This window comes from Chiloscyllium plagiosum, unplaced genomic scaffold (genome assembly GCF_037043375.1).
Source record: "Chiloscyllium plagiosum isolate Xiang-an unplaced genomic scaffold, Cpla_swu_hap1 HiC_scaffold_35, whole genome shotgun sequence".
NCBI lineage: Eukaryota > Metazoa > Chordata > Chondrichthyes > Orectolobiformes > Hemiscylliidae > Chiloscyllium > Chiloscyllium plagiosum.
In genome coordinates this window covers 29,776,703-29,979,718 of record NW_028270173.1, presented here as the reverse complement: position 1 = coordinate 29,979,718, position 203,016 = coordinate 29,776,703, and the positions used below count along the sequence as shown (strand labels likewise).

The 203,016-nt window shown below is 47.6% G+C and overlaps 3 protein-coding genes across 6 annotated transcripts; 1 reads left to right on the top strand and 2 right to left on the bottom strand.

Annotated features, from left to right (window-relative positions):
- Window positions 1–14,407: 14,407 nt before the first annotated feature.
- atat1 (alpha tubulin acetyltransferase 1) lies at window positions 14,408–68,562 on the bottom strand. 3 transcript variants are annotated; one of them, XM_087979448.1, is made up of 12 exons: window positions 68,152–68,562; window positions 49,833–49,893; window positions 48,297–48,388; window positions 45,436–45,493; window positions 43,660–43,773; window positions 40,301–40,402; window positions 37,392–37,437; window positions 36,618–36,701; window positions 34,659–34,869; window positions 21,515–21,621; window positions 17,921–17,975; window positions 14,408–14,865 (listed from the first exon to the last, which is right to left on the bottom strand). In XM_087979448.1, the coding sequence occupies exons 1-12, from the start codon at window positions 68,244–68,246 to the stop codon at window positions 14,475–14,477; spliced, it is 1,416 nt and encodes a 471-aa protein (XP_087835574.1). In that variant the 5' UTR covers window positions 68,247–68,562; the 3' UTR covers window positions 14,408–14,474. The 3 variants fall into 3 exon arrangements, with proteins under 3 accessions (XP_087835574.1, XP_087835576.1, XP_087835575.1); XM_087979450.1 differs by lacking the exon at window positions 68,152–68,562 and adding an exon at window positions 63,854–63,926; XM_087979449.1 differs by lacking the exon at window positions 68,152–68,562 and adding an exon at window positions 55,516–55,585.
- An 11,608-nt stretch (window positions 68,563–80,170) lies between these two features.
- Window positions 80,171–132,749, top strand: gnl1 (G protein nucleolar 1). Its single transcript, XM_087979447.1, has 12 exons — window positions 80,171–80,429; window positions 103,463–103,631; window positions 105,162–105,298; window positions 113,309–113,460; window positions 114,362–114,433; window positions 117,797–118,004; window positions 118,497–118,592; window positions 121,468–121,653; window positions 122,356–122,534; window positions 126,392–126,572; window positions 126,747–126,887; window positions 132,298–132,749. Exons 1-12 carry the CDS (start codon window positions 80,354–80,356, stop codon window positions 132,558–132,560), a joined length of 1,860 nt encoding a protein of 619 aa, XP_087835573.1. The 5' UTR covers window positions 80,171–80,353; the 3' UTR covers window positions 132,561–132,749.
- An 11,008-nt stretch (window positions 132,750–143,757) lies between these two features.
- On the bottom strand, window positions 143,758–173,473 carry LOC122541341 (interferon-induced very large GTPase 1-like). Of its 2 annotated transcripts, none has more exons than XM_087979444.1 (10): window positions 173,455–173,473; window positions 171,374–171,480; window positions 167,868–167,975; window positions 166,628–166,735; window positions 163,435–163,542; window positions 162,197–162,343; window positions 159,042–159,149; window positions 157,804–157,911; window positions 154,599–154,706; window positions 143,758–151,517 (listed from the first exon to the last, which is right to left on the bottom strand). In XM_087979444.1, exons 1-10 carry the CDS (start codon window positions 173,457–173,459, stop codon window positions 146,431–146,433), a joined length of 5,994 nt encoding a protein of 1,997 aa, XP_087835570.1. In that variant the 5' UTR covers window positions 173,460–173,473; the 3' UTR covers window positions 143,758–146,430. The 2 variants fall into 2 exon arrangements, with proteins under 2 accessions (XP_087835570.1, XP_087835571.1); XM_087979445.1 differs by having other exon boundaries at window positions 162,197–162,304.
- Between the last annotated feature and the right edge of the window lie 29,543 nt (window positions 173,474–203,016).

Here is a 203,016-nt window from a genome sequence, read left to right as displayed (position 1 = left end):
TACATAGCATAACCTCCTTCAGTATCTGATCTTGAACACGTTGCAAACAAGTTAAAATGCCCATTTAAGAGATGGATAACAAATGTATAAATTAATTCTGTAGCAGTAATGTTATGCCCATAAAAGGAAACATAACTATTTGGGGTTATCTAATTGTAGCTATAACCTGAGTTGTATGTTCACCTAATCACCAGGTTTAGTTAGTTTGTTCTTCTCATTTCACCACCCATATCAACCCTGCACCTATCTTTTGTCAATCAAAAATTGTTTCTGGTTGAAACTGGAGAAAAGTGGGTACACAAAAAGCAAGCTGGAGTTTTCCTGTTGTACACCAAAAATTGCCTTTTAAACCTCTCCTGTCAACCAGTGGCTGTGTGAAGTACTGAAAATGAGTTGAAGTGTGGTGTATGGTGCAGTTTACAAATTAACCTCTGATTTTTTTTCTCCCAAGTTTGAGACAGCTCCTAATCTTTGCTATGATTAGGATCATTTGCAAAATTTGGACAACAAAATTAGGGGATGGTAATTTAGGGGAAAGAAAATTCTATGTTGATGTATGATCTAATTATTATTATTTAATTGATCTAATTTAAATGGTTAAATAGTTTCTAGCACAACTCTTTTTGTGTGATTGAATACTATGCAGTTAACCATGTCCTTTACTATTTCAGCTGCCTTTTGTAGGTAAGTTTGATTTGGCTTATTGCCACCTTTTCAAGAGGCGAGCAGAGAATTTTCTTTCTGTTAATTCATGGGATGTTGGTGTCACTGGCTAGTCCAGCATTTATTGGCCATGCCTAATCATCAAGAAAGGGCCTTCTTGAGCCACTGTAGTCCATTTGGACTTTTCGAGGGACAACTAAAGATCTATAATGAGTAAGATTATAATTGTTAAAGAAGTGTAGTCCTAGAGATGTACAGCATGGAAACAGACCCTTCGGTCCAACCTGTCCATGCTGACCAGATATCCCAACCCAATCTAGTCCCACTGCCAGCACCCAGCCCATATTCCTCCAAACCCTTCTTATTCATACATCCATCCAGATGCCTTTTAAATGTTGTAATTGTACCAGCCTCCACCACATCCTCTGGCAGCTCATTCCATACACGTACCACCCTCTGTGTGAAAACTTTTGCTTCTTAGGTCTCTTTTATATCTTTCCCCTCTCGCCATGAACCTATGCTTTCTAGTTCTGGACTCTCCAACCCCAGGGAAAAGACTTTGTCTATTTATCCTATCCATGCCCCTCATAATTTTGTAAACCTATGTAAGGATATCCCTCGGCCTCCGATGCGCCAGGGAAAACAGCCCCAGCCTGTTCAGCCTCCAACATTGGCAACATAAGGGAGTCTTGACAATGCGACTTGACTTAAAGAGCATCGTAATATGATTAAAGTTTTATGAAAGGAAAATTTAATTTGACATTTGTTTTTGGCAAACTCAGCTCGTGTGCTAAATAAAGGTTGGTTATTATGCTTGGATTACTAAAAGTTGTTCAATGTAGTGCCAAGCAAAAGGTTAAAATATGCAAGCTAAGGCTCTTAATTATATTTATCAGAGTCATAGAGATGTACAGCACGGAAACAGACCCTTTGGTCCAACTTGACCAGATATCTCAACCCATTCTAGTTCCACCTGGCAGCACTTGGCCCATATCCCTCCAAACCCTTCCTATTCATGTCCCCATCCAGATCCCTTTTAAATGCTGTAATTGTAACAGCCTCCACCACTTCCTCTGGCAGCTCATTCCATACACGCACCACCTTCTGTGTGAAAACTTTTGCCTCTTAGGTCTCTTTTATATCTTTCCCCTCTCACCTTAAACCTTTTCCCTCTAGTTCTGGACTCCCCCGCCCCAAGGAAGAGACTTTGTCTATTTATCCTATCCATGCCCCTCAAGATTTTATAAACCTCTGTAAGGTCACTCTCAGCCTCCGATGCTCTATGGAAAGCAGTCCCAGCCTATTCAGCTTCTCCCTGTAGCTCAACCCCAGTAACATCCTTGTAAATCTTTTCTGAACCCTTTCAGGTTTCACAACATCTTTTTGCACGTTTGCACAGAGAATTGATTAATGGACAGGAAACTCTTGAGAGCATCCATCCATCTTGAGAAATCATTACATGTATCCAGGGTGTATGTCACTTCTGTATTGAACAGCCTGTAGAGATTGACCTTTAAGTGGCTATCTCCTTCTGGAGCTGGCATGGATGAATGGTGTTGGTCCAAGGTTGGGTATTTTCTCAGGCTCTCTAATGTTCTCTGCTTCTTCAATGCTCTTCCTGACTGCTTATCTTCAGGCACTCTAGCTTGCTGAGGACCTGTTCTATACATTTACTCTGATCCCAATTAATGTGGCGTCTTGCTTGTGGGTATCCTTGTACTGGTGACATGGGCAGTCTTATGCCAATAGGAGGCTTTGGAGCATATCTTTGGGGATGTGGCATCATTCACTTAGCTCATCTGACCCAGCCAATGTGAGTTGCTGACTTGAGAGGGGAGTTAGTCATGCAACACAGAAACAGACCCTTTGATCCAACTTGTCCATGTCTTATCCTAAATTAATCTAGTACTATTTGGCTCATATCCCTCCAAAGCTTGTTCATTCATGTACCCAACCAGATGCCTTTTAATTGTACCAGCCACCTCCACCTCAACTGGCAGTGCGTGCCATAAATGTACCATCCTCTGCATGAAAAAGATACCCCTCAGGTCCTTTTAAATTCTTTCCCTTCTCATGTTAAGGCTATACCCTCTAGGTTTGGACTTACCCTACCCAAGGGAAAAGAGCTGGACTATTCACTCATCGATAACCCTCATCAGTTTCTGAACTCAATAAGGTGCTGGTGTTTTCTGAAGTTCCAAGATACTTGTATATTCAGTACTCTGTCTCACTGGGAGATGCTCAATATTTTCTGAGCTACAGTATAAGACATGTTCAACCTTAAATGGAGTATTGTGTACAGTTGTGGATGCCACATTATGGGAAAGATGAACAGATTGGAGAGAGTACAGAAGTGGTTTACGAGAACAATTCCAGGAATGAGAAATCCAGTCATAAAGATAACTTGAAGCAGTTGGGACTTTTTGCCCGAAAAACAAGGCGATTGGGTGGAGTTGGAACATAGAATAGTACAGCACAGGAATGGGGGGGCCTTTGACCCACGATGTTGTGCCGGACATGTCACCAAATTAAACTAATCCCTCTGCCTACCTTTGGTCCTAATCCCTCCATCCTTTACATGTGCACGTGCTTATCCAAAAGTCCCTTAAATGACCCTATTGTATCTGCCACCTCCACCACTACCACACCCTGGCAACATGTTCCAGACTCCTGCCACACTAAAAAAAAACCTGCACCTCACCTCTCCTTTGAACTTTCTCCCTTCTCACCTTAAATTGCAAGCCCCCTAGTTTTAGACATTTTGGTTCTGGGGAAAAAATTTCTGACCATCAACGATTCCAGCCTCAGGCGACTGTCTGTGTGGAGTTTGCACATTCTCCCCGTGTCTGCATGGGTTTCCTCCGGGTGCTCTGGTTTCCTCCCACAGTCCAAACATATGCAGGTTAGGATGGATTGGCCACGCTAAATTGCCCATAGTGTTAGGTGCATCATTCAGAGGGAAATAGGCCTGAGCAGGTTACTCTCTGGAGGGTCGGTGTGGATTTGTTGGGCCAAATGGCCTGTTTCAACATTGTAGGGAATATAATCTAATCTAAAAATCCCTATCTGTGTATCTCATAATTCTATAGACTTGTTATCAAGTCTCCCCTCACCCTCTGCCACTGCAGAGAAAACAACCTGAGTTTTTCTAGCCTCTCCCTTATAGCTCATAGCCTCTAGGCAGCATCTTTACCATCAGCAAGATGGCCAATGGCCTCACTGAGCTCTGTTATGCCAGGCTTTGCCATCCTCAAGAGAGAGAAATCTGGAATGGTGCTGAAATGGAATCATAGAGTCATACAGCATGGAAACACACCCTTCAGTCCAACCTGCCTATGCCAATCAAATTTCACAAACTTTCACTTTACCACGGAGGGACTGGAGAAGCTAAATTACTTGCCTTTGAGCACGTTTTTAACCAAACTGTGGAAACTTTTGTGACAGTTCTATCTGTGCAGGGAGAGATTTTTTTCCTAGTGCAGGCTAGTTGGTAGTCACAGAACACAACTTAAAGTATATGGTAAAAAAAAAGTCAAGGGGCAGATGAGAGGTTATTTTACTCACGGAGCTCTGGTGATCTTCTTCACTCACAATGTCCCCCCATCATACTGAGTATGAGACAGTGCCCCACTCTCCATCTGCTTGCTGGGTTCTCAATGATGCTGTTCCCTGTCTTTGCCTTGACTGAGTTCCTGCTGGTTCTGTTGCTTTCGTGATTCAGCCTCAACAGCAGATTGTTTGCTTTTGCAGAGTTCGGGAAGTAAAAATAGCATTTTCCTAGTTGGCAAGGTGTAATTAGTGGAGTGGCAAGGAACAGTGCTGGAACCTAAGCTGTTTACTTTCCACATTCATGGCTGAGAGTCCAAAAGTAATTATTCCAAGGATGTGGCCAGGGTTGGAGGGTTTGAGCTACAGGGAGAGGCTGATTAGGCCAGGGCTGGTTTCCCTGGAGCATCGGACGCTGAGGGGTGACCTTATGGAGGTTTATATAATCATGAGGGGCATGGATAGGATAAATAGACAAACACTGGCAAGACTAGATTAATTTTGGATATCTGGTCGGCGTGGACGGGTTAGACCAAAGGTTCTGTTTCTGTGCTGTACGTCTCTGTGACTATAAGTTTGTTGACGATACAAAACTAGGCATGAGTGTAAGCTGGGTTGGGGATGCAAGATATAGGCATGCAGGTAAAGTGAGTGAGCAACAAATAACAGATGGTTTGTCTATGTGTACGGTTATTCTTTCTCGTATTCATAGAAATGCAGACAATTCTTTAAAAGTATGAAAAGTAAAGAATGTTCAGACAGACTTGGCTGTAGTCCAATAAGGAACAAATAAAAAGTCATCATGCAGATCCTGGAAGCAGTTTGGAAGGGAAATGATGTGTCATTTTCACCTTTATCGTAAACGGACTGGCATCCAAGTGTATACAGCTTCGGTGAGACCACAGCTAGCATACTTAAGTAGTTTTGGTCTTGCTATCTCGAGAAGGACGTATAAGGAAGGGTTTGGAGGGATATGGGCCAAGTGCTGGCAAATGGGACTGGATTAATTTAGGATATTTGGTTGGCATGGACAAGCTAGACCAATGGGTCTGTTTCCGTGCTGTACATCTCTATGACTACATCCCAAGGCTGTGAAGGAAATAGCTGAGGAGATAATGGAGACATTGGTGATGAACTTCAAGAATAGTATCTTAGAGACATTACATCATGAGTTTACTAGATTGGTTCCTGGGATGAGAGAATTGTCCAATTAAAGAGAAGATAGCGGGATGATCTTTGTGAAATGTGTACATCTCTGAAAGGGATTTACAGGGTAGGCATTTACAAGATAATGAAGTCAGCGTGACTAAGGGGAAGAGTGGATGGGTATATGAATAGGAAGGGTTTGGAGGGATATGGGCCGGGTGCTGGCAGGTGGGACTAGATTGGGTTGGGATATCTGGTCGGTATTGACGGGTTGGACCAAAGGGTCTGTTTCCGTGCTGTACATCTCTACGACTCTATGACTAGGAGGCAGGGAACAGATGATGAACGCAAAGGAACTGTTGGTTTGAGGTGCATTTGTTTTAATGCAAGAAATGTAGTAGGTAAGACAGATGAACTTAGGGCTTGGATTAGTACCTGGGAGCATGGTGTCACTGCTATTACTGAGACTTGGTTGAGGGAAGGGCATAGTTGACAGCTAAACATCCCAGGATATCAATTCAGGCGGGATAGAGAGGGAGGTAAAAGGGGTGGAGAAGTTGCATTACTGGTCAGAGAGGATATCACAGCTGTGCTGAAGGAGGGTATTATGGAGGCCTTGAGCAGTGAGGCCATATGGATAAAGCTCAGAAATAGGAAGGGTGCAGTAACAACGTTGGGGCTGTACTACAGGCCTCCCAACAGCAAATGTGAGAGAGAAGTACAAATATGGAAGCAGACTATGGAAAAATGTAGGAGCAACAGGGTGGTGGTGATAAGAGATTTAAATTTTCCCAACATTGACTGGGATTCACTTAGAGTTAAGAGGTCTAGATGGAGCAGAATTTATAAGGAACATCCAGGAGGGTTTTCTAGAGCAGTATGCAAATAGACCAACTCAGGAAGGGGCCATACTGGACCTGGTGTTGGGAAATGAGCTCGGCCAGTTGGTTAATATTTCAATAGGGCATTACTTTGGCAATTTGATCACAATTTCATAAGTATTAGAATATCCGTGGACAAAGACGAGAGTGGTCCTAAAGGAAGATGCTAAACTGGGGTTAGGCCAACTACACCAATACTCAGCAGGAGCTGGGGAATGTAGATTGGGAGCAGCTGTTTGAAGGTAAATCCACATTCGATAAGTGGGAGGCTTTTGAAGAGAGGTCGATTAGAGTTCAGGAAAGGTATGTTTCTGTGACAATGAGGGATTGAAATGGCAAGGTTAGGGAACCATGGATGACAGGTGAAATTGTGAGACTAGCTAAGAGGAAAAAGGATGTATACATAAGGTCTAGGCGACTGAAGACAGACAAAGCTTTGGGAAAAATATCAGGAATATAGCACCAATCTGAAATGAAGAATTAAGAGGGCTAAAAGGGGTCATGTGATATCTTTTGCAAACAGGGTTAAGGAAAATCTCAAAGCCTTTTATTCATATACAAGGAACATATAAAGAAAGGGTTGGCCCACTCAAGGACAAAGTTATGCGTGGAGTCAGAGAAAATGGGTGAGATTCTTAACGAATACTTTGCATTGGTATTCACTGAGGAGAGGGACATGACCGATGTTGAGGTTAGGGATAGATCTTTGATTACTCTAGGTCAAGTCGGCATAAGGAGGGAGGAAGTGTTGGGTATTCTAAAAGGTATTAAGGTAGACAAGTCCCTAGGTCCAGATGGGATCTATCCCAGGTTACTGAAGGAGGTGAGAGAGGAAATAGCTGGAGGACTGGAAAATTGCTAATGTTGTCCCCTTGTTTAAGAAGGGTAGCAAGGATACTCCAGGTAATTATAGACCAGTGAGCCTGGTGTCAGTGGTAGGGAAGCTGCTAGAGAAGATACTGAGGGATAGGATCTTTTCCCATTTGGAAGAAAATGGGCTTATCAGTAATGGGTAGCATGGTTTTGTGCAGGGAAGGTCAAGTCTTACAAAACTAATAGAATTCTTTGAGGAGGTGACAAAGTTGATTGATGGGGGAAGGATTTTAGATGTCATAGTAAGGCGTTTGATAAGGTTCACCATGATAGGCTGATGAAGGAGGTGAAGTCGCACGGGGTCCAGGGTGTTCTAGCTAGATGGATAGAGAACTAGTTGGGTAACAGGAGACAGAGAGTATTAGTGGAGGGGAGCTTCTCAAAATGAAGACCTGTGACTAATGGTAATCTACGGGATCCATGCTGGGACCACTGTTGCTTGTGATGTACATAAATGATTTGGAGGAAGGTATCAGTTGCCTGATTAGCAAGTTTGCAGATGACACCAAGTTTGGTGGAGTAGCAGATAGTGAAGGGGACTGTCAGAGAATACAGCAGAATGTACATAGATTGGAGAGTTGGGCAAATGCGAGGTGATGCATTTTGGAAGATCCAATTCAAGAGTAAACTATACAGTAAATGGAGAAGTCCTGGGAAAATGGAGAAGTCCTGGGAAAAGAGATCTGGGTGTTCAGGTCCATTGTTGGTGGCAACGCAGATTAGTAAAGTGGTCGAAAAGGCATATGGCATGCATCCCTTCATTGGACTGGGTATTGAGTACAAGAGTTGTATAGGACTTTGGTTTGGCATTTGGAATACTGCGTGCAGTTCTGGTCGCCACATTACCAAAAGGATGTGGACACGTTGGAGAGGGTGCAGAGAAGGTTTATGAGGATGTTGCCTGGGATGGAAGGTGTTAGCTATGAAGAGAGGTTGAGTAGATTAGGATTATTTTCATTAGAAAGATGGAGGTTGAGGAGGGACCTGATTGAGGTCTACAAAATCATTAGCGCTATAGACAGGGTGGATAGCGAGAAGCTTCCCCCCTCCCCCCCAAAAAAGAGTGGGGGACTCAACTACTAGAGATTATGAGTTTAAAGTGAGGGGGGAAAGGTTTAGGGAGATATACGTGGAAAGTTCTTTACGCAAAGCGGGCCTGGAACGCATTGGCAGTGGAGGTGGTAGGGGCAGGAACGATAGTGTCATTTAAGATTTATCTAGACGGATACAGAATGGGCAGGGAGCGGTGGGATACAGATCCTTGGAAAATAGGCAGCAGGTTTAAATAGTGGAGCTGTATCGGCGCAGACTTGGAGGGCCGAAGGGCCTAATCCTGTGCTAGAATTTTCTTGGTTTTCCCCAATTGGGGAAATCCATGACACGAGCACAGTCTCAAGGCAATGGTTCAATCATTCAAGGCCTTAGGTTAAAAGAAACCTGTTTGAGCAGAAATACGTGAATCGCTAAGCTGTTGTACCTTATGTCATTGTAGATCATTTTACATTGGATATAGTCCATACTGGGACTGAGCTTTAATCTCTTAGGGGATCAAGGGAGTGGGCAGTAAAGTGGAATTTAGGTCGACCATGAGTCTTTACTCTTGAGTGGTTGAGAATTTTTAAAAGTTATGGTTACCTTTTGCTTGCTTTCCTTACGCTGACTTTGCCAGTGATAAATACATCTCAGGAATGAGTAATTTTTTTAAAAATGCCACAAATTTGCAGGCTACTGATCAGGTGCTTGAGGCTGGTGATGCTTTCTACGAGATTTCGCTTGAAGTCTCTTCAATTGTCTCAAGTCACATCTTGCTCTCAACTTAATCCAATTATTTAATTCGCTATTTGAAAATGTGTTTTCCATCTTCACTTCACGATTTTGGTCCATCCATTTGCTTGGACTGTTGCCTGGGAATTCCATCACCATTCAATGTCCAGCTGATCATAACTTGGTTATATTGCACGGACCATATTGCATTAATCTGGACTGTAAGGTAGTTTAAATCAACCTGTTTGACACACAATTGGGGCAGGTGGGACTTGAACCTGGATGGGGTCATAGAGCATGGAAACAGACCCTTCGGCCCAACAGGTCTATGCCGACCTTAATCCCAAACTAAACTAGCCCCATCTATCGGTGCTTGGCCCACATTCCTCCAAACATTTCTTATTCAGGTAATTATCCAATGTCTTTTAAAGGTTGGCACTGCACCCGCATCCATCACTTCCTCTGGAAGTTCATTCCACACATAAACCACTTCGTCCAAAAAAATTACCTCATGTTTTTTTTCTAAAAATTTTTAAGGCGAATGTCCCCTGGTCTTGAAACCCTCAACCCTCGGGAAAAGACAACTACAATTAACCCTATCTATAAACCTCTATAACCTCCTACGCTCCAGTGAAAAAAAGCCCCAGCCTATCTTTGTAACTCAAACCCTCAATTCTCAGCAACATCCTGGTAAATCTCTAAAGCTGAATCTGCTAGTCTAGAAGTAAGGCGACCAAGGGCTCATGCCCGAAACGTTGACTCTCCTGCTCCTCTGATGCTGCCTGACCTGCTGTGCTTTTCCAGCACCACACTCCCCCTTTCACCGAGACCACCCTTGTGCCTCAAGAGCCCTCTTTGTTTTGTTATTCTTCATTAGTTTTCTTTGTTCATGGATAGTTTGCAGAGATGTTATTACACACTGCTGAAGCAAGTGGGGACCTGAACCCGAGCCTCCTGGCTTAGAGGTAGGATACTACAACTTGGCCACTGAAGTCTCTAACCTGTACTGTACAGTGTTTTACTGCTGATTGTCAGGAACAGCCATTCTCCCCCTCTCCTGATATCTCTGAACTAAAGTGGTTGCACAGCAATTCAAATAATGCCGCAGTAAATGTTGGTTCAACTTTGAAAAAGTGAGGTTCAGTTTGATGTTAGTCTGAATTCACCAGACCCACACTCTCACATCTCTCGATCCAAAACCAATTTTGAACCCACATTTATGAAGCACTGAAACTTTTTCTTTGGAAGGCAACAGCCAAGGATACAGACAAAAGTTAGGAATACATACAAAAATACCTTTATTACTTTTGCTATGAGTGAATACATCAAAGCATCTCAAGTGACAGTGTTAATAATTTGATAATGGTTACATTTTGTTTTATTTACCATCAGGATCATATGTACAGTGGAGATTCAGAGGTCTCGTGCACTTGCACACGTCCCATCGTCGTTTGAGAAAACTGACCCTTGCAGAGTGGATTCTCTCCATGTAAAGTAACAGGGTCAATAATACCGAGCAACAGAAATGTTCAATGATTATTTAAATAGTGAGAACTTCCCCAGATTGCATGCCTGACAGGGGTTCTGTAACAAACCTATGGAAGCCATCACATAAGGAAGATTACAAGCCTTGTCTCCTGAAGGAGCCATTGTCAGGAAGGCAGTGGAGAAGTGACAGTATCATTGGGCTAGCAATCCAGAGGCTCAGGCTAACGCCCTGTCTTCACTGGTCCCTGCTACAAGAGCACTTTGCAAATCTCGAGTATAAAGTGAGTCTCGGTAATGATGACCGTGACAATTACCTGCAAATCGATGTAAAAAGCCAACAGGTTCCTCGGTGTCTTCACAGAAGGAAATGAACACCTTGACCTGGGTTCGACTTCCATGTGACTCCAGACTCGCTGCTACCCTCTGCAATGATCGCGTAAACATCTTGATTTAAGGGCAGTTAGGGATCAGTAACAAATACTGGCCTGTCGATGATGCCTATATCCAATGAAATTTTAACAGTCCACTCACAGATCTCCTGTGCCACTGCTCAGTGAATGGGAGGAGGAACAGGTTACCTAGAGAGTGGTGAGATACTCACTCCCACACAGGAGTGGTTGAGGAAAACTGGGCAGATTTAAGGGAAGCTATATGAGCAGATGCAGGAGGCAGAACAGAGCAATAGGGTGAGATAAAGTTGACTCAGAAGGAAACATGATCATGATGCCTCAACACTAGCAGCACTCCGAAAGCTAGTGCTTCCAAATAAATCTGTTGTGTGATTTTTAACTTTGTCTACCCCAGGCCTACACCGGCACGTCCACACCACAGCATTACCACGAGCAGAGAGTGGACTAACCTCTGCGTGATGTTGGCAAACAGGACATGGGAGTGGTTCTGAGACGGCTACCAAAGTCCGAGATGGACTTTTCCCAGGGAGCACAAGGTTCAAACTGGGCAAATTCCCCGGAGACGCAGTAACAACTTCACACTAAATAAAAACCTTTCCTCCCTGGCAGAATATTTCAGCAGCCAAGGCAGTATTACTATACAATACACCGTCTTATCACATGGATATTTACATTTAAAACTGTTGCACTTTGAAAATCAAATCACACAGTGACAGGGCTGGAGTGGTAACCTTCACTTCAGTAAGAGCCCAGGAAACATGGGAGGGTTCTGTGCAGGAACATCCCTCGGGCACTGCTTGCACTGAAAGTGGTTCCTTCTGGCTTCACGCTCTGCTTATTTTACAAAATTACTGGAGTGATGCAGCTCAACCAACAGTCACTGTGATTTCTGCAAGACCTCATCTAGTGAACAAAATGGTTCTTCTGAAGACCACATGGGGGGGGGGGGGGGGGGTTGGGGGGGGGAATCCTTGTGCATGTCTAGATAGATAGAGAGCGAGCGTGGGAGGGCGCAAGATGGATGGATGGGGGGGGGGAGAGAGAGAGAGAGAGATAGATGGACAGATAGATATCGAGAGAGAGAGAGAGAGAGACAGATACCTGGCCGGGTTACTGTTGAGAGGATTCCTAAGACATTCAGAGTCTGGATTAAAAGCTCCCATGACCACCCCATCACAACAGGCAGCAATAACAGAGCAAGACAGCAACCTGTGCTCAGGTACCGATAGGAACATCTGAGGTGAAGCAGATGCTAGAGACGCCAATCAGCTCCCAGTAGGTTGGGGGGGGGGGGTGGAAAGAGAGAGACACCTTCATGAAGACCAGTTTACCCAAATGCCAGGCATTGCCAGGAGGCGAAAGCAAGGAAGGAGTTTCCCCCAGTGTACAACTGCATCACTGTGAAGGACCTTTGACCAATACACTGGCTCACCGTGAAACAGGCAGGTGAGTCCATCATTCAGGAGAAGTATTATTTCCACATGTGCATGTGTTTGTGAGAGACTGTGTGCGCGTGCGTGTGAGAGAGAGAAAGTTTCAATGGGACTTCGACAACATACACTTCATAGAATCCCTACAGTGTGGAAACAGGCCCTTCGGCCCAACAAATCCACACAGACCCTCGAACAGTATTGCGCCGAGACCCATTCCCCCAATGCTACATTTACCCCTGACTAATGCACCTAACCAACACATCCCTGAACACTAGAGCCAATTCACCTGAACCTGCACATCTTTGGAGGAAGCTGGAGCACCCAGAGGAAGTGCAGGCAGACACGGGGAGAACGTGCAAACTCCATACAGACAGACAGTCACCCGAGGCTGGAATCGAACCCGGGTCCCCGGCGCCATGAGGCAGCAGTGCTAACCACAGAGCTACAGAAACCATAACCTGGCGTCAAATTAAATTAAATTCCCCTCGGACAACATTGCGAATACACCTACAGCGCACATGGACAGCAGCAGTTCAAGAAGGCACCTTCTCAAGGGGCAACTAAGGTTGGGTAATACCCACTGGCCCAGTCAGCCATGCCCCTATACCACGAGGGAGTAACAAACCACTACAAGAAAACGCTGAGATGCCCAGGGGTCTGTCAGCATCTGTGAGTTCACGTTTCAGGTCCTGATGGCCTGTCCACTGACCTGCCGAGGCTCTCCAACGTGCTCTTGCTTTACAGCATGCACAGCCCACGGTGGCACAAACACAGCCAGGAACCGGTGTCCCCGTCAACATGCTCAGGGAGCCACACGTCCCTCTCCAAGACAGTGGCACGACAATCCTTCAGGCATCCCACCATCTGGGGGAGACCCAGGATGGTGTAAAAGCAATGCCGGTGACCCACGTTGGGAGTGGGCAGCCGGAGATTGGCGTGGCTGGTTGCCCGTCGGTAAGGTGGTGGATTCTCACTTGGGTTGATCCACCTCCCTCTCCAGCCAGAAGGCAGCAGGACATTCGGCACCACAGCATCAGGAGCACACCAGGGGTTTTACCGCTCGGAACGCGGGGGAGTTGCTACGCCAGCTTCCCGACAGCGATCCCCCCCACCCGGGGAACGGCGGTGTGAGATGGTGTCCGGCTGCTTCCGTGACTGGCACATCCTGGAGGCAGCTGTCAGAGATGGGAAAAGGGGACTCTCGCCCCCTCCTGGCCTGGATCAGGATCAGGACTGGGCGGAGAGCGCGTGCCCGGGGATGATGCAAGGAACAGGGTGGGAATGGGAATGGGGGTGGGCCAGTGGCGGTTTGGGGGGGGGGGGGGGCGGGGGGCACTGAGACTGACAGGACAAGGCAGCCCCTCCACTATCACAAAACACCCCCTGGGGTACATGGCTCCATCTTCACCCCCTCCCCTACCTCACCACCACAGGGGGCACACGGCACCCATCCTCACCCCCTCCCCTACCTCACCACCACAGGGGGCACACGGCCCCCATCCTCACCCCCTCCCCTACCCCACCACCACAGGGGGCACATGGCCCCCATCCTCACCCCCTCCCCTACCCCACCATCACAGGGGGCACACGGCCCCCATCCTCACCCCCTCCGCTACCTCACTACCACAGGGGGCACACGGCGCCCATCCTCACCCCCTCCCCTACCTCACCACCACAGGGGGCACACGGCCCCCATCCTCACCCCCTCCCCTACCCCACCACCACAGGGGGCACACGGCCCCCATCCTCACCCCCTCCCCTACCCCACCACCACAGGGGGCACACGGCCCCCATCCTCACCCCCTCCCCTACCCCACCACCACAGGGGGCACACGGCCCCCATCCTCACCCCCTCCGCTACCTCACCACCACAGGGGGCACACGGCCCCCATCCTCACCCCCTCCGCTACCTCACCACCACAGGGGGCACACGGCCCCCATCCTCACCCCCTCCCCTACCCCATCACCACAGGGGGCACACAGCGCCCATCCTCACCCCCTCCGCTACCTCACCACCACAGGGGGCACACGGCCCCCATCCTCACCCCCTCCGCTACCTCACCACCACAGGGGGCACACGGCCCCCATCCTCACCCCCTCCCCTACCCCATCACCACAGGGGGCACACGGCCCCCATCCTCACTCCCTGCCCACCCCCACTGGAGCACACGGCCCCGCCCTCACCCCCTCTACCCCCAATGTGGGGGGGGGCGCACATTCCCTCCTTGCTTCCCCCTTCCTCGCCCCGGCCTGTGCCGGTGATATTGCCTTCACCAGGGCCTGGTGTTGCGGAACTCGTGTTTGTGCCGTATCCACTGGGCGGTGAGGGGCCCCATCAACTCGGTCCGGCTGCCCCGCCCCTGCAGACCGGCCTGGGGCCTCCGCTCACCGCAGTCCGCAGCCAGCCCACTGTCCCCGTCTCGGCCTGGCCCGCGCACCACCTCCGGCGTCCCACCTTCCCGGGCCCGAGGGTCTCCTTCGCTCGGGTCTCGGTGCCAGGCAATGGGACGCTTCGGTCCCCTGGGCGCCAGCGGGGGATCGAGCTCCGCGACGTGGGTCCTGGGAGAGTCCGAGCCTGAATGGGGGGTCAAGCCGCTGAGATCCAACGGTGGTAGACGCTGGGTGAGCTGGTCAGGGTCGGCGTTCAGGGAGTCCGTCACCCTGAATAAAAACAGAAACCACAACGGGGTCAGGGAGGGGGAGGGGGGAAATCAGTCACCCTGAATAAAAACACCAACCACACCGTGGGTCAGGGAGTGGGGAGGGGGAGGGGGGAATCAGTCACCCTGAATAAAAACACCAACCACACCGTGGGTCAGGGAGGGGGGAATCAGTCACCCTGAATAAAAACACCAACCACACCGTGGGTCAGGGAGGGGGGAGGGGGGAATCAGTCACCCTGAATAAAAACACCAACCACACCGTGGGTCAGGGAGGGGGGAGGGGGAATCAGTCACCCTGAATAAAAACACCAACCACACCGTGGGTCAGGGAGGGGGGAGGGGGAGGGGGGAATCAGTCACCCTGAATAAAAACACCAACCACACCGTGGGTCAGGGAGGGGGAGGGGGGAATCAGTCACCCTGAATAAAAACACCAACCACACCGTGGGTCAGGGAGGGGGAGGGGGGAATCAGTCACCCTGAATAAAAACACCAACCACACCGTTGGTCAGGGAGGGGGGAGGGGGAATCAGTCACCCTGAATAAAAACACCAACCACACCGTGGGTCAGGGAGGGGGGAGGGGGGAATCAGTCACCGTGAATAAAAACACCAACCACACCGTGGGTCAGGGAGGGGGAGGGGGAGGGGGGAATCAGTCACCCTGAATAAAAACACCAACCACACCGTGGGTCAGGGAGTGGGGAGGGGGAGGGGGGAATCAGTCACCCTGAATAAAAACACCAACCACACCGTGGGTCAGGGAGGGGGGAATCAGTCACCCTGAATAAAAACACCAACCACACCGTGGGTCAGGGAGGGGGGAGGGGGGAATCAGTCACCCTGAATAAAAACACCAACCACACCGTTGGTCAGGGAGGGGGGAGGGGGAATCAGTCACCCTGAATAAAAACACCAACCACACCGTGGGTCAGGGAGGGGGGAGGGGGAGGGGGGAATCAGTCACCCTGAATAAAAACACCAACCACACCGTGGGTCAGGGAGGGGGAGGGGGGAATCAGTCACCCTGAATAAAAACACCAACCACACCGTGGGTCAGGGAGGGGGAGGGGGGAATCAGTCACCCTGAATAAAAACACCAACCACACCGTTGGTCAGGGAGGGGGGAGGGGGAATCAGTCACCCTGAATAAAAACACCAACCACACCGTGGGTCAGGGAGGGGGGAGGGGGGAATCAGTCACCGTGAATAAAAACACCAACCACACCGTGGGTCAGGGAGGGGGAGGGGGAGGGGGGAATCAGTCACCCTGAATAAAAACACCAACCACACCGTGGGTCAGGGAGGGGGGAATCAGTCACCCTGAATAAAAACACCAACCACACCGTGGGTCAGGGAGGGGGAGGGGGGAATCAGTCACCCTGAATAAAAACACCAACCACACCGTGGGTCAGGGAGGGGGGAATCAGTCACCCTGAATAAAAACACCAACCACACCGTGGGTCAGGGAGGGGGAGGGGGGAATCAGTCACCCTGAATAAAAACACCAACCACACCGTGGGTCAGGGAGGGGGAGGGGGAGGGGGGAATCAGTCACCCTGAATAAAAACACCAACCACACCGTGGGTCAGGGAGGGGGAGGGGGGAATCAGTCACCCTGAATAAAAACACCAACCACACCGTGGGTCAGGGAGGGGGAGGGGGAGGGGGGAATCAGTCACCCTGAATAAAAACACCAACCACACCGTGGGTCAGGGAGGGGGAGGGGGGAATCAGTCACCCTGAATAAAAACACCAACCACACCGTGGGTCAGGGAGGGGGAGGGGGAGGGGGGAATCAGTCACCCTGAATAAAAACACCAACCACACCGTGGGTCAGGGAGGGGGAGGGGGGAATCAGTCACCCTGAATAAAAACACCAACCACACCGTGGGTCAGGGGGGGGGAGGGGGGAATCAGTCACCCTGAATAAAAACACCAACCACACCGTGGGTCAGGGAGGGGGAGGGGGAGGGGGGAATCAGTCACCCTGAATAAAAACACCAACCACACCGTGGGTCAGGGAGGGGGAGGGGGGAATCAGTCACCCTGAATAAAAACACAAACCACACCGTGGGTTAGGGAGGGGGGAGGGGGAGGGGGGAATCAGTCACCCTGAATAAAAACACCAACCACACCGTGGGTCAGGGAGGGGGTAGGGGGAGGGGGGAATCAGTCACCCTGAATAAAAACACCAACCACACCGTGGGTCAGGGAGGGGGTAGGGGGAGGGGGGAATCAGTCACCCTGAATAAAAACACCAACCACACCGTTGGTCAGGGAGGGGGGAGGGGGGAATCAGTCACCCTGAATAAAAACACCAACCACACCGTGGGTCAGGGAGGAGGAGGGGGAGGGGGGAATCAGTCACCCTGAATAAAAACACAAACCACACCGTGGGTCAGAGAGGGGGTAGGGGGAGGGGTAGGGGGAATCACACCGGAATGGTCCAGAGATGGCTGTGGAGGCCAGGTCATATTTGAGACCGAGATGGATGGGTTTTTGAGTGTCAGGGGGATCGAGGTTTGAAAGCGGGAGAATGGGGTTGAGAAACCTATCAGGTCCGATTTGAATGGTGAAGCAGATTCGATGGGGTGAATGGCCTAATCTGTGCGCCTATGTCTTATGGCGGAGTGTTATCGGAGCTGTTCTCTCGCTGCTGTAACCCCCTCACCTTCCCGAGAGTAACGTGACTCCCTCCTGAAGGCCTCGGTTGAGCCTGCCTTGCCTGTGCTCCCAGGCAGCGCCTTCCAGGCCCAACACCTCTGGCTGTCCGAAATAAAAAGACCACTTGCCTCCCGTTGCCTTTTGCAAATTTGCCAATTTTCCCAAATCTGTGTCCTTTGGTTCTCTCCATTCTCCCTTCCATTACCAATCAGGGATTTGGGTGGGAGCGAGGGAACACTGCTCCTTATCTATCCTGTCAAGATGGAGGGGGAAGTACTCGACAGGCAGACAGAGAGAAAGGGCGAGACCGCGTCGTTTAGTTATGAAAGCGGCTGTTCTGGCTCTCAGGGACGAGGGTGGAGTCCATCAGCAGCTGCAGGCACTTACCCAGTTTCCAGCTGTAGCACATCACCACTCCGCCCTGGCGACTCCTGGTTGGAAACTGGTCGCAAAAAAGAAGCTCCCGCTAGATTACTAGAACGGAAACACACCTCCCTCACAAAAGCACCTTGCTGCCTCGCACCTCCCCTCAGCTACGTGACCCACGGGAAAGATTATTAGTCCTTCTGGAAACCAACCCCGAACCCACCCAACATGGCTTTACAGAGTGCATGCCATCCACATCACCTGCACAAAATACCCCGGCGATCCCGGTTATAGACAGCACCACCCCTCCCCCTGTGATCCTGTTTAGAGACAGCACCGCCGCCTCCCCCCGGCGATCCAGGTTAGATACAGCACCACCCCTCCCCCGGTGATCCCGTTTAGAGACAGCACCGCCCCCTCCCCCCGGCGATCCCCGTTATAGACAGCCCCGCCCCCATTCCCCGGCGATCACGGTTATAGACAGCACCGCCCCTTTCCCCGGTGATCCCGTTTAGAGACAGCACCACTCCTCCCCTGGTGATCCCGATTATAGACAGCACCGCCCCCTCCCCCCGGCGATCCCCGTTATAGACAGTCCCGCCCCCTTCCCTGGCGATCACGGTTATAGACAGCACCGCCCCTTTCCCCGGTGATCCCGTTTAGAGACAGCACCACTCCTCCCCTGGTGATCCCGATTATAGACAGCACCGCCCCCTCCCCCCGGCGATCCCCGTTATAGACAGCCCCGCCCCATTCCCCGGCGATCCCAGTTATAGACAGCACCGCCGACATCCCCCGGCTATAGACAGCACCGCCCCCTCCCCCCGGCGATCCCCGTTATAGACAGCCCCGCCCCATTCCCTGGCGATCCCGGTTATAGACAGCACCGCCGACTCCCCCCGGCTATAGACAGCACCGCCCCCTCCCCCCAGCGATCCCCGTTATAGACAGCCCCGCCCCATTCCCTGGCGATCCCGGTTATAGACAGCACCGCCGACTCCCCCCGGCTATAGACAGCCCCGCCCCCTCCCCGGCGATCCCAGTTATAGACAGCCCCGCCCCAGGCGATCCCGGTTATAGACAGCACCGCCAACTCCCCCCGGCTACAGACAACCCCGCCCCCTCCCCGGCGATCCCAGTTATAGAAAGCCCCGCCCCCTCCCCGGCGATCCCCGTTATAGACAGCCCCGCCCCTCCCCCGGCAATCCCAGTTATAGACAGCCCTGCCCCCTGCCCCCTCCCCCCGGTGATCCCAGTTATAGACAGCCCTGCCCCCTCCCCCTGGTGATACCAGTTATAGACAGCACCGCCCCCTACCCCCCGGTGATACCGGTTATAGATAGCACCGCCCCCTCCCCCCGGTGATACCGGTCATAGACAGCACCGCCCCCTCCCCCCGGTGATCCCGGTCATAGACAGCACCGCCCCCCTCCACACAGCGATCCCGGTTATAGACAGCACTGCCGCGCCCCGGCTCCCACCAGTGATCCCGGTTATAGGCAGCACCACACCCTTCCCCCGGTGATCCCGGTCATAGACAGCACTGCCGCCTCCCCCGGCGATCCCGGTTATAGACAGCACCGCCGCCTCCACCCGGAGATCCCGTTTAGAGACAGCATCACCGCCTCCCCCGGTGATCCCGGTTATAGACAGCACCGCCCCCTCCCCCCGGTGATACCGGTTATACACAGCACCGCCACCTCTCCCCGGTGATACCGGTTATACACAGCACCGCCTCCTCCCCACGGTTATACACAGCACTGCCCCCTCCCCCCGGTGATACCGGTTATACACAGCACCGCCCCCTCCCCCCGGTGATACCGGTTATACACAGCACCGCCTCCTCCCCACGGTTATACCGGTTATACACAGCACCGCCCCCTCCTCCCCCCATCTGATACCGACTATATACAGCTCTGTTTCATACCCTGACCACAAATGCAAACAGAGATATTCCTGAGGAATGATAAAAATGTCCCAATTAATCCAGTGCATGCCGACCTGAATGAATCAGGCACCAGCATTAACACGCGATGTGGCAAATGGTACTATTAATACAACAGACAATGCTGGACTCAGCAGGTCTGGCAGCATCTGTAGCTGTAATGCTGTCTGTTTAAAATGGAATTACACTGAGCTCAGAGCAAAAAGGGACAGACCACCTGACACACGTCTGTCTTTATGTCCCGCTCGATGTCTCGACTCGCCCCCCCCCACCCTTCCCAGTGACCCAGAGTGCATTGGAAAGCGAGGCACACTAGCGCAAGAAGTTCCTCCTGAATCCCTCGGCGGAGGGATATTGGCCAGTGTATGAGGAAAGCTTGTTCCTTTTTTTTGGGGGGGGAAATGGGTGTCAATCTGAATCCAAGCTGGTGAGTGAGGGGGAGCCCAAATCTTTGTGGATAGAGTTTATTAATGACTCAGTCTCACAGCTCCTTCCAAATCCTGGTTTTCCCCTCTTTGGACATTTTTAACCAACCTGCCCCAACAGGCCTCCCAGGGCAGATGGAACTTTAAGAGTCTTTTCAGCGCCTCTGGACATTTTTCCCCATCAGCCCCCTCTGCACCCTGTGGCTTTTGACCCAGTGCCAGGACCTCTGGGACGGTGGTATTTCCAATGAAGCCTAGATAATGAGCCACACCTTCTGACCCCCACCTCCCCAGGGGAACCGGACACCGAGCTAAGTGGCCCCAGCCTGTGGTAAATTGTGCCAATAACCTGGGCCCGGGTCTGGGGAACCATGATAAAACATCCACGAGTCCAACGTGGTGCCCAGAGCTACAGAAGCTGGAGCAAGGCGCTTGTTTGTGAATCATATAAAATTCAGGCAGCTACTAACCTTGTTTTTATACATTACTATTGGGATTTCGATGATAGCAACAAGGCGCTTATTGCTGACTCCCTTACACTGATGCATGAGTGGAGTCATAGAATCGTGGAACCCCTACAGTGTGGAAATGGGTCATTCAGCTCAACAAGTCCACAATGACCCTCCGAACAGCATCCTACCTAGAGTCAGTCCTGATACCCTATCCTTGTAACTCATGGCCAATCCACCTGACCTACACATCCCTGGATACTATGGGTAATTTAACTAGAATAGAATAGAATCCCTACAGTGTGGAAACAGGCCCTTCGGCCCAACATGCCCACACTTACCCTCCGAAGAATACCCCACCCAAACCCATTCCCCTACCCTATTACGCTACATTTACCCCAGACTAATGCATCTAACCTACACATCCCTGACCACTACGGGCAATTTAGCAGGGCCAATTCACCGCAACCTGCACATATATGGACTGTGGGAGGAAACCCACGCAGCCACGGGGAGAACCCCACACAGGCAGTCACCAGAGGGAGGGACTGAACCGGGATCCCTGGTGCCAAGGGGCAGCGGTGCTAACCACCAAGCCAATGCCACAGCTGCTCAGAACCTCATTAACAAACCAACACGGCGTAGGGAGGAGGTTATATTTAGCCCAGAGGGGGCCGAAGAAAATCTCTTCAACCCAAAATAGAGAAAAGAATACAAAAAGAGTACAAGGGGCGCATTATCCCGAAGTCTTGGTGAGAGGCCGCCTCAGACACTGAATTATAACAAAGCTGCTTACCTGCTGACCTTGACCGCTCTGTCACACAGTCAGGAGACTGAGAGCTGCTCTTGTTGTAACGGCTGTACATGCTCCCCATGGCGACCATCCCTTGTTGCTCAGGCGTACTGCTCCGAGGCAGGATTAGAAGAACGGGAAGGGGTAAAGGGAGGAGATGAGCGAGGAAGGGGACGGATTGGCACATGGGTCAGGAAGAGGGGGAATGGTACGGTATTGGGGAAAGTGGTAAGGGGTGGGAGAGAGAAAAGAGAGGCGGCGCACGAGAGGAGAGGTAGGTGAAGGGAAAAAAGTGAGGCGCAATGCAGGGTGGATAAGAAGAAAGGCAATGGAAGCATGAAGCGTGTGGAAACCAAGCAGAAAATAATCGGATGGGCAGGGACAAAAGAATGAGAATGTCAAGCCAATGAAGCACGTATGAGGCAGAGTGCAAAATAACAGCTCAAATAAACTTAAAAGCTGGATGAAATGGCAGTGTAAGGATAACCAACAGGATTTTACTCCGTTAAAACTAACCAGCCTCCTAATACCCTGCTCACCATAGGCAGGCCAACACATTTGCACCTGAGATGATGGCGCCCCCTTAACAAGGTCATTTTGTCCATGGTCGTTTGCAAGAGGGGTTGTAAAGGCAGAAGTGCCGATGTGTCTGGAAAGGGGGACTTAACAACAGGCAGGGGAATGGCCAGTTCTCCCAGCTCAGGTTTTATTCCAGTTTGGTTTGTTTTAACAAGGAATCAAAAACTGTAGGGGACCTAGGGAAGCTGCTACATTAATCAAAAACCAAGAGGTTCTATGCTTCAACAGATGCTTCTTGCCTGACTCTGAAATCTCTCCTGCCTCAAAGAACCTGTGTTTGAATTTACCTTTTGCCAAGGGGTGTGTTTATGGGGATGTTGCAGGGATTGGAACAGCTCCGTAGTTAAATTGCTATATGGAGCTGGTTGGGTTTTCAAATAGTAAAGTTATTCTAAATTCTAGTTTCTTTTGCATTTCAACTGTAGTGTGTAAATGAACTCTGTTTTGCTTAAAGCAGAGTGGTTTGACCAGCTACATCACTCCTGGAATATTGAGTTCACTGCCTTTAAAGTAAGACAAAGGTTAGGGTCTGGGCTACCTATTTAAAAACTGTTGGGGGAGCGGGGGGTCTGGCCTGGTCCATAACAGCCAAGGACAAGAATTTTGCATCACGCAATGCAGGCAAATAGCACACAGTATTGAGTAACAGGACAGCTGTTAGAAGCTAATTGCTATATGGAATACCAAACATCCTTTGGAGTTTAATTGCCGTACAAATGCACCAAGGCGCGTGTGAGGCTAACTGTCTTCTTTGCCCACTTATTGTTTTGAAACCTTGCATCCACTTTGTTACAGAGTAAACTGGCCTGAAGGGTGACGGTGTGCAAACTACAGTGCGCTTGCATTACATACACAATATGGGAGGAGGACAATCCGCAGGAACCATGAAGTATAGCGATGCCACCAACCAGCTGCACGGATTGACCCTTTCAGGAAAGCCCTTCTTGTGATGCCTGGATTTTCTTACTCCCCCACCATGTAAAAGGTGCTGAAGAGTTTTAAAGTTTGTAAAAGGCTCTTTAATTATTTTTAAAGGGCTTGGTTTAAAAATGTAATCGAAGTGAAAAAAGAAACAGCCAAAGTAAGGTCACCGAATCCGTAACGCTGATTCTGCTTTCTCTCTCCGCGGATGCTGTCAGATTTGCTGAACTTCTCCAGCAACTTCTGTTTTGGTTTCAGATTTCTAGCATCTGCGGTTATAGAGTTGCACAGCACAGAAATAGACCCGTTGATCCAACTGGGCAATGCCAAGTGTCCTCAACTAGATCTCTTCCCATTTGCCAGCATTTGGCCCATATCCCTTTAAACCCTTTCTGTTCACCTACCCAGTTTTTTGGGGTTTTAAAAATAAGTTGAAATACATGCTGAGGGATGAAAATTAGGAACACTTCAGAGCTCAGGCAGGAGCTCTCTCTTAAATAGCAACGGGTACTGATCGCTTTCACTGCTCAAACTTCTTCCCTGATATGACCTCCAGTTGGACTTTGTGGGAACGCCAGAATGAAAGTAGGAGGGTTACGGGACTTGGTGAATAGTGGTTGTGGGGGGGGGTGGGTTTAGAAGATTGAGCAGAGCACTGACTACTTTAACTGAGAGGTGCTTTTTTGATTTTCCAACCTGGTTTGCGGCTTAAATGTTCATAACCAATAATCACGTTTTTTTTCGGAGACTACTGTGGATGTGGTGGTGGTTGGGGGTGAATTGTTCCCTTATACCCACTGCATGCTGGATGCACAGAAATTTAACACAGAAGCACTACTCAGGAGCCAATCGACATGTGAATCGCTCCCTCGTGCAAGAGTGGGGACATACAGGCAGTGGGTAACTGCGGTGCTCTTCAGAGCTCAGGCAGGAGCTCTCTCTTAAATAGCAACGGGTACTGATCGCTTTCACTGCTCAAACTTCTTCCCTGATATGACCTCCAGTTGGACTTTGTGGGAACGCCAGAATGAAAGTAGGAGGGTTACGGGACTTGGTGAATAGTGGTTGTGGGGGGGGGGTGGGTTTAGAAGATTGAGCAGAGCACTGACTACTTTAACTGAGAGGAGCAAACACTTACTCCTTTTCTGTTGAGTTAGCTGCAGTCAGGACTGGAAGAGCTGCCCGTTAGGCTGGTCTTTATGAAATGTGAAAAATTAAAGGGGCCTCACAGCGGTCAACGGTCAGTCCGAACTCCACAGCAGCCATGGCTGCCGAGAGACTCGGGGTCATGACCTGCACTTAGAGAAACTGACACTGCGATACTGGATGCTGCATTGGTATCAAACCAAAAGTTACGGGCAAGTGGGGGAAGCAAGGCACAGGGAAATTTTAAAAAAAGTAAACTCGCACCAGAAAGTGGGAGGTTCAATCAACCCAGGGCTTTATTGCAAACATAGAAACAACATTGTAGGATTTGTAGGTCACTTATTTCTTGACAAACATGCAGGAACTAAAACACACACACGTGCGCACACACTCCTATCCAGGACAGGGTTAATGGGATAGACAACTCTGGGAGAAGACCAAGGGACAGCCAACAGGCACAATATTCCTAACCATAACATCACAAGCCACATTCTTGTCGGGCGGGGGAGGCAATCCAAGAGAGGGGGTGAACCACATCTAGAAGAGGAAACTTCCCACACAGTTTTCCTGCTCAGTACTGAACATTCCTCACGCTAGCCGTCCTGCTCTCCCCTTCCTAGCCTGCAGAGTGGAATAAAAACAAAACACCCACACGTGCCAGCCAAATTCTCAACGGGAGGCTGCGTTAACTTGACGGGGAGCTAACCTGCCCCTTGTCCTCAGCACACCTCTGGATCCTGTCGAGAAGTGAACCGAACACAGCCCTCACTGTACAGCCAGGTGGATGCATACGGGGTTAGGATGTGGTCGACCAATAACGATTGGGAATGGTGGCTGAATCGCAGCCCTTCACCGCACCCTCAATTTCCCATTGCTGGTCGGGATTTCCAACATCACTGAGGGATTTTTGTTTTGGATCTTGCGATGCTCAGTGCCACATTCCAGCAACGCGGGTGTCAACGGGGTTTCGAGATTGCTTGGGGAAGCCCAATGTCCCCACTGAGAACTGGAGCCTTCATCCGCAGACCGAACCAGGCTGGTGTGAATGCACAGAGCGTGACGGTGGTGGGGTTAGGATCCCTGACCTGGTGCTCAAACCCTGCCAGCCAACTTAGCAGGAATGACTTCAACATCGATAAAAAAAATCTCAATACAAAAGAAACACTGCAGATGCTGGAAATCTGAAACGAACACACAGAGAATGGTGGAGAAACTCAGCAGGTCTTGCAGCATCTATGGAGAGAGAAAAAAAAAGTTAATGTTTTGAGTCTGATTGACTTTCTTTAGAGTCACCGTCAAGTCTTAATTGCCTGCTCAAACTGTTAGAAATTCCTTCAAAGTAGTCAGATCAGACTCAAAATTTCTCTCTCCACAGATGCTGCCAGATTTGCTGGGTTTCTCTGCCATTACCCTGAGTTTGTTATAAAAAATAAACCTCGTCATTTATGTGCCAGCAGCAGACTTAACCCCCAAAACTGGCAGGAATCAGGACAGGACGTTTTACTTCACTAATCCATCTGATTTTGATCTCCCTTAACTTCAACAGGCTGCAAGCGCAAAGCAAGTGTTCCACTCCATCCTACCCACAAACTGGGTTGAGATTACTGCAGCCGTGATCCTTCCTTCCCATGCTACTATCCACCTGCGACTGCAGGCCAGTACTATGTGATGGAATCTCAGCAGCCACTCAGTTGCAAATGGTAATGGGATAATTAGAAGCGCGAGATAAATTTAGGTCTATACCCCAAAGTGAAATAAAGACAAAAATCTCATTCACTGCCTCACTCCATTAAGGCCCTTTTGAAATAATAGGTGGACAGAGCGTGTGCTGCTGCCAAGCACCCTCAACCTGCAGGCATTGGGTTTACTCCTGCAATTAACTCACTTGATGTGTCCTTTGTCGATGCCCAGCCTGTTCACTTAGATGCATAGTGCAATCAGCAATGATAGGCCACTGTACCTCCTCCACGATAATACTCAAGACTGGGGCTCCCCAAGCATGCGTCTTCAGCCCCCACCGCACTCCCTGCACACTCAACTGTGAAGCCAAAGTTCAAATGAACAAACTTGCTGATGACATCACTGTGGTAGGACGGACATCAAGCAATGATGAATCAGAATATAGAAAGGAGAAGAGGGCTTGGTGACGTGGTGCAATGAGAACAATCTCTCTCTCTCTCTCTCCCTCTCTATGTCTTCAAAAACTAAAAGGACTGATCATTGATCTCAGAAAGAGAGGAGGAGAGCATGTTCCTATCTACATTGGAGGTTGAGAGGGCAGAGAGCATCGAGGTTCTAAGAGTGACGACACCGAATCTGTCCTGGACTTTCACGCAGATGTGATGGTCAAGAAGGCACGACAACGCCTCTTCCCCCTCAGGTGGCTCAGGAAACTTGTCATGTACAGAAAGACCCTCACCAATGATGCAGCATTGAAAGCATAATGGCAACTGCCCTGCCCAGGACCGTAAGAAACTGCAGACGGTCGTCTGCACAGCCCAGGCCATCACAGAAGCCAACCTGCCATCCCATGGACTCTACTTACATGGCTTGCTGCCGTGGAAAGCCTGTCAACATCAAAGACCCCCTCCCACCCCCATAACGCTCTCCTACCACCTCTTCCGTCAGGCAAAAGATAGAGAAGCTGGAACATACGCATCAATAGGTTCAAGAACAGCTTCTTCCTGGCCGTTATTAGACTGATGAATGGATTCCCTAGCCTCAAATAAAGCTGACTGTACTAATGGTGATCTTGCCTAGAGCACGCCCTATGCAAACTGTTTAAGTTTCTATCACCTTATGATCTGTATGTCTTTGCTCACTGTGATGTGCCTGTACTACAGTTTTCACTCTACGTGGCAATAAACAAAAATCAAATCAAACTTAATTTTCTACTGCACCATTACGCAGTCATCTTGAAAGGAGACAACGGATGATATCTGCAAGGACGCTGCATCGTCGTACAGATGACAGAGGGCGTGTATCACTGGCACTTCTCATGCGCCGCTAACTGCTCTTGGAGAAGGTGGTGAGGAGCTGCTGTGTTGAACACCGCGATGCTCTTAGGGAGGGAGCTCCATATTGCTGACTCAAGGATGTGATGGTGATATAATTTTAAGCCAGGAGGGTGTAGTTCCCATCCATCTGCTGTGGCTGTCCTTTGAGATAATAGAGGCCATGGATACTGCCAAAGGAACCTTGCTGCGTTGCTGCTGCTGCTGTGCATTTTGTAGCTGATACACGCTGCTGGTACTTTGCGCCGGTGATGGAGTGAGTCCTATTTAAGGTGGTGGTTAGAGTGCCAATCAAGCAGGCTACCTTGCCCTGGATAAACCAAGCTTTATGCGTCGTCAAAGCTGCCTTCGTCCAGGCAAGTGGAGAGTATTCTGACTTGTGCCTTGCAGATATCAATCTTGATAAACAGAGCAGCTTATCATCAGCTTTCCATTTACTGCTTCCCTGGACCACGTGGCCTTGCAGTGCACTAACTCAAAAAAGATGCTCCAGTATTGCCCTTTCTAATTTCATATATCACATAAAAATACTCCCTCCAGTCTAAACAAGCCTTTAGTTACAATGGCAAACAGCCATTGCCTCAGTTGAATTTAGTGGAGAGTGAATTGGTTGCTCTTTGAGTGGCCTGTCTGGTACTTTCTTAGTTGCATGTAAACCTTTAAATGCAAAGCACATGGGAGTAGGTGTGCCAACCAACACACCCCTTTCCTTGTAGGTGAACAGTGAATCAGGTCTGTCAAAAACAAAGCCCAAATACAGACAGAGGGCCCATGGAGTCAAACGTAAATAAAGATCGCTGAAACCATTCAACAGGTCAGGTAGCATCAATGGAGAGGTGTACAAACGTAACATTTCATGTTGTGACCACCTTTCACCAGAACTGAAGATTGATGGAGGTTTTAATTCGGTGGAAGGGGAGGGGAGAGGGCAGGAAGAACAACAGGCGAGGTCAGTAACAGGGTGGGAGGCAGGAGAGATTAAATCGTAACAAGATTTCACCACAGGGCAGCCAAATTCAAGGTCGTGGAGAGAGTAAAGGAACAAATGCTGTGTCCAGATGAGGTGAGTGTGGCTAAATAGCAGCTATCTGAATGCAACAGGAAGGGATAAGGATATAAGGCTAATTCAGCAAAGAAACGCACACAGAAGTACAGGAACCTTTATTATCTCAAGTTGTTGAGCTCAGTGTTGAGTCCTGAAGGCTGCAGATCTTCACTGGAACATTGCAGAGGACCAAGACAGAAAGGTCACTGGGGTAACAAAAAGATGTGACAATACTATGGCTATGAGAAGTGTATTTTCCTGGCTTTCTTTTAAAGAGAGGTTTTAAGGCAGAGGTCTCGAGCAGGCTACCAGAGCCACTGCAGCCTGAACGGGTGTGGTCAAGTTCTCTCAGCTCTCTCAGAACCAGGATTTTGAGTTTTCGCTTTCAGCAGTTGTTGTTGGGTCTCTGGGTTGGAAGTTGCAGCAAATCTCTCCTGCTACACACACACACACAACAGAATTTTCTTTTCATGTTTTTGCTTCTTCCTGGGTTGCTGGAGGTGCATGTGAAACAATCGATTTTCTGAATTTGCCTTTTGCCAAGGGTGTGGTAATGGGATGTTCCTATTGGAACAGTTCATTAGTAAGAGTTACTGTCTCGATTATTCGGTTATGTTTTCTAATAGAGTTAAATTATTCCAATTCCTTCTTTCTTGTGTTGTATTTTAACTATAGTGGATGAATAAAGTTTGCTTTGTTTTAAATCTGGTAGTTTGACCAATTGAATTACACCCGAATATGTTGGGGAGGTGGGGGGTTGACAAGCAACTTAGGCTTGTGCTTTTGGATAATCTCCACTGCCCTTCACCAAACCATAGACCTTCCCTTTTGTTCTTGCTGGGCCCCCTTTCCACGGCTCAAAACATCTGTATCTTTCTTGAGCTCTGATAAAATGTCATTTGGCCCGGAGGCATTAAAGTCTGGATCTCTCTGCAGATGGTGCAGGCCTGACTGGCTGAATAGTTCCAATAATCTTCATTTCTATTGTGTGTGTTTTCCAACATCTGCAGTATTTTGGCTTTTGTATTTGAATCTGCTGATGCCATTGCAGTAGCCCATGAGCTGGTTGGAGATGGGGAAGAGGAACATAAAGGCAGGTCTCTCAGTAACATTCTAATTTACAGCAAAATCTATTTACTCAGCAAATAATGAACACCACACTACAGCAAACAACTTACATGAAGAGGGTCTCTATCAACTACAGCAAACAAAACTCTTGACCTCACAAACGGGAACATCTCCCAACAAAAGCAGGATTATTCCTTCAGGATAGTTAATTTCACAAGGAGATTGCCCAGTCAGAATGGAGGAAGGGGTGCAGGGGTTAGGGTTAACTATTCTGTTCGGACATGTTCCTAGAGGCATCAAAATGACCCACCCCACAAAAAGCCCTCCCAATTCAAGCTGCCCATCGAGTACCCGATTCTCAGCGTGTCGTTTTTTTCCCCCCCACAGTCAATCCGGATTGAGACGCTTCATGAAACAATTGGAAAAATTTAGATCGCCCTTCAAACAGAATCACTCATTTTTCTGACTAATAAAAAGGCTCTTTTTGGAAAAAAAAAGGTTTGAAGGAAAACAAGTTAAAAAAACTCTTGTAATAGCTCGGTGGTTTGGTCCTTGTGGGAGCGTTTGGGGGGGGGGGGGGGGGTGGCGGCAACGCTACAAGAAGGGTGAGACTTGCAACCTCAAGGTAAATAAAGCCAGGCTGAATTGGATACAGAATTACTTGTTTCTTCATCCACTGTGTTGGAAAAAAGAAGAGGCTTGGTTTAAGGTTTCCAAAATCGTGTGGATGAAACAAAGGGCGGGAGGTATACAGCGTATCCCTCAGGTGGAGCCAGTCTATGGGGTGAGCTCCATTTTGTCAGTGTACCTGGTTTGGGCGATCTTTTTTGTGGCAGAATGCGCAAGATAAAACTTGAACGCAACTTTTTTTTTTTCTTTCCCCATTTCATTCCTATCTTGGCCACGTGGAGGAAGGGGAACTTGGTGAATAATGAATATGCTGGCATGCAAAACGTGAACGAGATTTAAAATATGGAGAGACCCATTAGTGAGCTGTTAACCTCTGATGTGATGCTAATGGAAAAACATTTTGGGCACGTGCACGTTAGCAGAATACCTGCAGCAACAATACACACAAGGTTGGTATCAATATCCCCCCCCAAACCCCCACCCCCTTAAGATCCACAATTCTACAAAATCAAAATAGTCTGTGTGCTTCCAACTGTTCTACAGAACGATTCTGAGAATCTCCCCCTTGGATTTTAGAAGCGTGAGAAGTGACCCTATTGAACTATGCATCGTTCCAGAGGGAACGATGAGCTGAAATGATGCTTCCTATTGTGGGAGAGACTAGTATTAGGAGTAATAGTTTAAACAGAAGGCGTGGGTCTTCCACTTGAGACGGAGTTGAGGAGAATATTTCTTTTCCCCTGGAAATTGCAAGTGTGTGCAACGGTGAAGATGGGGCCACTGAGTGTTTTTAAGGCTGAGGTAGGTAGATTCTTAACTGACAAGGTCGTCAGTGCTTATTGTGGGTCGATCAGCACATGGAGTCAAGGCTACAGTCAGATCAGCCACGATCTGATTGGGCTTCTCAAGCCTGCCTTGCCATTCAAACAGCCCACTCATGCTCCTAACGCATGTGTTCCTATCCAGTGACTGCAAGTTCCACTGAAAATGAGATATTGCAAATAGTTTTCATACAAAGTAATGCAACCATATACCATGGGGAGGTACGGGGAAGGGGGGGGGGTGGATTCCACACACACTAATTCAGGAAAAAAAACTGCTTTGACCCTTAACCAAGTTGTCTTCCACTGGAGAAGTCATCAGTTAAGCCACCACTAACCGCTCACCCTGTGGCATATTCCCTATTCAGGAGCCTGCATTCTCCATTTTCCTTCACCCAAGATCAGCACAAGTCCTCTTGTTTGGCAACTACCATTTTCTGCATAGAAACTTTGCGAAATAAGTAACTCTTTCAGAGTCATAGAGTCACACAATATGCAAAGATTTGGAGATGCCGGTGTTGGACTGGGGTGTACAAAGTTAAAAATCACACAACACCAGGTTATAGTCCAACAGGTTTAATTGCAAGCACTAGCTTTCGGAGCGATGCTCCTTCATCAGGTGATTGTCACAATCACCTGATGAAGGAGCGTCGCTCCGAAAGCTAGTGTGCTTCCAAATAAACCTGTTGGACTATAACCTGGTGTTGTGTGATTTTTAAATATGCAAAGAGACCTTTTGGTCGACCCTATCCATGCTGACCAAAGTTCCCAAACTAAATCAGCCCCACCTGCTTCTGCTTGGTCCATTTCCCTCTAAACCTTTCCTATTCATGCACCTGTCTAAATGTCTTTTACATGTTGTAACTGTTCCTGCATCTACTACTTCCGCTGGCAGTTCATTCCACATATGAACCACCCTGTGTGTGAAAAAGTTGCCCCAATCTTTCAGCCCTCACCTTAAACCTATGCCCTCCAGTTTTGAGCTCCCCTCCCCTAGGGAAAAGACTTTTGCTATTCACCTTATCTATACCCCTCATTATTTTAATAAACCTCTGTAAAGTCTCCTCTCTACGTCTATGCACTAGTGAAAAAACTCCCAGGCTAACCAGCTTCTCTTTATAACTCAAACCCTCCAGTCCCAGTAACATCCCTCTAAATCTTTTCTGCACCCTCTTACAATTTAATAACATCCTTCTAAAGAAAGGTGACCAGAACTGGACACAGTATTCCAAAACTGACCTCACCAATGCCCTGTACAGCCACAACATGATGTCCCACCTCCTATAGTCAATGGTCTGAACATTCTTTACCACCCTGTCTACCGGTGATGCAACTTTCAAAGAACTATGTACCTGAACCCCTAGGTCTCCCTGTTCTTATTTAAAAAAAAATGCAAAACCTTCCTCCAATGTCCTCCGCTCTCACTCCGAGAATACATATCATCCGTCCAGTGCTCACTCTTGCAAATGTGAGCCAAGGTGAGTGAGAACTGCTGGCAGGCTATTTGACTGTAGAGGTATCACAGGGAAAAAAAAATTAAGCTTCCTTCTGACTCTCATACAAAATACAGACGTTCAAACTGCAGTCACTTAGAGAAGGCAAAGGCAGACATCAGGTTGATTTCCAACTGCATTAACCTTTTCCCTTCCCCCTTGCTTTAATTCAGTGACATCGAGGTCAATTGTAACACTCCCATGCTGTCCCAGTTGAGTTAATTCAGCTACACAGATCAAATGGTTACTTGCTTTCTGTGGCTTATACATCTAATGCACTAGGGGAACTGGTTCAAACACAGAACAGTATAGCACAGGAACAGCCGTTTCAGCCCACCATGTTCTGCACCAACCACGATAACCACTCTGATCTAATTCCATCTACCTGTGTGTGTATGGCCCATATCTGATAACATCATAGGCTTTAAACATGGCCAAAGTGGTCTCGGGGGAAGCAGTTTGTTTTCTATGTGATCACTCACAGAGGAACTACATCATTAACAACACGGTTTTTAAAAAAAACCCAACAGAATTGAGTTAAAAAGAATCCCAAGAGATCTGTAAAAGACAAAATCAACATCATCGCTGTTCTTAAAAGTTTCTTTTTAAAAAAAGTTATCGATCAAATTCAATTAACAAAAGGAAGAGTTGGACACCGCTGATAGACAATGGAATCAGGAGCAATCTGACATCAGGAAAATGTCATTGAAAAGAAAGCTGAGAGCGAGTGAGGGAGCTGGCAAAGAAGGAAGGAGAGACAAGAGACAGAAAACCAGAACTTAAAGAGCAGCCTTTCCAAAGAGGACATTATTATTATTATTATTATTATTATTATGTCTCAGCATCAGAATACTATCAACACCATGCAGTGACACACACATTCACACAGACGGCCAAAAGATACAACCAACAGATAATCAAATCCAGATAAACACATCCTGCTCCAACCAACAAACCAAACTTTGCCCAGTCATTGACCATCACCGGATAAATCCCCTGCTCGGTCACAATGGTTTGAATCCAATGGATCGCATCCCTTCCCATTCCTGATACAGATCCATTCCAAGTAACAACGTACAGAAGCCCAAACCCATTCTGTGGCTTCTCTCAGCCATTTCAAGTCAGCAGAATCTCAAGAGACCCTCCAACTTGCTCTCTTATCGGTGACTGTGCCTGCTTTCACTTTGCGGTATCACCGGTCTTTGCCTGGAGCCCAGCTATGTTTGACGACCCCAATCCTTGAACCTTGCACCCAGCACAACCTTGGGTCCATCCAGGACTCTTGTTGCCTATATCCTAACTCTCACTCGTCTGTGCACCCATCACCCTCGTGCTGGCTGACCAACATCGGTTGTCAGTTTCACCGATTTCTTGACTTTACATTGCTTAACCTTGGTGCTTGAATTCCTCTATGGCCCCATCCTCTTCCAGCACAACAACTCTCCACAGTACAAAGATGCGCAGGTCAGGTGAATTGGCTAAATTGCCCATAGCTTTAGGTACATTAGTCAGGGGTAAATATGGGGAATGGGTCTGCGTGGGTTACTCTTCGGAGGGTCGATCTGGATTGCTGGGCCGAAGGACATGTTTCCACACTGTAGGGAATCTAATCTAATCTCTGCCTCCCTCCCAACTCTGGCTTTTTGTCCATTCCCTACTCCCACCAATGCTGGCCACACCTTCAGCTGTCTCTGTGCTTCCCAAGTCTCTCCTCCCCTCCAGTTCTGTCTCTGCTTTCCAAGCCCTCCTTCCAAGCCACTTTTTTCCACTGAGCTTTTACCATCCTGCCCAAATATACCTCTGTGGGGCTCAGTGCTCATTTGTGACTGTGAAGGACTGATGGGTTAACTGGATAAAAACAACTCGTCATTTACAATGAATGCCTTTGCTTCAGAGGCACAGTTAAGGGTTATGTTATGTTATGTTCCTCTTTTGGGAATGGGCCCTTCAGTTCATGTGACTAACCACCGAATCACAGATGTGGCACAGTGCAGGAAGTGGCCATTTAGCTCAGCACGATTGCATCAGCTCTGTCTCCCCATTCGGCTTCCTGACCGAGTGTGCTTCTTCCACCCTTTTCCCCATAACTCTGCACGCTAGGTGATTATTTGAATAAACAACATCCTTTATTAATGCCTCGACTGAATCCACACCCATCTGGGTCTAAGCTTGGAAGGGGCTGCTTTGTTTCAGATTTCTGTGTTAGGAACAGATTGCACAAAAGGTAAACTGTTCTAAGGGCAGCAGGAACTGGGGGAGGAGCGGAATGCGGCTCCTGGTCAGGCCGAACGTGTCCAAACTCGTTCCTTCCCCAACCTTCGCCGGTGAGACCCCCGTGCAACACTGCGCTTGCAACCTTACTGCAGCACAGGTTGTGAGGCGAGCCCAAGCCAGTGCAGCTTCTGAACGGACGCCAGTGTCGTCTCTCACCTGGTCCGTCTCCTCTGGGCCATCGGGTCATCGGCCTCCCTCACGCCGTTCACTGCCCGGGAATGTGCCACTCTGACGTGTCGCAGCGCCTCCTGGTGGCTGAACTGGCCGCGGCTCGGCTGCCGGTGGGAGTTGCGGCCCAGGCTGTTGGAGCGAGTCAGAGAGGGCGACTGATTGAAGGGCCAGGGAAGCTCCTGCTCTTCCGGAGCACCTGTCACGGAAGCAAACGTCAGGGTCAGTCAACCCCCACCTTTCCCAAGAGGAGACCGGCAGACTGCCCAGTTTCCGCTGGCACGTGCAGCTCAGTAAATGGAGGGTACGGACTTCTGAGGCAGGTAGAAAGTGGATTCACGCTTACAGTCAGATCAACCACGATCTTATTCAATGGTGAAGCATTGAATCATGATGTGCCTGAGAGGAAATACTGAAAATCCATGAAATAGATGGCGGCCATTCAGCCTAAGGAACACCAAGTGAGCATGCAGGTACAGCAAGCAATTAGCAAAGCAACTGGCAAGTTGGCCCTGTGCTACAAGGAGATGGGGGCAGTTGATGAGATTTCGCCTGCAGTGTACGCTATATGTTGTTTAACAAAGGTTTTTATTTGCATTCGAGGGAGCAGAGCAAGAGTTCACTACATTGGTGCCTAGGAGGTTGAGTGAGTTTGGGTCTACACTCTGGGGCTTAGAAGAATGGTACATGGTTTCACGGAAACATACAATATTCCGAAGGAGGTTGGACTGGACAGGACAGGACAGAACAGAAACCAAAGTGGTTTCTCCTGAATGGGGAGCCAAGAGCGTGGGAGCACTCTGTCAGGATAGGTGTCAGGATGAGGACGAATCGCAATTACTTCTCTCAGAAGGTTGTGAATTGTTGGGAGGTTCTCAACATTAGGGACTTATGGTACAGTTGAGAATGGGATGGACAGGTTCAAAGTCTCCCAGGGAATCCCAGGATATGGTGGGAAAACATGAACACGTTGAATGGTAGGAAAGGCTGACCAGCCCGGAAGATCTCCTCCTGCTCCTATTCCAGGCGCTCTCTTTAAAAAAAAAAGCAACCTAATCCCACTTTCCTGCTCTCAGCTTGTTTCCCTGTGGGTCACTGCACCGCAAGTTCAAGAGCCAAGATCACCAGCACATCCTGGATGAAAAGGAGGACTCCAACCCTTCTGCCAGTCACTATCAGCTTTACCACCCTTGCTTACTGACCTTTCCCCCAATTTGTAGGAGCTGACCCAGTTGTGATTTTCCCAAATGAACTGAATAAGTGCCATTTATACTCGGGGGCGGGGGGGAGAGAAACAAAGACGAGGCGACGAGCCTGGTTTGCCAGCAGGAAGTCGGGCAGGATAGGTGGCTGGAGGGGGGTTTACCTTTCACAAGTAAGGCTTTAGAGGGATGAAATTCACAGCCGGGTTTTTGGAACAGATAATTTCAACCCTGACACTGGCCATGGTCCTGAACTCGGCGAGGAATGACTGTCCTGGCCTACCTGCTAACATTTCTCACACAAATTGAAAAGTACAATTGCGGAAAAGACTCGAGTGCTCCCACCGATCCCACTCCCAAAGTTAGCTCAAGGTACGTGACAAGTGAAGGACTCCTGGGCTGGAGATCGGGAGACGACTTCTACAGGAGTTCAATTATTACTCCTGTAGAGTGACATTGAGGAGCACTGCTCCACTGACCAATGGACAGAGTTCTTCTCCTGTGAGTTCCTCTCTCACTAGCGAGAAGGGCAGACTTTGCCCCGTGTAGAGCTTGGTAACATCACTCAAAGATTGTTACACAGGTAAATGTATCACATGTAAGGTGCACAGTGATCTGGGTTATGCAGTGCTGGATGAGGGAGAAGGCAAATAAACTGCTGAAACATTGCAGAATGGCACCAGGGTAACAGAGAGTGAGGGGTCACCGATGGTCAGACACTGTAATGGACTAAGGGATCACTCACCATCCCGCACAGTAATGGAGTAGGGTTTAATATCCTGTTCCACCTTCTTCGGGATGGTCCTGTGAACCAGCCTTTCCCCTCGGACTGCACCATAGAAAACCGAGAAATAGAAAAAAAGATAGAGTACACAGCTGCAAAGAATTCAGAAAGCAAAATATTCACACTGCAGCTCTAATGAGTTCATGTAGAATTATTTGAATCTATTTTGATGTTCAGGCACTGCCACTTCCTAAGAGTAACACACTCGGACTGTGCGGAGGTGAATAATGAACTGATCGGATTTCATCCACGTCATCAATGGGGTCACCCAGTAACACACTTTCCTGAAAACCCAACCTAGTCGCTCTAACAAGTAACGCCGCAGTTTGGATAATTAATCAGAGTTAGCTGAACAGGCAGACAGCACCTGGGTTTGGTTTACAAAACCTTTTAACAATGAGGAACACCTTTGAGAGCTGTACTGGAGCAACAGCCTGGACTGTGAACCCAAGTAGCTGGAGTAGGGCTTGAACCCCACCACGTTCAGATTGAAGAGGTGGAAACATTACTGACTGGTCCAAAGCACGGACTTGGAGCTCAAGACCAAAACGCTGAAGCACTAGAGCATGAGGTTGAAGGGTGATTACCTACTGGGTGGCATCTTTCCTACTCTGATCTCAGTGATGTTTTCTTGCTTTGTGCTTTCCCACACTGAGTTACTAACTGAATAACATGACACTGGAAACAAAAGCTATCACGAGTTATTACCCCTTTACGAGGAGTAACTGGACTTACTCTGTCTGTCCCGGAAGAAACTTTCAAACACCACAAAGTTATTAACCTGAAACAAGAGAGAGAGAGAGCGCAAAAGAGAGAGAGATGGGGGGGGGGGGGGGGGGGGGGGGGGGGGCAGAAAGAGAGAGAGAGAAAAAACAAGCCCCGTTAGTTTATCCTGCAAGCGCTGATAAGGTTCTGCAGCAACTCATACAATTTACATTTTTATATTGTTTTCTTTACTCTTTTGTGGATCTAAGCGTCACTGGCAACTTGCCAGTAATATTTTCCCCCCCATAAAAGTGAAAGACATTACAGTTTCTGAAGACCACAAGCTGCTGGTGCCGAGTTCGACCCGAGCTGGCTTCCTTCATCGGGGGGTGGGGGGGGGGGGTCTCACAGCCAGTACAGGTGAAGACCCTGCATTGCTGCCTTTATCCTTGAAAAAACAGATTCTGCAGCTGTCCTTGTCCTGGCCGGCTGGGCCCATTGAAGGAGGCAGTTCAGTGGCAACCACATCGCGGAGAGTTTGGAGTCACGCGTTGGCCAGACTGGGGTGAGGAGGGCAGGTTTCCTTCCCTAAAGGACATCAGCGAGCCAGACTGGGGTTTTTTTTTGTGTGACATTTGTTGCGGTCACAATGACTGAATTGTGAACTGAACTGTATTCCAGAATTTCTTTTCATTAATCTCAGCTGACCCTACGTCCCCTGACTATTATCTCTGGTCTATACTACTATGACAGTGACATTAACACCATGTCATCATCTCAGCATCACGTAGTACCTTTAACACAGTAAAAACAGCCAAAGGAAACAAAATAAACTGGCGATATTAGGACCGATGACTATACACTTTAGAGATGTACAGCATGGAAACAGACCCTTCGGTCCAACCCGTCCTTGCTGACCAGATATCCCAACCCAATCTAGCCCCACCTGCCAGCACCCGGCCTATATTTCTCCAAACCCTTCCTATTCATATACCCATCCAAATGCCTCTTAAATGTTGCAATTGTACCAGCCTCTGAAGACAAAGCAGACTGAAGCAGAGGGAGCTTAGGGAGTTACAAAGCTTAGAGCCCAGACAGCTGAAGTTATGGCCATTAGTGACAAGAGGTGAAAAAAACAGGGATACACAAAAGGCCCAAGTTGGAATCGCAGGAGCGTAGAGACATCAGACGGCTGGATGTCACTGAGCTAGCAAGAAAGCAAGGCCATGGAAGCATTTTAAAACCAGGATAGGAAAATGTTAATATAGGGACTTCAGTGAAGCAGGAACCAAAATAGTTAGGCGAGTAAACAGGGGGCAGCGGGGAAACAGGACTTGGGTTAAGTTCAGATATGCGGCCTCCTCTACACATTCCTGCGGTATAAAGACCAGGTTTTAAGAGTTAGGATCTGTGTGCAGAAGGCGTGATCCCAGTGTACCCACAGATAACTAGTCACTGTGATCTCGAGCCCAGTGGACCAGTCTGTGCTGACGTTGTTGCAGGGTTGCCATGATCGATCTCATCAGGCTTGTCTCTTTATCAGGAGGGAAATGGGGAAATAAACAGGAAAGTCTTCCAATTCCTATCCAAGAGTCAACTACAGGCATGAGCAAGCGTGGTGGATGATATGAAAACGATAGCTAAAGTAACTGTGATGCCCCATACATGTTGAAATCAGTGGAGGTGGTGTTTGGGAGGTGGTGATTCTCAATCTTGAGAGGTCTCAATTCAAACTTCTCATTTATGAAACACTGAAACAAACCAAGCCAAATACTGCAGATGTTGGAAGGGAAATGGGGCAAACAAAAAAACAGAGAAAGCCAGAAATTCTGAACGGCCAGTGGCATTTGCAGAGAGGTCAGAACGTATGTTGCAGGGCACTGATCCTTCATCTAAAAGGGGTAAGACACCAGGGAGAGGCTGAATAGGCTGGGGCTGTTTTCCCTGGATCGTCGGAGGCTGAGGGGTGACCTTATAGGGTTTTTAAAATCATGAGGGGCATGGATAGGATAAATAGACAAGGTCTTTTCTTTGGGGTGGGGAGTCCAGAACTAGGGGGAAAAAGGTTTAGGGCAAGAGAAGTAAGATATAAAAGAGTCTTAAGGGGCAACGTTTTCACACAGAGGGTGGTGCATGTGTGGAATGAGCTGCCAGAGGAAGTGGTGGGAGCCGGTACAATTACAGCATTTAAAAGGCATCTGGATGGGTATATGAATAGGAAGGGTTCAGAGGGATATGGGGCAAGTGCTTGCAAATGGGACTAGATTAATTTAGGATATCTGGACAGCGTGGACAAGTTGGACCAAAGGGTTTCTTTCCGTGATGTACATCTCTATGACTGTATGAAGTGCAGCAATTTTTAAGCGACTCCAGGGAAACCAGAGGGGAGAAACAAAAACAAAAGGAGCCCTGGGGGATGGGTGGCATGCAGGAAAAATGAAATAGTGACAAGATGATGATAGGTTCCAGATTTGGCACAAATTTCTGAAGGGGAGAGGCTTGGGAAATCTGGTAAAGGGCAGGGATGGAAGGTCCCAGGATTGCAGCAGACAAAGCAGGTAAATCCAGCCCTGTTAGCGTGGACACACTTCTGGGGCGTGACAGCTTGAAACTCTCGGGCAAGATTGATCTGCAATCAGATTTACACCGAGTGTTGAGCACAGAAAGCACTGGGGTTCAGACTGTCTCTGACCATGCTTAAACTACGTACAAACTTCTCTTCAGCTCACCCGACCAGAAAATCTTTCTATTCCTCTCTTTCTCCTGCACGTGCTTATCCATCTAACTTTCTAACTTCACTGCAAAGACAGCTGTCTGACTTCTTGCAACGCTCTCTCATCCTTTACTAGGAGCATTTGCAGCGAAAAAAAACAATTAAGGGTTTTGAAACTGCACGTGATAAACAAAACAAAGAATGGAACTGAGTAGGCCTTGCTTACCTGAGGAATTGTGGCTGCTAAGCCGTAGTGTTTCTTGAGGAAGCTGAGGAACTTGCTAGAGGGGCGATCAATGGCCAGGTGGTGTGGCTTTGTGCCTTCATACTGCATCAAGCAAACATATTCATTTAAAAGGTCCCTCAAGCTTTACTGCTCTCCAGCTCTGCAACCCTCCCCACGTTCCTGCACTCTCCCAATTCTGGCCAATTTCTATCGCCCTGCTATTGACAGTCATGGTTCCAGCTGCCTATGTCTCAAGCTTTGGAATTCCTTTCCTAGATCTGTCTGCCTCTAAGTCTTTATCTGTTTGGCGTAGCAAAGTCAGAGTTTGACCAGTTACGCCAATGAGGCTGCATATTCAGTTTTAAATGCAAGGCATTTGGGAATTTTTTTTCAAGAACTAGTCATTGTAAAAATGAGCCTTTCATTACATCGAAATCTTCTAAAGCAGTTTACTGCTTTAGTGTAACCATTGGCGCAATTTGTGAAAACGGTGCAGTCAATTTTCAAACGGCAAGATCCCAAGGGAAACAAAGGAAAAGCAGATTTTCTATTGCCGGAGAAATAAACATTGGCCAGGTCATCAGAAGGGTTTCCTGCATCTCCTTCAAAGTCAGGAGTTTTTACATCCACTTGAGATGGCAGGTGTGACTCTGACGCAATGTTCATGTGAAATCGGACAGCGGTGCATTTCCCCCATACTGCACTGGGGTGTCAGCCTGAAGTATATGCTTGGGAATCTTTACACTGGGACTTGAACCCAATTCTCTGCGAGTCAGCAGCTACTAACTGAGCCTCGGTAAACAGCAAAGTGGAAGTTAGAGGACACCGGCTGAACCATGTCACCCACCCGAGTACTGATGGCAAATGCGGCCACGTCAAAAACTTACGTAGAATCATAGAACCCCTACAGTGTGGAAGCAGGCCATTTAGCCCATCAAATCTACCCTTACCCTCTGAAGAGCATCCCATCCAGAACCCACCCCCTCACAGTGACCCTCCATTTCCCATTGCTAATCCACCTAGTTTACACATCCCTGGACACTACGGGGAATTTAGTATGGCCAATCCATCTAAGCTGAGGAAACCACAACATGCTGAGAAAACGCATGCACATACACTGGGAGAATGTGCAAACTCCACACAGACAGTCGCCAGAGACTGGAATTGAACCCGGGTCCCGGGTGCTGTGAAGCAGCAGTGCTATCCCCTGAGCCACCGGGCCGCCCAAGGAAGCCTGAGTCACCCATGCACGTGCTCCCTCTGTCACATGTGGACAAATGTTCCTGGGAAACACGTTCAAGGCAACAGACATTATCCTTAAAGTCCCAACATGATAGCTTTGTGTCTAGGTGTTAACATTCTGCATGGAGTTAGATTAGATTAGATTATATTACAGTGTGGAAACAGGCCCTTCGGCCCAACAAGTCCACACCGCTCCGCCGAAGCGCAACCCACCCATACCCCTACATTTACCCCTTACCTAACACTACGGGCAATTTAGCATGGCCAATTCACCTGACCTGCACATCTTTAGACTGTGGGAGGAAACCGGAGCACCCGGAGGAAACCCACGCAGACACGGGGAGAACGTGCAAACTCCACACAGTCACAGTCAGTCGCCTGAGGTGGGTATTGAACCCGGATCTCCGGCGCTGTGAGGCAGCAGTGCTAACCACTGAGCCACCGTGCCGCCCATTCAGTTTCTCTGAAAGAAATTCAATCAATCACTGAACTAAGGAACAGGAGTAGACTATTCAGCCCATTAAATCTGCTCCATAATTTTGTATGTCCTTGGCTGATCAAACACTTCAATGCCTTTTACCCACACTCTCTCTTCCCCCACCCACCCACCAGTCATCGGCAATCTATCAATCTTTATTTTAGATAAAAACTAAACTTCCACAGTCGTTTTCTGGTAGAGAATCCCAAAAGTTCACAACTCTTGGAGTTTAAAAAAAAATTCTTCTCATTCTGCCTCTAAATGGTATCCCCTTCATTTTTAAATAGTGCCCCTTGGTTCTGGACTCCCCAACCAGGGGTAACATTCCCATCCACAGTCCTACTGCAGTTATGCAGAGCCCTGGTGAGGCTGCACTTTGGGTACTGTGTAGAGTTTTGGTCTTCCAGTCTGAGGAAGGACATTCTTGCTCTTGAGGGAGTCCAGCAAAAGTTCACCAGACTGTCTCCATCTCCCAGGATGGCAGGACTAACAAGAGGGAAGACTAGACCGATTGAGCTGGCACTAACTGGAATTTAGAAGAATGAGGTTGGGGATCTCAGAAATTCCTGATGGGATTAGGTTCCCTCCAGCATGGAACCAGGCCCGTTGGCCCAACAAGTCCACACCGACCCTCCGAAGAGTAACCCACCCAGACCCATTCCCCTATATTTACTCCTGACTAATGCACCTAACATTATGGCAACTTAGCACGGCCAATTCATCTGACCTGCACATCTTTAGATTGTGGGAGGAAACCGGAGCACCCGGAGGAAACCCACGCAGACACGGAAAGAATGTGCAAACTCTACATAACCAGTTGCCCGAGGTGGGAATCGAACCCATGTCCCTGGTGCTGTGAGGCAGCAGTGCTAACCACTGAGCCACTGTGCCGCCCCAAAGGACAGGTTAAATGTGGGAAGACCATTCCCGATGGAAGTCCAGGACGAGGGCTCACAGTCTAAGAATAAGGGGAAGCCATTCAGAACTGAGATGAGGATAAATTTCTTCACTCGGAGTTGTGAACCTGTGGAATTCTCTCCCACAGGAAGCTGTTGGGGTCAGTTTGTTAGATATATTCAAGAGGGAGCTGGATGTGGGTCTTGCGGCTAAAGGGATCCAGGGGTACAGACAAAGTGGAAATGGGATTCTGAAATTGCATGATCAGCCACGATCATATTGAACGCTGGAGCAGGCTTGAAGGGCCGAATGGCCTACTCCTGCACCTATTTTCCATGTTTCTATGTCTAACCCTTTCAGCAGTTTGTAGGTTTCAAATAGATCACCTCTCATTCTTCGAAACATGAGGAAACAGCTCGTAACAGAAGAAAAACCAAATCAAGAACTTATATTTATGGACAGACTCCAATGTTTCATTGGAGTGTTATCAGATTTTTGTTAAAAATCTGAAAGCCCAATTCCCCCCCCTCATAGGGCAGTCTTGCAATCGCAGGAATAAAAGTACAGTAAAGCACAAAGGCCATTTTGCTGATGGAGTCAGTACAGGCTCCTTTATGAACCACAGTTAGTGCCACTCCCCTGACCCTTCCCAATATCTCTGCAATTTTGTTCTTACCTCCAAAGATATACCCAATTCCCTTTGGAAGGTTACTGTAGAACCTGTTACAGTTTCTGTCTGTACCTGAATCATGTAGTCAAACAGCTCCTTCCCGTAACCATGGCGCTGCAGTGACACATGCACATAGAAGTCCAGGACACACAGGGGCTCCATCTCATTATGTGCACCTCGCCCATCCTACATACCCAGAGGCACAGAGAGAGAGCAACAGTGTTACTGAACAACAAAGTGGGTGCTAGCCTCACATAGGACAGTGGCTGTCTGACAAAACAGAAGATCTAAACACCGCACAGCTCGTAACAGAAGGCAACCAGCTCAAGAATTTATATTTATGGACAGATTTCTTAATACAGCAGAAGCTCCCCAAGATTTTTTATCAGATTTTTGTTAAAAATCACAAAGCTACACAGGAGGAAGATTGAAATCTTGGTCAAGTGGGGAGGAGGACCACAGAGTGGAGGAGAGGTGTAGGAAGGAAACTCTAGGAGCTTAAGGGTGTAGATAGGTGAAGACATCCACTGACAAAGAAAGAATTAAAATGAAAGTCTCAATTGAGTGGAGGAAACCACACCGGAAAGCTGTCTGACTAAAGGCCTCAGTTTGGTTCATTGGAGGAATGAGACGAGTGCTAAGGCGAGTTGATTATTGCTGTAACTGCAGAAGAGTAGGGTGTGATCTAATTGAGATGTTCAAGTTGATTAAGGAATTGACAGCATTGCTCCCATCTACCCAATCTCCTCCAGTGGGGAGACCAGAACAGAGAACATAACCTTTCTAACTGGAGCTTGGCCATTTCGGCATTTAGACTGGTGGATTATCAGGAGAATTTTCTTCTTTACAAGGTAGTGAAAAGCTGAAACTCTCTTCCAAAATAAGGGGAGGCAATGGAGTGGTGTCATTGTGTGAATAATCCAGAGGCGCAGGCTATTGCTTTGGGAATATGCATTCAAATCCCAATACAGTAATTCAGATATTAAATCTAAAACTCTAGTATCCTTACACCAGATTCCAAACCCACAGCAAAGTGGTTGACTCTGCGGTGGGCCTCAGGAATGACCCAGTCACTCAGTTCAGGAGGTATTAAAGATAGACAGTAAATGGTGGCCTTTTCAGTGGAGCACGTATTAAATGAAACGTTGAAAAAAAAACATTGTCGAGACTGAAAAGTACAGGAATTGAAAATGTCAAAACTAAGATCAATAGAATTTTGTTTTGGTTAGGAAAGGGTATTAAGGGCTTGGATCAAAGGTGGGTTAACGGATGAGAAGCTATTATCTAACTATACCTCTGAACAGGCTCAAGACTCTAATTCCGATGTACAATGTACAACAGCGGTTGCCTAAAGCAAGATCTGGGGACAATGGATGGATGCTGCCCCCATAGTGGACTCAAGTTATTTTGCACATATCAGCTTGCAAAGCAACTTCGGTGTGTGCGCGCGCGCGGGTGAGCGGGAGGGGGGTGGCAGTCCGAGAATCAGCATGGACCGGTGCGATGTGTGACAAATAGGGCCAACAGGGACATTAATGCGGTGGGCTTTTATAACGCTCCAGGCCATGTCATCTGGTTTGATATCAGAATTTGACATTCAAACTCTATTCTAACCAGCCACTACTGAAGCAACATGCCAGGAATTAATCCATTAAACAGTCTACAAGTGTTCGGACTGATAGATATTGAAAATTTTAAAACCTTGTTACACAGTCAAATTTTATTCCAGTGAAAGGGAGGCAGATTTGAAATGCAGAATAGTCACACAAGTTACATTGCTGTAAACTTACCCAATGCTTCAATTGCTGCACTCAGACTTTAGTTAAAAGAACGAGAGGGAATACTCACCAACACAAACAGCTTCTTGTGGCCCACCTTCAGGAAACCAATAGCGGCTCCCTTTCCACTGCAGAGAGAGCACATTAGGTCACAGTCAGCCAATCATTAGCTCAGGAGAGGTGAACATGAATACAAATCACTTCCTTCACAAAGCCTCAGACCAAGCTATTGCAGTTCCTTGACAGCAAGTCATTTCTCAAACTTTACACACTTTGGAACTCCTGCTCCTGTACTCTAACTTTCTTTTCACACAGTATTTACAGCAGGGCCTCCCAAACTGTGGGGGCCATGAGCACCAAGATAACAGTGAATTCCTCTGCATTTTGACTCAACGTTACTGGCTGCAAGGCCCCTTTGAATTCATCACTTACTCCACTGTTGGAATATTGCAATTCTGGTCTCCTTCCTATCAGAAGGTTGTTGTGAAACTTGAAAGGGTTCAGAAAAGATTTACAAGGATGTTGCCAGGGTTGGAGGGTTTGAGCTAGAGGGAGAGGCTGAACAGGCTGGGGCTGTTTTTCCTGGAGCAGAGGCTGAGGGGCAACCTGATAGAGGTTTACAAAATTATGAGGGGCATGGTAAGGGTAAATAGACAAGGTCTGCTCCCCTGAGGTGAGGGAGGCCAGAAATGGAGGGTATAGGTTCATGGTGAGAGGGGAAAAATATAAAAGAGACCTAAGGGGCAACTTTTTCATACAGAGGGTGGTGCTTGTATGGAATGAGCTGCCAGAGGAAGTGGTGGAGGCTGGTACAATTACAACATTTAAAAGGTATCTGGATGGGTATATGGATAGGAAGGGTTTGGAGGGACATGGGCCAGGTGCTGGCAGGTGGGACTAGATTAGGTTAAGATATCTGGTCAGCATGGACGAGTTGGACCAAAGGGTCTGTACATCTCTATGACTCTAATGACTCTCAAGGCATTAACAGACAGAGGAGGCCTGTGAAAAGGCATGTGTAACACTTTTCAACTTAAGCACTCCCTCGCCAGGTTCTACATTATTCCCGTCCCGTGCCCCCCTTCACACAACCCTCTCTCAGCTCCAACCTCTTCTGGGGTTATGGTAGTACTCAAGCTTCTGAGAGGGGACATAGTCTCAAAAGGATTTGGTGAGCAGTGATTTAAAATACAGGGACTGGCCAATTATCCAGACTCTGTAGGAGCTGGGATTTTGCACAGACTCTACTCGGAATTGAAATCAGAATCTCATGCCCGAGGTTAGGCGAGAAAGTCACAGGCCACAACACCAGCAGAGTGGAGGAAAGGCACCGGGCCCCCAATAGTCCTTTCATCCAGCACGGTTCCAATTGTGGAACGCACTGCTCTTAGGCTTCACCACCATTAATTTATCCTGCAGGCTACAGCTGATTAATCTTTGTACAAGAAACCATCCCAAACGACAAGTTTCAGATAAACATACCTTTCACTAGTTTGAACGAAAGACCCCACATCTGACCTGGGCAATTCAATAAGAAGTTATTGTTCGGATTTATGTTTAACATCCATCTGGTGTACCACTGAAAGGCTAACTCTCAGATCCTGCCTTTCTCAGCCAGAAACTCCAAACCCCTCTAGTCACAACTCAGACCAAATGACAATATTGGAACAGTGGTGGGAGAAGAGTGAAAAACAAAGTATGAGAGCATTAGAGGTGGAACACACACACTTGGAGGGATTTTAGCCCAACCCAACCATCAGAGAACTGATGGGATCGTGTGAAATCCTTATTCTATTCCTCATTGTAGTAACCAACGGTGGGATGGATCACATGAATCTCCCAAATGATTAAAATTGCCCCTACCCAAGGAATATCCTCAAATACATTTAGCAAAATTCTAGATAATAGATACTATGATCAGTTGTGCTAAAGGATTTCAGAAACCTTTTTCTGCAGTCTAAACGAAGCCAGACTTACTTTCACAAAGCATCTTTCTCAACCTCCGGGTATCTCAAAGTGCTTAAAGCAAAACCGTTCATTGATAATGCAGCCCCTGGAACCATACAAAGTCTGGTGGTCTCACATACAGCCCATGGCTGCACAGAAAGGAAGCAGTTGCGGTGCTGCCACTGGCTTTGCTGCCTGTGGGCAACAAGAGGTGATTTGGCGGGGATTTGGAAAAGCGTGCCCAGTAATGGGTAAGAGGGGGCAGGCAAGCTCACGTGGGTCACAGCAGGCAGACTAGGTCCGTCTGATGTAGGTAAGAGCAGGGCCAGTGAGGGTGGGATCAACCTTGGCTGCAGTGCCCCACGTGATGAAACAATTCCCTTGAGATCCTCAGATAACACCTTCCAGACCACATCCACCAAAGAGGACAAGGGAAACAGATACATGGGAACACTCCACCTGCAAGTTCCCCTCCGAAATCACTCACCATCCTGACTTGTAAATATATTACCATTCCTTCACTGCCGCTGGGACAAAATCCTGGAATTCCCACCGCAAGGGCATTGTGGGTCAACCCACAGCAGGTGGACTGCAGCGGTTCAAGGCGGCAGCTCACCCCCACCTTCTCAAGGGGGCAACTAGGGACAGGCAATAAAATGCTGGCCAGTCAGAGAAGGCCATGTCTCACCAGTGCATAAAAAATAATTACATTGCTTCACCTGGTAATATACTCAGAATAACCTAGAGCACAGGAAAATGGTCTTCGTGAGGGAGACATGTCGGTGTCCAAGAGTTCAACAAATGCCCTGCCCCGAGCAACCATCTGACCACCCCCTCCCTCCAGCACAACCTTCCCTCCCATTCACGAAAAAGACAGACTGTGGTCCAGCTGCAAATTGCCATCCCCTCCACACATGCGGTAAGTTGCAGATGCTCCCCCTAGGCAGACTCATGTACAGAACCAACACAGAGGTGCCTACTTACTGATTAGCGAGACCATCTTTCAGAAGGTACAGCCGGTGCCTGTTGCTCTGCATCCGTGAGGCACTGGTGATCGACGCAGACAACTGCTGGGCCTGCCAACGGAAACAGGAATGTAACGCACAGAGCCATTCCAGTACTTCCAAAACATTGGCCGATCGGTGCCCAGAAATATTGCATGCACAGGGTGCTGAGAAACAGTGAGCACGCACAGTTGTTTTCTTTCCCCAAAAGAAAGGGATTTAATCGGTAAATATAGAAAATGGCATTATTGCAAGAATCTGTGCTCTATGATTGTTCCTAGGGAGACACACCACAATAAACATCAACTGTGCCTGGGAGAACTTGGAAACAGCAGTAAGCCATTCAGCTCCTCGGGTCTGATCCACACAATGAGATCGTGGCTGCTCTGTCGCCAAACCCCATGGACCTGCCTTTGGCCCGTAACCCTTCAAACCCTTTGCTTAACAAAGATATATCTATCTCAGATTTAAAACTAACAACTGACCTGCCATCCACTGCAGTTTGTGGAAGAGTTGCAAACCTCTCCCACCCTATGTGTGTAAAAGCGCTTTGTTACATCTCTCCTGAACAGTCTGGCCCGAATTCCCAGACTATGCCCCTTTAGTTCTAGAATCCCCAACCCGTGGAAGTAGTTTATCTTTATCTACCCCGTCTCTTCCTGTTAATATCTCCAAGACTTCAATCAGTGACCCCTTCAATTCTACAGAAAACAGGGCTAATTTGTACAATCTCTCCTCATGACCTAACCCCTGATATCATTCTTGCGAACCCACAATACACCTCAAGGCCAATTCATCCTTCCTTTTATGGTGGGCAGAACGCCATCGACTTAGGGAATGAAGTTCTTTGGTTTGACCAAAACTTGCAGCTCTTCCAGAGCAAGGAGTTGTTCTTGACTGAGTATTACAAACCGGCACATTGCGAGGTCAAGGACTACTTGTTGAAAAGTCAGCTGATTAGAGCTGGGGAGAGCAACTGGGATCCCACAGAGGAGCAGGAGACAGCTATTCACCCCCATTCCCAATGGACACACCTACACGCTATATCCCTTAATATCACCAGCTATCCTTTGCAGTTCTGAAATTTTCGCTGAATTGTACGATAAGATTTTTTTTTCAATTAAAAAGGGGTTTTCCAAAATCCACAACCCATCCTCTAAGAACAGTCGTGACAGTTTCACTGGTCTACTCCAGTGCCCGAGTTGTTTGGAATAAGGGAAGTGTTTCCAGATATCATCCCAGTAGTTAAGATTTTGAAAGGTTTTGCCCCCCTACTTTTAAAACACACCTCACCAGACAAAATAGCTTCTCCACTCACCTAAGACTGTAAAATCCCCAACAAGACTAAATGCTAAACTTCAGCACTCTAGGCTCATTCAGTTAATACTGAAAACATGCTCAACACAACTACTGCTAGACTGGGGTCTGAGTTCTAAATATCTGGGTAACCACGAGGGCTTTCCTAAAGATCACTGGCACATAGAGAAGATGTGGGCAAAGACATTGTGGATATTACCTTAGCTGAAGCCTCTCCCATCTTGTCCAACACTGTAGCCAATTGATACTCAAGGGTGGCCCTGTTGGGAAAAAAAAAAAGAGAAAAAATAATCACAGCATCAACAATCAGCTCTTGTATTCCAAGATGGGCAGGACAAGGAATTGGACAAGTTTAAGGCCACTCCAAGCAAGGCTGGTAGTGTGCAAAGGAAATTTGCTAGAATGGCAACTGGGATTAGAGACATCAGCTAATGTGGAAAAATGTGAAGCTGGGGCTGTTCTTAAGAGCAGAAAGTGAAATGAAGATTTAATAGAAGTGGCCAAAATCATGAATAGGTTTGATAGTACAGTTAGGGAGAAATGGCTTTCAGTACTAAGAGAACAATAATCAAAGATTTAATTCAATACAGATGTAAGATAATTGACACAAGAATTTAAGTACAGCCCCGACCTTCCAGTTGCTCGCCACTTCAATAAATCATTTGCTCCCATGCTCACATTTTTATTCTCGGCTTAGTACAGCGTAGCAGCAAAGGCTCAACAAAAGCTCGGAAAACCATTCCTCGTTTTCTGCTTAGGCACTTTCCAGACTTCAGGACTGGACATGGAGTTCAGCATTTCAGAATATGAATACTGTCCTCAATCTTGATTACAACCACCTCCACCCCATGAATAACCCATGTCCTGTTTGTCTCTTATTGGTTTTGATTCCAGATCAGGCCTATTTGCTTCTAGTCAAAGCTACCATTAATACCTACTTTGCATCTCAATCTCTTCTTTACCACCCTGTTTTTTTCCCCCCTCTTGGCTCACTCACCATCTGTTTCACTGGCTTCTCCTCCCTCTTTGTCAATAGCATAAAAATTATTAATTTCCAGCCCCTTTCAGTTTCAAAAGAAGAATAAATGGACTTGAAGTGTTAACTGTGCTCCCCCCCCCCCCCCCCCCCCCCCCCCATAGAGGTTGCTAGATCTGCTGCACTTCTCCAGCATTTTCTGTTTTTACTGCGAAGGGAGAGGAGTTTGTTTTTTTTCCTAAAAAAAAAGTAATGCCTGATGATGATATGGAGTAAATTACCTGAAAAGTTGGAAAAGTGGATTCAATTGTGACTTTCACAAGGGAACTGGATGAATTCGTCAAGAGCAAAGTGTAATATTGTAGACTTTAGAACCTTAACTCTTCACAGATTGAATGAATCAATAAAAATAAACACATGGAAACAGTCAGCAGTAACTCTGTTTGGAACAAACTATTAATAGGACAAGGACAAACCTATACAGGAATTGAAAGCAATTAGCCATGTCTTGGTAGTTGTGGCTATGTAGATAAAATTGCTTTGAGACCTGCTTGATAAACTGGATGTTTTATTTCCAGAAGGACAACTGCAGAAGAATTTAAGGACTAAATCACAGGAAAGCTATGTCTTCAGACAGATGGTTAAGGCCAAATACAACAAGAAACAAAAGAAATTACTTTGGATAAGGTGGCAAGCTGCAGACTTGCAACAATTTGGATGGATGGTCTTTTAAAAAAAAAAAGTCAATAAATCACCTCAGAGACCAAAGGACGAAAACCTCTATAAAAATCAAACACCAGAACAATTTAAACAGAAGTTTGAAGAACAACAATGTAGAAGGACCGAACCCTGGAAACTTCCAACGACAGGTCACTGTTGATTGAAGCCCTGGCCAGATTTCACCATTAATCAGGTAACAGCTGAGTTGGATCGCAGGCTTATACTTACTGGAGGGGTCTAACATTTGGTTACCAATGCAATAAAGTTTGAATGATTGTTTCAGTACTTGATTGTCTGTGATCTTTCTTAATAAGTAGCTGAATTAAAGGTAATACATGGTCATTTGCCCAGAATCTTCCATCCATGGACTCCATCTATATTTCCCATTGCCGTGGTAAGACCCCTTGCACCCTGGTTTTATAATCTCTTCCACCCTATTCCGTCAGGCAGAAGGCACAGATGCACTTTAAATACCTGTACCGAACAGTTTTTTCCCCCACTGTCGTTACACTTCTGAATAGATCTCTCAAATTTCAAATCTTATATCGATCTTGCTTTGTGCACCCGCTTTGCGGTCGTAAGTTGCGGTTGTATTTCTCGCTCTGTGCGATCATTCCGTGACTTTTGTGTGGTGCGATCTGCCTGTATTCCACACAAAACAAAACTTTTCACTGTACTTGGGTACATGTGACAATAGATCAAATCAAAATGATTTCCCAGAGTATTTGGATAAAGCAGGGTGGGGACAGCAGGACCAATTGGATCATCGTTTCAAACAGTCAACAGATATTAAAAAGGAGGAGAAAGTGAGGACTGCAGATGATGGAGATCAGAGTCGAGTGCGTGATACTGGAAAAGCACAGCCGGTCAGGCAGCATCTGAGGAGGAGAATCGACATTTCGGGCATATGCCCTTCATCAGGATTGAGGCTTGTGGTGGGGATGGGGGGCGCTGAGAGATAAATGAGAGGTGTTGGGGCTGGGGAGGTTGTAGCTGAGAATGCAACAGGCAGATAAAGGTGGGGGAGAAGGCGATAGGTTGGAGAGGAGGGTGGAGCGGATAGATGGGAAAGACGGTGGATAATTCAAAAGGGCGGCTGGAAGGTTAGATCCGGGATAAGATGGGGAAGGGAGATGGGGAAATAAGGAAACTGGTGGAATTCAGATTGATCCCATGTGGTTGCAGGGTCCCAAGGCGTCAGGTGGTTAGGGTTTGGTGATGGTGGTGGCCTAGGACCAGATATTAAAGGCTGAAGAGTGTATCTCTGTGCTGTAAATTCAAAAATAAGCTTAGGATATATGAATAGAAAGGGTTTGGAGGGATATGGGCATGGTGCTGGCAGGTGGGACTAGATTGGGTTGGGATATCTGGTCGGCATGGACAGACATGGACAACCCTTGGGTTGAACCGAAGGGTCTGTTTCCATGCTGTACATCTCTATGACTATGTTTCCCTGTCTCTTCCCATCTGTAATGATCAAGCTAGTTAAACCTCTGAGCAAGACAGACTAAGAAACATCTCTGTTGCTCTTTATCAAGTTAGCCAATGTCATTTGGAATTATCCCATACTCTTGGAACGGAGGGGGCAAGAGAAGGAGAGACACAAACACAAACTCAGGCAATGATTTCTGGTCACATTCAGTATCCTGCTGTCAACTTGGGTGATGGTAAAAATAAAACACTCATTCTATCAAGATTTAGGCGATAGCTTTATGGCCACTTGGGTCAACAGCGTGAGAAGGGAATAAAGAACCAACACTTTCGGGAGATTAGGAGTTAACTTGGATATAAAAGGTGATGTTTACATATCATTTTGTAAGAAAGCAGCATTATCCTTTTCCATAATAAATTGGCAATGTGAAGAACCTTCCAACATCTGGTTCAACGACTAACAGGATGATTAATGCATACCGGAAACATACAAAACCACCAACTGAGTTACTGAACACAACATACAAAGCAGTGGAGAAACTCAGCAGGTCTGGCATCATCTGTGGAGAGAAAAACAGAGCTCGCATTTCCGGTCCCATATGACTCCTAGTCAGATCAGTGCAAGGGAGCTGGATTAATACTGGTATTGACAGTAACGCAGGGAGTTAGGAAGAAGGATTACTGAGCGAGGGTGTCAGGCAGCTGGATCAACATCAGGTATGGTGAGGTAACAAGAACATGGATTACGGAGTGTGAGAAAGTTGAATCAACAGTGAAAGGTATTCAATCAGGGGAGGTGAGGGCCTAGTGGGATTACTGCTGAACTGTTAACCAAGAGACCTAAGCAATATTCCGGGGACCCAGACTCGAATCCTGTCATGGCAGATGGTGAAATTTGAATTCAATAAAAATCTGGACTTGGAATTATAATGACAACCGTGAATCCATTGTTGAGTGTTGGAAAATGCCCATTGGTTCACTAATGTTCTTACCTGGTCGGGCCTCCAGACCCACAGCAATTAACTGCCCTCCGTGCAATTAGAGATGGGCAATAAATGTTGACATGCCAGCAATACCCTCACCCTGAGTGAATAAAAAACTCGCAGTACGCTGGAGTTGGTGGGTGTAGGAGCCTATGCTTGAATAATAACATGAGGCAACTGGGTCTACCTCAGTCAAGAAACACGCAACGGAATATTTTTAATCGATATTCTTTCACAGGAGGTAGGAATCACTTGTTAGACCAATATTTATTGTCCATCCCTCACTGCCCACATTGCAACCATATCTGGGTCAGGGGTCACCTGGTAAGGAGGGCAGATTTCCTTCCCTGAAGGACATGAGTCAGCCAGATGGGTTTTCATGATAATAAACAGCTTTTTAATCCAGATTTTTTTCAAATTAAATTTCACAGTTTGCAAACCCAAGTCTCCTTGACATTAGCCTGGGCTTCTGGATTACTTCTCCAGTGAAATTCTCACATAAGCCAATGCCTGCCCATAGGCAGAGTTTACATAGTTCAATGACTCGATGGTGCTGGCCAGTGCTGGGGTGGAAAGGAGGGGAAGCAACAACAGATTGTTAATTGGAAGAGTGAAACATGAGAATTTTGAATGGAAAACCAGTATTAAGGTTTCCTTCTTAAACCAGGGATCACACTGTGAAGAATGAAGAGCAGCTGTTGTGTAAATTCCTCGGAACAGCCACAATCGAGACAGTGTGCTTACGCCTGCTCTGCTCAGGCTAATTTTAATATTTTTGGCAGGTAACGCAACAACAACAATTCAAGCTGCAGCTGTCACAGGCCAGGGAGTGGGGGTTTGTGCAGACTGGCCTCAACAGGCACTCAGCCAGAACATTTCAAAATCATTCACATGAGCAGCACAGAGGCAGATAGAAAGATCCTACATCCCTAAAGCCCTGCTCGCCATTTCAGTACATCTCAAACATTCCACAGTCAACCAAGTACTTTCAAAACGTCATCACCTTTGCAATTTAGGAAATGTACGAACCAATTTCCACACCACAAACAACAACGATATAATGATCAGGTCACCGTTATTTTTGAAAAACATTTCTGACATTGATTGAGACCCAAGCACTGGTTAGACAGATTCCACCCCCCCGCAGAATCTTTAACATGCATCTGAGGGGAAATTCATAACACTTCAGTTTAAAGTCTTACCCAAAAGGGTAACTACCCCCAAACTCAGACAGTGCAATGCTCCCTCAGGATTGAAATCTTTTTGGTTGGAAATCTTTGGAATTCTTTATCAGAGCGGGGATAGTAATGTCAAGGTTGAGATCGATACATTTTTGATTTACAATGGCATACAGTGTTATGGGGATAGGTAGGCAAAACTTTTGATCACTCCGAATGGTGGGGAAAGTCCGATGGGCCGAATGGCCTACTCCTGTGATTCCATTCCCCCCCTAGAGTGCAAAACACTCTGTATTGCAGAGAAAATGTCTCTGCAGTACGACACTGCATGAGTGAGAATGCCACCCGCTGAGTCCCAGCTGACAGTCAGAGAGTCACAGAGCACCAAACAGACCCTTCAGTCCAACCAGTCCACGCCCACCATGTTTCCAAACTAGACTACTCACCCCCAGCCTGTGCTTGGCCGCTTCCTATTCATGTACTTATCCAAATATCTTTTAAACATTGTAAGTGTACCTGCATCCACCACTTCCTCTGGCAGATGTAAATTAAAGTTGCCCCTCACATCCTTTTTTAAAATCATTCTGCTCTCACCTTTAAAACATGTCCTCTCGCACCTATCTTAACATAAGTTTAGACCTGCAAAAACTTTGAACGGCCTGGGTATTATTTAAGCCCAGGAACGGAACCATGAGAGGAACTCAGTAGTCAACTTGATTTTAAAGACTAAAGCAAGGGAGGGAAAAAAAATGAACAGCTGCTTCATTCTTATGCTTCACCTTAAAATATACTTGGCAACACAGTGACCTTGAACCAGAACCCATGCCTCCCAAACACTCCAAGTCAGCTTGTAAGAAACTATGACCTCCCAGATCGGTCCTGGCACCTGGGATGCAGGGCTGACTAATGGACCCTGATACCATTCCTGATAGAGGGGCAAAACCTCAATGTTGACACTTGTACAAGGCAGGTCAGGATGGGACGGGATGGCTCAACAGTTGAACATCTTTAATTTTTTTAAAAGAAACGTGGGCCACTGGCTGGGTGAGCATTTATTGTCCATCCTTCGGCGCCCTCGAGTTGGTAGCAGTCAGCTGACTTCTTGAACCTCTCAAGTCCGTTAGGTAAAGATAGACTCTCACGCCACTGGTGTGCAATTTGCAGAATTGTGACCCAGCAACATTTGAGGAACAGCAATACATTTCCAAGTCAGGGTGGCGAGTGGCTTGGAGAGAAACACGTAGATGGCGATGTTCCCCTGTATCTGGTACTCTTGTCCTTCGAGTTGGCAGTGATCGCAAGTTTCAATGGTTCTATCTAATGAGACTTGGTGAATTCTTGCAGTGCATCTTTGTACACACGGTGAGTCAGTGATGGAAGGAGTGATTTTTGTTTGCGGATATGGTGCTAATCAAGCTTTGTTCCGGATTGTGTCAAGCATCTTGAGTGTTGCTGGAGCTGCACTCATCGGGCAAGTGGGGAGTATTCCATCACACTCCTGATTTGTGCCTGGAGATGGTGGACAGACATTTAAGAGTTGCTTGCTGCAGGATTCTGAGCCTTTGACCAGTCACAGTATTTACATGGCTAGTCCAGTTCAGTTTCTACATAACGGTAACCACCTGGATGTTTAGAGTAGGGAATTCCACAATGCTAATGCCACTGAACGTCAAGGGTTAGATTATCTCTTGTTGGATTATAGACATTATCTGACATTTGTGACACTTTCTAACCCAGGCCTGGCTCTTATCCAGATCTAGGTGCTTTTAGACATGGACTGCTTCAGTATCCAAGGAGTTACAAGCAGGGATGAACATTGTGCAGTCATCAATAAGATTTCTCATTTCTGGTTTTGCCACAGAGGGAAGTTTGTTGACGGAGCAGCCGAAGATATTTGGGCATAGGACACTACCCTGAGGCACTTCTGCAGAGATGCCCTGGGCTGAGATGACTGAGATATAACCACCATTTCATGCTAGGTATGACTCCAACCAGAAAGCACCCCCTTCATTTTTTGAATCAACTCCAATTTTGTACATTCCTGATGAAGGGCTTATGCCCAAAATGTCAACTCTCCTGCTCTGCAGACGCTGCCTGACCTGCTGTCTTTTTCCAGTGGCACACTTTTTTACTCTAATTTTGTAAGGGCTACTTGATTCCACACTTAGTCAAATGTGGGCCAACAGCAACAGCCTTGTGGGCGGCACGGTGGCACAGTGGTTAGCACTGCTGCCTCACAGCGCCAGAGAGCTGGGTTCAATTCCCGCCTCTGGCGACTCTCTGTGTGGAGTTTGCACATTCTTTCCGTGCCTGCGTGGGTTTCCTCCGGGTGCTTCGGTTTCCTCTCATAATCCAAAAATGTGCAGGTTAGGTGGATTGGCCGTGCTAAATTGCCCGTAGTGTTAGGTGAAGGGGTAAACGTAGGGGAATGGGTCTGGGTGGGTTGCACTTCGGCGGGTCGGTGTGGACTTGTTGGACCGAAGGGCCTGTTTCCACACTGTAAGTAATCTAATCTAATCTAAGCAGTGTTAGGGCCCACTGTCCACAGTAGTTATGGAGAGGTGAGACAGAAATAACTGCAGGATTATGCCGTTATGGTGAGGGGGAGGTAGGATGGGAGGAGGTACGTATGGATTATAAACACCAGCAGTGAACAGTTGGGATGAAAGGTCTGTTTCTGTAAATCCTATACAGTTCAATGCGGAGGTGCAGTATCAATCGTGCTTTACTGGGAAAACAAACAGAGAAGCATTTTTCAACCAGACTAAGACATTGAAGACAGAGGGCCATAATTCCCCATCCAGACAAAAATGGAAAACCAGAACTTCTTAGCCTTTACAACAGGGTATTCAGCAGCAAGTGTCCTTTAGCCTATCTGTCTCATCAGGGCTGGTTAAGACAGCAAAACAGTAATGCAAGGCATGCTTCCACATTCTGTAGGTATCAGACTAACCATTAGCGGGCCCCATATATCAATTTGCTCAAGTGTGGCCATGAGCAGGGGCAAACCACAGTGAGAAAAATCATATGGTCACTACTACGCCTGAACTGAGTAAATTGCGTCACAGACCAGTGCCTGGCCTCATTGTGAAAGATACAAAACTTCATAACAGTTCACAGAGTCAGATGTACAGCATGGAAACAGACCCTTCGGTCCAACCTGTCCATGCCGACCAGATATCCCAACCCAATCTAGTCCCACCTGCCAGCACCCTGCCCATATCCCTCCAAACCCTTTCTATTCATAAACCCATCCAAATGCCTCTTAAATGTTGTAATTGTACCAGCCTCCACCACATCCTCTAGCAGCTCATTCCATACACGTACCACCCTCTGTTTGAAAAAGTTACCCCTCAGGTCCCTTTTATAACTTTCCCCTCTCACCCTAAACCTATGCCCTCTAGTTCTGGACTCCCCTACCCCAGGGAAAAGACTTTGCCTATTTACCCTATCCATGCCCCTCATAATCTTGTAAACCTCTATAAGGCTACCCCTCAGTCTCCGACGCTCCAGGGAAAACAGCCCCAGCTTGTTCAGCCTCTCCTTATAGCTCAAATCCTTCAACCCTGGCAACATCCTTGTAAATCTTTTCTGACCCTTTTCAGGTTTCATAGCATCTTTCCGATGAGAAGGAGACCAGAACTGAAAACAGAGGCCTATATTCCCTTCATCCATTCAAGAACACAGAAATAAAGTTCCATGGTATCAACGCTGGCAAATGCTGGCCAAATCTCTCCACCTAGAGATCTATAGTACAGAAAAAGGCCCTTCAACCCATCACAGCTACACCAAAGAGGACTACATCCCTGATCAAACAAGGAAAATAAAGAGAGAAGATGTGCATTTACATAGCATCTCTCACCATCTTGTGATGTGGTTTACATCAGCAAATAACAAAGGAGAACTAGGAAGACTGTTCAGCCCTTTGAGTTCAGCTTGGCATGCGGAGAGATCTGCTATCTCAACAGCATTTTCCTGCATCATTAAAGACATCAAGGGGTATGTCGATATGCAGAAATCTATCAAACTCAGACTTGAGCATACTCAATGACTGAGCCCCCACTGTGCTCTGGAGCAGAGATTTCCAAAGATCCACCAGCCTCTGAATGAAGAAATTCCTCCTGCAGCCAATTTAAAGCCAAAGTCCTGCCTCTATTTTAAGTGAAGGGGTTGAGCAGTCAGTTTATCACACTGCTGTTTGGGTGCAATGTCCAGATTATCTGTTTTTGGTGATCTTATTTGAAGGATGAATATGGGCCCATGCACAAGGGAATAACTCTTGTAGTCCTCCTCAGAAGTAACACCATGGATCTGGTACGTCAACCTGAGGAGGGCGGACAAGGCACCCTCATTTACAGGAAGGTCATACTGACAGTGCAACACAGCCTCACTATGGCATTGAAGAGTCAGTCTTAATTACATTGTGGCGACAAGTGCCTTACAGACAGGGCCACAGCTGAGGTCTCTATTGCTGCACCGATATCAAGAGGGAGGAGACGAAGGAGTTAACAGACAGCGTGCAGAATTCATTGCATCCTTCTTTGCCTTGGTCATTAATTCAGCCAGCCCTGTTCCAGCACACAATTGTGTGTTCACTGGCCCTGGTGCCTGGAGATCACAGGGAATGAAGGCATCTGCGCTTGGAACAGGGCTCGGTTTGCCCAGAACAACCGGTCTAAGGACACAGACACTGAACTCAACTAGAATTACAGAATTGTGGGGCAGATAAGGCCATTTGACCCATTGTGTCTGCACTAGCCTCTGAGCATTCCAACTGAGTGCCAAAACTCCTCCCCCTCTCCCCATAACCCTGTACACTGCTTCGGTTTAAATTGGTCTCTCAGTGTTCTTTTGAGTGCTGTTTTAAGATCACAAGTTACTGGCGAGAGGACCAGTTACAGTTGAGTCACCTGCTGAGCTAACTCTGGACAGAGCAGATGCACAATAAGCCAACAGGTCAGAACGAGTAGGGAAGACCAGATGAGCTGAACCCAATGCAGGATCAGGTAGAAAATTCAACATGGTAAAAACAATGACTGCAGATGCTGGAAACCAGATTCTGGATCAGTGGTGCTGGAAGAGCAAGGGCTTTTGCCAGAAATGTCAATTTTGAAGCTTTTCGGATGCTGCCTGAATTGCTGTGCTCTTCCAGCACCACTGATCCCGAAAATTCAACATGCCCACTTTTGGGAGGGAAGGGTGCAGATTAGATCAACGCAACAAACAAATCAATGCACAAGGAACCGACTGTCACCTATATGCAAAAGTCAAATCACACAGCATACCATTGTTTCGATTCAACAAAATTTCTGCAGTTTTGGAGATGACTGAACAGACCCTCATTTGTTGCACTGAAGACATTGACTCTGACAGCAGCTGCATTCATGAATGCGTTTCTGACCCAGATAAAAGGCACTGTCACTGAACCAAGATTAGACGCATACACAAACAGACACAACAACAAAAAAAAAAGCTTCACTGTTTTCAGGAAAAGATGGGTTGTTGGGAAACCAGGACGATGTCGGTTTGGATCCTGGCTCTCAACCAGAGGTTGCAAAACAGAAGATCTTGCAATGAAGGAGATAGCCATTTGGCCCATCTCGTCCACGTTGGCCAAAAGAGCTGCGCAGTTCAATCTCACTTCCCAGCTCTTGATCCGCAACACTGTAGATTATGACATATTGAATGTCTACTTGTATTCCAACAGTGTTTGGAACACAATCCAGGTCTCCACCTCCACCAACCTTTCTGAAAATTAGTTCTAGGTTCCTCCACCACCCTTGGTCAAAAGGTTAATCAACTCCCCTCTAAATTCTCCACTGAGTATTTTACAAGTTAAGTGCCCTGACTAGTGACCTCTGAATACAGACTCCCTGTCCACCACTTCTGCCACTCTGCAACAGGCTGAGGAAGCTTCCACACGCCATCGTAAAAAGCTGGGGGTGATACAAGTTACTGTACTGCCAGTCAGTTTCTGTCTCTCTGCTTCACATTCGTCAGCCCCACAACCAAGGAACAATTTTTTAGATTAGATTACTTACAGTGTGAAAACAGGCCCTTCAGCCCAACAAGTCCACCCCGACCCTCCGAAGAGAAACCCACCCAGACCCATTCCCCTACATTTACCCCTTCACCTCACACTACAGACAATTTAGAATGGCCAATTCACGTAACCTGCACATTTTTGGACTGTGGGAGGAAACCCACACAGACATGGGGAGAATGTGCAAACTCCACACAGACAGTTGCCTGAGGCGGGAATTGAACCCCGGTCTCTGGCGCTGCTTGGCAGCAGTGCTAACCAATGGTTAATGGTTGCGAGAGTGTTTTTTACTCCCTAGCCAGTGCAGGGAAATAGGGATCCAAACGACATTGCTTCCAAAACAGAGCAAGCTGAATCTCTGCGGATACAATGTTATCCAAGCTGGTCGATGCTTCAAGACAGCCTTGCTCATTAGTGGGACATGGACAGATAAACCAACTACTGGGCCCCAGCATACTTGCTTTTCTGATCCAGCGCAATGCAAGCCAAAAAAAGGATGATCAAAGATGGAATGGAAAACTTATTTCGTCAGCTTAGGTTTACATTCAGCTGGACAGCTATTGAGCAGCTTTAATAGCCTCGGAAACATCCCAAAGCATTTGAAATCAATTTATTTCTGAAATATTAAGAAACACGTTGAACTTAAAGTGCATGGGACCCTGAGTTTATAAAAATAGTAGCACAGAGAAGAAAGGTGAGCAAGTTATCACAATCTGCCTCCAGAGTGTCCAATCCTTGAATAATCTTTTATGTCTCAATCAGATCCCCTCTCAGTCTTCTAAACTCAAGGGTATACAAGCCCAGTCGCTCCAGTCTTTCAGTGTAAGGTAATCCTGCCATTCCAGGAATTGACCTCGTGAACCTACTCTGCACTCCCTCAATAGCCAGAATGTCTTTCCTCAAATTTGGAGACCAGAACTGCACACAGTACTCCAGGTGTGGTCTCACCAGGGCCCTGTACAGCTGCAGAAGAACCTCTTTGCTTCTATACTCAATCCCTCTTATTATGAAGGCCAGCATGCTATTAGCCTTCTTCACTACCTGCTGTACCTGCATGCTTACCTTCATAGACTGGTGTACAAGAACACCCAGATCTCTATGTACTGCCCCTTTACCTAAATTGATTCCGTTTCGGTAGTAATCTGCCTTCCTGTTCTTGCCACCAAAGTGGATAACCATACATTTATCCACATTAAACTGCATCTGCCATGCATCTGACCACTCACCTAACCTATCCAGGTCACCCTGTAATCTCCTAACATCCTCCTCACATTTCACCCTGCCACCCAGCTTAGTATCATCAGCAAATTTGCTAATGTTATTACTAATACCATCTTCTATATCATTAACATATATTGTAAAAAGCTGCAGTCCCAGTACTGATCCGTGCGGTACCCCACCGGTCACTGCCTGCCATTCTGAAATGGAGCCGTTTATCACTAGTTTTTGTTTCCTATCAGCCAACCAACTTTCAATCCAAGTTAGTACTTTGCCCCCAATACCATACGCCCTAATTTTGCTCACTAACCTCCTAGTGGGACTTTATCAAAAGCTTTCTGGAAGTCCAGGTACACTACATCTACCGGATCTCCCTCATCCATCTTCAGGGTTACATTCTCAAAAAATTCCAGAAGATTAGTCAAGCATGATTTCCTCTTCACAAATCCATGCTGACTCAGACCTATCCTGTTACTACTATCCAGATGTGTCGTAATTTCATCCTTTATAATAGACTCCAGCATCTTCCCCACCACTGAGGTCAGACTAACTGGTCTATAATTTCCTGCTTTCTCTCTCCCACCTTTCTTAAAAAGTGGTACAACATTAGCCACCCTCCAATCCGCAGGAACTGATCCCACATCGATCGAACTCTGGAAAATAATCACCAACGCATCCACGATTTCCCGAGCCACCTCCTTCAGTACCCTGGGATGTAGACCATCAGGCCCTGGGGACTTATCAACCTTCAGACCTAACAGTCTCTCCAACACCAATTCCTGGCAAATATAAATTCCCTTCAGTTCAGGTCCTTCAGCCACTGTTACCTCAGGGAGATTGCTTGTAGCTTCCCCAGTGAACACAGACCTGAAGTACAATTTCAAATCTTCTGTCATTTCTTTGTTCCCCGTAATATGTTTTCTGTCTTCAAGGGCCCAATTTTAGTGAACCATTTTTTTGCCTTTCACATACCTAAAAAAGCTTTTACTATCCTCCTTTATATTATTGGCCAGTTTACCTTCGTGCCTCATTTTTTCCTGTGTATTTCCTTCTTAGTAATCCTCTGTTGTTCTTTAAAAGCTTCCCAGTCCTCCGTTTTCCCACTTATCTTTGCTATGTTATACTTTTTCTCTTTTAAATTTATATGTTTCTTAACTTCCTTCGTCAGCCACGGCCACCCATGCCTCCTCCTAGGATCTTTCTTCCTTTTTAGAATGAACTGATCCTGCAACTTCTGCATTATACACAGAAATATCTGCCATTGTTCCTCCACTGTCATCCCTGCTAAGGTATTGCACCATTGAACTTTGGCCAGCTCCTCCCTCATAGCTCCATAGTTCCCTTTATTCAACAGAAATATTGTCACTTCCGATTGTACCCTCTCCCTCTCAAATTGCAGATTGAAGCTTATTGTATTGTATTAATGAGGTAGAGATCTGGTTTTAGGTATGCTGGCTGGGATCAATATTAGCCAAACAACCAGGTAAAGAACATCTTTGCTCTTCTCTGAAACAATGCCACATTGGGATCTTCTCATGAACACCTAGTGAACAGATGAAACTTTGGTTTTACATCTCATCCAAAACACCTCTCTCAGCACTCCACTTGGAGGGTCAGTTGCATATTTCATTTAAAAACCTGGGGCATGACATGAATCACTTATCTTCTGACCTGAGGAGAAAGGGCTACCCATTTATCTCATATTGATGCTCCGGCCTTGTGTCTTTTGCATACAGGGAGACCAGTCCTCAATTCTCAACTCTTTGCGAACTGTGCCTTTGCTCTGTGTTTTTGGGAAGACAAAGTACAGTTCTGTGAGGAGACCGTGCGCACTTTACACCAGAGCATCATAAATCCTTTACTCTCGCGGAGTTGAAAACAAAGGAGTCACATCTAGGCATCAAAATCTCAATATAATTCAGAGAAGCAGCAAGGACGTTAAGATAACCGCGACAGAGGCCACTGATCAGGCCAGCTTGTCAATTCGTTGGCACCAGTTTAGATATGGGTTGGGGGGGGGGGGGGGGGGGGTTAATCGCACACAGTTACATGTACTGGAGCTGGAGAATGGTGCATGACCTCAACAAGACAATGGTGGGGTGGATGAGAGGGGAAGGAAAGAGTGGCAAACAGAGATCCTTCTCCCAAGATAAAACTAATTGTAAAGGAGACTTTAAGGCAGGCCTTAGGATGCATTTCTTTAGATAGAACTTGAGCAATGATAGACACTGGACACATTGCAGAAACTAGCTGGAAGCTGAAATTGGTATTTAGTCAGGACAAAATGACAAATGGCCCAAAGGCCTTCGCTCATCCAAACTGATTTTGCAAAGTGGTGTCAAGACCTATAATATCACCTCTCCACTAGTTACAGGTTCAACACAAGTTCATCTGTTTTCGATCATTAGCTTGAGTCCTGATTCACCGTTAGTGAGGGTAGGAAACAGGTTTCCTCGCACCTGACATTTCCATCTTCCTTTCATTCCTCACATCCTTAAAAACGAAGGAACACTAAAGGGGGGGGGGGGAAGCAGGTAGTGTCTCAGCCCCAATGCTGATTTCCTCTTCTTTTGTGTCTACAGATTCTGGGAGAAATCACAGTTCCCTCAGTGGCTTGAAACCAAATCCCAGCTGGAGCACAGAATTTTGCACCAACTCCAGCCACATGGACCCAAGGAAAATAACACAAGCTACACCCTCCCCCACCTCACCGAGTTTGTGATTGCAACTGAGTTGCCTAAGAAAAACAGGAAGTTCAAATACCACTGAGAATTTCAATGACTCAGATACACACAAGGTCACTCCTTCCCCTATTCACTTGACAAAATCCAACAGAGCAACAGGGTTATTTAACTCTTCCGAGTAAGGGGAACACAAGACCCATCTCTGAACACACTCATGATGGACAATTCACGTCTTACTCATTGGGAACATTAGACAACACAGGTACAAAGCAAAGACTCTAACAAGACAGACCGTAAACGCTTCTCACAATCCCCACCACCCAACTCAATAATTTAACAATTTACCAGGAGTACGGCCACTAAATTCCTTACCATTGACACATAGGGGCTTCCATTGACCAAAAACTGAACTGGACTGGACTAGCCAGATAAATACTGCGGTTACAAGTCTGAATTCTTGAAGCACTTGCCTCTTACTCCCCAAGGCCAAAGCATAGATCAGGAGTGTGACGGAGTACCCTCCATTTGCCTGGATGAATGCAGCTCCAACAACTTTCAAAAAGCACGACATCATTCAGGATAGAGGCACCTCATCGACCATATTCACTCAGTGTAACACAGCTGTGCAGCGAAAGCAGTGTGCATCGTGTTTGTAAGTTGCACTGCATCAACTCACCACACCTTCCAAACAAAGCCGAGGAAACATTTGGGAAGCACACTTGAAAGTTCTCATGATCTAGTGAGAGCTGAGTGTGTGGGATGCGGCAGAGGACCTGTCTGTTGGGACAGCTGTCACATCTCAGTCAGACAATTTCCTCCCTCCAGGATTCAGCTGACAATATTGATAGCAATCCAGTCTGTCTGCTAAGTCATAGAGATGCACAGCATGGAAACAGACCCTTTGGTCCAGCTCGTCCATGCTGATCAGACATCCTAAATGAATCTAGTCCCATTTGCCAGCACGCAGCCCATATCTCTCTAAACCCTTCCTATTCATATACCCATCCAGATGCCTTTTAAATGTTGTAATCTACCACCTCCCCTGGCAGCTCATTCCATGTACACACCAACCCTGGGTGAAAAGGTTGCCCCTTATGTACCCTTTTATATCTTCCCCTCACCCTAAACCTATGCCCTCTCGTTCCGGACACCCCCACTCCAGGAAAAAGACCTTGTCTATTTAGCCCACTCAAGCCCCTCTGATTTTATAAACCTCTATAAGGTCACCCCTCAGCTTCCGAGGCTCCAGGGAAAGCAGCCCCAGCCGATTCAGCCTCTCCCTGTAGTATGAACCCTCCACCCCGGCAACATCCTTGTAAATCTTTTCTGAACCCTTTCAAGTTTCACAACATCCTTCCGAGAGGAGGGAGACCAGAATTGCACACAATATTCAAAAAGTGACCTAATCAATGTCCTGTACAGCCGCAACATGACCTCCCAACTTCTACATTCAGTGCTCTGACCAATAAAAGAAAGCATACCAAATGCCTTCTTCACTATCCTATCTACCCGCGACTCCACTTTCAAGGAGCTATGAATCTGCACTTCAAGGTCTCTTTGTTCAGCAACACTCCGCAGGACCTTACCATTGAGTGTATAAATCTGCCTTGATTTGCCTTTCTAAAATATAGCACCTCACATTTATCTAAATTAAACTCCATCTGCCACTTCTCAGCCCATTGGCCCATCTGATCAAGTACCTTTTTCACTGTCCATTACACCTCCAATTTTGGTGTCATCTGCAAACTTACTAACTAAACCTCCTATGTTCATATCCAAATCATTTACATAAGTGACAAAAAAAGTATTGGACCCAGCACTGATCCTTGTGGCACACCACTGGTCACAGGTCTTCAGTCTGAAAAGCAACCCTCCACTATCCCTCTGTCTTCTACTTTTGAGCCAGTTCTTATCCAACTGTAGTTCTCCCTGTATTCTATGTGACCTAACCTTGCTAACCAGTCTATCACAAGGAACCTTGTTGAATACTTTAAGTCCATATAGATCACATCCACTGCTCTGCCCTTCTTTGTGACCATAACCATTTACTCTACTCCTACAAGTTGAAGTGTTGGGTAGCAGAGGATATAGATTTATGAAGTAATTGGCATAAGAACCAGAGACAATGTGAAGGAGGGGGGGTGTGGGGTGTGTGTGGTGAGGAGGGGTGTGGAGTGTTGGGGGGTGAGGAGGGGTGTGGAGTGTTGGGGGATGTTGGGGGTTGTGAAGTGTTGGGGTGCGGGGGGGGTGGAGGGAGGGGATGTTGGGGGGGTGTGGAGGGAGGGGATGTTGGGGGGGTGTGGAGGGAGGGGATGTTGGGGGGGGAGAGGGGATGGGGAGGGGTGGGGGGAGAGGGGATGGGGAGGGGTGGGGGGAGAGGGGATGGGGAGGGGTGGGGGGAGAGGGGATGGGGAGGGGTGGGGGGAGAGGGGATGGGGAGGGGTGGGGGGAGAGGGGATGGGGAGGGGTGGGGGGAGAGGGGATGGGGAGGGGTGGGGGGAGAGGGGATGGGGAGGGGTGGGGGGAGAGGGGATGGGGGGGAGGCGTGTGTGGAGGGGGTGGGGGGGAGGCGTGTGTGGAGGGGGTGGGGGGGAGGCGTGTGTGGAGGGGGTGGGGGGGAGGCGTGTGTGGAGGGGGTGGGGGGGAGGCGTGTGTGGAGGGGGTGGGGGGGAGGCGTGTGTGGAGGGAGTGGGGGGGAGGCGTGTGTGGAGGGGGTGGGGGGGAGGCGTGTGTGGAGGGGGTGGGGGGGAGGCGTGTGTGGAGGGGGTGGGGGGGGAGGCGTGTGTGGAGGGGGTGGGGGGGAGGCGTGTGTGGAGGGGGTGGGGGGGGAGGCGTGTGTGGAGGGGGTGGGGGGGAGGCGTGTGTGGAGGGGGTGGGGGGGAGGCGTGTGTGGAGGGGGTGGGGGGGGAGGCGTGTGTGGAGGGGGTGGGGGGGGAGGGGTGTGTGGAGGGGGTGGGGGGGGAGGGGTGTGTGGAGGGGGTGGGGGGGAGGGGTGTGTGGAGGGGGTGGGGGGGGAGGGGTGTGTGGAGGGGGTGGGGGTGTGTGGAGGGGGTGGGGGGGAGGGGTGTGTGGAGGGGGTGGGGGGGGTGTGTGGAGGGGGTGGGGGGGGGAGGGGTGTGTAGAGGGGGTGGGGGGGGAGGGGTGTGTGTGGGGGGGAGGTGTGTGTGGGGGGATGTGGAGTGGGGGAGGGGGTGTGGCAGGAGGGGGTGTGGAGGGTGTATTGGGGGAGGGGGTGTAGACTGAAACACAGTCAGACGCGAACCCCCCCCCTCCCAGTGCACTTACTTGCTGGAATTGGTCCTCCGGCCGGGCTGCAGGTGGTGATCCAGGACGGTGACCCTCTCAGGGAACAGGGGGTTAATATCGAAAGGGAACTCCATGATGTTCGGGGGGGGGGGGGGGGGGAACAAAATAAAATAAAATCTCAGAGAGAGTGAAATCCGCCAGAGGCCAAATGGAAAACGGGAAAAATACACATTGTTTTTTTTAAAACAAAAGGCCACCGAGTAAAGGCAGGATTAAAATGCAATGAAAGTATATCTTTGAAAAGGCGACACCGAGGATAAAACAATGATTTTGTGGGAAAGGGGGGGGGGAGACAGGCCCCGCCCACCACAACGCCAGCTCCTTCACATCACCGCCAAAGGCGGCATCTCATTCCCGCATAACGTTTTTACACTTGGCCGGGGAGTGGGGGGGGGGCGGTTAAAACACATTAAATCATTCTCTTTCCTTTCCAACTCCCTCCTCCTCCTCCTCCTCCTCCAGCAGCATCAGGCGAGTCGCCCGGGGCGACCGGCGCGCCCACTTCCGGCAGAGAAGGGCAGCGTCGCCGCGCAGCCACCATCTTGGGTGAGGCGCCGTGTGCGGACAATACAAGAGCGTCCTGCCCCGCCCCTCCCTACGCCCGGCCTGGCCCCGCCCCTCCCCGTGCCCGGCCCGGCCCCGCCCCTCCCCGCGCCCGGCCTGGCCCCGCCCCTCCCCGCGCCCGGCCTGGCCCCGCCCCTCCCCGTGCCCGGCCTCGCCCCGCCCCTCCCCACCTACGCCCCGCCCCTCCCCTCCCCCAACTACCCCCTCGCCCTCAGCCACCTGTAGAGCTCCTCTCACTGCAGTGGGCCCTTGGCTACCATCTTGCAGCACCCATTCTTGCCCCCTCTGCACCAACACATCACCTTACCCTGTGCAAGGCAGGCACCTCCTGGTGCACTGTTCGTTTCTTTCCTTTCTTTTTAGATTCTAATCTAAACTTAATCTCTGGGACTGGACATGAGCACCCAAAGATCAAAAGTAGATGTACTCAAAATTAGATTAGAATCAATCTAAACATCAGGTCATAGACAGAGAACACCTTCAACATATTGTCTAGCTATCACCATTGTTAACAGCTAACCCGAGAATGCAACTTTAAAAAAAAGGGTTTTGTGATTTACACATGAAAGAAGTGAAACTATCACTGTATTCTAACAGATGAAAGGCTTAACAGACAATCAATTTTTTAATGTATAATTTCAGTTACATCACACTGCAAATTTTTGCTATAAATTCTGTGTTACGATTGAGCCCTCCACAATCACCTGATGAAGGAGCATCGCTCCGAAAGCTAGTGTGCTTCCAATTAAACCTGTTGGACTATAACCTGGTGTTGTGTGATTTTTAACTTTGTACACCCCAGTCCAACACCAGCATCTCCAAATCATGTCTGTGTGGAGTTTGCACATTCTTCCTGTGTCTGCATTGGTTTCCTCCGGGCGTTCCGGTTTCCTCCCACAATCCAAAGATGTGCAGATGAATTGGCCAATCTAAATTGCCCATAGTTGTTAAGTGCATTAGTCAGGGGGAGGTGGGGGGGTTACTCTTCGGAGGGTCAGTGTGGACTTATTGGGCCAAAGGGCCTGTTTCCACACTGTAGGTAATCTAATCTAAAACAAAATTCCTTTTTAACCGTTCGAAACAAAAAAAAATTGCTGTCAAGTGTTCGGTCCCGCCAGGGTGTTAATGAAGGACTGGCGCCTGGTGCGAAAGCTATTGTAACACTTGAAAGGGTTTACAAGGACGTCTCCAGGGTTGGAGGGTTTGAGCTATAGGGAGAGTCTCAGTAGGCTGGATCTTATTTCCCTGGAGCTTTATAAAATCATGAGGGGCATGGACAGGGTGAATCGTCAAGGTCGCTTTCCAAGGACAGGGGTTCTACATTAGAGGTCTTAGGTTTAAGATGAGAGGGGAACAATTTAAAAAGGACTAAAGGGGCAACATTTTCACTCAGAGGGTGGTACGTGTGTGGAATGAGCTGCCAGAGAAAGTGGTTGCGGCTGGTACAATTACAACATTCAAAAGGCATCTGGATGGGTATATGATTAGGAAGGGTTTGGAGGGATGTGGGTCAAATGCTGGCAAATGGGACTAGATTTTAGTTAGGATGTTCAGTAGTCATGGACAAGTTGCGCCAAAGGGTCTGTTTCAATGCTGTACCTCTCTATGACTCTAACCTCAGCAGGTCTGGCAGCATCTGTGGGAGACAGCAAAGCTAACATTTTGAATCCAGTGAACTTTCTTCCATTGGATGTTTGTTGAATGCCTGAGAGTTGCTATTTTTCCTCAACATTTAACAGTCTTAGAGTGTCTAAACTAAAATGTGGAAACAAAGAAAACATACAATATTTTGAGTACATCTACTTTTGATCTTTGGGTGCTCATGTCCAGTCCCAGAGATTAAGTTTTAAGTTCTCAGTCTCGTCAAATCCAAAGGCTAATCTGCATATTTTTTCCTTCAGATGCTAAATGATGTAATGTGGAGTTTCAGTATTTTCTCTGCTTATTCCCAAGTCTTCCTGACATCACATTTTTTATTTCAAAAGTATATTTTATTCATAAATTATCTATAAGCAAATACAAAATATTCAAAACAGATCAGTACAGATATTGCAGAAAAAAAGCAGTGGAACTTTGAAAGTTATTGGATAGGCATATGGAGGATAGTGGGCTAGTGTAGGTTAGGTGGGCTTGGATCGGCGCAACATTGAGGGCCGAAGGGCCTGTACTGCGCTGTATTCTTCTATGTTCTATGTTCTATGTTATCATTAGACCTTCAATCCAGTTGCAACAACAGACTTTGTCTAAACATGAAAGGAAAATATTTATATTTGCATTAAGATTACATGGCTATCTCAAAACTTAACAGATCCTCATTATGTTTTGGCAGAAAGAACTTAAATGGTGGCCTTTCCACACTGCACCTTGGTGGCAGCTTCCCCAAGCTTTAGAATCCCTAGTGTGGAAGCAAGCCATTTGGCCTATTGAGTCCACACCAATGCTCTGAAGAGCATCCCACCCACGCCCATACCCTCCTTCCCTATCCCTGCATGTCCCATGTCTAGTCCACCTGGCCTGCACTATGGGCAATTTAGTACGGCAAATCCACCTGTGGCCAGATGGATCACCGGAAATAATGAATTTATGATGGACATTAATAAATTTACCATAGAGTTACAAAAGATGGACAATGATTAACCTAGCCTTGACTAAAATCATTTGGAGGTGCCGGTGTTGGACTGGGGTGTACAAAGTTAAAAATCACACAACACCAGGTTATAGTCCAACAAGTTTACTTGGGAGCACTAGCTTTCGGAGCATTGCTCCTTCATCAGGTGGTTGCAGAGTATAAGATCGTAAGACACAGAATTTATAGCAAAAGTGTAGAGTGTGATGTCACTGAAATTATATATTGAAAAAGTCCTGGATTGTTTGTTAAGTCTCTCATCTTATAGAATGACCATGTTGGTTTCAGTTATTTCATATGTAAATCCCAGAACTTTTATTTCAAGTTACGTACTCAAGTGAACTTTAACAATAGGTGCCATGTCAGCTCAGATAATGCATTGAAGGTGTGAGGTGCTCTGTGTGAGGCTGGCTGTGCCTCAATGTACTTGCAGAATTACATTTTATTTTGCTCAAAAACTGCATGAATCTATGTAAGATTCTGTAAATCCCCTTTTCAGAAATAGAATCAGTCTGAACATTAGGGCAGAGGCAGCCTCACACACAGGGCATCTCACATGCTTGATGAAGGAACAGCGCTCCAAAAGCTAGTGCTTCCAAGTAAGCCTGTTGGACCATAACCTGGTGTCGTGTGATATTTAACTTTGATTAAAATGACTGTGCTAATCCGCATGGTGCAAAATGCAGACAGACTGCAGTTGCCCTCAGACAGTTTGCAAACAAACATGACAGCTGCAGACTGTTTCACCTGAAGTTGGATTTGAATGGGACAATGGAATGTCGCCCTCAGGACAGTCTGGAACAGTGAGTCATTCGCGAGACACACAGTTGCATAGCACCCTTATTTGGAGAAGGTTACGTGCACCCAGCACCTACCATAATGAGTTTAGATTAGAGTGGCGCTGGAAAAGCACAGCAGGTCAGGCAGCCTCCGAGGAGCAGGAAAATCGACGTTTCGGGCAAAACCTAAGGGCCACCCCGCTGTCAATGCATCAACAGTTGGTTGGATCTCATTGATCTGGGTAATCGAACCTGACCAATCCATTGGTAGATCGTCAAGACCCTCCCAAAAGGGCGCGAAGACTCGGAAGGATAAGAATCACTACAAGACCCCACTCAGAGCGGTAACTTGAGGATAACCACTGAAAGAGAAGACCCTTGCAAGACCATCAGAAGAAGAAGAAGACATCATCACATGGAGTCTGGCCAAGTTCCAGTGTGGTGGTATATGGTCATACAAAATTAAAGCAGAAGATAGTTTGCAGTTCTTTTTTGTTAGTTTATAGTATACTTTATTTTTTGTTAGTTTATAGTATACTAATATTAATTGTGTTCAATAAACGAATATCATCGTATATAAGAGTCGACTCTCAGTTCTCTTACTGAATATAGGAATTTAAACACACTGTGTGGCAGGTACAACACACCTAACCCACACATTTTTGGACCGTGAGAGGAAACCGGAGTACCTAGAGGAAACCCACGCAGACACAGAAGGAATGTGCAAACTCCACACACCAGTCACCTGAGGGTGCAATCAAACTTGGATCTTTGGCACGATAAGGCAGCTGAGCTTACCACTGTGCCATCCTCAGTCCATCGCTCAGCACATAGTCCTGAGTTTTGGAATGTGCCAGTCAGTCGAGGTCAGTTCTTTGCACTGGAAGATTAATAAGTCTCGGGCAGACCAAAGAGCATCTTTCATCAAGCTGATGCTCCTCCAGGTGCAGACTATGGCTGTCTCAAATTGTGCCTGGGGAACAGCCTGAAGAGCATACAGTCCTGCGTTACAGAGCTGCTCTGGATGAACCATTATTACTTCCATTGTCCTCAAAGTATGTCCTTTATTGTTCCTTCCTTACTGACATGCTGCCCCTTAGTGGTGACATTTGCAGACATAGGTGCAGGCTTCAAATGCACACTGAGCATGCCTGGCCCATCTTCTGCTTTCCTTCCTTACAACCAATGTGTGGCCAAGCTGTTTACCTGCCACAACATTTTGGATAGTTTCAATTTCCTCAGTGATACATGGAAAAGATAAAAATCATTGGCCTTGCCCTCTAACTCAAACCCTTCTCACCATTACTGACCCTCTGCAGACACCGTGCCAAGATTTTCAAAATTTCAATGTCTTGTTTAAAGCCAACATGAATTTCTAGACTTACAGCCTCTTCGATAATACAATCGGGTTCTGTCTGACAAAGCATGAATTCTTAAATTCTCATCCTTGTTTCAAAATTCGTCCATGGTTTTGCTCATGCCTACTGCAGTAACCACCAGCAAATCAAACATACTCAAGATCTCTGTGTTCTTCCAATTTCAGCCTGTTGCACATCCCTGATTTTTATTTCTCCACCATGGGGGGAATGCACTTTTTGCTATAGAAGCTATGTGCAACTTCCTTCCTCAGCCATTTTGTCTCTTGACCTCTCATTCTTTTAAGATGTTCCTTAACATCTCCCCGTTTGACCAATATTTAATCACATGCCTTGAATGTTAGATTGTGGCAGTCAGGTTTCTCTGCTAGGCAAGAAATTATGTCTGGCAATATTTCAAAGGACAGTGGGAAGGGAAGTGATTCCCAGAACCCTACTCAACACTGATAATCTAGTCGGCCTACTGCTAAGGGTGTCATGATTGTAACAAGTCAGCCAGATGGACCTCACAGAATATGCATTCCCTGATTGGAGCTGTTATTCTGATCCGATCAGGGAGTCCTGGCTGACAGATAACAACAGAAGTGTCTGGCCTGGTCAAACTGGCCATCAACCGGTCCAGGCAGCGGGTCATGGAGGAGGTCGTTAGGGCCGACTGCCTGCCCCTCTTCCGCGGTTACGTTAGGGCCCTGGTGTCCTTGGAGAAGGAGCACGCGGTGTCCACCAACACCCTGGAGCTGTTCAGGGAGAGGTGGGCGCCGCAGGGAGTGGAGTGCATCATTTCTCCCTCCAACTCTATTTTGATTTAGTCCCTACCCTCCCCTTCACTGTTTTTGATCACACAGCACTGCCCTTTGATGTGAAGGGCAGTGTTTGTCACTGGCCACCCGGGTGTTTTCCTATCTTCCTGGTGGTGGAAATTGAATAAAGATTCGTGCACTTTGTGTCTTTCACTGTGTCTCACACCTGCACACACACACACCATGGGTGCTGGGGCAAAAATAAGCACTACCGCACTTAGGTGGTAGTGTAAGGGTTAAATTAAAAAAAAGAAAAAAAAAAGAAAAAAAAGAAGAAAAAAAAAGAAAAAATGAAAAAACAACAGGAGTGTCTGGCCTGGCCAGACTGGCCATTAACAGGTCCAGGCAGCGGGCCGTGGAGGGGGTCGTTAGGGCCGACTGCCTGCCCCTCTTCCGCGGTTACGTTAGAGCCCGGGTGTCCTTGGAGAAGGAGCACGCAATGTCGACCAACACCCTGGAGTTGTTCAGGGAGAGGTGGGCGCCACAGGGAGTGGAGTGCATTATTTCTCCCTCCAACTCTATTTTGATTTAGTCCCTACCCTCCCCTTCACTGTTTTGATCACACTGATGTGAAGGGTAGTGTTTGTCACTGGCCACCCGGGTGTTTTCCTATCTTCCTGGTGGTGGAAATTGAATAAAGATTCATGCACCTTGTGTCTCTCACTGTGTCTCACACCTACACACACACACCATGGGTGCTGGGGAAAAATAAGAATATAATGTTGCTTCCTTTTTGATCACACAGCACTGCCCTTTGATGTGAAGGACAGTGTTTGTCACTGGCCACCCGGGTGTTTTCCTATCTTCCTGGTGGTGGTAATTGAATAAAAGATTCGTACATGTTGTGTCTTTCACTGTGTCTCACACCTGCACACACACACCATGGGTGCTGGGGAAAATATGCGCACTACCGCAGTTAGTTGGTAGGGTTCTGTTCACACTAAAAAAAAAGAAAAAAAAATAGAAAAAACAGAAAAGGAGTATCAGGGCCTGGCCAAACTGGCCATAAACAGGTCCTGGCTTTGGGCCGTGGAGGAGGTCATTAGGGCCAACTGCCTGCCCCTCTTCCATGGTTACGTCCGAGCTGAGATGTCCCTGGAGAAGAAGCATGCAATGTCCATCAACACTCTTGAGCTGTTCAGGAAGAGTTGGGCACCGCAGAGAGTGGAGTGCTTTATTTTCCCCTCCAACTCTATTTTGATTTAATCCCTGCTTCCCCCCGCCCCTTCACTGTTTGATCACACAGCATTGCCCTTTGTCGAGAAGGGCACTGCTTGTCACTGGCCACTCGGGTGTTTTCCTTTATTCCTGGTGGTGGAATATAAATAAAGATTTACACACTTGTTGTTCTTCACTGAGTCCAACACCTGCACACACACGACATGGAAAGAAAAGAAAAAGAATAAAGAAAAAATGAAGATCAGGAGTGCCAGAGGTTCTGTTCACTCTGAGAACTGGCTCTGAGGGAACTTGGTTAGAGACAAAAAAAACTCCAAGATGTTGGAATCCAAAATACACAGGCAGATGGCTGGAAGAACACAGCAAGCCAGGTAGCATCAGGAAGTGGAGAAGTCAACGTTTCAAGTGTAACCCTTTTTCTGGACTGGACGTCTCCACCTCCTGATGCCGCCTGGCTTGCTGTGTTCTTCCAGCCTCCTGCCTGTGTATTTCTGCCTGCAACAGTAATAGACTCACTAACTTTAAGGGCACTTAAATGGCCACTGGATAAACATAAGGGATGATAATGGAGTAACGTAGATTAGATAGGCTTCAGATTGGTTTCACAGGTCGGCACACCATCGAGGGCTGAAGGGCCTGCACTGCACTGTAATGTTCTATGTTCTGAAGGAACTTCGTCAGTGCCAAGGAATCATATAGTATTAAGAAAGGGTTACTTTGTGATGGGATACCAGCCTCTGTGGAGTCATTTCAAAGGTTTTGGGGAAAAAAGCTTTAAAAGTTCAATATCTTTCTTTTTATAGTCATAGAAATGTACAGAATGGAAACAAACCCATCAGTCCAACTCATCCATGGCGATCATAGAGTCACAGAGATGGATAGCACAGAAACAGATATCCCAACCTAATCTAGTCCCACTTGGCAGCATCTGCCCTAAATCCCTCCAAACCCTTCCTATTCATATACCCATCCAGATGCCTTTTAAATGTTGCAATTTACCAGTGCAACCACTTCCTCTGGCAGCTCATTCCATACACGCAGCACCCTCTTTGTGAAAAAGTTGCACCTAAGGTCTCTTTTATATCTAGGGTGGCACAGTGGCTAGCACTGTTCCCTCACAGCACCAGGGACCCAGGTTCGATGCCAGCCTCGGGCGACTGTCTGTGTGGAGTTTGCACATTCTCCCCGTGTCTGGGCGGGTTTCCTCCGGGTGCTCTGGTTTCCTCCCACAGTCCAAAGATGTGCAGGTCAGGTGAATCGGCCATGCTAAATTGCCCATAGTGTTAGGTGCATTAGTCAGAGGGAAATGGGTCTGGGTGGGTTACTCTTTGGAGGGTCGGTGTGGACTGGTTGGGCCAAAGGGTCAGTTTCCACACTGTAGGGAATCTAATCTAATCTTTCTCTTCTCACCCTCAACCTATGCCCTCTAGGTCTGGACTCTCCCACCACAGGGAAAACACTTTGTCTATTTATCCTATCCATGATTTTATAAACTTCTATAAGGTCATTCCTCAGCCTCTGATGCTTCAGGCAAAACAGCCCTAGCCTGTTCAACCTCTGCCTATAGCTCAAATCCCCCAACCCTAGCAACATGTTTGTAAATCTTTTCTGAACTCTTTCAAATTTCACAACATCGTTCCGCTAGGAAGGAGACCAGAATTGCCCACAAAATTCCAAACGTGGCCTGACGTCCTGTTCAGCCGCAACATGACCTCCAAACTCCGTTAAACAATACTCTGACTAAAAGAGGAAAGCATTCCAAATGCCTTCTTCACTATCCTATCTACCTGCGTCTCCACTTTCAAGGAGCTATAAACCTGCACTCCAAGATCGCTTTGTTCAGCAACACTCCCAAGGACCTTACTATTAAGTGTATAAGTCCTGCTAAGATTTGCTTTTTCAAAATGCAACACCTCACATTTACATAAATTAAACTCCATCTGCCACTCCTCAGCCTATTGGCCCATCTGATCAAGATCCTGTTGTACTCTGAGGCAACCTTCGTCGCTGTCCACGAAAGTTCCAATTTTGGTATCAACTATATCTCCGATGTTCACATCCAAATCATTTAAATAAAGGACGAAAAGCAGTGGACTCAGCACCAATCCTTGTGGTACTCCACTGATCACAGGCCTCCAGTCTGAAAAGCAATCCTCCACCACCACCCTGTCTTCTACCTTCGAGCCAGTTCTGTATCCAAATGGCTAGTTCTTTCTCTCTTGCATGAAACCTTGCTAACCAGCCTCCTATAGGGAACCTTGTCGAACACCTTACTGAAGCCTATATAGCTCACGTCTACCGTTTTGCCCTCATCAATCCTCTTTGTTACTTCTTCAGAAAATTCAATCAAGTTCATGAGACATCCCAAATTAATCTAGTCCCATTTGCCAGTATTTGTCCCAAATCTCTCTAAACCCTTCTTATTCATAAATCCATCCAGATACCTTTTAAATGTTGCAAGTGTACCAGCCTCTATCACTTCTGGCAGCTCATTCCATACATGCACCACCCTCTGTAAGAAAAAGTTGCCCCTTTTAAGTTCTTCCCCTCTCACCTTAAACCTATGCTCTGTAGTTTTGGGCTCCCCTACCTTGGGGAAAAGACCTGATGAAGGGCGCATGCCCGAGATGTCGATTTGCCTGCTCTTCGGATGCTACCTGACCTGCTGTGCTTTTCCAGCTCTGGACTCTGATCCCCAGCATCTGCAATCCTCACTTTCTCCTGGGGAAATTCACCCTATCCATGAGCCTCACGATTTTATAGACGTCAATAAAGCCACCCCTCAGCCTCCAACTCTGGAAAACAGCCCCAGTCTATTCAGCCCCTCCCTGTGGCTCAAACCCTCCAACCCTGGCCACATCCTTTTCTGAACCCTTTCAAGCTTCTCAACAACCTTCCTAGAGCAATGAGACCAGAATTGAACGCATTATGGTGGAAGTGTTCCATATCTCCTTGCTATCGGAAAGATGTTGTAAAACCTGAAAGGGTTCAGAAAAGATTTACAAGGATGTTGTCAGGGTTGGAGGATCTGAACTACAGGGAGAGGCTGGACATGCTGGGGCTGTTTTCCCTGGAGTGTCGGAGGCTGAGGGGTAACCTTATAGAGGTTTACAAAATTATGAGGGGCATGGATAGGGTAAATAGGCAAAGTTTTTCCCTGGGGTCGGGGAGTCCAGAACTCGAGGACATAGGTTTAGTGTGCGAGGGGAAAGACATAAAAGAGACCTAAGGGGCAACGTTAGGAATGAGCTGCCAGAGGAAGTGGTGGAGGCTGGTACAATTGCAACATTTAAGAGGCATCTGGATGGGTATATGAATAGGAAGGATTTAGAGGGATATGGGCCGGGTGCTGGCAGGTGGGACTAGATTGGGTTGGGATATCTGGTCGGCATGGACAGGTTGGACCTAAGGGTCTGTTTCCATGCTGTACATCTCTATGACTCTTTTAGGTACAAGCATGGACAGTGCAGATTAATGCATGTGCAAGAAGTAAGGTGCTGTCCATCAGGAAGGGGCGGGGTTAAGGACTGCCAATCAGAGAAGGGCATGGGGCCACTCACAGGGAGGCGTCTACATTCAGGAGAAGGGGGAAGCATCCAACAAGAGACTGCGGATCAAAGGAGAGGAATGCACAGAGGGGAATGGGAGCCCTACGAGCAGCAGAGGGACCGACACCGGATGAAAGTGCTCCGGGTCCAAGCACAGGGCAACACTGAGTAAATCATGCCCCGCGCACGCGCAGTCGGTCCAGGGCGAGGTTAGGTGGAGCCACCACCATCCAGCGGAGTGACGTATGGGGGGCGGGGCCTTCAACTCGCCGCCGCCGCAAGGGGAAAGGAGGCGCGATGCGCCTGCGCGGCATGTCCTTCGGGAGGGACGGAACCAGGTCCTGCGGCTGCGCGGTAGGCGGAATGGGCGGGGCTGCTTGGAGTCCAAGAGGTGGGGCGTCGCTCATGGCGTGCGGCTGCGCAGTGAGCGGGTTGGTCTGGGCCGGTTGGGGAGACGGGGAAGGGGCGGGGCTCACGACGTGCGGCTGCGCAGTGAGCGGGATTGTCAGGGCTGGTGGTGAAGACAGGGGAAAGAGGCGGGGCTCACGACGAGCGACTGAGCAGTGAAGCGGGGTGGCCGGGCTCTGGCCGGGCAACAGGGAAAGGGGCTGGGTTCACGACGTGCGGCTGCGCAGTGAGCGGGTGGGTCGGGCCTCGCGGTGAGGGGAGAGGGGGCGGGGCTGACGCCGGGCGGCTGCGCATTAAGGGAGATGGTGCCGGCTTGACGTGACTGGGAAGGGGAGGGGTGGGGCTAACGACGGGCGGCTGCGCAGTGACCGAGATGGGCGCGTGTGGCAGGGATGGGGGCGGAGCTCGCGGCTGCGCGGAGAGCGGGATGCTCCTGGCCGGCGGTGAGACGGGGACGTGAGGGACGGGGGGACGTGAGGGACGGGGGGACGTGAGGGACGGGGGGACGTGAGGGACGGGGGGACGTGAGGGACGGGGGGACGTGAGGGACGGGGGGACGTGAGGGACGGGGGGGCGGGGCTCACGACGGGCGGCTGCGCAGTGGTGCTGGTCCCGTGCTCGACGTCACGCAGTTGCGCAGTGGGGCGGCTCACGCGCAGTCGGGCATGCGTCCTGCGGGCGGAGCAGTCGCTGTCGCTGTCGGAGGAGGCGTTGCCGTCGAGGCCGCAGCGGGGTCTCCTCTCGGGTGGTAGCGGGCCTTGCACTTCATTGCCAGAGGCCAGCCGGAGGCGGAGGGCTGGGGAGGGGGTTTGAGAGGATCTTTGCGGGGAGTCGCGGGTATACGGCCCGGCTCCAGGAGGGTCAGGGTCGGGGTCGGGGGGTGTACCCCGCCTGGCGCACCATGCCGCGGAAAAAACCTTTCAGCGTAAAACAGAAGAAGAAACAGCTGCAGGAGCGGCGGGAGAGGAAACGGCAAGGTGAGTGATAACTGCATTGGCCGTAACTCACAGTGAGGGTGAGTGATCCACTCACTGACGGGGCGATATAGACCATAACACAGTGAGAGTGAGTGATCCACTCACTGACGGGGCGATATTGACCATAACACAGTGAGAGTGAGTGATCCACTCACTGACGGGGCGGTATTGACCATAACACCGTGAGAGTGAGTGATCCACTCACTGACGGGGCGATATTGACCATAACACAGTGAGAGTGAGTGATCCACTCACTGACGGGGCGGTATAGACCATAACACCGTGAGAGTGAGTGATCCACTCACTGACGGGGCGATATTGACCATAACACAGTGAGAGTGAGTGATCCACTCACTGACCGGGCGATATTGACCATAACACAGTGAGAGTGAGTGATCCACTCACTGACGGGGCGATATTGACCATAACGGAGTGAGAGTGAGTGATCCACTCACTGACGGAGCGATATTGACCATATCACAGTGAGAGTGAGTGATCCACTCACTGATGGGGCGATATTGACCATAACACAGTGAGAGTGAGTGATCCACTCACTGACGGGGCGATATTGACCATAACACAGTGAGAGTGAGTGATCCACTCACTGACGGGGCGATATTGACCATTACACGGTGAGAGTGAGTGATCCACTCACTGACGGGGCGATATTGACCATTACACGGTGAGAGTGAGTGATCCACTCACTGACGGGGCGGTATTGACCATAACACAGTGAGAGTGAGTGATCCACTCACTGACGGGGCGGTATTGACCATAACACAGTGAGAGTGAGTGATCCACTCACTGACGGGGCGATATTGACCATTACACGGTGAGAGTGAGTGATCCACTCACTGACCGGGCGATATTGACCATAACACAGTGAGAGTGAGTGATCCACTCACTGACGGGGCGATATTGACCATAACGGAGTGAGAGTGAGTGATCCACTCACTGACGGAGCGATATTGACCATATCACAGTGAGAGTGAGTGATCCACTCACTGATGGGGCGATATTGACCATAACACAGTGAGAGTGAGTGATCCACTCACTGACGGGGCGATATTGACCATAACACAGTGAGAGTGAGTGATCCACTCACTGACGGGGCGATATTGACCATTACACGGTGAGAGTGAGTGATCCACTCACTGACGGGGCGGTATTGACCATAACACAGTGAGAGTGAGTGATCCACTCACTGACGGGGCGATATTGACCATAACACTGTGAGAGTGAGTGATCCACTCACTGACGGGGCGATATTGACCATTACACGGTGAGAGTGAGTGATCCACTCACTGACCGGGCGATATTGACCATAACACAGTGAGAGTGAGTGATCCACTCACTGACAGGGCGGTATTGACCATTACACAGTGAGAGTGAGTGATCCACTCACTGACGGGACGATATTGACCGTAACAGAGTGAGAGTGAGTGATCCACTCACTGACGGGGCGGTATAGACCATAACAGAGTGAGAGTGAGTGATCCACTCACTGACGGGGCGGTATAGACCATAACACCGTGAGAGTGAGTGATCCACTCACTGACGGAGCGATATTGACCATAACACAGTGAGAGTGAGTGATCCACTCACTGACGGGGCGATATTGACCATTACACGGTGAGAGTGAGTGATCCACTCACTGACCGGGCGATATTGACCATAACACAGTGAGAGTGAGTGATCCAATCACTGATGGGGCGATATTGACCATAACACAGTGAGAGTGAGTGATCCACTCACTGACGGGGCGATATTGACCATAACACAGTGAGAGTGAGTGATCCACTCACTGACGGGGCGATATTGACCATAACACAGTGAGAGTGAGTGATCCACTCACTGACGGGGCGGTATTGACCATAACACAGTGAGAGTGGGTGATCCACTAACTGACAGGGCGATATTGACCATAACACAGTGAGAGTGGGTGATCCACTCAGTGACGGGGCGGTATAGACCATAACACAGTGAGAGTGAGTGATCCACTCACTGACGGGGCGATATTGACCATAACACAGTGAGAGTGAGTGATCCACTCACTGACGGGGCAGTATTGACCATATCACGGTGAGAGTGAGTGATCCACTCACTGACGGGGCAATATTGACCATAACACAGTGAGAGTGAGTGATCCACTCACTGACGGAGCGATATTGACAATAACACAGTGAGAGTGAGTGATCCACTCACTGACAGGGCGGTATTGACCATTACACAGTGAGAGTGAGTGATCCACTCACTGACGGGGCGATATTGACCGTAACAGAGTGAGAGTGAGTGATCCACTCACTGACGGGGCGGTATAGACCATAACAGAGTGAGAGTGAGTGATCCACTCACTGACGGGGCGGTATAGACCATAACACCGTGAGAGTGAGTGATCCACTCACTGACGGAGCGATATTGACCATAACACAGTGAGAGTGAGTGATCCACTCACTGACGGGGCGATATTGACCATAACAGTGTGAGAGTGAGTGATCCACTCACTGACGGGGCGATATTGACCATTACACGGTGAGAGTGAGTGATCCACTCACTGACGGGGCGGTATTGACCATAACACAGTGAGAGTGAGTGATCCACTCACTGACGGGGCGATATTGACCATTACACGGTGAGAGTGAGTGATCCACTCACTGACGGGGCGGTATTGACCATAACACAGTGAGAGTGAGTGATCCACTCACTGACGGGGCGATATTGACCATAACACAGTGAGAATGAGTGATCCACTCACTGACGGGGCGATATTGACCATTACACGGTGAGAGTGAGTGATCCACTCACTGACCGGGCGATATTGACCATAACACAGTGAGAGTGAGTGATCCACTCACTGACAGGGCGGTATTGACCATTACACAGTGAGAGTGAGTGATCCACTCACTGACGGGGCGATATTGACCGTAACAGAGTGAGAGTGAGTGATCCACTCACCGACGGGGCGGTATAGACCATAACAGAGTGAGAGTGAGTGATCCACTCACTGACGGGGCGGTATAGACCATAACACCGTGAGAGTGAGTGATCCACTCACTGACGGAGCGATATTGACCATAACACAGTGAGAGTGAGTGATCCACTCACTGACGGGGCGATATTGACCATAACAGTGTGAGAGTGAGTGATCCACTCACTGACGGGGCGGTATTGACCATAACACAGTGAGAGTGGGTGATCCACTCACTGACGGGGCGATATTGACCATAACACAGTGAGAGTGAGTGATCCACTCACTGACGGGGCGGTATTGACCATAACACAGTGAGAGTGAGTGATCCACTCACTGACGGGGCGATATTGACCATAACGCAGTGAGAGTGAGTGATCCACTCACTGACGGGGCGATATTGACCATAACACAGTGAGAGTGAGTGATCCACTCACTGACGGGGCGATATTGACCATAACAGAGTGAGAGTGAGTGATCCACTCACTGACGGGGCGGTATAGACCATAACAGAGTGAGTGATCCACTCACTGACGGGGCGGTATTGACCATTACACAGTGAGAGTGAGTGATCCACTCACTGACGGGGCGGGATAGACCATAACACAGTGAGAGTGAGTGATCCACTCACTGACGGGGCAGTATTGACCATATCACGGTGAGAGTGAGTGATCCACTCACTGACGGGGCAGTATTGACCATATCACGGTGAGAGTGAGTGATCCACTCACTGACGGGGCAATATTGACCATAACACAGTGAGAGTGAGTGATCCACTCACTGACGGAGCGATATTGACAATAACACAGTGAGAGTGGGTGATCCACTCACTGACGGGGCGGTATAGACCATAACACAGTGAGAGTGGGTGATCCACTCACTGACGGGGCGGTATAGACCATAACAGAGTGAGAGTGAGTGATCCACTCACTGACGGGGCGATATTGACCATAACAGAGTGAGAGTGAGTGATCCACTCACTGACGGGGCGATATTGACCATAACACAGTGAGAGTGAGTGATCCACTCACTGACGGAGCGATATTGACAATAACACAGTGAGAGTGGGTGATCCACTCACTGACGGGGCGATATTGACCATAACACAGTGAGAGTGAGTGATCCACTCACTGACGGAGCGATATTGACAATAACACAGTGAGAGTGGGTGATCCACTCACTGACGGGGCGGTATTGACCATAACACAGTGAGAGTGAGTGATCCACTCACTGACGGGGCGATATTGACCATAACACAGTGAGAGTGAGTGATCCACTCACTGACGGGGCGGTATTGACCATAACACAGTGAGAGTGAGTGATCCACTCACTGACGGGGCGGTATAGACCATAACACAGTGAGAGTGAGTGATCCACACACTGACGGGGCGATATTGACCATAACAGAGTGAGAGTGAGTGATCCACTCACTGACGGGGCGGTATTGACCATAACACAGTGAGAGTGAGTGATCCACTCACTGACGGGGCGATATTGACCATAACACAGTGAGAGTGAGTGATCCACTCACTGACGGGGTGATATTGACCATAACACAGTGAGAGTGAGTGATCCACTCACTGACGGGGCGATATTGACCATAACACAGTGAGAGTGAGTGATCCACTCACTGACGGGGCGATATTGACCATAACACAGTGAGAGTGAGTGATCCACTCACTGACGGGGCGATATTGACCATAACACAGTGAGAGTGAGTGATCCACTCACTGACGGGGCGATATTGACCATAACACAGTGAGAGTGAGTGATCCACTCACTGACGGGGCGATATTGACCATATCACAGTGAGAGTGAGTGATCCACTCACTGATGGGGCGATATTGACCATAACACAGTGAGAGTGAGTGATCCACTCACTGACGGGGAGGTATTGACCATAACACAGTGAGAGTGAGTTATCCACTCACTGACGGGGCGATATTGACCATAACACCGTGAGAGTGGGTGATCCACTCACTGACGGGGCGATATTGACCATAACAGAGTGAGAGTGAGTGAACCACTCACTGACGGGGCGATATTGACCATAACACAGTGAGAGTGGGTGATCCACTCACTGACGGGGCGATATTGACCATAACACAGTGAGAGTGAGTGATCCACTCACTGACGGAGCGATATTGACCAGAACACCGTGAGAGTGAGTGATCCACTCACTGACGGGGCGGTATTGACCATAACACAGTGAGAGTGAGTGATCCACTCACTGACGGGGCGATATTGACCATAACACAGTGAGAGTGAGTGATCCACTCACTGACGGGGCGGTATTGACCATAACACAGTGAGAGTGAGTGATCCACTCACTGACGGGGCGGTATTGACCATAACACAGTGAGAGTGAGTGATCCACTCACTGACGGGGCGATACTGACCATAACACAGTGAGAGTGAGTGATCCACTCACTGACGGGGCGATATTGACAATAACACAGTGAGAGTGATTGATCCACTCACTGACGGGGCGGTATTCACCATAACAGAGTGAGAGTGAGTGAACCACTCACTGACGGGGCGATATTGACCATAACACAGTGAGAGTGGGTGATCCACTCACTGACGGGGCTATATTGACCATAACACAGTGAGAGTGGGTGATCCACTCACTGACGGGGCGATATTGACCATAACACAGTGAGAGTGAGTGATCCACTCACTGACGGGGCGATATTGACCGTAACAGAGTGAGAGTGAGTGATCCACTCACTGACGGGGCGATATTGACCATAACACAGTGAGAGTGGGTGATCCACTCACTGACGGGGCGGTATAGACCATAACAGAGTGAGAGTGAGTGATCCACTCACCGACGGGGCGATATTGACCATAACACCGTGAGAGTGGGTGATCCACTCACTGACGGGGCGATATTGACCATAACAGAGTGAGAGTGGGTGATCCACTCACTGACGGGGCGATATTGACCATAACACCGTGAGAGTGGGTGATCCACTCACTGACTGGGCGATATTGACCATAACACAGTGAGAGTGAGTGATCCACTCACTGACGGGGCGATATTGACCATAACACAGTGAGAGTGAGTGATCCACTCACTGACGGGGCGGTATAGACCATAACACAGTGAGAGTGAGTGATCCACTCACTGACGGGGCGATATTGACCATAACACAGTGAGAGTGAGTGATCCACTCACTGACGGGGCGGTATTCACCATAACACAGTGAGAGTGAGTGATCCACTCACTGACGGGGCGATATTGACCATAACACAGTGAGAGTGGGTGATCCACTCACTGACGGGGCGATATTGACCATAACACAGTGAGAGTGAGTGATCCACTCACTGACGGGGCGATATTGACCATAACACAGTGAGAGTGAGTGATCTACTCACTGACTGGGCGATATTGACCGTAACAGAGTGAGAGTGAGTGAACCACTCACTGACGGGGAGATATTGACCATAACACAGTGAGAGTGGGTGATCCACTCACTGACGGGGCGATATTGACCATAACACAGTGAGAGTGGGTGATCCACTCACTGACGGGGCGGTATAGACCATAACACAGTGAGAGTGAGTGATCCACTCACTGACGGGGCGATATTGACCATAACACAGTGAGAGTGAGTGATCCACTCACTGACGGGGCGGTATTCACCATAACAGAGTGAGAGTGAGTGAACCACTCACTGACGGGGCGATATTGACCATAACACAGTGAGAGTGAGTGATCCACTCACTGACGGGGCGATATTGACCGTAACAGAGTGAGAGTGAGTGATCCACTCACTGACGGGGCGATATTGACCATAACACAGTGAGAGTGAGTGATCCACTCACTGACGGGGCGATATTGACCATAACACAGCGAGAGTGAGTGATCCACTCACTGACGGGGCGATATTGACCATTACACTGTGAGAGTGAGTGATCCACTCACTGACGGGGCGATATTGACCATATCACAGTGAGAGTGAGTGATCCACTCACTGACGGGTCGATATTGACCATAACACAGTGAGAGTGAGTGATCCACTCACTGACGGGGCGGTATCGACCATAACAGAGTGAGAGTGAGTGATCCACTCACTGACGGGGCGATATTGACCAACACAGTGAGAGTGGGTGATCCACTCACTGACGGGGCGATATTAACCATAACATAGTGAGAGTGAGTGATCCACTCACTGACGGGGCGATATTGACCATAACACCGTGAGAGTGAGTGATCCACTCACTGACGGGGCGATATTGACCATAACAGAGTGAGAGTGAGTGAACCACTCACTGACGGGGCGATATTGACCATAACACAGTGAGAGTGGGTGATCCACTCACTGACGGGGCGATATTGACCATAACACAGTGAGAGTGAGTGATCCACTCACTGACGGGGCGGTATAGACCATAACACAGTGAGAGTGAGTGATCCACTCACTGACGGGGCGATATTGACCATAACACCGTGAGAGTGGGTGATCCACTCACTGACGGGGCGATATTGACCATAACACAGTGAGAGTGGGTGATCCACTCACTGACGGGGCGATATTGACCATAACACCGTGAGAGTGGGTGATCCACTCACTGACGGGGCGATATTGACCATAACACAGTGAGAGTGAGTGATCCACTCACTGACGGGGCGGTATTGACCATTACACAGTGAGAGTGAGTGATCCACGCACTGACGGGGCGGTATAGACCATAACACAGTGAGAGTGAGTGATCCACTCACTGACGGGGCGATATTGACCATAACACAGTGAGAGTGAGTGATCCACTCACTGACGGGGCAGTATAGACCATAACACAGTGAGAGTGAGTGATCCACTCACTGACGGGGCGATATTGACCATTACACAGTGAGAGTGAGTGATCCACTCACTGACGGGGCGATATTGACCATATCACAGTGAGAGTGAGTGATCCACTCACTGACGGGGCGATATTAACCATACATAGTGAGAGTGAGTGATCCACTCACTGACGGGGCGATATTGACCATAACACCGTGAGAGTGAGTGATCCACTCACTGACGGGGCGGTATTGACCATAACACAGTGAGAGTGAGTGAACCACACACTGACGGGGCGATATTGACCATAACACAGTGAGAGTGAGTGATCCACTCACTGACGGGGCGGTATAGACCATAACACCGTGAGAGTGGGTGATCCACTCACTGACGGGGCGATATTGACCATAACACAGTGAGAGTGAGTGATCCACTCACTAACGGGGCGGTATTGACCATTACACAGTGAGAGTGAGTGATCCACTCACTGACGGGGCGATATTGACCATATCACAGTGAGAGTGAGTGATCCACTCACTGACGGGGCGATATTGACCATAACACAGTGAGAGTGAGTGATCCACGCACTGACGGGGCGGTATAGACCATAACACAGTGAGAGTGAGTGATCCACTCACTGACGGGGCGATATTGACCATAACAGAGTGAGAGTGAGTGATCCACTCACTGACGGGGCGATATTGACTATAACACCGTGAGAGTGGGTGATCCACTCACTGACGGGGCGATATTGACCATAACACAGTGAGAGTGGGTGATCCACTCACTGACGGGGCGATATTGACCATAACACCGTGAGAGTGGGTGATCCACTCACTGACGGGGCGATATTGACCATAACACAGTGAGAGTGAGTGATCCACTCACTAACGGGGCGGTATTGACCATTACACAGTGAGAGTGAGTGATCCACGCACTGACGGGGCGGTATAGACCATAACACAGTGAGAGTGAGTGATCCACTCACTGACGGGGCGATATTGACCATAACACAGTGAGAGTGAGTGATCCACTCACTGACGGGGCAGTATAGACCGTAACACAGTGAGAGTGAGTGATCCACTCACTGACGGGGCGATATTAACCATAACACAGTGAGAGTGAGTGATCCACTCACTGACGGGGCAGTATAGACCATAACACAGTGAGAGTGAGTGATCCACTCACTGACGGGGCGATATTGACCATAACAGAGTGAGGCTGAGAGATCCACTCACTGACGGGGCGATATTGACCATAACACGGTGAGAGTGAGTGATCCACTCACTGACGGGGCGATATTGACAATAACACAGTGAGAGTGAGTGATCCACTCACTGACGGGGCGGTATTGACCATAACACAGTGAGAGTGAGTGAACCACTCACTGACGGGGCGGTATTGACCATAACACAGTGAGAGTAGGTGATCCACTGACTGACGGGCGGTATTGACCATTACACAGCGAGAGTGGGTGATCCACTCACTGACGGGGCGATATTGACCATAACACAGTGAGAGTGAGTGATCCACTCACTGACGGGGCGATATTGACCAACACAGTGAGAGTGAGTGATCCACTCACTAACGGGGCGATATTGACCATAACACAGTGAGAGTGGGTGATCCACTCACTGACGGGGCGATATTGACCGTAACACAGTGAGAGTGGGTGATCCACTCACTGACGGGGCGATATTGACCATAACACAGCGAGAGTGAGTGAGCCACTCACTGACGGGGCGATATTGACCATAACAGTGTGAGAGTGGGTGATCCACTCACTGACGGGGCGATATTGACCATAACACAGTGAGAGTGGGTGATCCACTCACTGACGGGGCGATATTGACCGTAACACAGTGAGAGTGGGTGATCCACTCACTGACGGGGCGATATTGACCATAACACAGCGAGAGTGAGTGAGCCACTCACTGACGGGGCGATATTGACCATAACACAGTGAGAGTGAGTAACCACTCACTGACGGGGCGATATTGACCATAACACAGCGAGAGTGAGTGATCCACTCACTGACGGGGCGGTATAGACCATAACACAGCGAGAGTGAGTGATCCACTCACTGACGGGGCGATATTGACCATAACACAGTGAGAGTGAGTGATCCACTCACTGACAGGGCGATATTGACAATAACACAGTGAGAGTGATTGATCCACTCACTGACGGGGCGGTATTGACAATAACAGAGTGAGAGTGAGTGATCCACTCACTGACGGGGCGGTATTGACCATAACACAGTGAGAGTGAGTGAACCACTCACTGACGGGGCGGTATTGACCATAACACAGTGAGAGTACGTGATCCACTCACTGACGGGCGGTATTGACCATAACACAGTGAGAGTGGGTGATCCACTCACTGACGGGGCGATATTGACCATAACACAGTGAGAGTGGGTGATCCACTCACTGACGGGGCGATATTGACCGTAACACAGTGAGAGTGGGTGATCCACTCACTGACGGGGCGATATTGACCGTAACAGAGTGAGAGTGAGTGATCCACTCACTGACGGGGCGATATTGACCATAACACAGTGAGAGTGGGTGATCCACTCACTGACGGGTCGATATTGACCATAACACAGTGAGAGTGAGTGATCCACTCACTGACGGGGCGATATTGACCATAACACCGTGAGAGTGGGTGATCCACTCACTGACGGGGCGATATTGACCATAACACAGTGAGAGTGGGTGATCCACTCACTGACGGGGCGATATTGACCATAACACAGTGAGAGTGAGTGATCCACTCACTAACGGGGCGGTATTGACCATAACACAGTGAGAGTGAGTGATCCACGCACTGACGGGGCGGTATAGACCATAACACAGTGAGAGTGGGTGATCCACTCACTGACGGGGCGATATTGACCGTAACAGAGTGAGAGTGAGTGATCCACTCACTGACGGGGCGATATTGACCATAACACAGTGAGAGTGAGTGATCCACTCACTGACGGGGCGGTATCGATCATAACAGAGTGAGAGTGGGTGATCCACTCACTGACGGGGCGATATTGACCAACACAGTGAGAGTGGGTGATCCACTCACTGACGGGGCGATATTAACCATAACATAGTGAGAGTGAGTGATCCACTCACTGACGGGGCGATTTGACCATAACACCGTGAGAGTGGGTGATCCACTCACTGACGGGGCGATATTGACCATAACAGAGTGAGAGTGAGTGAACCACTCACTGACGGGGCGATATTGACCATAACACAGTGAGAGTGGGTGATCCACTCACTGACGGGGCGATATTGACCATAACACAGTGAGAGTGAGTGATCCACTCACTGACGGGGCGGTATAGACCATAACACCGTGAGAGTGGGTGATCCACTCACTGACGGGGCGATATTGACCGTAACAGAGTGAGAGTGAGTGATCCACTCACTGACGGGGCGATATTGACCATAACACAGTGAGAGTGAGTGATCCACTCACTGACGGGGCGATATTGACCATAACACAGCGAGAGTGAGTGATCCACTCACTGACGGGGCGATATTGACCGTAACACAGTGAGAGTGGGTGATCCACTCACTGACGGGGCGATATTGACCATAACACAGCGAGAGTGAGTGAGCCACTCACTGACGGGGCGATATTGACCATAACACAGTGAGAGTGAGTAACCACTCACTGACGGGGCGATATTGACCATAACACAGCGAGAGTGAGTGATCCACTCACTGACGGGGCGGTATAGACCATAACACAGCGAGAGTGAGTGATCCACTCACTGACGGGGCGATATTGACCATAACACAGTGAGAGTGAGTGATCCACTCACTGACAGGGCGATATTGACAATAACACAGTGAGAGTGATTGATCCACTCACTGACGGGGCGGTATTGACAATAACAGAGTGAGAGTGAGTGAACCACTCACTGACGGGGCGGTATTGACCATAACACAGTGAGAGTACGTGATCTACTCACTGACTGGGCGATATTGACCATAACACAGTGAGAGTGAGTGATCCACTCACTGACGGGGCGATATTGACCATAACATAGTGAGAGTGAGTGATCCACTCACTGACGGGGCGATATTGACCATAACACAGTGAGAATGAGTGATCCACTCACTGACGGGGCGGTATAGACCATAACACAGTGAGAGTGAGTGATCCACTCACTGACGGGGCGATATTAACCATAACACAGTGAGAGTGAGTGATCCACTCACTGACGGGGCGATATTGACCATAACACAGTGAGAGTGAGTGATCCACTCACTGACGGGGCGATATTGACCGTAACAGAGTGAGAGTGAGTGATCCACTCACTGACGGGGCGATATTGACCATAACACAGTGAGAGTGAGTGATCCACTCACTGACGGGGCGGTATCGATCATAACAGAGTGAGAGTGGGTGATCCACTCACTGACGGGGCGATATTGACCAACACAGTGAGAGTGGGTGATCCACTCACTGACGGGGCGATATTAACCATAACATAGTGAGAGTGAGTGATCCACTCACTGACGGGGCGATTTGACCATAACACCGTGAGAGTGGGTGATCCACTCACTGACGGGGCGATATTGACCATAACAGAGTGAGAGTGAGTGAACCACTCACTGACGGGGCGATATTGACCATAACACAGTGAGAGTGGGTGATCCACTCACTGACGGGGCGATATTGACCATAACACAGTGAGAGTGAGTGATCCACTCACTGACGGGGCGGTATAGACCATAACACCGTGAGAGTGGGTGATCCACTCACTGACGGGGCGATATTGACCGTAACAGAGTGAGAGTGAGTGATCCACTCACTGACGGGGCGATATTGACCATAACACAGTGAGAGTGAGTGATCCACTCACTGACGGGGCGATATTGACCATAACACAGCGAGAGTGAGTGATCCACTCACTGACGGGGCGATATTGACCATTACACTGTGAGAGTGAGTGATCCACTCACTGACGGGGCGGTATCGACCATAACAGAGTGAGAGTGAGTGATCCACTCACTGACGGGGCGATATTGACCAACACAGTGAGAGTGGGTGATCCACTCACTGACGGGGCGATATTAACCATAACATAGTGAGAGTGAGTGATCCACTCACTGACGGGGCGATATTGACCATAACACCGTGAGAGTGGGTGATCCACTCACTGACGGGGCGATATTGACCATAACAGAGTGAGAGTGAGTGATCCACTCACTGACGGGGCGATATTGACCATAACAGAGTGAGAGTGAGTGATCTACTCACTGACTGGGCGATATTGACCATAACACAGTGAGAGTGAGTGATCCACTCACTGACGGGGCGATATTGACCATAACATAGTGAGAGTGAGTGATCCACTCACTGACGGGGCGATATTGACCATAACACAGTGAGAATGAGTGATCCACTCACTGACGGGGCGGTATAGACCATAACACAGTGAGAGTGAGTGATCCACTCACTGACGGGGCGATATTAACCATAACACAGTGAGAGTGAGTGATCCACTCACTGACGGGGCGATATTGACCATAACACAGTGAGAGTGAGTGATCCACTCACTGACGGGGCGGTATTGACCATAACACAGTGAGAGTGGGTGATCCACTCACTGACGGGGCGATATTAACCATAACATAGTGAGAGTGAGTGATCCACTCACTGACGGGGCGATATTGACCATAACACCGTGAGAGTGGGTGATCCACTCACTGACGGGGCGATATTGACCATAACAGAGTGAGAGTGAGTGATCCACTCACTGACGGGGCGATATTGACCATAACAGAGTGAGAGTGAGTGATCTACTCACTGACTGGGCGATATTGACCATAACACAGTGAGAGTGAGTGATCCACTCACTGACGGGGCGATATTGACCATAACATAGTGAGAGTGAGTGATCCACTCACTGACGGGGCGATATTGACCATAACACAGTGAGAATGAGTGATCCACTCACTGACGGGGCGGTATAGACCATAACACAGTGAGAGTGAGTGATCCACTCACTGACGGGGCGATATTAACCATAACACAGTGAGAGTGAGTGATCCACTCACTGACGGGGCGATATTGACCATAACACAGTGAGAGTGAGTGATCCACTCACTGACGGAGCGATATTGACCATAACTCAGTGAGAGTGAGTGATCCACTCACTGACGGGGCGGTATTGACCATAACACAGTGAGAGTGAGTGAACCACTCACTGACGGGGCGATATTGACCATAACACAGTGAGAGTGGGTGATCCACTCACTGACGGGGCGATATTGACCATAACACAGTGAGAGTGGGTGATCCACTCACTGACGGGGCGATATTGACCATAACACAGTGAGAGTGAGTGATCCACTCACTGACGGGGCGATATTGACCATAACACAGTGAGAGTGAGTGATCCACTCACTGACGGGGCGGTATAGACCATAACACAGTGAGAGTGAGTGATCCACTCACTGACGGGGCGATATTAACCATAACACAGTGAGAGTGAGTGATCCACTCACTGACGGGGCGATATTGACCATAACACAGTGAGAGTGAGTGATCCACTCACTGACGGAGCAATATTGACCATAACTCAGTGAGAGTGGGTGATCCACTCACTGACGGGGCGATATTGACCATAACAGAGTGAGAGTGAGTGAACCACTCACTGACGGGGCGATATTGACCATAACACAGTGAGAGTGGGTGATCCACTCACTGACGGGGCGATATTGACCATAACACAGTGAGAGTGAGTGATCCACTCACTGACGGGGCGGTATAGACCATAACACCGTGAGAGTGGGTGATCCACTCACTGACGGGGCGATATTGACCATAACACAGTGAGAGTGAGTGATCCACTCACTAACGGGGCGGTATTGACCATTACACAGTGAGAGTGAGTGATCCACGCACTGACGGGGCGGTATAGACCATAACACAGTGAGAGTGAGTGATCCACTCACTGACGGGGCGATATTGACCATAACAGAGTGAGAGTGAGTGATCCACTCACTGACGGGGCGATATTGACCATAACACCGTGAGAGTGGGTGATCCACTCACTGACGGGGCGATATTGACCATAACACAGTGAGAGTGGGTGATCCACTCACTGACGGGGCGATATTGACCATAACACCGTGAGAGTGGGTGATCCACTCACTGACGGGGCGATATTGACCATAACACAGTGAGAGTGAGTGATCCACTCACTAACAGGGCGGTATTGACCATTACACAGTGAGAGTGAGTGATCCACGCACTGACGGGGCGATATTGACCATAACACAGTGAGAGTGGGTGATCCACTCACTGACGGGGCGATATTGACCATAACACAGTTAGAGTGAGTGATCCACTCACTGAGGGGGCGGTATTGACCATAACACAGTGAGAGTGAGTGATCCACTCACTGACGGGGCGATATTGACCATAACACAGTGAGAGTGAGTGATCCACTCACTGACGGGGCGATATTGACCATAACACAGTGAGAGTGAGTGATCCACTCACTGACGGGCGATATTGACCATAACACAGTGAGAGTGAGTGATCCACTCACTGACGGGGCAGTATAGACCGTAACACAGTGAGAGTGAGTGATCCACTCACTGACGGGGCGATATTGACCATAACACAGTGAGAGTGAGTGATCCACTCACTGACAGGGCGATATTGACAATAACACAGTGAGAGTGATTGATCCACTCACTGACGGGGCGGTATTGACCATAACACAGTGAGAGTGAGTGAACCACTCACTGACGGGGCGGTATTGACCATAACACAGTGAGAGTAGGTGATCCACTCACTGACGGGCGGTATTGACCATAACACAGTGAGAGTTGGTGATCCACTCACTGACGGGGCGATATTGACCATAACACAGTGAGAGTGGGTGATCCACTCACTGACGGGGCGATATTGACCGTAACACAGTGAGAGTGGGTGATCCACTCACTGACGGGGCGATATTGACCATAACACAGTGAGAGTGAGTGATCCACTCACTGACGGGGCGATATTGACCATAACACAGCGAGAGTGAGTGATCCACTCACTGACGGGGCGATATTGACCATTACACTGTGAGAGTGAGTGATCCACTCACTGACGGGGCGATATTGACCATATCACAGTGAGAGTGAGTGATCCACTCACTGACGGGTCGATATTGACCATAACACAGTGAGAGTGAGTGATCCACTCACTGACGGGGCGGTATCGACCATAACAGAGTGAGAGTGAGTGATCCACTCACTGACGGGGCGATATTGACCAACACAGTGAGAGTGGGTGATCCACTCACTGACGGGGCGATATTAACCATAACATAGTGAGAGTGAGTGATCCACTCACTGACGGGGCGATATTGACCATAACACCGTGAGAGTGGGTGATCCACTCACTGACCCGGCGATATTGACCATAACAGAGTGAGAGTGAGTGATCTACTCACTGACTGGGCGATATTGACCATAACACAGTGAGAGTGAGTGATCCACTCACTGACGGGGCGATATTGACCATAACATAGTGAGAGTGAGTGATCCACTCACTGACGGGGCGATATTGACCATAACACAGTGAGAATGAGTGATCCACTCACTGACGGGGCGGTATAGACCATAACACAGTGAGAGTGAGTGATCCACTCACTGACGGGGCGATATTGACCATAACACAGTGAGAGTGAGTGATCCACTCACTGACGGGGCGATATTGACCATAACACAGCGAGAGTGAGTGATCCACTCACTGACGGGGCGATATTGACCATTACACTGTGAGAGTGAGTGATCCACTCACTGACGGGGCGATATTGACCATATCACAGTGAGAGTGAGTGATCCACTCACTGACGGGTCGATATTGACCATAACACAGTGAGAGTGAGTGATCCACTCACTGACGGGGCGGTATCGACCATAACAGAGTGAGAGTGAGTGATCCACTCACTGACGGGGCGATATTGACCAACACAGTGAGAGTGGGTGATCCACTCACTGACGGGGCGATATTAACCATAACATAGTGAGAGTGAGTGATCCACTCACTGACGGGGCGATATTGACCATAACACCGTGAGAGTGGGTGATCCACTCACTGACGGGGCGATATTGACCATAACAGAGTGAGAGTGAGTGATCCACTCACTGACGGGGCGATATTGACCATAACAGAGTGAGAGTGAGTGATCTACTCACTGACTGGGCGATATTGACCATAACACAGTGAGAGTGAGTGATCCACTCACTGACGGGGCGATATTGACCATAACATAGTGAGAGTGAGTGATCCACTCACTGACGGGGCGATATTGACCATAACACAGTGAGAATGAGTGATCCACTCACTGACGGGGCGGTATAGACCATAACACAGTGAGAGTGAGTGATCCACTCACTGACGGGGCGATATTAACCATAACACAGTGAGAGTGAGTGATCCACTCACTGACGGGGCGATATTGACCATAACAGAGTGAGAGTGAGTGATCCACTCACTGACGGAGCGATATTGACCATAACTCAGTGAGAGTGAGTGATCCACTCACTGACGGGGCGGTATTGACCATAACACAGTGAGAGTGAGTGAACCACTCACTGACGGGGCGGTATTGACCATAACACAGTGAGAGTGAGTGATCCACTCACTGACGGGGCGGTATTGACCATAACACAGTGAGAGTGGGTGATCCACTCACTGACGGGGCGATATTGACCATAACACAGTGAGAGTGAGTGATCCACTCACTGACGGGGCGATATTGACCATAACACAGTGAGAGTGAGTGATCCACTCACTGACGGGGCGGTATAGACCATAACACAGTGAGAGTGAGTGATCCACTCACTGGGGGCGATATTAACCATAACACAGTGAGAGTGAGTGATCCACTCACTGACGGGGCGATATTGACCATAACACAGTGAGAGTGAGTGATCCACTCACTGACGGAGCAATATTGACCATAACTCAGTGAGAGTGGGTGATCCACTCACTGACGGGGCGATATTGACCATAACAGAGTGAGAGTGAGTGAACCACTCACTGACGGGGCGATATTGACCATAACACAGTGAGAGTGGGTGATCCACTCACTGACGGGGCGATATTGACCATAACACAGTGAGAGTGAGTGATCCACTCACTGACGGGGCGGTATAGACCATAACACCGTGAGAGTGGGTGATCCACTCACTGACGGGGCGATATTGACCATAACACAGTGAGAGTGAGTGATCCACTCACTAACGGGGCGGTATTGACCATTACACAGTGAGAGTGAGTGATCCACGCACTGACGGGGCGGTATAGACCATAACAGAGTGAGAGTGAGTGATCCACTCACTGACGGGGCGATATTGACCATAACAGAGTGAGAGTGAGTGATCCACTCACTGACGGGGCGATATTGACCATAACACCGTGAGAGTGGGTGATCCACTCACTGACGGGGCGATATTGACCATAACACAGTGAGAGTGGGTGATCCACTCACTGACGGGGCGATATTGACCATAACACCGTGAGAGTGGGTGATCCACTCACTGACGGGGCGATATTGACCATAACACAGTGAGAGTGAGTGATCCACTCACTAACGGGGCGGTATTGACCATTACACAGTGAGAGTGAGTGATCCACGCACTGACGGGGCGGTATAGACCATAACACAGTGAGAGTGAGTGATCCACTCACTGACGGGGCGATATTGACCATAACACAGTGAGAGTGAGTGATCCACTCACTGACGGGGCAGTATAGACCGTAACACAGTGAGAGTGAGTGATCCACTCACTGACGGGGCGATATTGACCATAACACAGTGAGAGTGAGTGATCCACTCACTGACGGGGCGGTATCGATCATAACACAGTGAGAGTGAGTGATCCACTCACTGACGGGGCGATATTGGCCATAACATAGTGAGAGTGAGTGATCCACTCACTGACGGGGCGATATTGACCATAACACAGTGAGAGTGAGTGATCCACTCACTGACGGGGCGGTATAGACCATAACACAGTGAGAGTGAGTGATCCACTCACTGACGGGGCGGTATAGACCATAACACAGTGAGAGTGAGTGATCCACTCACTGACGGGGCGATATTAACCATAACACAGTGAGAGTGAGTGATCCACTCACTGACGGGGCGATATTGACCATAACACAGTGAGAGTGAGTGATCCACTCACTGACGGAGCGATATTAACCATAACACCGTGAGAGTGGGTGATCCACTCACTGACGGGGCGATATTGACCATAACAGAGTGAGAGTGAGTGATCCACTCACTGACGGGGCGATATTGACCATAACAGAGTGAGAGTGAGTGATCTACTCACTGACTGGGCGATATTGACCATAACACAGTGAGAGTGAGTGATCCACTCACTGACGGGGCGATATTGACCATAACAGAGTGAGAGTGAGTGATCCACTCACTGACGGGGCGATATTGACCAGAACAGAGTGAGAGTGAGTGATCCACGCACTGACGGGACGATATTGACCATAACACAGTGAGGAGAAAGTGAGGACTGCAGATGCTGGAGATCAGAGCTGAAAATGTGTTGCTGGGAAAGCGCACCATGTCAGGCAGCATCCAAGGAACAGGAGAATCGACGTTTCGGGAATAAGCCCTTCTTCAGGGCTTGTAGATGATGTTCGTTCAGAATTTGGCCCCACAGTTGTATAGAGTGTGTAGGGGTTGAGAGCGGATGTGTACAGGGTGGTGCAGTTGTCTGTCTTCGTCGATTACGGTGTGTGGGTCAGGAAGCGGAGGATCCAGGTGCAGAGTACGAAGTTTTGATCTCCGTCTGGAGAGGATAATGATGTTGAAGGCAGAGCTGTAGTCAGTGAGCAGGAGTCTGACGTAGCTGTCGTTGTTCAGATGTTTTAGGGATGAGTGTAGGCCGAGTGAAATGACATCCGCTGTGGACCTGAGTTGAGACTAGAGTTGATGTGGGCCATGACTGGCCTCTTGAAGCACTTCATGATTATGGATGTCAGGAGTGAGTGATCCACTCACTAATGGGGAATATTGAACCCTCATGTACATTGAGAGTGAGTGACCCCTGATGGGGAATATTGGTCATAATGTACAGTGAGAGTGAGTGATCCGCTTGGGAATTGTTGGAGGGGTTTGGACAAATTGAGTCTTCAGTCTGAGTGGGTCATAACAAGACAGTCTTTATTCAAACTTGCACCAACACCTCAGGCCTCAGAGTCCAGCTTCAAGACACCCTGCTGTTTATAAACTGAAGACAACATATTTGTCCATATTCACATCACAATATTTACATCAAGGACAGTAGTGGGAGACTGTGTATTGAGTCGGAAGAGATAAGTGAGGTCTTGAATGAGTACTTTTCTTCAGTGTGAGAGAGGAGAGTGTGAAATGGACTGGTAAGCTAGAGGAGATACTTGTTAGTAAGGAAGATGTGTTGGACATTTTGAATAACTTGAGGATAGACAAGTCCCCCAGGCCTGACGGGATATATCCTAGGATTATGTGGGAAGCAAGAGAGGAAATTTCAGAGCCGTTGGTAATGATCTTTTTGTCTTCACTGTCAACAGGGGTGGTACCAGGGGACTGGAGAGGGGCGAATGTTGTGCCCCTGTTCAAAAAAGGGAATAGAAATAACCCCGGGAATTACAGGCCAGTTAGTCTTACTTCAGTGGTAGGCAAAGTAATGGAAATGGTACTGAGGGATAGGATTTATGAGTATCTGGAAAGACATGGCTTGATTAGGGACAGCCAGCACGGATTTGTGAAGGGTAGGTCTTACCTTACAAGTCTTATTGAATTCTTTGAGTAGGTGACCAAGCATGTGCATGAGGGTAGTGCAGTGGATGTAGTGTACATGGATTTTAGTAAGGCATTTGATAAGGTTCCCCATGGTAGGCTTATGCGGAAAGTCAGGAGGCATGGGATAGAGGGAAATTTAACCAGTTGGATAGAAAACTGGCTAACCGGTCGAAGTCAGAGAGTGGTGATAGATGGTAAATATTCAGCCTGGAGCCCATTTACAAGTGGAGTTCCGCAGGGATCAGTTCTGGGTCCTCTGCTGTTTGTAATTTTTATTAATGACTTGGATGAGGGAGTCGAAGGGTGGGTCAGTAAATTTGCAGATGATACGAAGATTGGTGGAGTTGTGGATAGTGAGGAGGGCTGTTGTCGGCTGCAAAGGGACTTAGATATGATGCAAAGCTGGGCTGAGGAGTGGCAGATGGAGTTCAACCCTGTCAAGTGTGAGGTTGTCCATTTTGGAAGGATAAATAAAAATGCGGAATACAGGGTTAACGGTAGGGTTCTTAGTAAGGTGGAGGGGCAGAGGGATCTTGGGGTCTATGTTCAGAGGTCTTTGAAAGTTGCCATTCAGGTGGATAGAGCTTGTAAGAAGACCTATGGTGTATTAGCGTTCATTAGCAGAGGGATTGAATTCAAGAGTCGTGAAGTGATGTTACAGCTGTGCAGGACTTTGGTTAGGCCACATTTGGAGTACTGTGTGCAGTTCTGGTCGCCTCACTTTAGGAAAGATGTGGAAGTTTTGGAGAGGGTGCAGAGAAGATTTACCAGGATGTTGCCTGGAATGGAGAATAGGTCGTACGAGGATAGGTTGAGCGTGCTAGGCCTTTTCTCGTTGGAACGGAGAAGGATGAGGGGTGACTTGATAGAGGTTTATAAGATGATCAGAGGAATAGATAGAGTAGACAGTCAGAAACTTTTTCCCCGGGTACAACAGAGTGTTACAAGGTGAAGGGTGGAAGGTATAGGGGAGATGTAAGGGGTAGGTTCTTTACCCAGAGAGTGGTGGGGGCATGGAATGCGCTGTCTGTGGGAGTGGCAGAGTCAGAATCATTGGCGAACTTTAAGTGGCAATTGGATAGATACATGGATGGGTGCTTAAGCTAGGACAAATGTTCGGCACAACAGCGTGGGCCGAAGGGCCTGTTCTATGCTGTATTGTTCTATGTTCTAACACAAGTAACAGCTGCTCCCTCGGTTAACTGCTCATTGTTCCCCGTTATGGTCATGCAGTTAAACTACCTGAACGGCACTAACTGTTTCCTTGTGAGGACATATCTTAGCAAACTGCGTGCCTGAGCTGCTTACTGTCTCCCATACACTAGACTCCATGGCATTATATATTCTACAGTACTCCAATCCTGTACCCATCTACCCTTCTTCAGGAACATTGCATTAATATGCAGTGAGAGTGAGTTGGGAAATACTGACCATAATGTACAGTGTGAAAAGCTCATTGCCGAATATAAACTATTACACACCAGCATGGGCGAGTGACTATCCAGGGTATAGACCATAATAGGAGAAAGTGAGGGCTGCAGATGCTGGAGATCAGAGCTGAAAATGTGTTGCTGGTAAAGCGCAGCAGGTCAGGAGAATCGACGTTTCAGGCATAAGCCCTTCTTCAGGACTATAATATTAAATATATAATCTATTACCTAACGCTACTCTCTTACAAAGGGGATGCAGTAGCATTGTGGTCATGTCACTGGGCAATTAATCGAGAATTCCAGGTTAACGATCTAGAGTTCAAATCCCACTGTGACTGATGACAAATATGAATTTAATAAAATTTCATATTAAAAAGCTAATAGTGACTATGTGAACACCATTCGGTACCCTTTAGAGAAGGAAATCTACCTTTACCTGGGTCTGACGTACATATGTCTGCAGACCCACACCAGTGTGGCATAGCCACAAATTAAAGAACAAAATCTTTCTGGTCTCATGCACACGTGGCTTGGCCTCTTTCTTGTCTGACAATACTCCCATTAAGAGGCTTTCAAGGTGTCGAGACAGGGTAAATGGTGTCAACTGTTGAGCTCAGGTTTGAAATGATTGCCAAATCAAGCAAAAGTGATATGAGAGAAAAAACCTTTTAACCAAGTGAGTAATTAGTTTTGTGGACAGCGGTGCTGAGAGTGTGGTAAAGGCGTGTTAAGTTAATGCAGTCAAATGGGTTAGATTGTTACCTCAAAGGGGAGAACGAACGGGGTGAAGGTTGGATAACGGCAGTAAATGGATCAGTCACTTGAGAAAGTCAGCGCAGACCTGCTGAGTCAAGTGGTCTCCTGTGATGATGTAATCCTGAAATTTTGTAAATGCACTGTTTAGTGGAGAGTTGAAAGCGTAGCTTGGTTTCCCCCGTTGAATCGGCGTATCCTGGTGACACCGTGAGCATGTATGATGACAAAGTGATGACACCCAGGGCCATCTGTTTCAGGTTTCACGGACGGCGTGAGGTCGAGCTCTCACAGCCGGAGCGGGAGCCATGACCGTCACGAGGAGCAGACGGATACCTCGGACAGTGAATCCTTCACCTTACAAGTGCGCAAAATCAACCAGCAGCCGGCTCTGTGGAAATCGGGAGAGCAAGGATATGACCCAAACAGGTGAGGGTGCGGGGGTAGGAGCGATGGGCACTTGACTCACTCTTGTTCGGGGTGGTATTCAGACTTCAGTGAAATGTTTGCCCAGAAACCCTCATACTTAGTGTGTCAGAGCTACAGAAATGCAGTCAGTTGAGCCTGGAAATACCATTAATTTGACAATCCATTCACAGCATTTGACCCACGCTGAGATTTAACGTGCCTCCCACTCTCTCTTTTCTCTCTCTCTCTACCGACATGTCATTCTGTTTCCTTAATAAGATATGGAGAAAGTAGGCACTGTACAGATTAGGCAGCATCTGTGGCAAGATAGGAACAGTTAACGTTTCAGATTCACTGATTACAGGGAATGGCCATTGTCCCAAAATATTATCTCTCTCTTCACTGATTTGCTGAGTGTTTCTCATGGATTCTGTATGATTTAATGCTCGACACTTTTGCACCAGTACAGTATTAAACTTGGTGCTCACCATTCTTTCCACAACCCTATTGATCCTGACTGGATCATAACTGTTCACATCTGCTGAAGGGAAGGTGTAACCCCAACTCCGCCCTCCTGTGCAGTCACTGATTAGATGCTGTGACCTTGCATGGAAGCTCCCGAGGCACGAGTGAACTTGGAACCTGTGCTGGAGTACGGCATGCAGTCAAAAAAAATGTTTGATCAGGGAGGAATTGTATCAATTATGCAATTCGTTATTAATCATCAGAGTGTGGCGCTGGAAAAGCACAGCCGATCAGGCGGCAGCCGAGGAGCAGGAGAGTCCACGTTTCGGGCATAAGCCCTTCATCATTAATTCATTATTAACCTAACCTCCACTTCGAAGGGCTTTGATAGACTGAATTAGGAGAAGTTGTTTCAGTAACCATAGGATGCAGCTTGACCAAAGAGTTGGTGCAGGGGTTGGCAATAGGAAATGTTCACGTTGAGAGTTTTGATGGTCTGAAATATACTATTTGAAAAGGTGACAGAAACAGACTGGGGTGATACTTTGCAGAGAGGAATTACATAAATATTTGAAGGAGATGCAGTGAAACTAATTTTTCAAAGACCAGGCACTGTGGTCTTAAAAGCCCCCAGCTGTGTTGTATGATTGTACGCAGGTTGTTCTTGTGCAGACCAGCCTGTGCTAATTGTGGTGCAAGAGTTGGCTCAGTGTTTGGTGTTGGGGGAGGAATGTAAGCAAGGAAAATGTCGCTGCAGCTTCTGGTCTTCTCTTTTTATGTTCCTTTCCATAGCCTCTGTCCCGGTGCATTCCTCATTGTGACATTCTGTATTTTTTTAAAAAAAACGGTTTGAATGGGAATGCCTCAGAACATGCGGTGAATCAGGAAGGATGCCACCTGCTTCCTCTCCCTCCCTCCCAGAGCCGCCCAGGTACCCCTCAACCTCGCCCTCCCACCCCATTACTCTGCGTCAAGTGCAGCCTGCCCACCTTACCTTCAGCAGAATTTCAGTAAAGAGAAGGGAAGGCTGCTCGCGGCTGAGGTCCTTTTTTTTGCTCCCTCCTTTTGACGTTTTGCATCTCTCAGGTTCCGGCTCCACTTGGAAAAAGAAAGCCGAGAGGAGATAGAGCGGAGGAAGAAGGTCGTGCAAGAGAAAGTCGTGGAGCTCATCCCAGAAACTGAACTGGAAGTGGACATCGTTGGCATTTATAAGCCAGGCTCTGGTGAGTGGTAGCTGTGCTTGGTTGTGGTTTGTTTCTGGATTGGCATTTGCTGTCCAGGGAATGAACAGAATGGTTTCTGTATAAGTTGGAAAGACGTTCTGACAAAAAAGAAATCTAAAGTGTTTATGAGCAGGCAATTTGTGGAACATTCTCTGCTGGCTTTCATCTAGCAGCCTTAGGTTTAACGTCCTTGTCGTGCCACTTTGAGGGTTCTGCCTTCAGCCATCCAAAAGAAAGAACTTGTTTGTTCGTTGTGCCCTGAGGCATCCCAGCAAGTTCCAAAACCAATGAAGTGCTTCATTGTAGTCACTGTTGTAACGTAGGAGCAGCAGCCAATATACACATACTCCAATCCTAAGAATTCACTGGTAAAATCAATCCTGATTGAGTGTTCAGTATTGACTTGATCAGCTCCCCTGCTCTCTGAAGTAGTTGGAGCGGGATGTTTGCTTACACTCACTCGTAAGGACAGTTCGTGTAATGTCTCATTGAAAAGTTGACTGCTCTGGGGATCCGGCACTCACTCGGTACTGCACTGAAGTGTTAGTCTAACTTTTGTACTCTCTGGAGTGGGATTTGAACTCTGAACCTTCTGCTTCAAATGTAAGTGCGCTATGAACCGAGCCAAGTCTGACCTTTTGGCAGTAATCTCTGGAACTCCCTCTTAAAGTCTTTCCGTTTTGCCTCATTGTGCTCCTGTGCAGTTCTTTGTTTGCTTTATGCGTAAATGGTGCCACATAAATGAAAGTTGTTGTTGGTTCATTTGCATTGCAGGTCCTACCCTTTCCTACTCCGTAAATTGGAGCTCCTTCAAGTGTTGTTCACCGACCAAACTGCTTGCTGGCTTCTAGTTTTACAAAGCCTCAAATTTTTGAAATTCCTTTCCTTATTGTTTTAAAATTCTTTTTCAGTCTCGCCCTCTCCCTATCTCTGTAATCTCCTTCGACCCTGGGAAGAAAGTCATCTGTCTCTTAAAGCATTTTCACTTTGTCAGAAACGCACCTGTTCCAGTCAGGCTCCTCTTGCCCAATTTCTTTCTCTTTGGCGCTGGAGGACTAATTCTTCAGTCATTCATCCTGTTGCAGACTTTCTTTGACCCTGTACCCACACCTTGCTGCAGACATATTACCTCTAACTTGTTCAAAACCCTGATGGAAGGATGCAGATGCTTTACTTTTAGTTTAAAAGAGTAGAGGGAGCTTTACTGTGAGTCTAACCCTGTGCTGTGTCCTGTGAGTATTTGATGGATCCAGTGTGGTGGAAGCTTTATTCTGTACCTAACCCTGTGTTAAGGGAGTTTGACTTTCAGTTTCAAAGAGTAGAAACTTTATTCCTCTCCTGCTCTCTGTCTCTCTCTCTCTCTCTCTCTTCCCCCCTTCTCTCTCTCGCTGTGTCTGTCTGTGTGTGTGTGTCTCTCTCTCCCTCTCTCGCTGTGTCACTCTCTCATCACTCTGCTATAACCTGCTGGATGTCCGTGACTAACCTTGCTGATGCTAACGCTGTGAAAATTGTCCATTTTAACTTCGGACTCCAGCTCATCGTGACTTTTGGTTAAATTGATTCTTCTCTTGCCCTCTGATGCTTCTTTTACTCCAAGAATCTTAAGTTTGTCTCCTTTGGTTACCAAACTGCCTTCCACTACATTGGAGGAAGGTTTGGGGGAAATGTCAGAGGTAGGTTCTTTACACAGAGAGTGGTGGGTGTGTAGGATGCACTGCCAGTGGTGGTAGTAGAGTCAGAGACATTAGGGACGTTTTAAGAGAATTGGATAACCACATGGACGATAGTAAACCAAAGGGTGTGCAGGTTATTTTGATCTTAGAGTACGTTAAAAGTTGGCACAACATCAAGAACCAAAGAGCCTGTACTGTTGTATGTGCTTTATATAGCACTTCCAGTATCGACCACGTCATAATTTTGAACACCTGTGTTAAGTCTGTCCTGCTCTTAACTGGCACAGTTACAGTCTGAGTAATCTCTTAAACCAGGAACACAACACTGGAATGGAAGGGAATGAAGTGGCTGAACACAGCAAACTTTAAAAACAAAAACAGAAGTTGTAGCAAATACCAGGGGAAGGGAATGTGAGGCTAGCTCGCTGACTTAGCAGTCTGGACCTGAGTAACACAGACCAGGGAGATCCCTGTGATTAGCTAATCCCTGCTGAAATGATGGTACGGTAATTGGCCTGAATTCACCCTGGTCCAAAAGGTGGCTATAGAAATCAAACTGAAATTCCTACTCTTTGTTATGCTGGAAATAGCTGTTCGGGTCTGGGGCAAGAACATAAATAGGATTAGGTACGATACCATCTCCAGTCAAATATCCCTTCGGCTGGCCCCTCGCGTCGAAAGTGAGCAAAGTACTTGGTGGTAGCTATGGAAACCTGTCCTGGAAAACCTCCCTTGCTGGGTGCGATTGGAGAAAAATAATGGCTGCTGGCCTCCCGGGGTTCATTGGCAGCAGCTAGTTGGAAGTGTCAGCAGACACTGTCCAACTTGGCTTCAGAGCTACAGAAAATATCAGCACAGTCAGCGATGCTGTGACTAACCTTGCTGATGCTAACGCTGTGAAAATTGTCCTGTCGACAATAGCTGGTAATGCTGGAGTCTCTTAACTCTTTCCACTCGTGAGGACAATGTCACCCAACGTGGCGAGGAGAGTTAATTTACACACGGATTGCTTAACTTTGCCCTTCATCAGCTGCAGGGCATTGGCACTGCACGAGGAGCCCTTCCTGTTACCGTTACACCTTGTTTACATTGAATACTGACAAAGCACAGTCAGATACAGAGCAAAACTCCTTCTACACTGTCCCTGTCAAACACTCCCAGGACAGAGATAGTACAGGGTTAGATACAGAGTAAAGCTCCCTCTACACTGTCCGCATCAAACACTCCCAGGACAGAGACAGCACGGGGTTAGATACAGAGTAAGGCTCTCTCTACACTGTTCACCATCACACACTCCCAGGACAGGGACAGCACGGGGTTAGATACAGAGTAAAGCTCACTCTACACTATCCCCATCAAACACTCCCAGGACAGGGACAGCACAGAGTTAGATACAGAGCAAAGCTCCCTCTACACTATCCCCGTCAAACACTCCCAGGACAGGGATAGCACAGGTTTAGATACAGAGCAAAGCTCCCTCTACACTATCCCCGTCAAACACTTCCAGGACAGAGATAGTACAGGGTTAGATACAGAGTAAAGCTCCCTCTACACTGTCCCCCATCAAACACTCCCAGGACAGAGACAGCACGGGGTTAGATACAGAGTAAGGCTCTCTCTACACTGTTCACCATCTCACACTCCCAGGACAGGGACAGCACAGGTTAAATACATAGTAAAGCTCCCTCTACACTATCCCCATCAAACACTCCCAGGACAGGGACAGCACAGGTTTAGATACAGAGCAAAGCTCCCTCTACACTATCCCCGTCAAACACTTCCAGGACAGGGACAGCACGGAGTTAGATACAGAGTAAAGGTCCTTCTATACTGTCCCCCATCACACACTCCCAGGACAGGGATGGCATGGGTTGGATAAAGCTCCCTCTATGCTATCCCCATCAAACACTCCAAGAGGTTGTTTGCCCTGATTAAAATAAACCACCTGAGTCTCAGTGAATGCTAATGATGTACGTGAAGTCTGCTGTGGGCCGTGCGCAAAAGTGTGTGGAGCGAAGCAATCAACGCTTTTTGTTCAAAGAACAGGAGAAACCTGCACCCTTCTCACTCTGAACAGTTTTAAACCCAGGGGCTAAGGATGAAAATTCAGTGTACTATCTCACTGTAGGGTGCAGTATATTTCTCAAACGCATCCTTCACAGTGAGAAGATTCAGTGCAGGAGCAAGGATGTCTTATTGCAGTTATACCAGACATTGGTGAGGCCCCCTTATCTGAGAAAGGGCATTCTTCCTGTCGAGGGAGTGTGGCAAAGGTTTGTCAAGTTGATTCCTGAGATGGCAGGACCGACATAAAAAAAGTGTGTGTCCATTCCGGATTGTTTTCATTGGAATTTAGGAGAATGATGGGAGGATCTCATAGAGACCGATAAAATTATAACAAGACTAGACAGGTTAGATGCAGCAAGGATGTTCCCGATGGTGGGGGATTTCAGAACCAGGGGTCATAATTTAAGGATAAGGGCTAGAACCTTTCAGAACTGAGATGAGGAGAAATTCCTTCACCCAGAGAGGTTGAGAAATGGTTGAGGCCAAGATGCTGTGTTTTCAAAAGGGAGGTCGTGACAGCTGTTGCGGCTAAAGGGCTATGAGGGAAGTGTGAGATCAGGGTATTGAGCTTAGTGATCGCCCATGATCGCTGTGAATGTCTCGAGAGGCCAAATAGCATACTCCTTCTCCTATCCTCGAGGTTCCTGTGTAATTGGTACTGCTTTACTACTTGTCACCTGGCATTATTGCAGCAAAATTGACCACAATGACAGGGTAAGTGCTGGCAACAAAGTTTCGGGGAAATATGGTGGGAAGGGGCAGGGGGTGGGCAGGGGGTGGTCTCTAGTGAAGCAGGCTTCAGAAAGTTTAGGCTTACTTGAAATAGCCTCTTTTGGGGAAACCAAGCGACTTGCCTGTTTGGCCTCAGTTAAATCTACTTTAGGGCTCTGCTAATTTAATGTCATCCCAACCTCCTGCTGTCCAATGCAGTCCCAACAAAGTTCAAGCAACATTGCTGGAACTGACCAGGCAACCAGCTCATACTCTGAGTTCTCACTTTACACCACTTCTGTCACTAGATACAACCAAGCAACCCATGACTGAAGAGGGGTCACTGCACCCTGAACATTAACTCTGTTTTCTCTCCAATAGATGTTGCCAGACCTCCTGAGTTTCTCCAGCGATTTTCTTTTGCAAGCATTTCTGCAGTCTACCTTCTCTCTCCTGTCGCCTACCCTTTCTTACGAGTTAGCCATAGCTCAGTGGAACACTGCTGTCTCTTAACTCAGGATCGTTCAGAGGCTCTACTTCAGAAACTTGGATTGTTTCCTCAGCTTGGCACTGTGGAGGGACGGCTGCATTGTTGGTGTGGCATTAAACCAAGATTCAGTCCACAATCTCAAGTGGACGTATTAAGATCCATCTCTATCCGTGGAAGAGCAAAAGAACTGTCTTTATCCTGATCAAGATTTATCTTTCGATTGACTTGACAAAAAAAGGTCATTTCTTGATCTTTTGTCAGTTATTTGTTATTTGTAAATCTCCATAAGCACTTGGGAAAGCACTTGAATAGTTTTAAGGCACTTTGGGGTATTCTGAGATTGTGACGGACTCTATAAAAGTGTGTTCTTTAAATAGTGTAACAGCAGAAAAACAGGACACTCTGCTCAGCTGGTTAATGCATCAATCTCTGTTTGTGTTAACATTTCCTTTATTCTTTCCTCCCCTACACTTATCTGACTTCCCTTTTAAGTACAGCTGTCTGTTGTCAGCTATTTAGTGTTAAAGATTTTGATGTTCAAGGTATAAGTTCAAAAATTACCAATGAAACTTTTGCAATGTGGTCATGTAGATAGGATTAGATGAATTAGATTACTTCCAGTGTGGAAACAGGCCTTTTGGCCCAACAAGTTCACACTGACCCTCTGAAGATCAACCCAGCTAGACCCATTCCCCTACATTTGCCCCTTCACCTAACCCCATTTCCTTCTAACTAATGCCCGTAACACTAGTGGGCAATTTAGCATGGCCAATCCACCCTAACCTGCACATCTTTGGACTATGGGAGGAAACCAGAGCACCCGAAAGAAACCCACGCAGACACGGGGAGAATGTGCAAACACCACACAGACAGTCGTCTGAGGTGGGAATTGAACCCGGGTCTCTGGCGCTGTGAGGCAGCAGTGCTAACCACTGAGCCATCGGGCCGCCCAAAGAACTTCAAAAATTTGTATAGGTTAGTGGAATTGGTGGAAGGATGTGGCAGATGAAATTAAATGCTTAGAAGTGATTCATTTATGATCTGACGATGCTCGACTGTCCTGCCAACCCTTGATTCGTGCCTTGCTGGCCTTTAGCCTGGTGATTAGGAATCTAGGTGTTCAGATGGCATGGAAATTTAAGAGTAGTGTTGATAATGTGTGCAATATCAAAGGCTTTATTAAGGGGGATGTAGATTTCAAAAGCCAGGCAAATACGTTGAGCTTGTGTAAAGCTTGGGTTTAACATCACCTGGAGTAGTACGCGCAGCATGGTGAAGTAGGGTCAATCGAGCAGTGCATCCACAACTGTACACCGCACTTGAGGAAAAAAATGTGAGGATGCTAGAGAGTGTACAGAAAAGATTCAGGGCAATTGTCCTGGGGTGAGGGGCTTTCATTACAAAAATAGATCGGTGAAGTCCCAGTAGCAAACAAGAGTCATATTAGACTCAAAGCACTAAGTGTGTTTCTCTCGCCGATTCTCCTGCATTTTGTTTTTTCATTGGAGAGTTTGGGATTGTTTTCTTTGAAGAAGAGAGGTTGAAGGTAGATTTGATAGAGAATTTCACATTCATGAGGGGTACGGACGAACATAGAGTCATAGAGATGTACAGCACGGTAACAGACCCTTCGGTCCAACCCATCCATGCCAATCAGATATTCTAACCTAATCTAGTCCCGTTTGCCAGCACCCGGCCCATATCCCTCTAAACTCTTCCTATTCATATACTCATCCAGATGCCTTTTAAAGTACCAGCCTCCACCACTTCCTCTGGCAGCTCATTCCATACAAGCACCACCCTCTGTATGAAAAAGTTGTGCCTTGCGTCCCTTTTATATCTTTCCCCTCTCACCCTAAACCTACATCCTCCAGTTCTGGACTCCCCCACCACAGGGAAAAGACCTTGTCTATTTATCCTATCCATGCCCCTCATGATTTTGTAAACCTCTATAAGGTCACCCCTCAGCCTCCGACACTCCAGGGAAAACAGCCCCGGCCTATTCAGCCTCTCCCTGTAGCTCAAACCCTCCAACCCTGGCAACATCCTTGTAAATCTTTTCTGAGCCCTTTTAAGTTTCACAGCGATCTTTGATAAACCCTTCTGACTGCTGGAAGGATCGAGATCCTAACTGTGTTGAAACTTCCATGCATGTTCATATTTCAAACAGAGGAGTCTGGGGCCAAGGTCTATTCCAAGGTCTGGGGCCATTGGGGAGCATGGAGAAGAAGGAATGGCAATTAACCAAACGCAGTTGTGATATAAAATTTAATGTCGGGTCAAAACACCGAAACAGTTTACATTGTTCAAGGTTTATTTTTAATCTTGAGCTTTGGAAATGAGTTGTTGGCTTGTGCTGGGAGAGATGGGGTATCTGGCTCGTGTGTTAAATAATGCTGATCTGTCAGTAAGATCTCTGCCAGTTTGGGTGAGAGATTGATGGTGTTGGGAGAATCTGCAGCGAGACAGCACAGTGCTCAGAACCTTGTCTCAGACCCTAGGGAACCACTGACTCCTGCATAAGAACCGCAGATCTATGCTGGTCACTTCATTTTGATATTCTTTAGGTGTGGTTCAGGTTTCTCCTGAATAGCATGGTTAGTAGTTCTTACATTTATGGGCCCTAGTCTTGTAACCTATCAAGAGCTTTCAGAGTAATAATGGCCTTTATTTGGTCACCTCTCAAGCCAACTCGAGAACCAAGCTTACCCTGATTATATATATCTTCTCCATCCTCATAGCATCCCTGTGCACCCTTTTTTTGTCCCCAGTTCCTGTATATCCTTTTTTAATAATTTGGCAATAAGTTTTTAATTTTTTAATTAGTGTGGTCGAACCAAAGTTTTTCCAACTTCACAACTTTAAAAGTGAAAATCCCCTACAGCCCTTGGTTTATCTCACAGAGAGATTAATTTTGGTATACGATTATCGGAAGAAACCTAACTCTCTGGTACAGAATGTTAGATCTTCGCCAAGTAACGTACGGCTGGTGTTAGCTGTCCCTGTGCTTTTCTTAAATTACACTCCCTTTTTAGACTATGTTTTTTCACTTATGTCTCTCGTTCCCAGTCTTGGACTTTCCAAAGCGTTCTCCTTGGAGCTACACAATGTCAAAGGAGCAGCTGCTGGTGCAGGAAGAGAAGGCATTCCGTGAATACTTGGATAAAATTTACAGGACGTTTGATCCTATGAAGCTCAGTTACTTTGAGCACAATTTGGAGGTGAGCAGTGTGGATGACGCAGATAAATCACCAAGACGGTGCTAGGGTAGGAAGCTGCTGATGTGTGGAAGAAGTGGTACTGAAGTTGCATTTATCGGTGTCTGTTGTAACCTCAAAGTTCCAAAGTGCTTTGTGGCCAATGGGGTCCTCTAGTAGTGGATCATAAATGGAACCTTTTCACATTCATATTTATTGAGATTAATGCAGGGCTTGACATCACAAATAGCTTCCCTCACTGACTGCTGAAATAGCACCTTGGGATTATTTTACATTCATGAGATGAGATTGGAAGATGAAATGTACTCGGGGCTATGTACACTGATGTGAGGGTGATTGTGAAATGATGTGGGATTGAAATGTGAAGTGAATGAGAGACTGAATAGGGCAAGACTACTTCTTTGACCGGGAAGTCAGTGACAGAGCACTCATTTAAAACACTTACCAAAGGAGGGATTGGCAGGAACAAGAGTGCAGGTTGAAAAGTGATTGTTCTGAAATAGTTAGCGTAGGATGCTGTCTGTGAGCTCATCGAGATGCACTGAGGAGTTATTGGGGGCTGGGGTGTGTGCTAACTGGGTGTTAGGTTGGATGGTGTTGCTGGTGGGAGGTGTGCTGCTCACTTGGCACTGGGTGTTGGAGGTGAGCTTGTTAGCTGGTGCCTGGTTGGAGGGGAACTGGTTCTATGGGAAAAAGGAGGCTGCAGAAGGTGAGTGGTACTTGATTTTGTTTGGCATGGAGAGAATTGTTTCTTGGGTGGCTGGTGGAGCAATTGTGGAAGGGTTTTTTTTCTGTACACCTTTGGAGTTGAGATGTCTTAATACAGGAAACACTGTCACGTTGTTTATTCTCTGCGTCCTTATTTGGTTTTTGTATTAATTCTTCCTCTGTGTCTGTTCTGTAGACCTGGCGTCAACTATGGAGAGTCTTGGAAATGTCTGACATAGTGCTGCTGATCACAGATGTCAGGCATCCGGTATGTACTGCGAGTGGACTATGAAGTCAGAACTTCAGCCTAAACAATAGGCTTGGCCTGAACAGGTGCTCTGAATCTTTGCTTAAGATGGGGGTAATTGCTGCTGCTGCTGTGTATAAACTCACCGCTTGAGTGATATCACATTTTTCTGTGTCCTGGCTGATGTTATTGTCACCTGATTGAGTGGTCGCCACTTTCTGCTCACTGCCACTGCTGCAGGCATATGGCTGCCCTGGTTGGCAAGATGAACTTAATTGTCGTTGTGTCCTCCTCACACTGAGTTGACCTCCCTTCAATGAGGTGGTGCTGTAACTTCTGTTGCTTGTTCTTGGCGTTCACTTTGAGAAGCCATGGCTTTTCATTGTGGCCTTCCTCTTGTTTTTTTTCCCTAGTAAGTCCATTAGCGGCTGCTCTTGTGTTACCTACTTCCCCGTCTGTAACATGACCTACTTCCACACCGCCAGGGCTTTCCTTACCTTTCTCTCACGTTGTGTCCATTCTAACCCTGAGCTCATTCACAAACCTGCTGCCTTAATCTAGCCTGCCGTGTACATTGTTCACCTATTGCCCCTCTGCTGACCGATCTGGTCCATGTTTTCCAATTGCTCTTCTTTGCTGTAAAGCCCTCCAGCTTGACAACCTTCTGTGATCGCTGCGCACCTCCAGCCTCTTCATGTCATAAACTCACGGAAACAGACCCTTCAGTCCAACCAGTCCATGTCAACATAATCCCAAACTAAACTAGTCCCACCTGCCTGCACTTGACCCATCTTCCCTCCAAACATTTCTTATTCATGTACTTATCCAAATGTCTTTTAAATGTTGTAACTGTACCTGCATCCACCACTTCCTCTGGAGGTTCATTACACCTATCAACCACTCTGTTTCAAAAACAAAAATAGTTGCCTCTTATGTCTTTTTCGAATCTTGCTCCTCTCACCTTAAAAATATGCCCCCAAGTCTTGAGATTCTCCACCCGGGGGGAAAAGACACCTGCCATTCACCTTATCTATACTCCTCGTTGTTTTATAAACCTCTAAAGGTCACCCCTCAACCTCCAACGCTCCGGTGAGAAAGGTCACAAGCTTTTCCTTATAACTCGAACCCTCCATTCCCGGCAACATCCTGTATTCTGTTGAAAACTATCTTCACTTGTCTTTACCTGCAGCTCTCGAACTGCCTCCCTGATCGTCTGTGCCAGCTTCTGTCATCCTTGTTGTGGTTCTGTTGGCCGAGCTGGGAATTTGTGTTGCAGATGTTTCGTCCCCTGTCTAGGTGACATCCTCAGTGCTTGGGAGCCTCCTGTGAAGCGCTTCTGTGTTGTTTCCTCTGGTTTGTCTCTGCCGCTTCCGGTTGTCAGTTCCAGCTGTCCGTTGCAGTGGTCGGTATATTGGGTCCAGATCGATGTGTTTGTTGATTGAATCTGTGGATGAGTGCCATGCCTCTAGGAATTCCCTGGCTGTTCTCTGTTTGGCTTGTCCTATAATAGTAGTGTTGTCCCAGTCGAACTCATGTTGCTTGTCATCTGCGTGTGTGGCTACTAAGGATAGCTGGTCATGTCGTTTCGTGGGAATGAAGACATGCCACAACCCAAAGGACTAGCCATGTTACCATACATCAAGAGCATTTCTGAACTGATAGCCAGACTACTGCGACCACTAGGACTCATAACAGCACACAAACCAACAGCCACTCTCGGACAACAACTCACCAGGACAAATGACCTGATACCCAGCATGAGCAAAACCAACGTAGTGTACAAAATCCCTTGCAAGGACTGCACAAAACACTACATAGGACAAACAGGAAGACAGCTAATGATCCGTATCCATGAATACCAACTAGCCACGAAACGACACGACCAGCTATCCTTAGTAGCCACACACGCAGATGACAAGCAACATGATTAGATTAGATTAGATTACTTACAGTGTGGAAACCGGCCCTTCGGCCCAACAAGTCCACACTGCCCCGCCGAAGCGCAACCCACCCATAACCCTACATTTACCCCTTACCTAATACTACGGGCAATTTAGCATGGCCAATTCACCTGACCTGCACATCTTTGGACTGTGGGAGGAAACCGGAGCACCCGGAGGAAACCCACGCAGACACGGTGAGAACGTGCAAACTCCACACAGTCAGTCGCCTGAGGCGGGAATTGAACCCAGGTCTCTGGCGCTGTGAGGCAGCCGTACTAACCACTGTGCCACCGTGCCGCCCACCATGTGTTTGACTGGGACAACACTACTATTATAGGACAAGCCAAACAGAGAACAGCCAGGGAATTCCTAGAGGCATGGCACTCATTCACAGATTCAATCAACAAACACATCGACCTGGACCCAATATACCAGACAGCTGGAACTGACAACCGGAAGTGGCAGAGACAAACCACTATAAATGCCGGAGGAAACATCACAGAAGCGCTTCATAGGAGGCTCCCAAGCACTGAGGATGTCACCTAGACAGGGGACGAAACGTCTGCAACACAAATTCCCAGCTCGGTGAACAGAACCACAACAACAAGCACCCGAGCTACAAATCTTCTCACAAACTCTGTCATCCTTCAAGGCACTCCTTAAAACCTATTCTTTGTCTGATCTTCTGTCCCAATACTCCCTGATGTAGCTTAGTATCGATATTGTTTGTGAATGTTGCAAAGGGTTTTGGAGTATTTTATCTTGTCAATGGTGCAGTATATATACATAAGATGTCTTCCTGTGTTTATTCTTGACTGTTTGTTATCTGCCTACTAAATTAATTTCCTCTCTTCGTGGAAGAAGAGGGATTAATAAGGGAATGTTAACTACATATTTATAGTAAAAATACAGAAAAAGTTTACATTTGAGGCAGCACGGTGGCTTAGTGGTTAGCACTGCTGTCTCACAGCACCAGGGACCCGGGTTCAATTCCAGCCTTGGGCGACTGTCTGTGTGGAGTTTGCACATTCTCCCCGTGTCTGCGTGGGTTTCCTCCGGGTGCTCCCACAGTCCAAAGATGTGCAGGTTAGGGTAAATTGGCCATACTAAATTGCCCCATAGTGTTAGGTGCATTAGTCAGGGGGAAATGTAGAATGGGTCTGTGTGGGTTGCTCTTCGGAGGGTCGGTGTGGATTTGTTGGGCCGAAGGGCCTGTTTCCACACTGTAGGGAATCTAATAAATAAATTTACAGGCATTTCTGAATACATACCACATGTAAATACACATGGATACATGCCATCATGCAGACTGTGTGTGTTTGCACATACCCCTCCACACAAACTAACCTATTAAGTTAGGAGGTAATGACTTACCTGGTACACACCCACATCTTACCACTTTTTGTCTTGAGCCAGCTCCTTCCCCTCTGTCTCTCCCCAGGTGATTCACTTTTCCCCAGCACTCTATGACTATGTGACCCAAGAAATGAAGAGGAATATTATCCTGGTGTTGAATAAGATCGATCTCGCTCCACCCTCCCTGGTGGCAGCCTGGAAACATTACTTCCAGCAGAAGTTTCCTCAGCTCCACGTGCTCTGCTTCACATCGTACCCTCGGGAGAAACCGGGTGAGACAGATCCGAGCGCTGGTAAGTGGCGAGGAGGGATTGCGCTATAGTCTGTGGTGTAGTGATGGGTGCAGTGCTAAATCAGAATGAGCTGCAAACGGACTGCTCTGACCTAATCCACTGTTGCCGTGGGAGGAATGGACCTGTATCATCTAGTTAATGTTCACACTGTCTCAACTGAACCATGTCAAACTGTTCTGTCCTGAACTGGGAGAGAACTGGACTGTGATTAGAGGTGGGGGGGGGTGCTGTCTGTGTAAAGGTGGTGAGTGGGTTAATCCTCTCCACTGGCAACAGGCTGCCCAGTATCTGACTGTGAATGTGGGGATGTTGGGGGAGGAAGGAGTTAATCATCTCATCCCACACTCCCTTGTGTATGAACCGGATGCTGTAGCTGATAGTTTAAACACCTTTATGGTATTTTCACTGCTGCAAAACGTGCAGCTCTTTGCTTATTAAAACTTTGCCAGTGGGAACTGTGTGTTTCATTCAAGTGTCTGTTGTGGAATTCAGTTTTTCAGAAACGCCGAAGACGGAGGCGGGTCAGGACAATGGCCGTGGGGCCCAAACAGCTCCTTAAAGCCTGTGAGAACATCACGCAGGGGAAAGGTAAGGCCTGAAACAAGGAAAAGAAGCACTCTGGGCCAATAATAATGGCCGCAGAATGGGGCGGCCCAGGGAAACCACTCCCACTGCTACATGTCTGTGCCAGCTCCTTGAAGGAGTCGACCAATTTAACCCCATGCTTTTCCCTGATAACCTTGCATGTTCAGAGCAAACTACTGAGGACCCTGTGCTGAAAGCCAAAAAAATGTTGGAAATCACAGTGGGTCAGACAGCATCTACAGGGAGAGAGCAAGCTAACATTTCAAGTCGAGATGACCCCAGCAGATTAGCTGTTTTCTCTCCTGCTTAATTAAGTTACTATATTTTACATTAGGATTAAGTCTCGGTACAACATCGTGGGCCTAAGGGCCTGTTCTTTGCTGTACTTTTCTATGTTCTAATCAGGTCTCACACTCCACATTTTAGCAACATGTGAAGAAATTGTTGATCCAGTTTCTCTTCTAGTCTGTCTTTGTCAGTGATTTAAAATCAATAAGCTCTGGTTACTGGCCTGTTGACTCTGTCAAAGTCCCGTATAATGCCTCAGTTCAATTATCCCACATCCAACCCTGATCCAATGAGAGACATCCCCATTTCTTTCAGTCTGTTCACGTAACTCAAATCTTTCATCCATAGGATCATCCTGGTCAAATTTCACTGAACCCTCCCCCTCAGGGCCTTGACCCCTTAAAATCGCGATGATGTTATGAAATTTGAAAGTTTTCTGCTATCTGTGCAGTTCAGGTCAGACTGAAGCTGTAGACTTGCTCAGGTGAGCACCTTGCCATTGTTCAAATATGGTACTGCACAGCAGGAGTATATTAAACCACTCCTGATAGTGTCCATTTGCACCACAGTATTTTGATAACTTGCTTTCAATAACCTGATCTTTTGTTAGTAGCAACAACTCTGGCTTTAAGCTTTTCCTGTTTATCTGCAGACATTACCATTCCCTTTATATTTTGTTCTGTGGTGACATTCACCCATCATATTCCTCATCCTCGAGCCTTCCTGGACCTTCACTGCTGTTCCAGTTGCTCCTCCTGATCTTTTCCATCAACATAAAACTCATCATTTGTCCACATCCCGGAGACTCGATGTTAGCTCTGTCTCTTTCTCCAAAGCTGCCCTTGGATTGCTGAGTTTCCCCAGCGTTTTCAGCTTCTGTTTCAGACGATTGAATGTTCCTCGTACTGTCCTTGGCTGAGATCAAGTATTTCCGTACTGAACTTGATTTGATCTTTGGGATTCAGCTATCTGGAACTGGTCATTACACCCCGACCTTTGCAATTCTCTCTAGGCCACTTGCCACTTCTGAGAGGTTGGGAAAACTTGGAAAGAACTGTAATGGAGCATTTCAAAATGCACTTCTTCCTTATTTTGAAAACAGGTCCTTCAAAAACCTCTCTTAAAGTCTTGCTGTTTGATCACGCTCTTGTTTTTCTCCCTCACTGTACTCTCCCTTAATGGCCGCCCCTCTCCAATTTGCCTCTCAATCCCTGCACTTCCTTTCGCACTACAGCCCCCTTTCCTTCACAACTGTTCATCATACTCCCCTTCTCAAAGTTCCTAATGGATCTGCTTTCACTGTCTCTTTCGGGCAGAGAGTTTTATAACAACTCACTGTGTCATTGAAAAGAGAGAGAGAGATTCTTTGCACCTTTGGCTTTCTGTCCATTCCTATAAATTTGTCCCTCTCCAGACCACTGACCTTACTCCTGCAGGAAGCCATTTCTCTCTCTTTACTGGAATCTCCATCAAAAGCCCCCCACACCTTTTTTTACAGATTACAGATTACATTACAGTGTGGAAACAGGCCCTTCGGCCCAACAAGTCCACACCGACCCGCCGAAGCGAACCCACCCATACCCCTACATTTACCCCTTACCTAACACTACGGGCAATTTAGTATTGCCAATTCACCTGACCCTGCACATCTTTGGACTGTGGGAGGAAACCGGAGCACCCGGAGGAAACCCACGCAGACACGGGGAGAACGTGCAAACTCCACACAGTCAGTCGCCTGAGGCGGGAATTGAACCCGGGTCTCTGGCGCTGTGAGGCAACAGTGCTAACCACTGTGCCACCGTGCCGCCCCTGTACCACCATTCACCTGAAATGTATTCGATCTGCATATTCAAGTCATCTACCTCCTCCGTTCCCATGCCTCATGATCCAACAATCATCCTAGCAATTTCAGTTGTGAAACTTTCAACTGAATCCCAACCTCAGCAGAGTTCTAGAAGTAGCATCATAGAGTCAGATAGCTTGTCCCAACCAGCCTGCACTTGGCCCATATCCCTCCAAACCTTTCTTACTCATGTACTTAGCTAAATGTCTTTTAAACATTGCCCCTCGTGTGTTTTTAAAATCTTTCTCCTCTCACCTTAAAAACACGTCCCCTAGTCTTAAAATCCCCCACCCCAGAGAAAGATGCTGCCATTCACCTTACCTATACCCCTCATGATTTTATAAACCTCTCCTTATAACATTGCAGGGTTACGGAATTCGAATGCCAGCCATGATCTCGTTGAATGGTGTACTCGAAGGGCCAAATGGCCTCTTATATCTGGCATTCTTATCACCCTTCTGTCTGCCCTAGCAAATCCCTTAATCATCTTGAACACCTCAATTAGGTCTCTCTGCTCTGTGCAGCGTGTTCTTGTAACTTAAACTGCCTTAATATCGTGCTGGCCGCATTTGCTGTACCCACTGTGAGACCATTATGTCCTACGGGTTGGAGTTACCCCAGAACTATACCAGATGCAGTCCAGCCCTAGCTCGACCTGTACCTTCCCCCCCACCCCTTCATATTCCAGCCCTTGCTCCTCCCCATCTCCCTCTACAGTTATGTAATTATTTCCCTGTCTCTCGCCAGTCGACCTGGGCAGCTGGAAGGAGAAGATGGAGCGGGATGCGGCAAACACCCAACACGAAGACCTGACTGACGAGGAGGACGAAGATGACGCAGTCCTGGTGGAGCATCAGACAGACTCTGCCATGGAAATGTGCACGCCGGTGGATGAGCTGTACAGGGACGGCATCCTCACTGTGGGCTGTGTGGGTGAGCTGGCACGATTGGTTAAATGGTGGAGGCTGGTACAATTGCAACATTTAAGAGGCATCTGGATGGGTATATGAATAGGAAGGGTTTGGAGGGATATAGGCCGGGTGCTGGCAAATGGGACTAGATTGGGTCGGGATATCTGGTCGGCATGGACAGGTTGGACCGAAGGGTCTGTTCCATGCTGTACGTCTCTTTGACTCTATGTGCTGGGTGACAGCAGCTGAAAATGACAAGTTTGCCTGTATAAGTGCTGCGTTTTTCTGAACGAATTTGGCGGAAACCAGAACTGCCAGCTGCTGGAAACCTATTGCTTATTGGTTTAATATCAAATACATCCCTCACCTGGGGACCAAGGGTCCACATGTGGTGCACAGGTAAAGTCCCTATCCCTGGGAGGCCCAGGTTCAAGTCCCGCCTTCTCCAGAGGTATTTAATTAATCTCTGAACTGGTTGATTTGAAAAATTGGTTTAACAAAAGAAAAAGCAGCCCTAAGATCTGGTAAGACTTTACAGTGATCAGACGTAGAATGATGTTCATAACCTGAAGAGAGATGTGAAAAAGGACCCAAACAGTGAAATTTGTCAAGCTATTGTTTTGTGTTTTTTTTTAGGAAGCAGAGAGTTTGTTGTCTTTCTCCTGTTGTATATATACACAGGGTCTAAATTCCGCCCTCTCCTCTCCTCTTGCCTCCCTCTCAGGTTTTCCGAATGTGGGCAAGTCATCTCTCATTAATGGCCTGGTGGGGAAGAAGGTGGTGAGTGTGTCCCGTACCCCAGGCCACACCAAGTACTTCCAGACGTACTTCCTGACTCCCACCGTCAAGCTGTGCGACTGCCCCGGCCTTATCTTTCCCTCGCTGGTAGACCGTCAACAGCAGGTCAGCTTTCACTGCTCTGTGCTTGGATGTGGGTGAGAGGAGAGGGCACGGGCCCAACTGGTGCATTTGAGGAAGATGCAGTCTTCCTCTTCCTGGGGGCAGCACGGTGGCTCAGTGGTCAGCACTGCTGCCTCACAATGCTAGGGACCCGGGTTCAATTCCAGCCTCAGGCAACTGTCTGTGTGGAGTTTGCACATTCTCCCCGTGTCTGCATGGGTTTGCTCCGGTTTCCTCCCACAGTCCAAAGATGTGCCGATTAGGTGAATTGGCCATGTTAAATTGCCCCGTAGTGTTCAGGGATGTGTAGGTGAGGTGCAATAGTCAGGGGTAAATGTAGAGTAATAGGGGAATGGGTCTGGGTGGGATATTCTTCGGAGGGTCGGTGTGCACTTGCTGGGCCGAAGGGCCTGTTTCAATGCTGTAAGGTTTCTATGATGCAGTAGCAGCAGCTTGTACTTGGGCATCTTTTAAAGAAATTGTGCAAGGTGATTCACACAGGAACGCTGTGGACCAGAGGCTTGAAACCGAACCACACGTAAGAGGTGTTTGGACAGTTGTCAAACAGCTAAGTTTTTTAAAGGAGTTCTTTAAAAGGAAGATAGCAAAGTCCAGAGGTGGAAGGAATTCAGTACAATTGAAGACACAGACAGACTCACACACCCCGCCAATGTAATGTAGTTTGGGATGGTGTGGAGGGCGAGATTGAACAAACTGAGCTCTCAAAGATTGTTGAACTGTGGGGTTAGTTAAATGTTTCAGCAACATTTTGAGAAGTTTCCTTTCCCAAATTTGATTAATTGATATTTTTACTCTTTTTAAAAAAGTATATATATTTTTCCTGGCACGGTCTTTTCTCCTGATTCTTGCCTCTTTGTAATTTTGCTGGGGAAAGGGGAATGTGTTTTCTGATATATTCTCCATGAGAGAATCTGGTGAGTAAGCCGCTTGGTCATTGCTCTGATCTGAGCCTTTTGTCAGCTGCCTGTGGTTTCTAATGGATGTCACTAGATGGCGGTAAATACCTCCTTTCGGTGTCCGGCCCAGGAGTACTGAGTAATTGGAACAATCTCGAGCAATAGGTGCTGTGGTCAAATAGCACATCACAAACCAGAGACTTCGTCAGTGCTGTTTTGTACCACTTCAGGCTGTACGCTGGCTTACAGATCGTGATCCCAGACCAGAGTGAACAGACAGGGAACAAACCAATTATTAAAAAGAAATCACTTGATCCAAAAAATTAACTTGCTTCATCACCGCAGATGCTGCCACACCTGATGACTTTCGCCAGCAGTTTCTGTCTTTGTTTCTGATTTCCAGCATTTGTGGTTCTCTCTTTTTTAAAAAATAAAATTCAGTCATACTTAGAAATGTACATGCTGGTGATACCAGACCTCCATTTTGAACTCTGCAACATGAGTAGGACTAGAGTGAGATCAATGAATTATGTTATGATCTGATTAGGGACAAGTAGCTTTTATTTTTAAATTAGACAGAAGGAATTTCTAAGAGAATAAAGCCTGAGATTTCACTGTTTTGAACAAGCAATATTAGGGGGTGGGTGGAGGGAATGCTGGATGACTAGAGAAATTGAGGTTTTGGCTAAGAAAAAGAAGGAATCATAATGTCAGGTGTTAACAGGAGAGATTGAGTGAATCCTTGGGAGAGTATAAATGCAGTAGGAGTATACTTAAGAGGGAAATCAGGAGGGCAAAAAGGAGACATGAAATAGTGTTAGCAAATAGGGTTAAGGAGAATCCAAGGGGAATTTATAAAAACATTAAGGACAAAAGGGTATTTGGGAGAGAATAGGGCCCCTCAAAGATCAGCAAGGCAGAAGGCAGCGTATGTGTGGAACCACAGGAGATGGAGGCGATACTAAACAAGTATTTTGCATCAGTGTTTATTGTGGAGAAGAACACGGCTGGTACAATTACAACATTTAAAAGGCATCGGGTGGGTATAAGGATAAGAAGGTTTTAGAGAGATATGTGGCAAATGCTGACAAATGGGACTAGATTGGGTTGGGAAATGGTCTGGATGGACAATTTGGACCGAAGGGTCTGTTTCTGTGCTGTACATCTCTGAGTCTGTGACTTTATTGTACAAGACACAATGGTAATATCTGCAATACATGTGCACCTTAGTTCCAACACCCAGAATTAATGTAGTAAACATGGGTAATAGACTGTACTAAACTGTAACAGACTGTAACCGAACACTCCGCTGTGCAAAGCAAATAGCCAATGGGGTTAAGACAATTCCAAAGAGTTTCTCAGTAACTGTCCCCTCCTTCGAGACGTTAATAATACAGTGGACCATCAAAACTGAACAAACTTCATAAAGGATTACAATTCTTCACTTTTGCAAATCTAGCCATGAAACTCCTCCTCAAGACAAATCTGTCTTTGACTGTGGATGACTGCTCATGTTCAAGTCAATCACATTCCATTCCTGAGTCCACATTCCCCAGGACTCTAAATACTGTACTGGCAGGCACCGCTCCATCCAGTTTCTCCCTGACCGCTCACTTCACCAAGCTGCATATGCCCAATCTTGCTAAAGTGCATCAAACAAACTCTGCTTGTCGAGCTTTCACTGAGACTTCTTGCTGTACTGAACTATTAATTGTGCACACACTTTTTTCAAGCGCTTCACCCCAGCCCCTCATTGACGCAAAGCTTTGCAACTGGTATAGCACTCCCCAGAGTCCTTGCTATGCAAAACACACGTTGTTCAAAAAAACCGAAAGAACTGAGGATGCTGGAAATCCAAACCAAAACAAAATTGTTGGTAAAACTCAGCAAGCCTGGCAGCATCAGGTTCTGCAGGAGGGTCACTGGACCGGAAGCGTTAACTCTGCTTTCTCTCTCCATAGATAATGCCAGACCTGCTGAGTTTCTGTGGCCATTTCTGTCTTTGTGAACCTGCTGAAGAGCTCAGCTGTCTTCAGCAGCACAGTTGAGAGCAGCTCTGTCTAACATTGAGGTCCTGTCACTCTCCCATACTCCAACTCTCAGAACCGCGTTTCGATGACCCTCTAACCTTCCTGTGTGATTTATCACTAATCTAAGGCAGAAGTGCATTGAGTTAATTTTGGTACAGTCTAACATAGCAAACCCTTAGAAGCTTGTGTACCCTGGAATATTAAAACGTTACCGTCTTGTAATTAACCAGGAGAAACTCCCACTTTGACTGCTCGCCATTGGAAAGCCACATTTATCAATGAATTTTCCTTTGCCATCAAGATCTGGAGCGGCACCCAACTGCGGTGCCTCTGGCTCAGAGGCAGGGACATTTCATTCAGCCTCAAGAGGGTTGTTCCCTCAGTATTGCCCTGTAATGTCAGCCTAGATATAGTTCTGGAGTCTCTTGGGTTTGACTTGAACCTCCTGCCTTGGGCGGGATGGGAATTAGCGTCTGAAGCAAAACTAACCTGAGTCGCTTGTCCCTTTTCTAAAGAATGCAGTTATGTATCCCTCTGTGTTGGGGTGGCGTGGTGGCCCAGTGGTTAGCACTGCTGCCTCACAGCGCCAGGGACTTGGGTTCGATTCCAGCCTCAGGTGACTGTCTGTGTTGAGTTTGCACATTCTCCCTGTGACTGTGTGGGTTTCCTCCCACAATCCAAAGATGTGCAGCTTAGGTGAATTGGCCGTGCTAAAGTGTCGCATAGTGTTTAGGGATGTGTAGACAGGGTGCATTAGACAGGGGTAAATATAGGATAAAAGGGGAGAGGAATGGGAGGTTCTTTGGAGGGCCGATGTGGACTTGTTGGGCCGAAGGGCCTGTTTCCACGCGGTTCAATGGTCTGCACAAGATTCTCTGATTCTCTGGTCTCTCCCTCCCCCCACCACCTCCAGATTCTGTCTGGGATTTATCCAATAGCACAGATTCAGGAGCCTTACACCTCCATCGGTTACCTGGCTGCGAGGATTCCTGTCGCAAAGCTGCTGAAACTCAAGCACCCGAAGGTGGAAGAGGGCAGGCCTGAGGAGCAGGAGCAGGGCCAGGCCAGGTTCACCGCCTGGGACATCTGTGAAGGTAACTGGAGGTCGTGGGCTGGGAGAGTAGGCTGCCGGCCGGTTTCTTTTCGAAGCCATCCGCCAAGTGGAAAGCTTTCCGTTTTTTTTGGCATCTCGAGTTAATAACCGAGCCGGAGTTAGAGTGAGAGTCAGTGTCCGCCTCACGCGCCATGAGCTGTTTGTCTCTTTGCAGCCTGGGCCGAGAAGAGGGGGTACAAGACGGCCAAAGCAGCACGGAACGACGTGTACCGGGCAGCAAACAGCATCCTTCGACTGACCGTGGACGGGCGCCTGTGTCTTTGCATGCGACCTCCGGGATACACGGTGCAGAAAGGTAGGGGGTGTGCGTGCGCGCGCGTTCGGTCAGCTTCAACACCTAGCATCATCGGGAGCAGCTTTTGGGGCGAGTGGCAGTGATCGTTGAGCTGAGCATGGAATGAGGGTTCTTGTGAACTTGTGTGAGGGGGAGGGGTCCCTTCCCTGTTTTTAACATGTTTGCCAGGGCCTTAAAAGCGTGTCAGGCACACCTTGATACTGAGGGGGGGGAGGATAACCTCCTGTCTCACTTGCCACCTGTTTGTTTGAGGGATTGGCCTCATTGCCTCTCTCTCGCACTGGCCTGCAATACTTTCCTTGTGCTTCAATGACCAGAACCAGATGCAGTTCTCCAGGTGGTGTGACCAGATCACTGCATAGTCAGAGTTTGTAGTCACTGCAGTAAGACGGTCACTGTTTAACATTCTCTTTGTTGGCAAGTAACTCTGCGCAGTGGTTGATTTGATTATTTGAAATTGTGTGGAGAGAGAGAGAGAAAACAAATTGAGGGAACACCTGTATCTCTCACTATCAGACTTGCTGTGATTTGTTTTAGTTGTAGGTATTGTACAGCACAGAAGGAGGTAACTTGGCGCAGTGTGCTGTTTGCGCTAATTAGTCGCAACTCCCTCTCTTTCCACGTCACCGCGCAGTCTTTTTCTTCTCATGTATTTATCCAATCCCCTTTTAACGTTAGCCTTGAATCTGTTCCCACTGTTTACATGCAAGATGATCAGAGGACGAGATAGGGTAGACAGTGAAAGTCTTTTTTCTAGGATGACGACGTCAAGGGCGCATAGCTACAAATTGAGGGGTGATAGATTTAAGACAGATGTCAGAGGCAGGTTCTCTACTCAGAGAGTGGTGAGGGCGTGGAATGCCCTGCCTGCCAATATAGTTAACTCAGCCACATTAGGGAGTTTTAAACAATCCTTGGATAAGCACGTGGATGATGATGGGATAGTGTACGGGGAGGAGCTGAGAATAGTTCGCAGGTCAGCGCAACGTTGAGGGCCGAAGGGTCTGTTCTGAGCTGTATTGTTCCATGTTCTATGCTCTTTCAAACGGCATAGTCCCCTCCGCCTGTTACATAAAGTAAAATCTCCTCCCTCCACCCCCCCATCCTCCCACTCCCAACTCCACACTTTGCTTATTTCTTTCAATTGTCTTAACCTTGCACCCTCTGATTACTGACCTTCATGCTAATGGTCTTGACCACCCCTTGGTGGTCTTAAATGATCCTGTCAAATCTCCCCGAAACCTTTTTCTAGCAAAACTGAAAACCCTCACCCCTGATTCAATTCTAGTAAAATCTCTCCACCCCCCCCCCCCCCCCCCTCCCCCCAACCCATCTAAGGCCTTTTTTAGGATCCTCCCTAAAGTGCGGTGCCAGACATGGGCTGTGACCTAACAAGTGAGGAACAAAGATTTGGAAGACCTTCCTGGATAGAGGTTTATCTGTTAAATTCCAGTAGTCGCGTTGCTCAAAACCATGACTTTGCAAGTGGGTGAATGCCTTTCTTTTTTAAATGCTTCAGTTAATTCTACAGGAGGCAGTAGGTTGGTTCAGAACCAGTAGAGAATGACTTTGAAGGCAAGTCTGGGGGGGGGGGGGATTGGCATTAGTACCTTCCAAGACCACAGTATGTTTTAATTTCAGTAATGCACTTTTGAAGGAAGGTCACGGGCATAGCAATCCAAAGCAAAAGGATGTCCCGTGAGAGTTCACACTCAGCTGTTAAAATGGACTTTAGTTAGAAAGCTGTGCCCAGAGAAATGAGTGACAATATGTAGAGAATGGCCCTTGAAGGGTGCAGATTGCAGAATTAATCGCCAATGGTTTCATGGCCATCGTTAGACCCTTAATTCCAGATTTTGATTGAATCCAAATTCCACCGTCTTCCGTTGCGGGATTCGAACCCATGTCCCCAGGACATGACCTGGGCCTCTGGATTAACAGTACAGCAATAGTGCCACTAAGCCACCACCCCCTCTGTTTTTGTCTTCTTCCCTTGTCGAAGTCCCGCAGAATCCTCTCCGACGCAATAAGATCATTCCTCATTCTTCGTAACTCCTACGCTCAGACTGTCCATCGTTTTCTCTTAAGGAAAGTTCCGGAAAGCTGGTGTTAGGCTGCCAAGGCCTGTGCCTAAGAGGGTTCAGCCAGCGCTGCCTCTTCTTCAGTCAGTCAGAGCAAGAGGAGCAGCTCCAGTCACGGGCTCTTTCCCTCCTGCATTTGTTACTGATTGGTTCACTTGTGGGCCTATCAGCATCAAACGCTGGAGATAAAGAGCCCGCCTGTGATTGGAGGAGCACCTTGCGAGGTCGATGAGTGAGTGAGTTACAGTCTGGAGGTGACTGCCTGCTCATGGGGTTTTTGATCAGGAGGGAGGAATTGCGGGAAGCTGCAAGGGATCGGAGTGGTGGGATGACCGAGGCTGCGGTAAAAATGGGGACGAATGGAATGGGATGCAAAGGGTTTGGGGGGGGGGGGAGGTGGGATGAAGAGGAACCGGCAATGAGGGAGGGCTCCAGGTGAGGAATGAAAAAAGAGGCTGCAAGGGATTGGGGGAATGGAAGAGGCTGCCAGGGTTTTTACAGAATGGATGGAGGGAAGGTGGAAGCTGTGGGGTGCTGGGTAAGAAGGGAGATTGCAAAGGAGAGGGAGAGTAATTTTAAACCTGCCAACGCAACATTACTCAAATATCTGAGAGCCAGGGACAGTTGATATGACAGAGGCAATGAATTCCTTCAATGAATATGCAATTGCTGGCTTTATACAACAGAGATCTACGATGTGGGGTGACCCATAAACAGCCTGACTAAACTGTTCTAACTTTGTTTTGTGTGTGTGTGTGTGTGTGTGTGTGTGTGTGTGTGTGTGTGTGTGTGTGTGTGTAGTGGCCGAGAGCTCATCAGTTTGTAGATGATGTCTGTGTAAGGTGATGGCTTTTTTGTGTGTTGAAGTATTCTTCAATTGCTTTGGAAAGAATCTTTTCGCTAACTTAAGCCGTTTTGTCTTGTGTCAGTTTGAGTACTGCAGTGTCTCGGAAATTAATGCTTTCCTCGTGTTGTGGGTTTGTTTAATAGAGGATTGATAATGGATATCTTCATTCTTCTAATTCTGTACAAGTCCAAATACCCCAACATCAACTGAAGTACAGAAGATATTCTACGTAACAATACAGAGATAATAAATTAGTTGGTGAGAACAAGAAAAAAGCCTAAATAAAGAGCCCAGAAATGGGATAAACACCTTGGCACATGATTTCTCTCCCTCGCTCTGCTCAGGAAGCCCAGGGTAAAAACAATGACTGCAGATGCTGGAAACCAGATTCTGGATTAGTGGTGCTGGAAGAGCACAGCAGTTCAGGCAGCATCCAAGGAGCTTCGAAATTGACGTTTCGGGCAAAAGCCCTTCATCAGGAATAAAGGCAGTGAGCCTGAAGCGTGGAGAGATAAGCTAGAGGAGGATGGGGAGAAAGTAGCATAGAGTACAATGGGTGAGTGGGGGAGGGGATGAAGGTGATAGGTCAGGGAGGAGAGGGTGGAGTGGATAGGTGGGAAAGGAGATAGGCAGGTAGAACAAGTCCAGACAAGTCATGGGGACAGGGCTGAGATGGAAGGTTGGAACTGAGGTAAGGTGGGGGAAGGGGGAAGTCCACATTGATGCCCTGGGGTTGAAGTGTTCTGAGGCGGAAGATGAGGCGTTCTTCCTCCAGGCGTCTGGTGGTGAGGGAGTGGTGGTGAAGGAGGCCCAGGACCTCCATGTCCTCGGCAGAGTGGGAGGGGGAATTGAAATGTTGGGCCACGGGGCAGTGTGGTTGATTGGTGCGGGTCCTGGAGATGTTCCCTAAAGCGCTCTGCTAGGAGGCGCCCAGTCTCCCCAATGTAGAGGAGACCGCATCGGGAGCAAAGGATACAATAAATGATATTAGTGGATGTGCAAGTAAAACTCTGATGGCTGTGGAAGGCTCCTTTAGGGCCTTGGATAGAGGTGAGGGAGGAGGTGTGGGCGCAGGTTTTATAGTTCCTGCGGTGACAGGGGAAAGTGCAATTTCCCTTGCCATGTGGTTAAAGATGCCCTCCAACGCATCTCGTCCACATCCCGCACCTCAGCCCTCAGACCCCACCCCTCCAACCGTAACAAGGACAGAACGCCCTGGTGCTCACCTTCCACCCTACCAACCTTCGCATAAACCAAATCATCCGCCGACATTTTCGCCACCTCCAAACAGACCCCACCATCAGGAATATATTTCCTCCCCACCCCTTTCCGCCTTCCGCAAAGACTGTTCCCTCCGTGACTACCTGGTCAGGTCCACGCCCCTTTACAACCCACCTTCCCATCCTGGCACTTTCCCCTGCCACCGCAGGAACTGTAAACCTGCGCCCACACCTCCTCCCTCACCTCTATCCAAGGCCCTAAAGGAGCCTTCCGCATCCATCAAAGTTTTACTTGCACATCCACTAATATCATTTATTGTATCCGTTGCTCCCGATGCAGTCTCCTCTACATTGGGGAGACTGGGCACCTCCTAGCAGAGCGCTTTAGGGAACATCTTCAGGACCCGCACCAATCAACCACACTGCCCCGTGGCCCAACATTTCAACTCCCCCTCCCACTCTGCCGAGGACATGGAGGTCCTGGGCCTCCTTCACCGCCACTCCCTCACCACTAGACGCCTGGAGGAAGAACGCCTCATCTTCCGCCTCGGAACACTTCAACCCCAGGGCATCAATGTGGACTTCAACAGCTTCCTCATTTCCCCTTCCCCCACCTCACCCTAGTTCCAAACTTCCAGCTCAGCACTGTCCCCATGAATTGTCCTACCTGCCTATCTCCTTTCCCACTCCACCCTCTCCTCCCTGACCTATCACCTTCATCCCCTCCCCCAGTCACCCATTGTACTCTATGCTACTTTCTCCCCACCCCCACCCTCCTCTAGCTTATCTCTCCACGCTTCAGGCTCACTGCCTTTATTCCTGATGAAGGGCTTTTGCCCGAAACATCGATTTCGCTGCTCCTTGGATGCTGCCTGAACTGCTGTGCTCTTCCAGCACCACTAATCCAGAATCAGGAAGCCCAGGGGTCAGTCAGTTGAACCATCTCTGAATTGCTTGAAATGCAATGATGTCCTTTCTTAAAGAAGGAGCTGAACTGTGCACTCTTGTCCATGTGGTCTGACAAATGCCCTTTATGGCTGTAGTAACCCTTGCAATAAATGACGGGCAATGACTTTTCAGGTGATAGGATTCTGAGAGTAGCTATGGAGGCTGAAGGAGCCAAGTGCAGTCACAATGACCACCAGTGGTTGTATTTATATTCCTAGTGGACAGCCTGGCCAGGGGCAAGTGAGAAACAGGTGTCAAGAAGCAAGTAAAAGGGGCTGGAGTAACTTCAGTTGTCTCTCCCTCTGTGTTTTCAGCGGAATGGCAGCAGCACGTCGAGACACTAGAGATTGCAGCTCTTCAGGAGGCCCACAGGCAACAGACCAAGCAGAGCTCCGAAGACGAGGACGAGATCTCCAGCTCGGACCAGGAGGACGACGAGAAAGACCATGATGCAGATGAAGAGGAGGAGGAGGAGGACGAGGAGGAGAGGGGTGAGGGTGGGGACGCTGGTCAGAGGCACAAGGGAGCCTTCCTTAGCAAGAACAAGTTCGCCCTTCTCCGAGATGATGAGTGTTAACGTCTTGTTGCACCGGATCACCCGGTGCTAGGACTGGGGACCTTTACAGAGAAACGATGCATGTGCATCCTCCAAAAGCAGCAACACCCCTGCTGTGTATTACTTCATTCCGGAGTGCATCGCGGAGACCCATTCCAATCCTTTACCATTAATGTATTGCTCTATTTCAATAAAGCTTTATTTACCGTAGCAGTTGGAGCGAGTGGCTTGCTGTTCAGCATCTTGTGTTCACACTGATATGGGGGGGGTGGGCTGGGCTGGGTGTGAGCAAATACCCTTATCATCACCCTTTGTTGGTTCCTGGACTCAGCCAGAATTGTGCTTCAAGAAGTCTTTTGGAAAAGATAGATACAAATTACTCATGTTTCTAGGGATGGGGGGGATTTGCAGTTCTGAAGAGGCACTGAAGCAGCTAGCGTTGTTCTCCTGATGGCTGCTGCCTAAGGTCCATCAAAGAAGTGCCTGCAGCGATAGAGGATGCTCTTCTAAAATGTTCCAGAATCTGGAAAGGTCCCAGCGGATTGGAAAACTGCAGATGGGGCAGCAGTTGATGTGTATTTCAATTCCCAAAAGGCATTTGATAAGGTGCCACGTGAAAGGTTATAGCAGAAGAGTGGAGCTCATTGAGTCAGGGTGTGAAGTGGAAAGAGAGTTGGCTTATTAATTGGAAACTGGGAAACTGGAGAAATAGTCCGTTATAAAGTTGGAAGCTGGCGAAGTGCCACAGAGATCAGCAAAAGAGTCTCAGTTATTTATGATTGATTTAAATGACATCACACATCGGTAGGGTGGTGAAGAAAGCATTTAGCATGTTTGCCTTCGTTGCTCAGACCTTTGAGTGTAGGAGTTGGGACATTGTGTTGAGGACATTGGTGAGGCCTCTTCTGGAATAGTGTGTGCCGTTCTAGTCATGGAGTTATAGGGAGGCTATTATTAAGCTGGAGCGGGTTCAGAAGTGATTTGCAGGATGTTGCTGGGTATGGAAGGTTTGAGTTATAAAGAAAAGTTGGACCGGCTGGGACTTTCTTCACTGGAGCGCAGGAGGTTGAGAGGTGACCTTGTAGAGGTTTACAAAATCGTTAGGGGTACATATAAGGTGAATGGTGGGTGTCTTTTCCTTAGGTTGGGGGATCTCAAGATGAGGGGGCATATTTTTGAGGGGAGAGGAGAGAGATTTTAAAAAGTCTTGAGGGGCAATTTTCGTTTTACAGAGCAATGTGTGGATCGAACTTCCTGAGGAAGTGGTGGATGCGGGCACAGCTACAACATTTAAAAGACATTTGGATAAGTACATGAACAGGAAAAATTTGGAGGGATATGGGCCATAAGCAGGCAGGTGGGAATAGTTGAATTTGGGATTATGGACTGGGGTTGGTTTCTATGCTGTATGACTCCGACTCTGTAAATTGGATGATGTGACGATTGCATTGTAGCCAGATTTCCTGACAACACCACTATAGGAGAGCATGCAAAGTGGGCGGCACGGTGGCTGATGGTTAGCACTGCTGCCTCGCGGCGCCAGGGACCCGGGTTCAATTCCCACCTCAGACGACTGTCTGTGTGGAGTTTGCACATTCTCCCCGTGTCTGCGTGGGTTTCCTCCCACAGTCCTAACCTGCACGTTTTTGGGTGAATTGGCCATTCTAAAAAAATTGCCCGTAGTGTTAGGTGAAGGGGGTAAATGTAGGGGAAAGGGTCTGGATGGGTTGCTCTTCGGAGGGTCGGTGTGGACTTGTTGGGCCGAAGGGCCTGTTTCCACACTCTAAGTAATCTAAATCTAAAAGCACAAATTGCTGACAAAATTCAGCAGACCTGCCACCATCTGGGGAGAAAAGAGTTAATGTTTCGAGTCCGTTCTCCATATAGATGCTGCCAAGTCTGATGAGCTTGCCCAGCAAATTCTGTTTGTTTATTCCAGACCAGATTAATTTGGAGGAGGATATAAAAAGTCTGTGAATGGTCAGAAAGTTGGTGGGTGGAGTATCTGGGGAGAGGGGTATTGCAAGTGAGAGATTATTTACTTCAACAGAACAGAATATTGTTTGTGGAGAGAGACTGCAAGTATAGAGTGATTTTAGTGTCTGCGTCCATCAACTTACAAGCAGCCAGAACCTGGAATTAGGAAGTGAGGTGATTGGTGGGGGTGGAATAGAGACCCGGGTTCGATTCCACGTTTGGGCAACTGGCTGTGCGGAGTTTGCACGTCCTGCCCTGTGTCTGCATGGGTTTCCTCCCACAATCCAAAGATGCGCACGTTAGGTAGATTGGCCACGATAAATTGCCCCGTAATGTCCGAGGGTATGCAGGCGAGGGTGGATCAGCCATGGGAAATTCAGGGTTACAGTGTGGGATAAGGGGTGGGATGCTGTTCGGAGGCTGGGTGTGGACGTGATGGGCTGAATGACCTGCTTCCAAGTCATAGGGTTACTATGATTCTCAGCAGGTAATTAAGTGAATGTAACTTTTTGGAATGTTGTAAGGTGTCAGGACACCAGAGATTTAGAAGCAGGGGCATGCAGAGAGACTTAGAAGAATCCCTTGCATTATATTATGGACTGGAGGAGAAAGTGAGGTCTGCAGATGCTGGAGATCAAAGTTGAAACTTTATTGCTGGAACAGCACAGCAGGTCAGGCAGCATCCAGGGAACAGGAGATTCGACGTTTCGGGCACAGGCCCTTCCTCAGGAACACTCTCTGCTCATTCCTGAGGAAGGGCCTGTGCCCGAAACGTCGAATCTCCTGTTCCCTGGATGCTGCCTGACCTGCTGTGCTGTTCCAGCAATAAAGTTTCAACTTATATTATGGACTGAAAAGTGTGGTGCTGGAAAAGCACAGCAGGTCAGGCAGCAGCTGAGGAGCAGGAGAATCGATCTTTCGGGCATAAGCCCTTCATCAGGGATTTGTCCGAAACATCGATTCTCCTGCTCTACGGATGCTGCCTGACCTGCTGTGCTTTTCGCGCCACACTTTTCAACTCTCATCTCCTGCGTCTGCAGTCCTCACTTTCTCCCGTTGCATTATAGGGCCAGGGACACGCAGTAAGATTCAGGTGCAATCGCTACCACGCAAATTCATGGGCTGGAAAGTCAGTGACGATGCTCTGTCTTGTGTTTAGGGGTTTAGTGTTTAATATTTTCAAACTCTGGCGATATTCCTGATTTTTTTTTTCTTTGGTATTGTCACAGTGGGTGGGGGGGGGGGTGTGGGAAATGAAGTTAGAAATTAACCAAAACTGACTGAGTTGTGACCTGCGATTTCAAATTGTCACTGGGCAGTTAAATTCAGAACATTTCAAATGAGTGGGCTTTCTAGGGAGATGATTGAGAAACCTGCGAACGTAGTAAGGTATAGTCAGCAAACTACTCCCGGGATAGTGATTGGGTTGGATAAGGGCTCTTGTGGAGCAGAGCTGGTGTCCCTACCTCTGAGCGAGGTTTGAGTGCCTCAGCCTCCATTTTTGTTGCCTCTGTTGGTGTTTGCACATTTCTGAGTGATTGTGTAACCGAGAGTGAATTGTGACATCTATATTTGTACATGTTCTTGCTTTGTCTTTTAGAATCCTAGAATCCCAGCAGTCCAGTCCATTTGGCCCACCTACTCTCTGAGCATCCCACCCAGAGACCCCCTCCCACCCTATCCCTGTAATCCTATATTTCCCATGACTAATCCACGCTAACCTGCACATCCCTGGGCACTATGGGACAATTTAGCATGGCCAATCCACCCTAACCTGCACATCCCTGGGCACTATGGGACAATTTAGCATGGCCAATCCACCCTAACCTGCACATCCCTGGGCACTATGGGACAATTTAGCACGGCCAATCCACCCTAACCTGCACATCCCTGGACACTTAAAATCCTGATGAAGGGCTTTTGCCTGAAATGTCGATTTTCCTGCTCCTTGGATGCTGCCTGTCCTGCTGTGCTTTTCCAGCACCACATTCTCGACTCTAAGCTCCAGCATCTGCAATCTTCACTTTCGCCCAATTTAGCACGGCCAATCCACCCTAACCTGCACGTTCCTGGTCACTATGGCGCAATTTAGCACGGCCAATCCACCCTAACCTGCACATCCCTGGGCACTATGGGACAATTTATCATGGCCAATCCACCCTAACCTGCACGTTCCTGGTCACTATGCGCAATTTAGCACGGCCAATCCACCCTAACCTGCACATCCCTGGGCACTATGGGACAATTTATCATGGCCAATCCACCCTAACCTGCACGTTCCTGGTCACTATGGGACAATTTAGCATGGCCAATCCACCCTAACCTGCACATCCCTGGGCACTATGGGACAATTTATCATGGCCAATCCACCCTAACCTGCACGTTCCTGGTCACTATGGCGCAATTTAGCATGGCCAATCCACCCTAACCTGCACATCCCTGGGCACTATGGGATAAGTTAGCACGGCCAATCCACCCTAACCTGCACATCCCTGGGCACTATGGGACAATTTAGCATGGCCAATCCACCCTAACCTGCACATCCCTGGTCACTATGGGACAATTTAGCATGGCCAATCCACCCTAACCTGCATACCCCTGGACTGTGGAAGGAAACCGGTGCACCCGGAAGAAACACAGACACGTGGAGAATGTGCAAACTCCCCACAGTTGCCTGAGGGGGGGAATCGAGCCCTCTTAAATCAAATGTATTCTCCACTCCCACCTTCCAGTGAATTGTCGGCCTGAAAACTACAAAACAAGAGATCGAGTTTGGCTGGAGAACCCTTTGAACCGTTCAAGTAGTCTGGTTTCGAAATTCAACACAAGTGCTTTCATAATAACATAAAATTTACAACTGCGGATGCTGGAAATCTGAAACAAGAACAAATTTCTGGAGAAACTCAGCCAGTCTGGCAGCATCCGTATAGAGAAAGCAAGGGTTACTGTTTTTTTTGAGTCACAAGTATGTTCACCCTGGTGTGGGAGAAACAGGAAACCCCACAAGAGTAAGATTGTTTAAAAAAATCCTAGTTGTGAAACTGCCTAAAATCTTGTCCTAATTCCACTTCAGTTAAGCCACATCAGGTTCTGAGTCACAATGGTTGTGAGGAGATTTGTCGCAATTTCTCTCTCTCGCTTAATCCATGCTTCCTTCTGTTCAATCACTTTTCCTTTACCCAACGTAAGTTTGCAATAAATGTTTTTTGTTATTAAAAAGCTGAAATAAAGATTGTACAAGCTGTCAGTAGTAATTGACTCAAAAGACAGGCCAATGTTTTACAGCTAGATCAACAATGTATCCTTGGGGGTGGTGGGCAAGGGGGCACAGATTTTGCAAGGCACAAATTATGTAGCTTCTTTCATGCAAGAGGTGGCAGTGATTTTTCTAATTAACCTGCTCAGCCATGCTAGGGCGCACCCCAGAGGAAGGTCAAGTTACCCTAATCCCAGGCCAGGAAAGGGTTACCGTCTCATTAGAGAGAGACAACTCACTGAGTCATAGAGATGTACAGCATGGAAACAGACCCTTCGGTCCAACCCGTCCATGCCGACCAGATATCCCAACCCGATCTAGTCCCACCTGCCAGCACCCGGTCCATATCCCTCCAAACCCTTCCTATTCATATACCCATCCAGATGTCTCTTAAATGTTGCAATTGTACCAGCCTCCACCACTTACTCTGGCAGCTCATTCCATACCCGTACCACCCTCTGTGTGAAAATGTTGCCCTCCCACCCTAAACCTATGCCCTCTAGTTCTGGACTCCCTGACCCCAGGGAAAAGACTTTGCCTATTTATCCTATCCATGCCCCTCATAATTTTGTAAACCTCTATGAGGTCACCTCCCAGCCTCCGACACTCCAGGGAAAACAGCCCCAGCCTGTTCAGCCTCTCCCTGTAGCTCAGATCCTCCAACCCTGGCAACATCCCTGTAAATCTTTTCTGAACCCTTTCAAGTTCCACGACATCTTTCCGATAGGAAGGAGACCAGAATTGCACACAATATTCCAACAGTGGCCTAACCAATGTCCTCGACAGCCGCAACATGACCTCCCAACTCCTGTATTCAATACTCTGACCAATAAAGGAAAGCATACCAAACGCCTTCTTCACTATCCTATCTACCTGCGACTCCACTTTCAAGGAGCTATGAACCTGCCCTCCAAGGTCTCTTTGTTCAGCAACACTCCCTAGGACCTTACCGTTAAGTGTATAAGTCCTGCTAAAATTTGCTTTCTCAAAATGCAGCACCCTGCATTTATCTGAATTAAACTCCATCTGCCACTTCTCAGCTCATTGGCCCATCTGGTCCAGATCCTGTTGTAATCTGAGTTAACCCTCTTCGAGGAGAAAGTGAGGTCTGCAGATGCTGGAGATCAAAGTTGAAACTTTATTGCTGGAACAGCACAGCAGGTCAGGCAGCATCCAGGGAACAGGAGATTCGACGTTTCGGCCACAGGCCCTTCTTCAGGAATGAGCAGAGAGTGTTCAGCAGGAGAAGATAAAAGGTAGGGAGGAGGGACTTGGAGGAGGGGCGTTGGAAATGTGATAGGTGGAAAGAGGTCAAGGTGAGAGTGATAGGTCGGAGTAGGATGGAGGCGGAGAGGTCAAGAAGAAGACTGCAGGTCAGGAAGGCGGTGCCGGGCTGGAGGGATCCGGCTGAGACAAGGTGGGGGGAGGGGGGATGAAGAAACTGGTGAAGTCCAAGTTCATCCCCTGCGGTTGGAGGGTTCCCAGTCGGAAGATAAGACGCTCCTCCTCCGACCGTCGGGTTGTTGTGGTTTGGCGGTGGATGAGTCCAATGACCTGCATATCCTCGGTGGAGTGGGAGGGGGAGTTGAAATGCTGTGCTACAGGTTGGTTGGGTTGGTTCGTCCGGGTGGCCCAGAGGTGCTCTCTGAATCGCTCCGCAAGTAGGCGGCCTGTCTCCCCAATATAGAGGAGGCCACACCGGCTGCAGCGGATGCAGTAGATGATGTGGGTGGAGGTGCAGGTGAATCTGTGGCGGATATGGAAGTTTCCTTTGGGGCCTTGGAGAGAAGTGAGGGGGGAGGTGTGGGCGCAAGTGTTGCACCTCCTGCGGTTGCAAGGGAAGGTGCCGGGAGTGGAGGTTGGGTCGGTGGGGGGTGTGGATCTGACAAGAGGGTCGCGGAGGGAGTGGTCTCTACGGAAAGCTGATAGGGGAGGGGAGGGAAATATATCCTTGGTGCTGGGGTCTGTTTGGAGGTGGCGGAAGTAACGACGGATGATGCGCTGTACATGGAGATTGGTGGGGTGGTAGGTGAGGACCAGTGGGGTTCTGTCCTGGTGGCGGTTGGAGGGGCGGGGCTCAAGGGCGGAGGAGCGGGAAGTGGAGGAGATGCGGTGGAGGGCACCGTCGACCACGTCGGGGGGGAAATTGCGGTCCTATCACCCTCACCTTGACCTCTTTCCACCTATCACATTTCCAACGCCCCTCCTCCAAGTCCCTCCTCCCTACCTTTTATCTTCTCCTGCTGAACACTCTCTGCTCATTCCTGAAGAAGGGCCTGTGCCCGAAACGTCGAATCTCCTGTTCCCTGGATGCTGCCTGACCTGCTGTGCTGTTCCAGCAATAAAGTTTCAACCTTAACCCTCTTCGCTGTCCACGACACCTCCAATTTTGGTGTCATCTGCAAACTTACTAACTATACCTCTTATGCTCGCATCCAAATCATTTATGTAAATGACAAAAAGTAGAGGGCCCAGCACCGATCCTTGTGGCACTCCACTGGTCACAGGCCTCCAGTCTGAAAAACAACCCTCCACCACCACCCTCTGTCTTCTACCTTTGAGCCAGAGGTTTGACCTGAAGGTCACCATGCTTGTGGTGAGGGGCACGATTGAGACGCTGGTGGTTTCATGGTAATGTTAGTGTGAATTGAGCTTGCGCTGTTGGTATCAACCTGCATTTCAAACCAGCCATGCAGCTGACTGAGCTATCACAGTAAAGTGATGGGCGGTGTCATCAGTCACAATCAAGGGCAGTTCTTTGCATTGGAAGACCAGACATTTTGCTCAAAGGTGTTTTTTTTTCTGCATAAGCTTCTCCACAGTGGACAGGTGGTGCTTACGGAGTTGTATTTGCGGGTGGTGTTCCGCAGCACTGTGGCGAGGGCCATCGTTCACAACGCCGGTGGAACCTGTTGAGGAATGATATTGAATGTTTGCAGACTGAGGGTCTGCACACAGCTCTATGCACAGAAATATTGCCATCAGGGTGAGTGCGATGTTAGATGCGTTTCCCCCCACCCCACTTTATTGAGAGGTGTCCCCGAGGATATGGTACAGACACCGTGGAAACTGGGTTGGGGTGATTATCACAGACCTGTGCCACATACAGCTATGTCAAGGTAGCCAAGGGTGAACTTTATTAACTTTAGCCTCTTTTTCCTAATTAACCTGTTCAGCGATGTTATTAACTTGAACCGGGCCTCCTAGGCCACAGGTAGGGACATTACTCCTTTCCCCACTCTTAAAACTATGGAGTGCTCCATGAATTTGTGTGTCACCCTTGTGCAGGGGCGATGCTAACCATAGAATTCCCTACAATGTGGAGAAACAGTACATTCAATCCCTCGAAGCCACATAGAAGAGAATCTCTCCCTTTCCCCCTTCCCCCCCCCCCCACTCCAAATTCCCAAATCTCATTTCTTGAGGCTAGTGCATCTAATCTACACATCCCTGGGCAACTATGGGCTAAACATTTAGCACAGCCACACCACCCAACCTGCACATCTTTGCAACTGAGCGAGGAAACCCACACAGACATGGGGAGAAAGTGCAAACTCCACACAGGCAGTCACCCGAGGCTGGGATCCAACCCGGGTACCTGGCGCTGTGAGGCAGCAGCGCTAACTTTTCTGTGTCATTCAAATTTTAGCAAATGTGCTGCCAAAGTAATTACTTTAACTGCTATCAAAGTAATTAAAACACTTGGAGAACAACAAAAAGTGAGGTAATAGTGGAAGGCAGGAAAGAGCAACACCTTTATTCAGACTTAAGAGTGATGGTAAAATTTGGGTGAGTCAAGGAAATGAGAGGACACCCTCCCTGTGCTAAAAAAGCTTAAATTATACGCTCTACTTTTGCTGTGTAAGCCAGAAACATTTTGACTTGGCTATTCCAGAACCTGCAAGAAAATTCAGCATGTTCCATTGTAACAATCTTCATGTTCCAGATCAGATATGTTGTTTAGTAAGTGAAGGGAGTGAATTTAGGAGGTCGAGGATGAGCAGCTTTGTCCTGGGTGCTTTGAGTTTCTTGGATGTTGTTTGAGCTGCACTTGGCCTGGTGAGTTGGAAATATTCCATCGCACTCCTGACTTGTGCTTCGCGGAAGGCAGAGGGGTTTTAGAGAGAGGTGAGTTAATTGCCACAGGATTCATAGGTGTTCTTAGATTAGATTAGGTTCCCCACGGTATGGAAACAGGCCCTTCAGCCCCACACCGACCCTCCAAAGAGCAACCCACCCCATATTTACCCCTGACTAACGCACCTAACACTATAGGGCAATTGAGCATGGCCAATCCACCCTAACCTGCACATCTTTGGACTGTGGGAGGAAACCCACGCAGACACGGGGAGAGTGTGCAAACTCCACACAGACAGTCGCCTGAGGTGGGACTCGAACCCGGGTCCCTGGCGCTGAGAGGCAGCAGTGCTAACCTCTGAGCCACCGTGCCACAGTATTTATGTGGCTGTTCCAGTTCAGTTTCCACCCTCCCCCCACACAGGATGTTGACAGTGGGGTATACAGCCATGGTACAATGTACCAGTAACTAACAAAGACTGCTGTCTTCTGTTGATTGGAGTTGATTTGATTTGATTTATTATTGTCAAATGTACCTAAGTACAGTGGAAAGTTTTGTTTCGCGTGCACTACAGGCGGATCATAACGTACAAAGACTGTAGGGTGGTTGAACAGAGCAAGGAATGCAAAGTTACGGCTGCAAAGAAGGTGCACACAAAGCAAGATCAAGGTTAGATTTTGAATTTGAGAGGTTCACTCAGTAGTCAAATAATGGAGGGGGGAAGAAGCTGTCCTTGAACCTGTCGGCACGTGTGTTTAAGCTTTTGAATTTTCTGCTTGACAGAAGAGGTTGTGAGAGCTTATAACCGGGGTGGGAGGGGTCTTTGATGATGTTGGCTGCCTTTCCGAGATAGTGGGAAGTGTAGATGGAGTCAGTGAATGGAAGGTTGGCTTAGTTTGGTTTACGTAGGCGAAAGTGAGGACTGCAGATGCTGGACTGTGATGCTGGAAAAGTACAGCAGGTCAGGCAGCATCCGAGGAGCAGGAGAATCGACGTTTCAGGCAAAAGCTCTTCATCAGGAATGAGGCTGTGATCCGAGGGGGCAGAGAGATAAATGGGAGGGGCTGGGGCTGGGGGGAAGGTAGCGGCGAATGCGATAGGTGGATGGAGGTGGGGATAATGTTGATAGGTCAGAGAGGAGGGTGCAGCGGATTGGTGGGAAGGAAGGTGGACAGATAGGGCAGGTCATGAGGGCAGTGCCGAGTTGGAAGGTTGGAGCTGGGATAAGGTGGGGGAAGGGGAGGTGAGGAAACTGGAGAAATTCACATTGACGCTGTGGGGTTGGAGGGTCCCGAGGTGGGAGATTTGGTTTAGTTGATGGCAAAAGTTTGTAAATCACATGGAAACAATTCTTAAAGCTATCTGTGGAAAGTTGGGACGACTGACCGATTATTACTCAGTGCGTCTGAACTGTTCTGAGGTCAGCATTTCAGTGCAAGTTGTGAATAGTCAGGTGAAGTTATTTACACTGATGGTCAGATGTGGAGCATCTAGTCAATCTTTTCCTTATCTGGCCTGTCTTGGTTTTGTTCGCGATTGTGTATTCAGAACCAGAAAAGATGCCAGGGTCGCAGAAGCCTGCTCCCACCCTTGGCTGATGTCAGCGGCATAGTCAGACAATTTCTGGATGATGTGAAAGCTGCATTAAACTCTTGTAAGCATTTATTTTCCAGGAGCCTCAAAGCTGCAGTGTGGAAAGAACTGAGTTTTCAATTAAAACCGAGATTGAGAGCAGAAGACCACTAATTTATTGTCACCTGTTTTCCACTGCTTCTCATGATAAATATCTCCCACTGGGGGTTAGCCAGAATAATTTATTCTTACCTTCTGTATGCAGATTTTGCTACATCCTTCAACAGCCAGCTGATATATCGATCTTAATACTTCATATAAAGTAGACAGGTAGATTTGCAAACAACGATTTGTTTTATTGGTAATCATTTGGCCAAATGCATGAAGCGTATAGTTGAAAATCGCGGAGCTAATAAAGGACAGAAACAGATTGCATGAAATGAAATGAAATCTCAATAATATTCAGCAGCATTGCTGAGCTAAGCTTCCAGAATATTGCGATAAGCTATACCTGAGTGAAATTAGTGGGAGTATTGCTTGACTCTGGGGGATACTGTCCAAATATAGACCTCAGTGTTCTGACACTCCGTAAGGCTATGATATCACAAGCCCGAATTTCAATGTGAAATGGGCTGAATTTCTGTAAAAACTGAAGTGTTTGTTTTAACCATCATTTCTTTCCATGGGATGTGAGTATTGCAACATGAATTGAGAGGGTGGTGCTGAGCCCCTGGGTTGGTGTCATCTGTCTGACGTGGGTACACCCACAGTGCTTTCAGAAAGTTTCAACCTGGTATCAGTGAAGGAACGGCAGCGCAGTCCCAAGTCAGGATGCTGTGCGAGTTGGATAGGAACCTGCTGTAGCCAGTGGTCTCCAGCATCTGCTGCCCTTATCCTTCCAGGTGCTAGAGGTTGTCGGTCTGGAAGATGCTGTCAGAGGAGGATTAGCAATGGTTCCACAATGCCTCCTGTATTTGACACTCATTGCTCTGATGATTGGAGTAAGTTGGTGGAAGGGGTGTGCTTTGTCCTGGATGGTGTTGCGCTTCTTGAGGGTTGTTGGAGCTGCCCTCTTCCAGGCAATTGTTGAGTATTCCACCAAGCTCCTGACTTGTGCTTTGTAGGCACAGGAGAATCAGGAGTTTTGGAGAATCAGGAGTTGAGTTACTTGCCGATAATTCCCAGCCTCTGACCTGCTCTTAGAGCCATGGTAATTATGTGGCTCGTCCAGCTCAGCTTCTGATCAATGTAACCCCCAAAAATATTGACGTTGGCTGATTCGGTGATGGTACCACCATTGAATATCAAAGGTTGGGAGACAGTCTTTGCCTGGAACTTGTTGGGCATGAATGCTACTTGCCGTTTAGCAGCCCAAGGCTGAAGGCTTGCTACAGCTAGACTTAGACTTCTTTGGTATCTGAGGAGTCACAAACACCCCTGAACACTGAGCAGTCGTTGGCGAACAATTTTGCACTTCCGCGGTTGTGGCTGAGGAAGGGTAATTGATGAAGCAGCCAGTGATGGACAGGGCCTAGGTCACCACCCTGAGGAACATTTGCAGCAACTCCCCATGGATTGCAATGAAGCTACCAACAGAATGCAGATGCATCTCTTCCAGTTAACAGCTAGCACATCGTTTGGGAGCTCCTGCTGAACTAAATCTACCAAACATGGCCAAGTAGCAAAATAAATGAAGTATGGGATCAGCAGACTATACATTTAAACAACATACTGATACATCGGGCTGTCATTGAGATCTAAAAGGTTTTCAGATTTTGAAGGGAAAGTGAGGTCTGCAGATGCTGGAGATCAAAGTTGAAACTTTATTGCTGGAACAGCACAGCAGGTCAGGCAGCATCCAGGGAACAGGAGATTCGACGTTTCGGGCACAGGCCCTTCTTCAGGAATGAGCAGAGAGTCTTATCTTCCGACTGGGAACCCTCCAACCACAGGGGATGAACTTGGACTTCACCAGTTTCTTCATCCCCCCTCCCCCCACCTTGTCTCAGCCGAATCCCTCCAGCCCGGCACCGCCTTCCTGACCTGCAGTCTTCTTCTTGACCTCTCCGCCTCCATCCTACTCCGACCTCTCACCCTCACCTTGACCTCTTTCCACCTATCACATTTCCAACGCCCCTCCTCCAAGTCCCTCCTCCCTACCTTTTATCTTCTCCTGCTGAACACTCTCTGCTCATTCCTGAAGAAGGGCCTGTGCCCGAAACGTCGAATCTCCTGTTCCCTGGATGCTGCCTGAACTGCTGTGCTGTTCCAGCAATAAAGTTTCAACTTTCAGATTTTGAAGTCAGTAGGGTCAACTCTGCATTCTATGTGTGGAATTTCCGCACTGTAACCTTTCCTTGTGCTCAGTAGAACAGGAACATTGGCAATTATAAAGGTGTATTTCTGACCAGAACAGTAGGTCGTTCGGTCTCGGTCCCATTTTGACTTTGCACCCTTTATGTTAGGACTCCGGTGTATTAGAGGCCCAAAAGGTTGTTTAAAGGAACGAAGGATTGAACGGAGTTGACAGGAGCAGGTGGTTTCCAGTGTTTGCGAGGTTATGGTGAGCAGCCTGAGATACAAGGTCAAAGTGTAAGAGGTTTTGAGCAGTGATGATGGATTTGATTGTGCGTTCCTATCGACCAGGGTGCTGTGGTATTGTGAATACTGCTACTGTCCTATTTTAGTAGATTAAAAAAAAAATACATCCTTTCGATTGATTGTCTGCTTTAATTTGAAATGATGTGTTGCCACGTTCAAATATCCCATCTGGTGTTGTCTAGTCGTAGTCCTCTTATTAAAACTCAGCAGAGCTGGTTGAACAGGGGAGGGAGTGTCAGGGCTCTTGCCAGTTATATTCATTCCCCCAGCTGATACTCAGTTCCACTAATTTCAACGGGACCGAATATCAGGCCACGGATTAATGCAATACCTCCCATTCAATGCCGCAGTTCAGAGCAAATTTTGACCGTGTCACAAAAGCATTTCAGTGACCTGCAGCGACTGAGCTAATAAAATTCATCGATCCTGACATTGTAACTATTTTCAATGTCTTCTCTAATCTCACCCCAGGATAAATTCCAGCCACTGATAGGGTCTGCCGGGAGCACTGTGTATTTCTGAGCGAATTGTTGGTTGTAGGTGTGGAAGACCCACTTCCAGAAGGCAGACGTTTTGATGGTCGTATCGGCAATGATGTTCCAGCAACTGTACTTTGTGCCGAGATTCCTGTAGTCTTTGTAGGGCCAAAATTCTCCTTTCGTGTCTTGGTTTCTGAACTTGGTATCACTCGCGACTAGTGTGGTACAATTCTCTGTTACTAGTTTCCTACTTTTACTCGAGTGGTATCCAGTGAGGCCCTGAGGGCGGTGATATTCAACACTGTGCTGAGAGTGTTTAGCATTTGTGCAGTCACACAGAACGCCACAAAAGGGGCACCTTGTCCCGCAGCCGGATAACATTACGTACAGCTCCTTGGTCGGGTCTACGGGCAATGTTTTAATGGTTGCATCAACGTCATTTGCCCAACCGTTAATCTGCCGTACCAGGCAGTCTTCTACTTCACAGATGAAGCTGGTGACCTCTTGGGTGAAATGCTCAACGTTAATCTTTGCAGCTCCGAAGGTAATGGCTGCTAACTGGATGTCCGGTATCTGAATCTCTGATCCAAGTTTTTCCTTAAGCATCTGGATAACACGGGACACTGCAACCTCTTTAGCCTGGGATGTTACATTCTTGATAGCTGCTTTGATTAGTTTGATGAATGTTTTCAGAATGTCCAGGGCAAGAGAGCACAGCAGGGGCTGTTCTCCACTTGTGGCTGCACAGAGCTCTGTGACTTGCCTTCTCAACCACGTCTTCTCATATGACACCGTGCGTTGGATGAACCGGTGGTAATTGTCAAAATTGTCCTCTTCTTTCAAATGCAGCATAAGAGCCACTTGGAAGTTTTTCCGAAATTTGAATTTCCCCCCTTTCCCGTAGTATCTCATACGGTCCACAATCTCTGGCCCTAGCTTCTTGATGACAGCATTCATCAAAGCTGGTTCCAAGCAAGATTTGCAGAATAACTCTGCCCTCTGTTTGGTCTGGTCCTTTTCCTGGTAGATGTTCCTAAAGCTGTTGTAGTAATTCATTTTCTCCTTGTTCAACAGCTCTAAGGCGTCGCTCCTCTTCCTGAACTTGTCCTGCATTGCTTCGAATTTCCCAGAGGCCACACCGCACACGTGGATGCTGAAATCCACTTTGAACCTCACGGTGAAGCTGAATTCCTCGTCATTGTGCTTCCGAATCTTCTCATCCACTGTTCTCAAAAGTTCTTGGAAGTAGGTGGAATCATAGTCCTGACGTCTCTGCACCATATCCCCCACAAACTCACTGCATTCTTCCAACCACCACATCGCCCACTCCTCCGCCCGCTGTGAGATGTTGCATTTTTTGGGAAAAATGCCGCGGAGAAGCCTGACGAAAGCAAAAGCCTGAGGACTGTCGTCCACTGTTTTTCTGTCGATGTGATCTTTGCCAATTCGGAATGCTCCAAACTCCGTTTGGAACCAGTCTTTGCCAGCAAGCGTCTCGTTAATTAAATGGCTGTGCGCTGGCATGTTCTGAATCAGTTTAGTCTCCATGTCACTCACAACGTCACTCACAACATTCGGTCCACGTTGTAACGTTGAAAGTGTTTTCTCCCACATAACCTCAAACTCTTTCCGAAGCTCATCATCGTCCATGCTCCTTTTCTCCTGTCTGCACTTCTGCAAAAGCTTGTTGACCTGCCCTTCAATCTGGCTTTGATAACTGGCCTTAATTTCATTCATCTTCTGTAAATTTCTCCACCTCTGGACGGCCTCATTGCTTTTGATGTCTGCATACATCGTGCGCTCAATGATGACCGAGTCGATGCTGGAGACAAAATCGGCCCTGTATTTTTCGATAAGGTGCGCATTATTGCTGTTACAGAAATAATCTTCCAGCTCCTGGAGGGCTCTCTGTTTGCTTTTCTCCAGAAGTTGCTCCTGGTCCCTTTTCAAGAGACCGGCGACCCTTTCCGGATCGTCTTTGGCATTGGCGATTTTGTTCTCCGCCATCTCGACGAAGGTGTGTATGTCTTTCCTCAGTTGCCACTCCAGGTCGGTGTACTTGATGGAGAGCTCTTTGTAGGCCTCGGCCACCAGGCTGTTCCTGAAGCTGAAAATGAAATTCTCGTACTTCACGGCTTTCCACAGGGCCTGAGTCCAGGTAACAAACTCGGAGACGGTGGAGAGCTTGTGTTTCTTTGGCGGCTGGCTCGAGAAGCATTTGAAAAGCGTTCTTCTCAGCTCGAACACCTTCTGACTGTAGCCAGTGTTGACGGCGGCCATGGGTGGGTTGCCGTGCCACAGGCCCGGTATGTACCAGTTGTTCAATTTTGCGTCGTACTCCAGCACGTCGGCGAACTTGGTGAAGCGACGCTCCTGCTTTTCCATTTTCGCCGCCGCCCACGTCATGGTGTCAAGCTGCTCCAGCAGGCGCTTGCGGCCCCTTATGTTCTGGTCATGGGCAGACACGTCGCTGACGTTCTGGTGGACGAAGTAGCAGGCCGGCCTCTTGCCCACCTCCTTCATGCGGATGAAGGCGTGCACGGCGATCTGCAGCACGTCCTTCATCTCGGCGGAGTTCTCCATGGCCAGGTTGACCAGGGTGACGTCGCTCAGGCCGATGGCCAGGGTGGCGAGCTCGTTGTCGTGTTCGTGGCTCTCGTCGACGCCAGAGAGCTCTGGGGCCTTCAGCCCCTCTGTGTCGATCACCATGACATAGCCGCAGCCCAGCTCTGCCCCCAGCTGCCCGGTGACCGGGATGAGCTGCATGAAGGCACCTCTGGTGCACCGCCCACTGCTCACGGCGAACTGCAGGCCGAACATGGTGTTGAGGAGGGTGGACTTGCCGGTGCTCTGCACGCCCAGCACCGTCAGCACAAACACCCGGGTCTCTCTGCCAATCTTGGCTTCGACCGCCTTCAGCACGGCCGTCACCCACCGCAGAGGGATGTTGGAAACGTCTCCGTCGATGAGCTCCAGAGGGAAGCCGTCCAACATCAGGTCGGCGGCGGCACTGGGTAACCGGTACACCACACTCATCTCTTCCTTACCCACATCGTCCTTCTCGGTGAAACGTTCGTAGATCAGTCCAATTTCCCGCATGAAATGCTCCAGGCCCAGGGAGCTGGCGGTTATCTGCCGGTCCAGCCTTTGCAGCTGCCTCCACACTTCTGCTAGGGTTTCCCGCTCCTCCGTCGTGCCCTCCTGAGAGCTCTCGTACAGGGCTTTGTACCTTTCTCGCAAGACGGAGAGGGTTTCTCTTGAGCTGGAATCCAGCCCGAATTTCATCCACTGCAGGAAATGCTTCCTCTTACCCCCCTCCCAGCCGGTCAGGGCTTCGATGAACACCTTCACGTCAGCCGACAGGCCTTCCCTCCGTTGCGCATTGCACAGAACCTTGTGGCTCTTTCTGAGCTGGTTGATGTACTGATTGACGGACATTTGCCCTCGTTTCTTCAGGCGACATTCCTCCTTTTCCAGTTGGGAGATCTTCTGCCAGGTATCCCCTTGGAAAGTCATCCTCGCCTTCTTGAAGCTCTCGATTCCCTCAGTTTTGATGGAGCGGAGAATCCCTTCTGACTTATTTCGGCCGAGCGAACATTGCTGTTCGTCCTCGTCCACTTTGACCCCAACTCTCCTGGCGATCGCTGCCATGTCCTCGAGTCTCTTTCCGGTGGTCTGGGATGGAGGAGTTGGGAGTTCTTCGACCTGGTGATTCCCGTTTGGAACTATTTCCTTCAGCACGGTCCGAAGCAATCGCGCAAACTCCGCATCGTTCTTCTTGCCCAGAACTAAAACGCACTCCTTCCTCACAACCGACGAAGAGATCAACTCCCTCACCTGACTTCTTGTTTCGTCGGTCAGGTCCTTGCGGGACAGAATTACAAAGAGGTTCTGCGCGGACTCCACCAAGGAGCTGAGGTAGCTGCTGACCCCTCCATCTACGTTGTCGACGAAGACGAAGAGGGCAGACGAAGCCTTCGCCAGGAACTGGGCCTGCCCGCGGAATGTTCTGCCGTCGCCTCGGAGGTTGAATATGGCCATCGGTTCCGGGAAGAGGTCCAGATCCGCGCTCCCGCTGGGCAGGTACCAGCACAGCTCTGCCAGGCCGTCGGAGATCTTCCGCGGTACATTCCCACACTCCATGCCGGAGTGGACGAAGAAGTCGTGGTGTTGCTCCACGGTGCTGAGGGCATCGTTCAGGATCTTGGACTTGGAGATGGAGCAGGTGCCCAGGCGCAGGAAGGAAAACGTCGGCACCCTCTCGGTCACCATGTTGGCTTCCTTGAAGCCTGCGCTCGCTTGGAGAGAGAGCGGGCGCCACTTCTTCACAACGGAGCGCAGGGCCCACAGCAGGAAGGTGCAGCCCTCTTTACCGTCAGGAAGCAATAGCGGCAAAGCAAACTGACACAGGGACATCTTCAGCATCAGTTCCTGCTGGAGAAATGTGTCAGCACGCAGGAAAATAGCCATCATGATATCCAAGGGATGGTACGAATTAGCAGGGATCTCCTCCAGTTGGAGGAACTCCAAGTCCCCCGTCTCCCGTTTCCCCACTTGACCTTCCTCGGCCAAGGAGTACTTGAAATTTCTCGATTTTGAATTGACTATCATCAAATTCCACAGGAAGTAGTTTGGGATATCCCGAGGCAGTCTTGGCACCTTATTCTGAAGCACCTTTGCGCTTAGGTTGAGCACGTTGCTCAGGGACAGCTTCTCACTCTCCGGTGTTTTCAGCCCCAACTCCGTCAGGAAGTCTTCGACACGGGATTGCTTGGCACCCGTTTCAGGAGGGGCGCTACTTGAAGGAGGGTCCGATTCTGCTGAGGTGTCCGCCTCAGGAAAACTGGACTGGCGTTGGGGATGCTCGTCTGGCCAGGCTTTACGTGAGCCTGACCCAAGCTCAGAGTCTGTGAGAGAAATGTCCAAAAAGTGTTTTTGGAGCTCTGGCGGATTTACCTCCCCTTCAGCACCGAAGACGTCAGACGCCCTCACAGTAGGCTCCTTTGGAAGTGAACCTATAGGAAGCGTTAACACTATAAGTTCTGCTGATCATTGAGAGAAACCCCTGACCCCCTAAGTTCCAAGGTTAAAACAGTGATGCGGGTAAGTGTTCTCCCCCACCATTCCACAGTGGAAAGGTGCAGAAGGTATTCTCTTTGTAGGTAAAATTGAGTGAATTTTATCTTTGGACAACATTAAGCAAGCAGTGGAAGTCTAGGAGGGGAGTTGAGAAGGAATGTTTTTACCCAGAAGGGTCTGTGGGAGTCTGGAACTCACTGCCTGGAAGGCTGTTCAGTCAGAAACTCATGGGGCATTGCAAAGACATTTAGATTGCATTGCCGTAGCCTCCACGGCTGTGGGCCAAGAGCTGGGAAATAGGGATTAGTGCAGTCAGATGTTTGTCTACCGGTGTGGGCATGATGGGCCAAATGGCCTTCATCTGTGCTGTAGACACCTGTGGGTCTATTCATTAGTTTAGCCAATTTGTGTCACATCTGACTTTCTTTCACTGGAAGCAAGGCATAAAGTTAATTTGACATTGCTCTTTTTTTAAAATATTATCTTTCAAAGTCAAAATGGCATCTTAGGGCTGATTGGATCAACTAATTTCCACATTTTCCCTGCAGTTAGTTCGTAACCTCGAGCACCTCAACAGGAAAATCAGGATTACTGTCCCCGTTCCGTTCAACGTGTTTCCACGGGATGGCACATGCAACATAACCGTGGGTGGCACGGTGGCACAGTGGTTAGCACTGCTGCCTCCCAGCGCCGGAGACCCGGGTTCAATTCCCGCCTCAGGCGAATGACTGTGTGGAGTTTGCACATTCTCCCCGTGTCTGCGTGGGTTTCCTCCGGGTGCTCCGGTTTCCTCCCACCGTCCAAAGATGTGCAGGTCAGGTGAAACGGCCGTGCTAAATTGCCCGTAGTGTTAAGTAAAAAGGGGTACACGTAGGGGTATGGGTGAGTTGCGCTTCGGCGGGTCGGTGTGGACTTGTTGGGCCGAAGGGCCTGTTTCCACACTGTAAGTAATCTAATCTGATCTAATAACCTGGTGTTAGGATATTGGTGCCAGAGGTAAGTGATAACAGATAAAGACTACTCCCGGACTGTGAGCTTCAAGCTAAAACTTGAACACCCCAAGGCAGATTCAGCATGGTTTTGTGATTGACAAGCAGAGCGGATATGAGGGAGTCCTCAAAGGCGTTCAATTAGGTGCCTCAGTAAAGAGGTAACGGGGCTGAAAAGGTCTTGGGTGGGGTGATTTATCAGAACATTTAGAGAATTGGATAACTAATAGGAAACAGAGTTAAGACCGGTTTCACTTTGGCAAAAAGGGGTGAGCGTCATAAGGTCAGTTCTAGGAAAGGCCCTGTTTTCCGGTGCCGAACGATCCGGAATTCTCAGGTGAACGGCAATCAGGAAGGCACCCGCTCCACATGGTAGTTCTCCCACAATGCAACGGCCCAATATTCAAAATGGGGAGGCAATGGCCGAGTGGTGTTATCGCTGGGACTGTTAGTCCAGGGACCCAGATAATGTTCCAGGGACCCGGGTTCAAACCCCGCCACGGCAGATGGTGGTATTTGATTTCACCTGAGAAGAAAATCTGAATTAAGAGTCTAATGATCACCATGAATCTATTGTCGATTGTTGGGAAAACCCCATCTGGTTCACTAATGCCCTTCAGGAAAGGAGACTGCCATCCTTACCTGGTCTGGCCTACATGTGACTCCAGACCCACAGTAATGTGATTGACTCTTAACAGCTCCCCCCCCCCCCCCCCCCCCAGGTGAAGCAAGAATGCTCAATAGATGTTGGCACAGCTAGCGATGCCCTCATCCATGAATGAATAAAGAATAAAGTAGATTTATAACCTTCTGAAGATATGAATAAAGGCAGAGTGACTGACTTAGCGGGATGCGCTGAGAACTGATCAATTGGTCGCCTCTCTCTTATTTTAATTCAAACCTTGCTTACAGTACTGATGAACAGCCATGGCCCCTCTTTGTTAAAATACATGTTTACCCAATCAGGGTCTCCCAACCACCCACCAGTAGTTCGCGTGGAACTGATGGACTCGTGTACCCACCGCCCCACCGACCAAGGCATTCCCCAGATTCTAGGGAGGTCACCACATTTACAGTCTGCCTTGGTGGCTTGGGCGAAAGGATCAACAGTATTACCGCCCAATTTCAACATGAAACAAAGACGGGCAGGGAAGCGAGTTGTGAGGAGGGTACAAAGAGTCTCTGAAGGGCGATGGTCACGTGTGTGACAAATCTCAAGTTGATGCATCAAAGGGCAGAAGGCTGTGGAGGATATCAAAAATCTCAGAAGGGACATGGACAGGTCAAGTGAGCGGCAGACATTTTGCAGATGGAGGATAATGTGAGGAAACATAAGATCTTCCACTTTGACAAGAGAAAACAACAGTAGGATGTTTTTGTGGTGGAGGGAGACTGCAGATCTCTGGAAGAGATGGATTTGGGCTGTTTTTTCCAACACCGAAAATACATGGAGATAGGGAGATGAATTCTCTCTGAAAGACTCCAAAATACGCATAAAATTGTATCATGGCACCTGTAAGCAGATTGGACAGAATCAATGAGGAGCTGTTGCTCCAGGGTATCGGAGGTCGCGAGGTCAGAGGCTGGGGGGAGGCAGGGCTGATGGACGTGGGCCCAGATAGAGCCAGACCCCTGAAGCTGCAGTCCCTGAGTGGGCTTTGTAGGGTGTTTTCCCTCATGAGCAGCACAAACTAGGACAAGGGAACATCGTTTTAAAATAGCGACACCCACTCACCCCTGTTTAAGTGAAGATGAGGATGTATTCCTTCTCCCAGAGGATCGTCAGTCTTTGGAATTCCCCTCCACAGAGAGCAGTGGAGGAAGGGTCATTGAATATATTCGAGGCTGAGTTGGACAGATGTTTGATTGTTGAGGGAATAGAGGATTAGAGAGGACAGGTAGGAATGTACAGTTAAGACCAAAATCAGATCAGGTACAATCCTGTTAAGAGGTGGACCAGCCCTAATGGGCTGATGGTTTTCTCTGCTCCTGATCTTATTTCTAATGATTTTATAATTTTATTTCTACCTTCCATTTCTGGCTGGTTATCTCCATGTTCCTCGACGTTTTCATTGTTTCCCTCCATCTCTGTGTTGTCAGAGGTCACTGAGGCTGTGATTTTATTCAGTGACATCACTGCAGGGAAAATATATGGCACCATTAGCGTGTCACATCCTGGAATTTAAGATTTGGGATTGTGCGTTCCTCCTAATATCCATAGCAAGCGAGGAAAGTTGACACATAGGAGTGATGTGCAATAACATCTGTAAATTGCCAAGTTAGAACTGCATTGCATCAGTGAGTATAATTCAAGAGTAATGCATTAGCTGTGAGCCACTTCCTTTCCTTGATAAAAATAAATGGGAATTACTTAAAAGTTATCGAATGATCAGGTGAACACTGCCTTTGAGGAAGGGACCAACTGTATTGTAGAAAAATTGCAAGCTGACACAATAATGGGCGGGATAACAATGTGCGAAGAGGGTGCAAAAGGTCTCAGGAGGGAGATGGACAGGTAAAGTGAGCAGCAAACATTTTGCAGTTGGAGAAAGCATCAGGTCGTCCACTATGGTAGGAAGAACACAGCAGCAGGATATTTGTTATTCCAGTGGAGGAAGACTGCAGAACTCTGTGCTACCGATGGACCTCGGTGTGCTCTTACGAATGCTCAAATTACATGGTGCAGTAGGGTAAAATTCTCTCTGGATGGTCTCAAAATACTCATAAAATTTTATCGTGGCACATGAACAACCAGAGAAAAGTTAGCCAGGAAACAGATGGGCCAGAACTGATGAGGGGCTGTTCCTCCGGGGGTTCGGAGGCTGGGGGGAGGCAGCAATGAAGAAAATTAGACCTGTAGGGCTGGAGGGGGCAGTAGACTGGGTTCAGGATGAGAAGTAAGGCTGGGAAGACTTGGGCCTGTCATCTCGGGTGTCCCAGGCTGGGGATCCAGTTGGGTAGTGAGGCTTCCAAGCATTGGGGATACCAAGTGGAGAGAGGAACTATAATGTGTGAGGAGAGGCTGCAATGAGGGGAAAGGTTTGCGAACCTCAGCAAAGTGGATTGACGAGCTGGAGGGGAGGGCGGGTCTGCCCCAAGAGCGAGAGAGCAATTTCAACAATTTCAGCCTGTTGTCTCCTGAGAGGTGATTGCATTGAGTCCATTGTGTGAATTGATTAATATAACATTGAAAGGTTTGATTTCATAAAGATTGAATTCTGTTTTATGACATGTCAAAGTGTCTCACAAACCATGGTTTACTTGAATGTGGTGTGATTGGGACAAAAAAAAACATATAACTGTTTATGTGTGACCTCTCTCGTCTGTGGAAAATGTGTTTATGGTGATGGCTTTTTGTGCACTGAAGTACGTATCAGTTTCCTAATTAGTACCACATTGTTGGCAACGATGTCCTTCTTGTACCTATGAAATACTATTGCCTATTTGAATACTATAGTGTATGCAAAATTGATGCTTTCCTTGTGTGTGTTGTGGCTTATTCTGGATTAGTGGTGCTGGGAGAGCACAGCAATTCAGGCAGCATCCGAGGACAGGCAAAATCCGTGGAAAGGCAAAATCGACGTTTCAGGCAAAAGCCCTTCATCAGGAAACCCGAAACGTCGATTTTGCCTGTCCTCGGATTTTGCCTGTCCTCGGATGCTGCCTGAATTGCTGTGCTCTTCCAGCACCACTAATCCAGAATCTGGTTTCCAGCATCTGCAGTCATTGTTTTTACCCTGTGTTGTGGCTTAGGCTAATAGAATGCTGATGATTATTACCGATGTTGCTGAATTCTTCTAACTCTGATTCTGCGTCAGTCCAAATACCCTGCACGTTAACGCCAATATTGATGATAATGTTACCTCATTGTTGCATTGCCCAATAAAGATTGGGAATGATAAAAAAAACCTCACCTGAAAACAAAAAGAAAAGCCCCCAAAAATCAGAAAAAGCAGCTCTCAAGAAAGTCTCAAGTGAAACCTGTGAAAAGTATTTAAGCCTCTGCTTGGACATGAATCACAATGCCTTAGCAAGCAGATACAGCCAAGCAGTGAGGAAAGGATCTAAAATGTTGGCTTTCATTGCAAGTAGTACTGAGGTAGTGAAATCTTGTTCCAACTTAGAGTAAGGTCAAAAAGTGGTGTGACATCAGGTTTTTGTCCAACAGGTTTTATTTGAAATTGCACGCATTCCCAGCGCTGCTCCTTCATCAGGCCTGCAATTTCAAATCTTGCAGTTTCAAATAAACCTGTTGGACTACAACCTGGTGTTGTTTGATTTTTGACCTTTGTCCACCCCAGTCCAATTCTGACATCTCCACATTAGGGTAAATAAAATGAGTGAAATCTTGTACAGGACATTGGTGAAACCGTATCCAGGCAGCTGTGACTTTGCTAACCTAAGGAGTGTGTACTTACATTGAAATCGTTTTCAGAGGATTAGATTAGATTACATTACATTACATTACATTACAGTGTGGAAACAGGCCCTTCGGCCCAACAAGTCCACACCGACCCGCCGAAGCGCAACCCTCCCATACCCCTACATTTACCCCTTACCTAACACTACGGGCAATTTAGCATGGCCAATTCACCTGACCTGCACATCTTTGGATGGTGGGAGGAAACCGGAGCACCCGGAGGAAACCCACGCAGACACGGGGAGAACGTGCAAACTCCACACAGTCTGAGGCGAGAAATGAACCCGGGTCTCAGGCGCTGTGAGGCAGCAGTGCTAACCACTGTGCCACCGTGCCGCCTTACTAAAGTTAATTCCTCAAATGAAGTGGTTGTCCTATGAGGAACGGTTGAGCAGGAGATTAGAATGATAAGTGATCCTATTGAAACATATAAAGACTTGGGTGGGTTTTGCATGGTTAGATGGTGGGATGTTTTCCCTCATGGCAAAAAAGAATTAGGACAAGGGGCCATTGGTTTAAAATAGTGACCCCGGCCCCCCCCCCCCCCCCCCCCCCCCCCAAACATTTAAGTGAGGATGAAAATGAATTCCTTCTCTGAGTGTATTTAGACTTTGGAATTCTCATCCAAAGTTGAGGCAGTGTCATTCGAGGCTGAGTTAGACTGGTGAGGGAATTGGTAGTTGTAGAAATGTACAGTTAAGACCAAAATCAGATCAGGTACAATCCTATTAAAAGGTGGTCCTGCCCTAATGGGCTGAATGGTCCTCTCTGCTCCTGCTCCTATTTCTTATGATTTTATAATTTTATCTCTACCTTCCATTTCTGGCTGGTTATCTCCATGTTCCTCGACGTTTTCATTGTTTCCCTCCGTCTCTGTGTTGTCAGGGGTCACTGAGGCTGTTCGTTTGCTCGGTGAAGTTGCTGCAGGAAGCATGTATGGCATTACTAGCATGTTACATCCTGGAAATGAAGGTTTGAGTTTGCAAACTCTTCTTATTATCCATAGCAAGAGAAGAAAGTTGACCTGTGGGAGTGATGTGCAATAACATCTGCAAATTGCAGAGCTAGAACCACGCTGCATCAGTGAGTAGAATTCGAGAGTAGTGCATTAGCTGTGAGGCGTTTGCTTTACCTCATAAATATAAATGTAACAATCGGGTGATCAAATATATGAACAAAGAGGTCATCTGTATTGTAGAGAAATTTCAAGCTGATGCATCGATGGGCAGGGGGTTGCGAGGAGGAGGTAAAGAATCTCAGGAGGGAGATGGACAGGTTAAGTGAATGGCAAATATTTTGATTATGGAGGATGATGATGTGAGAAAATTTAGAATCATCCCCTTTGGCAGGGACGAAACGACAGCAGAATGTCATTTCAATGGAGAGAGACTGCAGAACTCTGAGATCTGGGCATGTTTTTAACCAGTGCTCAAAATACATGGAGGAGGTGGGTAAATTCATCCTGAAAGACTCCAAAATGCTCATAAAATTCCATTAGAGAAAAGTCTGCCCCTGTAAGCAGATCAGACAGAATGGATGAGGAGCTGTTCAACCTAGGAATTATAGATAGCGAGGTCAGAGGCTAGGGGAGGCAAGGCTTTTGGAAGTGGACCCAGATAGACCAGACCCTTAAGGCTGGAGATCCTGAGTGGGCTTTGCAGAGTAAATGGTTTTCCCTCATGGGGGAGCACAAACTAGAAGAAGGGACCACCGTTTTAAAATAGTGACTCTCTTCGCCTCCCCCTCCTCCCCAGCATTTAAGTGAAGATGAGGATGTATTCCTTCTCCCAGAGGGTCATTAGTCTCTAATTCTCTTCCACAGAGAGCAGTGAAGGAAGGGTCATTGAATATATTTGAGGCCACAGAACATTAGATTTTTGATTGAAAAGGGAATAGAGGAATAGAGGATTAGAGAGGACAGGTAGGAATGTACAGTTAAGACCAAAATCAGATCAGGTACAATCCTGTTAAGAGGTGGACCAGCCCTAATGGGCTGATGGTTTTCTCTGCTCCTGATCTTATTTCTAATGATTTTATAATTTTATTTCTACCTTCCATTTCTGGCTGATTATCTCCATGTTCCTCGACGTTTTCATTGTTTCCCTCCGTCTCTGTGTTGTCAGAGGTCACTGAGGCTGTGATTTTATTCGGTGACATCACTGCAGGGAAAATATATGGCACCATTAGCGTGTCACATCCTGGAATTTAAGATTTGGGATTGTGCGTTCCTCCTAATATCCATAACAAGCGAGGAAAGTTGACACGTAGGAGTGATGTGCAATAACATCTGTAAATTGCCAAGTTAGAACTGCATTGCATCAGTGAGTATAATTCAAGAGTAATGCATTAGCTGTGAGCCACTTCCTTTCCTTGATAAAAATAAATGGGAATTACTTAAAAGTTATCGAATGATCAGGTGAACACTGCCTTTGAGGAAGGGACCAACTGTATTGTAGAAAAATTGCAAGCTGACACAATAATGGGCGGGATAACAATGTGCGAAGAGGGTGCAAAAGGTCTCAGGAGGGAGATGGACAGGTAAAGTGAGCCGCGAACATTTTGCAGTTGGAGAAAGCATCAGGTCGTCCACTATGGTAGGAAGAACACAGCAGCAGGATATTTGTTATTCCAGTGGAGGAAGACTGCAGAACTCTGTGCTACCGATGGACCTCGGTGTGCTCTTACGAATGCTCAAATTACATGGTGCAGTAGGGTAAAATTCTCTCTGGATGGTCTCAAAATACTCATAAAATTTTATCGTGGCACATGAACAACCAGAGAAAAGTTAGCCAGGAAACAGATGGGCCAGAACTGATGAGGGGCTGTTCCTCCGGGGGTTCGGAGGCTGGGGGGAGGCAGCAATGAAGAAAATTAGACCTGTAGGGCTGGAGGGGGCAGTAGACTGGGTTCAGGATGAGAAGTAAGGCTGGGAAGACTTGGGCCTGTCATCTCGGGTGTCCCAGGCTGGGGATCCAGTTGGGTAGTGAGGCTTCCAAGCATTGGGGATACCAAGTGGAGAGAGGAACTATAATGTGTGAGGAGAGGCTGCAATGAGGGGAAAGGTTTGCGAACCTCAGCAAAGTGGATTGACGAGCTGGAGGGGAGGGCGGGTCTGCCCCAAGAGCGAGAGAGCAATTTCAACAATTTTAGCCTGTTGTCTCCTGAGAGGTGATTGCATTGAGTCCATTGTGTGAATTGGATAATATAACATTGAAAGGTTTGATTTCATAAAGATTGAATTCTGTTTTATGACATGTCAAAGTGTCTCACAAACCATAGTTTACTTGAATGTGGTGTGATTGGGACAAAAAAAAACATATAACTGTTTATGTGTGACCTCTCTCGTCTGTGGAAAATGTGTTTATGGTGATGGCTTTTTGTGCACTGAAGTACGTATCAGTTTCCTAATTAGTACCACATTGTTGGCAACGACGTCCTTCTTGTACCTATGAAATACTATTGCCTATTTGAATACTATAGTGTATGCAAAATTGATGCTTTCCTTGTGTGTGTTGTGGCTTATTCTGGATTAGTGGTGCTGGGAGAGCACAGCAATTCAGGCAGCATCCGAGGACAGGCAAAATCGACGTTTCGGGCAAAAGCCCTTCATCAGGAAACCCGAAACGTCGATTTTGCCTGTCCTCGGATTTTGCCTGTCCTCGGATGCTGCCTGAATTGCTGTGCTCTTCCAGCACCACTAATCCAGAATCTGGTTTCCAGCATCTGCAGTCATTGTTTTTACCCTGTGTTGTGGCTTAGGCTAATAGAATGCTGATGATTATTACCGATGTTGCTGAATTCTTCTAACTCTGATTCTGCGTCAGTCCAAATACCCTGCACGTTAACGCCAATATTGATGATAATGTTACCTCATTGTTGCATTGCCCAATAAAGATTGGGAATGATAAAAAAAACTCACCTGAAAACAAAAAAAAAGGCCCCACAAATCAGAAAAAGCAGCTCTCAAGAAAGTCTCAAGTGAAACCTGTGAAAAGTATTTAAGCCTCTGCTTGGACATGAATCACAATGCCTTAGCAAGCAGATACAGCCAAGCAGTGAGGAAAGGATCTAAAATGTTGGCTTTCATTGCAAGTAGTACTGAGGTAGTGAAATCTTGTTCCAACTTAGAGTAAGGTCAAAAAGTGGTGTGACATCAGGTTTTTGTCCAACAGGTTTTATTTGAAATTGCACGCATTCCCAGCGCTGCTCTTTCATCAGGCCTGCAATTTCAAATCTTGCAGTTTCAAATAAACCTGTTGGACTACAACCTGGTGTTGTTTGATTTTTGACCTTTGTCCGCCCCAGTCCAATTCCGACATCTCCACATTAGGGTAAATAAAATGAGTGAAATCTTGTACAGGACTTTGGTGAAACCGTATCCAGGCAGCTGTGACTTTGCTAACCTAAGGAGCGTGTACTTACATTGAAATCGTTTTCAGAGGATTAGATTAGATTACATTACAGTGTGGAAACAGGCCCTTCGGCCCAACAAGTCCACACCGACCCGCCGAAGCGCAACCCACCCATACCCCTACATTTACCCCTTACCTAACAGTACGGGCAATTTAGCATGGCCAATTCACCTGACCTGCACATCTTTGGATGGTGGGAGGAAACCGGAGCACCCGGAGGAAACCCACGCAGACACGGGGAGAACGTGCAAACTCCACACAGTCTGAGGCGAGAAATGAACCCGGGTCTCAGGCACTGTGAGGCAGCAGTGCTAACCACTGTGCCACCGTGCCGCCTTACTAAAGTTAATTCCTCAAATGAAGTGGTTGTCCTATGAGGAACGGTTGAGCAGGAGATTAGAATGATAAGTGATCCTATTGAAACATATAAAGACTTGGGTGGACTTTGCATGGTTAGATGGTGGGATGTTTTCCCTCATGGCGAGAAAGAATTAGGACAAGGGGCCATTGGTTTAAAATAGTGACCCCTGCCCCCCCCCCCAACATTTAAGTGAGGATGAAAATGAATTCCTTCTCTGAGTGTATTTAGACTTTGGAATTCTCATCCAAAGTGGAGGCAGTGTCGTTCGAGGCTGAGTTAGACTGGTGAGGGAATTGGTAGTTGTAGAAATGTACAGTTAAGACCAAAATCAGATCAGGTACAATCCTATTAAAAGGTGGTCCTGCCCTAATGGGCTGAATGGTCCTCTCTGCTCCTGCTCCTATTTCTTATGATTTTATAATTTTATCTCTACCTTCCATTTCTGGCTGGTTATCTCCATGTTCCTCGACGTTTTCATTGTTTCCCTCCGTCTCTGTGTTGTCAGGGGTCACTGAGGCTGTTCGTTTGCTCGGTGACGTTGCTGCAGGAAGCATGTATGGCATTACTAGCATGTTACATCCTGGAAATGAAGGTTTGAGTTTGCAAACTCTTCTTATTATCCATAGCAAGAGAAGAAAGTTGACCTGTGGGAGTGATGTGCAATAACATCTGCAAATTGCAGAGCTAGAACCACGCTGCATCAGTGAGTAGAATTCGAGAGTAGTGCATTAGCTGTGAGGCGTTTGCTTTACCTCATAAATATAAATGTAACAATCGGGTGATCAAATATATGAACAAAGAGGTCATCTGTATTGTAGAGAAATTTCAAGCTGATGCATCGATGGGCAGGGGGTTGCGAGTAGGAGGTAAAGAATCTCAGGAGGGAGATGGACAGGTTAAGTGAATGGCAAATATTTTGATTATGGAGGATGATGATGTGAGAAAATTTAGAATCATCCCCTTTGGCAGGGACGAAACGACAGCAGAATGTCATTTCAATGGAGAGAGACTGCAGAACTCTGAGATCTGGGCATGTTTTTAACCAGTGCTCAAAATACATGGAGGAGGTGGGTAAATTCTCCCTGAAAGACTCCAAAATGCTCATAAAATTCCATCAGAGAAAAGTCTGCCCCTGTAAGCAGATCAGACAGAATGGATGAGGAGCTGTTTAACCTGGGAATTATAGATAGCGAGGTCAGAGGCTAGGGGAGGCAAGGCTGGTGGAAGTGGACCCAGATAGACCAGACCCTTAAGGCTGGAGGTCCTGAGTGGGTTTTGCAGAGTAAATGGTTTTCCCTCATGGGGGAGCACAAACTAGAAGAAGGGACCACCGTTTTAAAATAGTGACTCTCTTCGCCTCCCCCTCCTCCCCAGCATTTAAGTGAAGATGAGGATGTATTCCTTCTCCCAGAGGGTCATTAGTCTCTAATTCTCTTCCACAGAGAGCAGTGAAGGAAGGGTCATTGAATATATTCGAGGCCACGTTAGAACAGAACATTAGATTTTTGATTGATAAGGGAATAGAGGATTAGAGAGGACAGGTAGGAATGTACAGTTAAGACCAAAATCAGATCAGGTACAATCCTGTTAAGAGGTGGACCAGCCCTAATGGGCTGATGGTTTTCTCTGCTCCTGATCTTATTTCTAATGATTTTATAATTTTATTTCTACCTTCCATTTCTGGCTGATTATCTCCATGTTCCTCGACGTTTTCATTGTTTCCCTCCGTCTCTGTGTTGTCAGAGGTCACTGAGGCTGTGATTTTATTCGGTGACATCACTGCAGGGAAAATATATGGCACCATTAGCGTGTCACATCCTGGAATTTAAGATTTGGGATTGTGCGTTCCTCCTAATATCCATAGCAAGCGAGGAAAGTTGACAAGTAGGAGTGATGTGCAATAACATCTGTAAATTGCCTAGTTAGAACTGCATTGCATCAGTGAGTATAATTCAAGAGTAATGCATTAGCTGTGAGCCACTTCCTTTCCTTGATAAAAATAAATGGGAATTACTTAAAAGTTATCGAATGATCAGGTGAACACTGCCTTTGAGGAAGGGACCAACTGTATTGTAGAAAAATTGCAAGCTGACACAATAATGGGCGGGATAACAAGGGTGCAAGAGGGTGCAAAAGGTCTCAGGAGGGAGATGGACAGGTAAAGTGAGCAGCAAACATTTTGCAGTTGGAGAGAGCATCAGGTCGTCCACTATGGTAGGAAGAACACAGCAGCAGGATATTTGTTATTCCAGAGGAGGAAGACTGCAGCACTCTGTGCTACCGATGGACCTCGGTGTGCTCTTACGAATGCTCAAATTACATGGTGCAGTAGGGTAAAATTCTCTCTGGATGGTCTCAAAATACCCATAAAATTTTATCGTGGCACATGAACAACCAGAGAAAAGTTAGCCAGGAAACAGATGGGCCAGAACTGATGAGGAGCTGTTCCTCCGGGGGTTTGGAGGCTGGGGGGAGGCAGCAATTGAAGAAAATCAGACCTGTAGGGCTGGAGGGGGCAGTAGACTGGGTTCAGGATGAGAAGTAAGGCTGGGAAGACTTGGGCCTGTCATCTCGGGTGTCCCAGGCTGGGGATCCAGTTGGGTAGTGAGGCTTCCAAGCATTGGGGATACCAAGTGGAGAGAGGAACTAAAATGTGTGAGGAGAGGCTGCAATGAGGGGAAAGGTTTGCGAACCTCAGCAAAGTGGATTGACGAGCTGGAGGGGAGGGCGGGTCTGCCCCAAGAGCGAGAGAGCAATTTCAACAATTTCAGCCTGTTGTCTCCTGAGAGGTGATTGCATTGAGTCCATTGTGTGAATTGATTAATATAACATTGAAAGGTTTGATTTCATAAAGATTGAATTCTGTTTTATGACATGTCAAAGTGTCTCACAAACCATAGTTTACTTGAATGTGGTGTGATTGGGACAAAAAAAAACATATAACTGTTTATGTGTGACCTCTCTCGTCTGTGGAAAATGTGTTTATGGTGATGGCTTTTTGTGCACTGAAGTACGTATCAGTTTCCTAATTAGTACCACATTGTTGGCAACGACGTCCTTCTTGTACCTATGAAATACTATTGCCTATTTGAATACTATAGTGTATGCAAAATTGATGCTTTCCTTGTGTGTGTTGTGGCTTATTCTGGATTAGTGGTGCTGGGAGAGCACAGCAATTCAGGCAGCATCCGAGGACAGGCAAAATCCGTGGAAAGGCAAAATCGACGTTTCAGGCAAAAGCCCTTCATCAGGAAACCCGAAACGTCGATTTTGCCTGTCCTCGGATTTTGCCTGTCCTCGGATGCTGCCTGAATTGCTGTGCTCTTCCAGCACCACTAATCGAGAATCTGGTTTCCAGCATCTGCAGTCATTGTTTTTACCCTGTGTTGTGGCTTAGGCTAATAGAATGCTGATGATTATTACCGATGTGGCTGAATTCTTCTAACTCTGATTCTGCGTCAGTCCAAATACCCTGCACGTTAACGCCAATATTGACGATAATGTTACCTCATTGTTGCATTGCCCAATAAAGATTGGGAATGATAAAAAAAACCTCACCTGAAAACAAAAAGAAAGGCCCCCACAAATCAGAAAAAGCAGCTCTCAAGAAAGTCTCAAGTGAAACCTGTGAAAAGTATTTAAGCCTCTGCTTGGACATGAATCACAATGCCTTAGCAAGCAGATACAGCCAAGCAGTGAGGAAAGGATCTAAAATGTTGGCTTTCATTGCAAGTAGTATTGAGGTAGTGAAATCTTGTTCCAACTTAGAGTAAGGTCAAAAAGTGGAGTGACGTCAGGTTTTTGTCCAACAGGTTTTATTTGAAATTGCACGCATTCCCAGCGCTGCTCCTTCATCAGGCCTGCAATTTCAAATCTTGCAGTTTCAAATAAACCTGTTGGACTACAACCTGGTGTTGTTTGATTTTTGACCTTTGTCCGCCCCAGTCCAATTCCGACATCTCCACATTAGGGTAAATAAAATTAGTGAAATCTTGTACAGGACTTTGGTGAAACCGTATCCAGGCAGCTGTGACTTTGCTAACCTAAGGAGCGTGTACTTACATTGAAATCGTTTTCAGAGGATTAGATTAGATTACATTACGTTACATTACAGTGTGGAAACAGGCCCTTTGGCCCAACAAGTCCACACCGACCCGCCGAAGCGCAACCCACCCATACCCCTACATTTACCCCTTACCTAACAGTACGGGCAATTTAGCATGGCCAATTCACCTGACCTGCACATCTTTGGATGGTGGGAGGAAACCGGAGCACCCGGAGGAAACCCACGCAGACACGGGGAGAACGTGCAAACTCCACACAGTCTGAGGCGAGAAATGAACCCGGGTCTCAGGCGCTGTGAGGCAGCAGTGCTAACCACTGTGCCACCGTGCCGCCTTACTAAAGTTAATTCCTCAAATGAAGTGGTTGTCCTATGAGGAACGGTTGAGCAGGAGATTAGAATGATAAGTGATCCTATTGAAACATATAAAGACTTGGGTGGGTTTTGCATGGTTAGATGGTGGGATGTTTTCCCTCATGGCGAGAAAGAATTAGGACAAGGGGCCATTGGTTTAAAATAGTGACCTCTGCCCCCCCCCCCCCCCCCACAACATTTAAGTGAGGATGAAAATGAATTCCTTCTCTGAGTGTATTTAGACTTTGGAATTCTCATCCAAAGTTGAGGCAGTGTCATTCGAGGCTGAGTTAGACTGGTGAGGGAATTGGTAGTTGTAGAAATGTACAGTTAAGACCAAAATCAGATCAGGTACAATCCTATTAAAAGGTGGTCCTGCCCTAATGGGCTGAATGGTCCTCTCTGCTCCTGCTCCTATTTCTTATGATTTTATAATTTTATCTCTACCTTCCATTTCTGGCTGGTTATCTCCATGTTCCTCGACGTTTTCATTGTTTCCCTCCGTCTCTGTGTTGTCAGGGGTCACTGAGGCTGTTCGTTTGCTCGGTGACGTTGCTGCAGGAAGCATGTATGGCATTACTAGCATGTTACATCCTGGAAATGAAGGTTTGAGTTTGCAAACTCTTCTTATTATCCATAGCAAGAGAAGAAAGTTGACCTGTGGGAGTGATGTGCAATAACATCTGCAAATTGCAGAGCTAGAACCACGCTGCATCAGTGAGTAGAATTCGAGAGTAGTGCATTAGCTGTGAGGCGTTTGCTTTACCTCATAAATATAAATGTAACAATCGGGTGATCAAATATATGAACAAAGAGGTCATCTGTATTGTAGAGAAATTTCAAGCTGATGCATCGATGGGCAGGGGGTTGCGAGGAGGAGGTCAAGAATCTCAGGAGGGAGATGGACAGGTTAAGTGAATGGCAAATATTTTGATTATGGAGGATGATGATGTGAGAAAATTTAGAATCATCCCCTTTGGCAGGGACGAAACGACAGCAGAATGTCATTTCAATGGAGAGAGACTGCAGAACTCTGAGATCTGGGCATGTTTTTAACCAGTGCTCAAAATACATGGAGGAGGTGGGTAAATTCTCCCTGAAAGACTCCAAAATGCTCATAAAATTCCATCAGAGAAAAGTCTGCCCCTGTAAGCAGATCAGGCAGAATGGATGAGAAGCTGTTCAACCTGGGAATTTATTGATAGCGAGGTCAGAGGCTAGGGGAGGCAAGGCTGGTGGAAGTGGACCCAGATAGACCAGACCCTTAAGGCTGGAGGTCCTGAGTGGGCTTTGCAGAGTAAATGGTTTTCCCTCATGGGGGAGCACAAACTAGAAGAAGGGACCACCGTTTTAAAATAGTGACTCTCTTCGCCTCCCCCTCCTCCCCAGCATTTAAGTGAAGATGAGGATGTATTCCTTCTCCCAGAGGGTCATTAGTCTCTAATTCTCTTCCACAGAGAGCAGTGAAGGAAGGGTCATTGAATATATTCGAGGCCACGTTAGAACAGAACATTAGATTTTTGATTGATAAGGGAATAGAGGATTAGAGAGGACAGGTAGGAATGTACAGTTAAGACCAAAATCAGATCAGGTACAATCCTGTTAAGAGGTGGACCAGCCCTAATGGGTTAAATGATCTTCTCCACTCCTGCTCCTATTTCTTATGATTTTATGATTTTATTTCTACCTTCCATTTCTGGCTGGTTATCTCCATGTTCCTCGACGTTTTCTTTGTTTCCCTCCATCTCTGTGTTGTCAGAGGTCACTGAGGCTGTGATTTTGTTCGGTGACATTGCTGCAGGAAAGATGCATTGCATTATTAGCGTGTCATATCCTGTGATTGTGTACTCTTCCTAATACCTGCAGTAAAAAAAAGGCAGTTAACATGGAAGTTAACCGGGAGTGATGCGCAATAGCATCTATAATTTGCTTATTCAGAATCACGGTACATCAGTTGTCATGTTCTGGCTCTACAGGACATTGTGAGCCCACTTTTGGAGTATACATACAGTTCTGTTTGCCCTGGTAGAGGAGAAATATTATTAACTTGGAGAAGGTGCAGAAAAGATTTACCAGGATGTACCGAGACTGAACTTGACTTATAAGGAGCGGCTGGGATTTCTTTTGACTGGAGCATGGACATTGAGAATTGACCCTATAGAAGTTCACAAAATAATGAGGGGTGCAGATATGGTTAATGGTAGTTGCCCTTCCCCTAGGATGGGGGTTTCAAAATGAGGGGGAATATTTGTGAGAGGAGAGGGGTTTGGAAGAGACATGAGGGGCAATTGTTCTGCGCAGAGGGTGGTTCGCATGGGAAATGAACTCCCTGAGGGGGTGGTGGATGTGGGTACATTTAAAAGACATTTAGATTAGATTAGATAACTTACAGTGTGGACACAGGCCCTTCGGCCCAACAAGTCCACACCGACCCTCCGAAGAGCAACCCACCCAGACCCACTCCCCTACATTTACCCCTTCACCTAACACTACCGGCAATTTAGCACGGCCAATTCACCTAACCTGCACATCTTTGGACTGTGGGAGGAAACCGGAGCACTCGGAGGAAACCCACGCAGACACTGGGAGAACGTGAAAATTCCACACAGTCAGTCGCCTGAGTCGGGAATTGAACCCGGGTCTCTGGCACAGTGAGGCAGCAGTGCTAACCACTGTGCCACCGTGCTGCCCCAGATAAGTCTGGGCCAACTGCAAATTGGGTTGGGAAATCTGGTCTAGCCCTCTATTCCCTCATCATGGACGAGTTGGACCGAAGGGTCTGTTTTCGTGCTGTACGTCTTTATGATTCCATGACTTTACATGAACAGGAAAGGTTTGGAGGGATATGAGCCAAGCGCAGGCAGGTGGGACTAGTTTATTTTGGGATTATTTTCGGTGTGGACTGGTTGGACCAACGGGTCTGGTTCTGTGCTGTCTGACTCATAAGGTAACTCTGCTCTTTCTGACATATTTCAAAAGTCAATCATCTGTAGAGATACAATTTTGACTCAGGAAACTGAAGTCAAATTTCAAAGCTTGTGTATGACACTAATTTTGGGGTTGCGGTGATTAATACTGAAGAAAATTGACGAAACGTAAGAAAACATTGACAGATTATAGAACATGATTATAAATGGCAGATGCCAGTATAGAAAAGTGTCAGTTGGTGCATCTTAAATTGAGCAATTGGGACAACATTCAATGGAAATTAAGAGTCTAAACTGAGTAAGGACACAAAGGGATGTAAAACGTATAGAGATTAAGTTGTAGAGTCATAGAGGTGTATAGCACGGAAATAGACCCTTTGGTCCAACCCGTCCATGCCGACCAGATATCCCAACCCAATCTAGTCCCACCTGCCAGCACCTGGCCCATATCCCTCCAAACCCTTCCTATTCATATACCCATCCAGATGCCTCTTAAATGTTGCAATTGTACCAGCCTCCACCACATCCTCTGGCAGCTCATTCCATACATGCACCACCCTCTGTGTGAAAAAGTTGCCCCTTCGGTCTCTTTTATATCTTTCCCCTCTCACCTTAAACCTATGCCCTCTAGTTCTGGACTCCCCCATCCTTGGGAAAATACTTTGTCTATTTATCCTATCCATGTCCCTCATGATTTTATAAACCTCTATAAGGTCACCCCTCAGCCTCCGACACTCCAGGGAAAACAGCCCCAGCCTGTTCAGCCTCTCCCAAGAGCTCAAAACCTCCAACTAATAGGTTAGATGCAGGTGTCATTCCTGATGGTGGGAGGAGTCCAGAACCAGGAGTCATAGTCTAAGGAAAAGGGGTTAACCTTTTAGCACTGAGATGCAGAGAAACTTCTTCTCCCAGTGAGTGGTGAACCACTGGCACAGAAAGTGGTTGAGGCCTAAGTATTGTGTGGTTGCCAGCAGGAGGTAGGTAGGCCCATTGTATGCCGGGATATACAAGCTAATTGGGTTAGCAATGGGGAATGCAGGATTAGGGGAATAGGGGAGGAAGGTGAGGCTGTGGGCTGGGTGGGATGCTCTTTGGAGGGGCAGTGTGGATGTGATGGGCCGAATGGCCTGCTTCCACACTGGCGAGATTGATGATTCTCTGATTCTATACAACCTTTGTTGCTAAAGGGGTCAAGCGATGTAGAGGGTATGGGTAGGATTAGAGTACTGAGCTCAGTGAGCAGCCATGATCATGTTGAATGCCCAACTCCCTTAACACAGATTGCAAGACCTTAAAAATGTAAGCACAGTTAATTTCTCAAGGAACAGAATCGATAAGCACTGGGGCTGTTTTAAGCTTACATATAACATTGGTCAGGCCACAGTGTAATATTCTAATACACTGAATATGTACAGGAGAAGACAATAGAAAGTTTTGAATGGATGAATCTCAAACTGAAGACGTTAACAATCATGGAAAATGGAATGGCTTAGGGTTCTGCTCTCAGCATCTTGAGGACGTGGATAGGATGAACAAGCAAGGTCTTTTCTAAGGGTAAGGGAGTACAAAACGGGAAGGCATAGGTATAGGGTGAGAGGGGAAAGTTTAGAAGGGACTTGAGGGGCAACTTTTTCACGCAGAGGGTGGTGCGTGTATGAGGAAATGGTGGAGGCTGGTACAATGACAGAATTTAAAAGGCGTCTGGAAGGGTATTTAAATAGGAAGGGTTTGGAGGGATTTGGGCCAAGTGCTGGCAAATGGGACGAGATTAATTCAGGAAATCTCTATGACTCTGTGTACATCTCCATGATTTTAATAATGGCAGAGAAGGGTGATCTAAGAGCAGCCCTTAAAGTGATTAAGACATAAGATAAGGGAAGCATAGAGGCGATTTTCCACCTGTGCGTAGGCACAAAAGAAAAGAATTCTGAAGATATCACTTAACCAGAGCATGGTGGGAAGGTGGAACTTGTGACAACAACCAGTATTCAAAGCTAATTGGCATGGACGCATCAAATAGACGTGATACCCCTGGGTCAAATGATGTAAGATGACAGGTAGATAGAATGGCAGAATGGGTGCCGCAGATGCTGAAGATCAGAGTCTAGATTAGAGTGGTGCTGGAAAAGCACAGCAGGTCAGGCAGCATCCCAGGAGCAGGGAAAATTGACATTTTGGGCAAAAGCCCTTCATCAGGAATGAGGAGGATAGAATGGCCTGTTTTGATGCCATCTGTTATTGTCATTCTGTCTTAACTTATTCTTACCATCCTCTGTTTTCGCACCGTCGGCATTTTCACCCGCCGTCCCCCGGCTTTTGATTGATTCACCTTCAGGGTCTTCATTCATTGTTGCTTTTACTTTGGCAGGATTTCTGTATTAATATTTAAAGGTAATTAAGCATTTTAGTTGCTTGACAATTATTGATAAGGATCAATTCTCAAATTCAATCCTCAAGGACTTTGCTTTTGTGGGACTATAAGGACAGCTTAGAATATTGGAGTGGAACTTTGGGTCCTTGATACTAAATGGGGCTTTGGGCTCAACAGCAGTAGATATTTTCTGATTGGAGGGTGGATGGGGTTGTCTCGCCAAGTAATGTTCTCAGATCCAACGGGCACAAAGTTCTGAGGTTAGCCAGAGTCTGCAGCTCCCCACTGTATTTCAAAGGGAGCTGGACACCAACCCATCCTCTGCAAACCGACTTCTGCTGTTCACTGTCAACTGCCCGTGGAGACCAAGAGGGTAGTGACCCCACACTTCCGCGACGTTTCCCCGGGACGTTGGCCGACACCCGAGAGAAAAGGGATGTACTGTTTACACTGAATGGTAACCCAATGACAAAGGTAGCCTGGGCCAAGGCTAGGTGTGTGGCCGTCTCCAGGTTTGGTCACCTTGTCCTGTGACACGGAGGTCTTTATCGGCAGCGGCTTCTAGGTTTTCCCAACCTAATCGACTTTTCCCGAACTGAAATTGATCTGGGATGATCTGCCTTAATTTTCACCTTTTTCTTCTCATGTCTGATTTCTGTCGTTGACACGGGCGCCTGTGGGATGGACGCTTTTCACTGTATATTTTTGGTAAAGGTACTCGTGACCATAAGTTGCTATTCTATTCTACAGTTTACTCAGTCTCTGAGAGTGTGAGTTAGCATTGTATGTTGGTTGTTGTAGAGGAGCTGTTAGGTGCAAGTTTGGGAGCCAGACTCCCCTGAGATGGTTCACGTGCGCCGGATTTTTTAGATTAGATTCCCAACAGTGTGGAAACAGGCCCTTCGGCTCGACAAGTCCACACCGACCGTCCAAAGAGCAACCCACCCAGACTCATTCCCCTACACCTAACACTATGGGTAGTTTAACATGGGCCAGTTAACCTAACCTGCGCATCTTTGGACTGTGGGAGGAAACCGGAGCACCCGGAGGAAACCCACGCAGACACGCGGAGAACGTGCAAACTCCACACAGACAGTTGCCCGAGGTGGGAATTGAACCCGGGTCCCTGGCACTGTGAGGCTGCAGTGCTAACCACTGAGACACCGTGCCGCCCTGTCTATGGTAGCTGGAGCTGCCAATACCACAGCACTTGCACCATTGCGGTACTGGCTCATTCACACCTGCCAGGGCTCACCATTACAATGTAAAAGAGCTACAGCACACGGCAACTCGGACGACATCAGCTCGCTGGCCTTTCATCTCAACGAGGGCAACACATTTGCTGGAATTCCATTGTAACCTTGCGTGGGACGACTGCACAATCACAAAAGGTGTCTTTGATCGGAGGTTGGATTTGTCATTCTGCCCGTGCGATGAACTGACAACACTACTTTGCGAGACAGCCCCACCATCAGAAGATATCTCCTGCTGCTGAGTCACAGCACACCAACTAATGCTTTAGTTCTGTTTCACCCATTCTAGGTCTTTGGCATAACATTCAGGGTCCCTAGTCCCTCAGTTTCGTAAAGACTGCTCGTCACCCGTCCCCAGTCTCACTGTAAAAGAAACCAGGACGAAATGTACTTCTTAAAGCAACAGAGGGCACCCAGTGATGGGGTCAAATCCGATGGCTGGAGCAGTTTAGTTTCTAAGGGGGTGCCATGGCGTACAACAGATTCTGAAGAGGAAATTATTGCAAATGCACTTGCTGGTATCCATTCAGCTTGTGGGGGATGAGCTTTAAAAGCAGCCAATGGCGAGGAAGTCTAATTCTATTTTGAGCTAACATTGTAGCAAGGACCCGTGAACAACTAGCAGGGAAGAGATGTTCGGTTTCCCTTGGAGAACTTGTCCCAGTCTCTTGGGTCTACCAAAAGGAACACATCCTGCCCTGGGGGCCCATCCGACTTAGTCACCTCATCAGCCGCGTGCAAGGAGCATTACAGTGCTCCCTCGTTGTCCTCGACGACGCAAGTTGGAAGCGAGAGCACCTTCATCCTCGTGACCCACAGACTCAGATACCCACAAAGGGTCTTTGCACAGTTTCACAGAAACTAATCCCCCCGCTGCCAGTTTAACAGAGTGCGTGCTGTCCTCCAGCCCAGTGTTGGGTCTGTTACCTGGTCTGCGTGAGTCTTGGAAGTGGGCTGTTGCGGAGCTTCTCAAAGTGGTGGCTGGGACACCCCCTCAGCCCACCCCGTTGGGATTTAGGGGTTGGCGGGGGTTCTGTCGGCTGGGTACGTGATAACAGAAGCTTGACCCAGCAGACGCCTCCCCCTGCCCCACTGCCCCTCACTCTCGCTGAGGATTCGGACAACTTTCCAGCCTCGGAATGAGGTCACAATGTCCTAATCGTCAGGAAGCACTGGGGCTGGAGAGCTCCATAACCTTTACTTTGGAATTGGTTCGCTCCAGGGCAAAGGCAAAAAGTTGTGGTGCTGGAAAAGCACAGCAGGTCAGGCAGCATCCGAGGAGCAGGGGAATCGACGTTTCGGGTGCAAGCCCTTCTTCATGCTTGATGAAGAGATTACACCCGAAACGCCGACTCTCCTGCTCCTCGGATGCTGCCTGACCTGCTGTGCTTTTCCAGCAACACACCTTTTTGACTCTGACTCTCCAGCACCAGCAGTCCTCACTCTCCCCTCACTCCAGTGCAAGGTCCTTTAACTCAGGTGCTTGTGCAAACTTATAGCCTTTGGTTTCTGTTTGCGTCTCTCACACACATGTTTGAACTTAGCAAGAACTCGTACACACCCTCCCATTCCTACTGGAGGTTTGGTTAGGGATGGGGGGAGTGGAAAGCTCTATAACTGAGCCGACTGAGCACTCCTTCACCCTCAATCCTGACCCCTTCTTCTTCCCATCACCGGAAGTGGTCTTTCTTTCCTCTGTTAGGCTTCGATCTCCTATTATACTGTGGCCCTCCCCCCTATTCGTGATTTCATGTGCCCACACCCATGCTGACCTTTTGACACCCCCTTTATCCAATTCACCTAATCCTCCACCGCACACACCTCCTGACCCCACTGTGCTCCCCACCTTCCTTGAACCTCTCTCGTTCTTGCCTCTGTCTCCCACTTGCTTATCTGCATTCCCCAGAATCTGACTGGCACCCTCTGACAACCACACCTTGCCAACTTTATCTGGAACTTTTCTATTGTGCTCCTTCACTGTTGTATCCTGTGATAGACTTCCTACAGTGTGGACGCAGGCCACTCAGCCCATCGAGCTCACACCATCCTTCTGAAGAGCATCCTACCCACGCCACACTGCCCTATCCCTGCATTTCCCATGGCCAATTCACCCCAGCCTGCACATCGTTTGTGGGACTGTGGGAGAAGCCCAGAGCACTCGGTGAAAACCCACACAGACACGGGGAGAATATGCAAACCCCACACTGACAGCGGCCCGAGGCTGGGATCGAACCCGGGTCCCTGCATCTGTGAGGCAGCAGTGCTAACCACTGAGCCACCGTGCCACCCGATTACTGTTATCTCCCACCCCCCCCCCCCCCCACCCCCTTTTATGTTCTTCCCCATTCACTGTTGTGCTCCTGCCTCACGTATAGGGTCAGGTTTGTGAACGTGCCTGGGGAGAGATGGGGTGTTAATGAGGATTTGAGGGACACTGATGAAGGGAAAAGGGATTCCTGGCCGTTGAGATCAGGAAGGCGCATCCACCTGTCGGGCTCTGAGATCCAAATGCTGAAACTTTAACCCGGTGTCCGGAATCTGAACGTTAGCTCCCGCCCAATGGCGTTCACCCTTCCACGGGTGAACATTCCGACAATGGCTGTAATGAATGAGCTCCACCTGAGGAATGACAGGTTCAGAAAGAGCCATGCGCCCTCCTGCTGGGCTGTGCTAATGCTGTAACACAGACAGTTGTGTTCTCCCTGAGATCGATAAAATGGGAAGTTAGTTAGAGCTGAGTTCATTGCCGCGGGCTTTGCAACTTTCGAATTACAATCTCTGGACCTTTCAAACGGAAAAAAAACTTATTATCGACAATTTCTAAGTCACAACAAAGAATCAAAAGATTCGCACACAATTTGTGCATGGCAATTAACTCCATATTGATTGTAACCAATGGCATGTCCTTGGGAAAACAAATCATAGCAGGACTTAATGGTAAGGTCCTGGGGAGTGTTGCTGAACCTTGGAGTGCAGGTTCATAGCGCCTTGAAAGTAGAGCAGAAGTAATTTACGAGAGTGGTTCTGGGAATTAGAAACTTCAGTTCTGAGGATAGACTGAAAGAATTGGAATGCTCTCTTGGACAGAAGAACGCTGAGCGGGGAAATCACGATCGAGGGTTTCAAACTCCTGAGTGGGCTGGTCAGAGCCGATAGGGTGAAGCTGTCCCCACTCGTCAAAGAAACAAAGAGTGCAAGGGGATGGATTTAAAGTCACATGCAAAAGAAGTAAGGGTGATGTGAGATAACAAAAAAAAAAATTCAACACAGTGAACAGTCCAGGGTGTGGAGTACACTGCATTGAAATGTGGTAGAGACATTTCAAGGTTCAATTGATGCAATCAAGAGGGACATTGGATTAGAGTTTGGATTGAAATGGTGGGAAAAGGCAGGAGATTGGCACTACAGAATGGAACCAGTACATGCATGATGGACCGAATGGCTTCCGACTGGGCTGTAACAGTTCTGTGACTCTGTCTCTTTGAACTGTAAAGAAAATAACCTGCTCTAACCCTGTTCAAGTCCAAAGCCAGTTGCCTCCCATTTCCCTGCACTGAGATCCATCTGGCACACGTTTCTGTAGAGATAGACAATAGATAATAGGTGCAGGAGTAGGCCATTCTGTCCTTCGAGCCTGCACCACCATTCAATATGATCATGGCTGATCATCCTTAATCAGTATCCTGTTCCTGCCTTATCTCCATAACCCTTGATTCCACTATCCTTGAGAGCTCTATCCAACTCTCTCTTAAATGAATCCAGAGAGTGGGCCTCCACTGCCCTCAGGGGCAGAGCATTCCACACAGCCACCACTCTCTGGGTGAAGAAGTTTCTCCTCATCTCTGTCCTAAATGGTCTACCCCGTATTTTTAAGCTGTGTCTTCTGGTTCGGCACTCACCCATCAGCGGTTACATGCTTCCTGCCTCCAGAGTGTCCAATCCTTTAATAATCTTATATGTCTCAATCAGATCCCCTCTCAGTCTTCTCAACTCAAGGGTATACAAGCCCAGTCGCTCCAGTCTTTCAGTGTAAGGTAATCCCGCCATTCCAGGAATTGACCTTGTGAACCTACGCTGCACTCCCTCAATAGCCAGAATGTCTTTCCTCAAATTTGGAGACCAGAACTGCACACAGTACTCCAGGTGTGGTCTCACCAGGGCCCTGTACAGCTGCAGAAGAACCTCTTTGCTTCTATACTCAATCCCTCTTGTTATGAAGGCCAGCATGCTATTAGCTTTCTTCACTACCTGCTGTACCTGCATGCTTACCTTCATTGACTGGTGTACAAGAACACCCAGATCTCTCTGTACTGCCCCTTTACCTAAATTGATTCCATTTAGGTAGTAATCTGCCTTCCTGTTCTTGCCACCAAAGTGGATAACCATACATTTATCCACATTAAACTGCATCTGCCATGCATCTGACCACTCACCTAACCTATCCAGGTCACCCTGTAATCTCCTAACATCCTCCTCACATTTCACCCTGCCACCCAGCTTAGTATCATCAGTAAATTTGCTAATGTTATTACTAATACCATCTTCTATATCATTAACATATATTGTAAAAAGGTGCGATCCCAGCATTGATCCCTGCGGTACCCCACTGGTCACTGCCTGCCATTCCGAAATGGAGCCGTTTATCACTACTCTTTGTTTCCTATCAGCCAGCCAACTTTCAGTCCAAGTTAGTACTTCCTGATTATAATCAATCACTATGAGCCTCTTAGCAAATACTGTAGTTATACAGATAATCAGACCAGTATGATCAACAATGATAGATTTGTAAACTAAAAGCATGCATATTGTCTCTGTGAATGAAAGTAAATGCACTTACTGTCCTTTTCCTTGGTCTAAATTGAGTATATTCTTTGCAGGGAGGCAGTGACAGACTGATTCAAGCAATGGACAGATTCAAAGCAAAACTTTGGTTCCTGAAATAAAGCTCACTGCAAAGAAATGAAAGCGAAACCTATCTTCTGAATCGTTTGTGAGTCACAAAGTGATGATAGTGCGGAAGGAGTGAAGTCCATGTCAGCCCTCTGTCGAGCAGTCCTGGGTGTCCCCTCCCTTGTCCTGTCCCTGTGACCCAGAGCAGACGAATTGAGTGATATTGAGATGTGATATTGAGACTCAAGCTGACGTCAATGATCCCAAGGCACTAATTTGAAGAAGTATAGGGGTGCTTTCTCCAGTGACCTGGCCAATACGAATTCTTCCATGAACAGCATGCAAACATTAGGGTGAATTTTCCCAGTCTTTGGCACTATGTTTGTTGAATTCAGACAGATACATGGTGTGCCGTCTGCCCCAGCAGGGTCAGTGTTTCTCGAGCACACTGTAGCTGATTAATATTGTGAGTGGCTTCCCCCGGAAACCCTTCTCGTACCGCGGTGCAGGACGAATGACGGAAATGTTCGTCGCTCCCACGGCCCTTGCAATGTCCACACCACCCCCTTCCCCCCCCACCCCCACTGTCAGGTGCTGCAGACCATGAACTGGCCCTTTGCCAGAGTCATGGAGCTGTCCATGGATGGGTTTGGTCACATTTCTACAGTATTTTCTGTGATGATCGAAATGAACTGCTTTGCAATGCATTTGTAGATGGCCCACGAATAAAGTACAATTTTTCAACTAAGGAATGTTCAGGGTGTCTCCTGTTCTGGATTGTTAGCTGGTCCTTGTAAAGGCAGACTGTTCCAGTCAAATGAAATTTCCAAAATGGTGGTTATGAAGGACAAACACTTGGAGAAAACCCTCAGGTTGAAGCAAGGCTACAGGTACGTATCCCTTTATCCAAGCATCCAAGAACCAGAAAGTTCCGAAAACCGAAGGTTTTCATGGATCGTGCAGCGTCAGTCATGTCTGCGTATCATCACGGGGTTTTCTTGGCGAAGCGGTGTGGCCCAGCACTCAGAGGCATCAGTTATGTATTATATTTACTGTGCTAAATTTTAGAGTGAAAATGTCAAAAAGAGGTGCAGGTACATCTATGGCTAACAATAATATAGTTGAAACTTTATTGCTGGAACAGCACAGCAGGTCAGGCAGCATCCAGGGAACAGGAGATTCGATGTTTCGGGCACAGGCCCTTCTTCAGGAATCCTGTGCCCGAAACGTCGAATCTCCTGTTCCCTGGATGCTGCCTGACCTGCTGTGCTGTTCCAGCAATAAAGTTTCAACTTTGATCTCCAGCATCTGCAGACCTCACTTTCTCCTTAACAATAATATAGAGCAAAGGAAGCATCTGTCCCTATCAATACTGCAGAGAGGAGAGTTATTGCAGAAACTTGATCGTGGTGTGGCGTCTTACTGAAGAATACGGTGTCGGAACGACCACTGTCTATGATTTGAAGAATCAGAAAGACAAGTTACTGAAAATCTGTGGCGAATAGGCTTCTGCTGACCATAAAGCAGCTGAAAATGATGTTGGTGAATTTGCCGAGCTGATAGCTGACGAAAGCCTTAGTCCTGAACAAATTTACAATGCTGACGGAGCAGCTCTCTACTGCGCTATGTCCCGAGAAAAAAACATTAGCAACAGCTAATGAGAGAGCACCAACAGGTTTTAAGCAAACTAAGGACAGATGAACTACTTCTTGGGTGTGACAATGCTGCAGGCACACACAAGGTGAAATTGGCAGTGATTGGGAAAACCAGCCGAGATGTCTTGAAGGTCGACGCAATTTGCCTGTGCCGTATTTAAAACTAATTCAGCAATGTTCCCATCACTCAAGGAATGAGGCACCTCATTGTCAATGTTCAGCATTTCTTCGATGTCAGCTTCATGTAATTTATTTACACTTTCGTCCGATAAATCTGGTGCGTAAGTAACAAGGCTTGCTATCATTTTCTCTTTGGTGACATGAAATCCCTCAAAGTCTTCATCTGCAGGTCCCTTTACAAGAAACATTGTTGTAGGCCAGAGTCTGAGCCAAGCCTTTGTTAATGTTGCTTTATCAACATCATTCCAAGCGTTAGCAACTGCGTCAATGGCATCCTTAAGACTAAACTCTTTCAGGAAGTCTTGAATTCCTACCTCTCTGTTGACTGCAGCAAGCGTACTGTTTAAAAAATAGTCTTTATACTTGCTCTTCATGGACCGTAAAATTCCTTGGTCACAGGGCTGTAATACCGATGTCACATTCAGGGGCAAGTAAATGCCAAAAACGTTACTTTTCACAAGCTGTTCGGCAGGGGGATGTGCGGAGCAGTTATCCAGGAACAATAAAGTTTTACAATTTTCTTCCAGTCCAGCTTGTCTGCAATCAGCTGGTGCCACTGGTACCAAGTGTTTACTGAACCAGTCGGAAAACATTTCTCTGGTTACCCATGCTTTCTCGTTTGCATAATATTTATAGTCGATGTATTTCATGAATTTGTGTATATTACTCTATAAATAAGCTTTGTACGTTTAAGTTTTCCAGAATATTTTTCTTGTAATATTTTTTATGGAAATAAAATGTTGTTGAATATTTATGGTCAATGTGTTTCATTTATCAGTACACTATATAAATAAAGTGTGGTAGTACTTCTAGTCTTTATTTATCCCCCTTAGTGTCAGCATTCATATGTTTTTGCTGCAGTACAGTATTTATGTTTGATTATGGGTTACTGCCCCGCACCCTACAGTGGACACTGCATTAGTTCTGAAAACCGCAAAATTCCGATTTCCGTAAAGCAGCTGGTCCCGAGCATTTCGGATAACGGGATACGTACCTGGAGTACATGTTCGGGAAAGTGACCTGCGTTGTGAACGTACATACACGTTAATAATAAAGACAGAACGCTTCAGAGAACATCTCCGTGACACCCACACCAACCAACCTCACTGCCCCCTTGGCCAAACACTTCAACTCTTCCTCCCAGTCTGCCGAGGATATGCAGGTCCTGGGACTCCTGCATCGCCGCTCCCTCACCACCCGATGCCTGGAGGAAGAACGCCTCCAACCCCAAGACATCAGTGTAGATTTCACCAGTTTCCTCATTTCCCCTCTCCCCACCTTACCCCAGTTCCAACCTTGGAGCTCAGCACCGTCCTCATGATAACCTTTATCCCCACCTCCACCCACCTACTGCGCTCTCAATTACCTTTCCCCCCTCCAATTTATCTCTCCACCCCCAAGGCTCCCAGCCTCATTTCTGATGAAGGGCTTTTGCCTGAAACGTCGATTTTCCTGCTCCTCAGGTGCTGCCTGATCTGCCGTGCTTTTCCAGCACCACTCTCTTGACACTTAGTGTTATGGCAATCTATGACCCCTTCCCATTCACCATCCTTTGGCCTTCATGCTAACTAACCTAATGTCTGCCTGGAGGAAGCCCAGATGTCAGGAGCCATGCCATAGAATCCCTACAATGTGGAAGCAGGCCATTTGACTCTTTGAGTCCATACCCACCCTCTGAAGGGCATCCCACCCAGACCCACCATCCCTGTAACGCTGCTTATACCATGGCCAATCCAGCCTAACCAGCACATCTTTGGACTGTGGGAGGAAACTGGAGCACCCAGAGAAAACCCATGCAGACATGGGGAGAATGTGCAAACTCCACACAGAGAGTTGCCTGAGGCTCAAATCGAACCTGGGTCCCTGGAGCTGTCAGGCAGCAGTGCTAACTACTGAGCCACCGTGCTACCATGTTGGAACAAAAAGCACTCATTGATAAAGGCCCAATTAATGCATTTAAACTCTTTCAATTGCTTAATTCTTTATAAAGGCAAACGTTTATATTCAAACACCATATCAAGGACAGCTTGGCACTTTGAGCTGTCAATCAGACTGAATGCAGAGCCCCCACTGTGATAATGATAGGTAGGTGGAACAGTCACGTTAAGACTATAACTCTAGCCCTGTTGATTTTGTTGAGACATTTTTTTTTCAACTGGGAGACACAACAGGTTTTAGCAAAAATAAAATTTAAAGAGCAGGGAATTTAAATGGGTTTGACAGCTTGGCAGTTCCACAGACCCTACCCGCCTTTAACACGCATGCGTGTCTACCTTTAACAATCCCAAAGGGATTGAACGCTCCAAAATGTCCGTGCTTGGTTTCGGACCTTTTTATCTCAAGTTTCTAAGTGGCTGTGAGTTGTTTTCAGAAACCTTGATGCTGTAAAAGCTGCTTTCAGAATGAAATTAACTGCTGCTCAAATACAACAGTGTGGTAGCGGGGCAGAACTGAGCCCACACTGTAACCAAAACTGAATAGGTCGATGGACTTCCGTTCCCCCTTTAACAGTCCCTTTCACTCGCCCAAACCTCACGCTTTCTATGCAACCGAACCGTTGCTACTCTTTTTCTCCCCTCACGTTGTCAACCTCACCTTTTTCCTTCCTGCTGTCACCACGACATAATTCTTCCTGTTGGTATCTGTTTGCAGACAGAGAAATAAATAACACTGCCCACCTTGTTTCCGTGAGCTACAAGTTCAGAAACCCACTGCCCATTCCCTTCAACTGCCAAAAGGCAGCCGGTCAGTATTATTTTTCATTAGTTTAGCCTATTTTACCCCTAATCAACAATTTCATTACACACCTTAGAAGCAGGTGGGAGTTGAACCCAGGGCCTTCTAGTCCATGGGGCAGGGATACTACTACTGCACCACAAGGGGGTACTGGTAATTGACATCTACTGGGTTTCCTAGTGATAATAAGGGGTTGCCAGTAATCAGAGTTAACTGGGAGAATGCGTAACTGCCTAGTAATCTTCACAGCCCTTCCCAACTGGTCTCAAAAACTGGTTAGTAACTGTTTGGGGAAATTGGTGAAATGTTTCAAGCTCAGGAAGTGAGGCTGGCTTTCACGCTTGGAAATTGCTTTCTATTCAGGAAGGCATCAAAATCTGAAGGGTGCTTGAAGCTGAGATAAGCTAAAAATTTACTTCCTGTGCAGAGCCCATGTCTCGGTAATACTCTCCGGAAATCGCGGGGAAAGCAGTTGAGGCAGGATACATTTTCTTGCAAGGGATGCAGGCAGACGAGAAGAGTAGGCCTGGTCTGAGTGCAGCGTTTTCTGTAATGGTATGGTCAAATACGTCGCGGGACTTTGAGCTGCTGGAACCCACACAATATTGGAGGGTTGTGATGGCACTGGAAAGGGTGTAGAGGAGATTTACCAGGATGTTGCCTGGGGGCCGGAGAGTTTCAGTCATGAAGAGAGATTGGACAGACTGGAGTTGTTTTTCTTAGAGCAGAGGAGATTGAGGGGGGGAATATGACTGAGATGTGCAAAATTGTGAGGGGCATTCACAGGGTAGAAACCAAAGCAGAACTCGCAGGTGAAACTTAGCAGGTCGAGCAGCATCTGTAGGAAGAAAGCAGAGTTAATGGCAATTTTCTTTTATTTCAAAAATATACTTTATTCATAGAAAGTAAATCTTTGGTACATGGACAGTTAATGAACCCACTCAGATCTTTGCTCTTTTTACTTGCACACAACAAATTAAGTCTTTGATGTCCACCATGCTCTATATTTACAGACAGCTTATTGGTCTAGAGCTGAGGCAATAGTGGCGCCCAATTACTGAATGGGTGGATCAGTGCTGGGTCCACTACTTTTCATCATTTATATAAATGATTTGGATGTGCGCTGAAGAGGTACAATTAGTAAGTTTGCAGATGACACCAAAATTGGAGGTGTAGTGGACAGCGAAGAGCGTTAGCTCAGATTACAACAGCATCTGGACCAGATGGGCCAATGGGCTGACAAGTGGCAGATAGAGTTTAATTCAGATAAATGTGATGTGCTGTATTTTGGGAAAGCAAATCTTTGCAGGACTTATACACTTAATGGTAAGGTCCTAGGGAGTGTTGCTGAACAAAGAGACCTTGGAGGGCATGGTCATAGCTCCTTGAAAGCGGAGTCACAGGTAGATAGGACAGTGAAGAAGGCGTTTGGTATGCTTTCCTTTATTGGTCAGAGTATTGAGTACAGGAATTGGGAGGATATGTTGCGGCTGTACAGGATATTGGTTAGGCCACTGTTGGAATATTGTATGCAATTCTATCAGAAAGATGTTGTGAAACTTGAAAGGGTTCAGAAAAGATTTACAAGGACGTTGCCAGGGTTGGAGGATTTGAGCTATAGGGAGAGGCTGAACAGGCTGGGGCTGTTTTCCCTGGAGCATCAGAGGCTGAGGGGTGACCTTATAGAGGTTTATAAAATCATGAGCGGCATGGATAGGATAAATAGGCAAAGTCATTTCCCTGGGGTGGGGGGAGTCCAGAACTAGAGGGCATCGGTTTAGGGTGAGTGGGGAAAGATTTAAAAGAGACCTAAGGGGCAACTTTTTCACACAGAGGGTGGTACGCATATGGAATGAGCTGCCAGAGGAAGTGGTGGAGGCTGGTACAATTGCAACATTTAAAAGGCATGGGTATATGAATAGGAAGGGTTTGGAGGGATATGTGCCAAGTACTGGCAAATGGGAATAGATTGGGTTGGGATATCTGGTCGGCACAGACGGGTTGGACCAAAGGGTCTGTTGCTGTGCTGAACATCTCGATGACTCTATGATATCCTGCATGTGACGCAGGGTGGACCTTATCTGGAGTACTCTGGATAGTGTTGGGTGCCACAATACCGCCCAGAGTGTGATTGCACTTGAGAGAGCAGGCAAGGTTTACCAGAATGGTTCAAGGGATGATGCAGTTCCAGTCACAGGGATGGAAACAGAGAAACAGCAGGAACATGCCTCCGAGCAGGAGAAATTGCTGGGGAATCTCAACGGGTTTTCTTGAGGAGAGAGAAGAAAGGGATTAACTGGACTGGTTTGGGATTGTGGTTGTAGAAGTATAGATCATATTCGTATCATATTCGGTGCAATGGGGAGGAGAATGGGGGGGGGGGGGGGGCGAGAGGCCATTCCGTTGCCTGAGGTGAAACTGAGTAGGAAGTGAAATTAACTCCAGATCCCCTCAACGCAGGATCCTGGGAGACAGTCACTACAGTGACTGGGGTGCACCTTGAACTGATCAGAAGTCACACACTGCAAAGGGAGAAAGAGAGAGAGAGAGAGAGAGAGACGCTCAGTGTGAAGGGTAGACAGCTTCACTGCAATTTATAGCTGGCGAAATATTGTCTGGGGTGGGACTTGGGGGTAAATAAAGTGCTTTTTGGGAATTAATTTACCCGCAGCGGTGTTCGATCCAGTTGGAAGGCATCGTGAAGGAATAGCTGAGTGGACATTTTCTCTCAGTTTTCCCTCATTTCCTGGGTGTACAGATGTTCGATCAGGCAAGTTACAATAGGAAGGACACAAGGGGAGGCAAGAGAGGAGGGGGAGTTGTGTTTTTGATTTGGGTGGCACGGTGGCTCAGTGGTTAGCACTGCTGCCTCACAGCACCAGGGTCCCAGGTTCGATCCCACCCTCGGGCAACTGTCTGTGTGGAGTTTGTACGTTCTCCCCGTGTCTGCGTGGGTTTCCTCCGGGTGCTCTGGTTTCCTCCCACAGTCTGAAGCTATGCAGGTCAGGGTGGATTGGCTGTGGTAAAATGACGATAGTGTTAGGTGCATTAGTCGGGGGTAAATGTATGGGAATGGGTCTGGGTCGGTTACTCTTCGGAGGGTCAGTGTGGAACTGGTTGGGCTGAAGGGCCTGTTCCCATACTGTAGGGAATCTGATCTAAGGAGTGAGGCTTCCCTTGAGCGATGTAACATAGATCCCAATGCATGGGAGACCCTAGTCTGGAAGAAATCCTTCTCGGAATTCCTCCAGTGGGGGGGTGGGGCCGGGGAAGCTAGCTGGGAAGGCGGTAGGTAGATGCAGGTTTGGGGAGGGGGGGAGGATGATTATGATAGGTCATTGGGGAGGTTAGGAAGGAAGTTGGAGATCCTACTCCTTGGATGCTACCTTAACCTGTTGTGCTTTTCCAGCGCCACACTTATTGAGTTGGAATTGATTTGACCGTCTAGTCCCACAGACTGGGGGCAAATGAGCAAAACTTTCTCACTTCGTTTTTATTTCAAAAATATACTTTATTCACAAAAATCTTTATGTACTTATGTAGACACTAGAGCAGTTCGCTCTTACACAGACTTTGCACACGAAGAAAAATATTTATTACTTGTAGAAGATTAGAAGTATGTGCATTTGAGGCACTGGGAGGGTCCGGTAACTGAATAGACCCCCCCTCCCATCGACCTTTCGCAGAAAGACCTTAATTGGTGTCTCTCCCCACCACGCCTTGACCGTGCAGACATGGTCTGTCTTAGCCCTTGAGATGAAGTAGAGGGTAGCTCAGGTGACTGCAACAGCAGTGGTTCTGACCTGCGCCATGTACAACAACAGAGAGAGAGTGCCTCACACCCGATGGCCAGGTCTTCACCCACAACGGTGCTCCTGAAAGCCCAAACCCTCCCTCACACGCATGTGAAGTGAAACTCGGTCAGTCACCGGGGAGGGGAACAGTGAACAAAATTAACTCTTGCTGACAGTGACTGGGTTTTGTTTGGATGGTCGATTGAGACAGGTGGATGAGATGGCCCTAAAGATCAACGCAGGAAGGTAAGTGCTGGGAGATGACGTCTCAGGAGATAGGTTAATGTGGATGCAGAATTGTAATGGGAGCAGAAGGAGGCCATTTGGCCCATCGTGCCTGCACCGGTTCTTAAACGATCATCTTCACCCAGTACCAATCTCCTACCCTTCCCCCCCATACCCTCATGTATAATTTCTGTCGAAATAATCATCCAATGTCCCTCATGAAAACCTCACTTAAACCTGCCTCCACCACATTTCCAGACTGTGCGCTCCATCCACTAAACTACACGCTGTGGAGAGCAGTGTTTTTCTTTTCCCTCACATCACTCTTGCTTCCTCTGCACATCTGTTTTAATGTATGGCTTGCTCCTTTCACCAGCTTCTCGCTAGCTATTCTAGACGGGGTGTGAATCTCTGTGACTCCATCTTGGACTTCCTTGGAGCTGCAAACATTTATCTTCTGTTTACTTCCTGTGAACCTGACGAGTATGGGAAAAGAAATGGTTGTTAAACAGATGGAAGCTGAGAACTCCACGTCACATTACCATCAATCCGTGCCTTCAAAAAAATCTCCAGTGCAGAACCAAATCCTACCCTACTGACACAGGATGCACTAGAAGCACCTCTCTTACACACTTCCAAATTGTGATGATGCTGTGGCTTTAAGAGGTGTATTTTGTCCTTTGTTTTGAAGAGCAGCTAAAGACACTGGTGACGAGCAGTCTACCAAAACTATCACTTGTGAGGCCTTGCTTGTTTTTTAAAAAAAACGTTGGAATAATAGAAGCAGCCTGGCTGGGTTTGGGCTTGAAAAAAATAGAAGCTATCTTTTCCCTCTCTCGGTTACAGCTAGAAGCTAGGGGTTTCTCTGCTGCTGGGTTAACTGTGAGATGAATTTATCTTTGTCTGAATTTTCCCTTTTGCCGAGGGATGTACTTATGGGATGCTACTGCATTGGAACAGTTCATTAGTAATAGTTACTGTGTCTATTATTCTGTTAAGTTTTCCAATAGTGTTAAGTTACTCTCAATTCCTCTGTCTTTGGTTGTATTTTAACTACAGTGCTTAAATAAATTGTGTTTTGCTTAATGTTGAGTAGTTTGACCAATTGAATTGCAATTGGAACACAGCACAGTGGAGCAAACCCACACAGACACGGGGAGAATGTGCAAACTCCACACAGTCACCTGAGGGCTGGAATCAAACCCAAGTCCCTGGTGCTGTGAGGCAGCAGGGCTAATCACTAAGCCACCATGACACCCCTCTTAAAGGAGACATGCAGCATGCTCCCTTTCAACTTAACGATGTTTCTCAACCTTAGTTGACAGGATTCGAACCTACGTAGGGAAACCTCAAAGGATTTCAAATCCATTGCCTTAACCATTTAGCCACAACCACATTATGTCTCCCTTTGAAATAAGAAATGTTGGGGTCTAGGCTACCCTCTTAATATGTTGTAAGGAGGTCTGGTCTGGCCTGGTCCATAAGAATCTATACACTCTCTTCATTCTTTCTATCTGGTGTAATCCTTCTATCCCCTCTCTCTCTCCCACATACTCCTCTATCTGTCAAGTTCTCTGTAATCTGTCTCTCACAATGCTCTTTTGAGGTCCCCGTCTTACATTTCTCTATCTGCGAGTGTAGCTCTTAGCCATTCCTGCTAATGCTGAGCCTGTACCTGGCGGTTCCTGAGTCATGTTCATCCCTCTAACCCCTCTCTCTCACTGTCCAGTGGGGTGCTCCACCTATTGTGTCACCCACGCTCTATGGGGAGGCCTGTTGATCCAACTCTCACAGTTCCATTTCTGTGATATTTCCTCGAACCTCAATGTTCTGTTTCTGGACAGATTCCGTCACTCCTCTCTCATGCTCCCAGAGTGGCGATGATCTCTCTCCAAACACTGCTGTGACTCAGATGGCCTCACCAACACCTCAATCACACTCCTTGATCTGGTGTGTCTTTGTCCCTAAAAGCTGCCCTGACACTCCTGGATTTGGGGTGGTCTATCCCAAACGCTCACTCACACTACTGGATCCCACCAATCCCACACATTCTTGCGTCTGGGAAGTCCCTCTCACCGATTTCTCACACACTCCTGCGCTGGGGCCACGAGACCGTAGAACAGGAGTAGGCCATTCGGCCCCTCGAGCCTGCTCTGCCATTCAACGGGATCGTGGCTGATCTGACATTCCTCACAACCCACTTTCCCGCCCTTTCCCCATAGCCCTCGATTCCCCTAGAATCTATCTGTCTCAGCCTTAAAAATGCACACAAGGACTCTGGCCCCACAGCTCTCTCTGTTGTGAGGAGTTCCAAAAACTCTCAACCCACTGAGAGGAGAAAGCCCTCCCCACCCCAGTCCTAAATTGGCATCCCTTTTATTCTGAGACTATGCCAACTGGTCCTACACTGTCCAGTGAGGGGAAACAGCCTTTCAGCATTTACCCTGTCAAGCCCCTTACTTCGGGGAGAAAGTGAGGACGGCAGATGCTGGAGATCGGAGCTGAAAATGTATTGCCGGAAAAGCGCAGCAGGTCAGGCAGCATCCAAGGAGCAGGAGAATCGACGTTTCGGGCATAACCATTCCTGAAGAAGGGCTCATGCCCGAAACGTCGTTTCGCCTGCTCCTTGGATGCTGCCTGACCTGCTGCGCTTTTCCAGCAACACATTTTAAACCCCTTACTTTCTCCAATGAGATCACCTTGCAATTCCTCTAAACTCCAGTGAGTAGACTCCGACCTGTTTATTTTCTCTGTTGTTACTATCTCTTTAGCCTTCCTGCACTGGATTCTTAGTTTATTCCAGTCTTTGGAAATATCATTGACTTTTGCCTCCTTATCGGTTTTCTCTTCCAACTTAACACTCTCCTTAACTCCCTTGGTTAGCCATGGTTGGTTTGTCCCTCTGCAGGAAACCTTCCCCCTTACTCGGATGTATTGTGGCTGAGAGTCTTAAATTACTTCCTTAAATCTCTGCCAATGCTTTCTTACTGTTAGGCCTGCTAATCTATCTGCACAGTTCATTTTAGCTAACTGTGTCCTTATTTCCATTGTAATCCCTTTCATTTACGTTCAGCACAGTTGTTTCCAACTCAAGTTTCTCACTCTCGAACTGAATATTAAACTCTACCATGTTACCATCCCTACTTCGAAAGGAGTCATTTACAAAACCTGCGTCATTACCCCTTACCAGATCCAAGATAGCCCTCACCCTAGTTGGCTCCATGGCATATTGCTCCAGTAAACTATCCTTAATGGATGTAGAGGGGTGCTTAGACTGCATTGCTCCAAAACATGATTTTGAAACCAGTTGGGCAAGTGCACCAGCTAAGTCCCAGTCATAGCATGGGAAGTGAAATTAGTCTCAAATTCCCACAGCAGGGCATTGGTTATACAGGGCATTGGTGAATGACACATCTTGAGTTCACTGTAGTTCCTGATGAAGGGCTCCGGACCGAAACGTCGATTTCCCTGCTCCTCGATGCTGCCTGACCTGCTGTGCTTTTTCAGTAACGCACTCTCTACTCTGTATTTTTGGTCTCCTTATTTACTGGGTGATGTAAATACGTTAGAGAAGATATAAAAGATTAATATCTGGAATAAGTGTTTTCTCTTATAAAGATAGAATATAGAGCATAGAATGTTACAGCGCAGTAAAGGCCCTTCAGCCCTCGATGTTGCGCTGACCTGTGAAATTAATCTGATTCCCATTTATCCTACACTGTTCCATTATTATCCATATGAATGTCCAATGCCCATTTAAATGCCCTTAATGTCAGCGAGTCTACGACTGTTGCAGGCAGCGTGTTCCACGCTCCTACTATTCTCTAAGTAAAGAAACTACCCCTAATATCTGTCCTAAATCTGTTACCCCTCAATTTAAATCTATGTTCCCTCATGTTAGCCTTCACCATCCAAATAAAAGGCTCTCACTGTCCACCCTATCTAATCCTCTTATTATCTTATACGTTTCAATTAAGTCACCTCTCAATTTTCTTCTCTCTAACAAAAACAACCTTAAGTCCCTCAGCCTTTCCTCATAAGACCTTCCCTCCATACCAGGCAACATCCTGGTAAATCTCCTCTGCACCCTTTCCAATGCATCCACATCCTTCCTGTAATGTGGTGACCAGAACTCTAGGCAATACTCCAGGTGTGACCTTACCAGTGTCTTGTACAGCTGCGAAAGTCAATCCCCCGACCAATAAATGCCAACACACCATATGCCTTCTAAACAACCCTATCAACCTGGGTGGCAACTTTCAGATATTTATGCACCTGGACACTGAGATCTCTCTATTCATCTACACTGCCAAGAATTTTACAATTAGCCCAGTACTCTGCATTCCTGTTATTTCTTCCAAAGTGAACTACCTCACACTTTTCCACATTAACCTCCATTTGCCACTTCTCAGCCCAGTTCTGCACCTTATCTATGTCTCTCTGTAACCCACAACATCCTTCGGCACTATCCACAACTCTGCCTACCTTAGTGTCATCTACAAATTTACTAACCCATCCTTCTACGCCCATCTCCAGATCATTTATAAAAATAACAAACAGCAGTGGTTCCAAAACAGATCCTTGCGGCACATCACTGGTAACTGAGCTCCAGGATGAACATTTCCATCAACCACCACCCTCAGTCTTCTTTCAGCTAGCCAATTTCTGATCCAAACCGCGAAATCACCTTCAATCTCGAAACTCTGTATTTGTGCAATAGCCTACCTTGGGGAACCTTGTCAAACACCTTACTGAGGTCCATATACACCACATCAACCACTTTACCTTCATTCACCTGTTTTATCACCTTCTGGAAGAACTCAATAAGTTTGTGAGGCATGACCTACCCTTCACAAAACTGTGTTGACTATCCCTAATCAAATTGTTCCTTTCCAGATGATTATAAATCCTATCTCTTATTACTTTTTCCAACATCTTACCCACTAGTAAGGCTCACTGGCTTGTAATTCCCAGGGTTGTCCCGACTCCCCTTCTTAAACAAGGCAACAACATTTGCTATCCTCCAGTCTTCGGACACTACTCCTATCAACAATGATGACATAAAGATCAAAGCCAAAGGCTCTCCAATCTCCTCCCTGGCTTCCCAGAGAATCCCAGGATAAATCCCATCTGGCCCAGGGGTCTTATCTATTTTCAGACCTTCCAAAATTGCTAAAACCTCCTCCTTGTCAACCTCAATCCCATCTAATCTTGTAGCCTGCATCTCCGTATTCTCACTAACATTGCCTTTTTCCAATGTGAATACAGACGAAAAGTATTCGTTAAGTGCTTCCCATGTCCTCAGATTCCGCACACAACTTCCCACTACTATCTTTGATCAGCCCTAATCTTCCTCTAGTCACTCTTTTATTCCTGATATACCTGCAGAAGGCCTTAGGATTTTCCTTGATCCTATTTACCAACAACTTCTCATGTCCCCTTCTGGCTCTTCTTAGCCTTCTCTTTAGATCTTTTCTGGCTAACTTATAACTCTCAAGCCCCCTAACTGAGTCTTCACGCCTCATCCTCACATAAGCCTTCTCCTTCCTCTTGACAAGAGCTTCAACTCCTTAAGGTTGGGCTTTAACGCTGGAGTTCAGGAGGACAAGTAAAGGATGACTTGATTGATTGAGGAATGGCATGATTGAAATGTATAACATTGTGAATGGTCTTCACAAAGTGGATGTGGAAAACTTATATCTTCTTGTGGGTTAGCTCAGAACTAGGGGGTGCCATTTTACAATTAGGGGTCACTCATTTGTAAATGGGAACACTGCAGGTTGCAAGTTCCTGTCCAGGCCACTCACTACCCTGATTGGGAGCTATAATCACTGATTCTTCACCATCGCAGACTCAATATCCCACGCCCTTCCCCTCAGCACTGTGGGTGTCCCTAAATCACATACTAATCCTCTTGGCCAAAAAAAGCAGTGGCAAGCAAGTGACTGAATTTATTCAGGGCAGAGTTACACAGAGAATGCTGGAGAAACTCAGCAGGTCTGGCAACACGTGTGGAGAGAGAATCAGGTCAATGTTTCGAGTCCTGTGTGAACTTTTATTTCACCAGAATGGCTTTGTGGCGTGGGAAATCATGTCTGATGAACTAGATTGAGGAAGAAGTAACAAAGAGGATAGATGAGGGCAGAGCAGTGGATGTGATCTATATTGTGAGAAACAAAGCTCACTCACTTCAAGTCGGAAGGGCTAGTGGCTGAAGGACTACTGAGGGTACACTTTGTAACTAAATCATGGCCAGACATCCAGAAAAATATTCAAAAGATAGAGGGCTGAAGCGAGGAGCACCCAGAGGTGTTGTTGTGGGAAGCTCAGAAAGTGTCTGTGAGATATGAAGTGTGAGAGAGAGAGAATGAAAAGAGCTGTACAGCTGGTAGAAAGTTTAACCCTTTGTGATTTGGTTTGAGTGAACATTTGTTTGTTGGTGATTAAATGTTTGTGTTTTATTCCCTGGAGCTTGAGATCCGGGACTGTTTTGAATCTGATTTTTATTATGGAAACTTAACATGATTTCTTTTAAGGTTAAGGATTCTGTAGTGATTATGAAAAAAAAATGATAACTCCTGTTCTTTTTACAGGTCATGACTGCCTTACTATCAGTTTCTAACTAACCTCTTTTATCCTTACATAAAAGCGATTTATGGAAGACAGTTGAAGTTTCAGTTCAACATTAGATTGTAGTAAAAACAAAATCCTATGGTTAATATCTGTGACCTGGGATTGGGCCATTGTTCATGCATTAGAAGTTTTTTTTAACTTGAATAAACAAATTCTTTTAAGGCAGCTCTGATTATTTCATGACCTATAGCATTGTAATTGAGCAATGATTGGTCATTGCATCCTTTGCACCCGATGTGGCCTCCTCTATATTGGGGAGACGGGCCGCCTGCTTGCGGAGCGTTTCAGGGAACACCTCTGGGACACCCGGACCAACCAACCCAACCACCCTGTAGCTCAACATTTCAATTCCCCCTCCCACTCCACCAAGGATATGCAGGTCTTTGGACTCCTCCATCGTCAGACCACAGCGAAACGACGGTTGGAGGAAGAACGCCTCATCTTCCGGCTAGGAACCCTCCAACCACAAGGGATGAACTCGGATTTCACCAGTTTCCTCATTTCCCCTCCCCCCAGCCTGTCTCAGTCAAATCCATCAAATTCAGCACCGCCTTCCTAACCTGCAATCTTCTTCCCGACCTCTCCGCCCCCACCCAGTCTGACCTATCACCCTCACCTTGACCTCTTTCCACCTATCACATTTCCGACGCCCCTCCCCCAAGTCCTTCCTCCCTATCTTTTATCTTAGCCTGCTGGACCAACCTTCCTCATTCCTGAAGAAGGGCTAATGCCCGAAACGTCGATTCTCCTGTTCCCTAGATGCTGCCTGACCTGCTGCGCTTTTCCAGCAACACATTTCCATCAATGATTGGTCAGGACTACTTAAGAAAACTAATTTTGGATTTAAATTAATGGACTAAATCTAGGTAATTATAGTGGATTTCAAAGTTGGGAACTGTATGCATTTTATATTTTAAATATTAAATACTGAATAAATGAATGTAAATATATAAATGTATTTACAAGTTAGAAACAGGCTTTCCGGGAAGCTCAGAAAGTGTCTGTGAGATATGGTGTGTGAGAGAGAGAGCATGAATTGATGAATTGGCATTTGAAGTTATGGGGAGCAAGAAACATTGAAATATTTCTTAAAAAAAAATTCTCAAGGTCTAAATAAAACATTGGGTGATGAAGAACGGCCATTAGGTGGCCCTAAGGCTGTTCAGTTGGTTAAATCGGGTCAGCAATTGATCTGGCAACGTAACATGAGAAGTGGAAACAGAAGGCAAAAATAGTGCTAGCCCACGGTTGGTGAGGTAATAAAGGAAAGGACAAAACTAAAGGGAGAAAGAAACCGGAATGGTCGGGGAGGAGATGTTCCGGGGTCTGGTAGACAGGAACAAGGATCGAAGTGGAAATCCCCACAGACGGGATGTTACTACTGTGGAAAGACAGGTCACTTTAAGAGAGAGTGCCCTGATCCGAAAAAGGAAGTAAAGGCAGTGCCGTTTATGAACCTTGATGTAAACTAGGGATGTCAGGAGTTCCTGCCCCCGGGGACCCACCAGGAACCCTTGATAAATTTAAAGCTGGGACCTTACAAAGAGGATGTAGTTTTCCTGGTCGATACGGGGGCAGCAAGGTCATCCTTAAAGTTTAAGCCCAAGGCAGGGGGAACGAAAGAGTTAATTGGATTGTGGCGACGGTTTTGTGATGAGAGGCACGAAGAATCAGTTTTGCGCTCATGACAAGATACTGCCACCAAATTGGGGACTGAAGTAACTGCAGATGGTGCTATGGAATCTGTTGAGGTTCTTAAAAATGAATGTGCTCGAGCAAAACAATTACAGAAACAGAGTGAGAAGTCACAAGTGACTGGTAAACAAACAGAACTGCACAGTTACAGTTTTAAAAATGTTTTGGTCATTTGTTGCATTTCCACACTGAATTACAGATAATGATTTTTATATTTATATAATATATAATTAATAATTAATATTTACAATAAATCAATTGTGTTAGCCTGAATCAATATTAATTGGCAGGATCCCTTCACACATTCTCAGTGACCTGTCATATTGATTCCTGGTTAATTTAAAACATGAACTGCATTAATTCATTGTTAATTAAAGAATGGAAAGCTACATTACTGACTGATGAGGTAACTAAAGAAGCAGCTCTGAATCCACAGGAAGCGGTGGTTTACTCCCTAATACCTGTTGCCCCAGGTCCTTGGGAAGCTCCTATCTCTGGCCACTGCCAATCCCAGAAACTAAAGATTTGTTCTTAAAGAAGTATATACTGGGCTTGTCCTCCTCTTTGTCTTTCCTCAGGAAACAGGGTTTATTGGCACAGACTCCGCCCCTTGAATTCGCTGTTCATCTGATTTGACCGGGAGATTGGGTCTTAGTAAAATCATGGACAGGGACTAAATTGCAGCCGGACTGGGAAGGGCCGTACCAGGCTCTTTTGACCGAAACGGCAATAAGGACGGCGGAGAAAGGCTGGACTCATTACACTCGGATCAAAGGGCCTGTGGACCCTCCAGTTGAGGAAGAAGTCTGGACAGCCGAATCAACGCAAGACCCGCTGAAACTCAGACTAAAGAGACTTTGAGTAACTGACTATACAGTGGGGACGCGAGCGCGGGATTATTTCTGTAAGATTGTATATTAAGTCTTTTTGTGCTTCAGCACGATTTTTAGAATACCGGGAATGTTTAGAGTTATGATGCTAGCCCTCTTAGTATTGGGATTTTGTCAAATATCATTTTCATATGTATTATTAACGGTTCCTGAGTCTGATAATCCACAACTAATAGACGCTGATGCATGCAGCTCAGTAAATTGTGGGGATGTAGATAATCAGAGACAGTACCGCAGCTCAGAGATACATCTTAAGTCCTATGGGGATGGCCTCGGGGATGGTACCTGGTATAATGGTCTCGTCACAGTACACCGGGCCCCCTTCCGACCACCTCGCGACTGTCCCGATAAAAAGTGTAACCCAATATACCTGACAATAAGGAAAACCACATGGCACAAAGCAATTCGGGGGTGGGGGGGGGAGGCACCTATGAGATACAATTAGATGAAACATTTGGGATATAAATGAAAGCAAACGGGAAAGATTTCTCGGGCTGTTGTTTTCGAATTAGCGTAGGACAGGGAAAACGGGCGGAATTACTGGGTAATAAGGTACAACCTTTCACCCCTCCCGGTGATCCTAAAGTAGTAAAAATTATAGAGGTAAAGGACTTGAAACAGACTATCGAAATAGAAACTGGGTATGGAGATGCAAATGCCTGGGTTGAATGGGTAAAGTATACTGTAAAAAGTCTGAACAAAAGCAATTGCTATGCCTGTGCCTCCGGTAAGCCAGTGGCCCAGGTGGTTCCCTTTCCGCTCGGGTGGAAGCGAGACAGGAAGGGCATGAAATGTATGATAGCCCTGTATCAGGATGAGACTGCATGGAATGATAGGAACTGTACCTCCCTATCTCTGATGTTCCCTCCCTTGGAGAAGAAAGATGTAAAAGTTCCCCCCACATTTTCCGCCGCAGTTGGAAATCACACGTCGTGTGTGCGCAGGCGAGGTACAAGTCGGTCGAGAGATTTGGGGGAGCTGAAATTATGTACAGAGATTAAGAATGTTACCGAAACGGAGAAGGGAGGGAACTACTCAGCACTAAAGGTTCCCCGAGTGGATCTGTGGTGGTACTGTGGAGGCAAAATATTGAGACCCACCCTACCTCCGGATTGGAGAGGGATATGCGCAATTGTACAATTGGCAATTCCATTTACCCTGGCATTTGAGAAGGAAAAGATAGTAGGGAAAATGGGAAGGGGTAAGAGATTACTGTTAGACACTTCTTTCGATGACAGGATTTATCTTGATTCGGTAGGAGTCCCTAGGGGAGTGCCTGATGAATTCAAAGCTCGTAACCAGATTGCAGCAGGCTTTGAGTCAGCTCTCTTTTGGTGGGTAACAATTAGTAAAAATGTAGATAAATTACATTTTCTATAATCAACAGCGATTTATAAATTATACAAGAGATGCGGTTAAAGGAATATCAGAACAGCTTGATGCGACAAGTAGGATGGCATGGGAAAATAGAATAGCCCTTGATCTAATTTTAGCAGAAAAAGGGAGTGTGTGTGTGTGATGTTAGGAAGAGGCTATTGTACCTTGATTCGTAATAACACTGCGCCTGATGGTTCAATTACTCGGGCCTTAAGGGGATTGACTACCTTAGCAGAGGAACTGGCTGAGAATTTAGGAGTAGACACATCTCTCACGGGATGGCTTGAATCATGGTTTGGAAAATGGAAGGGGGTGTTGGTTTCCATCCTTACTTCCCTGATAGTAGTAGTTGGGGTATTGGTGGCCATTGGCTGTTGTATCATACCCTGTATACGAGGGCTCACCCAAAGACTGATTGAAACAGCCTTAGTGAAACAGATGCCCCTAAAAGGGAATCAGGCAGAGGAACTTCATCGACTAAATCTGATTCCTCCTGACTGTAAGGCTGTTTTTCATTGACATATAAATTCAAATATTTATAAACCCAGTCTTCATCCGACCCGTACTTTGGCCAGAAGACAGCGGGACGAAGAATGGATTCCTTAGTCCATACAAAGCAACAATATTTAATCATCTTTCTCCCTTGTACAAGTACTATTTCTTCAATTCCACAACATCCTGCCCAAAGGACTTTCTGGAGGAATGTTGTAAGGGGCCCCGCCTCCATTTCCATTGCCTTTTCCTTCTTTTGTTTCCCCGGAGGCTTTTTCCTTACCCATGGCACAATCCATATTGAGTTCCTTCGTTAGTCCCTTAGTAACGACTAAAACTCAATCCCGGCCACCAAGGCAATACTTAAAAGTCAATTTTCTTACCTTGGTCTGTGCACAGAGTTGCCTGGCCCCTTTTTGCCGTATGTTCTATTGACCTCCTCTCACTGTCTGATTCAGATGTCTCTCTTCTCTCTTGTGGGATCCGTACCAGTCACCCAAGGGAGCGGACCAAACCGGGACACGAGACCGCTCCTCAATGGGGAAGGGGACGCGTCTTCCCAGTGTCCAGGGCCAGCCACTCCCCCCGGCAAGGGAAGAACATCCCGGACGGCCCCCCATTGTGAGAAACAAAGCTCACTCACTTCAATAATTTCAGTCCGAGACAAGGTCTGAATCAGTTGTGTCATTTATGTTGTCCTTGCAAGAAGGTGCAATGTCCACTGTCTACAAGGTAGGGACACACACACACACTGAATTCAACGAATACACAATATTTATGTAATTTGGTTCCTATTTTTTTATCCCATTGCTCCTCCCCTGTTTACATCTCCCACCTCTCTAAGACCGGCACCCATTACTCTTGTTCATCTCTTGCCTTATCCGGCCTTGTCTGTGACAAAATGCTTATTCTGGCCTCCCAAGGCCATTTGACCACATCCTGCTGTGGCCCATTGTTAGGTATTATCTACCCCCTCCGTCTGTGCTTTCCCCAACCATACTGATCCTTATGACCTTCTAATTGGGTCTTGTTCCTGTGTTTCTGTAAAAGTGGGAAACAGATGCTTATAACTACTGCTTGTACAAGCATATCTGGCTTAACCTACATCCTCACAGCACCTTATCTATTTGTCTGTAACATCTACCATTGTTTTGCAGTCACGTTTCATTCTTGCACACAATTTTAGCTAATACAAAACAATTATGTATTTCCTCCACATAGTTTGCATTCTAGTTGACTCAGCTCTTAGTTGAAACAATTACACACTAGTGTGAGTTCATTTACCTTGCATAAGTAATTATAATTGCAGAAGTAGCACTACTTTACCTATATCCCCACAATATGGACTTCAGTAAGGCGTTCGACAAGGTACCCCATGGGAGACTGGTTAGCAAGGTTAGATCTCATGGAATACAGGGAGAACTAGCCATTTGGATCCAGAGCTGGCTGAAAGGTAGAAGAGGGTGGTGGTGGAGGGTTGTTTTTCAGACTGGAGGCCTGTGACCAGTGGAGTGTCACAAGGATCAGTGCTGGGTCCATTACTTTTCGTCCTTTACATAATATATAATTATATGATATCTGGTCAGTATGGATGAATTGGACTGAAGGGTCTGTTTCCGTGCTGTACATCTCTATGACTCTATGACTCGATAACTGAAAGGGGATGGAGAAAAAGAGGTTTTTAGACAGTGAGACAAGTGGGGCAAAGGGAATAAATGGTGTGGAGGTTAGTGCACAAGAGAAAAGGGGCTGCTAATCAGGGTGAAAGATAGAGATGTAAATTGGTGTAAGTTAAGGTGTGGAAGTGTGAAAATGGGCGTGCTTGGCTGAGATCCAAGTAAACAGGAGACAAACAGGGTGGCACGGTGGCTCAGTGGTTAGCACTGCTGCCTTGCAGGGTTTGCCCACTCTCCCCGTGTCTGCATGGGTTTGCTCCGGTTTCCTCCCACAGTCCAGCGATGTGAAATTGCCCACAGTGTCCAGTGATGTGTGGGCCAGGTGGGTTAGCCATGGGAAATGTCGGAGTACGGGGATTGGGTAGGATGCTCTTTGGAGGGAAATTGATGGGCCGAATGGTCTGCTTCTCCACTGTAGGGACTCTAAGAAACCGAACAAGCCTGTGGGAAGTGTTTGGAAAATGGAGGGTACATGGTGCACTTTGAACTGTTCAGAGTTGGTTGTGGAACCCAAAGGCTGTAACTTGCCTAAGCGGAAGATGAGAGGTTGTTCCTTGAGGTTAGTTTATGCATGCTTGGAACATTGCAGTTCAAGGGGCGTACGTTTAAGCCCGAGATGAGGGAGGGTGATGAATCTGTGGGATTCTTTCCTGCAGAGGGCTGCTGAGGTTTGGCCGTTAAGTGAATGCAAGACTGAGATGGGCAGATCTATAATCAGTGAGGGAGTCAAGGGTTATGGCAGGAAAATGGAGTTGGGAGTTATCTCTCAAGCATGATATCATTGAACGTTGAAGCGAATACAATAGGCCGAATGGCTTCCTTCTGCACCTAGATCTTATTGCAGCAAGAGGAGACTGAATAGCCGTATGATAGAAAGGTAGTTTATTAAAAAGACAAGCACCGGAAAGGCCAGGGGTGATTGTCACTGACAAAGCAGAGGTGTTCTGGACAGTGATGACCCGTCTCTTCCTCTTGAAGTTAAATGGGGCTCATTTCAGTGATGGGACCCTCCTGGTGACTGAAATGTATTTAAATAGAGTCTTGTACAAGTAAGAGATGCCTTTGGTTTGTTAGGATAGAGTCAAACTCTAATATTTGTTTGTTTCCTTGATATGCTTTGTTTTGTACAGAACAAAACTGTATTTGTAACTATATATATATAGATACACACTTTTGGAGTTTTTTTATCTCGTTTGCTTGGAGGTGTAGTGGACAACGAAGAGGGTTACCTCAGATTACAACAGGATCTGGACCAGATGGGCCAATGGGCTGAGAAGTGGCAGATGGAGTTTAATTCAGATAAATGCGAGGTGCTGCATTTTGGGAAAGCAAATCTTAGCAGGACTTATACACTTAATGGTAAGGTCCTAGGGAGTGTTGCTGAACAAAGAGACCTTGGAGTGCAGGTTCATAGCTCCTTGAAAGTGGAGTCGCAGGTAGATAGGATAGTGAAGAAGGCGTTTGGTATGCTTTCCTTTATTGGTCAGAGTATTGAGTACAGCAGTTGGGAGGTCATGTTGCGGCTGTACAGGACATTGGTTAGGCCACTGTTGGAATATTGCGTGCAATTCTGGTCTCCTTCCTATCGGAAGGATGTTGTGGAACTTGAAAGGGTTCAGAAAAGATTTACAAGGATGTTGCCAGGGTTGGAGGGTTTGAGCTATCGAGAGAGGCTGAACAGGCTGGGACTGTTTTCCCTGGAGCGTCGGAGGCTGAGGGGTGACCTTACAGAGGTTTATAAAATTATGAGGGGCATGGATAGGGTAAATAGACAAAGTCTTTTCCCTGGGTTGGGGGAGTCCAAAACTGGAGGGTATAGGTTTAGGGTGAGAGGGGAAAGATTTAAAAGAGACCTAAAGGATAACTTTTTCATGCAGAGAGTGTTGTGTGTGTGAAATAAGCTGGCAGAGGAAGTGGTGGAGGCTGGTACAGTTGCAACATTTAAGAGGCATCTGGATGGGTATATGAATGGGAAGGGTATAGAGGAACATGGGCCAAGTGCTGGCAAATGGGACTAGATTGGGTTAGGATATCTGGTTGGCATGGACGAGTTGGGCCGAAGGATCTGTTTCTGTGCTGTACATCTCTATGACTCTTAAGAATGAAGTATATTTTGAAATTTAAGAAAAAGCCTCACCCAGGTAAATGATTTGGAGATGTCAGTGTTAGACTGGGGTGGACAAAATTAAAAATCACACAACACCAGGTTATAGTCCATCAGGTTTATTTGGAAGCACTAGCTTTCGGAGCGACGCTCCTTCATCAGGTGGTAGCTAGTGCTTCCAAATAGGCCTGTTGGGCTATAACCTGGTGTTGTGTGATTTTTAACAAAGTAAAGGCGACCTCATTGTGAGCAGCGAATGCAGGATGGCAAGAACCACAACTGAAATGCTGCTTTCGCCCAGAAGGTGTGTTCTGGGAGAGGATATAAGAAATTGAGACACAAGGGAGCAAAGAGATCGGCAAAGAAACTGCAGCTGTGTCAGTCTCAGTCCAAACAGTGACTCCAGACTATCGCAACATGAACCAAACCACACCACTATATCCATAAATATAGAGGCCATTCGGCCCTTCGAGCCTGCTAAGCCATTCAATATGACCATTGATGATCATCCAACTCAGCATTCTAATCCCACCTCCCCCATTTCCCTTTAGTCACAAGAACTACCTGAAAGAGAGTGGGATAAATGGCAGACAGGCTCAGTGTTGATTCCCGGCTGGGGGTAGCTGCGGGGGGGTGACTGCTGCTCGGCTGAGTGTTGGGAAGTGATGAAGCCCATTGCTCCTGAGGAGAGAAATAAGGGCATTCCACAGGAATTGTGAACCCCCCTCCCCCCGCCCCCCCCCCCCCACCGCCTCCCTTCCCCATACATCCAGGTGCTGACTACACTCGGTCGATGATAAATTCCAGGGTTACAGGAGAGAAAGCTTTACTCTCTATCTAACCATGGACTGTTCCTCTCCAGGGAGAGTTTGATGGGGATACTGAGGAGGGAGCATTACTTTCAACTTAATAGAGTACAGGGGGCTTCACTCTAACCCCCGTGCTGCCCCTCTCCAGGAAGTGTTTGATAGGGAGAGAGGAGAAAGAGCTTTAATTCCAGTTTAAAAAGAATAGAAAGAGCTTTACTCTGTATCTAACCCCGTGCTGTCCCTGTCCTGAGAGTGTTTGATGGGGACAGTGTAGAGAGAGCTTTACTCTGTCACTAACCCCGTGCTGTCCCTGTCCTGGGAGTGTTTGATGGGGGACAGTGTAGAGAGAGCTTTACTCTGTATCTAACCCCGTGCTGTCCCTGTCCTGAGAGTGTTTGATGGGGACAGTGTAGAGAGAGCTTTACTCTGTATCTAACCCCGTGCTGTCCCTGTCCTGGGAGTGTTTGATGGGGGACAGTGTAGAGGGAGCTTTACTCTGTATCTAACCCCATGCTGTCCCTACCCTGGGAGTGTTTGATGGGGACAGTGTAGAGGGAGCTTTCCTCTGTATCTAACCCCGTGCTGTCCCTGTCCTGGGAGTGTTTGATGGGGGACAGTGTAGAGGGAGCTTTACTCTGTATCTAATCCCGTGCTGTCCCTGTCCTGGGAGTGTTTGATGGGGACAGTGTAGAGGCAGCTTTACTCTGTATCTAATCCCGTGCTGTCCCTGTCCTGGGAGTGTTTGATGGGGGACAGTGTAGAGGGAGCTTTACTCTGTATCTAACCCTGTGCTGTCCCTGTCCTGGGAGTGTTTGATGGGGACAGTGTAGAGGGAGCTTTCCTCTATATCTAACCCTGTGCTGGCCCTGACCTCTGGAAGCGTTATACTTTCTGCCATTGCATATAGGAGTACCATAAGGTGTGCGTGTGTCACCATAGTCTTACCAGACCATAGGGGCTGCTCTCCCATCAGATAGAAGCGACTGGTGGGGATTAAACCTGAGGGCCACCAGACCTCAGGCAAGGGAAGAGGTTGGGAAAGAGTCCTTCATGATCGCCTCAAACTGTGATGGGAATTGAACCCACGCTGTTGGCACCACACAGCTCTGTGAACCAACAATCCAGCCAA

Bases quoted from the DNA above. Each gene is read 5' to 3' on its own strand.
- atat1 (XM_087979448.1), bottom strand. From the start codon at position 68,246: ATGGAGTTCCCTTTCGATATTAACCCCCTGTTCCCTGAGAGGGTCACC. The intron at 45,494-48,296 runs GTAAGTAGGCAC...CTCTCTCTGCAG, and splicing joins AAAGATGGTCTCGCTAATCA to TGGAAAGGGAGCCGCTATTG. The intron at 17,976-21,514 runs GTAAGCAGCTTT...TTTTGCGACCAG, and splicing joins AGAGCGGTCAAGGTCAGCAG to TTTCCAACCAGGAGTCGCCA.
- gnl1 (XM_087979447.1), top strand. From the start codon at position 80,354: ATGCCGCGGAAAAAACCTTTCAGCGTAAAACAGAAGAAGAAACAGCTG. The intron at 103,632-105,161 runs GTGAGGGTGCGG...TGCATCTCTCAG, and splicing joins CAAGGATATGACCCAAACAG to GTTCCGGCTCCACTTGGAAA. The intron at 113,461-114,361 runs GTGAGCAGTGTG...TCTGTTCTGTAG, and splicing joins ACTTTGAGCACAATTTGGAG to ACCTGGCGTCAACTATGGAG.
- LOC122541341 (XM_087979444.1), bottom strand. The intron at 167,976-171,373 runs GTAAGAATAAGT...TCTTTCCTGCAG, and splicing joins CGGTGCGAAAACAGAGGATG to CAATGTCACCGAACAAAATC. The intron at 157,912-159,041 runs GTAGAAATAAAA...TGCTTCCTGCAG, and splicing joins TAATCAGCCAGAAATGGAAG to CAACTTCACCGAGCAAACGA.